This window comes from Macaca thibetana, chromosome 16 (genome assembly GCF_024542745.1).
Source record: "Macaca thibetana thibetana isolate TM-01 chromosome 16, ASM2454274v1, whole genome shotgun sequence".
Classification (NCBI taxonomy): domain Eukaryota; kingdom Metazoa; phylum Chordata; class Mammalia; order Primates; family Cercopithecidae; genus Macaca; species Macaca thibetana.
In genome coordinates this window covers 46,154,432-46,438,391 of record NC_065593.1, presented here as the reverse complement: position 1 = coordinate 46,438,391, position 283,960 = coordinate 46,154,432, and the positions used below count along the sequence as shown (strand labels likewise).

General features: G+C 46.8%; 8 protein-coding genes, 1 non-coding gene and 1 pseudogene across 23 annotated transcripts in view; 5 read left to right on the top strand and 5 right to left on the bottom strand.

Annotated features, from left to right (window-relative positions):
- Nucleotides 1-20,475: 20,475 nt before the first annotated feature.
- LOC126938386 (60S ribosomal protein L9-like) lies at nt 20,476-21,052 on the bottom strand (annotated as a pseudogene).
- A 32,250-nt stretch (nt 21,053-53,302) lies between these two features.
- PRAC2 (PRAC2 small nuclear protein) lies at nt 53,303-54,296 on the top strand. Its single transcript, XM_050762501.1, is given in 4 exon segments — nt 53,303-53,369; nt 53,935-53,974; nt 53,976-54,198; nt 54,201-54,296. Coding segments are annotated over 4 exon segments (426 nt in total).
- Nucleotides 54,297-56,175: 1,879 nt separating this feature from the next.
- On the bottom strand, nt 56,176-58,480 carry HOXB13 (homeobox B13). The gene is made up of 2 exons (XM_050762499.1): nt 57,756-58,480; nt 56,176-56,838 (listed from the first exon to the last, which is right to left on the bottom strand). The coding sequence occupies exons 1-2, from the start codon at nt 58,354-58,356 to the stop codon at nt 56,585-56,587; spliced, it is 855 nt and encodes a 284-aa protein (XP_050618456.1). The 5' UTR covers nt 58,357-58,480; the 3' UTR covers nt 56,176-56,584.
- Nucleotides 58,481-92,447: 33,967 nt separating this feature from the next.
- On the bottom strand, nt 92,448-147,615 carry TTLL6 (tubulin tyrosine ligase like 6). Of its 3 annotated transcripts, XM_050762497.1 has the most exons (16): nt 147,358-147,592; nt 145,387-145,455; nt 133,641-134,743; nt 131,213-131,331; nt 130,944-131,074; nt 129,289-129,445; nt 126,739-126,882; nt 125,737-125,822; nt 121,062-121,287; nt 119,595-119,770; nt 117,466-117,654; nt 116,118-116,289; nt 114,844-115,122; nt 100,707-101,076; nt 99,971-100,236; nt 92,448-93,182 (listed from the first exon to the last, which is right to left on the bottom strand). In XM_050762497.1, the coding sequence occupies exons 4-15, from the start codon at nt 131,231-131,233 to the stop codon at nt 99,980-99,982; spliced, it is 2,208 nt and encodes a 735-aa protein (XP_050618454.1). In that variant the 5' UTR covers nt 131,234-131,331; nt 133,641-134,743; nt 145,387-145,455; nt 147,358-147,592; the 3' UTR covers nt 92,448-93,182; nt 99,971-99,979. The 3 variants fall into 3 exon arrangements, with proteins under 3 accessions (XP_050618454.1, XP_050618453.1, XP_050618455.1); XM_050762496.1 differs by lacking the exon at nt 145,387-145,455 and having other exon boundaries at nt 147,358-147,615; XM_050762498.1 differs by lacking the exons at nt 125,737-125,822; nt 126,739-126,882; nt 129,289-129,445; ... (3 more) ...; nt 145,387-145,455; nt 147,358-147,592 and adding an exon at nt 123,900-124,720.
- Nucleotides 147,616-160,077: 12,462 nt separating this feature from the next.
- CALCOCO2 (calcium binding and coiled-coil domain 2) lies at nt 160,078-194,205 on the top strand. 2 transcript variants are annotated; one of them, XM_050765670.1, is made up of 13 exons: nt 160,078-160,189; nt 170,769-170,958; nt 176,970-177,072; nt 177,228-177,361; nt 178,142-178,267; nt 179,872-179,960; nt 180,342-180,411; nt 181,352-181,474; nt 181,772-181,858; nt 185,001-185,096; nt 189,440-189,575; nt 191,619-191,647; nt 192,180-194,205. In XM_050765670.1, the coding sequence occupies exons 2-13, from the start codon at nt 170,779-170,781 to the stop codon at nt 192,345-192,347; spliced, it is 1,341 nt and encodes a 446-aa protein (XP_050621627.1). In that variant the 5' UTR covers nt 160,078-160,189; nt 170,769-170,778; the 3' UTR covers nt 192,348-194,205. The 2 variants fall into 2 exon arrangements, with proteins under 2 accessions (XP_050621627.1, XP_050621628.1); XM_050765671.1 differs by lacking the exons at nt 185,001-185,096; nt 189,440-189,575; nt 191,619-191,647; nt 192,180-194,205 and adding exons at nt 183,748-183,912; nt 184,183-184,981 and having other exon boundaries at nt 160,095-160,189.
- ATP5MC1 (ATP synthase membrane subunit c locus 1) lies at nt 160,376-234,008 on the top strand. 3 transcript variants are annotated; one of them, XM_050765716.1, is made up of 6 exons: nt 160,376-160,385; nt 230,978-231,018; nt 231,585-231,632; nt 232,537-232,611; nt 233,292-233,470; nt 233,794-234,008. In XM_050765716.1, exons 3-6 carry the CDS (start codon nt 231,594-231,596, stop codon nt 233,906-233,908), a joined length of 408 nt encoding a protein of 135 aa, XP_050621673.1. In that variant the 5' UTR covers nt 160,376-160,385; nt 230,978-231,018; nt 231,585-231,593; the 3' UTR covers nt 233,909-234,008. The 3 variants fall into 3 exon arrangements, with proteins under 3 accessions (XP_050621673.1, XP_050621675.1, XP_050621674.1); XM_050765718.1 differs by lacking the exons at nt 160,376-160,385; nt 230,978-231,018 and adding an exon at nt 230,692-230,888; XM_050765717.1 differs by lacking the exon at nt 160,376-160,385 and having other exon boundaries at nt 230,978-231,088.
- LOC126939893 (40S ribosomal protein S15a-like) lies at nt 185,915-186,424 on the bottom strand. Its single transcript, XM_050765719.1, has one exon. It carries the CDS (start codon nt 186,365-186,367, stop codon nt 185,975-185,977), a length of 393 nt encoding a protein of 130 aa, XP_050621676.1. The 5' UTR covers nt 186,368-186,424; the 3' UTR covers nt 185,915-185,974.
- On the top strand, nt 210,077-210,204 carry LOC126940031 (small nucleolar RNA SNORA68). The gene has a single exon (XR_007720556.1). It is a non-coding gene; the product is annotated as a small nucleolar RNA SNORA68 (small nucleolar RNA).
- A 12,948-nt stretch (nt 234,009-246,956) lies between the features above and the next one.
- Nucleotides 246,957-267,726, top strand: UBE2Z (ubiquitin conjugating enzyme E2 Z). Its single transcript, XM_050765693.1, has 7 exons — nt 246,957-248,016; nt 250,016-250,088; nt 251,992-252,179; nt 255,514-255,625; nt 260,937-261,049; nt 263,002-263,092; nt 265,633-267,726. Exons 1-7 carry the CDS (start codon nt 247,700-247,702, stop codon nt 265,801-265,803), a joined length of 1,065 nt encoding a protein of 354 aa, XP_050621650.1. The 5' UTR covers nt 246,957-247,699; the 3' UTR covers nt 265,804-267,726.
- Nucleotides 266,354-283,960, bottom strand: part of SNF8 (SNF8 subunit of ESCRT-II) — a 576,904-nt gene continuing 559,297 nt past the window's right edge. For 8 of the 10 annotated variants that reach the window (XM_050765704.1, XM_050765706.1, XM_050765707.1 and 5 more), the window contains exons 2-9: nt 283,622-283,765; nt 282,866-282,916; nt 279,407-279,545; nt 276,579-276,683; nt 275,428-275,500; nt 272,185-272,326; nt 270,630-270,704; nt 266,354-269,285 (exon numbers count right to left, since the gene is read on the bottom strand). In XM_050765704.1, coding sequence (XP_050621661.1) covers nt 269,148-269,285; nt 270,630-270,704; nt 272,185-272,326; nt 275,428-275,500; nt 276,579-276,683; nt 279,407-279,545; nt 282,866-282,916; nt 283,622-283,675 — 777 coding nt within the window. In that variant the 5' untranslated portion in view covers nt 283,676-283,765 and the 3' untranslated portion in view covers nt 266,354-269,147. Of the gene's footprint in view, nt 269,286-270,629; nt 270,705-272,184; nt 272,327-275,427; nt 275,501-276,578; nt 276,684-279,406; nt 279,546-282,865; nt 282,917-283,621; nt 283,784-283,960 lie in introns of those variants that run through there. The other 2 variants (XM_050765703.1, XM_050765712.1) reach the window with 2 other exon arrangements.

The window sequence follows — 283,960 nt, the reverse complement described above, 5'->3', positions numbered from 1 at the left end:
GCTTTGTTAGGAAAAGCCCAGGTTGGCCTCTATTCTAGAGCTGTTAATAATTTAGCCCCACTAAGTCTCTATCCTCCTGAAGACTCTACCCACTCTGGTTGATGGAAACACAAACTATGCCCAGCCCTGTGTAAACTCCAACACTTGTTCAGTCTTCTGCTTTCTGATTTTACTTTTTCTAACCGTCTGGAATTTCACCCCACACCTGTGTAGATCAGTCCCCAAAGACTTGAGGGAATCTCTAATGATCTATGAGACTTTGTTGCTTTCTCTCTCTCTCCCCCCATGCAGCTCTTGCTTCTCTGGCACTCTCTCCCACAAATTCTAGCTGCCTTCACGTCCTTGAACTCTAAACCCTGTCTCCTAAACTCAGTGAGACCACGGGGCTTTGTTTGGGTACTCCATGTAGCACTCTCTTCACTGTCTGCTTGTAGTAAGCTGGGGCTCTGGTGAGGCTGAACTTATTTTTCTTTTCTCAGAGATCTTAGTCTTGCACTGCCTGCTGTCCAATGAGTGAAAACAGTTGTTTCATATATTTTGTTTAATTTACTAGTTTTGGGTGTGTGCGGTGGGGGAAGCAATCTCTACAACAGTTTATCCTTCATGCGCAGAAGTGGAAGCCCCACAGTGATCCCTTTAAAATACATGGCTAGGCCAGGTGCAGTGGCTCATGCCTGTAATCCTAAGACTTTGGGATGCCAAGGCAGGTGGATTGCTTGAAGCCAGGAGTTCTAGACCAGTCTGGGCAACATCATGAAACCCCATCTCTACTAAAAATACAAAAATGAGCCGGGCATGGTGGTATGTACCTGTAGTCCCAGCTACTCTGGAGGCTGAGGCACAAGAATCACTTGAACCTAGGAAGTGGAGCTTGCAGTGAGCCAAGATCACACCACTGCATCTAGCTGGGCAGCAGAGAAGACTCTGTCTCAAAAAAACATAAATAAATAAATAAAATACATGTCTAAAACCCAACCATGTACTTAATATTTCAAATGAAGTACTGAAATGGCTCTATAATTCAAACTTTTAGATGTATCTAGCTTTATTATTATTATTATTATATATATTTTGAGACAGAGTCTAGCTATGTTGCCCAGGCTGGAGTGCAGTGGCATGATCTCAGCTACTACAACTTCCACCTCCTGAGTTCAAGCAATTCTCCTGCTTCACCTACTTAAGTGTATATTTAATTGGTTTGAAGGTGATTTCGTCTCTGGAAGATTTTCCCAAGAACCTTTTACCAAGCCAGGGAAGAAAGAGCTTGGGACATTGGAGGAATAGGAACTTGGCTAGATGTGGCCAGAGCAGAGGAAGAGAGGAGAGTGGTGTAGGATGAGATTAGAGAGCCAGCTAGAAGCCAGATGATGCCAGGCCTGGGATATCAGAGTGAGAAGCTTGGATTTTATTCCAGGTGTAATGGGAGGTCACTGAAAGGTTTTAAGCAAGAGGGTGGCATGATCTGATTTTAAAGATCACATTGCTGTATGAATGATGGCTTCTAGGGGGCAAAGGCAGAAATAGAGACCATTTAGGAAGCTGCTGTTGTAGTCAAGGTGGACAAATAGTGACTTGAATAAAGGTGGTGACAGCAGAAGTAGGCAGAAGTGTTTAGGGACTAGCGGTGTTCGAATAGCTACTATGTGTTTGTCAGCTAGAAACACATGACAGAGAAATAACAGATTAATAAAAGAGATAGATCCTGACCCTGTGGGGCTTCCAGGCAAATGTAGTGGTTAATTCTTAATATTTTGGGGGTCACAGACTCCTGTGAGAATCTTACCTAAGCTACAGACCCTCACCACAGAAAAAAGCACAGAATCACACATGCTCACTTTTTTGTACCATTTTATGAATATTTTACATTCATCATGATAAGTTCACCTGGTCAAGTGGATATTAAAGGATAAGTAAAGGCTCATATATGTGTGGACAAGGAGTGCATACAAAATTATGGAGAAATGATGGTGGATCAGTGGAGCAACTGGGGAGCTGCTGTGTGCTGGGGCAGAGGAGAGTGACAGGACAGGGGCCTAGCATGCCTCCAACCCAATCAGCAAAGCATCCACACATCCACAGCACTGTGCTGGGTGGGAAAGCTGCTTCTCACCCTGGCTGAAAGAGAAGATGCAAACGATGTAGTGCTTCATCAATGTTGTAGACCAAACATTTATCTGTCTCCAAAATGTATATGTTGAAATAGAATCTCCAGTGTGATGGTATTTGGAGGTGAGGCCTTTGAGAGGTAATTAGGTCATAAGCCTTCATGAATGGGATTAGAGCCCTTATAAAAGAGACTCCCATCTGCCATGTGAGGATACTGAGAAGATGACCATCTACAACCCAGGAAGCAGGCCTTCGCCAGACACCAAATCTGCCAGCGCCTTCACCTTGTCCTTCTCAGCCTCTAGAACTCTGAGAAGTGTTTGTGGTTTAAGCTGCCCAGTCTGGGATATTTTTGCTATGGCAGCTCAAACTGCCTAAGGCAATCAGTAACCTCAGGATAGGAGTGGGCTGCCAGGTGGAACCTTCTTGAAAGGTTTCTGGATGGAAGATTTGAGTCACTTAAATATATATCATGTATCACGTGTGTGTGGAGAGAGAGAGGCAGGTGGGGCAGGAGAATATGTACTGCCTCGTTATGCATGCTAGTATAGTCCTGATTTGTTATGCTGTCATGTGATACATAACAATGTTTGGGTCAGCAATGAACCACATATATGGTAGTCATCCTATAAGGTTATAATACCAGGCCAGGCACAGTGGCTCACGCCTGTAATCCCAGCACTTTGGGAAGCCTAGGCAGGGGGATAACCTGAGGTCAGGAGTTCAAGACCAGTCTGGCCAATGTGGAGAAACCCTGTCTCTACTAAAAATACAAAAATTAGCTGGGCTTGGTGGCATGCGCCTGTCATCCCAGCTACTCGGGAGGCTGAGGCAGGAGAATCGCTTGAACCCAGGAGGCGGAGGTTGCAGTGAGCCTAGACCCCACCATTGTACTCCAGGCTGGGCAACAAGAGCAAAACTCCATCTCAAAAAAAAAAAAAAAAAAAAGATTATAATACCATATTTTCACTGTACCGTTTCTATGTTTAGATACACAAACACCACTATGTTATAGTTGCCTAGAGCATTCAGTATACAGTACTCAACATGCTGGATGAGTTTGTAGCCTAGGAGCGAAAGGCTACACCATATAACTTAGGTGTGTAGTGGGTTATACCATCTAGGTTTGTGTAAGTATACTCTGATGTTATCACAACGATAAAGTCACCTAGCCATGCATTTCTCAGAATGTTTCCCTCTTGCTAAATGGCACATGACTGTATTTCAGTTTCTTCTTTCTTTTCTTCCTTTCTTTTTTTCTTTCTTTTCTCTTTCTTTCCTTCTTTCTTTCTCTCTCTCTTTCTCTCTCTCTTTCTTTCTCTCTCTCTCCCTCTCTCTCTCTTTCTTCCTTTCTCTTTTTTTTTTTTCAGGGTCATTCTCTGTCACCCAAGCTGGAGTGCAGTGGTGCAAACTCGACTCACTGAAGCCTTGACTTCCTGGGCTCAAGCAGTCCTTCCCCCTCAGCGCCCAAGTAGCTGGGATTACAGACACACGCCACCATGCCCGGCTTTTTTTTTTTTTTTTTTTTTTTTTGAGATGGGGTTTCTCCATGTTGCCCAGGCTGGTCTTGAACTCTTAAGCTCAAGTAATCTGCCCACCTTGGCCTCCTCCCAAAGTTCTGGGATTGCAGACCTCGCCCGGCTATTTCAATTTCTAAAGTGCTAGTAAAAATCCACTAAATTGTTTACCCAACTCATCAACGAGTTACAACCCACAGTTTGAAAACCCTAGTCTAGATTTTTTTCTTGCTACTCCCTTCAGTATGAACATGAGAAAGGCTCATCATCATTCCATATTTGATATTTTGACATAAATCTGCTGGATTTAGCTAAATTACAATTCGCCCAAATAACCAGGAGAAATTTGACTAGAACTATCTTGGTATTGCCCCTGGTTGTTGCTTCTTTTTGACAGTAAACCAAAAAATTGAGCGCATGGTTATGGAGTCTGACTGCTTGAGCTGGCTGCCCCACCTGCCTCAGTTTCTTCATCAATATCTGGGACATCATCATCCTAATAGTACCTGCCTCCTGGGTAAGCCATGTAAGACAATTAACACAGGGCCTGGCACATAGTAAGTGCTCAAAAGATGTTGGCAACTATGGTATTTATTATTTTTTAAACTGTCAATGTTGTTGTCTTATAGCGGAGACCTGAAAGCAGCTTAACCATGAGCAGCACTCAATTAAGCGAAGAAATTCTTCGCAATAAATAGGGATGTTTGAAAGGTTTTACGTTGGACCCGCCTTACCGTGGACGGACACTAGAGGGTGCTCCTCGCTCAGAAAGCCGCGTATTGCCAGGCCTGGGACCTCTGCCAGGAAGTGTTTGGACTGCCGGTCCTGAAACTTTCTCTTTGGGTCTGGTAATTTACTGGAGAGAAGTATCTGCTGCCTTGGTTCTGAAACTAAAGGCTTTTACGGAAGGAGGAGGAGACTGCAAGCGGCTACATGGAGCAGAAATGGGGCTCCTCCAAACTTTCACCAATTGGCGTTCTGCTGGACTGTGACTTGGAGAATACGAGCAGTGTCTCATTCACCCAGGAGTCCCAGGGTGTAGCACACATAGTGTCTGGCAGATAGTAAGCGCTTTGTAAATATTTATGGAATGGGACCAACCGATGGGGGCGTCTAAGACCTAAATAATTATAATTCCGAATTGGGGAGTGCTGGCACGATGATCACAGAGCATTAAGGGCTCTCCCAGAAGAATGGGGGCTGGGGATGACTGGCCAGAATGGCTTCCTGAAATTCAGGAGCCCTGGCACTCTCTGGAGTACACAGAAAAGATCTTCCACATCTGGCTTTTGGATATTTAAAAACAGCTTCCTGCTCCATTTCTTTCATGTCCTTTCTGTGGAATGATTTCTAGGCTTTTCACTAAGTTGATCGCTCCCTGCAGACTTATAGGAAGGCAAATAATAGTTTAGCACCTACTGGGTTCAAGCATCTCCTATAATCTCCATTATCTGATTTAATTGTGTCTTTATCTCATTTAATCCCTACAACAACTCTCTGAGACTAAGGTTATTATCCGCATTCTACAGATTAGAACTTGGCAAGGTTTGATAACGGGCCCAAGATCACACCATCAGGGAGTGACAGGACAGTATTTGAACCCAGATAGTCTAGTAGCAAAAGATGCTTTTAAACATTTTCACTTAAAAGAATAACAACAACAGCAACTAACAGTATGGAGGGGGCCAGATACTTTTCTGTGTTTTACATTTATTAACTCATTTAAGTCATTTAATTGCTATACACTTAGATGTCATCCTTTCTATTAGTACATTGCTAGTACTGAAAAGTGAAGAGAATGATATAACAAACACCCATGTACTCATCACCTGGCATGAAAAAAAGATTAAAGTTGCTATTATGCAGCTGCAAAAATCTTGAAAAAGAACAAGGTTGGAGAACTTGGCCCAGTGCAGTGGCTCATGCCTGTAATCCCAGCATTTTTGGAGGCCAAGGCACGTGGATTGCTTGAGCTCAGGAGTTCGAGACCAGTCTGAGCAATGTGGTAAAAAAAAACAAAAAATTTCTACAAAAAAAAGTTTCTACAAAAAAAAATACAAAAATTAGCCTGGTGTGGTGGTGCTCGCCTGTGGTCCCAGCTACTCAGGAGGCTGAGGTGGGAGGATCACCTGGGCCCAGGGAGGCTGAGGCTGCAGTGAGCCAAGATAGTGCCACTGCACTCCAGCCTAGGCAAAAGAGCAAGATCTTGTCTAAAAAAAAAAAAAAAAAAAAAAAAAGTTGGAGAACTTACACTTTCCAATTTCAAAAGCTACAGTAATAAAACAATGTGGTACTGGCACAGAGATCAACATGTACATCAGTGGAATAGAATTGAGTCCAGAAATAAACCTGTATGTTTATGGTCAAGGTATCAAGATAATTAAATGAGGAAATAATTTTTTCTCCCACAAATAGTGCTGGGACATCTGGATAGCCACATGCAAAAGAATGAATTTGGATTCCTATCTTTTATTGTCTACAAAAATTAACTCAAAACTAATCAAAGACCTAAAGATAAGAACTAAAACTAGGCCGGGTGCGGTGGCTCACGCTTGTAATCCCAGCACTTTGGGAGGCCAAGGTGGGCGGATCCCCTAAGGTCAGGAGTTCGAGACCAGCCTGGCCAACATGGTGAAACCCTGTCTCTACTAAAAATACAAAAAATTAGCCGGGCATGGTGGTGCATGCCTGTAATCACAACTATTCAGGAGGCTGACACAAGAGAATCGCTTGAACCCGGGAGGCAGAGGTTGCAGTGAGCTGAGATGGTGCCACTGCACTCCAGCCTGGGCTACAAGAGCAAACCTCTGTCAAAAAAAAAAAAAAAGAAAGAAAGAAAGAAAAGGAAAGAAAGAACTAAAACTATAAAACTCTTAGAAAAAACATAGGTGTAAACCTCTATTACCTTGGATTAAGCAATGGTTTCTTACATACAACACCAAAAGCACAATCAACTGAAGAAAAAATAGATCAATTAGACTTCATCAAAATTAAAAATTTGAGTGTCAAGGCCCTATCAAAGTTAAAAGATAAATCACAGAATGGGAGAAAATCTTTGCAAATCATAGATCTAGAAAGGATCTTGTGTCTAGAAGATAGAAGAGCTGTTTTCTGTTGTTGTTGAGACAGGGTCTTGCTCTGTCATCCAGCCTAAAGTGCAGTGGCATCATCATAGCTCACTGCAGCTTCCACCTCCTGGGCTCAAGCAATCCTCTCACCTCGCTCCCGAGTAGCTGGAACTGTAGGTGACACCACCATGCTTGGATAAGTTTTTAAATTTTTTTGTATAGACGAGATCTCACTACGTTGCCCAGGCTGGTCTTGAACTCCTGGCCTCAAGGGATCCTCCCGCCTCTGCCATCCAAAGTGTTGGGATTAGAGTGAGCCACCTCGTCCAGCCTATAAGAGCTCTTAAAATTTAATAATAAAAAGACAAATAACCCAATTTAAATTTGGGCAAATGACTGGAATAAGCATTTCTCCAAAGAAAATATACAAATGCAAAGAAGCACATGATAAGATACTCAGCGTCGGCCAGGCATGGTGGCTCATGCCTGTAATCCCAGCACTTTGGGAAGCCGAGGCAGGTGGATCACTTGAGGTCAAGAGTTCGAGACCAACCTGGCCAACATGGTGAAACCCCGCCTCTACTAAAAATAGAAAAATTAGCCGGGTGTGGTGGCAGGCGCCTGTAATCCCAGCTACTAGGGAGACTGAGGCAAGAGAACTGCTTGAACCCGGAAGGTGGATGTTGCAGTGAGCCAAGATTGCACCACTACACTCCAGCCTTGGCAACAAGAGCGAAATTCCATCTCAAAAAAAAAAAAAAAAAAAAAAAAAAAACTCAGCATCATTAACTATTAGGGAAATGAAAATCAAAACTTTCAAACCCACTACCATGGCTATAGTCAAAAAGACAATAACTAGTATTAGCAAGGATGTAGATGAATTGGAACCCTCATAAATTACTAGTGAGAATATAAAGAGGTGCAGCCTCTGTGGAAAACGGTTTGGCAGGTCCTCAAAGAGTTCAACATAGAGTTACCATAAGACCTAGCAATTCCACTGCTAGCTATATACCCAAGATAACTGAGAACATTATATATACTTGTACATGAGACCAGGAGCATTGACTCACACCTACAAACCCAGAACTTGGGGAGGCCAAGGCAGGAGGATCCCTTGAGCCCAGGAATTTGAGACCAGCCTGAGCAACATAATGAGATCCTATCTCTACAAAATATAAAAAGTTAGCGGGGTGTGGTGGTACATGCCTATAATCCCAGCTACTGGGGAGGCTGAGGTGGGAGGATTGCTTAAGCCTAGGAGTTGGAGGCTGCAATGAGCTATGATCATACCATTGCACTCCAGCCTGGGTAACACAGCAAGACTCTGTCTCAAAAAAAAAAAAAAAATGTGTAGCTGGGCGCAGTAGCTCATGCCTGTAATCCCAGCACTTTGGGAGGCCGAGGTGGGCAGATCACATGAGATCAGGAGATCGAGACCAGCCTGGCCAACATGGTGAAACCCTATCTCTACTAAAAATACAAAAATTAGCCGGGCATGATGGCGCACACCTGTAATCCCAGCTACTCAGGAAGCTGAGATGGGAGAATTGCTTGAACCTGGGAGGTGGAGGTTGCAGTGGACCGAAATTGTGCCATTGCACTCCAGCCTGGCCAACAAAATGAGACTCTGTCTCAAAGGAAAGAAAAAAAAAAGTATATATGAATGCTCATAGCAGCATTATTTATAATGGCCAAAAAGTGGGAATGTATCAGTCCATTCTAACACTGCTATAAAGAATTGCCTGAGACTGGGTAATTTATACAGGAAAGAGTTTTAATTGACTCACAGTTCCGCTTTGCTGGGGAGGCCTCAGGAAACTTACAATCATGGCAGGAGGCAAAGGAGAAACAGGAGGCAAAGGAGAAACAGGCACCTTCTTCACAGGGCGGCAGGACGGGAGTGAGTGCAAGCAGGGGAAATGCCAGATGCTTATAAAACCATCAGATCTCCTGAGACTCACTCATTATCACGAGAACAGCATGGGGGAAACCATCCCCATGATCCAATTACCTCTACCTGGTCCCACCCTTGACATGTGGGGATTAATACAATTCAAGGTGAGGTTTGGGTGGGGACACAGAGCCAAACCATATCAGGGAACGACCCAGGTGTTTATCAATCAATGAGTGGATAAACAAATATGTGGTCTATCCATGCAGTGAAATATTATTCTACCATAAAAAGGAACGAAGTACTGATACAAGCTACAGCATGGATGAACCTTGTAAACATTATGCTAAGTGAAAGAAGCCAGTCACAAAAGGCCACATATTATATGATTCCATTTATATTAAATATTCAGATAGGCACATTCACTGAGCTTTGTGGCTGTCAGAGGCTAGAAGTAGGGAGCAATGAGAAATCACTGCACACAGGCACAGGCTCTGGAATTGGATAGTAGTGATTGTTGAACAACCTTGTGAATCTGCTAAAAAACATTGAGTCATATATTTTTAAATGGTGAATTTTATGGTATATGAATTATAGCTCAATTTAAAAAAGAGAAAAAAGTTGATATTTTCTTCATAGATAACTCCATGATTCTCAAACATTTTGGCCTCAAAACCCCTTTAGACTCTTAACAATTACTGAAATAGCCCCAAATAGCTCTTGTTTATGTATTTTGTTTTTGTTTTTGTGTGCTTATATTCAATATCCATTAAATTTACCATGTTAGAAAGTAAAACAGAAATTTTAAAAATATGTATTAATTCATTTAAAATAGCATTAATAAACCATATGCTATACATATTAGCATAAGTAGCAGTTGAAAAATAATTGTATTTTCCAAAACAAAAGAATTAGTGAGAAGAGTGACATTGTTTTGGATTTTTGTTGTCTGTTAAATGTCTAGAGCTGAGTAGAAGATAGCTGCGTTCTCATACCTGCTTCTATTTACATTCAATGTGTTGAGATAGGTTGTTTTGGTTGAAATATATGAAAAAAGTCTGTCTTCACACAGTTATGTAGTTGAAAAAAGGAAGACTATCTTAATAGCCTTTTCAAATAATTGTGGATATTTTTCTTAGATTACACACCAAAACTGGACAAGTGTAGTTTCTTAAAGGTTAATTGCAATGTGGAACCTGAAACCGTAAATTTTTCAGTCGGTCTATCATGTTTTTGTTGTTGTTGTTGTTTGTTTGTTTGTTTTTAGACAGGATCTTACTCTGTTGTCCAGGCTGGAGTTCAGTGACACAATCAGGGCTTACTGCGGCCTCAACCTTCCAGGCTTAAGAGATCCTCCCCGCTTAGCCCCTGGTGGGACTACAGGGATGCACCACCATGCCCAGCTAATTTTTTGTATTTTTAGTAGAGATGGGTTTTTGCCTGCCTGCCTGCCTGCCTGCCTTCCTTCCTTCCTTCCTTCCTTCCTTCCTTCCTTCTTTCCCTCTTTCCTTCCTTCCTTCCTTCTTCAGGGTCTTCCTCTGCCACCCAAACTGGAGTGCAATGGTATTATCTCAGTTTACTGCAACCTCCACCTCCTGGGTTCAAGCAATTCTCATGCCTCAGCCTCCCATGTAGCTGGGATCACAAGTGTGTGTCAGATACCTGGCTAATTTTTTTATTTTTTCTAAAGACGGGATTTCACAATGTTGACCAGGCTGATCTTGAACTCCTGGCCTCAGGTGATCCACCCACCTCGGCCTCCCAAAGTGTTAGGATTACAGGCGTGAGCCACTAAGCCTGACCTCAAGTTCCCTCTTTCTAATCTGAAAATGAGACTAGCACTAGCATCCAGGTCCACCTCAAAGGGTCAAACTGAAGTTCAGATGACCCAAGGATGCACTAGAAAGTTCTTTATGCATTGTAAATGAGAGTTGCCTACTCCTGTCAGGCTCAACTGCCTTCACTCTACAGGCAACTGGCTACAGGCTTCTCACCCTGAGCAGTGGTCAGCTCAGTCAACTCCCCCTCTCCACCCTCCTCCTCCTCTCCCTCCTCCCCTCCCTCCCTCCCTTTTCACAGGAAACTTAAGAGTCAGATCCCTTCCATTGCAAATGGAGATTCTTGATTTGGAGAGAATAAGATAAAGGACCTGACATCAATCCTTACTCTTGAAAGCATGTTGTTACTTTCTAAATATTATTGAAATTAAAAAAAAAAATCCTCCCAAATCAATATATTTGAATTGCTAACAAGCCTGTCTGCCTTGTTTTTATCTTAAAGAATAAAATGCTGAGCCCTGCATAGGATGCTAGAGAACTCCCCCATCTCTCTCTCTCTCTCTCTCTCTCTCTCTCTCTCTCTCTCTCTCTCTCTCTCTCAGTTCTGAACAAGGAGGGAAGAGGTAAAGAGTCCTTAGTGAGCTCCTTCTGCAGGGACAACATCTCTGGACCCATCTGGATGGGAGCAGCCAGGAGGGGCAAGAAGCAGCCGTATTTGGTGGCACTGCCACAGCGTCCCCTCAGCCCCAGCAAGTGGCCTTTGGTCTAGAGTTGGTCCATCTGCCCGATACGAGACTCAAATCCAGCCCTAGAAACGCCCCCCCACCTGCTCCAGGTGGCCAGCACCCTAGACAGGACAGAAAGGGCAGGCCTCCAGCCTCAAGTCTCAAACACGGTGGGGGGCTGCGCGGCAAGGAGAAACCTAGGAGATGCTGGGGTCGGGGCCCAGGGCAGGGAAAACCCTCAGCTCTGTCCCCTTTCTCTTGTCAAAAGCCAGGTGAGCGAAGGAGGTGATGCAACGTCACCCTGGGTGGCCAAGGCAGTCACTCAGGTCTCGAGGTTCCAGGAGGGGGACGCGCTGTGACCCCCAGCCCCCTAGGCTCCTGCCTGCGCGATGAGCGTTCCCCCGCCCGCTCCAGCCGCGAGGGCCCCCGAACACTCCCGGAGCTGGGCCTTGCGCCGCCTTCCCTTGGGCGGTCGGCAGGGGTCAGTGTTTGGCCGCAGGTGAGCAGGCAGCGGCCGGGGCTGAATCGGGTTCTTCTAGCTGGGTCTTGCCCGTGCCAATCTGCCTGGACTTGTCCCCCGGCCATTAATTTGTTCTAGCCTATCGAGACTCCTCATATTCTCCCCACCCCCCGACCACTACCTCCATACTGTCCTTCCTAAGTCACTAGGCCTGCACCCTTCCAGAAGCATAGATCCCTGAACACATGGATAATTACTTCCTGGCCTTATACCAGACAGTGATGCGAGACTGGAAAGAGGACATGGCATGGAGTCAGAAGATTTGGGTTCAAGTTCCCGCTCTGCCAATTACCAGCTGTATGATGTTGGGTAAGTCGCTTTACCTCTCTGTGTCAAGTTTCTCATCTTCAAAAATGAGCTGATCTCAATAGGAATGGCTATGATGCCACATGCCAAGGATTTATATGCCATACACTGTGTGTGTTATCATCTCGAGGGTTTAATAGGAGGAGACTATGGCCCGGAGAGATGAACAAGCAGCAGGAAGTAGCAGAACCAGCCTCTGAACCCAGGTCTATCTATTTCTATCATGTTAACCTGCCTTGCAGGGCTGTAGTGAGAATTTAAATGTAGAATGTATATTATTCTCTTCTGGCAGTTTGGCCTGGATCCTGGTGGGTGAACTTTCACTCCTACTAACGGGGGAAGCAGGGAAAGGCATTTTTCAATGGTTAGAAACATCCTCAGTGGGGTATGAAATGGAAATAGCCCACTAGAATACAAGCTCCAGAAGGGCAGAGGTCTCACTTGTCTTGAGTCTGTTGCTCACATAATTCCTGATATATAGTAGATGCACAAGAAATATGAAGAAATGTATACATGTGTACACCTCCTACCTTCATTATAAGATAGTTTCTAACACAGAGTCATTTTTCATACCAACCATGCAAGTACCAGGCAAGTGATGCCAATTACTAGTTCTCATGACCATTGTTGAGCTTAATTCATCGGTTTTATTGGATCCCCTGAAACTCCTACAATCCTCTAAATCATGGGGATTCAATAACAGTCTTTTTATCGGTATGTTCACAAGACAAACTGAGTAACCCAGCTTAATGGCTCATCTTCATGACTTATGACATTAAGAATAAGATGTGGGGTAATGATAAATGTGATAAAACCGATGGCTCTGAGAAAATGTCATAGGCATGTGGCCCTGAATGCTCTCCCATGTGGCTCTAGGGGCTTCAGCAACCTTCAGTCCCATGTCCACCCTCACTCCGCTTCAATAATCAATTTGTCCTTGTCCAAAGCATTTTTGAGGACCTTGTTGCTCTTCTTCCCTGTGTTAATCAGGCGCACAGGCCTAAAATATCAAATCCTAGGCAGATGCATGAACCCACAGGACAGCAACATCGAGAGGGCAGAGTAGAGGTAGGCTTCAGTTCAGAGCAGGCGTAGGTTTGGAGAAGGAAACTGGGAAATGAAAACAAGTTGTCTATACAGACTGTCTCCCTAGAAGTCCATTTAAAGAAAAAAGAGGCTCAGTACCATCAAAGCCATGGGCAGTGGTGCCATGCAAAGAGCAAAGACCTGAATCTGAGTCTTGGATCAGTGAGCTTCTTAGCTTCACCTCCAGGCTCCAGTTTCCTCCACTCTAACTGGGGCTGTATTCTCTCCTCTCTCCTGGTTTCCTCCAGTTTCTCTGAACATTCTTTTCATTTTGGTTGTAAGATCTTCTGCTGCTCTCTCCTGCACCCTTGGTAGATTCTATGCTGACTTTTATTTTTCTCCTCTTATATGCTCTCATTAGAAAATCTCATCCTTTTGTGAATCCAACTGCTGCCCATGTGGGGTGATTCCCAGGTTTATGTCGCCAGTCCTGTCTTCTCTACTACTCTTTAAATTTGAAAACAAGGGCCGGGTGCGGTGGCTTACGCCTGAGATCCTGGCACTTTGGGAGGCCGAGGCAGCCGGATCACTTGAGGCCAGGAGTTTGAGACCAGCCTGGGCAATATGACAAAACCTCATCCCTATAAAAAATACAAAATTAGCTGGGCATGGTGGCAAGCACCTGTAGTCCCAGCTACTTGGGAGGCTGAGGCAGGAGAATCGCTTGAACCCAGAAGGCGGAGGTTGCAGTGAGCTGAGATCACATCACTGCACTCCAGCCTGAATGACAGAGTGAGACTGTCTCAAAAAACAAACAAACAAACAAACAAAACCCAACTTTGGGTCAAGCATCCATCCTTGACCAATTAGCTGTAGCTAGGGAAGTGGAGTCCTACAAACACAACAAACCACCATGAGAATCATGGAGATGAATGGGGCAGGAGAATTTACCAGAGGAAACCTAGAGTGGAGTGCTGGACAGACCACCATGTAAAGTTACCAGCTGAGGACATTGCTACTTGGATACCCCCACGGGTATTTCACCATCTTCCTCTGAACTCATCATTTTCCCCTGAAAACCTGAATCTCCTCTTCTCCTAGTCCCCATGAAGGGGCTGTCATCTACCAAGTCACCCCACCTAGAGATCTGAGAATCATTCTGGAATCCTCCCTCTCTATCGCCAACCCAAATACTTCTAGCTATTCACCATGTCTCTCTAATTCCACCTTCTAAATATTTCTCTTGTCTGTTGCTACTTCGGTTTTCTGAGCTCAGACCCTCCTCACAGATCTGGAACATTGCAATTGCAATAGTTTCTTTCTTTCCCTTCCTTCCTTCCTTTCTTCCTTCCTTCCTTCCTTCCTTTCTTTCTTCTTTCTTTTCTTTTGACAGAGTCTTGCTCTATTGCCCAGGCTGGAGTGTCCAGCTAAGTTTTGTATTTTTACTGGAGACAGGGTTTCGCCATGTTAGCCAGGCTGGTCTTGAACTCCTGACCTCAAGCAATCTGCCCGCCTCGGTCTCCCAAAGTTCTGGAATTACAGGTGTGAGCCACTGCTCCTGGCCTGCAATAGTTTCTTAGCTGGTCTCTCTGCTTCTAGTCCTGCTCCCCTAATCTACTGTCCTCACTGCTGGCAGCATCTGCCTTTGTTTTCCTAAATGAAATAGATTATTTTCTGATTACATTAAAAATACATGTTCAGTCGGGTATGGTGGCTCAATCTTGTAATGCCATCACTTTGGGAGGCTGAGGCAGGAAGATTGCTTGAGGCCAGTATGGGCAACATAGTGAGATCTCATCTCTATAAGAAATTTAAAAATTAGCCGGGCATGGTGCCACACACCTGTTGTCCAAGCTACTGGGGAGACTGAGGTGGGAGAATAGCTTGAATCACAGGAGGTCAAGGCTGCAGTGAGCCAAGACCCTGCCACAGCACTCCAGCCTGGGTGACAGAGCGAGACGTGTCTCAAAGAAAACAACAACAAAAGACATAATCATTTTAAAAATTAATAAGGAAAAAAATAAAAAGAATGTAAACTTTGCCTAAAATTTTACCACCATGAAAGAACTATGTTATTTTGGTGATCATTCTTCTTTGCATTTTTCATTCCTGTTTTTAAAAATTATGTATCATACATGCAGTGAGTGGGTTTTTTCCACTCTCCAGCTTCATTGCAGGACATGCCTTGCCTTGCACATTATAGCTGTAAATACAGAGTTGCCTATAGTCTCTTTTAGTACACCATGTTGTTTCTCACCTCTCTGCCTCTGCTTATGCCTGATACGCCCTGTATTAATTTCCTAGGGTTGAAATAACAAAGTGCAGGACTTAAAAACAGCTGAAATTTATCCACTCACAGTTCTGGAAGCTAGAAGTCTGAAATCATGCCCCTTCCAGAACTTCCAGGGGAGGATCTTTCCTTGCTTCTTTCAGTTCCTGGTAGGCCCAGGCATTCCTTGACTTGTATAGCACAACACCAAACTCATGTGGTCATCTTCATGTGGCCATCGTCTCTGAGTCTGTGTGTCTCTATATCTTCACATGGCATTATCCCTGAGTGTCTGTCTCTGTGTCTAAATTTTCTTCTTCTTAAAAGGACACCCAGCCAGGCATGATGGTTCACATCTGTAATCCCAGCACTTTGGGAGGCTGAGGCAAGAGGATTGAGGCCAAGAGTTCAAGACCAGCCTGGAAAGCATAGTAAGTCCCCGTTCTCCACAAAAAATACAAAAATTTGCTGGGCGTTAGTAATGTACCTCTAGTCCCAACTACTCGGGAGACAGACAGAAGGATCTCTTGAGCCCTGGAGATGGAGGCTGCAGTGAGCTATGATTACACCACTGCACTCCAGCCTGGGTGGCAGAGCAAGACTCTGTCTCAAAAGAAAAAGAAAAAACAAAAAAGGACACCAGTTGTATTGGATTCTAGCCCACCCTACTCCAGTATGCTAAGGTTCCCTGCAGCCTCAACATCCCGGGCTCAAGCAATCTTCCCACCTCAGCTTTCCAAGTAGCTGAGACCACAGATGTGTGTCACCACGCCTTGCTAATTTTGTTTATTTTTTGTGGAGATGGGGTCTCACCATGTTGCTGAAGCTGCTCTCAAACTCCTGGACTCAAGCGATCTTCCTGTCTCGGTCTCCAAAAGTGCTGGGATTACAGGCATAAGCCACCACATTTTCAATGACCTTATTTCTAAATAAGGTCACATTCCGAGGTACTGGGATTTAGGACTTCAACATGTCTTTTGCTGGAGGGTGACACAATTTAACCCATAACATACCCTTTTCCATTTTCTCATCTGACCAACCTCTCTTGAACCTTCACAGGCCAGCTGAGCCGCCATCTCTTCGAGGAAGTTTTCCCTGAAGCCCTGAGGTAGGCCTGTGTTCTTCCATGGCGGCCACATCAGCACGCAGCACATTTAGTTGTCTCCACATATGGGTTGGTTTTCCTTACTTAAAATATCCTTATCATCCCTTGGGGGTAAGGACTGTATCTTTTCCATCTTTAATATGCCCAGCACTTGTCTCTTATATTAATTAGTTCAAGACTAAGTGGGTTGGAGGCTCAAAAATACAGTAGCTTGCCAGGCATGGTGGCTCATGCCTGTAATCCCAGCACTTTGAGAGGCCAAGGCAGAGGGTCACTTGAGCCCAGGAGTTCAAGATCAGTCTGTGAAATAGAGCCAGACCTCATCTTTCCAAAAAAAATACAGTGACTTAAGGAGGAATAGAAGCTCATTTCCCTCCCTCATAGCAGTCCTGAGTCGAGCAGTGCAGTTCGGTAAGGATCTTGCCCCACCTGGCCATCTGAGGACTCTAGTTCTTTCCAGATTGTTGTGCTGCAAATATAAGGACTCTGTCCTCATCTGCTTGACAGAAGCTGGATAACAGGCACATCTGTCTTCCAGGTTGGAGGAAGAGGGAAAAGACTGTGGGAAAATACATGCCTGGTGCCTAAAAGTTCAGACCCAAAGCGGCCCTCATAACTTCTGCTCATATTCTCTTGCTGAGCGCTTAGCCACATGGCTACACTTAGTTGAAAGGAAGGCTAGAAATGTGTCATCAATTGAACAGCAATGACTGTATTACAACTCTGTTATAGTTCCATAATTCCTTATCTCCAAGTTCTGAAATCTCAAAAGCTGTGAAAATTGAAAGGTTGTGTGTGTGTGTGTGTGTGTGTGTGTTGTCGTTGTTGTTGTTGTTGTTGTTGTTGTTGAGACAAGGTCTTTCTCTGTCATCCAGGCTGGAGTGCAGTGGCATGATCACGGCTCACTGCAGCCTCAACCTACCAAGCTCAAGGGATTTTCCCACCTCAGACTCCCAAGCAACTAGGGCTACAGGTGTGTGCTATTGTGCCCAGCTAATTTTCTTACTTTTGTAGAGACCGGGGTCTTGTTATGTTGCCCAGGCTGGGCTTGAACACCCAGGCTCAAGCGATCGTCCTGCCTTGGCCTCCCAAAGTGTTAGAATTACAGGCATGAGGCCAGCCAAAAGTTTTTTCTAAGTTTGGCACAGACTCAAGTGGTGGCAAAATCTGACTTGAAATGACATGAGGAATTTATAGAGACATCTATAAAGACTATTTATAGTCTTTATAGTCTTTATTTCATTCTCTTAGAATGAATATCAATGTATTTTATTGCAGAAGTGCCAACATATTTGCTTAAGCTCTCCCCAGACCCCACTGGGGGATTGAATAATATGCAGTGTGTGGAGCATATTATCTCTCTGAAAACCAAACACTTCTAAATTTCAGGGCTCCTCTTAGACCCACGCAAGAGGACCCCACACTTTGGAGGGCCTTACTTTGCCCTTCTTCTAGATAGCCCTTGCTAATTAGGTAGGCCTGTGAGGCAAAATGAAGGGCCTCTAACCACCTGAGCACCCCTCAACTCTAGACCATGTCCCAGGTACCTGAGACACTGGAGTTTGCTGCCCAAGTGGTCCGCAGCCTGTGCAGATCTCTTTAATAGGTCAACCTTCTGGATGGGTGCAGGGTGGGGGTTACCACTGTCATATGCACTCTTAAGCCCAAGACATAACCAAAGAGCAGCTGTTTGCAGCAGGTATGGATAGAGGCTGGTTGTGCAAACTAAAATGTCCACACACGTGCCCATGAAACCACTCAAGGTAAGGATAGAATCGAGTGTGCAAAGAGAAAGGGGACAGAGTAGTTATCCAAAATTGTAAATTTGACCCTGGCCATACCTATCAACGTAGGACAGAGCACAGTTCTTATTTATTTATTTTTCAAATAGAGATAGGGTCTCACTATGGTGCCCAGGCTGTTCTTGAACTCCTGGGCTCAAGTGATCATCCTGTCTCAGCCTCTCAAAGTGCTCAGATAATAGGCATGAGCCACCACGCGCAGCTCAGAAGACAGTTCTTATTTAGTAGCTTATTAACTTGATTTACATATCGTAAATATATTAGGCATGGATGTGTGGGCCTCCAGGCCTGCGTGTTCAAGTGAGTCTGTACATCAACCCCAGATATTTTGTTTATTTTATTTTATTTTATTTTATTTTATTTTATTTTATTTTTTGAGATGGAGTCTCTGTCGCCCAGGCTGGAGTGCAATGGCGCGATCTCGACTCACTGCAACCTCCACCTCCCGGGTTCAAGCGATTCTCCTGCCTCAGCCTCCTGGGTAGCTGGAATTACAGGTGCCCATCAACATACCTGGCTAATTTTTGTATTTTTAGTAGAGACGGGGTTTCACCATGTTGGTCAGGCTGGTCTCAGTCTCAAACTCCTGACCTCAGGTGATCCACCCACCTTGGCCTCCCAAAGTGCTGGGATTACAGGCATAAGCCACCGTGCCTGGCTGAGCCCCAGAGATTTTAGAGAGGGACTGTGTACTCGTGCTATGGGAGAACAGGAGAATGGACCCTACAGCTTGGTTCCTGGCACTTAGTAGGTACTTGATAAAGGACTGCTGAACTGAAATAAGAACAAGAACTAGCTCACAGGCTTACTGGAACAATCACAGATAGTGTATGTGAAAGCCTGACGTGAATTATGAAAGGGTCCCTGAATGTGGAGGAGGAGGAGGAGGATGGACGGAGTGGAGAAGTTCAGGGAGACCCGAGAGTAGATGTAGAGTCGATGACTGAACAACAGAAGATGCCAAATGGTATTTGACAAACTACTGAGGAATATTAGCAGTTGCATTCGTTATGAATCTTGTTGAAACACCAGAAACCAACTCAAGATAGCTTAAACAAGTTGGGGGCAGAGGGGAGGATGAAGAGAAGTGGGTTAAAGGGTACAAACATACGGTTAGACAGAAGGCATAAATTCAATGTTTGATAGCAGAGTAGGGTGACTACTGTTAATAAAAATGTATTGTATTGGGGGGATGGATACCCTAAAAACCCTGACTTGTTTGTTATGTATTATATACATGTAATAAAATGTCACATGTACCCCATGGATTGTACGAAAAACAAGATAGCTTAGCCAGGCGTGGTGGCTCACGCCTGTAATTCCAGCACTGTGGGAGGCTGAGGCGGGCAGATGGCTTGAGCCCAGTTCAAGAACAGCCTGGGCAACATGGAGAAATCCCATCTCTACAAACACAAAAGAATTAGCCAGGCACGATGGTGTGCATATGTAGTTTCAGCTTGGGAGGCTGAGGTGGGAGGATCACTTCAGCACAGGAGGTCAAGACTGCGGTGAGCTATGATTGCACCACTGCACTCCAGCCTGGGAGACAGAGTGAGACCCTGTCTCAAAAATATATATACACAGTCCCAGCCTGTAGTCCCAGCTTCTGGGGGAAGCTGAGCCCAGGAGTTCGAGGCTGCAGTGAGCCGTGTGTGTGTGTGTGTGTGTGTATCTATACATACATAAATGTGTATAATTATATATGTGTATATATGCACACATATACATATGTGTATATATGCACACACACACACATATATATAGCTAGAACAAAAAGAGGGGGAATTGATGAAAAGAAAATAGAATGCACTCAATCCAGACCTCCTCTCACAGAGCAAGTTGTAATCTACTTCTCATCTCTGCTTCTTTTTTCTTCAGGTCTGATGCATTTTTCTTTATCTGCAGACCAGCTCCTCACACCACCAAATCTCAATGGAAAAATGTGACATTCCGGATTCAGCCACCGAAAGAGGGGTTTTTCCCCCCTCTTTGTCCTTCCTTCTTTCCTTCCTTCCTTCCTTCCTTCCCTCCCTCCCTCCCTGCCTCCTTCTCTCTCTCTCTTTCTCTCTTTCTTTCTTTATTTCTTTTTTTGACAGGATATCATTCTGTCACCCAGGCTGGCGATCACTAGGTACCATCATGGCTAACTGCAGCCTTGACCTCCTGGGTTCAGGCGATCCTCCTGCCTCAGCCTCCTGTATAGTTGGGATCACAGGCTCATGCCGCCATGCCTGGCTAATTTTTAAAAATTATTATTATTATTTTTTCCAAATCTGTTGGTCTTTTATTGTATTATTTAAATATCACAAACAGGTAGGAATCATCCAGCATCCTGTTTCTGTAGCTGGACAACTCTGAGATCTTATTCATCAGCCTGCTGAACAGTTCCCTTTTCAGAGACATAGATACCATTCAAAGATTTCCTGATATCCTTGTTTTTAACTGTTGTGGCTTGCTGAATCAAAGCTGCTGAATTTGAAACAAGCTCAATGTCATTTCCTTCAAGGATGAATTCATCTTTCTGGGCTTGAGATACTGAACGAGCAACACGTAGTCTCATCTGAACCTTGTGGATATATCTTTCACCCAATAAATTTTGGATTTCAACAAGAGACCCATTCTCCTAGATAACAACGTTGATGGGAAAGTGAGTGTACACGGACCTCATCTTGTAACTGAGGCCCAGTGTAACACCCTTGATCATGTTCTGTACATGACTACAAATAGTCTGAACAGCAGCCAGTTCCTTTCTGTTACCCCACCGTTTGTCAACCCGGAGCCTCTTTTTTTTCTTTTCAAGAAGACCGAGTTCTATACTGATGTGACTGAAGTCCCTCCACAGGGTTCCTCTGGGGCCCTTCACAATAACTGTATCCCTTCAGAGTAATGTCAACATTTTTTGGAATGTTGACAGTCTGATTGCTGAGAATGGTCTTCATTCTCGCAGTAGACGTGGCTAAAAATTATTTTTAGAGTTGGGTCTCCCTATGTTGCCCAGGCTAATCTCAAACTCCTGGGCTCAAGCAGTCCTCACACCTTGGCCTCCCCAGGTGCTGGGATTACAGATGGGAGCCACTGTGCCAGGCCTGCTCCCCACTTAACCCCTGGCAACTACTAATCTGTTCTCCATTTCTACAATTTTTTTTTTCAAGAGTGTTATATATATAATGGAATCAAGCAGTATGTAGCCTTTTGGGATTGACTTTCTTCACTCAGCATAATGCTCAGGAGATTCATCCAGTTTGTTGCATGGGTCAACAGTTCATTCTTTTTTATTGCTATATAGTATTCCATGGTATGGATGTACTACAGTTTCTTTAACCATTCAGCCATTGATGGACTTTTGAGTTGTTTCCAGTTTTTGGCCACTTAGAGTTGCTATAAACACTCATGTATTCTTTTTTGTGAACATAAATTTTTATTTCTCTGGAATAAATTCCCAAGAATCCATACAGTAGTTCCATGTTTAGTATTTTTAAGAAACTGCTGGCTGGGCGTGGTGGCTCACACCTATTATCCCAGCACTTTGGGATGCCGAAGTGGGCAGATCGCTTGACCCCAGGAGTTCAAGACTAGCCTAAGCAACATGGCAAAATCCCATCTCATACAAAAAATTAGCTATGCATGGTGGTGTATGCGTGTTGTTCCATACTGCTTTGGAGGCTGGGGTGGGAGGATCGCTTGAGCCTGGGAGGCAGAGGTTGCAGTGAGCAGTGATCACGCCACTGCACTCCAGCCTCAAAACACACACAAAATTTTCCAAACTGTTTCTACAGTGGCTGTATCCTTCTACATTTCCACCATCAATGTGTGAGTGACTTAGTTTCTCCACATCCTCACCAACATTTGGTGTTGTCACTTTTAAAAATGTTAGCATTCTGATCGGTGTGTAGCCATATCTCATTATGGTTTTATTTTACATTTCCCTGTTGACTAATGACATTGAATAACTTTCATGTGCTTATTTGCCATCTGTATGTCCACTTTTGTGAAGTATCTCTTCATGTCTTTTGCCCATTTTCTAATTGGATTATTTGTGTTTTTATTGTTGCATTTTTAGAGTTCTTTAATATTTTATTTACTAGTCTTTTGTTGGATAAGTGGTTTGCAAATATTTTCTCCTCTCTAGCTTGTCTTTTTGTCTTTTTACAGATTATTTCACAAAAGTTTTAAGTTTTGATAATTTCCAATTTATCAATTTTTCTTTTATGGATTGTACTTTGGTGTCAACTTTAAGAGCTGTTTGCTTAGTCCTAGACCGTGAAGATTTTCTTCTATTTTTTTTCTAAAAGGTTTTTTTTTTTTTTCTTTTTTTTACTTTTTTCTTTTTTTTTTTTTTTTTTTTTTCTGAGACAGGGTCTCACTCTGTCACCCAGGCTGAAGTGCAGTGGCACAATCACAGCTCTTGCAGCCTTGATCTCCCAGGCTCAAGCAATTCTCCTGCCTCAGCCTCCGAAGTAGCTGGGATTACAAGCATGCGCCACCACAACTGGCCAATTTTTGTATTTGGGTTTTTTTTTTTTTTTGTAGAGATGGAGTTTCCCAAAGTGCTGGGACTATAGGCATGAGCCACCACATCCAGCCTACATGTTTATCTTATATCCTGTGACATTCTTGAACTCACTTATTTCTAGGAGGTTTGTTTGTTTTTGTAGACTCCCTGAGATTTTTCTGTATATATAATCACGTCACCTGCAAATAGGAAGAGTTTTGCCTCTTCATTGCCAATCTTTTATTTCCTTGTCTTATCTTATTGCACGGACTGGAGGTACCAGCACTATGTTGAATAAAAGCAGTGCTTTATTTCCACTATTAGGGGCAAAGCACTCAGTCTTTTACCATTAAGTATAATGTTAGTGGATTTTTCACAGGTGCTCCTTATCAAGTTGAGGCCATTCCCCTGTATGCCTATTTTTTCTGACAGATGTTTTTTGTTTGTTTGTTTGTTTTTGTTTTTTGTTTTTTGAGATAGAATTTCGCTCTTGTTGCCCAGGATGCAGTGCAATGGCACGATCTTCGCTCACTGCAACCTCTGCCTCCCGGGTTCAAGATATTCTCTTGCCTCAGCCTCCTGAGTAGCTGGAATTATAGGCATGTGCCACCATACCCAGCTAATTTTGCATTTTTAGTAGAGATGGTGTTTCTCCATGTTGGTCAGGCTGGTCTCCAACTCCTGACCTCAGGTGATCCGCCTGCCTCAGCCTCCCAAAGTGCTGGGATTACACTACACCCCGCCAGTTTTTTTTTTTTTTTTAAATTATTAAATGGGTGTTGAATTCCATCAAATGTCTTTTCTGCATCATTGATATGATTATGTGGGTTTTCCTCTTTATACTGTTAACATGGTGGATTACTGATCACTTTTTGAATATTGAATCAGCCTTGCATCCCTGAAATGCAAGTGTATAATCCTTTTTCTATATTGCTGGAGTCCATTTGCTACTATTCTGTTAAGGATTTTTGCCTGTATATTCATATAGGATATTGGTTTATAGTTTTCTTTTTGTTCTACTGTCCTCATCTGGTTTTGATAATATTAACCTTATAAAATTAATTGGAAAACATTTTCTCTCTTCTGTTCTCTGGAAGAGATTGTGAAGAATTAAATTCTTCTTTGAGTGTTTGGTAGAATTCTCCAGTGAAACCATCTGGATCAGGAAATATTGAGAGGGAGGGAGGATGGTTTTTATTACAAATTCAATTCTCTTAATGGTTATAGGGCTATTCAAATTAAACTAATAACCTAAAATTAAACTAATTTAAACTAATACCCTTTAAAAAAAAACCTCTACACATATAAACTCATACTGGATGAGTTAGGTAGTTTGTGTTTTCAGGGAAATTGGTTTATTTTATTTAAGTTGCCAAATTTACGTGTGTAGAGATTTTTTGGAGGATATAAATTTCCTAGGGCTGCTGCAACAAATTAACACAACTTAATAACTTGAAACAACAGAAATTTATTCTCTCACAGTTACGGAGGCCAGAAGTTCAAAGTCAGCATCAATGGTCAAATCAAGGCATTGGCAGGACCACACACTTTTCAGAAGCTCTATAGAAGAATTCATTTCTTGCCTCTTCAAGTTTCTGGTGGCAACCAACATTCCTTGGCTGGTGGCCACATTGCTTCAATCTCTGCCTCCATGGTTGCATTCCCTTTTCTTTCGTCCACAAGTCCCTCTGTCTCTCTCTTATAAAGACATTTGTCGTTGCACTTAAGGTCTACTAGGATAATCTCATCTCAAGATGCTTACTTAATCACATCTACAAAGACCCTTTTTCCATATAAGGTAATATTTACAGGTTCCCAGTATTAGGACCTAATTAATGCTTTGGAGGCCTACTGAGGCTGACTAATGGCCTCCAAAGATAATTCTCTATTTCTCTTTATTTCCCTATTATTAAGTTCCATAGTGTTTCCCTATTATCCTTTTGATGCCTACAGGGTCCATATATCTCTTCTTTCATTGCTAATATATTTCTCCTCTCTTTTAAAATTTGTCAGTCTTGCTAGAGATTTATTGATCTTTTCAAATAATTAGCTCCTTGTTTCGTTGGTTTTCTCTTTTTCTTTTCGATTTTGTTTCTTTTTTAATTTTCAATTTCATGGATTTTTTTTTTTTTTTTTTTTGAGACAAAGTCTCTCTCTGTTGCCCAGGCTGGAGGGTAGTGGCATGATCATAGCTCACTGCAGCTTCCAGCTCCTCAGCTCAACTGAGCCTCCCACCTTAGCCTCCCAAGTAGCTGGGACCACAGCTGTGTACCACCGTGATTGGTTAATTTTTAATTTTTAATGTTTTTTAGAAATGGGGACTTGCTGTGCTGCCCAGGCTGCTCTCAAACTCCTGAACTCAAGCACTTCCCCCACCTTGGTCTCCCAGACTGTTGGGATTATAGGTGTGAGCCACCATGCCCAGCCCTGCTCTTATCCTATTATTTCCTTCCTTCTGCTTGCTTTGGATTTATTTTTTTCCCAGGTTCTTGAGGTATGAGCTTAGATCATTGATTTAATAAAGACTTTCCTACTTTTCATTTATTTTCTTTTTTCCTTTCTTTCTTTTTGAGACAGGATCTCGCTCTGTCACCCAGGCTGGAGGAGTGCAGTGGTACAATCTCAGCTCCCTGCAGCCTTGATCTCCCCAGCTCAAGTGATCCTGCCACCTCAGCCTCCTGAGTAGCTGAGACCACAAGGACACGCCACCATACCCGGCTAATTTTTGTATTTGGGTTTTTGTTGTTTGTTTGTTTGTGTGTGTGTGTGTGTGTGTGTGTTTTTGTAGAGATGGAGTTTCGCCATGTTACCCAGGCTGGTCTCAAACTCCTGGGCTCAAGCGATCTGTCCACCTCGGCCCCCCAAAATACTAGGATTACGGGCATGAGTTACCATACCAGCCTCTACTATTCTAATATGTGCATTTAATGCTATACATTTTCTTCATCTGTGTCCCACAGATTTTGTTACGTTATATTTTCATATCACTGGCTTCAGTGTATTTTACAATTTCTCTTTGCCAGATGCAGTGGCTCATACCTGTGATGTCAGCACTTTGGGAGGCAGAGGCAGGTGAATCACCTGAGTGCAGGAGTTGGAGACCAGCCTGGGCAAAACAGGGAGACCCCATCTCTACAAAAAATCCAAAAATTAGCCAAGCATGGTAATGTGCTCTTGTAGTCCTAGACACTCGGGAGGTTGAGGCTGCACTGAGCTGTGATAGTGCCACTGCATTCCAGCCTGGGCAACAGAGCGAGAGCCCATCTCTAAAAAAAGAATAAATAAATAAATAAATAAATGTATATATTATTATATGTACTATGTATACTATTATATAATAGCATAATATAATAGTATACTATTAATATATTATATATTAATATAATATAATAGTATACTATAATAGTATACTATTATATAATATATAATAATATATGTAATACATATACATATATATGTGTATATTTATACATGTATTATATATACACATACATTATATAGATGTGTGTATATATAGTATATAAAAATAGTTTTTATATATACATATATAATTTCTCTTGAGACTTCCCTTTTTGGTCCATGAAGTACATAGAAGTGTGTTGTTTAGTTTCCAAGCATTTGGAAATTTTTCTGTTACCTTTTTGTTATTGATTTCTAGTTTGATTCCATTGTGGTCAGAGAACACACTTGGTATTAATTCAGTTGTTTTTCATTGGTTTATTTTATGGCCCAGGATATGGTCTATTTTGAAATGTGTTACCTGAGTAGTCAAAAAGAATGAACATTTTGCTGTTGTTGGGTGGAGTGTTCTATAAATATTCTATTAGATCCTGTTGGTTGATGGTTTTGTTGAACTCTTCTATATCCTTGTTGATTTTCTGTCTAGCTGTCATATCAACTATTAAGAGAGGAGGATTGAAGTCTTCAGCCACAGTTGCAGATTTTTCTATCTCTCCTTTCAATTCTATCAGTTTTGGCTTCATATGGATTGCAGTTCTGTTGTTTGGTGCATACACATTTAGGATGATTTGTTTTCTCGCTTCTCTTATATCATTGTACAATGTCTCTGTCTCTAGAAAAGTTTCTTTGCTTGAAGCCCACTTTATCTGACATATATACACATACACGATATATATATATATATAGCCACTCCTGCTTTCTTTTGTTTCATGTTTACATAACATATCTTTTTTCATCTTTTTACTTCCAATCTACCTTTATTGCTATACTTACAATGACTTTCTTATGCACCACATCTAGTTAGGTCATGTTTTTTAATCCACTCTACCAATCTCTATCTTTTAATTAGATATCAATCTTTTAATTGCATTTAGACCATTTACATTCAATATAACTATTGATATGTTAGGGAATAAGCCTACTGTTTTATTTTTTTGTTTTATGTTTGTTTTCTCCACTTTTTTTTTTTTTTTTTTTTTTTTTTTTTTTTGTTCTGAGACGGAGTCTTGGTCTATTTCCCAGGCTGGAATGCAGTGGCATGATCTCGGCTCACTGCAACCTCTGCCTCCCGGGTTCAAGTGATTCTCGTGCCTCAGCCTCCTGAGTAGCTGGGATTACAGGCAGCTGCCACCATGCCTGGCTAGTTTTTGTATTTTAAGTAGCGACATGGTTTCATTGTTGGCCAGGCTGGTCTTGAACTTCTGACCTCAAGTGATCCACCTGCCTCAGCCTCCCAAAGTGCTGGGATTACAGACAGGAGCCACCATGCCCAGTCCACTTTTAATTTTTCTATTTTCTTCTCCCTACCTTCCTGTGGGATACTTGAACATTTTCTTTAGAATCTTTTTTTTTATTTATCTGTAGTATTTGGGGGTATTTCTTTACATGTAACTTTTTTTTTTTTTGAGATGGGGGTCTCACTCTGTCGCCCAAGCTGGAGTGCTGTGGCACCATCTCAGTTCACTGCAGCGTCTGCCTCCTGGGTTCAAGTGACTCTAATGCCTCAGCCACCCAAGTAGCTGGGATTACAGGCAGGCACCACCACGACAAGCTAATTTTTGTATTTTTAGTAGAGATGTTAGCCAGGCTGGTCTCGAATTATAGGCCTCACATGATCCACCCGCCTTGGCTTCTCAAAGTACTGGGATTACAGATGTGAGCCACCAAACCTGGCCTACATGTAACTTTTTAAGTGACTTATCTAGGTATTACATTGTATGTACATGGCTTAATACAGTGTACTGATTTTACCAGTTAAAGTGAAATATAGAAACCTTACCTCCCAAGCTGGACATGGTGACTCACTCCTGTGATTCTAGCACTTTGGGAGGCCCAGATGGAAGGATCCTTTGGACCTAGAGTTCAAGATTAGCCTGGGCAACATAGTGAGACCTTGTCTGTAAAAAAGTTTAAAAATTAGCTGGGTGTGGTGGTGTGCCTGTAGTCCCAGTTACTCGGGAGGCTGAGATGGGAGGATCAGTTAAGTCTAGGAAGTCGAGACTGCAGTGAGCCATTATCATGCCACTACACTACAGCCTGGGCAACAGAGTGAGACCCTGTCTCAAAAAGAAAAAAAAAAGAAATCTTACTTCTCTTTACATCCCTTTGCCCACCTTCATTTATGATATGATTGCCTTAAATATTTCCTCTGCATATTTTTAGAACCACAACAGACTGTATTGTAATTTTTGCTTCAACTATCAAAAATAATTTAGAAAACTCAAGAAGAGGCCAGGTACAGTGGCTCATGCTTGTAATCCCAGCATTTTGGAAGGCCGGGGTAGGCGGATCACAAGATCAGAAGATCGAGACCATCCTGGCCAACATGGTGAAACACTGTCTCTACTAAAATACAAAAACAGCTGGGCATGGTGGTGCATGCGTCTGGTTCCAGCTACTTGGGAGGCTGAGGCAGGAGAATCGCTTGAACCTGGGATGCAGAGTTGCAGTGAGCCGAGATCACACCCATTGCACTCCAGTCTGGCTAGAGAGCAAGACTATGTCTCAAAAAAAAAAAAAAAGAAAAGAAAGAAAGAAAACTCAAGAAGAAAAGGAGGCCAGATGAGGTGGCTCACGCCTGTAATCCCAGTACTTTGGGAGGCCAAGGCAGGCAGATCACTTGAGATCAGTTGAAGACTAGCCTGGCCAACATGGCAAAACCCCGTCTCTACTAAAAATACAAATAAAATTAGCCAGGCATGGTGGTGGGCGCCTATAGTCCCAGCTACTGGGGAGGCTGGGGCACGAGGATCACTTGAACCCTGGAGGCAGAGGTTGCAGTGAGCCGAGATAGTGCCACTGCAGTCCAGCCTGGTGATAGAACAAGACTCAGTCTCAAAAAAAAAAAAAAGAAGAAGGAGAAGGAGAAGGAGAAGAAAAGAAGAAGAAGGAGAAGGAGAAGGAGAAGAGGCTGGGCTTGGTATTACACCTGTAATACCAGCACTTGGGGAGGACGATGTGAGCCGATCACTTGAGGTCAGAAGCTTGAAACCAGCCTGGCTAACATGGCAAAAACCTGTCTCTACTAAAAATACAAAAATTAGCCAGGTGTGATGGTGGGCACCTGTAATCCCAGCTACTCAGGAGGCTGAGGCATGAGAATAGCTTGAACCTGGGAGACGGAGGTTGCAGTGAGCCTAGATTGTGCCACTGCCCTCTAGTCTGGGTGGCAGAGTGAGACCCTATATTGAGGAGGAGGAGGAGGAGGAGGAAGGGGAAGGGAAGGGACGGAGAAGAAGAAAAAATGTGTTTTTGAACAATGAGAATACGTGGACAGGGCGGGGCAATCACACAGCAGGGCCAGTTGGGGAGTGGGGAGCTAGGGGAGGGATAGCATTAGGAGAAATACTTAATGTAGATGACAGGTTGATGGGTGCAGCAAACCACCATGGCATGTGTATAGCTATGTAACAAACTTGCACTTTCTGCACCTGTACCCCAGAACTTAGAGTATAATTTAAAAAAAAGAAGAAGAAGAAAAGTGTTTTATATTTACCCATGTCTTTGCTCACTATGTTCTTTCTCCCTTCCTGATGTTTGTTTTCTTTCTTTTTAGAGAAATTTATCGAGCATTCTTTTAGGGTATGTCTGCTTGTGACAAATTCTCTTAGTTTTTCTTCATCTGGGAATATCTTGCTTTACTCTTTATTTCTGAAATATAGTTTCACAGGCAATAGAATTCTGGGTTGACTATTTGTTTTCTTTCAGCACTTGAAAATATTGTGCTATTTCCTTCTGACCCCCGTGGTTTCTTTTTAAACATTTGCTGTTGTTTGAATTATTTTTCTCTACAGGTAAAGTATCATTTCTGTCTTGCTGCTTTCAAGAGTTTTCTTTGCCTTTAATTTTTACTTTTTATTTTTATTTTTATTTATTTATTTATTTATTTATTTTTTGAGACGGAGTCTCACTCTGTCACCCAGGCTGGAGTGCAGTGGCCGGATCCCAGCTCACTGCAAGCTCCACCTCCCGGGTTTACGCCATTCTCCTGCCTCAGCCTCCCGAGTAGCTGGGACTACAGGCGCCCGCCACCTCACCCGGCTAGTTTTTTGTATGTTTTTTAGTAGAGACGGGGTTTCACCATGTTAGCCAGGATGGTCTCGATCTCCTGACCTTGTGATCCGCCCGTCTCGGCCTCCCAAAGTGCTGGGATTACAGACTTGAGCCACCACGCCCGGCCTATTTTTATTTTCTTAATTCTGTAGAAACAGGGTCTCACTGTTACCCAGACTGGTCTTGAACTCCTGGGCTCAAGTGATCCTCTTGCCTCGGCCTACCAAATTACTGGGATTACAGACATAAGCCATCATGCCCGGCCTGCCTCTAATATTTAGAAGTTTGACTTTAATATATCTTGGTATGTATTTCTTGAGTTTATCCTGTTTTGATGTGTTATCCTTTTCGCTCAGCTTCTTGAATCTGTAGGCTAATGTGGCTCTTTTCTGCCAAATATGGGTTTTTTTTGTTTGTTTGTTTGTTTTTTCCTTTTTGAGATGGAGTCTCGCTCTGCCACCCAGACTGCAGTGCGATGGCGCAATCTCGGCTCACTGCAACCTCTGCCTCCTGGATTCAAGTGATTCTCCTGCCTCAGCCTCCTGAGCAGCTGGGACTACAGGCACCTGCCACCATGCCTGGCTAATTTTTGCATTTTTATTAGAGATGGGGTTTCTCCATGTTGGCTAGGCTGGTCTCAAGCTCCTGACCTCAAATGATCCACCCACCTCGCCCTCCCAAAGTGCTGGGATTACAGGCGTGGGCCACTGCGCCAGGCCAGCCATTACTTCTTGAGTACTTTTTTTAGTTGTACCCTCTTTCTCATTTCTTCCAGGATTCTGATTACATGAATTTTAGATCTTTTCATCTAGTTCCACAGGTCCGTGTGGCTTTTTTCATTTTCTTCAAACTGTTTTCTCTCTGTTTTTCAGATGGAGTGATTTTTAATTATTCTATTTTCAGGTTCACTTGTTCTTTCCTCTGTCCCCTCCATTCTACTGTTTAGTCCATTTACTGAGGTTTTTTTTACTTTGGTTATTATGTTTTTCAGGTTTAAACATTCCATTTAGCTCTTCTTTATATTTTCTGTTTCTTTACTAATACTTTCTACTTTTTTGCTTTGTTTCAAGTGTGTTCTTAATTACTTGTTGAAGCATTTTTATGATGGCTGCTTTAAAGCCTTTGTCAGATAATGTTAACATCTGTCATCTTTGTATTGGCATCTGTTGATTGTCTTTTTTAAAATCAGTTTGAGATTTTTCTGATTCTTGGTATCATGCGTGATTTTCAATTGATACCTCGATATCTCATATTATTTTATAGGCTCTGGATCTTATTTAAGTCTTCAGTCTTAGCTGGTTTTCTCTGCTCCTACACAGGACGGGTGGGGGACTGTTACTTCTTTATTGCCAGGTAGAGGTAGAAGTCCAGCTTCTCCACTTGGCCTCCATTCACACTTGAAGGAGTGGATATTTCTCACTACTGCTGGTCAGGGGTGGGAGTTCTGCCTCCCCACATGGTTTCTGCTGATATCATGGTGGGGATAGCCTTGTTACTACTACATAATGGTGAAAGTCCTGCCTCTTTACTAGGTCTCTACTCTAGTGGAAAGGGAGAAGGACATCTCATTGCTTCCAGGTGAAGAGTAGGTTTCCCATGTAGTTTCCACTGACATTGGTTTACATTGGGGAGGTGGGGGTGGGACCCAGGGATGTGGATACAGGACTACAAGGATAAAAGTCCCTGATCTCTACATGGCCTCCTCTGACACCACCCAGTAGAGGTGCTGGGGGGCCTTGTTACAGCTTTGCCTTCAAAAGCATGAAAGTCTCAGCTTCTCCCTCAACCTTTGCTGGTGTGGGTGGGACCACAGTTTTCTCTGTAGTGTTTGATTGGAGCAGAACAGTTATTGTCTTCAAAGTTTTCTGTCTTGCTGGGCTGTCCCTTTCCTAGTCTTTTGGCTAGTGAGAGCAGGCTTTTATTCAGGCTCCTCCTTCTCCTTCTTCTTCTCCTCCTGTCTGAACCCATTGGCATCTCTGGGTTGCTGCTCCAAGCCTTGGATATATGACACCATAAGAAAATCGAGGGAATGCACCACCATGTTTTCCTCAGCCCAGGTCCACAGCCTGTCTGCCGTCTTCATATCTTTCCTAGTGTTCTAATGTCTGTTTTATAGACAATGTCCAGAGTTCTTAGCTGTATTTAGGAGGAGGAATAGGGAGAAGTACAGCTCCTCTGTTTTCCTGGAGTGGAATTCTCTGCCTCTCTGATTTTAAACAAGCCAAACTCACAAGAGGGCAAGCAGAAAGCAATTTTATTCTTTCTCACAACTATCTCTTTCAAATTGGCCTGTGGCCTCATTCTTCTAGATGAAATTTTAGGCAGATTCATAGCCTTTTCAATCCCTTTCAGTTATAAATATGTGCATGCATGTTTGTTTGTATTAACATCAATCTTCTGAACTCTTGTCTAATCTAATCTTTTGCCCTCCCAAACTTGGACCTATCTCAGGGCCTATCTATATCTATGGTAGAAAGAGGGGGTCTTGGGAGTCTTGGTTAACTTCTTTACTATTTCCCCTCCTTACTCTTTTCTCCTCCCCGTCTCCCTCTTTCTTTTCTATTTATTTTTAGAGCTAGAGACTCGCTATATTGCCCAGGCTAGACTCAAATCCTAGGCTCAAGTGATCCTCTTGCCTCAGCTTCGTAAGTAGCTGGGACTACAGCACTCAGCTCCCCTTTATTTTCTGTGTTACATCTGGCTCCACTAGTGTTGAAGTGAGAGAGATCAAGGAGAAATACGGGGCAGGAAAAGATCCTGTGTCTGTTATAGTTTTAATCAGGTGTTGGAGCTCTCCAGATGTAGCCAAAGGCTAACTCTTTTCCATGGGGCCCGTTTGTGGATTTTTCAGTTCTTCCCATTTCTGGTTATTATTTGGAATCAGAATACCAATAATTAAAAAGAAATAGCATTTCAAGCAAGGGAATATCTGTTCTGGTTTGGAAAAAAATCTATTTCACACACATTTTCGGTTTTAGAAAGAATATTTTTGTTTAGAAGGAATATTTAAAAGTTTATATTTAGAATGCTGTCAAAAGTTCCAAATTATTTGTTAAATATTTAGATGATTTTATAGAAAAGGAGCATTTCAAATAAAACTCAAGCATAAAATAAAGAATACCAATTAGTCAATAATACCAATTAAAGCATTAAAAAAAGAATACCAGTTAAGCAACCAACTCGCCTGTTGGGCTGTGAACTGCCCATGCCCATTTCTGCCTATATTTTTTGCTCACATCATTCACTGGCTGAAATGCCTTCCCCTTCCTCTAGCCAAATCCTGCTTTTCCTTCGAGTCCCAAGTAGCACCTCTTCATGAAAGCCTCCCATAACTACCCCAACTCACTTCTCTTTTTCCTCTCACATTTAGCTATTGACTCCTGCCTCACGAAGGCTGGTGCTGTCTCTACAGTGAATATTGTGCACCTCAGGGTAGAATGGAGAGCGCAAGGCTTCAAATCAGGCAGTCCAGGTTCAGACCCCAATTCCAGTGCTAAAGAGCTGCGTGACTTTAGGCCGATTGCGTGTGACTTCCCTGAGCCCCAGTCTCTTTGCCTGCAAAATGAGAAAACTGATAACAATGTCATCAGTTGTTCTGAGGATTCTGAGAGGAATTAGTAGGAGAGGGAACTGAGAAGCTGCAGGCATCTACAAAGCTATTCAACTGGCATTTAGGAAGATGTTGCCCGTCAGAGTCAGACCTTCTCAGCATCTTCCGGCTGGGCCCAAACTTCCCAAGACCATTTGGACAAGGTCATCTCTATCCCACCCTGGCCTCCTCCCGGAGGAGGAGAAGAATCATGCTGTTACAGAAAAACTGACGATTTGGGCAAGAGAGCTAATGGTTATGTTCTGCATCGGGTCAGAGATGGGCTGGGAAAACCACTCCAAAGCCAAGATAAGCAGTGTCCTGGAAAAAGAAGGCTGCATGGAGCCCAGAGTGGCCTGGATCCTGCCTCATTTCCTGGACCAGCTCCTTAGGTGGTTACTGGATGGCCAATAAAGCAGAGCTTATTAAAGTCAACGAACTCAGGCTTCATCGCTGCCCTGGTATCCAAGCACCAGTCTGCCTGGGATTTCATTTGCCTGATGGACAAAGGAGAGGATGTTCCAATACATATCTTGAGTGGTGGGAGTGGGGAGAGAAGGGGAAGAATGCTCTCTAGAGATTTCTCTTTGTCCTCTGAGGTAAATAGAGGTCATGTCTTCCCTAACCACACTCAGTGATCTGAATCTCTTGGACTGTGGATTTTTCCTTTAGCTGCTGTGAAGTCTTGAAAAGTATGAATTAGCTAGATAATGATCCTCTAAAGATGTACAAGAGTTAAAGATGTGTTTAAGTTCTTCAAGCAATCCAATATGACTACAGGTTTCCAAAAATTTGAAGGAAACTGAAAGTCACAGCTCCCAAACCAGATATTTTCCGGTGTCCAGATGTTCAGTGGCATGCAAACCAAATGTCTGGATTATGAGCTCGTTTTTTCATTTCTTTTTTTTTTTCCAGCTTACATGCAGATGTTGGGTCCAACTGGTCAGAGGACTGGGGCAGAGATAGAAATAAAATCTAGGGTGTTCATCTAGAGTCTCCTGCTTCTCTAATCCTGCTCCCTCTTCACGCTGCTCCCCACATCCTCCCCAACTCAGCTTCACGCTACATCTTGGCAAATATAGCTCATATCCAGACACAGTGCTGCCCTTGACAGCTGGGTCCACAAAGGCAGGTCGGGTATATCTTTAAAGAAAAGTTATCTTAACCATTCAGAAGCCTTCCTTCCTCAGAGGAGAGCACCTCCCCAGCAGACCTCCGAGGAGAGCAAGGGCAGGACAGGAAGGATAGAAGGAAGTTTCAAGACTGCAGGAAACAAGAGCTTGGAGGTCAAGGGAGAGATCAGAGAAAACATGAATCTGATCAGCGTCCTCGTGGTCTAGAGTGGAGACGATCTGCAGAGTCAGCCTCAGTAAGGACACAGGTAGTCAGAGAAGAACCAAAGCCTCTAAAGATGAAGCTGAGAAGTATATGGTCATAGAAGACTAGTGTCTGTTATTCCTAAAAGCTCAAGGAGGTATAAACCACGTAAGATTTAAATGGAGGAACACACGATCTTACCTGCTTTCAAAGGATTTTGGGGTCCCCATTCTCCCATTAGCAGTCAGGCAACTCTCTCTGTCGTCTCCAAAGGGAGGAGTGGAAAGGCTTCAAAAGCCCTAGGAAATAAATGCCCCCTTCACCCAAAATCCAGTGTGTAGCCTGAGGATAGGACTTTCACTGAGAGAAATATGTAGAAGGGGATAGAAGCCGGGCACCCAGGTGGTGGGTGACAGAAGAGAACTTCCTAGCTGGTTTTAGTTAGGGAGGGCATCCTGGGCAAAAGTCAGAATGCAACTTTTCTTTTTTTTTAACTCCTTTTAACAAGATGCTGTTGAATTCCTCTTTTGCAGATGTTCTGCCAATTGAATGGAAACTGTCCATAGTGGGGAGCAGAGAGCCTCATCCTGTCTGAACTGGACATCCATCCTTAAGGCCAGAGTTCTCCCACCACCAACTTTAACTCCTGCCCTAGCCCTCTCTCTTCCTTTTCAAAACCCTCTCCACCCAGGAAGGGAGATTCTGGAGCCAAGACTGTGCCAGCCACACCTCCCCAGAGTTGTTAAGCAAGGAACCCGAAGCCAGGGGTGGTCCTCTGGCAATCACCCCCATTACCAATAGCAGGACAGATGTGTTTCTGATGGACTACACTATCCCCGGAGGTCACATGATTCAGGCTGCCAAAGGTACCTGCCCTTGGGAAATCAACTCCTGAAGGTAAATTGGGATTGGGTCCTGAGAAGATCCATGGAAGCCCGGAGGACCCTGCCTCTCTCTGTTGCTTCATGCTGTAGAGGCGGTACTGGGGAGGGCTGCCCACATCCGGTGGGGCAGCTGGGACCATACGTTTGATGACACTCTGCTCCCTCAATGTGGAGCCTCATCCTCATCTCACAGTCCAGCAGGCCTCTGGCGGGATGGGCTTCTCTCACCCAGTGTGTGAGTTTTTTTGGAAGTGGCCTGATTTTGGAGTTTCCCTCCAAGCCTTTCCCAGGCACATGCTTTCTCTCCCATTCTCTCTTCTTTTATCGATCTTCTTAAGTCTGATTTTCTCCTTTTTCCCTCTGTTGTCTCCATCTTTTTTCCAGTCTCTCACTTCTCTTTCTTTCTCCTCATATTTCACTCTGTTCTCTCACCCCTCCCTTTCCCTTCTGTTTCTCTCCCTCCCTCTCTTCCCACCCCCTGCCTGGCCTTCAATATATCAAGCAAAGTTTTATCACCTTATGCAGGGGCAGCCCTGCCACTGCCATAGAGTTGATAGGCTAATGACATTTTGTGGATATTGCTATGTCACAAGTGCAGGGACAGCATCAAAAACAGCCCTGATGTCTAAACCACTTCAGCTATCTTTTTTATTTTTTAAATAAATATGTTCACATGATTTTAAGAAACTATAAAAATGTATAAAGTAAAAAAATCTTTCTCTCACACTGTCTCCACCTCTCCTGGTCTCTCCATTGTGCTTTGAAAGAGGAAACCATTGTGATTAGTTTATTCTATGTCCTTCCAGAGTGTCTTTATGCAAATGAAAATTATTGTGATAATATATTCCTATTTTTCCCCTTACTACACAAAAGGTAGACTACCATAATTCCATTCTGCACTTTCTTTTATCACTTGATAATAAAAACATGATTTTATTAACGGGTGTTTATGGAGTGATTACCATGTGCTATGTGCCTGTTGGGCACTGTGGAACATACACGGGTAAACAAGACACAATCACTATCCCCATATTCAAGGATCTGAAGACAGTCTGGTGACAAATGACCAACAGGCTCATCCACATTCAGCCATGCTATAGAGGGCTGAATATTTTTAAATAAGTAAAGTCAGCCAGGCATGGTGGCTCATCCCTGTAATCCCAGCACATTGGGAGGCCAAGGCAGGAGGATCGCTTGTGTCCAGCAGTTCAAGAACAGCCTGGGCAACATAGTGAGACCCTGTCTGCACAAAAAATAAAAAATTAGCTGGGCATGGTGTGGTGGTGTGTGCCTGTAGTTTCAGCTACATAGGAGGCTGAGGTAGGAGGTTTGCTTGAGCCCGGGATGTTGAGGCTGCAGTGAGTCATGGTTTGTGCCACTGCATTCCAGCCTGGGGTGACAGAGCGAGACCCTGTCTCAAAAAACTAATAAATAAAATAAGTAAAATCAAGGAACAATGAGAGCACAGAAGAGGAAGGAGATTAAATCCAACCTTGAGGACTCATGATGGGGATGGTGTCTGAGCTGAACTTCGCAGAATGGATGGGATTCTGCACACACAGAGCTGGGGAAGTGGAGGGTTTCATGTGGTCAGAGACAAGGTGAGAAAGTTCTGGCACATGGCATATACAAGGAAGTGAAAGGCAGAAGCCCAGGGGGTTGGAGGAGGATACAGCTGGAGGGGTAGTGTGTGCAGTGGGAAACAGAGAACCAGGATCATCCACCTGGATTTAAGTCCTGGGTCTAATCCTACTAGCTAGTCAGTTCTTCATCTGTGGAATGGGATAAAAATTATCTCCTGCATTATTAGAGGATTAAATGAGGCAACATCATGAAGACCTCACAATGAAGGACTGCACAGTGTGAGGTATTAAGCCTGAAAAGACAGATAGGAATTTGATCTTATATGGCCCTGGGGGCCATGAATCAGAGCTCAGGCCTTATACTGAAGGTTTTGGAGAAGGGAACAGTGAAGTGTTTGGGATAAAGAAATGACATATAGGACCAAGGAGAGAAGGTGCGGGTGGTAGGACAGGCATTTCATGAAATGCTATAAATCTTATCTCTTGGTTACCAATGGAAGACAACTACACATCAGATAAACTTTTACTTTATTATAAAAATGATTGATAGTTTCACTTAGGGATGCAATTTCAGTGCGTAGTAACTCTGTAACTGTATGGTGGCATCCTTGGAATATATGATTTATTCACTCTTCATTTATTTATTCATTCAACCAACATTTGTCCAGCACCTACGAACAGTTTGGCACTTGTGCCATACCTTCTATCCTAAAGTCAGTTTACCAGACAACATACCACGAAGGCTGACTAAAGAGGGTCTGCTGAGTTTCATAACTCTCAATCGTACCCCAGTGCCTCTTTGGAACATCATGGCAGAGAAAGCAAGATCACATATTTCTCTGACTTCTAGCTCCCTGCGTTTAGAAGAAGTCAACCACGGCAGGGCTGAGGACAACAGAAGAGTCAGGTCCAGAGGATAAAGTCATTGATGTCAACAGTGTGGATCAAGACTGGCCAAGACTGGGTGCAATAGTACACACCTGTAGTTCCAACTACTCAAGAGGCTGAGGCAGGAGGATTGCTTGAGTGCAGGAGTTCAAGTCTAGCCTGGGCAACATAGTGAGACCCCCATCGAAAGAAAGAAAGGAAGAAAGAAAGAGGAGAGGGGAAGGGAGGGGAGGGGAGGGGAGGGGAGGGGAGGGGAGGGGAGGGAAGAGAGGAGAAGAGAAGAGAAGAGAAGAGAAGAGAAGAGAAGAGAAGAGAAGAGAAGAGAAGAGAAGAGAAGAGAAAAAAGATTAGCCAAACCAAGAGAAGTCCAGGGCAGAACATTTTATTTCAGGTAACTGGGAATTGATGATGTATCATTACTAGGCTCTGTTCTCCCATTGGGGATTCAAGCCAAGTAGAGGAAATGCTTCATTCCCACTTGCCTTTCTGACCAGATTCTCCTGCAGTGATGCAGTTTTCTGCTTTTAGGGAGCTGAGGATATAGATTGAGGTATGGTAGAAACTACAGAGTGAGCCTTATCTGGCTCATTTTTTTTATTATTGAGACGGAGTTTCACTCTTGTTGCCTAGGCTGGAGTGCAATGGCGCAATCTCACTCACTGAAACTTCTGCCTCCCAGGTTCAAGCAATTCTTCTGCCTCAGTCTCCTAAGTAGCTGGAATTACAGGCATGCACCACCACCTCTGGCTAATTTTGTATTTTTAGTAGAGACGAGGTTTCTCCTTGTTGGTCAGGCTGGTCTTGAACTCCTGACCTCAAGTGGTCCGCCCACCTTGGCCTCCCAAAGTGCTGGGATTACAGGCGTGAGCCACCGCGCCTAGCCCATCTGCCTCTTTAATGAGCTGAGGTGGCAGAGATGGCACCCTCAGCCCAGCCACTGGAAAAACCGTTGCCAAGTTGGAGGAAGACCCCTCAGCCCAGAGTCACACTTATACCTAACAGCTGTGCCAAATATGATTGTGGGCCATGGAAACATTCAGAGTAAAAATAGTATATGGGGCATATTGAGATGCTTCCAAGGAAACCTTCTGGGGGACAAATAAAATGTTTTTATTGAAAAAGGGCTTGCATCTATCATCTAAATCATCTCTAAAATGAAACAACAGTCTCCGGTTACTCACACCTGGGTTGAAGGAGCCGCTCCTCTGGGGAATCCCTTGTGGCTTTACACATGAATGGGGAATCCTTTGTTTTTGAGCCATGGCTTACCGTTCAGAGAAAGGGCATTAGGAAGGGAGACAGTTGATTCTTAGGTCCAAAGCCCGGAAAGTAGTTCCGCCTCTAAGGCCGAGTGAGCCCCACCTTTGGCCAAGCTGGGAATGAAGCAACACTGGTTTTATTTTTTTGTTTTTATTTTTACCTTTGTTTTTTTTTTTTTGAAACAGCATCTCACTTTGTCACCCAGACTGGAGTGCAGTGGTGCAATTTAGGCTCACTGCAACCTCTGCCTCCCAGGTTCAAGTGATTCTCCTGCCTCAGCCTTCTGAGTAACTGGGATTACAGGTGTGTGCCACCAAGCCTAGCTAATTTTTGTATTTTCAATACAGACAGGGTTCCACCATGTTGGCCACACTGATGGCCAACTCCTGACCTCAAATGATCCACCCGCCTCTGCCTCCCGTTGGGATTACAGGCATGAGCCATTGTGCCCAGCCCAATGCTGGTTTTGTCACCTGTACACATACTCCACAAGGGCCCCTGACAACCAGGTTTTCAGCTCTCCCAAGCCTCAGACCACGTGGCACCAAACATCTAGATGAAAAATTTAATTAGACACACAGGCACTAGTTTTCTACATGTTACTGAGGTATTAAAACAACTGGAAATTTAGATGAGTTTGTGTTGCTTATCCAAATATTTTATAAAGGGGAGAAGAGGCAGAAGAAAATAATCAGGTAGACTGCCAGGGTAAGGAGGGACAAGAAGAGGGACACAGCATGTGCTCCCCAAATTCCCAGAGGGACAAAACTTTTTAGAGCAGTTTTATTTAACTGCTATAAATTGTCAAAGAACATTAAATCATCCACATTCATTGTGAAACATCTGACATTCCATGGCAACCATGTCAAATGCATGCAGATCATTAAGATAGAAACCAAAACTCATAAAATCATAGATATTTTGCTCTGATGCAGCTGTAAATTATCCTTCAACTTCACCCCTTAGGGGGATCTCTGCCATTGTCATGTCTAAGTAACCAGTTTCCTCAATTCCCATGCTTCCATGCCAAGCATTTTCAATGGGATGTCTACCAACGTGCTAAAAATGCACTTTGTTCAATTGTGTGGCCAATTATTGACCTGGCCATTCATATCATTTGCTTAGATTTCCCTTTTACTGTGCCTAAGCACACCCAGGCCTGTGTGACACGGAAAGTTCACTAACAGTTTGAATAATTCAGCCAGGAAGGTTCCCTGGAAGACCACACTGGTAGAGAAGCTCTATGGAGGCAGAAAACCTGGCTCAATCCTGATAGAGCTCCAGGAACAGTCTCCCCCACGATTCCTCTCCCTCCCATCCAAATTTCTCAGAGCTGCTCTCAAAGCTGCACAGAAAAGATTTGGAGACAAAAGCCAATGAGAGGGCCAGGTGCAGTGGCTCATGCCTGTAATCCTAGCACTTTAGAAGGCTGAGGCTGGTGGATCACTTGAACCCAGGAGTTCAAGACCAGCCTGGGCAACATAGGGAAACCCTACAAAAAATACAAAAAATTAGCTAAGCGTGGTGGTATGCACCTGTAGTCCCAGCTACTCCAAAGGGGGAGGGGGAGGATCGCTTGAGACTGGGAGTTCAAGGTTGCTGTTGAGTGATGATTGTGCCACTGTATGCCAGCCAGGGCGACTGAGCAATATCCCATCTCACATAAAATAAAATAAAATTAAAATTAAAGCCTGCCAGGCGCAGCGGCTCACACCCATAATCCTAGCACTTCAGGAGGCCAACACGGGTGGATCACCTGAGGTCAGGAGTTCGAGACCAGCCTGGCCAACGTGGTGAAACCCTGTCTCTACTAAAAATACAAAAGTTAGCCAAGTGTGGTGGTGGGCATCTGTAATCCCAGCTACTCAGGAGGCTGAGGCAGGAGAATCGCTTGAACCCCGGAGGCAGAGGTTGTGGTGAGCTGAGATCATGCCACTTCACTCATGCAAGACTCTGTCTCAAAAACAAGCAAACAAACAAAAAAAAAACAGCAACAACAAAACAAAACAAAACAAAAAAGCACCAATGAGGGGAGGCTCCTCTCACCTGCAATAACAAGAAGGAACTGCCTCCAAAATACCCATTTACCCTTTCTGTAAAATGGACATTCTTTCCCTCTCCCTGTACCTCACCATACATGAGATAAAAGATGTGAAGTACACAGCTACTTAGAAAATGAAAAAGTATCATACCTATATAAGAGGGCTTTTTCCCTGGACCACAGCAGGACTTGAATCCAACCCATTAGTTCAAAGTCCAGCACTCATTCTATTCTGCCACAGCTGCTGAGCAACGAGGCAGTTCTATCTTGGGTCAGGGCAGGGCCAGCCCACGGCAGCAGGTAAGAGCCGGTGAGTTGTATTAACCAGCTGAAACAGGGGAGTCTGACCTGTGAAATAAAGATGCTAATGCTGCCTGCACCCAGAGTGCAGAAATAGCACTGAGTTTCCTTCCTCTTGAATTTTAAAATGCCTCGTAATACTCTCCCCATGTCCTAGATTATGATATGGAGCTAGAAATTGGCATTCTATTCCAACACACTGTGGGGCCTTCGCTTTGGGGGTTGAAATGATGGTTTTTAATAAGCTGGCTCCAGGCACCTGTCACCAGTAATGGAAGTTCTGCCGGGGAAGATAAATTGCTTCTTGTTAAAAGACCATGGGGCAATAAATTTCCTGAGTCATAACTCAGATTCCAAATCAGGTCTCAGGAGAATCACTTCTACCTTCTGGCACGAACCCTTTGACCCCTGGTCCCTGCTGACCCTGACCATTAACCTCAGTCACAGCTCTTCTTTGCCCAAGTCATTGTGCTTGCATCTAGGGGAGTCTGGTGAGATCCACAAGAGCATAACTTGTAGGTGTGACTGTGCCCCAGGACTGGGGTCAGTGGAGGGAGATCATAGGGAGGACCAGAGCCTTGAGTCTTGATGCTCTGCCATGAGCAAATGCAAATCTCTGCTGTCCCAAGGATCCAGGCCATGAAGACTTCAAAACAAGCTCACGATAGAAATTTAAGCAGTTCTGTCAGACACTGGCATCTCTGCTGAGGCATCAGGGGTGTCTTTAAGCGCACGGTGGCTTAAAGACACCCCAGCATTTTGGGAGGCCAAGGTGAGCAGATCACCTGAAGCCAGGAGTTCGAGACCAGCCTGGCCAACGTGGTGAAACCCCGTCTCTACCAAAAATACAAAAATTAGCTGGGCGTGGTGGCACATGCCTATAATCCCAGTTACGTGGGAAGCTGAGACGGTGGGATCACTGGATACCAGTAAGCTGAGGCTGCAGTCGGCCAAGATCACACCACTGCACTGCAGCCTGGGTGACACAGGGAGACCCTAACTAAAAAACAAACAAACAAGAAAAAAACACCCAAATCAAGAACTATAAGACCAGCTGGGCATGGTGGCTCACACCTGTAATCCCAGCACACTTTGGGAGGCCAAGGCAGGCGGATTACCTGAGGTCAGGAGTTCCAGACCAGTCTGGCCAACTTGGTAAAACTCTATCTCTACAAAAATACAAAAATTAGCCGGGTGTGATGGCAGGTGCCTTTAGTTCCAGCTAGTTAGGAGGCCGAGGCGGGAGAATTCCTTGAACCCGCAAAGTGGAGGTGGCAGTGAGCCAAGATCGTGCCGTTGCATTCCAGCCTGGGTGACAGAGCGAGACTCCATCTCAAAAACAAACCAAAAAACCTACAAGACTGCTCCCTTTGACAGCAGCTTCCCCAACCAGAACCAGCCCAGGAACTGCTTGCAGGACTACCTGGACTTCCACCTCTGTGAGAAGGCAATGATTGCTAAAAGGGACAATGTCTGTGTGTGTGAATAGTACCAGCCTGTGTAAAAGTCCCTCATTCCCATATCCTGAGTCTCAGCCTGGGACGAACACTGGGCAGAAGGCACATTTTCCTGGGAAGATCTGAACTGGCAGCACCCCACCTTCCCTCTGTCCTCCATCCTTCTCCCAGGGCAGTAAAAGGGGACCTGGATACATGATGATCCCCACCCTGGGACCCTGAATCATGCCTTGACTAATAATAAAACTTATTGGAAAGTGAAAGAAAGAAAGAATGGAATGAAAAAAAGAGGCCAGGTGTGGTGGCTCACACCTGTAATCCCAGCACTTTGGGATGCCAAGGTGGGAGGATCACCTGAGGCCAGGAGTTCAAGACCAGCCTGGCCAACATGGGGAAACCCTGTCTCTACTAAAAATAGAAAAAATTAGCTGGGTGTGGTGACCCATCACTACCACTCGGGAGACTGAGGCAAGAGAATCGCTTGAACCTGCAGAGGTTGCAGTGAGCCAAGATTGCACCACTGCACTCTGGCCTGGGTGACACAATGAGACTCCGTCTTAAAAAAAAAAGAGAGAGAGAGAGAGAGAGAAATCCAAGCAAATATAATCAATCATGTTCTTTAATCTGACCACTTGCTTGTGGGGATTGGAGACTGATATATGGATAATTAACTTTTAAAAATACCACAGAGTAAATTAAACATATATAGTGCCTACCCTATAACCCAGAAATTCTATAGGAAATGATTCAATTTGTTCACCGAAATACTTGTTCAATATTGATAGTAGCTTTATTTGTAATAGACAAAAATACAGACAACTCAAATGTCCATCAACAAATGAATGGATAAACTAGTTGTGGTATAGCCATACAATAGAATAGCAGAGGGCAATTAAAAAGAATAAACTACCAATATACACAACAACATGGATTAATCTCTCAGACATTTTGTTGATTGGAAGAAACCAGACCCCAAAGAGTACACACTGTGTAATTCTACTTATACAAAGTTCAAGAACAGCCAAAACAAATCAATGTCAATAGATGTGGGGATTTGAGACTGATCAGAATGGCAGTTATGGCTGGGCACGGTGGCTCATGCCTGTAATCCCAGCACTTTGGGAGGCCAAGGCAGGTGGATCACCTAGGGTCAGGAGTTCGAGACCAGCCTGACCAACATGAACCCTATCTGTACTAAAAATAGAAAAATTAGCCGGGTATGGTTACATTACAGGCGGGAGCCTGCAATCCTAGCTACTCAGGAGGCTGAGTCAGAATTGTTTGAACCTGGGAGGCAGAGGTTGCAGTGAGCCACACTCCAACCTGGGTGACACGTGAGACTCCGTCTCAAAAAAAAAAAAAGCAGTTACCTCTGGAATATTATACTGGAAAGGGTCTGGAGGGAACCTACAGGGATAGAGGAAATGAAATGTTTTCTGTCTTATTCTGAATGGTGGTTATCTAGGTAACTAGGTAACTTCAAGCTATACACTTAAGATTAATACACTTTATTGGATATATGTTATACTTGGAAAAAGGAAAGCTGTTTTGTAAAACATCCACAGTGTTTTTTTTTTTTTTTTTTTTGACACGAAAAGGTGTCTCATGTCTTTCTTTATAAAATATTAAAAATCCAACTTTATCCTGATTTTAAGTGGAAAAGGAATAAAATGACAATAAAAAAATAAGAAGTCACCACTAAATATGAATGTGTGAAGCCATTGTAGCAGTCCCCTATCTGAAGCACAAACAGGAAGTAACTCTGGTGCCCAATAGCATAGAGGGTTTTTTTCCCCCCTCTCCTCAGCATCCCACGGATTAAGCACATGCTCTGGCCAGCATGCAGCCCGAGTGACCTCACACGACAGTGCCAATAAAACCAGACTCAGACACCAGACTCCACTCCAGTCCCTCCAGGTCCTTATTGTCACCTGCGAAAGCAGCTGTCCTTGCAATCCCCACGTTCTGCCTGTTGTATTTTTAACTGAAAGTAGATTACAAAATAAATAAAAAATCCATCTATTTCTGAAAAAAATTATTTTTATATTTTAAAATCGCATTTCTATTTCACATGACAGTATTAGATGAGTCAGCTACGTATCTGTTCATTTTAACTCTTTTAAAATATTTTCTACCCTATTTTTATCCCTCTTCTATTCATTAGAGAAGGTCAAAGCCACAGGAGTGCAACCATAATAGGAAAAAAATCCTCTCTATCTAACAAGGGCTAGCTAGAGCTGGGGTTGGGAAGAAGGGCCAAGCACTCCCCTCTCCCACCCAGCCGTCATCACTAACTGTCAAATATTTACTTTTGGTAAATATTTTGGTCTCTGAACCAAAGATAATACCCTAGGAAGTGGTGAACCAATCCTGTTTTGGTTGGTTCCACTCCTTCTTTGCTTCCTCCACCTATTTCCTGCATTGCTCTTTTTCTTTGTAAACAGATACAGGCTTTCAGCGGGTGGGAGAGCAGTGTTAAAAATTTAAAAGTAAAACACACGAATCTTGAATGTTTAGTTTAATGAATTTTTACACATGTATACATGCACGTAAGCACCACCTTGATCAAAACATGGAACATTTTGGGCACCTTAAAAGGCCCCCTTTTATTTCCTCCTAACAATGGGTCCTTTTTTTTTTTTTTTTTTTTTTTTTTTTAAGACACAGTGTCTGCTGGGCCTGGTGGCTCATGCCTGTAATCCTAGCACTTTGGGAGGCCGAGGCAGGAGGATCATTTGAGCCCAGGAGTTTGAGACCAGCCTGGGAAACATGGCAAAACCCCATCTCTACCAAAAATACAAAAAATTAGCCAGGCTTGGTAGTGCATGCCTGTAGTCTCAGCTACTTGGGAGGCTGAGGTGGGAGGGGGAGGATCACTAGAGCCAGGGAGGTGGAGACCGCAGCGAACAGTGATCACACCACTGCACTCTAGCCTGGGCGACAGAGCAAGACCCTATCGAGAGAGAGAGAGAGAGAGAGAGAGAGAGAGAGAGAGAGAAGACAGGGTCACACTCTGTCGCCCAGGCTGGAGTGAAGTGGTGTGATCGTAGCTCATTGCAGCCTCGAACTCCCAGTCTTAGGCAATCCTGCCACTTCAGCCTCCTGAGTAGCTAGCACTACAGGTATGCACCACACCTGGCTATTTCAGAAGGGGGAATTTTTAACCTAGAATTTTTGAAGCGTCCTATTCCAGGGGATTCTACTCTCATCTCTACCACACATACTTAGGGGCATAACAATTTATCTCTTATGAATTATTTTTAAAAGTAAACATGGAAACAAAAAATCTAAATGATTTTTAGATAAATAAATGCAATCATTAAAATCATGCTTTTGAAGAATATTTAATAACACTGGGAAATGTTCATAATCTAACATTAAATAAAAGGCAAGACAAAAAAAATTCTTGCAGAATCTCAGTTTTGAAATTGTACATATGTGCAAGGAAAAAGAACTGAAGAAAGTATAACAAAAGAGTAGTCTGGTAAACTTTGGATGGTAGTATATGGTGTGAATTTTATTTCCTTCTTTATAATTATTTTCATATTTTTGAAATTCTTAATAATAAGAATGTGTTACTTTTCTCATCAAGAAAAAAAAATCTTCTTTTTATTTATTTGCTTTCTAGATACAGGGTCTTGCTCTGTTGACCAGGCTGGAGTGCAACGGCAGGATCAAGGCTCACTGCAGCCTGAAACTCCCCAGCGATCTTCCTGCCTCTGCCTCTGGAGTAGCTGGGACTACAGGCAGGCGCCACTATGCCTGGCCAATTAAAAAAAAAAAAATTGTAGGACTGAATCTGGCTATATTGCCCATGGTGGTTTTGAACTCCTGGCCACAAGCAATCCTCCCACCTTGTCCTCCCAAAGTGTTGAGATTATAGGTGTTAGCTGCCGTGTCCAGCTGAAACTCCTCTTTAAAAATATGGATACAGCCTAACCTTAGGGAAATAGTTTTCTAAATTATGACAACTTCTTTCACTGCATATATGCAATCTAAAAACAGCACTTAGAAGACTGCAATAACTTGAGGAATTGCTTATGACACAGAAAATGTACACTATGTTTTCAAACCAGATTATGTTGTATATAACTAGGCTGAGGGGAAAGGAAACAAAAAGTAACTATTAACAGTGGTTGAAAAGTATAACACATACACATTGAAACAAATTTTTTTAATTTAAAAGGGGCTATTTATAAAAAAGTTTTAAAGGTAGCTCTGTGTTTTAAGACCCATATTCTACTTGCTGCGATCGAGATAGTTTTTTTCCACTTTGAGGTTCTTTTTTTTTTTTTTTTTTTTTTTTTTTTTTAAGGGGCAGGAATATCATTTTGCATCAGGCGCTGTAAAAAAAAAGGGGGGGTGGAAGGGTAGGGTAGGAACCAGGATGTTGGGGAAAATTACTTCAATGTGTTGAGTCCGAAGCTTTTTGGAAAGCAGTGTAGATGCGATCTTTTTTGCTCTGAATCGAATTCCACAGAAACCGTTGTGCCGAATACTGTAAAACCTTAACTTTTATAAACGCCGACACCGAACTCACGCAAAACTACCCAAGTGCGTGCCAAAGACCATTTCTGGGAAGCTCATTCCATAAGACCTTCGCATTTTTCCAAATAAAAGGCCTCCCTTCGGATCTCATTATTTCTCCTCTGCAGGGCTGAGGGAGAGGGAGGGGATGTGAGACTAAGGCAATAGATTAAAATTTAAAGTCCTTTCTCGCAGCTTCATTTTCGCCCTCACACTGTCCCAAATGCTTAGAACCCTCCTCGTCAGAATGGGAACGGTGCCCCCGCTTGTCCTAAAAGACGCAGACCAGGTCCGTGAACTTGACCCAGGCGCCCACGCCTCTTTTTCCCGAAGGTCCGACAAAGGCGGAAGGGTTGAATGGATTCTTTCCCGGGCCGCGAAGGCCTGGGGATCAAAAGTAGAAGAAGAGAAGACTGCAAACCCCTTTGGTTCAAGCAAGCTTTGTGGCAGGTAAAAGCCAAATTGGTGGGGGCGGGTAGGAAAGAGAGAGCATTACCCGGCTAACTCCCGCAGGCCTCTTCCGATTTGTCGGCGGGGACCTGCCTCCCTGCGGTGTCTCTGGCCCCAGATACCGAGGCCGGGAGCTTTTCGTTGCCTCGCCGGATTTGGTATCTCGTTAGCCGGTGTCGCTGAGCCGCGGGGTGCTCCGGAGTGGAAAGGAAGCCCCGCGCTCGGAGAGCCCCATGCCAGACGGAGTGGCCCCCGCGCCTCCCTGAGCCCCGGCGCGCCGGGTTCACCTTCAACTGGATGTTACTGAGCCAGGGAGAGACCCGGGGATCGAGTGTTTGATCTTCCCTTGCTCCAGGATCCTGAATTCTTTAAGCACACGAGCGTGCGCGCGCGCGCACACACACACACGCAGCACTACTACAGTCTGAGCAGGCCGCTCCTAGCAGCCTCCGCAGTCGGCGGATCGCCGGGAAAGACGCGCCGGTTTCCCGGGTCGGACGGCTCTCCAGGCCGCTATTTCCTCCGCCACCGAGTAGGGTGACGCCCCATTTGCGAAGTTGAAGTTTCCAGGTCCTGGGAAGGCGGCTGGGAGACCCGCGGGGCTCGGCAGCCTCTGGTGGCAGCCCGGGATCGGATAGCGCAGCGGGCGACAGCCCCCCGGGTAATCCCGCCGAGGGAGGGGCGCTTGTAAAACCGAGCTGCGACGGCCTCGTTACGACTGACTCGAACACTCTCTAATAATTCATCGGCCTTAGCTAGTATTCGTTCGTGTACGCATTTGTTTATCCTGATTATTAAAATAAATTAACGATTGGACTGCCTAAAATAAGGTAAACGAACATGAAATGCCAAGGAGAAAAACAGAAAAAGTTACACCATGTCGATCCTGACCAAAACATTGGCCTGACTTGCCGGATGGCCTCAAGAATCCGGCTTTCAGCTGCAGACCCGGCGAGTGTTCCCGGGAAGGCAAGGATTGGAAGCTGTTTGATAAAGCCGCGCTGGCTTGGCGGGTCCCGCGTCCCTCCATAGCCCCCTCCGCCCTTCCCATCCACCCCTCCGCGTCTCGGCCTGGCTCCGGAGGGGTAAAGGAATGTTTATTGCCTGACTCAAGTTCAATGACAAAACCCTGCCTGGAATGGGAGGTGAGGTGAGCTTCAGCCATCAACCTGACAAAGGCTGGGCGCAGGTTTTGGGCGGGGACGACGGGCTGGGCCCACCTAGAGTCAGGCAGCTGAGAGTCCACAGGATGGGTACGGACCCCGCGGACCGAGAGCTGCTTCTCTGCCCTCCGCCTGGGGTCTGCGTAGTTTGGCGGGTAGTGCGGGTGCGTGCCCGCCTGGGTGGGGGTAAGGCGATCAGCGTCTGAGTGGGCAAGGGGACGTCTGATTACTGCCCAGGCTTCGCCCGGGGGTCCAGGACCCTGTGAGATGCCCCTGCTCTCTGCCGGTCCAGCTCTAGCTCACCTGGAGCAAGGATCCACACCGTCCTTCTACCCACCGCGACCTGCATTTTCTGGCCTCCTCCTCCGAGTTTTGCTCACATCTTCCCTCCCGGATTGGATATTCCAAGCATCTTCTCCAGGGAAGCCTCCCAGAAGCCGTGTGTGTGTGTGTGTGTGTGTGTGTGTGTGTGTGTGTGTGTGTGTCCTTCTCATTCCCTGTTCCCCGCCCTATTCCCCATTTGTTCTGATTGTGGTCATTTGGTCATGGAATATAATCCTCTGGCCTCAGGTCACATATGGGGAAGCTGCAGACCCAAGATCTACCAGCATATGAGTCAGGCCTGGCGGGAAGGGAGAGCATATTTCCATCTCTTTCCTCCTGTCTTCCACCCCTAGTGGAAGATTTTGCTTACTCGATAAATGAGTAGTTGGTTGACATAAATGTCCACATGTGTTTAATCCCCCGTGCTTCCCAAGCTTGCATATATGCAGATCTGTCCAGTGCCTGAGGAGGGACTGGGTCTAGGGCATTTGGGTGCCCCTGTGTGATCTCAGCTGGGTGACTTCAGATGGAAGCAGGTGCTTGTTAGTATCTGAAGGGCCTTGTGGGGAGAGGTATGTTGACAATGGAGGAGCCACTGGGCTTTCTATTTTACCAGTTGGTGGTAGAGGTTAAGCCCTCCTGCTTTGGGACCCAGATCAAGTAACTTACCCTCTTAGTTTCAATTTCTTTAGGTTATAAAGTGCTCACTCAATTGTGGATTTTGTCATTATGGGAGGGGGAACTGGCAGGGAAGGAGCCAGCTGTGGGGAGAAGAGAGTTAGGTGAGTCCTGAGTGTTTTTGTGGATTACTGTGCCCACCCCAAGACCAGTCCTGTCAGTGGCTGGCTGAAGATGTGAGCATGTGGCCCCCAGTCTGCTTCTATGCTGGGCCCAGAGCCCCTGTACACACACATGCCTGCTGTGGCACTGATCTCACACTTACCAAGGCAGAGCTTCTGAGAGGGTGCAGGAAAGGGAATAAGGAAGCCAGGGGCCTAGAGAAAAAGGTGCAATTATTATTATTATTATTACTATTATTATTATTATTATTATTATTCGAGATAGAGGCTCGCTCTGTGACCCAGGCTGGAGTGCAATGGTATAATCTCAGCTCACTGCAACCTCCACCTCCCAGGTGTGAGCAATTCTTGTGCCTCAGCCTCTTGAGTAGCTGGAATTACAGGTGTGAGCTACCATGCCCAGCTAATTTTTGTATTTTTAGTAGAGACAGGTTTCACTATGTTGGCCAGGCTGATCTCAAACTCTTGGCCTCAAGTTATCTGCCCACTTCAGCCTCCCAAAGTGCTCGGATTACAGCCATGAGTCAGTATGCCTGGCCCGTTTTTATTTTTTTAAGGGCTGGAGTTTTTGCCTTAAGGATGAGTTTGTAAAAAAGAATAATAATAATTGTTATAATCACAGTTAATTTTCACCCAGTTTCCTTTTTAAAAAAATTTTATTATATAACTAGAGATGGGGTCTTGCTACATTGCCCAGGCGGGTCTCGAACTCCTGTGCTCAAGGAATCCGCCTGCCTCGGCCTCCCAAAATTCTGGAATTACAGGTTGAGCCACCATGCCCGGCCTCGTCCAGTTTTCAAAGTAGATGTTTTGTAAAATATTATAGTTTTAAATAATAATAACATTAACAATATTAATTTTGCTTGTGCCAGGACTCCATCCGATTGGAGACAAATATTAAGTCTTATGGCGGACCTTACAGCGGGTACTAGTTCCCACTCCTAAGCCTCTCCCCCGCCCAGGCCCTGCAGGTCCCGCGTGCTGCGAAATATTTTCTTTGTCCCTTTCTGCCCAGGGCGGCTGCTGGTCTCCCCAGGAAACAGCGAGTAGGTGTTCCCGCCAGGTGGTATCGGTGAAAGCCTGCTGCTCACCCATCTCTTGTTTCCCAAAACCAGTGAAGGCTCCCAAAATCCTGGAAGACCGCCTCCTAGGGCCTCCTGAAGCAGCTACCATACTGAGAGATCCATCGGTAACGCCCTTGGCCCACCGATCAGCTAGTTTACCTTATTAGAGAGAAAAGCACTCTTGGAGGTAGTAAGGTGGGCCGGTCCTTGATCTGAGAAATGGGCGCACAACATCGCTGTTCTCTCTGCAAAGGTGGGGCCCAGAATCCAGCTTGCCTGAGCTCGCAAGCAGGCATCGACCTGAAGGTTTCGGCCTCCCAGTGGCGCTCTGTTCACACACCTTAGGCTAGGAAAGGAAGGACGGGAGCACAGCACTGGGTGCCCCCCTCCCTGTAGAGTCTGGGGCGGGGCTCAGTGAGCAGGCCTGCGGTTGGTGGCTCCCCACCTCATAGCTGCAAGTCGGGGCGAAAGCTGGAGTGTCTCCTCCCAGCAGCCTCCTCGCCTCCCGGCAAACCTCCGAATCTCCCTGGAAACTCCTGGTTGCTGTGGCCCTTCCTCCCTTGACTGGCTTCCTCCCTCTTTCCCAAGGCCAGAGATGTCCTCTCTTCCCCTCACCTTCCTCCCTCTTCCCAAAAAAACGTTTAGGAAAATGGGGGTGGAGACCACCAGCCTGGAACTTCAAGTCCAACGGCAAAGTCCCTGACCCTCCCCCGAGGCTGGCGCCAGCATTATTCTAGGAGCGATTAAACTATTTTGCTACCCCCTGTGCCCCTCCCAGTTCGGGGGGCACTTTTAGGGGAGGAGAGGGGGTAATGGTGGAATTCTTTCCTTCACTCTCCCTACCACTTCCTCCCCTCCCCCTCATCCCCTCTACACAGAACTAACTGGCAAGGAGAGAGGAAGAAAGGCTGGCATTGGTTCCCCATTGGATGTTTTAAATCTGTCTCAGGCCCAGGCCAGCGCCTGGGGGGGAGGGGCGGGCTGTCCTGCTCTTGGGCGAGAGGCCCAGGGCTGCTCCTGAGCTTTCTCCCCTCTTTCCTGGAGAGCGACTGTTCGGGAGGGTGAGAATGGTATAAATTTCAAAAACAACGAAATCTTCTTTTGCCCCCTCCGCAGCAGTCGCCTCCGGGCTTTATTGCAAGTTTACGGTAACGAGTTCATTTATTTAATTCGCGGTTGGAGCTCGGGGGTTTCTATTAGACAGGACGGGGTGGGGCTGGGGGGCACAGGGTCTCCCCTGAAGGAAATCTAATTAGAGTGCAGCACTTAGAACCTTGAATACAAGTTTAATGAAGGGGAGGAGGGGAGCTGCAGGGAAGAGAAGTTTGCTCTGGGCTGGGGAAGGAAAGCTGGAGCTGCTCCCGAGAACTGGGGGGTCTGGATGAGGCTTTTTCCTGCTTCGGGGGCTTTCCACCTTCCGGCCCCGGAACTACTACTTGGAGTACGGATCGCGTGCAGGGAAGGCGGGGTGGATTCTCGGCTGGCGGCTGCCTCGCAGGGTCCCCGAAGCTCTCGCCAGCCGGAGTAAAACCCAAAAGATGGAGCCTCAGGTTCGCACTCTGCGTTGCGGGTGCCGGAACCGAGATTCCAAAAGAGCTTCCGGAGGTGGTTTCTACGCATTGCGCCACTACTCCCTTACTCGGCTCTGGAGGCCTAATAACATCCACCTGCTTTGGAGTTAGAAATTATTTCAGGTCTAGAGTCCGCGTAGACGCGACCCTCCGATCCCGTTTGGTAGCTTGCTGAAAGACTCGCTGCGGGGGGCGGCGTTTGGCTCTGAGGGAGGGGAAAGGTCTGGAGGGCAGCTCAGAGTACAATTGCGCCTTGTTGGTGAAAAGGCACCCTGCTTATTTTCCGGAGTATATGTGTGTGCCTCTGCGTTTATTCGTCTGTGAGATCGTTGTCTGGATTCACCTATTGTGACATTGTGTTCACGTGTTTGTCCGAATGGTAAGCAAAACATTTCCTCCTGTAGCTTAACATAGCCCTTATTTAAGAGTAAATAGCTGCAGGCGAGTGTAGGTTTGTAGATTTTGTTGTTATTTAAACACAAATAAGTGAGAGATTTCAATGTGGTCGGCCGGGGATAGGTGGGAGACTAAAATTGTTTGGGAAGGGATTTCCAATAAAAGGGTTTAATACAAAACGAAATTAAGTATCCTTTGCACAGATTCCATACAAGTAAATCCGAAAAAAAAGTAGGGGGTCCACCGCGAATTGTTATGGCGAGGAAGATAAATATATTACTAACGAAGACATGGACAGAAGGCGGATGGCGCTGCGGCCTGGCTCCCGGAGCCCGACCGCCTTCTTCCATTCGAGATCGCTCGTACCGAACCTCCTTGCCTTCTTCCTGGGTCTCTCAGGGGCTGGACCAATACATCTGCCGATGCCCTGGCCGAATGGCAGGCGACATCGCGTCCTGGAGCCGCCACACGCAGCCCAGTAAGTACCCAGGAGGCCCCAGGCTGCGGGAAGCCGGTAGCTCCGCGGGAGATGAAAGACTGCCCGCAAGTTCTCCTGGAGTGGTGAGCCTCTGCCGGGAGGGGGCGCCCTTGTCTTTTTAATGGTACTAACACACTAGTGGAATAAATCTCTAAGATTCCACATCTTTTGTTTGCTCTGAATTTATTGCGAGTGAAAAACAGAGAAGACCCTTAAGTTTCAGTTCCTGATAGCAGAGTGTGGGAGTTAGAGCACGGGGAGTCCAGAGGTCCCGGACCCCCAAAGGCCTCTACCAGGGCCATCTCCGTTAGTGGCGGTGGCAGCCCCTCTTGTGGCCTTTTTCCTCTCTCCAAGGGGGCACCCCGCACCATGTCGCTCCCCCTCATCTATCTCGCCGCCTCCCCACAGGCCCATCTCCGCTGAACTCTGGCCAGTTCTGAAGTCGGCGAGGGAGGGGTTTACTTGCTGGATCGTTGGTCGTTGGTCGGGTTTGAGCATATACAGACAGAGGAGTAAGAACCTGAGATATTAAACGCTACCCACATGGGGCTTCCTTGAAGGAGGACGTGGAAGGCAGAAAGTGACCTCCTCTGAGCGGTGCATGTAACCGAGAACCTTAAGCTGGACCACGGAGCTTGGACGATTTTTTAAATCAGGAAATCGACCCCCTCTTCCTCCTCCTGGTCCTCTTCCCCCGAACCCCCAGTCCCCATGAACTCACACTCTTTGGCCTTTTCCCTCAGCCCCGTGCTCCTCTTTGGTAAACAGATTTGTAGGAGTCTAAGTCACATCCCACCCTCACCCCTTCCCGGGAGAGGAGCCAGGGCTAGGATCCCACCCAACCGCAGGCCATAAACACTCGGAATCCCTTGGCTTCGGCGGCTGCCGCGGGGTTTCTTGGAGAGCTGGCTCCGGAAGGGAAAGGTCCTCGAGGTAGTGGCGGACGCGGCCCCCTACCGACTGCTCGCCACCGACCCACTGCTTGCCACCGACCCACCAACCCGCTGCTCGGAACTTCGGTTCTGCGGGTTCTCCAGACTTCAGGCCTGTGGGCTCAATTGTGGAGAATGGCCTGCAGGCCCACTCACTCCCACCCTCCACCCCCCACCCCCAGCCTAAGATGCAGAAGGGCCCAGCACGAAGCCGTTGGCTTTGCTGTGCGGCCAGGCGATGAGTCCCACAGGGCACTGAGCCCAGGTACAGGACATCAGAGAATGAACGCAGAGGCAGAGGTCCCCATGTCCCTCTCACAGTCCGGGCTCTGCGAAGAGCCCGTCTGTCTGCCGCTTCCAGAATTCCGCACTGTGGATCTGCCTACGTGGACCGGGAAAACAGGGTTGGCACCACTCTGCCACTGTTTGTGCCTGGGAAGGGCTGAGTAGGCAAGGTCACAAACATCTACTTCACTGGGCTCCCAAATGCCCAACAGGTGGGCGGGGGGGGGGGGGGGGGCGGGGGGGGGGCCCCTGGGGGGGGGGGGTGTCCTGGGGGGGGGCGGGGGCGGGGGGGGGTGGGGGGGGCTGGTGGGGTGTGGGGGGGGGGGGGGGGGGGGGGGGTGGGGGGGGGCCTCCTGGGGGGGGTGGTAACCATGACCTGCTTTGGTCAGAACCACCAGAAATACTAAAAGAAAACAGAGTTTGCGGGAGGAAATCCCAGGCACTTTCTCAAACCTTTTTCTCTGGAAGGAAGGACTGACTAGGGGTAGCCTGCTGGCTTCATTTTCACACGACGGCAAAATCATCATGTTAAGAATGGGGGCTTCCAAGACCAGTGGGTACAACCTATAGGGTGGACAACGAGGGAGGAAGAGACAACTTCTACAATTGTCCACCTGCCCAGCTGTCAGCTGAGAAAAATGCTAAACGGACATCACAGCCACATAAGTGAATCTGCCCTTTCCCCTGTCCTCAGTCTTGCTGCTGTTACCAGGATGGGAGGTGTAATGGAAGGGGGTCTGAGAGAAAGCTTCCCTGCAAGGGGATCGCCTTCCAAGTTTATTCATAATCAGCTCAATTCATGAAAGCGGTTTCTAAAGTGCTCTACAGAGCTCTAGATAGAAAATATGAGGCTAATGATCATGGCAGCTAGTACTGGTTATCGTGATTATCGCCACTGTCAGGATGAATGATGATGACTGAGACAGATTCTCTGGGGACCCTGGTGGAGTGGGCTGTCACAAGGGGCTTCCCTCTACCTGCACATACTGGGTACCCAGGCCACTCCTGAGGAACAGTCCAGGAGCCAGTGGCCTGGGAAGGATGTTGTCTCTAGGGGCCTCTCAGCAGAGTCCGTGGCTCCAGCCTGGGCTTGGCAGGTTCCTGGTCTCCCCAGGACACCCCCACTTTCCCTCCTCCCACCCAGGCAAGGAGATCTCTTTAAGGAGTAGCGCTGTTCTTCACCTTGGCAAGAACCTTCTTCTCTTTGACCCGGCGGTTTTGAAACCAGATGGTAATCTGGCGCTCCGAGAGGCTAGTGGCTGCCGAGATCTTGCGCCTCTTGTCCTTGGTGATGAACTTGTTAGCCGCATACTCCCGCTCCAGCTCCCGCAACTGCCCCTTGCTGTATGGAATGCGTTTCTTGCGGCCGCGACGAAAGGCGCAGGCGTCAGGAGGGTGCTGCCCGCTGGAGTCTGCACGGCGGGAAAGAGAGGGAGGAAAAGGCATGGTCAGATCCCCACCCATGCAGACCCAGACCCTGCAAGCCCCAAGCTAAGTCATCCCACAGGTGCACACAGGTCACCCTACAGGCACACGTGCAATCTTGTTCCTCCAAAGCATACCGGGACACCACCCTGGCTTCCGGCTTGTTCTCTCACCACCGCTCAGCCGCCTTGGTTCCTGAAGGCCATCCTCACCCATCACTGCTCTCACACCCGCGAATCTGCAAACATACCCCCACACCACACACAGGCCTTTGCCCACCATCACATACGTCCACTCTTCATGCATTTCCAGACTCTTGACCACTCTTTTAGATTCTACGGGCAAATTCTGGAAACACGTTTCTGCTCCCACTCCCACTACATGCATATACACACACATCCACCCATCCCAATGCACACATCTATGTCATGACTGCAGGAAACCTAAATTTTTCTTTTTGGAATTGGAAAACTCACCTAAAAGAAAGTGAGGGGTTGTATTCTCTACAGTACATCCTATCTCCCACACCCACTCCCCACTCACCGAATTGAGAGTTATTTAGCCTTTGTGTAGAATTAGTCTGGAATTGTGCTGGGTAGGGACACCCTGATCCCCACTCAACAGCAAAGAGATCCAAACCTCTCAGACATGTTGAAAGGCTGGTCCCAGGGCCTCCTGGAGAAGGGAGGTGGCCCTCAGGCTTCAGATAGCACCCAGCTCAGGACCCTCACACAGACCTCCATCCAGCTGCCTGGACCCTCCTTCAGAGTCCTAATTACCAAGGGAGGAGCACCAAGCTCATCCTCACCAGCCCAAGTCTCCCTCCTCCTCCTCCCAGGGAAATGCCAGTGGGACCCACAATCCCAGGCTCAGAGACAGGGGGACCGAGGGTAATAGAGGTTACCTGCAAATGCTGCCTTCCAGAAGGGACCTGGTGGGTTCTGTTCTCCCTGGCAACACATCTGACTGTTCCAGCCACCAGCGAGAGCCCAGGACTGGTAACTGTCCACGGGCAACAGGGAGTCATGTCGCGGTTCCCCGGGAGCACCCAGAGTCTGCACCACAGACACGTCCAGGTAACTGGCCATAGGCTGGTAGGTTCCCGGATATCCCGGATAGAAGGCAAACTCAGTAGGGCGGCTGGGGTACTCTTCCCCGGCCGTGGGAGTCTCCGCGGGGTAGGCAGCCAGGGTGGCTGCCTGGGCACAGGGTTTCAGTGAGCTCCGGGAAACTCGGCAGGAGTAGTACCCGCCTCCAAAGTAGCCATAAGGCACGGGAGCTGGGGACGTCCCCTGGGGCACCCCGGGGCATGGGTGGCATTGCTTTGGCGGCTCCGCCGAGCCTGGCAGATCCAAGGGGGCATAGTTGACAGCAGGCATCAGCGTAGGCGCCGCTGGGTGGCTGGTCAGAGGGGAGTGGGCGACCAGATTCCGCCCACCTCCCGCTCCCAGCAAGCCTTCGATATCCTTGGCTCCATCCAAGGTGGCATAATTGCCGGGCTCCATGGAGCCGAGGGTCGGCTCATGAGGTGCGGGGGCGGGGAATCTAGGGGGCACCCAGCTCGCTCTCCCCACCCAGGCCCGGGGAATCCAAAGCGTTTTAAATCGCTCCCAGCTCGCAAGGCGCCTGCATTCGCTCAGCACGGCCGTCTTGACGCAAGAGACGCAGGGGCCCGGGCACACGCGCTGATTGGCTGCGGCCTAGGGGAGAGAAGCTAATAAAATCCTAAAGGCAGAAACTGCGAAAATACTTTACCCCAGCTTATTTTTTCTCTCTCGCTCTTTCTCTCTCTCTCTTTCTCTCAGCTCTCTCCTCTCTCTCTCTTTTCCCTCTGCACTCTTCTCTGTCTCTCATTGCACTTAAAAACAACACGAGAGAAAAGGAAGGAGGCGTCCTTTCGCTGCTTTCCAGTTTGCAGAGTCCCAGTTCCACGTCCGGGGGGAGGGGAGGCGTGGTAGGCGGAGGAGAGGGGATGAGGAGCCGGTCCCCACCTCTTTCTCCTCCTCTCCCTCCCTGGCTCTCTGTCTCCTGCGCTTTGGCAGGTTTAACGAGAGAATAAAAAGCTCTCCCTATAAAGTGTCCATCTCCTGGGGGGGAAGGGGAGTCGGGGGTGGGGCTTGGAGGCCGCTCCCGGCCTCAAAGGAGAACCCGGGAATGCGCCTGTGTAAGAGGAGGCTGGGAAATGGGGGTTAATGGGTATTTCTGGCAGCCCCTGGCTTTGGGTCCTGGGTACTAGCACTCTGGTTCATTCCCGGTACGCTTCCTGTCCCAGATGTCCTGGAATGAGCTGCTCCGGGCCCCAGGGAGGTGCCCTGGACGCCCCTTGCCCAGGGACTCACTACTGCCCAGAATGCTCTGGAGGCCCTGATTCGGGTGAGGCTGAGGGAAGAGGCGGGAGACACGAACTCAGACGTAGAAGACGCGCGATCTAGACGGAGCCCAGGACACTCCACGTCGGGACGTGAAGGGGAAATGGAGCCTCTAGAGTGGCCTGTGGAAGGGTCTGGATTTCCCTTTAAGTGTGGGGAAAGACGTACAGAGGAACGGAGACCCACAGGACTTGAGGAAGGGACTGGGAGAGGGAGAGATGAGACCCAGAACAGCAACACAAAGAGGGAAAGAGAGAAGTTGACAGAGGGGATGGGACACAATCTTGTAAAATCCTGAAGTGCCAGTCAGAAAAGAGAAAGAAAAGAGAGTCGCTTTCCCCCTTTTTTGGGATCTACGGAAGTCTGAGGAAGCCAGGCCTGGCTGACTGCCAGAAACCAGCTGTCGGAGTTCTGGACCCCAAGAATACAGACGCCTGTGTGGAGATGCCAGTCTCCCTGCCCTGCAGCCCTCTCCCTATGGTCTGCAAGGAGCCTAGGAAACTGTCCTGATGCTGGCACACTCCCACCCAAGTTGAGTGCCCAGAAAGTCCAAGACCCCTATCTGCCTTCTCCAAGTTTTAAACTTCCTTAGAAGGAAAAGGGAATGGGAGGGGAAGCCCCAACCATTGGCAGAATTGCTTGAGGCCCCTCTGTTGGGGCCTATTGTGCAGTGCAATTCAGAAGAATCAAACGGTTTGTTTCATAAATCTGTCTTTAGAGGTTTTCCGCTTCCTTTACTACCCCTCCCAAATCAAATTCTTCTGTCTGCTTTTTCTAGAACTCCCGTTTTTTCTGGAGAAGACAGGAATGTTTCCATTCTACACGAGGGTCTTGGCAATTATATGGAATGGATTACCCTAAACTCTGGGCGGACTCAATCATAGCCTCTCACCAACCTGACCTTGAACTTAAGCCACTTTGTGGGAAAGGGCCCACAGGCTGTAGTGCACATCACTCCTAATGAGCATTGCTGTAACTGAAGACACCAAGCACGAAATCTTCACTAGATTTTATTGCATTTGAAAACAATATGGAAGAAAAGGGAGACGTCGTCTCTTCAGTGCTTTCCAGTTTCTCACCAGAGTTTCTTGCTTGTCTAATTGTGAACTGCAGAAATATCCAGATTTTTACCTAAACACTAAGAATTTTTCACCAATTTTTACTTGGTAGATGATAGATACATAGGGCATGTCCACAGTTTTAGCTTCCACTAGGCAAACACACACACAAGCACACTTATTCATCCTCGTACAGTAGAGGGATTAATAGATCCCTAAATTAAAAAAATAGTAATAGTCATAGTCATGCCCTATGACCCAGCAATTCCATTCCTGGGCATAAACCCAACAGAAATGAATGTTTATATCCATCGAAAGGCATGTACTAGTAGGTCCGCAGCAGCTTTATCCATAGTTGCTCAAACCCACCCAGGGCAGTGCACGCCTGTAATCCTAGCAACTAATCCTAGCAGAGGTGGGAGGATCGCTTGAGCCCTGGTGTTCAAGACTAGCCTGGGGCCAGGCATGGCGGCTCAGGTCTGTAATCCCAGCACTTTGGGAGGCCAAGGCAGGCGGATCATTTGACATCAGGAGTTTGAGACGAGGCTGGCTAACATGGTGAAACCCTGTCTCTACTAAAAATACCAAAAAAAAAAAAAAAAAAAGAGCCAAGTGTGGTGGTGGGCACCTGTAATCCCAGCTATTCAGGAGGCTGAGGCAGGAGAATCACTTGAATTTGGAAGGCAGTGAGCCAAGATCATGCCACTGCGCTCCAGCCTGGGTGACAAAGTGAGACTCTGTCTCAAAAAAAAAAAAAATCCTGGGCAACAGGGGTAATAGGGATAATAGGGATACCCCTTCTCAAAATGAAACCAAAATATAGTAACTCAAAATTAGAAACAACCCAAATGTCTGTCAACAGTAGCATGAGTAAAGAAAGCATGGTATAATTAAACAATGAAGTACTACACAGCGTTTTGAAAAAGAATAAACCACTACTATACACAACATTGATGAATCACAGATATGTGGGTGAAAGAAGCCAGACACAAAAGAGTAGCTTTTGTATGATTCAATTTCTACATTTCTATGCAATTCAAGGACAAGCAAAATTATGGTATAGTGATAGAAGTCAGAATAGAGATTGCCATGGGGAGAGGTCTCCTGACTGGAAAAGGACATAAAGAAGGCTTCTGGGGTGCTGGAAATACTCTCCATCTCAATCTGTATGCTAGTTACAAGACTTTGTTGATGTGAAAATTCATCAAGCTGTACATTTGGGATTTCTGCACTTTATTGCATATCAGCTGTATCTCAAATACTAAGGAAAAATAATTAAAAACAAAAATTTTTAAAATTCATTTCAACACTTCCTGAAATTGTGCTTTTGGATATATAGCGTTCTTATCCATGTTAATTGAAATAAGTAGCTAAGTGCATGTAACTGCAGTGTTGTGGAATGCAGAGATGGTTAACTTAAACGTGGATGGAGTGGGGAGAAGGTCACCAGCTATGCTGGAGACCCTCCTGTAAAGGGATACGTTTCAGTACAAATAAATTCTATAGTGCTTGTTTTATTTGCTTTACAATTTATTTAGCATCTGCTAGATCCCAGGGAACAGTTCTGGATCTCATTTTTTATTTTGTTTTATTTCATTTTGTTTCATTCATTTTGAGACAGAGTCTCACTCTGTCACCCAGGCTGGAGTGCAGTGGCACCATCTCAGCTCACTGCAACCTCCACCTCCTGGGTTCAAGTGATTCTCATGCCTCAGCCTCCTGAGTAGCTGGGATTACAGGTGAGTGCCACTATGGCCCAGCTAATTTTTTATATTTTTAGTAGAGACGGGGTTTTGCTGTGTTAGCCAGACTGGTTTCCAACTCCTGGCCTCAAGTGATCCCCCTGCCTTGGCCTCCCAATGTGCCGGGATTACAGGCATGAGCCACCACACCCAGTCTTGGATCTCATATTTATTAACACTTGGGTATGTGCCCCTATTTCCTGTACATAGGTATGTGTGTGCATCTGCCCATGAGCTATCATGGACCTCAACTGGCATCAGTTAAAGTAAGATTAAGTCTCCTTATCTGTAAAATATGGATAATAATTCTTTCCTCACATAAATACTGTGGTGATATAATGAGATTTTGCACATAAAAGACTTTCCCAATCTGAATAAATATGAGCTCTATTTGTATGCCTCCATGTGTATCTGCTTCTAATGAATTACAAGCAACCTGCTTGTAATTGCCTTAAGAGTTGCCCTAAAGAGTGCCAGCCACTTCTCACCCCCTCAGCCCTGCATAAGCTTCATAGTTCTTGCATCGGGAAACTGAGGCTCAGAGCCTCCAAGTCCTCCCTGGGGCTCTACATGAGTTCAGCGAGGAAGTCCCTGCACAACCCAGGCGTCCTGATCTTCCAGACTGACTGGACTGAGCCTGCCCTTCCCCCAGCCCCACAGATGCCTTTGTGTCCTGCTGGGAGCCTCCTGGCAGACCCTCCGGGAGCCCGGAGCCTCCCCCAGCTTTCTTTACTGACCCAACCAAAAGCGCTGAAAGCCTCAGCGTGCTCCTTTACATACCGGCCAGACACCTCCAGGAAGGTCAAGGCCAAGTTGAAAGTTAAGAGTCTGTTTACCTCCGGGAGCCCATTCAGCTCGGCCCCACAGACCGCCTGTGACCTTTACAGCCTGGCCTTTGAGCGCAGCCGCCGCGTCCCCGGGGGTTCCGGCAACGGGGACTTGGCACCTCCGTGTCAGCTCCCGCCCCCGCCCGGGCTAGGGATCCGCCAACGAGGGGTGGGGGCGGGAGGCGCCCACCCGCCGCAATTGAGGGCATTTGCTAAACTATGTTTTATTTTTTGTAAAGTGAGTGCCCGCCGCCTGCGTTCTCCCAACTGGAGCAACCTCTGTGGCGGCGACGATGGCGGCTGTCAGGTTGGTGGTGATGAATAGAGAAGATTTCTCCGCAGCGCGACGCTCCGCTCTCCCGAAAGGTGGGCTCCGCGGTCCGCCGGCGGCGCGGGTCTGGCTGAACTGCTTGGGGTCGCCTGGCTCCTCTTGGTTTTATGAAAATGGCCTAATTGAGGTGTGCTCTTTTCTTTCCTTCCTCTTTTCATCTTTTCCTTCCGTCTGCATTTTATCTCCTCTGTCTTTAGTCTTGATAGCTTCTTTTCTTTTTATATTTGTGTTTTTCTCACCGCCTTTGCTTCCTTCCATTTCAGTTATCTTGCTTTTTGTGTGCTCTTTCTTGATTTCTTTCTTTTCTTTTCTTGTTATTGTTCACTCTGGTTCTGCCACCCACCCGTTGCTCTGTCTTCATTTTCCCTTTAGTACTTTTCTCCCTGTCTCTCATCTCACTTACACTATTTTTCTCTTTGTTTGCTTTTTCTTCCTTATTTTTCCTTCTTCTCTTTTCTCATTTTTCCTTCCTCCTTCCTTTTGTTCTCTCTCCTCTCTGTTTCTTTTTTCTTTCTCTCATCTCCGTTTTACTTCACTTCCTCACCCCACCAAACACGTTTTTCCTTTGCAGCACTCTCACCCAGTTTTTCCATTGTTCTTCTCTGAAGTCTGGAAAGGGCTTGCGAGGCTACAGCTCTCAGGGGCCGGAGCCTGCGCTTGGCAGGGGACGACGGCCTGGAGGACGACCTAGTGTGGCTGGTGGGTCCGTGGAGCCCTGCCCTGGGGCTCTGCCTGAGGCTAGAACAGCACCGGCTGGAGATGAAGGGTGACTTGGGCCTTTCTCCCTGAAATGAAGTCAAGCGTGGTCTCTCCTGGCCTTAGAGGAAAATCTTTTGGACAACTTGACAGCGGGATCCGAGAGCTAAGAGCTCAGAGGATGGAGGCATGGCTGCTCAGGAGGAGGCCACTGTCACCTCCTCCTTCCTTCCCCAACCCAGTCAGCCCTGCGACATCCTCAGGAATTAGAACCCTCTCAGGACAAGCCTAAGTGCCTCTGAGGCCAGGGCTGAGGGAGCCAGCTATGAAATTAGAGCCCATCATGGCCTCAAAACCATGGGACAAATGGATCTGAGGAGGAATCAAAGGATGGACAGCTGAAGGGAGAGACTTGCTCCAACCTCAGGGCGGCCACGGCAGCTGCTGCGCACCCTGACACGGCCTAGAAACCAGAGGAAGGCGTAGCCAAGCCCAGAGAACTGTGAGTGGGGTCCAAAGAGGAGGGAGGGAGGAGAGAGGGAGGAAGGGGGTCAAATATGAGGGTCACTGAGCAGAGACCAAGAGTCTCCCTTTAGTCCGGCAGGTCTAGGTGAACAAGCCAGCTGTTTCTTGCCTATCACGCATCACATGTGCTGAATAGGGAGACTGGCTGGCCCCAGGGTCCCCAGCCCCCTTCTCCAACCCTGGGCTTTAATGGGGAGTTACCCAATTAGGAGAAACTCAGCCCAGATCAGACCCCAACCATTAGGAAGTCTGGCCCTACGTGGCCGCACTGCAGAGCAATCCAGAGTCTCATGTAAGGTTCTGTTCTAGCTCAGTGTGCTGGACCAAGTCAGTGGCCCTCTCTGTGCCTCAGTTTTCCTATCTGCACTGTGTAAGGAGGGAAGGACTGGATCAGCAGACCTTTGAATCCCTGCCAGTGTTCACCTTGAACAGAAGAGTGATGGCGGGCAGCAGAAGGGAAGGGAGCTTTACCGGAAGGAGAGGGGAGAAAACAGTAGAAGGAACAATAAAGAGTCCAGGAAGCTGCCACGCATTTTTCCATGTGTGTCTAGTGCAGGCACGGTTATTAGTGCTTTGAGGGAGCCCAGCCACTGTGGAGGCAACTGTCATGTTCTGACTCAGTTGGGGCAGCCAGCCTCACAGTTTAAATTCTGCAGTGGCTCATTAAAGGGGACCAAATTGCCTGGGAGATCACCTCCTCCATACTTTTCCTATAAATCCCTCCAGTCACCCAGCACAGAGACACTTGGAAGTAAAGGAATAGGAATGGGATACTCAAATGGGGACCCACAGTTAGTGTCTTTAGGGGCTTCAGCAACTTCCAGAGTCATGGGAGACTGGGCTTTCTTTGTTCCAACCCCTGAGATCCTAGATAGGACTCAGAAATGAGGAATGTATCAAAAAATCTATGTGCAAATTGAAGAAAGCAATTTGAGTCACTTCCATCTCTCCCACCACCTCCACTTTGTTTTTCCTTTCAGGAAATGTGGGTGTTGATGATATGACTATTAGGAAAATGCTGGCTGCTCTCAGGACTGCTAGTATAGACTCTGCCAGAGATAAAGATTGAGTCTTCATTCCTTAAATCAAGAAGAATGTCAGCACCAGGGCCCTGGCCCCTCAAGTCCCAAACCCACCTATTTGGCCTGAAGTGGAGCTGTAGAGTTAAGGCCTAGGGGAAAGTACAGTTTGAAAGATTTGATTTCTTACTTTGATTCCCCCATTTACCTTAATGAAAGTCCTGGGATCCTTCCAAAAACCCAGAACATGACCATCTTGTGACCTACCTCCCTCCTCACTGTCCCCCCAACCCCAATCCCTATAGCAAAAGCCTTTCCTTTCTCTTCCCACCAAGATCTCTGTTCCAAGAAACAAAGTTGGGAGAGGAAGAAGGCAGGCATTTCGCACACACACAGACACACAAGGTGGAGCAAAAAAATCGTCCATAATTCATCCCTACCAAGTACTGTCCAGTTCATGGTGCCCATGGGTTCCTGCTCTTGAGTGCCACAAAAGACTACCCCTCTTGGGACTCAATGAAGCCTCGAAAATAACACTGCTCCAAGAGTATCTGCCTTTCTGAATCTCAGCCCCAGCTTGAGATGAGCACTGGGCAGTTCCTAGTTACTGCCCTGAGGACTCTAACCTGGGGAAAGTCCATGTTAGCCAGGCCCTCAAGGTTCTGGGCCAGCCATTTACCCCAAATCCTGACACCTTCTGAGACTGGAGAAGTCTGGCTGATTGTCTGCAGCCTGTCTGCATTGACCCTACTAGTCCAGAGGTGATATCGGACCATACACATAGGACTCCTCATCAAAGTGGGATTTGGGATTGGAACAGAGCTCTGGGCTTTTAATCTGCCTTGGCTGTGAGTCACTTGAGCTTAAACTGATCATTCTTCCCTTCTACTCCTTCAGAGGTTTTCTAAAAGTTCTGAGAGGGAAAGTAAAATGCTTTTCACTTTAAATTGTAAAATCATGCACTTAGGAAGGCCGAGGTGGGAGAATCACTTGAGCTCAGGATTTTGAGACCAGCCTGGGCAACATGGCAAAACCCCATCTCTACAAAAAATAGCCCAGTATGGTGGCACACGCCTGTAGTCCCAGCTACTTGGGAGGCTGAGGTGAGAGGATCACTTGAGCCTGGGAGGTTGAGGCTACAGTGAGCCAAGACTGTGCCACTGCTCTCCAGCCTTGGTGACAGACTGAGAACATGTCTCAAAAAAAAAAAAAAAAAAAGAGAGAAAAATTACTCACAGGTTTTTTTGTTTGTTTGTTTTCTATTTGGTCCCTGTAATGTCTATAGTTTTGTTCATAATTGGAAGGGACTCTAGCCACTACTGAAGAGACAGTGAAGATCTTTGCTCTCCCCTCATGTTGCTCATAGGTAGGGCTTGGATTTGAGAGGAGATTCCAATGTTGGAGGCTACTGTGTTGCAACTGACACCAGGGGAAGCTTAGAAGCTTAGAAAACTTCCTCCTGGCCAGGCACAGTGGCTCAAGCATGCAATCCCAGCACTTTGGGAGGCCAAAGCGGGTGGATAACCTGAGGTCAGGAGTTCAAGACCAGCCTGGCCAACTTGGTGAAACTCCATCTCTACTAAAAAATATAAAAAATTAGCTGGGCATGGTGGTGGGTGCCTGTAATCTCAGCAACTCGGGAGGCTGAGGCACGAGAATCAATCGCTTGAACCCAGGAGGTGGAGGTTGCAGTTATCTGAGATGGTGCCACTGCACTCCAGCCCAGGTAACTAAGAGGGACTTCTTTGAAAAAGAGAGAGAGAGAGAAGAAATAAGAGAAAGAAAGAAAGAAAGAAAGAAAGAAAGAAAGAAAGAAAGAAAGAAAGAAAGAAAGAAAGAAAGAAAGAAAGAAGAGAGAGAAAGAAAGAAAGAAGAGAGAGGAGAGAGAGGAAGGAATGAGCTTCCCCCTATGAAGTCCTTAATTAGGACTCTCAGCTTAGGGGACATGTAGAGCTCCCTGCCTTTCCCTTCTCTTAATGAGCAGAGAGCTCCGCATTCCCTGGCTCCCCAAACGGGTCGGTTGGTGTTTGGGGTCAGGAGACTCCTTAGAGATCATTCAGTGCTAACCAGCATTGTGCTTGGGTAGCTGGGGGCAGATGCCTAGGCAAGGTTGATGTCTTGCCCAGTTCAGAGAGAACTGACCTCAGGCAACCCATGGCCAGTTCTGTGGTACCAGGCAGCTCTGAGCTACTGAAGTGGGAGCAGAAGAAATAAGAATACAAAAGGCAGACAGCTATGGCCGCTGGATGCAGTTTCAGAGTTTCTGGTGATGCCCTGACTATTCTCCATGCCTGGCCCAGGGGAGTCCAAAAAGTCAGGCAGGCTGGGACTTGCGTATGTAGAAGCTCACACATTCAGGATGGTGTTCTGGTTCCAGCTCAATGCCCACCAAGTCCTAAGAACCCAAAGCTTGGTCACAAGGGTAGTACCTCCCAGGTTGAAAAACTGCTGGTCTAGCTCTATGAGGCAAGGCCGGGGCTCCCAGTTTCTTAATTTTGAGATGAACCTGGAAACTTCCCCTGGAAATGGTGCTCAGCCCCAGAGACTTAGGTGGGGGAGCTGGGGAAGAACCGTGGGAAGCAAACCCTGGTCAGCAAACCCTGGTCTCTCCAATCCCTCCACCCTCTCAATAACCTGTCAGGCCCAGGCCCAGCCCAGATCTCCGGCTGCCTTGGGTGGGGGATGCAGATAGGGATTGTGGGGGCAAGGGTGCTCTCTGCCCTTGAATTGGAATCCCCTACACCAGAATACCGGTAGATTCTGCCTCCTTTGCCTGCTTGTCCTCCACCCCCATCTGCATGGTTTTTCTAGCCTGGGGAATCACCTGCCCCGGGAGTGCAGGCCAAGCTTTGGACACGGGAAGGCACAGACTGACGCCGACCAGCCCATCCTCCCCGGCCTTGCATGGCCCGAGATCAGTGCAGGTCAAGCGGGCAAGGTGGATCGCTCTCAGGTGGGAGAATTCATAGGAACTAAGGGGAACCCGCCAACTCTTCATCAAGACTAGAGGCCAGCCTAAAGAATTTTTCCCCTTTTTGTCCCAGAGACGTTCTTTCCTTCCTTCCGCGTGTGTAAACACCTGGTCGGGCAGATTTTTCAGTAATGGGACTGAGTCATCTCACCGGCCGGGGTTTATTCCCCAGCTCCTCAATGGTAAAGCGCTCTAAGGCCCGCGAGTGAGGTCTTTAACCGTCCAGCCAGCGCAGCTAGAGAGCTGGGGAGTCTTCTTGCAGTCCCTACCTTCTACTCACGCACGCAAAGATCTCCTCTCTGCTGGTAGGTGCACCTGCCCTCCACCGATCCCCACCCTGAGCGGAGGTCGTACCTCAAGGCGAAAACCCGCTTAGTGCGTTGGCGGGTGGCGAGTTGCCGCCTGCTTGATCCGGGACTGAGAAGCTGCACTCCCTGACGCCACTATGGCCAGCACCTTGGGCCGCGCAGACCCCTACATCTCTAATCCTATAGCCCTCTAAGGCTCCTTGGGGCGGTCCCTTTGGAAAGTCTGCGAAGTGCCGGGTACTTTAAGTACCCTGTAGGTGCCTTTGATTTAATCCGCACAACAAAAGAACGGGGCAGGAGTGGGGGGGAAACTGTTACTTCCGTTTTGTAGATAAGAGAACTGAGCGGGGCGCGGTGGTTCACGCCTGCAGTCCCAACACTTTGGGAGGCCAAGGCCGGCGGATCGCTTGAGCCCAGGAGTTCCAGACCAGCCTGGCTTGAACCCTGAACTTCTGGCTTGAATCCGAAGCTGGAGGGTACAGTGAGCCGTGATTACGCTGCTGCACTCCAGTCAGGGAGACAGAGCGAGAACCAGTCTCAAAAAAGAAAAATAAAATAAGAAAGCTGAGGTTTAGGAGATTAATTTGTCCAACTTCTAGAGGCAAATCGACTCTTTATGGCACCAAATCCTGATTCCGATATTTTTACTTCTCTTCCCTCTCCAAACACAAATCGTTGACACATTTTATTTTATTTTATTTTATTTTATTTTGACACAGGGTCTCATTCCCTCGCCTAGCTTAGAGTGCATTGGTGCGATCACGACTCACTGCAGCTTCGACCTCCCGGGCTCGAGCAATCGTCCCACTTCAGTCCCCTGAGTAGCTGGGACCACAGGTACTTACCACCACACCCAGCTAATTTTAAAATTTTTTATAGAGACGAGGTCTCGCCATGTTGCCCAGGCTGGTCTCAAACTCCTGAGCTCAAGCGACCCTTCCACGTCAGCCTCCCAAAGTGCTGGGATGACAGGCATGAGCCACTGCACCTGGCCATGACAAATTTTAAAATGGAAATAAATTTCATTAAATCTCATTAGTATCTCAAACTAATATTAAAAACAGACCTAAGATATTTGGAAAATTATTAAAGGGAAAAGGGAAAAATTGAGGGATTTGGAAAAATCAAAACATGAACTCTAAAGAAAAGAAACCCGGCGGGGAGTGGTGGCTTATGCCTATAATCTCAGCATTTTGGGAGGCCAAAGCGGTTGATCACTTGAGGTCAGGAGTTCAAGACCAGCTTGGCCAACATGGTGAAATCCTGTCTCTACTAAAAAAAAAAAAAAAAACAAAAATACAAAAATTAGCCGTGCGTGGTGGCATGTTCCTGTAGTCCCAGCCACTCGGAAGGCTGAGGGAGGAGAATCGCTTGAACCCAGGTGGCAGAGGTTGCAGTGAGCCAAGATCGAGCCACTGCACTCCAGCCTGAGTGACAGAGTGAGGCTCTGTCTCAAAAAATAAAATAAAATAAAAATAAAATAAAGAAAACCCTTTAATACACTGTCATCTTTTTTATCAGTGCCCCTCATGACTTCTAAAACTACAAAAGTGGAGACCAATTTCTGTCCTCTTCCTCCCACCCCATTCATGCCACCCGGTTTCACTTTGGAGGCTGAGTCCATGTGAGTAACAAAGGAGCTATACCTGGCAAATGTTCACCTAGAGTTGAATTGTGGGAGGCTCAACCTCCTCTAATGGCTCTGTTACCCACACTGACAGCAGAAAGGGAAGTATGGTTGGGTCAACCTGGTGCCAAAACACCTTCCAAGCCTGTTCCTTCCATGGGGGAAAAAAATGGGTATTTGGTGGGCACTGAGGATTCTGAATTTGATTTTATGGGTGGCTCTCAAAGTCTCACCCTTTAAAATTGAGGGTAAACATTGGTGTATATGTGTGGTTTTTAAGGACATGAGCCCACTGCTTTATTGATTTCTCTTTTCTTTTCTTTTCTTTTCTTTTCTTTTCTTTTCTTTTCCTTTCCTTTCTGTTCTTTTCTTTTCCTTGAAGAGGGAGTCTCACTCTGTTGCCCAGGCTGGAGTGTGGTGGTATGATCTCGGCTCACGGCAACCTTCACCTCCCGGGTTCAAGTTATTCTCCTACCTCAGCCTCCTGAGTAGCTGGGATTACAGGCACATGCCACCATGCCTGGCTAATTTTTGTATTTTTAGTAGAGGCGGGGTTTCACCATGTTGGTCAGGCTGGTCTCGAACCCCTGACCTTGTGATCTGCCCGCCACAGCCTCCCAAAGTGCTGGGATTACAGGTGTGAGCCACCACGCCCAGTTTAGTGATTTGCTTTCTAATGGCAAATTTTACAGATACAGAAAAGTAAACAAAAAAAGTGTAATTCAACTGCTCATACCTATCACCCAGCTTCAACAATAATCAACTCATAGCCCATTGTATTGCGTTTCTTTCTGGAGGTTGTTTTTTTTTTTTTTTTTTTTTGTTTGTTTGTTTGTTTGTTTGTTTGTTTTTTGAGACGGAGTCTCACTCTGTGGACCAGGCTGAAGCACAGTGGCGCGATCTCAGCTCAATGCAACCCCCTCCCGCCTCCTGGGTTCACGCCATTAAGCCTCCTGAGTAGCTGGGACTACAGGCGCCTGCCACCACGCCTGGCTAATTTTTTGCATTTTTAGACGGGGTTTCACTGTGTTAGCCAGGACGGTCTCAATCTCCTGACCTCGTGATCTGCCCACCTTGGCCTCCCAAAGTTAAGAGCACCGTGCCCAGCCTCCTTTCTGGAGTATTCTAAAGCAAATCCCAGACTTTTTTTTTTTTTCCTCCAGAATACTTCAGTTTGAATCTTTAACAGATTAAAAAAAAATTTTGTTTGTTTTTAGAGACGGATCTTGCTCTGTCACCCAGGCTGGAGTGCAGTGTCACTGAAGCCTTGAACTCCTGGGCTCAAGTGATCCCATGCCTAGGACTACAGGACTACATGCATGTGCTACCATGCCTGGGTACTTTTTTTTTTTTTGGTAGAGACAGGGGTTCCCAGGTTGGTCTCAAACTCCCTTGCTCAAGCGGTCTGCCGCTTTGGCTTCCCAAAGTGGTGGGATTATAGGCATGAGCCACTGTGCCCAGCCTATTTTTATTTTATTTTTTGTAGAGGCAAGGTCTTGCTTGTTGCCCAGCCTGGGCTCTAAACTCCTGGCCTCAAGGGATCCTCTGATCTTGGCCTCTCCAAGTGTTGGGATTATGGGCGTAAGCCACTGTTCTTTTTCTTTTTTTATGTATAACCTTTATGTGACTATCACACAAGACAAAATTAAGAATAATTCCTTAACACTGTCCCTGTTTGAATTTCCTCAGTTGTCTCAAAAATGTCTTTTTACAATTAGTTTAAGTCAGGATCTAAACCAAGTTCACACATTACATTTGCTTGATGTCTCTTAACTGTCTTATAACCTATAACAATTGCTCCAAATCCCTGTTTTTCATGCCATTACTTTATTTAAAAACCTGGACCAACCCAGTTCTCAAAAGGTATTGGACATCCTCAGAAAACATGACTGCTCTATGTTGAACCAAACAACTGATTCTTACAGGTTTCTTTCTTACTTGTCCTCTGGCTGCGGCAGCCAGGTATGGACAGGAGAGCTGCATCCTCCCCTCCGCACCCTGCCAAAGAAAGGAGAGCTGGAACAGGCAGCGCCCTCCCTGCCCACCCACTAGCCACTTTCTGACTCCTGTTGGTCCCTTCATTGCTCTTGGAGTGAGAGACCTCACTCCTTCTCTCACTGGAGGCAGCCAAGAATGGGATTCTCTGGTGGGTCTTTGGATTATGAAAGTTTCAAACACTGGACACATAGCTCCAGATCTAAAGCCATGATTGCTGCTCTAGGGGCAGGACTGTTCATTTCCTGCCTTGGGGATGCACCCAGAGGCCTGAATGCTTCCCAAGGGAACCAAAGAAAGAACGTGGTCTGTTTCAGAGGTGGAGTGGCCAGTCTAGCTCTGCCATCTCTCACTCCTTCCTACCCTTAGGGTACCACTGAGGTGGAAAGCCTGAACTGCTGTCTCTGCTCTGGCTTGTGCTCAAGCTGTATGTCCTTGGACTGGCCATATCCTCTCTGCAGCCCTCAGTCTTCTCATTTATAAAATGGAAGTGATCCTCTCTGCCCATCCTTCCTTACAGGACTGCTTCGAGACAATCAATCACGATGAGGGAAATTGAGATTCTACAAAGAGTGTTATGCCTATATAACAAAGTATTGTTTTTCTCATAGTTGGTGGTATTTGAGGAGAAGATGAAGATTTTGGTTGGAAGAAGAACCAGCAGACAAACTTGTTCTCTTGTGTATAAATATAAGCCATGCCGGGCGCGGTGGCTCAAGCCTGTAATCCCAGCACTTTGGGAGGCCGAGACGGGTGGATCACAAGGTCAGGAGATCGAGACCATCCTGGCTAACACGGTGAAACCCCGTCTCTATTAAGAAATACAAAAAAGTAGCCGGGCGAGGTGGCGGGCGCCTGTAGTCCCAGCTACTCAGGAGGCTGAGGCCGGAGAATGGCGTGAACCCGGGAGGCGGAGCTTGCAGTGAGCTGAGATCCGGCCACTGCACTCCAGCCTGGGTGACAGCGAGACTCCGTCTCAAAAAAAAAAAAAAAAAAAAAAAAAAAGAAGCCATAACACACCCCACATCCCTCAAGCTAGGAAGATACCTGGGCCGGATGTTGACCCACTGGAGAAGCTGTGACGTCCTAGCATGGGGAAGAGTACCAGGATGCCCAGTCCTCTTCCCAGGAACCACCAAGGAGTCTGGAGCCTGGCCTTATCTCAGCCCTGAGTACCCCTCTCCCAGCGTGCACACCCCTAACTTTTTTTTTTTTTTTTTTTAGATGGCGTCTTGCTCTGTCACCCAGGCTGGAGTGCAATGGCTCAATCTCAGCTCACTGCAACCTCCGCCTCCCAGGTTCAAGTGATTCTCCTGCCTTAGCCTCCCGAGTAGCTGTGATTACAGGCACATTCCATCACGCCTGGCTAATTTTTGTATTTTTAGTAGAGGTAGGGTTTCACCAAGTTGACCAGAGTGGTCTGGAACTCCTGATCTCAGGTGATCTGCCCGCCTCCACCTCCCAAAGTGCTGGGATTACAGGTGTGAGCCACCACGCCCGGCCTCCCCCCTTCCTTCTTTCTAGGGCTCCTAGCTTTGGTGCACCAACTACTCAAAGCCCCAACTTCTCTCCAAGAGGAATTTCAAGAAACACTGACCAATCTGGTTCCAGAAGTTGAAGGGGCCCCAACCAGGCTGCAATAAACCTGCTTTACCCTTCTAAGCTGAAGTCTCTCTTGTCCAAAACTTTGTTCACTGGGACCGGGTGAGAGGGTGACTCCGTGAGTGCAGAATGCAGCACAGACATTATTGAAGAGGCCTCACATTTTTCATTTCCAAACTACACCTAGCTCATAAAAAGCCAGGGAATGTAATAAATTCTCCCCTGCAGGACATGGTTTTAATTAATTATTGGGTTATTCAAGGTGACTCATGTGTGAAACACAATTTGCACTCGTAAACTGAATCTCACATAATCCATTCTAAGTAACTGGCTGCGAGCTATCCTCTCCAGAGACTTACATGAAACTCATATTTATCCTTCGAGGGTATTGGGGCAAAATGTAAGGGTGACTTCAGTTTAAAGAGAGCTCACTCGGCTGGCTAGGAGTGCCAAGAGACTGGGTCTTGTTTTCTCAACTGCTGATTTGATGAGGTTTACTTCTTAGAACATCTGGTATTTTTATATGTATAGTATACATATAACATATATGTATACATGTGTACACACATATACATTTATATATTTTAATCATTTGTTTTGCAATATCTGCAAAGGATATGTGAAGCCATCTCATTGCAGAATATAAATTGATGCTGAGTTTTTCTATAGCTAACCTGGCAGCCGAAGCTCCTCCTACTGCCAGGGCCTCTGAAATTTGGTCTTTATCACCCATGATCCGTGTTCACCTCATATCTCAAGGTCTCTCCTGTGCAGTGTGGAATTGCTCTTGCCTGGGATTTATACTCCTTTCTGTGTAACTTTAAAAACTCCAGGCCCCACATCTACAAAACAGGCTTCTGTTCAGAATGGGTGTGAGCCTCTCCCATAGAACCGTTAACACTGCAGAGCCTCTTGGTCTACAGCATTAGAGAGTCTACGTTTTTGAAACCTTTTTGGGATGGTAGGGTTGAGGGGCTGAGTCTGTTCATGTAAACAGAATCTGGAAATGGGGAGGGAGTGCATCTGGCTACTCTATGTAGCTCCACCTGTTTGCCAGGTGCCCTCTCTAGACCCGGGCAATGCAGAGAAGGGGGTTGGGTGGGGGAGGGAAAGGGATCCAAGGGAGACTGTGAGCCCCCTACCCAGATTTCAGCCACAGAAGAAAGGGGAGACTCTGGCATTGCACCTGGGTTTCTGCCCCAGAAAAGAAGGTAAGATCTGATTTTTTTCGGGGAAGGAAGGAGAAACTGAAGGAAGAATGGGATGGCTTATTTTCTCTCCGTTTTTGTCTGACCCCTGAGTTAGAAGCGGAAGGCTCTGCTAGGGACCCCGCACTCAGCCAGTTCTAAGTAGAGGAAGCCTCTTTCAGCTTTTCTTCTTCCTGGCTTTCTTTTCCCTTTTGCCTCCTTTAATTCCCGTTCTTGACCTGGAAGCCAGACATTTTTTTTTTTTTTCCCTAAGTAAAAGAGAGGCTAGATTGCAAATACCCCCTCAGCTCCCTGCGGACCCTAGAACTCTGTCCTGACTGGTCTCTGAAGCTCCTCTGGGCCTTCCAAACAGTGAATACAGTCTGTGTTTCAGCTAGAGTCTCAGCCTGGAATTTCTTTTTCATGCATGGGCAGGCCTAGGGACTCTAAACTTTTGAAAAACATAAAATTTTCTTCCTCTCTCTGACCTACTTGAACTTTCAGTTCCAGGAGGAAAGAAATAAATGTGATGTAGTTTCAAAGTATATGGGAATTTAATAAATGCAGGCTGTGGAGGGTCACTCTCCCCATGAAGACAGCTTTGTCTGCCCCACGAGGCATCTGAAACAGTGCCATCCGAAACCGTGCCCACAAGCACCCACCTGCAAAAAGATACAGTGCCGGAACAACAGCAGCTGCGTCCTCACACGCAGATGAGCTGATCCAGCCTTTGAAGGAGCCAATTAACCAGAGATGGGTTAATTCCTTCGCCAGACCCGAGGTATTGAATCCAGATAATCCCCACTCCAGAGAAATGGAAGCAGTCTGTGACAGACAGGCAGAGGGACAGAGGGACAGATGGGAGCTCACATAGGGAAAAGAAGAAGCATGAAAACTGGAGTTAAAGAAATCAGGGACTTTCAGGGCACTCAGATCAGAGCCGATGGGAAGTCCCAGAGAGCTGGATAGGACGGTAGTGGAGGCTGGGATTATCCAGAACTTGTTTTGACACAGGTAGACCTCGCTCAGCTCAGCACCCGCTAGGTTGGCTTTCTAGGATGACAAAATAACCAACCAGCCCTGCCAATTCTGGGAGAAATCAGCCAGTGCCATTGTTTGGCTTTTCTTTGACCAAACAATAGTTGACTGGCTGGAATTTTCACTTTCCCTGAGTTGTTAGCTCCTGCCGGGAGCTAGTCAAGGTCCCTGTGCTTAGCTAAGAGTAGACCCCAGAGCCTTCTCTCCCAGCCAAGAGCTGATCGACCTGTCAGTGGGGGAAAATCTCTCAATCACTCACCTCTACTGACTGAATATTGAGAGGAAAGTGTTTTGGTTTGTTGCTTGTAAACAAAACAATCTAGAGTGATCCAGAAGTTTTATCAGCTCTAATCTCTTTCATCAAGTTATAGGCCCAAAAACAGTACTAGAGACCCACCCACATTTTTAAAGCCCTAGAAAGCCTACACGTGTGTGTGTGTGTGTGTGTGTGTGTGTGTGTGTGTTTGGTAGCCTGTATTGGGAAGTTTTTATTTTTATTTTCATTTTCATCATTAGTCTTATTCTTGGTTATCTCTACTTGTTTGATGTGACAGAGTCACAGCTATATTCACAAGAAAGAAAGCTGAAGCATTTGGGCAAATACGCAGATTCCAGTCTACTCCCCAACCCCCTACCCCTCCATTTAGCCCCATCAGTCAGAGGGTGGGGGAGGGGAATGGGAGTGGAATAGGGGATTGAGGAACAAGATTCGCTTGGCTGACAGTGGTCTTTCCTTCGTTTAGTAGTTTCTTCGGAGGGACTGATGAGGGAGAGCAGAATCCCCAGGAAGGGAGTGGAGGAGGTGGAATGCTGCCATCAGTGAAATGGAGAAAGAAGGAAAGAGGGGGTTGCTGGTTGGGGGTAAATCAGTCCCTTCATAATTCCACGATGTTTGCATCATTTTGGCTTCTCAGAGGCTGCGTTTTGAGGAGACACCAGAAGCCTGGGAAATTCGCTTGCTGGTTCTCAAGTCAGAGTCCCCCTTCCCGTGGCTCCTTCTGGGGACTCTGGGGCAGGGGGGTCTCTCTGTCCATCCTGCAGCTCCTCTCCTGGCATAGATGCCCCGCACCCCCACCTTGGGCCATCCTTATCTCCCTGTTCTCCATCACGATTGATCTTCTGGGGTAGCCAAGGCTCCTGCTGACTACAAAAGCATCCCCAGGATTTCCTTCTTGACCCGGTTCAGGCATATCTCTTTATATTTCCATGCCTCGGTTTCCCTATATTTTCGCTGCGGAGGATTTAGAAGACAACTGAGGCTATTGTCCGGGAAGGAAAAGGTAGAATTCGGGCAAATCTGTGGGTAGGGGCCCAGACCCAAGACCCGTGTTTCTCCTGCGTGGGTCGGAGTCTGTCTCAGGTCGCTCCAGGAACATCGAGAGCCCGCACCGCCGAGAGCCCGCGCCGCCGTCCAGCGGGAAGCAGCAGACCCACAGGGGCCTCCAGCCGCCTCCCAGCTCCCGCTCCCGCCCCATGTTTTTCCTGGGCCTCCAGCTCCATGGAGAGAGCGTGAGAGTTCTCGGCCTGCGAGCTTCCTCACCAAATCCCTGAGAACTGACGCAGGCACAGAGGGCCGGCTGTGTTTTGCGTAACGCACCGGAGACAGTCCAATCCAGCTAGATGGCCCGAAGCGGGGCCCAGCGGTCGAGAGTGTAGGTCTAGAGAAAGAGGGTCTCCCCATTTCCTTCCTCCGGCTGCTCGGTCACCCATCGCCTACCCGAGCAGAAGCGGGGCGCAGAGGGGCGCAGAGGGAGGCATTGCCCTCCAGGAGTATCTATTCCCATTGGGGCATGGTGAATGCCATCTCGGCCCACGCTCCACTCCCAGGGCCCCCTTGGTTCCTCCAAAGGCGTCCACCCAGAAGCAGCAGCCCCAGTGCTGCGCGTTGACTCCCGCCAGCCAAGTCCCGCCGAAACAGGATCTCCTAGAGCGGGCTCCACTGGGTCCCAGGGCGAAAAGGTCCGAAGATCTACACTGCCAGAAAGAACTGGAGAACTCGGGAAGCCCAGCAACGACAAACAGGTTTCAGTTTGGCTTAGTTTTTGGTGTGAATGGTGCAAATAATTTCTCCTCTTCACTCTTCAGTTGATCTCAGCTGCATAGAGCTGCTCTGCGAGCTGAAAGGAAATTAGTATCTATTCCTCCCCAACCCCTTCCAACAATTTTTTTTTAACCCGGGCTACCAGCTTAAGCAACTGCTTAGATATCGTTCTTGTTGAATTAAGCTCTGAAAGCGTGCCTTAGAAAAAAGTTTTTATTTAAAAAAATGAATTACTAGGTCAGCAGTCTGATTTTCATTGGTTTTAATTATCTGAGAAAACTCTGCCTTTTAGTTGTGATAAACAGTATGTAGACCAGACCTTAATAAGCAGAAATGTAATTAATTTAAAATTTTTCACATTTTCAAAATTGTCCATAGTAGTTTTATTACCTACATATATAAAAACAAGCACTACTAAAATAATTTCCCGATTTTGATCTATCTTTAAAAAATAGGGGCCAGTGTAGTGGCTCACATCTGTAATCCCAGCACTTTGGGAGGCTGAGACTGGAGGATCTCTTGAGCCCAGGAGTTCGAGACCAGCCTGGGCATTAGAGTGAGAACCCCCGTCTCTATTTTTTAAAATAAAATAGAGAAAAAGAAAAAATAGGTAATGTATGCTAAAGGAAAGCGTCATAAGTTACATTGGGGATATACATTAAAAAGCAAAATAAGTCTTCCTCTCACCTCTTATCCCAGCTTCCCTTCTGAAAAGCAACTACTATTCCCATAGTATCCTTACAGAAATGTGTATAAATAAAAAATTTTAACACAAATGACAACATTCCATATATCGTGCTTTATATTTTGCCTTGTATTTTGAAAACTCAGTGCATCTTAATGATGATTTTGTACCTTTACTACGGTCTCTTCCTTGATAATGGTTCCATTTTGTATTCTGAATATATTTTAATTTATGTAACTAGATAACAATTGAGAAATATTTAGATTGTTTCCAATTTTATTTGCTTCTTTTTTCGGGTGGTGCACACAATATACACTATTCTGTGTATATGGAAGTATAACTGTATGATATATTCTTAGAAATGGGTGATCTCAAAGGACTTGTGCATTTTTAAGTTTTGAAGTAGTTGAACATATTTTCCGAATTACAAGCAATTTGTATGATCTTTTCCAGAAAACTTTGTTCATGTTTTCCCATTTTCTGTTGTTTTCCATTGTTCTCATAATTTGTTTTTATTGTATTTTGCGTTTCGTTGTTCTCATAATTTGTTTTTATGGTATTTTGCTAAAATGTGAGATTGTGTTTCGGTTTGGTTTTGTCAATAAAAGTTATGCTCGTGACTAATGCAAAGTCAATCCGTCTGTACTTATTGGAATTTTCTCGACAATTTTTCCCGGAGAGGGAGGACAAAATGGAGGGGATGCCGAATGTGGACTATCGTCAGCTTAGATTTTTTTCTCTCATGGAATTCCGACCTTATTGAAAAAGATGGGGAGAGGTTTGCTTTGTTTCTTAATCATTTTTTCGCCATCTCTGACTGTCTTTAAGGTTAGAAGACACGGAAAAGTTCCACGTTGGACCGGGATGGAAAAGGCTGGATCACTGCAGAACCAAGATCTCAGTCCTGGCGTCCCCATCTCCGCCCCGGCAGCCTCTTTCGCTCTAAGCCTCAGCCTAGAGCAAGCTCCCCTCCGCAGGTCATCAGCCTCCGACGCCGGAGCCTCACGGAAAACCACTAGAAGGAAAGGAGGTTAGGGTCTAAGCTGTAGCCCCTCCAGGCAGCTGGCTTGTTGACATTACCCCTTCCTCCCAGGCAGAGGGGTGTCGATCGCCTTGGCCTCCAGTTCCCAGTGAACTGAGAGAAAGTAGCCGGTCCCCACTCTCAGCTCCTGGGACCTGGTGATCGCCATGAGCTTATGTATGTTCCCTGGAGGACAAGCGGCTGCTTAGGAGTGGGACAGTAAGGACTAGGCTGGGTCGGGAGGGCTGGCGGGGCAGGAGTTGGGGGCCAGGTAGGAAAGCCAGGGGTCGAAAGGATCGATCCTAGGGACCTCAGAGGCCACTCTGGCTCTTTCAAGAGGCACCGCATCTTTCTCCGGACCCCCGCGCTCAGCCAATCGCCCCAAAGTCTCCAGGCGGGGGCTCGGCATTCCCAGTCTTGGTCGCAAAAGCAGCCCTTTCAACCCCACCGAATTTCCCCTGGTGTGAAAAGCCGCCATCGCCAGCATTTTGCCGGGGTTTATGCCTCAACCCCGCATTCCAGTCACTTCCATGAATTATTCGGAAGACAGAATGGTTTGTGCCCGTGTATCCCACCTGGAGCACAGACAAGAAACGGACAAAAAATGAAGGCAGATTTTTAGAGGAAAGGCAGAGAGAAGTCGGCCTTACAGAGTTCCATGGCCCCGAGCCTGGTCTACCTAATCCAGGAGAGGAAATCACTCCCATTTCCTGAGCATGCTCTGTGTGTTAGGAACTTGCCAGCAGATTCCAAGGTGGAAGGGGCTTCAGTCAGCCTCAAACGCCTCACCGCAGCGTTTAAAGTTTGAAATAGAGATAGACTTTCCCCCAAGGGTTTGTTAATAAGTTTTACCCCCTCAGAATTATTGGACATGGAGTACAGGATTTGGTAAATTAAATTTTTAAGTTTTTATTTAAAAATCATTTTTGGCCTGGTGCGGTGGTTCACGCCTGTAATCCTAGCACTTTGGGAGGCTGAGGCTGAAGGATCACTTGAAGCCAGGAGTTAGAGACAAGCCTGGCCAACAAAGCAAAAATTATTAGCTGGGGTGGTGGCACTTGCCTGTAGTCCCAGCTACTTGGGAGGCTGAGGTGGGAGGATTGCTTAAGCCCAGGAGGTGGAGGCTGCAGAGAGCTATGATCACATTTGTGAATAGCCACTGCACTCCAGGCTATATGACATGGGGAGACTGTCTCAAAAACAAACCAACAAACAAACAAACAATTATTCAGGTAATGATTTATTCAGATAATGAATTATTATAATTATTTTGCCAAAAGTCCTCTGCCAGGTGTGGCCCGAAGGGCTTTCTTATCTGATTTCTGACCAAACAACATTTAACTTTTTGGTCCCATTATCAGGTTATTTCAGGTGAAAAAAAGGTTTGTCCAAACAATTGCGCGAGTTAGTGTAAACTGAACACTTGTGCTTAAGATGTCTGCTCCTGTCTAGAAAGGGAGGTGGTCCTTCCAGGAAAGAAAAGCTCCCATCCCTACAACACACACATTTCTGCCCTCCCTTGCAGGTGCCAGTGCCCTCAGGTGTGCATGGATGCCATTCCCCATGCTTCCACTCTGCCTCTCTGTCCACAGCTTGTCTTCCAGAGTGTCGGGGAAAGAGCTGGGGAAGAATCTAAGGGTGGAGTTAGTGTTGCACGGTGGTGGCAGTGGGGGTGCCCGAAGCAAGCAGCTGCAGCAAGAAAGACCGGATTTATAATGGCAGCTCCCTCCACCCTGGACAGATAGTCTGCGAACCTGGGGCCTTAACTCACACAGGCTTTGTCCACACTCCGTGATACCAGGGGGAAGCCAAAATCATCCTGATGCTTCACATCAACTGGTTGTTTCACTGAAGATGCTGTCTCCTATCAGTCTGATCCCATTTGTGGGCAAGATCTTTAAAAGCAAAGGGAAATAAGAAGATGAGAATATGTTTTAATATTAACAGTCTGAGTGGACAACTCAATTCTTCCCTCTTCCCCTCATATTCAGGGGAGAGGGGGGAAGGATTTTAAGCTTCAATTTCTGAAATCATGTTGACCTTCTACCCTCCCTGGTGGGTGCCACTGCACCTGACATCACTTTCCCCTTTCTTTCTCTTTAGTTTTACTGTTTCCTGGAACTCTTCTGAGGCAGTCACTGTCTAGGCAGGCAAGCGAGTCGTGTCGGAGTAGAGGGTGAGAGGTCACTGTTAGACCACCTGGGTGTGGCGCAGTAGAGGGTGAGAGGACACAGTTAGACCACCTGGGTGTCACAGAAAGTTTGCTGCAGTCAAGAAGCTTAAAGGAGGGATGGGGGCTGGGGTGGAGGAGTGTATGGTGAAAGACAACGGTGGTGTGGTGGAGTCCACTGCCTAGGAAAGCACAGACGCACCTCCAGGCGACCCCGCAGCCTGGGGTCGGGAAAAGGACAGGCTGAGAAGTCTAGAAAGGCAAAGAAGTTAACGATGTTTGGCTGTCTGAGGTCTTATCAGTGCGTCGGGGTCAGGTGGGGGCCGAGGCGACAAGCTCAGGCAGTCGCCAGCGGGGGCTGGGACGGTGCGGATGAAGAGGGGCTGCTTGGGGGACAGCCCGCTCCACTGACCCAACCTGGGACAAGGTAGTGGCTGGATTAGGGACTGGGGTGCATCTTGGAGCCCCCAGGTGAGAGGAAAGGGAGGAAGGGAGTGACTGGTGAAACATTAACCCCCTCAGGGTTCTGAAGGGAAGGGGAACATCCTTAGAGGACACAGTGAGAAGACAAACGTCCCTTCATCCTGAGATTCCCTTGGAAATCCCCTGAACTCCTATCTACTGGCTGGTGAAACAGAGCAAGTTGTCTCTGCCTCCAGCACCCGTCTCCAAGCCTGAAGGAGAGTCTCTCAGCCCTGTTTGGGGATAAACCGGAAACCTCTAGTCATTCGTCAGGGAATGCCCCAGCCTGGTTCACGAGAGTCTTAAAATGACTCGGAGGTGAAATGGAGCGCATTACCCTCTCTTCCGCCCCGACCCTCAATCTTTGGCAGCGAGGGGCAGTTATGGGGCGGGGTGGAAGAGCGCCCAGGGCTCCCTCCGGGTTCTCCCACGGTTTCGCGCATCTGGGCCTGGCGAGCGCCTTTGGGAGGAAGGGCCTGGGCGCAGTAGGGATGCCTGGGAGGCTGGGGAGTGGCGGGGGCGTTTCTTGGCCCGGCAGGGTGGGGTTTCCAAGCGTGATCTCCTCGCCCTGGCAGAGCCGGGGACACCGGGTGGGGGCAGGCTCGGGGGCCTCCCTGCGGTGAATCAGGCTTGTGACCTCAGGCTGTCCAGGCCTCGCTCCGCAGGGTAAACATCCTCTGCGCTTTGGAAACTGGTGGGACTAGAAAACAGGGGGCGGCAGGGAGAGGGAGGGGGCGGCAGGGAGAGGGAGGGGGCGGCAGGGAGAGGGAGGGGGCGGCAGGGAGAGGGAGGGGGCGGCAGGGAGACGGACAGGGAAGGGAGGGATTCTGAGCGGAGGAGACGTTCTGAAATCCTCTCTCCTGCCAGAAAACCAGGGCGGCCTTCCGATCCGGCAGCTAGGCTGCCTGCTTGAGACCAAAGCAGGAGCATCAATCACATGGGGCGTGGTTTCTCTCAGGCTAAAGAACGGCTCACGCGGGCCTGGGGAATGCGACTATGGAAATGACGACGAAGCTGGAAGGGCTGGGTGGCGGGGGAAGCTGGAGGGCACAGCTTCCAGAATCCCGTTTGTTAAGAATCACCTGAAGGATGTGTCTCTGAAGGGAGAGCGGGCATCTGTGAAGGGTTACGGGCACATACTGTCAACTTTCCCTAGCACAAGAGTGGAAATCATACTCCTTGGAGAGGGACTTTGTCACTGAACTTTAAGAAAATGGTTACAGGGCTGAGCTTGGTTACTTATGCCTGTAATCCTGACGTTTTGGTAGATGGAAGTGGGAGCATCGATTGAGGCCAGGAGTTCTAGCCTAGGCAATATAGCGAGACTCTCGTCAAAAAGAAGAGAAGAAAGAATCTCATGGCTGTCATTTTTAATGTTGATGGTGTGGAGGGAGGTTGTTTTGACTCCTATTTCCATTCTTGGGCCACTGGCAAGGCACAGCAGGACAGGGCAAAGCTATGAGGTTACATAGACCCAGCTTAGACCCCAGTCCTATTCCCCAGCAGCTTCAGGCCGGAGGAACGGTCTTCATCTCCCAGAGCACAGTCTCCTTATAGGTAAAATAACTGCAGAGTTGATGCTGGAATTAAATCAATGCAGTGGCGAGCCCAGCGCTGCAGAGCCCCGTGCTTAGTGACCAAAATAATGTCCTGCCTGCCTCATCTTCCTCTAGGATTTTTGCCAAGGCCAAACAGTGCGTGTCCCAGAGAAAAACCTTCGGACACTTGACCTCTGCCCGTCTCAGCCCAGTGACCAGGATGACTGGGAATTGAATCAAAGGAAAATCACCTAAGCCCACTCTTCTCCACAGCAGGTGAGCAGAAGGAAGGAAGGAAAGAAGGAAGGGAGGAAGGGAAGAAGGGAGAGTTCAGTTCCCTTTCGTGGTTCACCTGGTGGTCCTCCACACCAGGAGACCTAAGGGCTCTGAGGAGGGCCAGGCGCGGTGGCAGCAACACTCCTCAGGGCCTGTTTCAGCACCCCACTTAGGTGGCACATGAAAAATTCAGGATGAATGCCCTGGCTGAAGCTCTTCCTGGGTTTGGGACATCAGAAGACCTTCCCGGGATGGGATCTTGTCTCTGGAGTAGCTATGACCTGGACATAGTAAACCCGTTTCCTACACTGTAAAATTGGAGTAACCACTATTCCCTGCCAGTCTTCCTCTGGAGTCCTAATGGGAACAGTGACGGAATGAAGGTGACCACGCTGGAACCCGAAGCGCTGTTCCCCTCCGTGGCTTCACACTGATCTCCACACTAGAATTCCGTTTCTGCAGTTCAAGTTCAAACTACTGTGGTCGGGGAAGGGCTACAGAGGTCCCGCGTGGCCGTGGAGCCACCGGCCTCATCCAGTCTTGCTCGGGACACATACTGGGTTTACACTATCTCTCGGGTTCAGTTTCCTTATCTGTAAATGGGGCTGGTATCCCCCTCAGGAAGTGGTTTTGGGGATAATAAAGCTTGTAAAAGCGCTTTGCCCCAGTGCTTGGCACATCACACGCGCTACATTAACAATGTCGTGTACACGCAGGAACCGGAGGAATCCGATTCCACGCTCATTCTGGAACCGAATTCACCTCTGAGGCTTTGGGGCTTCAGAGCTGGAGCCGCTTGGGCGAAGCGAGCAGAAGGGCGAGAAGGAACGGGCTGGTCCCGCCCTGCCCTGAGCATTTCTGCTGAGACCCCGGTCCTGCTTCTTCCAGCCTCCGGTGGATTTCTCTCTGCCCCAGCTGGGGCGAAGGCCCTTTGGCCCTGCGTTGCACGTGGCCGCGGTGCGGGTTCGGGCTCTGCGCTGGAGCCTGGGTGCCTGGGCCCCGCCTGCGAGACTCAGCGGCTGGGAGCACTTTTCTCGTCGACCCAGGATCTTTTTCCGCCAAGGAGAGCGGGGCTCAAGGACTCCGGACTGGGCTGTGGGGCGCAAGGTTTTTCCTCTCTGTGCGTCCTACTCCAATTCCAGGCAAATTCGCTAAGAAGAACCTTCCCGAGCGCGCCTTCTCCAACAGGACCTCCAAGCCAGCCTCACGCACGCATTCCTCGCTCCCTCCTGCGGAATCCCCACCTGCCCTATAACTACCCACTTCAGGTATGGGGGAATGGAGGAGATTTCCAATCATGCCCTCCACCTACAGTTTCCACGGCCCCTTCTGTTGAATGGTATTTTCCTTTAGGGCCCCTAGAAGCAGAACAAAAGAAAAGGCTAAGAAAAAAAAAAAAAAAAAAAAAGAACCGGTGAATTGGCTCTGAGTCCAATAAACGATTCCTCTTTCCTTCTCCGGTCCTTTCCCTTTCAACAGAGCGATTGAGAAACGTTTCAATGATCAGCAAATCTGCTGGGAAATGGAGAACCAGAAGGGAATGTGCTATCCAACAGTTGGCTTTTCTTCTCTCAATAGAAGCCCAGTCTTTCCTTTAGATATGAATATAGCTACTGTGCATTTCTCCATTAATAAATATAAGTTTCTCAACTAGGTGGTGAGGGATATGAATTTTCATAGGTACATTGGGCCCTAGAGACACCAAGGAGCTTCAGGTCATAAGGGGGTCTATTCAGACTATGTCCAAGGACAACCAAATTATGGCATCAGAAACAAGAGGTCTTGATTCAGATCTTTCATGTTTTAATAAGGGAGGGGGATGCTGCTGATAAAGCAAAATGATTGAAAATATTTGTAAACATATACTTCTCACTGGACCTCCATTCATGTTGGTGGGTGTGGTAGACAGAATCAAGTAAGTCAACAAGCTGTTTCCTGGTTTAGAAACAAAAAATACCCCCAGCCCCACCCCCACTCTGGAGTCTGCTTCTCAACTACGAAATGGAAAAAAAGAACTCAAGTCCCATTTAGACTGTGGGAGCTCGGCCCATGAAGGGACTGTGGGAATTGACATGGAGAGTTTGGGGTGGAGAGGTGGAAGGGTGGAGGAAATGAGATGCGCAGCAGACACTGAGTCAGAGGCCTGAGACTAAGGCCTGGCTCTGTGTCCTTGATATCCCCAAGCCTCAATGTTCACATCTTTAAGATAAGGATAATATTGATCTCACAGAACTGCTGTGAAGAATCAACAACATAATATATGTGACAATACTTTTTCATTATCAGCCTTTCCTTGGCCTGGATCAAACTGAAAGGAGACTGTGGGCCAGGCGAGGTGGCTTGGATCAAGCCTGTAATCCTAGTGCTTTAGGAGGCCGAGGCAGGAATATCCCTTGAGCCCAGGAGTTTGAGACCAGCCTCAGCAACATAGTGAGACTCTATATCTTAATAAATAAATAAATAGCCAGGCATGGTGGTGCATGCCTGCAGTCCCAGCTCCTCAGCGGGGAGAGTTGGGAGGATCACTGAGCCCAGGAGGTCAATGCTGCAGTGAACCATGATCTAGACACTGCTCTCCAGCCTGGGTGACAAAGCAAGACACTGAAAAAAAAAAGAAAGGAAAGAGAGAAAGAGAATGAGGAAGAAAGGACGAAAGGAAAAGAGAAAAAAAAGAAAAGAAAGAGTCCATGGCAAAGAAGGCAAGGGTCCAGTTTGGGCCCCAGCTCAGGGATGGGTGTGAACATCCCCATGGCTACTTGATGCCCTGTCACGTGGGCTCAGCGGCTTAGTCTCACCCTCTGCCAGATCCAGGGGGAAGTGAGAATCCATTACAGTGGGCCTGTCTCAGCTCCTGTTTGCTTTGGCTGCAGTGTGATGGTGTCTTGCTGACTTTGCCAACAGGATTTAGGTGTTTGCTCTCCTGCCTGGCATGGCTGCTAAGGCAGCTGGCATTCTGCTACTACTTATCATGCTGGCTGAGACTTCCTTCTGCTGCTGTTTCCCCTTTCTCAGACGGATGAGGTCCTATTTTGTTATGATTGTCACAAGACTCCTATGCTTGAGAAAGCAGGGTGGTGAAAAGAGGCCACAGACTTTCCCTTTCAAATGGCTCCCCAAGAAGTACATACTCAAGGACTAAGATGAATCAGGAAGTATGCCAGGAAAAGAAATGAGACAGCCAGCCAGAAAAAAAAAAAACAGGCACAAACCCTAGATCTTTAAAGCACTTGCTTTGGTTTCCACACTTCTTTCCTCTTGCTTTCTGGGGACAATAGTAGATAGTGGGGAGTAAAGGAGAAGGGAGCCCCTTGCTGAAGGTCACCCCAGACCAGCCAGAGCCCACGTTTGGAGAGTCTTGGAGGAAGCATGATTATCATGTACCTGATGGGAAGAGCATGTGTTCAGAATAATCACGTCCTCTCCCATACCCAAGGCAACTCCCAGAGCCTCCAGCCACCTCTCCAGCACACAGTGGGCATTCAGGAGACATGAAATACCCTCCATATGACACACTACCTGCTTGGCTCTATGCTGCTAGTGAATAACTTAGTCATGGCTGGAGAATGCAAAATAATTGAAAGCAATGCTTAGTAAATTGCAGTTTCAAGGTCTTCATTGCCTTCCTAACAATTTGCAAAACTCTTTTTATTGCTTTTTTAGATTCCTCGAGTTGAAATACCACTGCATGCTGTAATTAAGCTAAGTGACATGCCAGCTGTAAAGGCAAGGGTTGTGAATGATTCATTCAGTTCATGTAATCATCCAGGATGAGTGCGGGGAGGGAGCCTGCAACAGCTGCCAGTCTGCCTTGCTTACACTCTCTGCCAGGATGGAAGGAAAGCTGGAATCTAAAATCACTTTTTTTTAAACAGGGTCGCCCTCTGTCACCCAGGCTGGAGTATAGTGGCACGATCATAGCTCACTGTAGCCTCGACCTCATGAGCTCAAGCAATCCTCCCACCTCAGTCTCCCGAGTAGCTGGGACTACAGGTGTGCCTCACCATGCCTGGCAAATTTTGTTGCTGCTGTTGTTGTTTAGTAGAGACGAGGTTGCTATGTTGCCTAAGCTGGTCTCAGACTCCTAGGCTCAAGTGATCCTCCCACCTCAGCCTCCCAAAGTGCTGGAATTACAGGTGTGAGCCACACACCCAGCCTGAAGGCACCCTTTATGGTTAGTAAGGGTTACCCATGCTGTCTAAGGTAGCCTAATCCAGTGTGGGGTAAGCCAGACAAGTGGTTCCCAAACCTGGCTAAGCATCAGAACTCCCTGGCAGACCTTTTCATTTTTTTAAATTTTATTTATTTAATTTATTTATTTAGAGACAGAGTTTCGCTCTTGCCCAGGCTAGAGCACAATGGCATGATCTTGGCTCACCACAACCTCCGCCTCCCAGATTCAAGTGATTCTCCTGCATCAGCCTCCTGAATAGCTGGGATTACAGGTGCCTGCCACCACGCCCGGCTAATTTTGTATTTTTAGTAGAGACGGAGTTTCTCCATGTTGGTCAGGCTGGTCTCAAACTCCCGACCTCAGGTGATCTGCCTGCCTCGACCTCCCAAAGTGCTGGGATTATAGGTGTGAGCCACCGCGCTCAGCCAGGCAGAGTTTTTTAAATCCAAGTTGACCTCACCCTTGCTCCGAAGTGACTAATAAAGTCTAGGGAGAACCACAGGTCCTTACAACTGCCCAGATATCTCTGAGCCTGGAGATGAGAAAACTTGCCCCATCCAAGATGGCTATTTTTAACAACTTGGTCTTCAGGAACGTCACTTTTGCACTTGGAAACTTTTCCTTCAGTGTTGCTTTCGTAAATCTGTCTGGGGACAGGAGTTCATCCAACTGCTTTATGAGCAGATTCCTTGATCTCTATCCTCCCAAAGCTCCTTCTCCTAATGTTCCCAATTTCTTTCAGGGGACTCAGTTTCTCTGAAACCGTCTTTATTTTTACTTTATCCTCTGCCACACAGTCAGCTGCTAAGTCCCAGCTCTATGATATTTTTCTCACTTACCTCTTTTTTTTTCTTCCAGCTTATCGAGGTATATCTGCCTCCTTTTCTTTCCCCCAGCCAGCCATCCTGATAGAGGCTGCAAGGGCTTGAATCCTGGACCACTGTATGAGACTCCCAAGCCCTCTCCCACCTTTGGGTCCCTCCCCTTGCCAAGCCATTCTACCATTTACTACCAGATTCATCTTCCTAACGCTAAATAAAATCTCCCACTCAAAAACCTTCAGCAGTTTCTCACTGCCTGCTGAATAAGGTAAACACTACCCAGGATAACAGTTTAGATCCTCTGCAATATTTATTCATTCAGCAAATATTTACTGAATTCCTATTATGTCCTAGGTACTAAACTAAAAGTAGAGAATATAAAGATGTAGAGACATGGTACATTCCAGTGGACAGACAGTTGCACAAATTCATTATCATGAGGAGTGCAATAATGGTAATACAAACAAAGGGTCCCTGGGTTTCCAATATGGTCTCTTAATCTATCTTTCCACCTTCATCTCACAGTTTCCTTTCTGATTCAGCCAAAATGGACTAGACCTTACTTTTTTGTTTGTTTTGTTTTTTTGTTTGTTTGTTTTGAGATGGAGTTTTGCTCTTGTTGCCCTGGCTAGAGTGCAGTGGCGTGATCTCAGATCACTGCAACCTCCATTTCTTGGGTTCAAGCAATTCTCCTGCCTCAGCCTCCCAAGTAACTGGGATTACAGGCACCCGCCACCACACTTGGCTAATTTTTGTATTTTTAGTAGAGACAAGGTTTTGCCATGTTGGCCAAGCTGGTCTCAAACTCCTGACCTCAGGTGATTCACACTCCTCGGCCTCCCAAAGTGCTGGGATTACAAGCGTGAGCCACCATGCCCAGCCTAGACGTTACCTCTTGATCATGTGCAAGGTTTTTAGTTTCTTCCAGGCCTCTATACCTCAGTCCATATCTTACTTCCACCTTTTAAAATTCTATTTATCAGCCAGGTACGGTGGCTCACGCCTGTAATCCCAGCACTTTGGGAGGTTGAGGCAGGCGGATCACGAAGTCAAGAAATCGAGACCATCCTGGCCAACATGGTGAAACCCCGTCTCTACTAAAAATACAAAAATTAGCCGGGTGTGGTGGTGCACGCCTGTAATCCCAGTTACTCGGGAGGCTGAGGCAGGAGAATAACTTGAACCTGGGAGGGGGAGGCTGCAGTGAGCTGAAATCACACCACGGCACTCCAGCCTGGCGACAGAGTGAGACTCCATCTCAAAAAATAAAATAAAGTCCTCTTTATCTTTTTCTGCCACCTCAAATATCGCCTCCTCCAATGAAGTGGACTTAGTCCTCCCAACTAGGTGTGAGGGTGTTTCCTTTTCATCTACTGACACTCTTTTTTAGTGGCACTTAACTCAGGCTAGTTATCTGCGCACCCACCTTCCTCCACTGCACACTCTTCGGGAGCAGGAACTGCCACAGCATTTTTCTGTCTGGCAGAAGCACTCAGTAGACAGTTGCTCTGCACAGCCCTATGAGTGAACAGGCAGGAAGTGGGTGGGGCTGGGAAGGCAGCCTGACATTGCGCCTTCTCATTGGATAACCTGAGCTGTTAAAGCCTCTAGACAAGATGTGCTACACAATTTGGCAGGCCTACTGCAAAATGAAAACGCAGAGTTCCGTGTTCAAAAATGATTCAGAATTTCAAGATGGTGGCAATAAGGCCTTAAGCCAAACACAGGGCTTTTCTAAGTGCAGGACCCTGTGCGACTGCACAGATTGCATGCCCTGTCTCTAGGAGCAAAGGTGCTGGCACCACAGTGTCCCATAGAAAGCCAAATAATTCTGGCATCATCTTATTAAGAGACTCCCTTTTTATCAGCTCAGGAACCTTGACTGGCTGGAACTGGTGACCAGGGAGAAAAGGGGAGAGATGTAGAGATTCCAGGAAGCCCCTTTTCAGCAAGTCTTACATCTTTTGCTTGGGCCAGGCTATGATCTCTGACAACCTGATGAGAACAATGGGAAAAGTGGCCTCACATCAGTCTGTTTTGAGCCTTCTGAATGGCGTCAGGAATGGGCTTGTGGAGGCTGGGATGGCAATTAAGTTTTTACTTGTCTGCTGGGATAACCAGGCCTTGGCTTCTTTTGCCATCCTGGTGGGCCTTGACTACTTACTAAAAAGAACACTATCCCGGAATCCTTGAAAACCAGGCCCACATGGGGATGACGTGTACACATGTGTGTTTCAGAGCTGGACACAAATGACTTGAGTCTAACGTCTCCATTCAATATCTTGGATAATTAAGGTCATTTGCCTGAAGGGTACTGTGGGTTTCAAGCATCCCAGGTTTCCCTGACATTCTTGAGGCCAGAAATTCATTCTATTGGAAATCCTTAAGGCAAAGCCGGGTCAACACTGTGAAGCAAGTGCTTGTCTTCAGAAGTTACTTCTTCCACCTCTGCCCCACACACCCCAAAGGTCTCACCAGGGAACGGACTCAGGAAGAGCGAATGAAGCAAAATGGATCACATTCCTGGAAAGGGCAGAGAGTGAGCTGGCAGATAAGGAAAGATGTTATGCCTGGGGTCTGGCCAGGCCCTGTTGGGCACAGTTGGAAGAGTCAGAGTGCCCCAGAGAGGGCAACAGCAGGCCCTGGGCTCCTAGTAAAGAGGGCAGGGCTTACTGTAGACCACTTGTCCCAAGAAAGTCTTCAAAGGTTCCTGACATATTTTCAATGTATTCGGAGCTTTTTTTTTTTTACGGAGTCTCGCTCTGTCGCCCAGGCTGGAGTGCAGTGGCGCAATCTCGGCTCACTGCAACCTCTGCCTTCTGGGTTCAAGCAATTCTCCTGCCTCAGCTTCCTGAGTAGCTAGGACTACAGGTGCTTGCCACCACACCTGGCTAATTTTTATATTTTTAGTAGAGATGGGGTTTCGCCATGTTTGCCAAGCTGGTCTTGAACTCCTCACCTCAGGTGATCTGCCTGCCTCAACCTCCCAAAGTGCTGGGAGTACAGGCATGAGCCACCGTGCCTGGCCTGGAGCTTTCTTAGTGAGGGGTACTCAGGATAACTGTCTCCCCACAACCTTCCCTTCCCATTCTCCCTCCAGATCAGGCTCCTCCTCCTGGCAGTAAGCATGGCAATTTCTTTTATTAATGGATGCCTGAAGGGAAAGTGTAACATTTCTGCAGGTTGATAGAAGAAGCATCTTCAGGCTGGGTACTCTCGCCTCACCTCTGTTTTCACTGGTGAGATTAAGTTGGGCTGCTGAGGGAGGTCGCCAGAAGATGCTCAGGCACTGAGGTGGCAAGTCTTTGGGCTGGAGGGGATGGGCGGAGGTCGGGCCTTAACCTTGTGAAGTTGCAGCTGCCTCAGTTCTCTCACTCAGGGCTCAGAGTTATGCACTATGCCCATCCCTGACCTCATCTTTTTTCCTGGAGATGAAGACCAACTGGCATAGTTCTGTTGGTGGACTGAGGGCTTTTGACTCCTGGAAATCATGAGTCCTTCTCTGAAACACTACACCCCAAGTTGCTTTATCTGGGGGGAATATTCTGGATGATGGTGCCATGTGAGGAACCCAGAGAAGTGCCACTGGTAGGGCAACTGGGGTGTGTCCTGGGGGAGCACCAATCCAAGAAATCATGGTCCTGTAGCACTGTAAGCTAACTGGGAGGGCACAAAGGCAGGGCTGTTGGCCCCAGTGCTGCTAATAGGAGCTAATGAAGACAAGGATATCTAGATGAGGAAACAAAACTTCAGTTGATTCTGTGAACACTGGAGACACTGTCGGAAGAGACAAACCGTTTCCTGCAAGTTGAGAGGTAGGAAGAGAAAAGTGGCAGAGATCCAGTCTGATTCTGGAAAAAAAATACATATATATATATTTTTAGATTTTCCTTTAAAATTGCCTCCAGAATATTAAAGTCAATTAACTCATCATCACCATTCATATCTAGTGGATCAAAAGATGCTTAGGTGACTCATATCCGTAATCACCAGAAACTCATTCTACCTACACAACATTCATCTTCCTGCAGCCTTCTTGCCTGAAACATTGGATATGGATCATTTAAGAGCAGCCAAGATGGCTGGCTGGAGAGAATGTTATAGTGGTTAAGAAGCTGTATGCCCTTGGACAAGTTACTTAACCCCTCTCAGCCTTGGTTTCCCCATTTGGAAAAAGACAACAACAATGCCTTGAGGACCGAGACAATATATGAAAAGCTTTTAGTACACCAATGGGAAGTGTGTCTTGGGCCAGTTCATGCTGGGCTCATCACCATCAGCACAATATCATCCTCATCAGCAACAGCATCACCATCACTGCAGGTACCATTGATTCAGTAAGATGCCAGGCATCCCACTTTACCAAGCCATGAGTCATTCTTAAAATCTTACAAAATGAGGCCAGGCACAGTGGTTCATGCCTGTAATCCCAGTTCTTTGGGAAGCTGAGGCAGATGGATCACTTGAGGTCAAGAATTTGAGACCAGCCTGGCCAACATGGAGAAACTCCATCTCTACTAAAGCTACATCCAAAAATTAGCCAGGAATGGTGGCACACCTGCAGTCTCAGCTACTCAGGCGGCTGAGGCAGGAAAATCACTTGAACCTGGGAGGTGAAAGTTGCAGTGAGCCAAGATCACACCACTGTATTCCAGCCTGAGTGACAGAGCAAGACTCTGTCTCAAAAAACAAACAAACACACAAAAAACAAACAACAGCAGCAGCAACAACAACAACAACAGAAAGAAAAAGTTAGCCAGCGGAAGCAGGAGAATCACTTGAACCTGGGAAGCAGAGGTTGCAGTAAGCTGAGATCGAGATCGCACCACTGAACTCCAGCCTGGGCAACAGAGGGAGACTCCATCTCAAAAAAAAAAAAAGAAAGAAAGAAAAGAAAAAGTTAGCCAAGCATGGTGACAAGCACCTGTCACCCCAGCTACTCGGGAGGCAGAAGTGGGAGAATCAGCTGAGCCTGGGAAGTCGAGGCTGAAGTGAGCCGTGATAGTGCCACTGCACTCCAGCCTGGATGACACAGTAAGACCCTGTCTCAAAAAAAAAAAAAAGAAAGAAAGAAAGAAAGAAAATCCTACCAAATAGGTTGTTTATCCCCTAGAATTCAACTGTTATACAGATCTGCACCCTGGACTCAGTGACCAACCCCCTGTGAAAGTGGATCCAGAGGAAGAAGAATGAGATTCTAGCCACTAAAGCAGAAAAATGGAGGAGTTTGTCAGGGCTCCATTCCTCACATGGGTCAGGATGGGTGCCAAGTTCGTGACCAGGTGGTATAGAGGAAGAAATATAGAGCTGTTTGTCCAGTCCCTCACTTGTGTGAGGTTGAGCAAGTCATTTAACATCCTCAACCTTGAGTTTCTTCACTTGCAAACTGGGCATAAGGTAATAACGTCTGCCTTGCCAACCTCACGTTGTCAATGTGAGGATTCCATGAGATACGGTCTGTAAACCTGATGTGTGGAAGGTGTTATTACTATTACGCTTTCCAAAGAAACCCCTGATCCTCAACTGGGGCCTCTGCTTGCTCTTCCTTCTTTCCTTCAACCATTATTTCTTGTGCAGAAGACCTTTTCACACCACATTCTGCTCCATCTGTAAATCAATGCATTGATATCATGCACTCCAATGGACATACTGCTATATATAATTAGTCTTTTGTGAGTTTGCTTTTTTATGTGTAAGTCCTTTATGGTCTGATTAGTTTGGAGAGAGGTTTTAGAAGCCATTATTTGGCCTAAAAGCAGGGGGCCAGCTCTGAGATCTGGTGACCCCATATGTTATTCTAGGAGGCTCTGCTTGGTCTTTGTCATATCTGCTACCTGCAGAAATGCCTCCACTGAAGAGCTACTTATTGTCATGTCAGCTCTAACTAAAGACTTAATATGAAAAGTATAATTTAACAGACAGATAATATGGCTTCAAGAGCTTGGGACTTGAGAATCAAAAGCATCTGACTTAAATCCTTGCTGTGCCAATTAAAAACGGGGAGATCTGCTGAATGTTAAGCCTTATGCTCTTTGAGTATCAGTTGTTTTTTGATTTTGTTTTTGTTTTTTTGTTTTTGTTTTTTTTTTTCCTTTCTAAAGTTCACGGCTAAGTGCAATGGCTCACACCTGTAATCCCAGAGTTTTGGGAAGCCGAAGCAAGAGGATTGTTTGAGGCCAGGAGTTCAAGACCAGTCTAGGCAACATGGGAGACCCTGTGCTACACAAATAATTTTTAAATTAGCTGGATATCACGATGTGCACCAGTAGTCCTAGCTACATGGGAGGCTGAGGCAGGAGGATGGCTTGAGCCCTGGAGTTTGAGATTATGGTGATCCATGATCCTATCACTGCACTCCAGCCTGCACAACAGAACAAGACTGTCTCCAAAGAAAATAAAAATAAAGTGTGCAATTGTGATTGAAATTCAATTGGATAAAATATTTATCTAGAAGAGTGCTGGCGCTTTTATAGTCAGCTAGCAAAAAAGGGCAACTATCACCATCTATCACCCTGATTTTTTCTTTTTTTAGAGACGGGGTCTCGCTATGTTGCCTAGGCCGGAGTGCAATGGATATTCAGCAGCGTGATCCCACTACTGATGAGCATGGAAGTTTTGACCTGCTCCATTTCCGTCTTGGTTTACCCTTCCTTAGGCAACCTGGTGGTCCCCAGCTCCTGGGAGGTCATCATACTGATGCCAAACTTAGTGTGGATACCCAATCAGGATAGCGCATTACAGCCCGGAACTCCTGGACTCAAGCAATCCTTCTGCCTCAGCCTCCCAAGTAGCTGGGACCACAGGCACTTGCCACCATGCCCAGCACCATGACTCATACTAACACATGACAGTGCCCTCAGCCATTGTTTATTATGGCAGTAAAGACCTATGAGACTCCACATGATAAAATGCTGTTTCAGGGAAAGAAGTCTTCCCTAAAGAACTACTCAACTTATTTTTACTCACCTACGAGAAAATATTGAAACCATCTCTGCCTACAAAATACCAGAGCTCCTTAGGGAATGTCAGCTCACATTGCTAAAAAGTGACATGAAGAATCAGCATCTGATATCAGAGGCAATCACCAAGGTTCGTTGTTTCTCGGCTCACTACAACTCCAAGTAGGTGAGGGCCAGTGTACACAGGGATGTACCTGGAGCTTGCGCGTGGGGAGAGAAACCAACAGAACCAGTCCCAATCTTTGAGGAGCCCCCAATCTTGAGGGGGAGGAATAAAGTTCCTGTCCTCAGGGAGACCCCCATCTGATGGCAGAGACATAGTCCATGCCGCTAGGGACTCTCTAGTATGATTGGACAGACAAAAAGGACCAAAACAGGATGCTATGTCTGGCCTTTTCTGCTAAGAGGTTCAGAGCCAAATTCAACGGTCAATGCAGGAAGCACCTTATCACCTCCTCTTCATATAATGATCTCTTCCCTTTCTTTGTGTGGCTTCTGATCATTATTATTTCATTTAACAGTCCTATTGAATACAAGTTCTCATGGTAATCTGTACATCATCCTCTCTTTTCTATTTTTTATTTATTTATTTATTTATTTATTTATTTATTTATTTATTTATTTTTGAGATGGAGTCTCGCTCTGTCGCCCAGGCTGAAGTGCAGTGGCCCGATCTCAGCTCACTGCAAGCTCCGCCTCCCAGGTTTACGCCATTCTCCTGCCTCAGCCTCCTGAGTAGCTGGGACTACAGGCGCCAGCCACCTCGCCCGGCTAGTTTTTTTTTGTATTTTTTAGTAGAGACGGGGTTTCACCGTGTTAGCCAGGACGGTCTCGATCTCCTGACCTCGTGATCCGCCCGTCTTGGCCTCCCAAAATACTGGGATTACAGGCTTGAGCCACCGCGCCCGGCCCCTCTCTTTTTTAAATAGTAGAAACAGGGTGGGTGCGGTGGCTCGTATCTGTAATCCCAGCACTTTGGGAGGCCGAGGTGGGTGAATCGCTTGAGGCCAGGAGTTTGAGACCAACCTGTCCAACATGGCAAAACCCCATATCTACTAGAAATACAGAAATTGGCTGGGCATGGAGGCACATGCCTGTAGCCCCAGCTACTCAAGAGGCTGAGGCACAAGAATTGAAGATAGTGGTCGTGGGTTGGAGCTCCTCAAGGATCAGAGAGTTTTGCTCCAATAACAGGCCCACAGGTCAGGGCTGGCTGTAACAGGCTCCTCTGCCTAGGCCTGGGTCCACATGTAAGACAAGTACTTATTACCCATATGTTTTTGTTGTTGTTGTTGTTGTTGTTTTGTTTTGTTTTTTGGAGATGGAGTCTCGCTGTGTCGCCCAGGTTGGAGCACAGTGGCGCAGTCTCAGCTCACTGCAACTGTAGCTGGGACTACAGGCATGTGCCATCATGCCCGGCTACTTTTTGGGGTTTTTTTGTTTTTGTTTTTGTCTTTTTGAGATGGAGTCTCACTCTGTCACCCAGGCTGGAGTGCAGTGGCGCGATCTTGTTTCACTGCAAGCTCCGCCTCCTGGGTTCATGCCATTCTCCTGCCTCAACCTCCCAAGTAGCTGGGACTACAGGCACCCGCTACCATGCCCGGCTAATTTTTGTATTTTTAGTAGAGGCGGGATTTCACCATCTTGGCCAGGCTGGTCTTGAACTCCTGACCTTGTGACCCACCCGCCTCGGCCTCCCAAAGTGCTGGGATTACAGGTGTGAGCCACCACACCCAGCTTACTTTTTGTATTTTTAGTAGAGATGGGGTTTCACCATATTGGCTAGGCTGGTCTCGAACTCCTGACCTAGTGATGTGCCCGCCTGGGCCTCCCAAAGTGCTGGGATTACAGGCACGAGCCACCGCGCCTGACCTATTACCCATATTTAAAAGACTTGTTCAAAAGACAAATTCCCAGGGCCCCTTCCCAGCCCTCTTATGCCAGAATTCCCAGGGGGTTTGCCCTGAGAAACTATAGGCTTAAACAAGGGCCCTCATATGATTCCTATCATCAGGGAAATGGGGAAACATCAGGCCCAGCTCTTCTCTGAGCATGGTGACAGGACTATCAGAATCACCCAGAGGAGCTTCATAAAACGCAGATTCCTGGGCTCTCCCCCCAGGAGCTACTAAATCAGAATTTCTGGGAGGAGGCCCTGGAATATGCATTTTTACAGGCACCCAAGGTGATCTGTATGGGTTGGATGTTTCCTTGCAGGCCCTCCTGCAGTGTGAGCTACTGGTCACAAGGGGCCAGGTCAGAGTGTCTGCTCACAGTAAAGCTTTGGGTGGCAGGGTGGAGGGAGATGATTCAAATCTCTAGCCTCCTTCTTTAGACAGTCAAGCAGCACAGATCCCTTAATTCCACAGCTCTATGTTGTATGGTTCTCCCAAGTTCTTACATATAACCTTCCCTCAGAAGCACTGAAGTTCAGATGGAGGGCATCCTACCATCTCCTGGGGCCTTTTGCACGGCGGAACCAAAGCTTCTCAAAGGCCTTTGGTTCCACATCTCAGTCTCTGCTGCCCTGTTGCTCTGTGCCCTCAGCACACTCCATTACAGGGCCAGCCTTTGGGGCAAGTGATCTAGGCCTAGACCAGGCAGCATAGCTTGAAGGGTGTGAAAATCAACCCATCATGGTTGACATGCTTCTACTTCTGGGATCTCCATATATGACTATCTCAATTTTAGCCATAAGTGGAAGACAAGGCAAAATGCCTAGTAGGGGCAGATCAGTTCTATCAGAAATATATTAATACATAGCAAGGGGGTCACTTTTTTTTTTTTTTTGGAGACAGAGCATTGCTCTGTCACCCAGGCTGGAGTGCAGTGGTGCAATCCCTGCTCACTGCAACCTTGAGCTCTGTGTTCAATGAATCCTTCTACCTTGGCTTCCCAAGCAGCTGGGACCACAGGCATGCTCCACCACACCCAGCTAATTTTTAAATTATTATTATTACTATTATTTGAGACGGAGTCACTCTGTCACCCAGGCTGGAGTGCAGTGGCGCGATCTCAGCTCACTGCAACCTCTCCCTCCTAACCCTTCCCTCCCTCTCCCTCCCTCAGGAGGCAAGCCTCAACCTCCTGAGTGGCTGGGACTACAGGCGTGTGATACCACGCCCAGCTAATTTTTTGTATTTTTGTAGAGACAGGGTTCCACTGTGTTAGCCAGAATGGTCTCAATTTCCTGACCGCATGATCCGCCCACCTCTGCGTCCCAAAGTCTGGGATTACAGGCGTAAGCCACCACACCCAGCCTAATTTTTAAATTTTTTGTAGAGACAGGGTCTTGCTATGTTGCCCAGGCTGGTCTTGAACCCCTTGCATCAAGGGGTCTTCTCGCCTCAGCCTCTCAAGTAGCTGGGACCACAGGCATGTGCCACCACACCCAGCTAATTTTTAAATTTTTTGTAGAGATTCGGTCTCTCTTATGTTGCCCAGGCTGGTCTCAAACTCATTGGCTCAAGGGATCCTCCTGCCTTGGCCTCCCAAAGTACTGGGATTATAGGCATGAGCCATTGCGGCCAGCCAGGGTCACATTTTGACTAAGTCTTCATTGTCTACTTACCTGTATGTCTTTATCAATCCATCCATCCTCCTACTTATCCAACATTCCAGAAAAACACAGAGCATCTGCCAACGCACCAAATGCATTAAGGGAATATGTGTGGGCCTACCTAGCTCCTCTAACATCCTTTTTGGCCAGAGATCAGGCAATGGCTGTATGCTTCTTGATCCTGCATACACGGGTCCCTCATAGCATTTGTGTGGCTTCTGCAAGGCCTTGGATCCAGTCGGGCTGGAGTAGTAATCACCAGCAGGTCCCTCAGAGTAACATTATAGCTCTGAGGACCCTGCAAGAGGAGGGAGGGCATATCCAGCTGCCTCTTCTCGCCAGAGCTGTCACTGCAGGAGTGGCACTCCCCAGGCAGGGAGGCGTTTTCTGGAAAGGCAAAGTCATAAGCATCAGTGATTTGTGCTGCTGGATTCAGCACAAATTCCTGGCGAAGACCACCTCCCAGTAGGGTTCCATGGCCTATAACTGGCTGAAGCTCTTTGAGCCAGAATCAGCCATTGCTTCTTTGCTCCAAATAGTTTTCCTTCCCCATTTTTTCATACTTAACATCAATAACTGGTGCAGCCTCAGCTGAATGAGCCTCATGTGAATGAGAACTAGGAAATGTTGAAGAAGGGACTTGGACAGCATTCTGTTTTTATCTTCTTTGTCTTCCCAGTCAGACTAGAGGCCTCCTAATGGTACCAACTGTGTCTCCACCATCAGACTGGGGTTTCCCTGAGGACAAGGGCTGTCCCCCCTCCAAAGACTGGGAGCTCCCCACAGATTAGGACTGGTTCTATCGGTCTGTCTCCCCTTTAAGCTCCTGGCACATCCCTGAACACACTGGCACTCACGTGACAGGCTATTCATTCCCAGCTTGGGGTTGTAGTGAGCTGGGAAGAAGGAGAGCTTTCCCCTCAGTTGAAGCTTGGTCAGTAGCTCGGATAGCAATTGTGGCTTCTTCATGTCACTCTTCAGCAAACTCCAGTTTGTGTTTGGACTCCCCCAGAAGCTCTTGGGTTTTGTGGGCAGAAGAGGTTTTAACATTTCCTTCTGGATTAACTGTGGAGGGGTCTGCTGCTTCTTGCATTTAAAGGATACCACCCTATCCATCTCTGGGCCACTGTACTCAGAGCTGGTGGTCACGGCCAGGGTTGGTGGAGACTTTGGGGAGATTGAGACTTGGATGGTGGATTCTGGGGCGGTTTCTACTGAGGTTAAGTGCTGGAAGAAAAGACAGTTCAAAATGAGACTGCGGAAAGCTAAGGGTTCCTTCCTATGCTATTCTTTTTTTATTTTTATTTTTTGAGACAAGGTCTTGCTATGCTGCCCAGGCCGGTCTCGAATTGGGCTCAAGTGATCCTCCTGCCTCAGCCTCCCAAGTAGCCGGGACTACATGTGAGTGCCACCATGCCCAGCTCCCATGCTATTCTTGATTAAAATAAACAGATTAAGAGCTGATTCATTAGCAGCAAGAAAGATTAGGTTAGAATAGTCTCCTCACCATGAATTGGTTAAACAGTAGGGCAGAAGATGGTAGAAGACTCTACAGCCTCCTCTAAAAGTCTCTAAACATGAGACAGATTATAAACAACAAAGATTGGCCATCAGAACAATAGGTATTATTATTGTTATTGTTATTGTTATTGTTATTATTTGAGACAGGGTCTCGCCCTGTCACCCTGGCTGGAGCACAGTGGTGCAATCTTGGCTCACTCTAACCTCCACCTCCTGGGCTCAAGCAATCCTCCCACCTCTGTCTCCCAAGTAGTTGGGACCACAGGCATGCACCGTCACGTCCAGCTTTTGTATTTTTTGTAGAGATGGGGTTTTGCCATGTTGCTCAGGCTGGTCTCAAACTCCTGGGTTCAAGTGATCAGCCCACCTCAGCCTCCCAAAGTGCTGGGATTACAGGCATGAACCTGTAATCTCCTGCCTCCTGGAGGCAGCAGAATCACTTGAACTTGGGAAGTGGAGGTTGCAGTGAGCCAAGATCGCACCATTGCACTCCAGCCTGGGTGACAAGAGTGAAACTCTGTCTCAAAACCAAACAAAAAAAAATCAAACAAACCACTCCTGGCCTAGGTATTATTTTACAGCCATCAAACTGGCAAAAAATAGAAAGTTAGGTAATGCCAGTGTTGTGCAGAGGAAGAGGAACCTCCTGCTGCTGAGAATTTAGGCTGCTATAGGCATTCTGAACCACCTAGAAATATTTGGCAAAGTAAAATTACAAATATTCTGTGACCTAGCAAATCTTCTGCTAGGTATATATAGTTAATAAGTTATTAGACAGCTCTTGAAAAATACATACACTGTGGCCGGTCATGGTGGCTCACATCTGTAATCCCAGCACTTTGGGAGGCTGAGGCAGGCAGATTGCTTGAGTTTAGGAGTTTGAGACCAGCCTGGCAGACATGGCAAAATCCTGTCTCTACCAAAAATTAGCTGGGCATGGTGGTGTGCACCTGTGGTCCCAGCTACTTGGGAGGCTGAGGTGAGAGAACTGCTTGAGCCTGGGAGATGGAGGTTACAGTGAACCAAGATGGTGCCACTGTACTGCAACCTGAATGACAGAGTGAGACTCTGTCTCAAAAAAGAAAAAAACAGGCTGGGTGCCGTGGCTCATCCCTGTAATCCCAGCGCTTTGGGAGGCTGAGGTGGGCGGATCACCTCAGGAGTTCGAGACCAGCCTGGCCAACATGGTGAAACCCCATCTCTACTAAAAATACAAAAACTAGCCAGGCGTGGTGGCGGGAGCCCGTAATCCCAGGTACTCGGGAGGCTGAGGCAGGAGAATCACTTGAACCTGGGAGGCAGAGGTTGCAGTGAGCCAAGATCGTGCCACTGCACTCCAGCCTGGGGGAAAAGAGCAAGATTTCATCTCAGGAAAAAAAAAAAGAAAAAAGAAAAAAACATACACCAGTGTTTACAGCAGCATTATTCACAATAGCTAAAAAGTAGAAAACTCAAATGTTCACAACAGATGAAGGGATAAACAAAATGGTATAAACCCTAAATATATATAATGGAATATTATTCGGTCTTCAAAAGGAAGGAAATTCTGACACATGCTGTAACATGACTGAACCTTGAAAACCTTATGCTAAGTGAAATAAGCCAGACGCAAAAGCACAAATACTATATGTTCCACTTATATGAGGTCCCTAGAGTAGTCAAATTCCTAGAGACAGAAAGGAGAACAGGGGTTTCCAGGGGCTGAGGGGAGGGGAGAATGAAGAGTCATGTTTAATGGGTACAGATTTTCTGTTTAGGGTGATGGAAAAATTCTGGAAGTAGATAGCGATGATCACTGCACAAATGTGTGTCTGTCCTTAATGACACTGAATTATACACTTAAAAATAATTAAAATGGTAAGTTTTATGTGATATATATTTTATCATAATAAAAAAACATATAGATGGATGTTCACTGCAGCATTATTTATAGTGAGGGAGAAGCAAAGGCAACCTGTATGTCCCTACCTTGGAGAACTGATAGGGTGAAACGGGCAGTTGAAACCTAGTCTTAAGGCCAGGCAAGGTGGCTCACGCCTGTAATCTCAGCACTTTGGGAGGCTGAGGTGGGTGGATCAGCTGAGATCAGGAATTCGAGACCAGCCTGGCCAACATGGTGAAACCCCATCTCTACTAAAAATACAAAAATTAGCCAGGTGTGCTGGCAGATGCCTGTAATGCCAGCTACTCAGGAGGCTGAGGCAGGAAAATCACTTGAACTTGGGAGGTGGAGGTTGCAGTGAGCTGAGATCACACCATTGCACTCCAGCCCGGGTGACAAAGGTAAAACTCTGTCTCAAAAACAAACAAAAAAACCAACCAACCAACCAACCAAACAAACAAAAGCTAGTGTTGGGGAACAAAAGAAACTGCACTTGATGAGATCTGCGGCTTTGCAGCTTTTTGTCCAAGGACACCCACAATCCACATGGCGTGGGCAGCAGAAAGCCACAGGCTTACTGGCTAGAGGTAAAGTTTGAGACAGTCAGAGAAGCCAGAGATGCAGAGTGTAAATTGTGAAAGTGTGAAATCCTTTTATGTGCAGTTTGGCATGACTGATAAACTACACATGCTGGGGGGTGTGGAATGGGGAGGAAAGGATCTCAGGGGACCCAATAAAAAAAAAGCACTAGAGGCTGAAATAACTAATAAGATTTCGATTGCTGCTGACTACAGTAGATTTAGAATGTGAAGTTAATGGATTGTTCAAATAAAAATCACTCTTTAGGCTGGGCAAGGTGGTTCATGCCTGTAATCCCAAGTATTCGGGAGGCAGAGGTGGAAGGATCACTTGAGGCCAAGAGTTTGAGACCAGCCTGAGCAACACAGCAAGATCCTCATCTCTAAAATAATTGTTTAAAAATTAGCCAGGCATGGTGGTGCACTCCTGTAGTCCTAGATACTCGGGAGGCTGAGGCAGGAGGATCCCTTGAGCCTGAGAGTTTGAGGTCATAGTGAGCTATGATCACACCACTTCACTCCAGCTTGGGTGACAGAGCAAGATGACCTTGACTAAAATATATATATTTATCTAGATAGATAGATAGATAAATAGATAGATAGATAGATAGATAATGCTCTTTAGAAGAACAAACAGAATCCAGAGATTCTACAATGAATCACTGCATCATGCATAATTCGTGATGTCCAGCATCCAAACTTAAAACCACTAGATATAGCCAGGTGCGGTGGCTCACACCTGTAATCCCAGAACTCTGGGAGGACAAGGCAGGAGGATCACTTGAGGTCAGGTGTTTGAGACCAGCCTAACCAACATGGTGAAACCCCGTCTCTACCAGAAATACAAAAATTAGCCGGGCATGGTGATAGGCACTTGCAATTCCACCTACTCGGGAGGCTGAGGCAGAAGAATCACTTGAACTCGGGTGGCAGAGGTTGTGGTGAGCTGACATTGCACCACTGCACTCCAGCAGCCCGGGTAACAAAGCGAGATTCTATCTGAAAACAAAACAAAACAAAAACCCCCACTAGATATGAAAAAAAAAAAAAAACAGAAAAATATAATCCACATTCAAGAGAAAAAAGTAGTCTACTCTAAGACCAGCTGGCTGCAGTGGCTCACACCTATAATCCCAGCACTTTGGGAAGCCAAGGCGGGTAGATTGCTTGAGGCCAGGAGTTCTAAAGATTACAGGCATGCGCCACCACATCCAGTTAATTTTGTATTTTTAGTAGAGACGGGGTTTCTCCATGTTAGTCAGGCTAGTCTCAACCTCCCCACCTCAGGTGATCTGCCCGCCTCGGCCTCCCAACGTGTTGGGATTACAGGCGTGAGACACTGCACCCAGCCTCATCCATCCATTATTTTTAAAAACTCTCAGCAAACTAGGAACAGAAGTGACCTTTTTCAATCTGATAAAGGGCATCTACAAACACCTGACAACGAACATCATACTTAATAGTAAAAGATGGAATGTTTCCCCACTAACATTGGAAACAAGACAAAGATGTTTGCTGTCTCCACCGCTATTCAACATTGTACCAGAAGTCCTAGCCAGTGCAATAAAGCAAGAAAAATAAAGAGCCTAATGATTGGAAAGAAGTAAAACTGTTTTTATTTGAAAATGACATATGATGAAAATCCTAAAGAATCAACAAAAAAACTAACTAGAATTCATAAGAAATTTAAGTCTCAAAATTCAGGATAGTATACATTAATCATTATTTCTATATGCTAAGAACAAACAACTGGAAATTAAAATCTAAATAAATCATTCCATTTACAATATTGTCAAAAAACAAATAGGAATAAATTTAACAAAAGATGTGCAGAATGTCTACATTAAAAACTATAAAACTTTGTTGAGGAAATGAGAGAATATCTAAATAAATGGAAAGATAAATCATGTTGGAAGATTGGAAGATTCACTATTTTGTTTTGTTTTATTTTGATTTCTTGCTGCATAATACCAAAGATTCACTATTGTTAAAGAAATTGTTTCTCCTCAAAATTTTCTGCAGATTCAGCACAATGCCAATCAGAATCCCAGCGTGCTTCTTTGCAAAAATTGATAATTTAAGTGGAAATGCAAAGGACCTAGAAGACCCAAAACAGTCTTGAAAAAGAACAGCAAAAGTGGAGGACTTATATTATCTGATTCCAAGATTTTCTATATAGGGTTCAGTAATCAAGACAATGTGGTATTGGCATAAGGATAGACACACACACACACACACACACCCCCTAAAAAATCAAAGGAACAGATTAGAGTACAAAAATAGATCTACATTTACATAGTCAATCACTTTTCAGTCAAGTTACCAAAGCGATTCAATGATAAAGGAAAGTCTTTACAATAAATAGTTTTGGTACTACTGAACATATATATGGCAAAAACAAACCTTGGATCTCGTCATCTAACATACTTAAAAATTAATTTGATGTGAATCATGAACCTGAAACACAAAGCTAAAGTTATAAAACTTCTAGAAAAAACATAGGAGTGGCTGGGTGCAGTGGTTCAGGCCTGTAATCCCAGCACTTTGGGAGGCTGAGGTGGGAGGATCACCTGAGGTCAGGAGTTCGAGACCAGCCTGACCAATATGGTGAAACCTCATCTCTACTAAAAATACAAAAATTAACCAGGAATGGTGGTGGGTGCCTGTAGTCCCAGCTACTCAGGAGGCTGAGACAGGAGAATTGCTTGAACCTGGGAGGCAGAGGTTGCAGTGAGCCGTGACTGTGCCACCACACACCAGCCTGGGAACAGAGTGAGACTGTCTCAAAAAAGAAAAAACATAGGAGAATATATTTGTGACCTAAGGTACATAAAAATCTCTTAGATAGGATATAGAAAGCAACAGTCATGCTGGGCGCGGTGGCTCATGCCTTTAATCCCAACACTTTGGGAGGCCCAGGCGGACAGGTCACTTGAGATCAGGGGTTCAAGACCAGCCTGATCAACATGACGAAACTACGTCTCTACTAAAAATACAAAAAGTAGCCAGGTGTGGTGGTGTGTACCTGTAGTCCCAGCTGCTCGGGAGGCTGAGGCAGGAAAATCACTTGAACCCGGGAGGCAGAGGTTGCAGTGAGCCAAGATCATGCCACTGTGCTCCAGTCTGGGCTACAGAGCAAGACTCCATCTCAACAAAAAAAAAAAAAAAAAAAAAAGACAAGAAAGAAATAAAGAAAGAGAGAGGGAGGGAGGGAGGAAGGAAGGAAGGAAGACATATACAAGAAAAATTGATAAACTTTATCAAAATTAAAATTTTTCACTAATCAAAAAACACTATTAGGAAAAAAACAGGCAAATTTCCAGAATATATAAATTAAGTAATTCCCATAATGGAATATCAAAAGACAAACAATCCTACCCAAAAAGGGGATCAGGCACAGTGGCTTGTGCCTGTAATCCCAGCACATTGGGAGGCTGAGGTGGGAGGATTGCTTGAGCCCAGGAATTTGAAACCTGCCTGGGCAACAAAGCAAGACTCAGTCTCTTAAAAAAAAAAAAAAAAAAAAAATTGCCAGACGTAGTGGCTCACACCTATAATCCCAGCACTTTGGGAGGCTGAGGCGGGCTGATCACAAAGCCAGGAGTTTGAGACCAGCCTGACCAACATAGTGAAACCCCGTCTCTACTAAAAATACAAAAATTAGCTGGGGGTGGCGGTGCTCATCTGTAATCCTGGCTACTCAGGAGGCTGAGGCAGGAGAATCTCTTGAACCCGGGAGTTGGAGGTTGCAGTGAGCTGAGACCACACCATTGCACTCCAGCCTGGGTAACAGAGTGAGACTCCATCTCAACAACAACAACAACAAAAAGATTAGCCAGGAACAGTGGTGAGGGCCTGTAGTCTCAGCTACTCAGGAGGCTGAGGTGAAAGGGAAGATCCTTTGAGCTCAGGAATTTGAGGTTGCAGTGAGCTATGATGGTGCCACTGCATTCCAACCTGGGTGACAGAGTGAGGTTCTGTCTCAGAGGCTGGGGAAAAAAGAGAGGGGATGAAAACTTGAACATACTTGACAAAGAAAGATAAATAACCAGTAAACATCGGAAATACAAAGTAAAACTACAATGAGATATCAAAACATAGCCATTAGAGTGGTTCAAATTTAAAAGCTGAGGCATGAGAATTGCTTGAACCCTGGAGGCTGAGGTTGCAGTGAGCCAAGACTGTGACACTGCACTCTAGCCTGGGCAACAGAGCGAGACTCTATCTCAAAAAAAAAAAAGACAGATAACACCAAAACGTTAACAAAGATATGGAGCTATGGAGCAACTGGAACTCTCATAAATTGCTAGTTAAAATGTACAATAATACAGTCACTTTGGAGTTTCTTTTTTTTTTTTTTTTTTTTTTTTTTTTGAGACGGAGTCTTGCTCTGTAGCCCGGGCTGGAGTGCAGTGGCCGGATCTCAGCTCACTGCAAGCTCTGCCTCCCGGGTTTTTAGGCCATTCTCCTGCCTCAGCCTCCGGAGTAGCTGGGACTACAGGCGCCCGCCACCTCGCCCGGCTAGTTTTTTTTGTATTTTTAGTAGAGACGGGGTTTCACGGTGTTAGCCAGGATGGTCTCGATCTCCTGACCTCGTGATCCGCCCGTCTCGGCCTCCCAAAGTGCTGGGATTACAGGCTTGAGCCACCGCGCCCGGCCTGGAGTTTCTTATAAAGTTACATATAGATTTACCTTTTGATCCAATGATCTTTCTCCTAGGTAGTTATACAAGGAAATGAAAACATTTGTCCACAAAAAGCTGTTTACAAAAATGTTCACAGGAGCTTTAATGACCATAAAATGAACAACCAAACAAAAAACTGGGAACAACCCAAAAGTCTGTCAATAGGTGAATGGATAAACAAACTGTAGTATGTCTGTACAGTGAAATACAATTTAGCAAACTACTGATTAGCTCAACAACATGGATTTATCTCAGGGATATGGTACTGAGCCAAAGAAGCCATACACAAAAGAATATATACTATATTATTCCATGTACGTAAAATTCTAGAACAGGCAAAACTAAGGTGAAAAAGTCAAAGAAGTCAGAGTTAGGGTAGCAGATGCCTTGAGGAGGGATGAGGGGAGGGAGATTGCTTGGGAAGAAACAGGAGGAAACTTTCTGGAGATATCAAAATGTTCTGTATCATGATATATCATTATAGCCTGTAGGTTATAGGGTATATTTATTTGCCAAAATTGTACAGTTAAGATTTGAGGGCCGGGCGCGGTGGCTCAAGCCTGTAATCCCAGCACTTTGGGAGGCCGAGACGGGTGGATCACAAGGTCAGGAGATCGAGACCATCCTGGCTAACACGGTGAAACCCCGTCTCTACTAAAAAATACAAAAAACTAGCCGGGCGAGGTGGCGGGCGCCTGTAGTCCCAGCTACTCGGGAGGCTGAGGCAGGAGAATGGCGTGAACCCGGGAGGCGGAGCTTGTAGTGAGCTGAGATCCGGCCACTGCACTCCAGCCTGGGCGACAGAGCGAGACTCCATCTCAAAAAAAAAAAAAAAAGATTTGAGTAAATTTAATCTTAGGAAAAAAACAGGGCTCAGAAAAAAAAAAAAAAGAGGACATAGAATGAGATGTATAATCAAATTATATTTAAATACATTTTGTTTTTTTATTTTGAGATGGAGTTTGGTTCTTGTCGCCCAGGCTGGCGTGCAATGGCGCAATCTCAGCTCACTGCAATCTCTCTTTCCTGGGTCCAAGCGATTCTCCTGCCTCAGCGAACTCCTGACCTCAAATGATCTGCCCACCTCAGCCTCCCAAAATGCTGGCATTACAGATGTGAGCCACTGCACCCAGACTCTATTTTTAAAAATCCATTCTTTAAATGGGAAAACCGAGGCTTAGAGAATTTAAAGTGACTAAAAGGAAGTTCCGTATCTACTAAAAGGAGACTCCAGGATCCAATCGAAGGCAGCCAGATCTCCAAAGCATAAACTCTATTTCAAATTGTGGTTAAAATAAATAAATAAATAAATAAATAAATAAATAAATAAATAACATAAAATCTACCATCTTAGTCATTTTAAAGTGTTCTATATGTAGTAGTGTTAACTATATGCACATTTGTTGTGCAAGAGATCTCTAGAACTTCTGCACCTTGTGAAACTTAACTTCTGTATTTATTAGACAATTCCCCTTTCTCTCCCTCCGCCCAGTTCCTGGCAACCATGATTCCACTTTGTAAGAGTGGCTACTCTAGATACTTCACAGAAGTGGAATCATAACAGTATTTATCTTTCTGTGACTAGCTTCTTTCACTTAGCATAAACATCCTCAAGGTTAAGTCCCATTGCAGCATTTGACAGGATTACTCTCTTTTTTAAGGCTGAATAATATTTCATTATATGTATATACCACATTTTCTTTATTCATTTATCTGCGGTTGATGGACATTTTAGGTTGCTTCTACCTCTTGGCTATTATGAAAAATGCTGCAATGAACATGGGTGTGCAAATATCTTTTTGAGATCCTGTTTTCAATTATTTTGGATATATACACAGGAGTGGGATGGTTAGTGGGATGGTAATTCTATTTTTAATTTTTTTTTTTTTTTAGACAAGAGTCTCACTATATTGCCCAGGCTGGAGTGCAGTGGCGTGATCTTGGCTCACTATAAACCCGCCTCCCTGGTTGAAGCAATTCTCCTGCCTCAGCCTCCTGAGGAGCTGGCATTACATGTGTGTGCCACCACACCTGGCTAATTTTTGTATTTTTAGTAGAGATGGGGTTTCACAATGTTGGCTAGGCTGGTCTTCAACTCTTGGCCTTAAGTGATCTGCCTGCCTCAGCCTCCCAAAGTGCTGGGATTACAGGCATGAGCCACCGCACCTGGCCCTATTTTTAATTTTTTGAGGAAGCTCTGCATTGTTTTCTTAGAGGCTGCAGCATTTTACACTCCCATCAAGAGTGCAGAAAGATTCCAATTTCTAGGCCGGGCACGGTGGCTCACGCCTGTAATCCCAGCACTTTGGGAGGCCGAGGCGGGCGGATCACAAGGTCAGGAGATTGAGAACATCCTGGCTAACACGGTGAAACCCCGTATCTACTGAAAATACAAAAAATTAGCCGGGCGCGGTGGCGGGCGCCTGTAGTCCCAGCTACTTGGGAGGCTGAGGCAGGAGAATGGCAGGAACCCGGGAGGCGGAGCTTGCAGTGAGCCGAGATCGCACCACTGCACTCCAGCCAGGGGGACAGAGCGAGACTCCGTCTCAAAAAAAAAAAAAAAAAAAAAAAAAAAAGATTCCAATTTCTCCACATCCTCACCAAGGCTTATTTTCTGGTTTGTTGTTGTTGTTGTTGTTTTTGAGGCACAGTCTTGTTCTGTTGCCCAGGCTGGAATGCAGTGGTGCGATCTTGGCTCACTGTAAGCTCCGCCTCCTGGGTTCACGCCATTCTCCTGCCTTAGCCTCCCAAGTAGCTGGGACTACAGGCGCCTGCCACCATGCCCAGCTAATTTTTTGTATTTTTAGTAGAGATAGGGTTTCACCATGTTCGCCAGGATGGTCTCGATCTCCTGACCTTGTGATTCACCCATCTCAGCCTCCAAAGTGCTGGGATTACAGGCGTGAGGCACTGCGCCCGGCCCCTCTGTTTTTCATTTTTTTTAAAGTAATGACTATCCTAACAGCTATGAGGTGATATTTCATGGTTTTGATGTGCATTTCCCCGATGACTAGTGATGTTGAGCATCTTTTCATGCTATTGGCCATTTGTTTATCTTCTTTAGAAAAATGTTCGTTCAAGTCCTTTGTCTATTTTTAAATTGTATTTTTGTTGCTGTTGAGATGTAGGAATTCTTCATATATGCTGGATATTAAGCCTGCTATGGTGTGAATGTTGATATTCCCCCAAAATTCATGTTGAAGTCCTAACCCCCAAGGGGATGGTAGTAAGAGGTGGGGCCTTTGGGAGATGACTAGGTGATAAGGGCAGAACCCTCATGAATGGATTTGGTACCCTTATAAAACAGGCCTCAGAGAGCTAGCTAGCTCCTTCCACCATGTGAGGACACAGCAAGAAGCTGCCATCTATGAGGGATAGGCCCTCACCAGACATCAAACTTGCCAGCGCCTTGATCTTGGACTTCCCAGCCTCTGGAACTGTAAGAAATAAATTTCTGTTGTTTATAAGTTACCCAGTCTAAGGCATTTTGTTATAGTAGCCTGAACAGACTAAGGCAAATCCCTTATCAGACACATGGTTTGTAAATATATATACTTTTTTTCTTTCTTTCTTTATTTTTTGTTTGTTTTGTTTGTTTGTTTGTTTTTGAGACAAAGTCTCACTCTATCACCCAGGCTCGATCTCAGCTCACTGCAACCTCTGCCTCCCAGGTTCAAGCAATTCTCCTGCCTTAGCCCCCCGAGTAGCTAGGATTACAGGCACGCACCACCATGGCTGGCTAGGTTTTGTATTTTTATAGAAATGGGGTTTCACCATGTTGACCAGGCTGGTCTTGAACTCCTGACCTCAGGTGATCCTCCTGCCTCGGCCTCCCAAAGTGCTGGGATTACAGGCATGAGTCACTGCACCTGGCCCCGGTTTGCAAATATTTTCTCCCATTACCCAAGTTGCCTTTTCACTCTGTTGGTTGTTGCCTTTACTGTGCAAAAGTTTTCAGTTTGACATGGTCCCATTTGCCTATTTTTGCTTCTGTTCACTGTGCTTTTGGTGTCATATGCCCAAGAAATTATGAAGTTGAGAAGCTTACTCTCTTAAAGGTGCTTTTCAAACCACGGGGTTGTAAACCTATGAAATCATGAATTAATCTGGTAGGTTGTAACTGATATGTTTGTTTGTTTTTGTTTTTGTTCTGTTTTGTTTTGTTTTTTTGAGAAAGAGTCTCACTCTGTTGCCCAGGCTGGAGTGCAATGGCATGATCTTGGTTCACCGCAACCTCCGCCTCCCGGGTTCAAGTGATTCTTCCACCTCAGCCTCCCAAGTAGATGGGATTGTAGGCACCCGCCGTCATGCCCGGCTAATTTTTGTATTTTTGTAGAGACGGGGTTTCACCATGTTGCCAAAGCTGGTCTTGAACTCCTGACCTCAGGTGATCCACCCACCTTGGCCTCCTAAAGTGCTGAGATTGTAGGAGTGAGTCACTGTGCCCAGCCTTAACTGGTACTTTTTCAAAGAATAGAACAGACAGAATAGCACGGGATATAAAATGTTAATTGAGGTATCATATGTAGTATGCCTAAGCACTGTTTTAGAAACTTTTTTCCAGGTGTGTGCGTGGGAGGTGGGGCAGAGTGATGGATTGTGAAATAAAGTGGATTTCTTACTGTGGGCTATGGCTAAAATTTTGAAAAACATTGCCCTACTCTCTACTGCACTTGGTCCAAATGAAGGCCCAACAATGCTGAAGATTTTCCAGTAATTACAGCAGAGTCAGCCCTTGGTGGGCTTCAGCGGGAGGAACACAAAGAGATCTGTGCTAGGGCACTTAGTACCATATTCATGTGGCAACTTCGTTTCTGCAAAAATAGAAAGTCAGCTGTCACCTTAAGTGAATATTTTTTATTTGCTCTTTTTTTTTTTTTTTGAGATAGAGTCTCACTCTGTTGCCCGGGCTGGAGTGCAGTGGCATGATCTGGGCTCACTGCAACCTCCGCCTCCCGGGCAAGCAATTCTCTTGTCTCAGCCTCCCAAGTAGCTGAAATGACAGGCATGCACCACCACACCTAGCTAATTTTTGTATTTTAGTAGAGACGGGGTTTCACCATGTTGGCCAAGCTGGTCTCAAACTCCTGACCTCCAGTGATCCACCTGCTTCGGCCTCCCAAAGTGCTGGGATAACAAGCATGAGCCACTGCGCCCAGCTTTTATTTGAATTTCATTGGTGCTATTTGTTTTGGTTTGGTTCTATGGTTGCCTAAGTGCTCTAAGTATAAATATTTTATATCTGGTTTTATGCTTGTATATATTCATAAAAATAATTTAAGTCTACCATGGGGGTCTGAGAGAGTTTTCTTTCCTTCAAAACAAGGTGTCTGTATATCAACAGAGTTTGAGAAATACTGTTAAGGCTGTGCTGAGTTCAAAGGTGTACTACCAAAACCTTATTTGGAGACAGGGTCTTCACAGGTATGATTAGTCAAGTTAAGATGAGATCACACTGGATTAGGGTAGGCCCTAAATCCAATGACTGGTGTCCTTATAAGAAGACCATGTAAAGATACACAGAGGAAGGCCAGGCGTGGTGGCTCACGTCTGTAATCTCAACACTTTGGGAGGCTTGAGCTCATGAGTTCAAGACCAGCATGGGCAACATGGTGAAATCTTCTCGACAAAAAATACAAAAATTAGCCGGGCGTGGTGGTGTGTGCCTGTAGTCCCAGCTACTTGGGAGGCTGAGGTGGGAGGATGGCTTGAGCGTGGGAGGCAGAGGTTGCAGTGAACAGAGATTACACCACTGCACTCCAGCCTGGGTAACAGAGCCAGACCTTGTCTCAAAAAAAAAAAAAAGAAAGAAAGAAAAAAGAAAAGATACACAGAGGAGAAGCACAGAGAAGAAAGTCATGTGACACCAGAGGTAGAGATTGGAGTTATGCTGCCACAAACCAAGGACTGCCAAGCACTCAGCATCCACCAGACAGAATCCAGCAAGAAGCAAGGAAGGATCTTCCCCCTAGAGCCCTGAGATGGAGCATGGTCCTGCCAACACCTTGGTTTCAGACTTCCAGCCTCAAGAACTGTGAGAGAATAAACGGTGTTGCCTCCACCAAGTTGGAGGCAATTTGCCACAGCAGCTCTAGGAACCACTCCAGAGGATAACCTGCTTCCCAAGAGGGGACTCACAAAAGCACCTTCCTAAATGCCCGTCCTCCCAGCAGCTATGCCATTCCACAGTGTGGGCTTCTCAAGGGGAGACACCAAGGCCCAGAGAGGCTCAGTGGCCTACTCAAAGGGTCACAGCAAGTTGGGGGTAGAAAAAGGACCAGTAAGCGAGACTCCCACCACTCCCTCCCAGAGCTCGGCTCACTACTTACCACAGTGCCAGCGAAAACGTTCACTGCAGAGGCAGACTTGGCCTCCTTTACGCTGAAGTTGGGTTTACTGGGCTCCAACTCGGAGCTGCTGAGACTGATATTCCTCAGGTCTGGTACAGAACTGGAGGGCCTCGCAGACGTCGGCTTGGCGGAAACAGGGCCGGCCTCCTTCATGGGGGCTTCCTCATTGAAGCTGCTGTCTGTTTCATTTTTCCTTTCATCTCTGACACTCGAGAGCAAGTCAGGTGCGTAGGACACTAATGTCAATGGCTGGATGTACTGGGGAGGAGGAAACCACAACACACAGCCCATGGGAACCCAGCTCTATCCACTCCCAGATTCATCTGCACCCAGGGGTAGGTGCAAAGGAAATGAGGAGAAGGAAAGCAGTGGATAGCAAAATTTCTCTAACATGGGGCTCTCAACCTGGAATTCTGGGACTCTTACAGGACTCGTGGATAGCTTCACAGGGTCCGAAATTGCACTTTTAAAAAGTGCAAATTTTTTCCACTTGAAATTGCAGTTTAAAAACTGTGCATTTTGTACTTTCTGGCAAGAGATTCCATAGCTTTTATCAAATTCTTAAAGGGTCTGTGACCCTAACAAAGTTAAATAATATGAAACAAAAATCTCTACTCTAATCCAGGTGAGTCTTTGAGACAAAGGAGATGGATTGAAAACTCAGCTGAATCTTCCCACTGAGCTAGAAGAGAGTGCTAAGCAGAGAAGGCGAAGACAGACCACAGGCCAACTGGACAGCTGACCCACAGCCAAGACTGGTCCACGCTTTGCACAGAGGATAGACCCAGCCATGATCAGCATCCCATGTAACGTTCTGAGAGTCCTGCTCCCAGAAGCTCTTCCCCATAGCCTGCTCTCTCCACTGTGCCCTGGCCTACTAGAGGGGAGCATTCCAACCCAAGCTGCAGTTGAGGACCAGGAGTATATGCACTCCTGAAGCCCTGAATAAGGTTCCCTAAATAAGGTTCGTGCTCAGCCTCCCAGCATGGCCTGGCTGCTCTTACTCCTACTGGAGGAGGCAAGCAGGACAGACCGGTGAGAGTCCTCTGTTGCCTGGATGGAGGGATTCTCTAAAAGATGCCAGCTCTTGTGTGCCTTCAGGGCTCCCCGCACCACCCCATCATTGCCAAGCCCTCTGTGCAGCCCTTCAGTGTGTCTGGGCTCTGAGCAGTGGTCTCCTCAGCACCCTCCACAGAAAAGGCCCAGGTGGGGAAAGGTGCTGGCTACGTGTGTTCCCCATGATCCGGGTTTACCTGTTTGGAGGCTTGGGTGGCAGCCTTGTCTTTCTGCTGCTGTTTCTGTTGCCAGCCCCTCACGCCCTTCTTTCTCACTTGCTCGCCTGCCGATTCCCCCTGCATCTCTACCTTCTTCTTCATTTGGAAGGGCTTTTTTTCCCGTTTTAGTCTCAGCTCCTGGATCAGCTGCCTGCCCATGAAGAACAAGTGAATGTCATGGGGGTTAGGGATGCGCTGCGCAGGCAAGCATTCTCCTTGAGGGATGGACATGACTGGGCGAAGAGGTAGCGAGTTCCACATTCCCTCCTCCAACATATCCAGTCTGCACAAGTGATTGAAGGTTAAGGAGCAGGGTGTGGAGGAAAGCATCATTCTGCCAAGCATACCATCCCCCGTGTGGGAACAGCATCCAAGGAGAGATGCGCAGTAAGGGGGCTATTCCCTAGTCCACCACACCCCTATCTGTTCCCCACTTCCCAGCAGGCCAGTTCCCATCCATGGCAGGTGCCAGGAAGAGGGTCTGGGTAGGAGGCTAAAGCCAAAGGCTCTCATATTGGGCCATTTCATGTGCTGGGCCTCTGTAGCCAATGGATGCTGAGAGTGGACAAAAGGTGACATAATATAGCAGAAATAACTCAGTCTCATGAGTCAGGACACAGGGGAGTTCTGGTCCCTCTTCCGTCATCTTCTTTATATGTGATCACTCCTCTGCTCTGCCCTCTCTTTCCATAAAATGAGCTGGTAGGAGAGGACCGCACTCAGTGGATGACTCCCTCCAGCTCCTGGAGTTTATGCCTGTGTGAATCCATGAGGCAGCTGTGAGGGGGTGGCTATCCTTGGGAGTCAGTTTCTAGAAAGAGTTACCTCTCTCCACTTCACACAGGGAATCTTCCAATTCCTTGTCCTTGTGAGACCAGGGCAGATGTTCATCTGGCAACTTTCTGTTTTTGCTTTTCTTTGAGACAAGGTCTGACTCTGACACCCAGGCTGGAGTGCAGGGGTGCAGTCACAACTCACTGCAGCCTCCACCCCTCTGCCCTGAGCTCAGGTGATTCTCCTACCTCAGCCTCCTGAGTAGCTGGGAGTATAGGCACAGGCAACCATGCCTGGCTAATTTTCCTTTTTGTTTTTTTGCAGAGATGGGGTTTCGCCATGTTGTCCAGGCTGGTCTTGAACTCCTGGGTTCATGCCATCCACCTGCTTTGGCCTCCTAAAGTGCTAGGACTACAGGCATGAGCCACGGTGCCTGGCTGCTCTGGCAACTTCCATGGTTGGGGACTCTCCCTGCCACTCCAGGCCAGTCAGCCAATAGATCACAAACAATCCCCAGAACCCCCCACCAACCTCATCCCAGATGCCTTCCTACCGGGCATACTCCTCCCGAGCCCTGGAAGCAACAGTATTTTGGAAGAGGGAGTTGTTGTCCTGGAAAAACTTCTCATACTTCTCCGAATTCAGACTGGGATAAATCAGTCGGAACCCTCCACAGTTTTCCTTCTCATATGTTTCAGTTTTCTTTAACTGCATGGCCCGGAAACCCTTGACTTCCTCAGTCCTGTTGGGAAGCAGAACGTGGGGCTGCTGTCAAGTTTTCTTGGGACAAAGCCTGGAAGGGACATGTCCAAGCTGGAGGTCGTCTAGGGCCCGATGGAGGCCTTGCACATAATGGTGGTCAATCAGGATTTGCTAAATAAATGCATGACTGTTTCCCTGAAAGGAGGTTCTAGCCCTCCTGGGACAGCCAACGTCATAATGCACTAAGAGCTGGTTAGCACAGTCTTTTTGACAACTCACCAAATTCTGTCCTGTTCCAAGTAAAACCCATTTTCCACTCGGCTTAGTTCTGACTAGGCAGACTGTCACCACCTTCCCATTCACAGTCCTGATTACCCTTCTCTACAGAATAGCCGCTGTACTTTTGCTGAATTTGAGGGCTTCCTGGATGACCTTGATGACCGTTTATGAGCTGCAATGATCTCATTCTTCCTCACAGCCCCCTGGGTAAGTGGGGGTCAGGTAGGGAGAAATGATAAGCCCCCTTTTACAGCAGGGAAACCCAGAGCCACAGAAATATCCAAGGAAAAATAATGAGGAGACTGATTCAGAGAAGGCCCTTAACCTGACAGCTGCTCCTCAACAGGACACTGCCTCCTTCTCGGGGAGTTTAGAGATGGCAGGACATGGTGAAAGGCATCCTGGAATCCCAGGCAGCAGACCCACTGGGCTCTGGGTCCAGAGCTGTCATTTACCAGCAGGGTGACCTTGTACAAGTCAGTTCCCTTTCTGGAGTCTTGGTTTCCTTGGCTTCCAGAACAAGGCCACACAGCACTCCACCCTACCTAGCTGCCCACTCCTTACAGGGAAGACAGTGCAAGTGCCTGAGAAACATGGTGCTTTCCAAACATAAATGCTATTTATGGCATCAGTTCCAGAAACTCAACCCCAAAAGATTAGACTGGCTCTGCCCATGAGGAGTGCAGGGGGCTGTAGTGGGGTCTGAAAAGCAACAAAGGATCCCCTTGACTAGGCTCAGAGTCTCCGGACACTACAATCTCTCTACAGAATGGAAGCCCCAGTTACAAGGCAAGTGCTGCCCAGCAGGAAGCAGGGGACGTTAGCTCCTGGCAACATGGGAACATGGAGAAGGACAGACACATCTTTCTTTATAGTAAAAATAAAGGAATGGTCTTATTTTTATACTGGTAATTCCTAAAGCTTCACATAATATTAATTAATTTCTATCCATTATATATAGCTATATATCTGTAACTTAATCTCCTATTTCTAGGAACAAAGGAATATTCCAAGTAAAACTATTCAAACTGCTACATTCTGCCAGTATAAGCTCATTTTCCAAATGGGATTATCATTTGTTAAAATGACCCCCTCCAACTCCAGGCAAGATTATAATAGCCTTCGATATGTATTATAGTGCCAAGTGCTTTGCTAAGCCTTTTATATGCATTATCTCATTTCATTCACCCAACAACCTTATGTATCATAGCTCCATTTCATAGATCACTGAGGCTCAGAGAAGTGACAGAAAGGCCACATAACTAGTAGGCTGTCGAGTCATAATTTGGACCAAGACAGACCGTTATTTTATTTATTTATGTATTTATTTATTTACTTGAGACGGAGTTTCACTCTGTCACCCAGGCTGGAGTGCAGTGGTGTGATCTCGGCTCACTGCAACCTCCGTCTCCCAGGTTCAAGCAATTCTCCTGCCTCAGCCTCCTGAGTACCTGGGATTACAGGTGCGCACCACCACGCCCGGTTAATTTTTTTGTATTTTTAGTAGAGACGGAGTTTCACCAGGCCAGGCTGGTCTTGAACTCCTGACCTCAGGTGATCCTCCCGCCTCAGCCTCCCAAAGTGCTGGGATTACAGGCGTGAACCACTGCACCCGGCCCGGCCCGGGACAGACCATTCTTACTGGGAGCAGGGGAGTCAGAGAGAGAGAGAGCCCCCCAAGGCTGGGGAGTGCTACTGTACCTCATCTCCCGAGAACAACACTGCTGCAGGAACTGCCCCCGTTGTCTCTCCTCCTCCAAGACTTTCTTCTTGTCACAGCTTTCCAGGTTGATCAGGACCAAAGTGTCATACAGCAGACCATCTTTCACCTCTTTATCCAACCGAGAGTCGGTGGAGAAGCTTGGAGAGTGGTTGACCTGTGAGGGCAAGATGGGCAACTGGTGACAAAGCCATCCAAAGTGAAAGCAGAGAGTGAGGCCGAGATGCCACCTCCAGGGTGCTACCAAAGCCCACCTCAGGGCCTGACTACCAAGATGAGAGGAAGGGAGGGGAGAGCATCTGGACTGAAGCCGTGGTGAAAAAAGGAGGAAGCATAACTCCCTGTAGTTAAACCAGCTTTTATCTCAGGCCTTTCTTCTTTGGGAGCATCAGGGCTACCCTCTCTTTGGTGTGTGTGTTCCACTCCATCTGGGGTGCATGTGTTCCCTCATGTGCACTGGGCATCCAGAGAGCAGAATGGAAGGGGTACTGCCCAAAGGGACAGGCTCGGACACAGGAGGTAGAGAGGAGTGGCATTCAGGAGTCTGGCCAGGGTGGAGGGGAGACAGGTGGGAGAAAGGAAGGACTTATTCCTGCACACTGAAAAGTCTGTATTGTTTGGAGGCACCATGTGACATTTGCAGATTTCTAGAAGTTTCTGAAGGGCTTGCTCCTGGTGGCTCATTCTGCTCTTTGGGTAAGGGCTGCAAACAGGCACATCCCTCTTCCTCCCGCCATACCTGGAAACAAGGACTGGGAATGAAAGCAGGGCAAAGCTGCAGGAATCTGACCTGTAGTCCTGGGTTCTCCACCCCAAAGTCTGCCCTGTGTCACTGAACCTGGCACTAGCACCCTTTGCTCCTCACGACGCTCCCTGAAGGGCCATGTGAGAGGGCTCCTGGGGACAATTCTTTCAGGAAGAGAGGCAGCTGCCAGGAAAGCTTCTCCTCCTCCTCTCACCACCCATGGGTCTCAGGGAGGCAGGAAACTCACTGCATGGCCCCCTACCCATTTCAGTGGCAGTAAGCCCCAGGACACTCTCTGCTGGTGTGTGTGAACTGAGTAGTTCAGGCCCCTAAGAGTGGGGCACAGTCGCTCCTGTCTGATACTGAACGTTGCCAACCCAGCTTTGACGAAGAACGCCCCTTTCTGGGAGACAACTCTGTTACAAAAGGTCGAGCTGTCTTTAGAATCACTCTGTGCCTGAGATCAGCACTTCCTTGTCTGAGAGGACCTCAAGAAGGCAAAGGAATTATCTAATTCCCAGCTGTCTACCCCCCTCTGGTGGCCACTTCTCAGCTAAGAGAGAAGCCCCATGCAGCAGGCACCATGGGAGGAAGTGGCCTGGGAAGTTGAAACAATTCAGGTAAGCCAGGAGGGCGGAATCCTTGAAGCGAGCTGGCCCCAATAACAAGAGTCCGTTTTCGCCCCTCGCCCAAACTTCCCTACCTCCAGCAGCCAGGGTTTGAGTCTGCGGTCCAACAAAATGTCGAAGCCCAGGACCTCAAAGCAGGCGCTGCTGAGTGTGTGGCTGGGGAAGCAGGTGTGGTAGTTATGCCTGACGATGGGGTGCGCCGAGATGAGGGTCTTGATGATGACGTCCTCAATATCCCTCCATATCTGCTCCACATTGTAGCTGTGGTCCTCCATGTATGCATTGAAGGTGGAGAGTTTCCTGGAAGGGAACCACAGGCCAGGAGGCAGTGTAGCTGACCTCTGGTCACCCGAGGCCATGGCATGCTGGAAACCAGAAACTCCTGGTGGAGACAAGCCTCCAGAGCCAGCAGGGACGAACACCCAGGAGCCAGGGTGACACCTGGGCTGTGTCAGAGCCAGAGGAGGTCCCAGGAATCCCAGGACTACCCCCTCCAAGTCTCCAGAGCCCTGGGGTGGGTGCGGATGCAGTCACATAAGACATGGTCAGGACGCTCTCACTGTGACCCACAAAACATCTATCCGCAGGGGAAGGGATGAGTCAAGAAAACCCCCCGACACCATGGTTTTACTTTGGCAGCAATGATTCCTCAGCCTCTGGGGTTTATTAGAAGCATGTGGGCAGCCTTTTAAGAACGCTGATGCCTGGGTCCCACCTCAGCCATCTGAGGGGATTCTGGGGATATTAATGACACAGAAGTCTTGTTTTAGGGCTGCCCACAAGGAAAAGGCACCCCAGGGCATGTCCACAGATAAGGTTACCAACTGTGCCAGGCAAACTGGACTGTCCCAGTTTTAGAACTGCAAGTCCTGAATTCTAGGAAACCCCTCAGTCATGGGCAAACAGAGACAGCTGGGGGTCGCCTGATCACAAAGAAACTCAGAGATGTCTACCTCATGTGGAACAGTTCATGAAGAAATACCTGAGTGGGTGCTCAGCCAGCTCTGAGCTGGGCATTACTGAGAGAGGACGGATCTCACAAATCCAAGAGGCAGTGGTGGGGACAGACATTTTTCCCCTCACATGCACATACATGTGCACAGAGAGCCAAAGTGGAAGTGGCAATGTGGAAGGAGGAGGTGCAGGGGAGTGAACAGCAGAAATAATGAAAACGACAAGAGACACGGCTCATCCAGGCCGTTTCAAAAGCTCACTAGACCCCAGCCCAAGGGGTCAAGGAGGAGGAAGCAGGGTCGGCCAGACAATGTGCATTTGATAAGGGCCTTTGGTGCATGCAAAGCCTCATGCAAGGAGGGGACACTAGAAACTGTCACCTCTGTCATGGGAAGCCTCAGGACCATTCAGGGAGTCAACACACATGTGAAACAACCAAGGATGCATTTATATAAAGACAGATAAGCCAAGGCTACTCAATATAGAGGCCACCTCCTCTACCTGCCATTGTCAGAAAACAGTATTGCACATAAATGGATTTTCCAGATCGCTTTAAGCCAATTTTTTTCGAGCGGAAAAAATGTATTTAATTTGCCTAATTGGGAAATAAATTTTCCTGAAATAGATTATATAATTCCCCGACAACATATAACATAACCTTTTCTTGATGACTCAGGACTCATCACAATGAATATACTTTATTGTATAATTTCATAATGCCCAGTGGTGAGTCAATTCAATTTAATACCAGCCATGTGCTGAGCACACTGAAAGATGAAGATGGCTTGGTGTCTGCCAGAGAATCCTGCCAGGTTTTCAGGTTTCCTGTCTTCTCCTTCACTGTGACCGCAGCACTACTCCTGAGTTTGTGCCCCAGTGGGGTATTGACAGGGACGGCAGTTGACCTCAACTGCCAACTTTGGGACAGATGAGACAGTCAGTATGAGAAGCAGATTGTCTCAAAAGATGGAGAGGAGGAAGAGGAAAGGAGAAACAAAACGGGAGGGAAAGGAGGAGATAAGAACTCTGCCCAGCACTATAGGAAGAACCTCAAAGGCCAGGGCACCATTGTAACCCTCAAGGAGCAAAGTACAACTAGGGACAAAAGACAAATGTGCCCTGGGTAAAGAACAGCTATGGGCAATGGCTGATATTGACCGTGAGGGTTGTAAAAATACAAAAAAAAAAAAAAAAAAAAAAATTAGCCAGGCGTGGTGGCAGGAGCCTGTAATCCCAGCTACTCGGGAGGCTGAGGCAAGAGAATCGCTTGAATCTAGGAGTCAAAGGTTGCAGTGAGCCGGGATCGCACCGCTGCACTCCAGTCTGGGTGACAAGAGCAAGACTCCGTCTCAAGAAAAAAAAAAAAAAAAAAAGACAGTGCCCTGCCCATGGAGTGGATGGCACGGGCAGCATGGCTTAGTGGGTAAGGGCACCAACTTGGGGGTTAGACAGCCCTGGTTTCAATCCCAGCTTCCTAGCTGTGCCACCCAGGGTAAGTTACTTAACTTTTTCACACCTCAGTTTCCTAATATGCAGAATAGGGACGATAATAATGCCGACTTCATAGTGTTGTTTTGAGGAGGATTAAGTGGTTTCAGGTATGTAAATTATCACTAGGAAAAGAAATGTCCAAGCTCTCCAGCCCTGGAGATGAGAAGGTAGAGATGAGGAAGTTGGGCAGGGAGACCAATTTGGAGTGCTGGGGTGGAGGCGAGGAGAGAGAACACACCCACACTGGGAAATGCTGAGTTGAAGACGTCCAGGTGGAAATGAGGAGAGATGGACCTGGAGCCCAAGGGAGACAGGCTGAGCCCAGCAAGGGCAGGCGGAGGCCACGGGGGCAGGCGGCTGCTCCAGGAGAGAGTGGATGGAGAAGCACCGTGGGGTGAGAGGGAGATGAACAGAGGAAGAAGGAAATGGAAGAGGCAGAACAACACTTGAAGCCTTTGCAACCTCACCTTAGTTCTGCTACCCCAAGACACTCCTCCATCACAGCCGAGGGCCCAGAGCCTGCTGTTGGGGTGCCAGTTCTCACTGGAGGAGGGAAATGAGAACCTTTCCATTCTGTGCCCTTAGGCTAATGAAAAATGACAGTAACCACACACACTGTCTATGTTGCCATCACAAGTCATTTGAACCTCACAGAGACCCTGTGAGGTGTCAGGGCATGGCAGGGAGTCTCATCACATTCATCCTCCAGACCAAGAAGTGCAGGCTCAGAGAGATGAAGTAACTTGTCCAAGCTTAGTTGGCAAGTGTCAGAGCCGGGACTACAAGCTAGACCTCCCAGAGTGCCGACGCTCAGAACGCAGCAATGCAACAGGCCCAGCTGGTGCCCATAGCCCAGGTGGGGAGGAGAGGAGGAAGTGGCAGAGCTTCAGGCAGCACAGGTGGCTGACATCTTCTGGAAAAGGGGGAGACTGTGTCCCACCAGTCTTCCACATCCCCTTTAAGCAGCCTTAACTTAGTGATTTTCCGTGTGCTTTTTGGAATGCTGCCACTGGGGGGGTCATGAAATGTCACATGCCTCTCTGATGGTCTGAAGCCAAACTGATAGCCTGTTCAGTGGTCCTCTGAAGCTTGGTGCGTTAGAAAAGAGAATGAGCTCTGGGGTCTAACAGACCTCGCTTCTCCACCCAGTCTAGCAGTCACAGCTGTGGGACCTGGGGTAACTCACACAACCTCTGAGACTCAGTTTCCTCATCTGTAAGATGGAGATGGCACCTAACTCACAGTTCTCCACCTACAGAGAGCAGATAGCAATGCCTTTGCCATAGTGTTGCTGTGAAAAATTCAAAAACAGGCCAGGCGTGGTGGCTCACGCCTGTAATCCCAGCACTTTGGGAGGCCGAGGCGGGTGGATCACGAGGTCAAGAGCTCAAGACAATCCTGGCCAACATGTTGAAACCCCGTCTCCACTAAAAATACAAAACTTAGCTGGGTGTGGTGGCACATGCCTATAGTCTCAGCTACTTGGGAGGCTGAGGCAGGAGAATCGCTTGAACCCGGGAGGTGGAGGTTGCAGTGAGCCAAGATCACGCCACTGCATTCCAGCCTGGGTGACAGACCGAGACTCCGTCTAAAAAAAAAGAAAAGAAAAATTCAGCAATAAAAAATGCACAGAAAGCACCAAACACAGACCCCAACACACATGAAGCCTCAGAAATACTTGCTCCTTTTCCCTTTCCCCCTTCACCTGGTCAAGTTCACATTCTTCAGTCTCCCATTTTCTTAAAACTCAAATGAGACCTGATTAGACAATAACAGGAATGGAAAAGCCTGTCATGAAGATACTGTCGTGAACCGCTCTCAATCTCCCCCCTTCTGAGGAATCTTCAAGCCAGCTAGCCACATGTCAGGGTACTGTGACACATCATTTGGGAATCTCTAATGGAGCAACACCCAGGGGAACACGGGCCAAGCAATGACTGCTTGGCAAGTCCTTCTCACGTGGCAGATCAGTAAATATCTGTTGCTTTGGAAATATCAGAAGGGCCAACTGTAATAAGGGTATGTTTTGGTGTGTGTATATATTCTGCTGGGGAAACAGCTCATGTTTATCTCTCCCTCTCCCAGCCTCCCAGGGTTTACGATGGGGCCTTCTTTTAATGATTAACAGCCAAGAGGGCAGAGACGAAGGAATTTGTTCTGGGTTGAGAAGCAAAGAAGTACTTTCTCAGACCGTGTGACCCAAGATGGAAACACTGATGGGGACTGACAGGGTTTGGGTAGAATCCCAGAAAGCAGTTCTGAGGTTGGTAGGAAAAGGAAAGAAAAATGAAGCCTCTTCCTTACCTCTTACTGCCAGAGTGAGCGTCTCGACTGAAATTTGAACTGTGCTTATTAATGGAATAATTAGTCAGGTGCATGCAGATATCATCCTGGGGAAAGAGACACACATCTGTGGGGTCAGCTCAGAAGGGCAGGCCCCCTGCTTCCTCTCTGTGCCCTCCCATGGCCCCTGGAGCTTGAAGGGATGGAAAGAAAAGGAAGTTTTAGGGCTTATTTAGTGTGGCAAAATAGAGGAAGTAAGAAGGGGTGTCCTGCAGCCTCAAGCCTAAGAAACTCCAATTCTGCTGGGCGTGGTGGCTCATGCTTGTAATCCCAGCACTTTGGGAGACTGAGGTGGGCAGATCACGAGGTCAGGAGTTCAAGACCAGCCTGATTAACACAGTGAAACCCCATCTCTACTAAAAATACAATAATTAGCTGGGCCTGGTGGTGCACACCTGTAATCCCAGCTACTCAGGAGGCTGAGGCAGGAGAATGGCGTGAACCCGGGAGGCAGAGCTTGCAGTGAGCTGAGATTGTGCCACTGCACTCTAGCCTAGGCGACAGAATGAAACTCCATCTCAAAAAAAAAAAAAAAAAAAAAAACCAATTCTTTATGAGATTGGGTTGTGCCCAGCCTGAGAAAAACTTCAGGAGTCCTGGGGGTCCAGGAAAGGCGGGGATGGCAGGGCTGCTCATCCATGGCCTTTTCTCCTTGAGTACCCCTGAACTGTGGTTCTGGCTTTGGAGTCAGGCAGACCTGGCCACAAGCCCCAGACTCACCTCTTCCTATCTATGTGACCTTGGACAAGTCCCTTATGCTCTGAGTTTTAATCTCGTCATTCGTAAAATGGAGATAATCATCCCTCTCTCTGAGGGTTCCTGGGAGGGCTAAATGAAACCCGGCACATAGCAAGCGCTCAACAAATGACCCTCACAATGTCTTGAGAACGTGGATTTAACTAGGATTTTTTTTTTTAATCATGCTATGGGGATAGGGTGAGGTAGTGTGTCCCCTTAGCTCACCAGGTTGTCTGTGCAAGGGCGGGAGTAAGAGGTCGTCGCAAAGCGGGCCAGTCCTTCATTGTACACAAAAATCCTGAGAGGGTCACAGGATGTCACCAGTACATAAATCCGTAGGTCAAACTTAAACCCATCAATGATAAAGGGCTGGAAGGAGAGAACAGAAGTCAGACATGCATTAGGGGAGAAATTTACACTTGAAAATCACTAGCTCCTGCCTTGTTTCCATGGAGTTGGCTCCAACATTGCCTAGTGTTGTGGAGGGAAGGCTTGTCCAGGGTCAGAGAGAAGAACAAGGAGACTTGGGCTCTGGGTCCCAACATGTGACCCTGTGGAGGTCACTAAACCACACTGTGCCTTGGTTTCCTGATCTGTCAAGTGACACAAGTAACCACCTCTAAGAGGTATCTTGGCAATTAAACAGAGAAACATTAAACAGTCCTCTGAGGCCGGGCTATAATCCTAGCACTTTGGGAGGCTGAGGCAGATGGATCATCTGAGGAGTTCGAGACCAGCCTGGCCAACATGGTGAAACCCCATCTCTACTAAGAATACAAAAATTCACCAGGCGTGTTGGTGGGCACCTATAATCTACTCAGGAGGCTACTCAGGAGGCTGAGGCAGGAGAATCGCTTGAACCCCAGGGGTCAGAGATTGCAGCGAACCAAGATCACGCCACTTCACTCCAGCCTGGGCGAAAGAGCGAAACTCCATCTCAAAAAAAAAAAAAAAAGTCCTCTGATGGGTCAGGTGCAGTGGTTTATGTCTATAATCCCAACACTTTGGGAGGCTGAGGAGGGAGGATTGCTTGAGCTCAGGAGTTCAAGAACAGGCTGGGCAACAAAGTGAGACCTTGACTCTACTAAAATTCAAAAAAAATTAGCCAGGTGTGGTGGTGCAAGCCTGTAGTCTTAGCTACTCAGAAGGCTGAGGTGGAAGGATTGCTCCAGCCTAGGAGGTCGAGGCTGCAGTGAGCCCTGATCACACTACTGCACTCTAGCCTGGGTGACAGAGTGAGACCCTGTCTCAAAATAAATAAATAAATAAATAAATAAAAATTCTTTGATAAGCCAGGCACGGTGGCTCACACTGGGAATCCCAGCACTTTGTGAGGCCGAGGCAGGAGGATCTCTTGAGCCTAGGAGTTTAAGACCAGCCTCAGCAACATAGAGACCCTATCTCTACAAATAAATTTTTTTTTAATAAAAAATTAGTCTGGGCACAGTGGTTCACACCTGTAATCCCAGCACTTTGGGAGGCCAAGTCAGGCAGATCACTTGAGGTCAGGAGTTTGAGACCAGCTTGGTCAACATGGTGAAACCCCGTCTCAACTAAAAATACAAAAATTAGCTGGCTGTGCTGGTGGGTGTCAGCTACTTGGGAGGCTAAGGCAGGAGAATCACTTGAACCTGAGAGGCAGAGATTGCAATGAGCCGAGACTGCACCACTGCACTCCAGCCTAGCAGCGGAGTGAGGCTCTGTCTCAAAAAAATAACAATTACAAATTAACCAGATGTGGTGGCGTGTGCCTGTAATCCTAGCTCTACTGGGGAGGCTGAGGTGGGAGGATTGCATGAACTCAGGAGTTTGAGGTTACAATGAGCTATGATTGTGCCACTGCACTCCAGTCAGAGTGACAGAGCAATACCCTATCTCTAAAGAAATAAAAATAAAATATAGTCTTTTGATGCATGGACATATTGTCACCATTCAGGGCTACATATTGTTGCAGTTCTTTTTCTTTTCTTTTCTGTTTTTTTGTTTTGTTTTGTTTTGTTTTGTTTTTTGAGACAGGGTCTCCAGCATCTCACCCTGTTGCCCAGGCTGGAGTGCAGTGGCACAATCTTGGCTCACTGCAACCTCTGCTTCCTGGGCTCAAGCGATTCTCCAGCCTTAGCCTCTGGAGTAGCTGGAACTACAGGCATGTGCCACCACACCTGGCTAATTTTTGTTGAGAAAGGGTTTCGTCATGTTTCTCAGGCTGGTCTGAAACTCCTAAGCTCAAAGCAATCCACCTACCTTGGCATCCCAAAATGCTGGGATTACAGGCTTGAGCCACTTTGCGCAGCCAACACACAGTGGCAGTTCTACAAGAGTCCTCTCTGCAATGTCATCTCCTGGCCATTTCTTCCCCGAGAGATCAGTGTGTCCCACTCTGTCCACGCTCCTAGAGGGCTCCCTCCCCACAGTGGGCTGTGACCGACGACCTCCAGTCAAAGAGAAAAGCTGATTGCTCTCTAGTACCATGCCCTTTTCCCACATGAGGGCTGTCCCAAACCGAAGGTGCTCCCCTAGCCCTAATGTGTTAGAGGAAAAGGGCCAGCCTGGTAGGGCCAGACCAATTGACAAGGGTAAAAGGATAAGAGACACTCTGGCCCAGGCACGTGCCAGCACCCCTGGTCAGAACGTTTGGTCTGACAAAGTGCAAGGCAGAAGCCAGGTCAGCTCCACCTCCGTCTTCACCCTCCATTCCCTCATTTCGCATTCTGTCCAGTAGGGCTGAAGCCCGCGGTTGCTGTGGGTGATAAATAAATAATCACAATGAGGAAGTACCTTTGAAATATAGAGCTGACAGATCATATCCTCCCCTGGTTTGATTTCTTTCACTGTCCGGGTGATGAATATACCTTTCCCTTGGCAGCCCGAATCCGGCTTACAAATGTATGTCTTATTTTTTCTTGACCTGCTGTAGGTCTGCAAATCTCCCCAGCTACCAGAGCAGGGAGGGAACAAGATACATCTTTAGCTGGGGAACAATGAAAAGGAAGGCTAACTCTTTATGAAGAAAAGAAAGAAAAGCTATCTAATGTGACAAAGCCCTGGCATTGACAGATGCCCAGAGGTCCAGCAATGGGAGGCAGTAGAGCACACACAGCAGGGAGTGTGGGCTTCAGAGGGAATTCAGGCCTGGGTTGAAGCCCAAGCAACACCACTTACCAGCGGTGCAACCCTTTGCAAGGACTTGACCTCTCTAAACCTCAACTTCATCATCTGTACAGTAAAGATAATAACGACACCCATCTGCTGTGGTGCTTAGCTGCATGACATAATGCGGGCACAGTGCTGCATGCCCCATCAAGGTGACCATGGCACGGGTAGTTTGGTCTTCTGGGCTTGCAGGTAGGAGCTTTGGAGTTCTGGACCTGGCTCAAGCCCTGACAAGTGATGTGACTTTGGATCCATCAGTCTCTCACCCCGCGCTGGGCTTCAGTGTCTCATCTGTGACGCCTCCATTTTAGTCAGAGTATGAGAGAGCAAATCATATATTTGAACATATTTTGTGGAAAGTATATTCAGAAGAAAGAAAGAAACTAAATGAGTGGATTCTGTCTCTCAGTCTCGCTATACTTCTGTGTTTTAACTCAAAGGAACCTTGTAACCATTGGAAAAATCACCTCACTGCAATGTTCCTCAGTAACCATGAAATCTGGAGCTCCTGTTAACCTGATGGCAAATACATTTCCTTCTAATTTGCTGCTAAGCCCTGAAACTTGTTCCAGACAAGCGAAGGAAAGTCTGAGAACCCTGGAGCTCTTGGTTTTGGAAAGCACTGGGTGGAGAGGGGAGGATGGAATTCCTCTGATGCCCCTGCCATGTGAGTATAATCTGATAGTGGCACTGTTCACTGTCTCAGCCCTGTCTCAGCCACCAGATTGCACCCCAGGTCATGTATGTCATCTCACATTTCTCCTGTTCCTCGGTGGTGTGGTCCAGAGCATTTTACATACCAGGAACTGATGTCGTTTTGAAATGGATATAAAGAGAGCAGAGAAGGGGAAGTGCTGACTGCTATCCATAGCATTGCATGGGACAGAGGTCAGGTATCCCTCCCTGCTCCTAACCTGGGTGCTAACCACTACCACACTCTCTCCAGAGGTGCTCATGGTCCTTAAAGATTCAGAAACTGCACAGTTACGTGGTTGGAATGAGTTCAAAATCAACAGCTTTCAGCGTCAGAACAAACTCTAACCCTAACTGCAGGTACAGGTTCCAGGGCACCCAGCCCCTAAATGTCATCTAATTTTACAGGCAGAGCCTTGTGTTTTCTCAACCTTGGACACACCCTTTATCCCTTCTCTTCCTGAACAGGAGCCAGAGAGATGGGAGATCATATGGGCAGGGAAAGTGGCAACCAGGGAATCAGGGGCAAGAGGAAACATAAATGGGGAGAGGACTGGAGAAGGAAGCACAGGGCAGGGGGCACTCACTCAGCAGGAAGACACCAGGTCCTAGGGAAAAAGTGGAAATCTTTAGGGAACATCTTTAACATGCGGCTCATATTCCTGGCCAGCAAGTCCTTCCGGCAGATTTCACTCATCCCGGGAAAGTGATTGATCTTCTGCAAGGGAAGCGGAATTCATGAGCAATCGAGGGACATGGGAGTACCACAAAATCTCCTTGGGACACAGGTGTAAAAATGGGGCCCCACCGGGTAAGATGCCGCACTTAAACCAAGGACCATCACTAGCCCAAATACCTGGTAACTTTTCATTTCCATCACCCGCTCCAGTGATACTGAGTAATCTGTCCAATAGAGAGTCCAGTCATCGTTTTCCCCTCCCTCTCTAAGGCCGTACTGTTGGGCGGCCCTGCGCACTATTGAAGAAAGAAAGGCCTATTAGCCCGGGAAGTGGGGGAGGAGCATGGGGTGGGGAGGTTCCATTACTAGGTGCTCCCAGACCAAGTACTGAAGCGAGAGAACTCAGCTCCTTGAGACTGGAAGCCATCTTGCCCTGTCTCCATTAATGCAAGAATGGAGAGTCAAACACTGCCACTGCATCACTTGAGCCCAGGAGTTCAAGACCAGCCTGGCCAACATGGCAAAACCCCGTCTCTACTAAAAATACAAAAAATTAGCTGGGTGTGGTGGGGCATGCCTGTAATCCCAGCTACTCAGGAGGCTGAGGGAGAGAATAACCTGAGCCCTGTAAATTGAGGCTGCAGTGAGCCGTGATCATGCCACTGCACCATTGAAGGTTTCATGTCACATGAAGTGCTCATGGCACTTCAGCCTGAGCAACAGGAGACCCTGTGAGAGAAAGAAAAGAAGGAAGGAAAAGAAAGAAAGAGAGAGAGAGAGAGAAAGAAAAAGAGAAAAAGAAAGAAAGAAAGAAAGAAAGAAAGAAAGAAAGAAAGAAAGAAAGAAAGAAAAGAAAGAAAGAGAGAGAAAGAGAATAAATAAAGGAACACAGAGTTGAAAACTACTGAAAAATCCAGCCTGTACTCAATGATCCCCATAGAAGGTTATCTGGGGTGAATGATTTGCCTGTTCTGGCTTCCCTTTGCCAGAAAGCAAGCTTCTGGCTTTCCTCCAAACACCAAGCTCTGAATGTTCAGGGAATATAAACTAATCCTTAACATTAGTCAGAGCCAAGCTTAATTAGTATATGGTATATTAAGCATACTTTTTTTAAAGTACACACTGGATTTCAAAACTATATCTGTGATGTCATATCCTTTCTGTCCCTGTTAGGATTAATAAGTAGGAGCTGACTCCAACACAAACTCAAATGCCTTCAAGGGCCTAGAATGGGAGAAGTGCCTGCAGTAACCGGGACAGTACAAGACTACCCTAAAGCATTCACATTTGAATTTAAAATACAGCAACAGTCTGGGCACAGTGGCTCATGCCTGTAATCCCAGCACTTTGGGACGCCAAGGCGGGCAGATCACCTGAGGTCAGGAGTTCGAGACCAGCCTGGTCAACATGGCAAAACCTTGTCTCTAATAAAAAGACAAAAATTATCTGGGCATGGTGGTGTGCACCTGTACTCCCAGCTACTTGAGAGGCTGAGGCAGGAGAATCACTTGAACCTGGGAGGCGAAGGTTGCAGTGAGCCAAGATCATGCCACTGCACTCCAGCCTAGGGGACAGAACGAGACTCCATCTCAAAAAAAATAAATAAATGGCCAGGTGCAGTGGCTCATGCCTGTAATCCCAGCACTCTGGGAGGCCGAGGCAAGTAGATCACCTGAGGTCGGGAGTTCGAGACCCACCTGACCAACATGGAGAAACCCCCATCTCTACTAAAACTACAAAATTAGCCGGGCAAGGTGGTGCATGCCTGTAATCCCAGCTACTCAGGGGGCTGAGGCAGGAGAATCGCTTGAACCCAGGAGGCAGAGGTGGCAGTGAGCTGAGATCGTGCCATTACACTCCAGCCTGGGCAATAAGAGTGAAACTCAGTCTTAAAAAAAATAAAATAAAATGAATAAATAAATACAATACAGCAACAGCCGGGCACAGTGGCTCACACTCATAATCCCAGCACTTTGGGAGGCTGAGGTAGGTGGATCACTTGAGGTCAGGAGTTTGAGACCAGCATGGCCAACATTGTGAAACCCCATCTCTACTAAAAATACAAAATTAGCCAGGCATGGTGGCACTTGCTTGTAATCCCAGCTACTTGGGAGGCTGAGGCAGGAGAATCACCTGAACCTGGGAGGTGGAGGTTGCAATGAGCTGAGATCACGCCACTGCGCTCCAGAGCAAGACGCCGTCTCAAAAAAAGAAAAAAAAAAAAAAGCAACAGCAACACTGTGCTCTGAAGTACAAAATAGGTCTGTAGATCAGGTTCAGTTCACGAACTGCAAGTTTGTAACTTGTGCTCTAAAACAGAGCCACTGGCTGCAGCAACAGCTGTCTCTTACAATTAGATCCCCAAATCACTATATATAAGAATTACAGATAGTTGAAGTACACACCATTCTGGTGAAAACCCATGACTCTTGGAATAAGATTCCCAACTTCCTTAATTAAGTAGTTCATTGAGCTAGGAGAACTGAAGGACAGGATTTGGAGACACACACTTCCATCCTCACAAATACACAAAAGTGACTCTTCCCAACGCTTTGGGAGAATCCGATGGGTCCCCATTATAGATCCCCTGAATGTAGATGCTCACCACTCTCATACCGGCAGCTGGATAGATTGATCACCAATCATCTGGAAAAGAGAAAAAGGAAAGCAGCAAGACAGAAACACATTTGCCGGAACAAGTGACTGTGCCCAGAAACATCCTGTCCCAGGTGGAGCTCTCTGAAATCTAGCCTGCCATGCTAAGCCTGGTTTGACCACCCCTGTTGCTGAAGACACGAGTCCAAAGGGGTACAGCATGGTGGAAAACATGGCATCAGGGTACTATTACTCTACCCGGAAGGTAGAAATTCTGTGTTGCCATTACAGCTAATCTCGCTTGCAGCTTCTCACTAACATATTGCCTCAAGCCTTTTACTCCACTGGCTCATCAGGGACAGGAATTGAACACCTTTTTGGCCAAAATACTTGTCTCTTTCCTCTTCCCCCCATTAAGGGAAGCTATGAATAAGAAAGTGGACATGCTTTTCCATTCATCAATCAGTCTGAATGGAGCAAGGCATGGTGAAATATTAAACAAGAACCGGAATGCACAAGCTGCAGTTGGATCCTGATAAGTCAGTATGGTGCTATCATATTGAAGGTGCACTAAATTTCCAGGACAAATAAGCGCCTTCTTAAAACAAGGAAATCTTCTCTTCCTGCTATTTTTTTAAAGGCATCCTAAACACAAATAGAATGAAAATTAGGACAAGGTGTGGTTTTTTAGATTACACACACGATCATTTGATTCTATAAAACAGATCATCAAAAGTAGATTCTTTTTATATGAACCAAAAGTGGTGAGATATTGACAGTCTCGGCACACAGCTTCTCCTTTACCTTCTCATCATCAGCCAAGACCCCCTTCCCTCCAGGTCCTTCCTGTTCTTACCAACATGGCTCCCCATTCCCCAGCTTTCAATCCTAACCTCTTTTTCTTCCTCTTCTTCTTGCCTTGCTGCTGGGCATTCTGAAGTCTGTTTTGTGCCCCTGGGTTCACTCTCACAAAAGCCAGCGCGATGGTTTCTTTTGGATCTTCCATGGAACTGTCCCCCTTCTCTTCGGAGTTTGCCCCTTCCTGGCTTTCCGAAGTCCGACACCGTGGCATCTCCCTGGCCTGAGAGGAGGCTCTGGGGAAATACCAGGCCCCTAGAGAGAGGGCAGAGGGAGCCGCAGTTACAGGGATCCACCTGCAGGGGGACCCCCTCCCTCGCTCATGTGGGTGGTGACCCAGGGTTCTGATTCAAGGCAACAGGTTGCAGTTTATACAATGCCACTCGGCCTCCGTGGTTTGATGCAAACTCTGGGAGGGAGCTGATTCCACCTTTTGCCATTGGCTGTGACCTTGGAGACTCACTCAGCCAACCCTAGCCTTGGTTTTTCCCTCCTGGGATTTTCAGGAGAAGCCAGAGATGCTATGCATGGCACCACCTGGTAAACAATATTAAAGTGCGTGAATGTCTGGAGACAGTGAAGCCCCAAGCCTTCCTAGCTGAGAGAGTTAGTCCCAGAGGGTGCAGGTAGAGGTGCTTTGAGGAGGTCTGTTAACTGTTTCAGCACGGCAGTGAACCTCCCCCACAACAATATGCTGGCCTGAAAATGAATGCAACTGCCGCTCGTGGAGTACAGGACTAATGTATAGCTGACTGAACAGTAAGATTCAAGCCCAGGGCCAGATGCAGACCTTCAGAGACACCAACCACAGAGAAGACTATGTCTCCCCCACCATCCATTCCAAAATAAAAACAAGATCAAATTATAAAATACATATAAGGAAGTCCAGCAAAGATCTCATCCTCCCTGGCCCCATGAGATTTCTTTCATGTTTGCTCAAAATGGCAAATATTGCTGGGCACAGTGGCTCACGCCTGTAATCCCAACACTCTGGGAGGCCGAGGCAGGCAGATCATTTGAGGTCAGGAGTTTGAGACCAGGCTGGCCAACATGGTGAAACCCGGTCTCTATTAAAAATACAAAAAAAAAAAAAAAAAAAAAAAAGGGCCAGGCGCAGTGGCTCACGCCTGTAATCCCAGCACTTTGGGAGGCCAAGGCAGGCGGATCACCTGAGGTCGGGAGATTGAGACCAGCCTTACCCACATAGAGAAACCCCGTCTCTACTAAAAATACAAAAATTAGCCGGGCATGGTGGTGCATGCCTGTAATCCCAGCTACTCAGGAGGATGAGGCAGGAGAATCGCTTGAACCTGGGAGGCGGAGGATGTTGTGAGCCAAGATCGTTGCACTCCAGCCTGGGCAACAAGAGAGAAACTCCATCTCAAAAAAAAAAAAAAACGAAAAATAAATTAGCTATACGTGGTGGCGAGTACCTGTAATCCCAGTTACTCAGGAGACTGAGGCAGGAAAATCGCTTGAACTGGAAGGCGGAGGTTGCAGTGAGCCAAGATCATGCCACTGCACGATTTTTTTTGACTCCGTCTCAAAAAAAAAAATTAATTAATTAATTCATTCATTAAAAAATAAAAAATAATAATTTCTCTTTTGTTGTTGTAGTTTTTTGTTTTTTGAGAGGGAGTTTCACTCTTGTTGTCCAGGCCGGAGTGCAATGGTGCGATCTTAGCTCACTACAACCTCTGCCTCCCAGGTTCAAATGATTCTCCTGCCTCAGCCTCCTGAGTAGCTGGGATTACAGGCATGCACCACCATGCCTGGCTAATTTTGTACTTTTAGTAGAGATGGGGGTTTCTCCATGTTGGTCAGGCTGGTCTCAAACTCCCAACCTCAGGTGATCCGCCTGCCTCGGCCTCCCAAAGTGCTGGGATTACAGGTGTGAGCCACCTCACCCTGCCAAAATAATAATTTCTAAGCATACTTATTCTAATATAATTGTAATCAATTTTGTATTTGCTTTTTGCCCACTTAGTAGATCATAAACAGCCTTTTCATTGTAACAGAGTTTACATGTTTCTGGGTTTTTTGGTTTGTTTGTTTGTTTGTTTGTTTTGAGACAGAGTCTTGCTTTGTTTCCCAGGCTATAGTGGGTACAATCTCGGCTCACTGCAACCTCTGCCTCCTGGGTTCAAGCAATTCTTGTACTTCAGTCCCCCCAAAAAGCTGGGATTACAGGCATGCACCACCACACCCAGCTAACTTTTATATTTTTAGTAGAGACAGGGTTGCGCCAAGTTAGCCAAGCTGGTCTTGAACTCCTGACCTCAAGCAATCTGCCTGCCTCTGCCTCTCACAGTGTTGGGATTACAAGCATGAGCCACCACGCCTGACCATTTCTAGTTTTTAATGGCTGTATGTATTCCATTGAAAGAATGCACCTGAATGTAACCAATCATTGTCCTATTGTTGGAAATGTAAGTCGCTGCCAATTTTGATATTATATAAATAGCTCTAAAATGCACTCTTGCATGTGCAGAAGGCCTTTTACTTACTTAGGGTTATTTTCTTAATATCTTGATATTACAGGGTTAATGAATATGCAAATTACATCACTTCTCATATGTATATATATAAAATACCATGTTGCTTCCCAGAGGGATTGCAATAATTTGGCCTAGTACCAGCAATATGCAACAAGAGTAGGCTCACCAGAGCCCCACAATGTCTTGGGAATCACCTCCCCTCTATATACAAATTTGCTATTTCTGTTTTGGTTTTTTTTTGCTTTGTTTTGTTTTGAGATGGTGTCTTGTTCTGTCACCCAGGCTGGAGCACAGTGATGCAACCTCAGCTCACTGCAACCTCCGTCTCCCGGGTTCAAGTGATTCTCCTGCCTCAGCCTCCTGAGTAGCTGGGATTACAGGCATCCGCTACCATGTCAGGCTAATTTTTTTGTATTTTTAGTACAGACAGGGTTTCACCATATTGGCCAGCCTGGTCTCAAACTCTTGACCTCAAATGATCTGCCCGCCTCAGCCTCCCAAAGTGCTGGGATTACAGGTGTGAGCCACCGCACCTGGCCCAAACTTGTTAATTCTTTTTTTTTTTTTTTTTTTTTTTTTTTTTTTTTGAGACGGAGTCTTGCTCTGTCGCCCGGGCTGGAGTGCAATGGCCGGATCTCAGCTCACTGCAACCTCTGCCTCCCGGGTTTACGCCATTCTCCTGCCTCAGCCTCCTAAGTGACTAGGACTACAGGCGCCCGCCACCACGCCCGGCTAATTTTTTGTATTTTTTAGTAGAGACAGGGTTTCACCATGTTAGCCAGGTTGGTCTCGATCTCCTGACCTCGTGATCCGCCCGTCTCGGCCTCCCAAAGTGCTGGGATTACAGGCTTGAGCCACCGCGCCCGGCCCCAAACTTGTTAATTCTAGACAACTTTTATACCCTATGGCCAATGTCTTTAATATCACTGCACCCTTCCACCTCTCTCTATTCCTTTCTTTTTTTTTTTTTTTTTTGAGATGCAGTCTGGCTCTGTTGCCCAGGCTGGAGTGCAGTGGCCGGATCTCAGCTCACTGCAAGCTCCGCCTCCCGGGTTTACGCCATTCTCCTGCCTCAGCCTCCCGAGTAGCTGGGACTACAGGCGCCCGCCACCTCGCCCGGCTAGTTTTTTGTATTTTTTTTTTTTTAGTAGAGACGGGGTTTCACCGTGTTAGCCAAGATGGTCTCGATCTCCTGACCTAGTGATCCACCCGTCTCGGCCTCCCAAAGTGCTGGGATTACAGGCTTGAGCCACCGCGCCCGGCCTCTATTCCTTTCTAAAACCAAATTTGGTGGTGTGGAGCCCTTTAACTATGGAAGTTACCTATAAATAATATAATAATAAGCTTTTATGTGGGGATAGTTCTCTGGGCTTTTCAAAGAAGTTTCATATACATGCTTCCATTGAATGCTTACAATGAGAGGGAGGGCAGAATTGTTAAGTCAGCCAAGGATTGCCACTTGTTTCTTTCTCTTTCTGAAGAGGGCTGCCACTTACAGGCAAGACCCTTTGTGGTGACACCAGAGCAGGAGGAAGAAGAGATGTGCTCAGGACAGATAAACCCTGGGTCTTGTGAGTCAATTGTTTCCAGTGAACAGGCACATTCTTGGCAAAGTTCAGGGGAACTAAGGTATATGAAATCTTGACCTTGGGCTGCTCCCTTCCTTGCAGGTAAACGGCCAGCTCCACTCCCCTAGCCCTCCACAATGGCTCCTATGTACCAAGCCCTCAAGGAGGAGTGGCTCTGTTTACCTAAAGGTTAATGTTAACTTGGGGAGAGAAAACTGACCCTGAATTTGACCTCTGGAAGTGCGAATTCTCTTTGCCCATTTTTGAGTCCTTGCCTGAGTGATAAGAACAAGTCGTGGCTCCTTTTATGTGTCTGTCTCAAAGAGTAGGCCAGGTGCAGTGGCTCATGCCTGTAATCCCAACATTTTGGGAGGCCAAGGTGAGAGGATTGCTTGAGCCCAGGAGTTCAAAACCAGCCTGGGCAACAAAGTGAGAACCCATCTCTATTAAAAAAAAAAAAAACAACATTAGCTGGGTACAGTGCCACATGCCTGTAGTCCCAGCTACTCAGGAGGCTGAGGTGGGAGGATTGCTTGAGCCTAGGAGTTTAAGGCAGCAGTGAGCCACAGTTGTACCACTGCACTCCAGCCTGGATGACAGAGACCTTGTCTCAAAAAAAGAAAAGAAAGGCCGGACGTGGCGGCTCACGCCTGCAATCCCAACACTTTGGGAGGACGAGGCGGTTGGATCAACTGAGGTTGGGAGTTCAAGACCCACCTGACCAACATGGAGAAACCCCGTCTCTACTAAAAATACAGAAAATTAACCAGGCATGGTGGTGCAGGCCTGTAATCCCAGCTCCTCAGGAGGCTGAGGCAGGAGAATTGCTTGAACCTGGGAGGCAGAGGTTGTGGTGAGCTGAGATCGTGCCATTGTACTCCAGCCTGGACAACAAGAGCAAAACTCTGTCTCAAAATGAAAAAGGAAAAGAAAATAAAAAAAGGTCAAATTATATTTGCTCTTGCATGAGAGGGCCTCAACCATGTAGAGTAAAAAACTGAGCCCATGCACTTTTAGAGGAACTGGGTCACCGTGGAATTATTGCCTGCATTCCCTTGTATTCTAGGCTGCCTATGACATAAGAGCCATCTTGGATGGTACCCGAGACAGGTGCAAGATGGCAAACAGTACTTGCCATGTGACCATTTTTGCTTTGTCTTTGGCCTCCTTGCTTTCATTTCCCCCAAGCTTCTCTCCCTGTTTAATCTCCAAGGCTGAATCCTGTCTCTCCGAAGATCCTGAAAGAGAGTATCTCCTTCAAAGTTTGCCTACTGGGGACATGCACGCTGAATCTAGCTTGCAGAAATGTCTACTTCTGGGGCACAGTAGCTCATGCCTATAATCCTAACACTTCAGAAGGCCGAGATAAGGGAATCACCTGAGCCCAGGAGATTGAGGCTGCAGTGAGCTGTGATCATGCCACTGTAACTCCAGCTGGGTGATGGCGAGACCCTGTCTCAAAAAACAATCAAACAAAAAAACCTATGTGTATATATAGTATATGTGTATATATATATAGAGAGAGAGAGTACATATATACACATATATAGTAGGTATATATATATAGTGTGTGTATATGTGTGTGTGTATATATATAGTTGCCAACTACTAGAAAATGCAGATTTCCGTTTCTTTTGGAGAAGTGGGTCTCTATTCCTTCACGTCAGCAATCAACCAGAGCTCAGTAATGCCTCCTGTAGACACTTTCCAGTCTGCCCCAATGTCCAACACTCCTTTTTGTCTCCCTGACACAGGAGCCAACTAACAGTTATCCTTGTGCTATTATTTTTCCTTTTTTTTTTTTTTTTTTTTTTTTTTTGAGACAGAGTCTCACTCCATCACCCAGGCTGGAGTGCAGTGGCGTGATCTTGGCTCACTGCAACCACTGCCTCCTGGGTTCAAGTGATTCTCTTGCCTCAGCCTCCTGAGTAGCTGGGATTACAAGTGCCTGCCACCATGCCTGGCTAATTTTTTTTTTTTTTTTTTTTTTTTTTTTTTTTTTTGAGACAGAGTCTCGCTCTGTCGCCCAGGCTGGAGTGCAGTGGCCGGATCTCAGCTCACTGCAAGCTCCGCCTCCCGGGTTTATGCCATTCTCCTGCCTCAGCCTCCCGAGTAGCTGGGACTACAGGCGCCCGCCACCTCACCCGGCTTGCCTGGCTAATTTCTGTATTTTTAGTAGAGAACGGAGTTTTATCATACTGGTCAGGCTAGTCTAGAACTCTTGACCTCAGGTGATCCACCCACCTTGGCCACCTGAAGTGCTGGGATTACAGGTGTGAGCCACTGCGCCCAGCCTATTTTTCTTATAGCAGCATTGAGACATCTCTTTTTTAGAGACATGGTCTTGCGATGTTGCCCAGGCTGGTCTCAAACGCCTGTGCTCAAGAGATCCTCCTGCCTCAGCCTTGGAAGTAGCTGGGATTACAGCCATGAGCCACTGTACCCAGCTCAAGAGAGGTGACATTTTCTTAAACCCAGCCCACTTCTTTCATTTAAGCTACAGGCCTAACCCTATAGACACCTGAATTTATACCAGTTCTGCTCTAGTATCTCTGGCCTCCAAGTAGTTTCCAGTGAAAACAAAAGCTACTTCCACCAGGGCCGAGCAGAAAGCTTTTTTTTTTTTTTTTTTTTTTTTTACACAGGAGAGTCTCGCTCTGTCACCCAGGCTGGAGTGCAGTGGCGCGATCCCGGCTCACTGCAACCTCCACCTCTCAGGTTCCAGTTATTCTCCTGCCTCAGCCTCCCAAATAGCTGGGATTACAGGCACCTGTCACCGTGCTGGCCTAATTATTTTTGCATTTTTAGTAGAGATGGGGTTTTGCAGCATGAGCCACCACGCCCAGCCAGAAAGCATTTTAATTCCCTGGTTTTCAGAACAAGAATTAAATCTGACCCAGGTGAAACTGGGACCCCTCTCAGACTTTTCAGATGTGGACTTTATTTGGTTCTACAGGACTTATCTTACCAGTCTTAGCAACCACTCCCTGCTCACCTACTGCCCTGCTTACCAATTTTGTTGGTGCCAACACCAAAAGCAGCCTTACAGCCTTGAGGAATAAAAGGAGGAAAGGCAAAAGACATGGCCTAAGGAGAATACAAAGGAGTGAGAGGAGCTGCTGGTGGCATCCTGAAATATACATACATCATGGTGTAAGGGCCTCTGCTGTCAGCTATAGGTGACTAAGTCACTTATTAAGAGGCAGCTGCAGTGTAGTGGCTAAGAACTCAGATTTCAAAGTCTGTCCGTCTGGACTTAAATCCCAGCTCTGCCACGTCCTAGTTGTCTGACCTCAGGCAGCTTATTTAACCTCCTGCCTTAGTTTCCTCGTCTGTAAAGTGGCTTCTCCCAGTTATAGAGATTAAATGAGTTTACTCATTTGACTTAATGCAACACAAAGTTCTTAGAACAGTGCCTGGCACATAGTAGGTACTCACAAAGTGCTCTCTACCACTATCAGCTATGTAACCCTGGACTGTGAACTTCCTGGTGGAAGAGGCTGTGTCTCTGCATTCTCAGCTCCTAGCAGTGTCTAGAAAAGATACTGAAGGCCGGGCACGGTGGCTCAAGCCTGTAATCCCAGCACTTTGGGAGGCCGAGACGGGCAGATCACGAGGTCAGGAGATCGAGACCATCCTGGCTAACACAGTGAAACCCCGTCTCTACTAAAAAATACAAAAAAAAAACTAGCCGGGCGAGGTGGCGGGTGCCTGTAGTCCCAGCTACTCGGGAGGCTGAGGCAGGAGAATGGCGTAGACCCGGGAGGCGGAGCTTGCAGTGAGCTGAGATCCGGCCACTGCACTCCAGCCTGGGCGACAGAGCGAGACTCCGTCTCCAAAAAAAAAAAAAAAAAAAAAAAAGATACTGAAAATGAGATGTCCATATGTTCCTTGAATTAATGGGCTGGAAGAATGAATAAATGCATGAACTGATTAAGCTTCTCCAAGGTTCATTTTCCTTAGCTATATAATAGAAGTGTTGTTGTGAGCATTAGGTAAATAACATTTGTTATTTACATTGTTAAAGCATCAACCTTGGGTCCTTCTCATATAGCTGGCACTTAAAATGCTTGTTTCATTCACTTGCAATAGACTACTGACAACCCACTTACCAAGTAGCAGGCATTACACTAAAGCATTTATACACATAATGTCTCATCCTCATAATATCCTATCATAGATACTCTTTCCTCTATTACAGGTGAGAAGACTGACACAGAGAGGTTAAGGTAAGAGGCACAGCTGGGGTTGGGAGACATGTCCATCTGACCCCACAGCCTGTCTCTCCATGCTCCCCTCACTGCCTTTTCCTCTCTGCTGGCCATCCATAAACGGTGTGACCACAAAGTAAAGTAACTGATCTTTTAACTCCCAAAAGCAATCTTAGTTTAGTCCCTTAAGAATTAGTTAGGGACAGGCACGGTGGCCCATGCCTGTAATCTCAGCACTTTGGGAGGCCAAGGTGGGCAGAGCACTTGAGCCCAGGGGTTTGACACCAGCCTGGACAACAGGGTGAAACCCAATCTCTACCAATTAATCAATCAATAAATAAGCCAGGTGTGGTGGTGTGTGCCTGTAGTCCCAGCTACTTAGGAGGCTGAGGTGGGAGGATCACTTCAGCCCAGGAGGCTGAGGTTGCAGCGAGTACAGATCACACCACTGCACTCTAGCCTGGAAGACAGAACTAGACCTTGTCTCAAAAAAAAAAAAAGAAAAAAAAAATCAGTTGGTTCCATATCATTTTCCTTAAAGCCAACTGCTTCTAAATTCCCATCTCCAACAAGGGCTTGGATCTCTCCAGATTTGCCATAACCTGGTAACAGCTGTATTGTTTCTACTTGTATTTATTTTCACTCTCTTTCCCTTCTTTTCACCAATGTCCACATTGTACCAGGACTCTTATTAAGGGTGTAATTAGAATATTTTCTAAACTTCTATGGAATTCCTGAATGTTAGAGCTGAAAGGAATCTTTTTAGAAGAGGTTTTGAACTCCCTGCCCTCTACCAGTCTGTGCTAGGGGAGGGGACTTGTACATAGCCAGAGAGCAAGTAATCAGAAGCACCATCAAAACCCCAGCTTCCTGGTCCCAAAGTCACCTTCCCATTATGCCGGGTTAGTGGACATGCAAAGTGGACTAAGTGCCTTAGAGAGTTTAATAAAGACTAAGGCCGGGTGCGGTGGCTCACACCTGTAATTCCAGCACTTTGGGAGGCTGAGGTCCCTTGAGGTCAGGAGTTGGAGACCAAGCTGGCAAACATGGTGAAACCCCGTCTCTACTAACAATACAAAAATTAGCTGGGCATGGTGGCAGGCGCCTGTAATCCCAGCTATTCGGTAGGCTGAGGCAGGAGAATTACTTGAACCTGGGAGGCGGACGTTGCAGTGAGCCGATTTCGCATCACTGCACTCCAGCCTGGGCGACAGAGGGAGACACTGTCTCAAAAAAAAAAAAAAAAAAGAGGAAAAAAGAAAAAAAAAAAAGACTAAGAGCTGTACTACCAATGTAACAAACACAGTAAATAGCAAAATAGCATCTTCAGTTTTTCTTTCTTTTTCTTTTTTTTTGCGACGGGAGTCTCACTCTGTCACCCAGGCTGGAGTGCTGTCACGCCATCTCTGCTCACTGCAAGCTCCACCTCCCGGGTTCTCGCCATTCTCCTGCCTCAGCCTCCTGAGTAGCTGGGACTACAGGCGCCTGCCACCGCGCCCGGCTAATTTCTTTTTGTATTTTTAGTAGAGACGGGGTTTCACTGTGTTAGCCAGGATGGTCTCGATCTCCTGACCTCGTGATTCGCCTGCCTCGGCCTCCCAAGGTGCTTGGATTACAAGCGTGAGCCACCGTGCTCGGCCCATCTTCAGTTTTTCTTAATGACACAAGAAAGGGGATTGTGTCATTAAGGAAGGGTATCAGTTCACCTTTCCAAGTAGGATAGTTAAGACACTGAAAAAATTCTCATCTTTCCTTCCATTTTAGTACAGAGTTTGATCTTGAGATCTTCCAAACCAGAGGCTGACAACCAGATCCTGGTTAGACAGCATGAAAATGTCCTACATTGGCCACCAGGGGGAGGGAATAAGCAGTGGGAAGGGTTCACTGGGACGGGTCCATTCATGGTTATTTGGAAAAAACTCAGAGGAGGGTCCCTGTCTCATTTCCACTTCTGAAGGACTACACTTGTTGACTACTCTCCTTTCCCCTGGAGGTGTTGCAGAGGGTGGAAAATGTTTAGTGCTTTCTTTTTTCTTTCTTTCTTTCTTTCTTTTTTTTTTTTTTTTTTTTTTGAGACAGAGTTTCAAAAAAACTCCAGCCTATTGCCCAGGCTGGAGTGCAATGGTGCGATCTCGGCTCACCGCAACTTCTGCCTCCCGGATTCAAGTGATTCTCCTGCCTCAGCCTCCCAAGTAGCTGGGACTACAGGCATGCGCCACCATGTCCAGCTAATTTTTGTGTTTTTAGTAGAGACAGGGTTTCACCATGTTGGTCAGGCTGGTCTCAAACTCCTGACCTCAGGTGATCGGCCCACCTCGGCCTCCCAAAGTGCTAGGATTACAAGCCTGAGCCACCGCACCCCGCGGTTTAGTGCTTTCTTTTGCAAAACTGAATGAACACGGGTATCCTATAAATGATACAAAACAATAATTTGGTGGTTGATTAAGAGAACCATTGGAGAACATATTTCAAGTTGTAGCCAAGTTTTTTCATCTCTGACCTTCACCACCTGGACTTTTTTTCTAGTCTATAGGAATATACAGAGCGCTGAAGGGTTCGCCTATTGTGTCTGTCTGTGAAGTCCCTCTCTTTCCCCAGATAACAGGTTTTCCTTCACATACCTCCTTTTCATCTTTTGGTCCTCATTTCCCTACTGGAAGCATCCCTCTGAAGGCCTCCAGTGGCTAGCTCTTGGAAAATGTCAAAGTGGATGGGGGAAGAAAAGACGTGGAGGTAAGACCTCTGGATCTTGCTTTCAGCTTTGCCCCTCCAATTCAGTACGTCATAAAAATCCGAGCAATTATTTCCTCTCCCATTCCCTATCTTCTCTATAATTACAGGACCACTAGGAGGATAAAAGCTTCACATCTAGAAAAGTGCTTTGGGCTTTGATTCAGACAGGATAAAACAAGATGTTTTTTGTGGTCTTTTGACTTTTCATTTTAGTCACCCTTTGAATTTCAGCCCAGGGCCTGAAAGGGTCCTAAGCAAAATACGGACTAACAAGGGAGGGATGGGGCACCCAGTTGCTCAAGGGCTTTGCCAATAAGAAGAGTTGAGAATGACAGGTCACATGTAGTGGGAACAATAAGAATCTTGCTGACTTATATGCTATCTTTTATTCTGCTAGAAACTGAGAAATTCTGCAAGATTGGAAGATGCAATATTCAGATCAGGCTCATGCCCAGTAATTTTCTCCACAATATTCAGGGCATTGCTAGCAAAGACAGATGGATCTGGATCCAAATCCCAGCTCTACTAGTTTCTAGAACGCGTGACCATGGGTGAGTAACTTAGCCTCTCTGTACCTCAGCTTCTGTGTAAGTAAAATAGCGATAATAATATTTATTTTAGGCCGGGCGCGGTGGCTCAAGCCTGTAATCCCAGCACTTTGGGAGGCTGAGACGGGCGGATCATGAGGTCAGGAGATTGAGACCATCCTGGCTAACACGGTGAAACCCCGTCTCTACTAAAAAAAAAATACAAAAAACTAGCCAGGCGAGGTGGCGGGCGTCTGTAGTCCCAGCTACTGGAAAGGCTGAGGCAGGAGAATGGCGTAAACCCAGGAGGCGGAGCTTGCAGTGAGCTGAGATCTGGCCACTGCACTCCAGCCCGGGCGACAGAGCGAGACTGCGTCTCAAAAAAAAAAAAAAAAAAAAAAAAAAAAAAAAAAAAAAAATTCATTTTATGGAGTCGTTTTAAAGATTAAATGAGTTAATATTTCTAATATCCTTAAAGCAGTGCTTGGTTCAAAATAAAGGCTCTATTGTAAAATGAAAATATAAGCCAGGCGTGGTGGCTCATGCCTGTAATTCCAGCACTTTGGGAAGCCAAAGTGGGAGGATCACTTGAGCTCAGGAGTTCGAGACCAGGCTGGGCAATAAAGTGAGACTCTCCCCCCCAATCTCTTAAAACAAATAAACAAAAAAGAAAATACAGTAATAAGATTGGCATAAATATTAAATATTTTTTGGAGTGCCTCACACATACTGGTGCTTTTAAAAACATTAGCTCCCTTCCCACTTCATCCCCCATGTGATATTTTTCCTAGAGTTCAAATCATAAAGGAGAACCTTCTGCAAAACCAGAAGAGTACTCTTTCAGGAGGGGTGAGAAATAACAACTGGAAATGAAAGAACACCACGCCGGAAGGGGGTAGGGGCATCAGCAGAGGACTATGCCAGCCATGAAAAATGGAAAGAGTCTTTCTGGATGGTTTCTCCAGACAAAGGAAGAACAGTGATGAAGAAAATGACCCCATGATGGGGATGAAGGGGGTGAAGAGAGTTGTGTGAGTCCCAGGGATCGCTGGTGTCTAAGGGACAGCTCCTTGGTGGACTGTGGCTTAGGAAATTGGGGGAGGGCAGGAAATGAACCTTAGTAAGAGGGACTGAAAAGGGGGGAGCCCCGGAGCCGAGGAACCGTGAGGGTGAGTGCCTGGCGCCGTGGAACGCCACTAGGAAGGGCAGCGGGTTACCCTGGGGACCTGGGTCCCACGTAGGTTTAAGGAGACGTGTCTAGAGAGGTTTTCAGGGGACAGGCACCAGGAGGCTGCGGTCTGGAGCCAGCACCGGGCTTTGGGGCTCTCTTACCAGCGATTCCTACTCTCCCGTCTCGCCCCGCTGGGCTGCTAGTCCAGCTTGCAACCACACCTGCCGGCCACCTCCTCGAAGGATGAAGGAGTAACGCTCCCATTGGCTGCCCGACAGCCCCAACCCCAACCCGCGCTCGCCTTAACTTTGGGTCTACCCGGCCCTCATATTTGCATACGGGGCCTTCTAGGCCTTCGATTGGCCCCTGCAGTAGCTGCCATGCCCCCTCCCTCCCGAATCCAATCAACCGCCCAGGCGGTAGGGGAGGGGCGCACCGACGGTTGTCCCGGGAGACGCGCAGGACGCGCGCACAGCGCACGCGGGCGCCAGGGGCTGGACCGGCGGTCGCCCCCGCCGTCCTACCTGTGCCCAGCTAGCGGAGCCGCAGCCCCAGCCCACCCGCGCCAGTGCCGTCGGGCGTCTTGCGCGGGCGCGGCCGGAACGTCTGGCTCCAGAGGTCCTGCTGCGCTGGGCTGCGGTGAGGGAGGGGGGCACCTTGAATTTAGGCCTTCAGGAGAGGGCAAACCTGAAGCAGGAGGCCATGTGGGAAAACTTTGGTTGGAGACTTAAATCAGCATCTCAGACAAATTAGTGCCAGTGTGACCTTGGGCAGGCCACATTACCTCTGTGAGACTTAGCTTCTTCAACAGGAAAATGCGCATTGCAAACCTGTCATGACCGCTCAGGTGTATTGAATCCTGACCTCACCTCCAGAGGGTGGGGGGTCATGGCCTCCAGTGAACTGATCAGTAAGAAAGGGCCGCCTAGACCGACTGAAGAGTCAGTGAGACTTAAGGAGTCAGGGGTCTGGGCTTCTCAGAGCAACCATTTGGTCCTCAGGTGGAGAATCTGTAGTAGTGACTGGATTCAAATCATTGTAGACGGCCGGGCGCGGTGGCTCACGCCTGTAATCCCAGCACTTTGGGAGGCCTACTGGTGGATCGCTTGAGCTCAGGAGTTCAAGACCAGCTAGGCGACATGGCGAAACCCCCTCTCTACTAAAAATACAAAAATTAACCGGGCGCGGTGCGCGCGCCTGTGGTCCCAGCTATCTGGAGGCTGAGGCGGGAGAATAGTTTGAACACGGGAGGCAGAGGTTGCATTAAGCTGAGATCGTGCCACTGCACTCCAGCCTGGGCAACAGAGGGAAACTCTGTCTCAAATAAATAAGTAACCATTGTTCATTTGGGCCTGGGGTGGTAACCTAAATTCCTCCCAACACAGATCCCCTTCATCTGCTGATGTGCACAGGCAGAACACCAGAAGCAAGGGTGTAGCTCAGCCCCAAGCCGACCCTGGAAGCCTACTACGTGGTGCTTACAGTTACCCCGGAGTGAAGAGAGGGCCCAAGGTGGAACCAGTGGCCCATCTGCCGCTCTTTCAGAAACCCCTCTGCCATTCAGTCAGCCCTCTTCTCTTTTCCCTCCGCAGGTGGGCCCCGTGCTGTGGTGCCCCTCCCCCCGGGCCCTAAGGGGCCAGGTGACCATCATCAACTGGTCACCCAGCAGATGCTTCCCTAAGACCAACTGTCCCAGCCCTGTTCCCCTCCCCCATCCCACTGTTTTCTTTCCCCAGCGTCCTACCAATCTGTTCTGCCTAGCTCCTGTTTGGTCTCCGGTCCCTCAGGAGTGATATTGTGATGGAAATGAGGGAGAGGATGCAGGAGAGAGCAGCAAAGATTTACGGCTTTCAGAGGGTTTCCATTAAAATCCCTGACAACCGGTTATTTATGAGAGGATGCAACGGGAGCTCATAGGTCAGAGCCTGGCACTACTGTCCTTTCGTGGCTGATGACAGGAGCAAACACAGGGTGAACAGTGGAACTGCCCTCACTGTACAGCAAAGAAAGCTTCAACCCAGTGACAGCCAGGAAAGCAGAGAATATCAGTGATTTGTGCCTGGCAAACCCTAAACAGACAAATCCACAGGGTAAATACTGAGGGACTTACTGGGCATGAAAAACTGAACCAGAATGATGGAGGCTCCTAATTGTCAAAAAATTTGGACCATGCCCTAGGAGCTCTCACAGGCAAGAGTGTGTGGAAAAATCCAGGTGCAACCCTGTTGTTTTCACTGTTGTTTTGTTCCTAAGGCACCCACCTGACTAAATAAATAGTAAAACAACAGTAAAACCTCCGTAAGGTTGTTTGATCTGCACTTCACACACAGCCTTTTCTCAGTTTGGGGTTCTTCCTTCAAGTAGTTAATGAAACAAAGACAGATCCTGCTTCTGCTCACTGAACCAAGGTCCCTCCTAGAAGCCCTTTCTTCCTATGCCAGTCAAAATTATTATTATTATTTTTTTTTTGAGATGGAGTCTTGCTCTGTTGCCCAGGCTGGAGTTCAGTGGTGCGATCTCAGCTCACTGCAACCTCTGCATCCTGGGTTCAAGCAATTCTCCTGCCTCAGCCTCCCGAGTAGCTGGAATTAGACACCTGCCACCACGCCCGGCTAATTTTTGTATTTTTAGTAGAGACGGGGTTTCACCATGTTGGCCAGGCTGGTCTCAAACTCCTGACCTTGTGATCTGCCCTCCTCAGTCTCCCAAAGTGGTGGGATTACAGGCGTGAGCCACTGCGCCCGGCCAAAATAATTTTATTTTGGTTTTTTTTGAGATGGAAAAAAACTTGCTCTGTCGCCCAGGCTAGAGTACAGTGGCATGGTCATGACTCATTGAAGCCTCAAACTCCTGGGCTCAAGCAATCCTCCTGAGTAGCTAGGATTACAGGCTAGGATTACCACCATGCCTGGCTAATTTTTTAAAAAACAATTTTGCAGAGACAGGATCTTCTTTTGTTGCCTCTCAAAAGGTTGGGATCACAGGTGTGAGCCACCGTGCCCAGCCAAAATAAAGTCTTGATATATGTACCAGGAATGAGATAAGGAGTGGGAATGAGGCAAGGATGCTTAGGTAAAATTTTGCATACCCCAGATTTGTTTTGCTTTAAGTCTGCAGTGCATGAGAGAATGTCGTAGAAGTGTGTATAATCACAGAATCGGGCTTCTTTTAAATCAGAAGAGTTATTGGAGACCTCCATGGCATTTGTCCTGTTTTCAGATGAGGAAGCTGAGGCCCAGGAAAGTGAGATGGCTTGCTTAAGGCTTGCAGTAGGGTCATAGAGTCCACTACCCCATCCTCCATACACTCCATTATTAGTGAAATAGAAATAGCAATAGAAACTGCTGCCAAGCACCTCTTCTGAATCCTCTCCATTTTGATTTGTAACTGTATCTGATGGGGCTGAAAGAGCCCCTGGACAGGGGACTGCCCATCCATGAGCAATGGAGCTTCCAGGTTTCTGGGGTTTTTTTGTTTTTGCTTTTGTTTTTTTGAGATGGAGTCTTGCCCTGTCACCCAGGCTGGAGTGCAGTGGCACAATCTCGGCTCTCTGCAACCTCCACCTCCCGGGTTCAAACGATTCTCCTACCTCAGCCTCCTGAGCCTCCCAAGTAGCTGGGACTACAGGCACCTGCCATCACGCCTGGCTAATTTTTGTATTTTTGGTAGAGATGGGGTTTCGCCATGTAGGTGCCTCAGCCTCCCAAATGCTAGAGTTATAGGCGTGAGCCACCGCACCCAGCTAATTTTTTTGTATTTTTAGTAGAGATGGTGGTTTCGCCATGTAGGCCAGGCTGGTCTCTAACTCCTGACCTCAGGTGATCTGCCCACCTCAGCCTGCCAAAGTGCTGGGATTACAGGCAGGTTTCTGTTTTTATTTTGCCTTTCTTCTTCATCCTCCTCCACCTTCTGGGAAAACAAACTTCCCTGTTCATAGATTTTTTTGTTGTTGTTTTTCTTTTTGCCCTGTAAGGAAACAACATGGCTGTGTTTAAAGCATCCTTGTCTTGGTATAGATGGCCTTCAGACAAGTTCCATAGAAAGTGCCCTGATTAGCTGGGTGCAGTGGCTATGCCTGTAATCCCAGCACTTTGGGAGGCCGAGGGGGGCGGATTACTTGAGGTCAGGAGTTTGAGACCAGCTTGGCCAACATGGTGAAACCTCATCTCTACTAAAAATACAAAATTTAGCCTGGCATGGTGGCATGCGCTTGTTAATCCCAGGTACTCAGGAGGCTGAGGCAGGAGAATCGCTTGAACCTGGGAGGCACAGGTTGGCAGTCAGCCGAGATCTTGCCACTGCACTCCAGGCTGAACGACAGAGCGAGACTCCGTCTCAAAAAAAAAAAAAAAAAAAAATTTGTTTGGGCACCGTGGCTCATGCCTGTAATCCCAGCACTTTGGGAGGTCAAGGCGAGCAGAGTGCTTGTGTCCAGGAGTTCAAGACCAGCCTGGACAATATGGAGAAACCCCATCTGATTTTTGTAAAAATACAAAAATCAGCTGGGTATGGTGGTGCACACCTGGAGCCCCAGCTACTTGGAGGCTGAGGGAGGAGGATCGCTTGAGTCTGGGAGGTAGAGGCTGCAGTGAGCCGAGATCACGCCACTGCACTCCAGCTTGGGTGACAGAGTGAGACCCCAGATCAAAAAAATAAAATTAGGCCCGGTGCGGTGACTCACACCTATAATCCCAGCACTTTGGGAAGCCAAGGCAGGCGGATCACTTGAGGTCAGGAGTTTAAGACCAACCTGGCCAACATGTTGAAACCCATCTCTACTAAATATACAAAAATTAGCTGGGTGTGATGTCGGGCACCTGTAATCCTAGCTACTCGAGAGGCTAAGGCAAGAGAATTACCTGAACCCAGGAGATAGAGGTTGCAATGAGCCAAGACGGTGCCATTGCACTCCAGTGTGGGCAAAAAGAACAAAACTCCGTCTCAAAAAAAAAAATTTTTTTTAAATAAACAGCTTAAATATTCAATTGTTAGAAAATGGTGAAGTAAATTACGGCAGAATCACTTATTATAGCAAAAAAGAAACTAACACATACGAAGTTTTTTACTTTCTCGGTGCAATGAAACTTCATATGTGTTAAAAAATACAAAGGCTATGACTATGTCAAACATGTATCTACATGTTAAAAAAACTGAAAAAAAATGAGAATTTTCTTAATAAAGATAAAACCAAACTCTCATGTAGATATAGAAATGAACACATGTTAAGGATTTTACAGTTGACCCTTGAACCATGCAGGGGTTAGGAGCATCAACCCCCTATGCAGTTGAAAATCTGCAGATAACTTTTTTCTTTTTTTGGCAGACCTGGTGAACCAGAAGTTTTGGGTTGGTTTTTTGTTTGTGTGTTTGTTTTGTTTTTTGTTTTGCTTTTTATTTTTGTTTTTGAGATGAGGTCTTACTATGATGCCCAGGGTAGTCTCTAACTCATGGGTTTAAGTGATCCTCCCACCTCAGCCTCCCAAGTAGCTGGGATTAAGTGTGCACCACAGCACCCAGCTCTCCCAGTACTACTTTTGTTTGTTTAGTTTTTTGTTTTTATTTTTTGAGATGGAGCCTCACTCTGTCGCCCAGGTTGGAGTGCAGTGGTGTGATCTCAGCTCACTACAACCTCCACTCCCCAGGTTCAAACCATTCTCCTGCCTCAGCCTCCAGAGTAGCTGGAATTACAGGCATGCACCACCCTGCCCAGCTAATTTTGAATTTTTAGTAGAGATGGGGTTTCTCCATGTTGGTCAGGCTGGTCTTGAACTCCCAACCTCAGGTGATCCGCCCACCCCAGCCTCCCAAAGTGCTGGGATTACAGGCGTGAGCCACCATGCCCAGGCACAGATTCTCTTTGACCAAACTTTAGTTAGCCTCCTCTGAGCCCTCTTTGACCTTGGGCTTCCATGTCTGTCCCTGCTGAGTCTGATTTTAGCAAGAATTTTTTTTGTTTTTTGGCTTTCTTTTTTTCCTTTTTGTGGAGAACCGAGTGTGGCTATATTGCCCAGGCAAGTCTCAAACTCCTGAGCTCAAGCTATCCTTCCGCCTCTGCCTCCCTAAGAGGTGGGATTATAGACATGAGCCACTGCACCCAGCAGTTTTGGCAACATTCTTAAGGTAGTTTAAAGAGAACCCTCCACCCTTGATAACTGATCACCCTCAAAAACTGATCAAATTCCTCATCCCCCACTCTTTTTTTTGAGATAGAGTCTCTCACTGTCGCCGGGGCTGGGGTGCAGTGGTGTGATCTTGGCTCACTGCAACCTCCACCTCCTGGGTTCAAGTGATTCTCCTACCTCAGCCTCCCAAGTGGCTGGGATTACAGGCGCCCACCACCAAGTCCGGCTAATTTTTTGCATTTTTAGTAGAGACCGGATTTCACTATATTGGCCAGGCTGGTCTCACACTCCTGACCTTGTGATCCTCCCACCTCCGTCTCCCAAAGTGCTGGGGTTACAGGTGTGAGCCACTGCGCCCAGCCACCCCCACTCTTGATATGTGATCAATCCCTAGCCTTCCTTTGGCAAGAATCCTGTTAAGTTGGTTTAGCAAGAATCCTGCCCCCTACTCTTGATGTCTCCTCTTAATAATTTTCCATCCATGGATTTTCCTCACTCTGCTCCTTGGCTGTACATCCCATTTGTCCTTATTGAATTTGGAATTGAGCACACTGCCTTTCGCCTATTGTAATGTCCCTAATGCAACAGTCCTGAATGAAGTCCTCCTTACTATTTTAACAGGCTTCAGAATGATTTTTTCTTTAACATCTCTCCCATGAAGCCTTCCTTCTTGCCCCTAGAAAAAATTGATTCTGTGCTCACTTAGCACTGTGTGAAACTTCCTTTTCTAAAGCCAGTATCTTGGCCGGGCGCAGTGGCTCAGGCCTGTAATCCCAGCACTTTGGGAGGCCAAGGCAGGCAGATCACCTGAGGCCAGGAGTTTGAGACCCACCTAGCTAGCATGGCGAAACCCCATCTCTACTAAAAAATATAAAAATCAGCCGGGCATGATGACGCATACCTGTAATCCCAGCTACTCAGGAGGCTGAGGCAGGGAGAGTTGCTTGAACCTGGGAGGCAGAGATTGCAGTGAGTGAGCCGAGATCACACCGCTGGACTCCAGCCTGGGCAACAGAGTGAGACTACATCTCAAAAAAATAAATAAGTAAAGCCAATATCTTGTGGTATTACAGTCATTTATGTGTTTGTCTTCCCTTATGGCTTGCTGAACTCTTCATTAAAAACATAATAAAGATAGTGGTTAAGAATGGGGCCAGGCAAGGTGGCTCACACCTGTAACCTAGCACTTTGGGAGGCCGAGGCAAAAGGATCACCTGAGGCCAGGAGTTCGAGACCAGCCTGGCCAACATAATGTGAGACCCCATCTCTAGAAAAAATAAAAAATTAGCCAGCTTCACCGGGCATGGTGGCTCACGCCTGTAATCCCAGCACTTTGGGAGGCTGAGGTGGATGGATCACAAGGTCAAGAGTTCGAGACCAGCCTGACCAACATGGTGAAACCCCGTCTCTACTAAAAATACAAAAATTAGCTGGGCCTAGTGGTGCGCACCTGTAATCCCAGCCACTCGGGAGGCTAAGACAGGAGAATCGCTTGAACCTGGGAGGCAGAGGTTGCAGGAGCCGAGATCGCGCCATTGCACTCCAGCCTGGGCAACAGAGTGAGACTCTGTCTCAAAACAAAAAAAAAAAAAAAAAATTAGCCAGCTACAATGGTGCATGCCTATAGTCCCAGCTACTCAGGAGGCTGAGGTAGGAGGATTGCCTGAGCCCCAGAGGTTGAGGCTCAGTGAGCAGTGACCATGACACTGAACTCCAGCCTGGTGACAGAGTGACATCCTGTTGTTACTGGAAAGGAGTCCTGATCCAGACCCCAATGGAGGGTTCTTAGATATCCAGCAAGAAAGAATTCAAGGTGAATCCATAGAGTGAGAACAAGTTTATAAGGGAAGTAAAGGAATAAAAGAATGGCTATTCCATAGGCAGAGCAGCTCGGTGGGCTGCTGGTTAGATTTTTTTTTTTTTTTTTTTTTTTTTTTTTTTTTTTGAGACGGAGTGTCGCTCTGTCGCCCAGGCTGGAGTGCAGTGGCCAGATCTCAGCTCACTGCGAGCTCCGCCTCCTGGGTTTACGCCATTCTCCTGCCTCAGCCTCCCGAGTAGCTGGGACTATAGGCGCCCGCCACCTCGCCCGGCTAGTTTTTTTTTTTGTTTTTTTTTTTTTAGTAGAGACAGGGTTTCACCGTGTTAGCCAGGATGGTCTCGATCTCCTGACCTCAATGATCCGCCCGTCTCAGCCTCCCAAAGTGCTGGGATTACAGGCTTGAGCCACCGCGCCCGGCCTAGTGAGATATTTTTATGGTTCTTTCTTTCTTTCTTTTTTTTTTTTTTTTTTTGAGATGGAGTTTCACTCTTTTGCCTAGGCTGGAGTGAAGTGGAACAAGCTCGTCTCACCGCAACCTCCACCCGCCGGGTTCAAGTGATTCTCCTGCCTCAGCCTCTCAAGTAGCTGGGATTACAGGCGCCTGCCACCACACCCAGCTCATTTTTGTATTTTTAGTGGAGACAGGGTTTCACCATGTTGGCCAGGCTGGTCTCGAACTCCTGACCTCAGGTGATCCCCCTACCACGGCCTCCCAAAGTGCTGGGATTACAGGTGTGAGCCACTGAGCCCAGCCTCTTTTTTTTTTTTTTTTTTTTGAGATGGATTCTCACTCTGTCACCCAGGCTAGAGTGCAGTGGCACGATCTCCGCTCACTGCAACCTCCGCCTCCCAGGTTCAAGTGATTCTTGTGCCTCAGCCTCCCGAGTAACTGCGACTACAGGCATGTGCCACCAACGCTCAGCTAATTTTTTGTATTTTTAGTAAAGACAGGGTTTCACCATGTTAGCCAGGATGGTCTCGATCTCCTGACCTTGTGATCCTCCCACCTTGGCCTCCAAAAGTGCTGGGATAACAGGCGTGAGCCACCACAGCCAGCCAGTTGTTTCTTGATTATATGCTAAACAAGAGGTGGATAATTCATGAGTTTTCTGGGAAAGGAGTGGGAAATTCCTGGAACTGAGAGTTCTTCACCTTTATAGACCATATAGGGTAACATCCTGACATTGCCATGGCATTTGTAAACTGTCATAGCGCTGGTAGGAATGTCTTTTAGCATGCTAATTAATTATAATTAGAGTATAATGATCTGTGAGGATGACCAGAGGTCACTTTCATCACCATCTTGATTTTGGTAGGTTTTGGCTGGCTTCTTTACTGCAACCTGTTTCATCAGCAAGGTCTTTATGACCTGTATCTTGTTCCAACCTCCTTTTTTTTTTTTTTTTTTTTTTTTTTTTTTTGAGACGGAGTCTCGCTCTGTCGCCCAGGCTGGAGTGCAGTGGCCTGATCTCAGCTCACTGCAAGCTCCGCCTCCCGGGTTCACGCCATTCTCCTGCCTCAGCCTCCCGAGTAGCTGGGACCACAGGCGCCCGCCAGCTCGCCCGGCTAGTTTTTTTGTATTTTTTAGTAGAGACGGGGTTTCACTGTGTTAGCCAGGATGGTCTCGATCTCCTGACCTTGTGATCCACCCGTCTCGGCCTCCCAAAGTGCTGGGATTACAGGCTTGAGCCACCGCGCCCGGCCTGTTCCAACCTCCTATCTCATCCTGCGACTAAGAATACCTAACCTCCTGGGAATGCAGCCCAGTAGGTCTCAGCTTTATTTTAGCCAGCTCCTATTCAAGATGGAGTCACTCTGGTTCAAACACCTCTGACACTGTCTCTTTAAAAAAAAAAAAAAAAAAAAAAAAAAAGTGAAGAGTACAGTACTGGAGTCAGAATGCTTTGCTCAAATTCTTCTGATGGCACTTATTAGCTATGTGAGTGTGGGAAAATAATGTTATGTCTCTAAGCCTCACTTTTCTCATCTATAAAATGAGAATAATAAAAATGCTTCCCTTAGAAGAATGAAATGAGGTAATCTACTGTGTCATGCACAGAGTAACCACATACCCCCTCAATCTTTTTCTTTTGCCCCGAGATTTAGCAGTTGAAGATAGAAGTGAAAGATTTTCTCTGTAGGTCTGAATATAAATTCCTATTCCTTCAATATCCAGCTATAAAGGGGTGCAGCTGCAGCCCTCCCTTGACATTTCTATTAGAAATAAATCAGATTAAGACCTGGCTCAGTTGTTCACGCCTATAATCCCAGCACTTTGGGAGGCCGAGATGGGCAGATTACTTAGGTCAGGAGTTTGAGACCAGCCTGGCCAACATGGTGAAACCCTGTCTCTACTAAAAATACAAAAATTATCTGGGCATGGTGGCACACACCTGTAATCCCAGCTACTGGGGAGGCTGAGACAGGAGAATCACTTGAGCCCAGGAGGTGGAGTTTGCAGTGAGCTGAGATCATACCACTGCACTCCAGCCTGGGTGACAGAGCAAGATTCTATCTCAATAAATAAATAACTACGTAAATACATAAATCAGACTAGCCTGGGCATGGTGGTTTATGCCTATAGTCCCAGCACTTTGGGAAGCTGAGGCAGGAGGATCACTTGAGCCCAAGAGTTCGAGACCACCCTGGGCAACACAGTGAGACCCCATCTCTACTTAAAAAAAAAAAAAAGACCAGGTGCGGTGGCTCATACCTGTAATACCAGCACTTTGGGATGCCAAGGCGGGCAGATCACCTGAGGTCAGGAGTTCAAGACCAGCCTCAGCCTGGCCAACATGGTGAAACCCCGTCTCTACTAAAAATGCAAAAATTAGCCATGGTGGCGGGCACCTGTAGTCCCAGCTACTCAGGAGACTGAGGCAGGAGAATCGTTTGAACCCAGTAGGTGGAGGTTGCAGTGAGCCCAGATCATGCCACTGCACTCCAGCCTGGGCAATAGGGCGAGACTCTGTGCAGGAAAAAAAAAAAAAAAAGGAAGGAATGCTCATTTCCCCCTGCCTGAAATCTAAAACTGCTTCACAGAGGCATAAATTTTCTGGTCAGATGGCACAGAAAAATTTCTTTCCACATTTAAACAGTGGAAGAAGGGGCACTTTCGAATTTAATCTTTCATAGACAGCATATACAGTGTTTAACATCTTCTGGATGTTAAAGAAAAAAATATTCTGACACTTGTTAAAATGGCAAGGAAGAATTTATTCAGTACCAACGGGGAGATTATGCTGTACTCTGAATACAATAAAGACAAGTGGGATTATAGCCAACTAGCAGAGTGAGGGGTCACTGCATGGAAAATTACTAAAGGAGATTCTTGTTAAACCGACTTAACAGGACTCTTGTCGAAGGCATGTCAGGGTGATTAGATATTAAGGATGGGGGATTCTCTTTAAATTGACTTAGCAGAATTCTTTTCTTACTGAGTTTATTCTTTATTTGGGGGGCGGGGAGGGTCTCGCTCTGTCTCCCAGACTGGAGTGCAGTGGTGTGATCACTGCTTACTGCAGCCTCCACCTCCTGGGCTCAAGCGATCCTACCACCTCAGCCTCCTGAGTAGCTGGGACTACAGGGGAGCACTGCCACGCCCGGCTAATTTTTTGATTTTTTGTAGAGATAGGGTCTCCCCATCTTGTCCAGGCTGATCTGAAACTTCTGGGCTCAAGAGATCTCCCACCTCGGCCACCCAAAGTGTTGGGATTACAGGCGTGAGCTACTGTGCCTGGCCATGAGTTTATTCTCTTTTTTTCTTTTCTTTTTTTTTTTTTTGAGACGGAGTTCAAGGTCAGCCTGGCCAACATGGTGAAACCCCTTCTCTACTAAAAATACAAAAAAATGAGCCGGGCATGGTGGCGGGCGCCTGTAATCCCAGCTACAGGGGACGCTGAGGCACGAAAATAGCTTGAACTCAGGGGAGGCAGAGGTTGCACTCAGCCGAGATCGCCCCGCTGCACTCCAGCCTGGGCGACAGAGTGAGACCCTGTCTCAAAAAAAAATAAAGCAAAAAAAAATAAAGACTCTTAGTGAAGTAGTGTTAAGTGGAGCCAGGAGAAAAATGAAGATGACCTCTTAATGGCCCTTCAAATGTATAAAGCTTTCTCGTTCAGGGATGAAAGACATAAAGGTGTAGCCTGGGCGCGATGACTCAGGTCTGTAATCCCAACACTTTGGGAGGCCGAGGCGGTTGGATCTCTTGAGCCCAGGAGTTCAAGACCAGCCTAGGCAACATGGCAAAACCCAATCTCTACTAAAAATACAAAAATTAGCCTGGCGTGCTGGCGGAGCTCTACGGGTACCATGGTTGTCCCAGCTACTCAGGAGGCTGAAGTGGGAGGATCACCTGAGCCTGGGAGGTCGGGGCTACAGTGAGCAGTGTTCGCACCACTGCACTCCAGCCTGGACGACAGAAAAAGAAAAAAGACATAGGCCGGGCGCGGTGGCTCAAGCCTGTAATCCCAGCACTTTGGGAGGCCGAGACGGGCGGATCACGAGGTCAGGAGTTCGAGACCATCCTGGCTAACACAGTGAAACCCCGTCTCTACTAAAAAATACAAAAAACTAGCCGGGCGAGGTGGCGGGCGCCTGTAATCCCGGCTACTCGGGAGGCTGAGGCAGGAGAATGGCGTAAAAACCCGGGAGGCGGAGCTTGCAGTGAGCTGAGATCCGGCCACTGCACTCCACCCTGGGCGACACAGCGGGACTCCGTCTCAAAAAAAAAAAAAAAAAGAAAAAGAAAAAAGAAATAAAGGTATAAAAGGAAAAAAAAAGTAAACAGCTTCTTCCAGGGGATGAAGTAGGTTTCTTTGGGTGAGATCACTGCTCAGGACTTAGAAGAGCTATCAAGGGCAGAGTTCCACTCCTGGGGCCCGGTCGCCTGAGCACTACAAGTCCCAGCAAGCGCCGCGCGGGGGCGGGGCTTGCTGACCGTTGTGACGTGTGGGCGGGGCCAGGCAGGACGGGCTCTCCCTCGGGTGCTTAGCCCCGCCCCCGTCCTACTCTGCCCTGTTGCTGTCGCGCCGCCGCTGGCTGCTGTCCCTGGTGAGTGCCTCAAGTGGAAAGGGGCAGTTAGGCCCTCGGGGTGCCCACATTCAGACCTGCAGTCCTGAGAAGGGGCCACGGAGGGTAGATATGTGGCCGGTTTCGGTTCTCACCGCAGTTCACCCTCTGGGTTGATAGTGGGAGTGGTGTCCTGAAGGCCCTGGAGCCCCTCCCTCGGTCCGGGAGGGTTGCGGGGCAGTTTTGTCGTGCGGAGGACAGCGCTGCAGTGCTGTGTGGCTGGGTGGGAGGCTCCTCGGGCAGAAGAGACACCCCTGGCGGCGGCTGCCGCCCCACGGGTCGTGGCGTCCCGTCCCCTCCCGCGGGCCCAAGCTGTGGTGGTTCCGTAATCCCTCGCCTGGATGTCATCGCCGTTGGCATCGAGGCGGAGGTGGGGCCTTGCTGCGTCACCCTGAGCAGGTTACTTTCTCTTTGGGCCTCAGTGTCCCCCTTTACGAGTAGGTTTGATCCCTGAAGCGCCTTGCCTTTTGCATGCTGCAACTGTCGGAGAAGGCGTTCTAGGCAGGAGGAGAGAAGTTGTCGTGACCTGTCTCTTTACTGTTAATCCATTGCCCCACCACCACTGACCCAGCTTAGTTTGGGAGCTAATGTTCCCACTTGTATATTATTTCAACCCCACTGGACGTGTTAACTCTTTTCTATCACTTGGATTCTTGCTTCAGATGCAAGCCAACAAGTGGCCATGAGCTGAGTAAAATATGGATAATATAACTTATTCTATTATTGGAAACCTCCATTGCAAGTAAAGGACTTTATGTGGTAGGTCTTTGTAGCTTGTGGAGAATACATGATTAAGGAATATCCAGATGGCTCAGTTTCCCAGGTATTTTCAAGGGACCTGGAAACTCTATCCTTTGGCAGACATGACAGCTGTGGAATGGAAAGGGCCTTGAAAAAGGTAGTCAATAATCCTGAGTTACCTGGCACTAACAGGTCATATTGTCTTTCGAGTCAGATAGTGCATCTGTGGCTCTTTAAAACTTTAATTTGGGGAGGGATTGCATTGGGAGTTATACCTGATGTAAATGACGAGTTGATGGGTGCAGCACAGCAACATGGCACAAGTATACATATGTAACAAACCTGCACGTTATGCACATGTACCCTACAACTTAAAGTATAATAATAATAAATAAATTAAAAAAAAAAAAAAAAACTTTAATTTGGCTGACTAGGTGTGGTGGCTCACGCCTGTAATCTCAGCACTTTGGGAGGCCCAGGCTGGCGAATCACCTGAGGTCAGGAGTTCAAGACCAGCTTGGCAAACATAGCAAAACCCTGTCTTTACTAAAAATACAAAAATTCATGGGGCGTGGTGGCGGGCGCCTGTAATCCTAGCTACTTGAGAGGCCGAGGCAGGAGAATTGCTTGGACCCAGACGGTGGAGGGTGCAGTGAGCTGAGATGTGCCACTGCACTCCAGCCTGGGCAACAAAGTGAGACTCTGTCTCAAAAAACAAAAAACAAACAAAAATTTAATTTGGCAGTATGTAATGATAGAATGTCATGTAGCCTTAATTTTTTTTAGATGCAAAGGGAGTTAAATGAACTCTTTCACTTCTTTTTTCCTTCATTTAGGATCATCATTATATTAGGCAAGGTCCTTGAAGATTTTCTAGCCTGAGCCATGCATTTTACTGATGAGGAAACAGGCCAGAAAAGGATAGTGTGACTTGGCCAAGCTCTCAGAGTGGCAGAACTAAGATAGGAACCCAGCTTTCTTGGCTGTTAGCCTAGTCCCCTTTCCACCACACTTCAAACACTGTCACTGCCCATGTCACAGGGACATGGCATGTCAGAATCACCCCTGTCAAGGGAAAAGTGGATGATCTCAGTAAAATGGAGATTAGTACACAGCTTTGAGCCTTTCAGAGTTTCCAGTTAGTTGCCCACACCTGATGTCCCAGAACTATTTTTTCCATCTTCCCCTAGAACTGGTGCCGGCACTATGGTGGTGTGGATGTGAGATGAGGGCCTGTTTAGAACAAGCTGTACACCAAATTCAAACAATTGCTAATGAGTAGTAATAAAAGGCCTCCTAGGGTGTAAAATTTTTATAAGACACTCTGAAACATGTTCATATTTTAGGTAAGGGTCTAGAATTAACTTGGAAATTTTGGGCTGGAGCAAATGGCTCGATAATTTGAAGACCAGTGATTGTGTCTTTGCTTTTGCTACCTGTTTCAGGGCCATCTACACATACCCATAGTATCCACTGCCAGTATTCTTTAAGGCTGGTTATGTGTAAGCATCTCTGCCAGGGCCCGGGAGAAATGGGATTCAAATCAATTCATCCATTTTTGCTAATTGCTAATTGTTTAGAAAGAAAAGTAATCAGAAGGCCAGGCGCACTGGCTCACACCTGTAATCCCAGCACTTTGGGAGGCCAACGTGGGCAGATCATGAGGTCAGGAGTTCGAGACCAACCTGGCCAACATAGTGAAACCCAGTCTCTACTAAAAATACAAAAATTAGTCAGACATGGTGGCACATGCTTGTAGTCCTGGGAGGCTGAGGCAGGAGAATCACTTGAACCCGAGAAGCAGAGGTTATGGTTAGCCGAGATCACACTACTGCACTCCAGCCTGGGCAACAGAGAGAGACTCTGTGTCAAAAAAAAAAAAAAAAAAGTAAGCAGAAAGATAAAGGAATCCAATTAAATTGGGTTTGACTTTTATCTTCATTTTTACTGTTCTCAAATGAAGAATTGATTTGCATTTCTTTCTTGGTTGTAGAAGCATTTGATTTCCTTCTGTGAAGTAATCTGTAGTCTTCATTTCTCTTGAAACATACGCCCACTGGTATAAAAGGCTAATGTAAAAATGTTGGCCATTTAAAAAATTTTCTGCTACAAAGCCTATCAGTGTAGTTTGCAGATGCAGTTAGAAAGAGCAGAAGTAGGCTGGGCATGGTGGCTTACGCCTGTAATCCCAGCACTTTGGGAGGCCGAGGCGGATGGATCGCCTGAGTCCAGGAGTTCAAGACCAGCCTGGGCAACATGGTGAAACCCTGTCTCTACAAAAATACAAAAATTAGCCAGGCATGTGCCTAGGGTCCCAGCTACTCCAACTGAAGTGAGAGGATCGCTTGAGCCAGGGATGTCAAGTCTGCAGTGAGCCGCATTCATGCCATTGTACTCCAGCCTGGATGACAAAGCAAGACCCTGTGTCAAAAAAAAAAAAAAAAAAAAAACAGCAAGAGCAGAAGTAGAACAGGCTGCTGTTCCTTTTCTTCAGGAAGACATAAGAGGATCTATGTCCTCATGGAACAGCCCTGGGAGTAGTATATTAGGCCTGAAAAGCTCATTAGATGAAAATGTGTCAGGTTTTCTTGGAAGCTAGGAGACAGTTCAGGGGACTCATTTAAAAATACTTTCCCATTATTGCCTGCTCCTCTGGGGGCCCTAATCCTTTTGGAAACTGAGCTGAAAAAAGGTAAAGACTATGTCAGAGGCCAAATAAAGTTGCCTCTGACACTTTGTGGAATCTGTGCATTATTTTTCCCCATGCTTGATAGTTTTGTTTTTGAAAATCCCTATTTGTTTTCTCTGTTCACTCCTTATGTGAACTATTCCTTTGATTTGAGGGTAGGAGTAAGGAATTAGGTAGAATACCACTTTATAATTTCTAGAGGACCTAGTTCATCCCACTAATTTTTCATAACTCAGTAGTTCTCTGGGCTTCTAAATTTAACTTTTGCTCTTCTTATATTTCTTCTCTTTTCTTTAACTCTATGAATTGCTGCCAAATTAGAAATAAATGGTAGACAGGTTCTATAGTGGGAAAGGTGGTTAAAGGAGGGGAAGTTGATGCTTAAGTCATTTTAATTTTCATGGCCAGGTGTAGTGACTCACGCCTGTAATCACAGCACTTTGGGAGGCCAGTGCGGGAGGATTGCTTGAGTCCAGGAATTCAAAACCAGCCTGGGCACATAGGGAGACCCCATCTCTACAAAAATACAAAAATTAGCTGGGCATGGTGGCACATACCTATAGTTCCAGCTACTTGGGAGGCTGAGGTGGAGGATCACTTGAGCCTGGGAGGCTGAGGCTGCAGTGAGCCATGGCTGTGCCACTGTACTCCAGCCTGGGTGACAGAGTGAGACCCTGCCCCCCCCCACCAAAAAAAATAATAATTCTTTTTACATATCTTCCCTCCCCTGTCTCCAAATACTCATTTCTAGACTACTCTGTCAGAAAGGTAATTTCCCAAGCCATTGTTGGAACCCATTTCTCCCAGGAATTTCATCACTGGGAGGAAGGGAAGACTAAAGATTACTGACCTTAAAACTTAGTAGATGCCCTCCCTCCAGGAAAAACTGGAGTGCTTCCTCACTGACCCAGTTCGGGTTGGCATGGTTATGTTCTAGTTTACTCATGGCCCTTTGTGTCCACAGCTTGGTAAAAAGGAGAAAAGAGAAGCCACTGCTGTTTTCATCTACTTGCCTCCTCAAACCCTTCCCCAGTCTTGGCAGAGGAGAATTTTAACCTTATTTCAAGAATGATTGAGTTCTCAATACCCCAAGTGCCATTGGATGCCCTCTGAATCCCTTCTGGGAAGGTGATGAGATTTCTGAAATGGGAAACTCTGTGGGGTCTTTTGCATTTTTAATAAGCAAGGAACCAAAGCTGTTGACTTTTCCAGACACATTATTAGGTTTTCAGGTGAATGAAAAGAGCTAGAATTTCCTTTGACTATATACTCAAGCCTCAGAACGTGAGCTCTTTCGTGTTGTCTATATATGTGCTGTCCTTTCTTAAGCGTTCTGCTTATGAGCTAACTTAGATTGGTTGTTTTTCTTTTCTTTTTTTTTTTTTGAGATGAACTTTTTTGCTCTTGTCGCCCAGGCTGGAGTGCAATGGCGTAATCTCGGCCCACTGCAACCTCCGCCTCCTGGGTTCAAGTGATTCTCTTGCCTCAGCCTCCTGAGTAGCTTGGATTACAGGCGCCTACCACCACATCCGGCTAGTTTTTTTGTGTTTTTAGTAGAGACAGGGTTTCACCACGTTGGCCAGACTGGCCTCAAACTCCTTACCTCAAGTAATCCAGCCGCCTCGGCCTCCCAAAGTCCTGGGGTTACAGGTGTGAACCACCGCACATGGCTGGATTGGTTGTTTTTCTAGTAAGAAAGAGAGACTGTACCAAGCCACCCCATGCCCTTAGCTCGTCTTGCCTTTCAGAGTAGCATCTATTTTCACAACAGCTTGCCAGTTTGAGTGTGTGTAAGGTAGGTAATGGAGTGTGAATTTGATGGGTTCTTAAGGAAATCAAATCTATGCCTTTTGGGTTTTTTTTTTGGCACCATGCCACTTGAACCAACCATGCCAGCTGAACCAGCCATACCAAGAAGTGATTTAGCACTTGAAGATTATCATCTCCTCACCCTATTTTAGAAAAGAGAAAACTGAGAAACAGCAGTTTTTCCAAGGTAACCAACAAATTAAGAGGGCTTAAAAAAATAAAACACACACACTCTTAGCCCCAGAGTCACCCTTACCATTGTTTACCTACAAAGCCCTTCCTTTTTTACTTTTTGATGAATGATGTGCATATCTTGTTAGTTCATTTATCCAACAAATACTTAATCAGTGATTACTACACCTTAGGCATTGTGTTATGTATACAATGGTGATAGTGTTGTGAAGGAAAAGAAATGGGAGTAAGGTACTTGGGTTCATTGAGGGGCAGGTCCTGAAGTCACTCTTTTTCTTTTTTTTTTTTTTTTTTTTTTTTTTTTTGAGACAGAGTTTTGCTCTTGTTGCCCAAGCTGGAGTGCAATGGTGAGATCTCAGCTCACTGCAACCTCCGCCTCCCAGGTTCAAGCTATTCTCCTCAGCCTTCCAAGTAGCTGGGATTACAGATGTGTGCCACCACTCCCAGCTAATTTTTTGTATTTTTAGTAGAAACGGGGTTTCACCATGTTAGCCAGCCAGGTCTTGAACTCCTGACCTCAGGTGATCTGCCTGCCTTGGCCTCTCAAAGTGCTGGGATTACAGGCATGAGCTACTGCACCCAGCACTCTTATCTGAGTGTTCTTCATGATCCGCAAAGGACAGGTTAAGTAATTTTACATGCACAGATAAATTGGTTCTCCAGGCTTAGGACAGAGGGGATATGCTGGCCTCCATATGACAGTAGATCACTTGGAAATAAAGGATCTGCAAGCTGAGAAACCTCCCTGCCCACTCTCCCATAGCATCCAAGAGAAACCCTCATTGTACACAGGTAACAGTTTATTATAGGGAAAAGTCTTGACCTAGATTGGAATGTGACCTCTCCCCCATCTTTGAAAAACTCTTTTGAGCCAGGCGTGGTGGCTCACACCTGTAACCCCAGCACTTTGGGAGGCTGAAGTGGGTGGATCACCTGAGGTCAGGAGTTCAAGACCAGCCTGGCCAACATGGTGAAACCCCCTCTGTACTAAAAATACAAAAAATTAGCCGGGCATGGTGGCTTGCACCTATAGTCCCACCTACTCCGGAGGCTGAAGCAGGAGAATTGCTTGAACCCCGGAGGCGGAGGTTGCAGTGAGCTGAGATAGCGCCACTGCACCCCAGCCTGGGCAACAGAGCGAAACTCCATCAAAAAAAAAAAAAAAAAAAAAAAAAAAATGGAAAGAAAAACTCTTTTGAGGTTTGAGGTTGAGGATGTGGCTAAACTGTGTCACAAACCAGAAAGTCAATGCATTTTTTTAGTTCCTTAACTCAATTTCAAGAACAGACAGTTTAGTCCTCCAAAGTCCCATTGCCTTCTTTATGAAAAAACTGACTACTGGGGAGTTGAAAGAGCAGGCCTGGTTGCTTAGACTTCAAAGTAAAACCAGTAAATAGATAGGATGGGGCTAGAAGAAGTATTATGGTTGTTTGGGGAGGTCTTGTTTTTTGGTTATCATACTTATTTATTTTTTTATTTTTTTATTTCTATTTTTATTTTTTTTGAGACGGAGTCTGCTGTATCTCCCATACTGGAGTGCAGTGGCGCCATCTCGGCTAGGCTCACTGCAAGCTCTGCCTCCCGGATTCACGCCATTCTCCTGCCTCAGCCTCTTGAGTAGCTGGGACTACAGGCGCCCGCCACCACGCCCGGCTAATTTTTTGTATTTTTAGTAGAGACAGGGTTTCACCGTGTTAGCCAGGATGGTCTCGATCTGCTGACCTCGTGATCCGCCCGCCTCGGCCTCCCAAAGTGCTGGGATTACAGGCGTGAGCTACCGCGCCCGGCCTGTACTTACTTATTTTTAAAAATTATATATGTGCCAGCCGGGTGTGGTGGCTCACGCCTGTAATCCCAGCACTTTGGGAGGCCGAGGCAGGCTCATCATGAGGTCAGGAGATCGAGACCATCCTGGCTAACACAATGAAACCCCGTCTCTACTAAAAAATTCAAAAAATTAGCCGGGCGTGGTGGCGGGCGCCTGTAGTCCCAGCTACTCGGGAGTCTGAGGCAGAATGGCATGAATCCGGGAGGTGGAGGCTGCAGTGAGCCGAGATCGCACCGCTGTACTCCAGCCTGGGGGACAGAGAGAGACTCCGTCTCAAAAAAAAAAAAAAAAAAGAAAAAAAAATTACATGTGTGCCTGTATGTGTACAAAATCTTCCAGCTTATACCGATAGCTGAATTTATAAGATATTATATAGTATTTGCATGTGTATAGCCCTTTCTTCATCTTCTGTGTACAGCTGAAATATTTTTTTCATGTCCTAGTAAAACCCTAAATTGAGAATTATGGACTCATTAAATGTTAGACCAGCTAGTCATTTAGAAAACAGTGCATGTGATTTGTTTAAGGGGCAGGAAGTATTAGGTGTCAACAATTAAAAACACTTTGTTTCTTTTCTTTTTTTTTGAGATGGAGTCTCGCTCTGTGGCCCAGGCTGGAGCGCAGTGGCACAATCTCGGCTCACTGCAAGCTCTGCCTCCGGGGTTCATGCCATTCTCCTGCCTCAGCCTCCTGAGTAGCTGGGACTACAGGCACCCGCAATCACACCCAGCTAATATTTTGTGTTTTTAGTAGAGATGGGGTTTCACCGTATTAGCCAGGATGGTCTCAATCTCCTGACCTCATGATTCACCCGCCTCGGCCTCCCAAAGTGCTTGGATTATAGGCGTAAGCCACCGCGCCTGGCCCACTTTGTTTATTTTATGTACTCTTTTTGCCTCTAAAATGGTTTCTCTCTCTTTTTTTTCTTTTGTTTGTTGTTGTTGTTGTTGGCAGAGTCTCACTTTGTCCCCCAGGCTGGAGGGCAGTGGCATTATTTGGCCCACTGCACCCTCTGCCTCCTGGGTTCAAGCGATTCTCCTGCCTCAGCCTCCCAAGTAACTGGGATTACAGGTGCCTGCCATCACGCTGGAGTAATTTTCGTATTTTTAGTAGAGACGGGGTTTCACCATGTTGGCCAGATTGGTCTCAAACTCCTGACCTCAGGTGATCCACCCACCTCAGCCTCCCAAAGTGTTGAGATTACAGGTGTGAGCCACCGTGCCTGGCCTTTTTTTCTTCTTTTTTCTTTCTTTCTTTTTTTTTTTTTTTTTTTTTTGTGTGTGTGTGAGACAGAGTTTCACTCTTCTTGCCCAGGCTGGAGTGCAGTGACGCGATTTTGGCTCACTGAAACCTCCGCTCCCAGGTTCAAGCAATTCTCCTGCCTCAGCCTCCCAGGTAGCTGGGATTGCAGGCATGTGCGACCATGCCTGGCTAATTTTGTATTTTTAGTAGAGACGGGGTTTCTCTGTCTTGGTCAAGCTGGTCTCGAACTCTTAACCTCAAGTGATCCACCTGCCTCGGCCTCCCACAGTGCTGGGACAGGTGTGAGCCACCACGCGTGGCCTTTTTTTTTTTTTTTTTTTTTTAATACAGTCCCACTATATTGTCCAGGCTGGACTTTAACTCCTGGGCTCAAGCAGTCCTCTCACCTCAGCCTCCTGAACAGCTAGGATTACAGGCATGCACCACCCTAATTTCCTATTTTGTTGTTGTTGTTGTTATTGTTTTGAGGCAGGGGCTTGCTCCCTTGCCCAGGCTGGAATGCAGTGGCACAATCTTGGCTCGCTGCAGCCTTGTCCTCCCAGGCTCAAACAATTCTCCCATTTCAGCCTCCCAAGTAGCTGGGACTACAGGTGTGCACCACCACGCCCAGTTAATTTTTGTAGTTTTTTGTAGAGATGGGGTTTTGCCGTGTTGCCCAGGGTGGTCATGAACTCCTGGACTCAAAAGATCCACCTGCCTCTGCCTCCCCAAGTGCTGGGATTACAGGTGTGAGCCACTGCGCCCAGCCACAACTTTCCTATTCTTGATCACATTTTATGGGTACTGTAACCTAGAAAGGTGAAACACAGGGTATTATCCCCATGTATAGCTAGGGATCCAAACTTGTTTGCTGTCTTCCAAATGTGGGTTGTATTTTTCTGTTTCTTTGTTGTTACTCATGCTGTTTCCTTCACCTAGAATGCCCTCACTCAAAAACCCACTTGTCAAAATCCTAATCCTCTTGGAGGGCTAATCTAAGATTCTTCTCATTCCCTGAAGTTTTCTTTATTTTCCTAAGCAGTTGCATCTCTCCCTCTTTTGAACCCCAGAGCATTTTGCACTTCTTATTCGATTCATTTGGCAGTCATTTTTATACTCATCTATTCTCTCAATTGGATTGAGACCCCTTTTAAGGTTGTACCAGGAAAAAAAACCCACAACTACAACAGTAATAACTATATAACTAACTATAACTGACGTCTCTTAAACCCTTTATGCAGACTCTGTGCTAAGTACTTTGTCATTCAACATGCATATACTTGGTGGGAAGTGCCTACAATGGCAGACACTGATTTAAGGGCTGGACATTTTACATTATTTCACTTATGCCTCACAAAAAACTAAATGGGATAGATGTTATTTTTAGCCCCATTTTACAGATGAGGAAACAAGCACAGAGCCCAGCAGATTAAATAAATTGCCCAATGCCACAAATTTAATAGGTGGTGAAACTGGAATTTGAACGCCACCATTCTAATTTAGAACCCGTGCTTGTCACTACTGCATGTCAGATAATTTTCTCTCATTCCTTTCTTCTCATTCCCATCCCCAGGTCCTAGCAGAGGATCTTACATATGGAAGGTCCTGATAATTATAGGATAAATGGGATTGAATATAGAAGATGAAATCCAGAGAGATGGACTTTCCTAAAGTCATAGGGCTTGTTGGGATGAAAAATCTAGAATTTAAGATTCACAGTTCCCAGCTCAGGCTATTTTATCTATGCTGCCTTGTTTATTTAAGTCAGTTAGTTAAAGAAAGGGGAACCAAAGCAGCTATAAGCCTCTGTTCATGTGAGAGTTGTGGTGCCTGTGGTGAAGAAGTTAAAGATATTGTCAGAAAATTCTCGTAGCATAGGAAGTTGTGACTGAGATGGCTCAAAGTGAAACAGAAAGCAAGTTGTGTAATCTCAGTATTTGTCAGGATTTTGCTTTTCCTGGCTTGCTTTGCACAGAATGTTCTCTGGATGAAAGCCCAGAAATCGCCAACATTTCAGACAATGCTTTCTGAGCCTTACTCTATTCCACATTTCATAACAGGATCCCTACCATGGAGAAGACCATCGAAGATCCCCCCACATCAGCTGTCTTGCTGGATCACTGTCATTTCTCTCAGGTCATCTTTAACAGTGTGGAGAAGTTCTACATCCCTGGAGGGGACGTCACATGTCGTTATACCTTCACCCAGAATTTCATCCCTCGTCAAAAGGATTGGATTGGCATCTTTAGAGTAAGTGATTAATTTAGTACCAAGTGATCAGAAACTAGAGGTGATTCTTAGTTACCTGACTGTGTGACTCTCTTTGTATTATAAGCATTTTGTATAATATGTGTGGGCAATTTTTAAATTCTAGTCAAGCTCCACAGCACTTCTCTCTTCACACACTCGTGTGCTGTGGGACTCAAGTTTTCATTTCAGTGTCAAGCTAAAATAAGATGGCAAATCATGTAATCCTCAAATTTTGTTTTTTGGGTTTTTTTTTTTTGAAATAGAGTCTTGCTCTGTCACTTAGGCTGGAGTGCAATGGCATGATCTCAGCTCACTGCAACCTCCACCTCCCGGGTTGAAGCAGTTCTCCTGCCTCAGCATCCCGAGTAGCTGAGATTACAGGCACCTGCCACCACATCTGGTTAATTTTTGTATTTTTAGTGGAGATGGAGTTTCAGCATGTTAGCCAGGCTGTTCTCAAACTCCTGACCTCAGGTGATCTGCCTGCCTCAGCCTCCCAAAGCGCTGGGATTACAGGTGTGAGCCACCATGCCTATCCTTATGCTGTCAAACACCAAATGTAAATGCTTTCTTGTTGTTGTTGAGATAGGGTCTTGCTCTGTCTCTCAGGCTGGAGTGTAGTTCACTGCAGCCCCAACCTCCCAGGCTCAGTGATCCTCCCACCTCAGCCTTCTCAGTAGCTGGGACTGCAGGTGTGCAGAACAATGCCTAACTGATTTCTTTCTTTTTTTTTTTTTTTTTTTGAGACGGAGTCTCACTTATTGCCCAGCTGAAGTACAGTGGCGCAGTCTCGGCTCACTGCAACCCAACCTCCCGGGTTCAAGCTATTCTCCTGCCTCAGCCTCCAGAGTAGCTGGGATTATAGGCGAATGCCACCACACCTTGCTAATTTTTGTATTTTTAGTAGAGACCAGGTTTCACCATGTTGGCCAGGCTGGTCTCGAACTCCTGACCTTGTGATCTGCCCGCCTCAGCCTCCCAAATTAAATGCTTTTTAAATGATCCTATTTTGAAATATTTATGTATGACTTGACTGAGATGGTTGACCTCATATGTCACTTCTGAGAGTAAACATTACTTCCTTACTTGGTATGGTGTTTAGTTTGTTTTGATACAAATACCATAAATCTGGAAAGGATATTGAGGATATTGGCATTCTGTGTTCAAAAAGTTTATTCCTGAATAAGTGCGTCTGACTACTTTATGATGATTTCCAAGGTTATGAGCTCCCTTAGTGACCTCTTCCAGTGTCTGATCACCCCATCAGTTCAAGTACAGAATGGTATTTTTAAGTTTTAATTAGCTTACTCTCTATGTCCCCTTCGCTCTCCCATCCGTGTCTTTCTCTCTCATACATCTCACATACACCATAATGACAAATCTTCCTATTTCCAGAGACAGGAAATAAAGGTCAAATTTTAAGTAATGTATACTGCCAACTCCCAATGTCAGTGACCTTTGGTTTGACACCTCAGTATGTCATGTGCCTATTGCCAGTGCTGTTCATCCTGAAATCAGACACCGTTCTCAACTGCACTCAGAAGGAGCTGTTGCTTATTTATATCCTTCATTGAATTCCTTTGCCTTTATTGTTTGGAACATCAAACTTATTGATGAGCAATTTAAGCTGGAGGTAGCAAGACTGGTGTTTGGAGATAGGGATAGTGGCCAACAGCAGGACGCTGGCAAGTGTCGTGACAGCTCTTGAGACTGCAGAGTATTGAGTCATCAGACTAAAAGGTGTGCCAACACACCAGAGTGTTTTCTGTCTTAGAAAGAAGATGGTAGTTGCTTTTCTTCTTCCTCATATGTAGCAAAGCATATAGGTCACATTGCCTGGTAAGAGTTTTCCACAATGGAGCTATAGCTTCACTGTCTAGTACTGCGGCTACTAGCCATGTGTGGCTGTTAAGCACTTGAAATGTGGTTAGTGTGACTAAGTAACTGGATTTTATTTTATTTTATTTTATTTATTTATTTATTTAGAGACAGAGTTTCGTTCTGTTGCCCAGGCTGGAGTGCAATGGCGTGATCACGGCTTACCGCAACCTCCGCCTCTCAGGTTCAAGCGATTCTCCTGCCTCAGCCTCCTGAGTAGCTGGGATTACAGGCATGTGCCACCATGCCTGGCTAATTTTGTATTTTTAGTAGAGACAGGGTTTCTCCATGTTGGTCAGGCTGGTCTTGAACTCCCAACCTCAGGTGATCCGCCTGCCTTGGCCTCCTAAAGTGCTGGGATTACAGGTGTGAGCCACCGCACCAGGCCCAAGTAACTGGATTTTAAATTTTACTTAATGTTAATTAAAGTTTAAATAGCTTCATGTGGCTAGTGGCTATCATTGGTTAATGCAGGTACAGATCATGAAAAAGAGAATGATTCAGAAATTACTTACCAGACTTTAAAATGTCGTTTATAACGTCTTTTTTGTTTTTGTTTTTGGAACATCGTTATATTTCTGTTTTGCTTAGACTTAGCAACCACCAGTAAAGACTTCACCATATACCATATGAAAATCTTGGGGTTTTTTTTTTTTTTTTTAAGATGGAGTTTTGCTCTTGTCACCCAGGCTGGAGTGCAATGACACGATCTTGGCTCACTACAACCTCCACCTCCCTGGTTCAAGCAATTCTCCTGCCTCAGCCTCCCAAGTAGCTGAGATTACAGGCACCCCGCCTCCCCGGTTCAAGCAATTCTGCTGCCTCAGCCTCCTGGGTAGCTGGGATTACAGGGCCCCACCACCATGCCCGGCTAATTTTTGTATTTTTAGTAGAGATGGGGTTTCACCACGTTGGCCAGGCTGGTCTCGAACTCCTGACCTCATGTGATCCACCTACCTCAGCCTCCCAAAGTGCTGGGATTACAGGCGTGAGCTACCGCGCCTGGCCAATCTTGGGCTTTTTAAAAACAAATGTTTAAAAATATTTTGACCAGGTGTGGTGGCTCACTCCTGTAGTCCCAGGAGGGAGGCCAAGGCAGACGGATCACTTGAGGTCAGGAGTTCAAGACCAGCCTGGCCAACATGGTAAAACCCCATCTCTACTAAAAATACAAAAATGAGTCAGGTGTGGTGGCACCCACCTGTAGTCCCAGCTATTCAGGAGGCTGAGGCAGGAGAATTGCTTGAACCCAAGAGGCAGAGGTTGCAGTGAACCAAGATTGTGCCACTGCACTCCAGCCTGGGCAATAGAGTGAGACTCCATCTCAAAAAAAATTTTTTTTTAATGTGTCTATATTTGGAATACTTCATACATTTCAGAGGTATTACCATATCCCAATAAATAAATAATTGTTAAGCTAAAGAAGGGCTTCTAATGTCCATTGTCCATAAAGGTATTGACTTGAATGCCTACCCTGAGGACATGCTTTGCTAGGCCTTTGTTGAGGATGTGTATGTGTGTGTGTGTGTGTGTATTTTCTAATTAAATCCTCACAGTGGGCCGGGTGCAGTGACTCATTCCTGTAATCCCAGCACTTTAGGAAGCCGAGGCAGGTAGATCACCTGAGCTAGGGAGTTCAAGACCAACCAGACCAACATGGAGAAACCCTGTCTCTACTAAAAATACAAAATTAGCCAGGCATGGTGGCACATACCTGTAATCCCAGCTACTTGGGAGGCTGAGGCAGGAGAATCACTTGAACCCGGGAGGTGGAGGTTGTGAGCCAAGGTCATGCCATTGCACTCCAGCCTGGGCAACAGAGCAAGACTCCGTCTAAAATATAAAAAAAGAAAAATTCTCACAGTGCAGTAGCCCCCTGAGGTGGGTAGTAGTATCTCTTGGGCGTAAGTAAGTAAAATGAGTATCTTTGAGAGATGGTGACTTTCCCAAGGCCTCACAGTGAATAAGCCGTGAAGCAGGTTTGGCTCCCAAACTTCTGCTTTTTCTCCTCTACTCTGCTGAATTCCTTTGAGCAACAGATAGTAAATTAGAGAACGAAGAGTTGACTGTAAAGTTTCGTCCTTCACATCTCTCCTCAAACGCTCTCCCCAGTGTTCTTTCAGTGTAGTCTTAATTGGACTATTCAACTCCTCATCACCCCAGGCACTGGTAGTATCTGGCACCAGGTAGGTACTCAGTAAATCTTTTTATTTTTTATGTATTTTTAAAAATTTATTTTAAGACAGTCTCGTTCTCTTCACCCAGGCTGGAGTGCAGAGGTGCAATCTGGGCTCACTGCAGCCTCTACCTCCTGGGTTCCAGTGATTCTCATGCCTCAGCCACTGAGTAGCTGGGATTACAGGCATGCACCACTGTGCCCGGCCAGTAAATGTTTTTAATACGTACAAATACATTACATCTTCTCTATAGTGAAAGTCACCACCAATGATGGAGCCTAAAGCAGGAAGTAGTCTGCTTTCCTTCCCTCAGTGTATAATCCTATGCTTCATACTCTCCTTGACTTGGGCATTTAAATGTTTCCAAGACAAACTGGAACAAGGACTACTCAAATGGAGGAGCCAAGGACAGACATTGCAGGTGGCTAGAAGTTGTTTCCCTGTTCCAAGGCAGCAATAATTCTTAGGTCTTCCCAATGATATTTCGGTCACAGTGCATTAAGAAGCTCCAGGATGTGAATGAGGACTCCATAAAATTCCTGCTTCCTGTACCACCACAGGCTGCAGTGGCTCTGAGATGCTTACAGCAGTGGGGTGTGTATTAATGAGACTCTAAAACATGCCCTAGGATGTTCTGATGAGTTTTTGGTATAGCCTTTTCCACCCTGCTTTGATTCCTTAATATATAAAAATGGGATTTATTTTTAGTTCTCTTCTTACTGAGCTCAGGCAGGGTCAAAATATGGCAATAAATGTAATTTTGCTTCTCATTTGCTGAGTGTTGTCCCCTTGAAGACACAATAGCTGGCTTTCTATTCTCTGGTGTGCTTTTATTTTCTAGATAAGATTTGAGCAATCTTTTACCCCCTTCACATTTGTGAGAATATTTTCCACTTAGCCAGCTTTCTGCTCTGAGGCATGTTTTGCTGCATCCTTATGTCTTATGATTTATTGTATTCAATACCTAGAAGAGGCCTTTATGACTACCAGATTGTTGTTAATATCTTTATTGCCAAAAAGCCATCATTAAGCATGCATGAAGAAAAACAGTAAAGAAAAAAAATTGTATAGACCTGGAATCTCTTATCTGGTGCCTCATAATCTAAGAACCCTGTTCTCCCTCTGCCCCCAAAACAGACATTATAAAGAAGAATGGAGTTTTTTTTAATGCAGTAGGTTGATATATGACAGGGCTTAATTGGACATAATAGAGGACACACCAATAGAGAGGGCAGGTCAGAAGTGATTTCTGATTTAGAAGCCCAAAGAACACCATTGTAAGAGGATCAGGGTTCCTATTCCCAGAACTTTCCCCTTAAATCAGTCTCAGCTCTATCTCTGACTTGTAGATAGAATTTTTGGATCTTTTCTCCTGGGTGGTGAGGAGCTAGTTTTCAAATCTTTCCAAGACTTGTATTTTGAGCTGTGTATGTGCACCCCAATATTTGGTTATATCAGACGTTTTCCCATATGCAGTTATCATAAGTGAAAAATAAAATAAAAAATTAAAAAAGATTTGAGCCCTGGTGTGAGAATCTTGTCATAATGAACTCATTCTATTATATTTTATTTTTTCTTTTTTTGGAAACGGAGTCTCACTCTGTCACCCGGGCTGGAGTGCAATGGTGCAATCTTGGCTCACTGCAACCTCCACCTCCTGGGTTCAAGCAATTCTCCTGCCTCAACCTCCTGAGTAGCTGGGATTACAGGCGCACATCACCACGCCTGCCTTATTTTTTGTATTTTAGTGGAGACGGGGTTTCACCATGTTGCCCAGGCTAGTCTTGAACTATTGAGCTCAGGCAATCCACCCGCCTTGGCCTCCCAAAGTGCCGCCACACCCGGCCTATATTTTCAATATATACAAATAAAAAGTGATTTTAAGAAGATGTAGCCCAATTAGGATTTTCCCCACACCCCTTTCAGGTACTAAATAAGAACTTCTTGTCATTGCAGGTGGGATGGAAGACAGTCCGTGAGTATTACACCTTCATGTGGGTTACTTTGCCCATTGACCTAAACAACAAATCAGCTAAACAGCAGGAAGTCCAATTCAAAGGTGAGAAAAATACTGGATCAAAGGTGTTGAAGACAGTAGCCAAGACTAATTAATTCCCTTCAGCTTGAGCTTTCTGGGGCAGATGAAAAGACTTCCAGAATTTTACTTTTCTGAATAGATCTTATTTTGGATTAAAACTTATGTTGTGTTTTCAGCTTACTACCTGCCCAAGGATGATGAGTATTACCAGTTCTGCTATGTGGATCAGGATGGCGTGGTCCGGGGAGCAAGTATTCCTTTCCAGTTCCGTCCAGAAAATGAGGAAGACATCCTGGTTGTTACCACTCAGGTTTATAAAACTTCTCACCTCAATCCCTTACTGCTGTTATGAGTAGCAATGTAGGATAGGGTGGAATTTGAGTTAATAAGGCTTTATTGAATATCTAACGGTATCGTTGGAAAAAATGCATATAGTACTCATGCGGACTCACTAAGGAATGACTTAGGAATGTTAACAAGAATCATAACAATAGGTGATTTCTTCCTTTTCTAAAACTTCTTTAACTCAGCTGGCATTCAGTTATTCTTTTAACTTTTCCAGTTGTTTAATTTTTGTCATCTACACATCTTATCACCATGGTAAATGTAAAAGCTCCTTTGAGGAGAGAAGCACCAAATATTTTTATCTCTTTCAGTTCTGGCCTATAGCCTGTCTGTCATACATGAGTATTAGATTCATTTTCTTACTTCATCATTTAACAGGACACCTACTCTTCATCCAGCACTACGGTAGGCACTGGGAACACAATGAAGAATCAGTTGAAACACTGTCCTTGGCCTCAAGGAGCTAAGTCCATTGGGAGAGACAAGCAATATGGTCTGCAAGAAGAAGCTACATTCTTGTGTCAATTTTCCTTTTAACTTTTAATGGCTTTTTTTTTGGTATTGCTGCAGTTATAAAGACATACCTCTGTTATACCCTTACCTAGGTATTAAGGAGCAGCCCCCATTTGGGGTACGTAGATGTCACTGCAGTGAATGGCAATCAGCCAGTCCCTCACCATCCTAACCTATGGGAATTTTCTGCTAGAGGGACTTGGAATATAGTTTATGGAATGTTCTTTTGTAGGGAGAGGTAGAAGAGATTGAGCAGCACAACAAGGAGCTTTGCAAAGAAAACCAGGAGCTGAAGGATAGCTGTGTCAGCCTCCAGAAGCAGAACTCAGACATGCAGGCTGAGCTCCAAAAGAAGCAGGTATGGCTGCTGGTTATAGGTGACCTTGGACCATGGAGATCAGAATTGGATGGTGCCTCATATCCAGCACCATATTCTGTTTTGCCTGTGATCTCACCCTCTTATACCAGTATCTTTGAACGGGCATTAGTTTTGTTTGTTTGTCTGAAATGGAGTCTCACTCTGTCACCCAAGCTGGAGTGCAAGGGTGCGATCTTGGCTCACTGCAACCCCCGCCTCCCAGGTTCAAGAGATTCTCCTGCCTCAGCCTCCCGAGTAGCTGGGATTACAGGTAATCGCCACCACACCCAGCCAATTTTTATATTTTTGTAGAGACAGAGTTTTACCATGTTGGCCAGGCTGGTCTCAAACTCCTGGCCTCAGGTGATCCACCCGCCTCGGTTTCCCAAAGTGCTGGGATTATAGGCATAAGCCACCTTCCCCAGCTGAATATCTCCTTTTAATTGTTTATATGTTGAAATGGTATTTTAGCTACATTGGGTTAAATATACTATCATTTGGCTAGGTGCAGTGGCTCACACCTGTAATTCCAGCACTTTGGGAGGCTGAGTCAGGTGGATCACAAGGTAAGGAGTTTGAGACCAGCCTGGCCAAGATGGTGAAACCCTGTCTCTACTAAAAATACAAAAATTAGCCAAGCATGCTGGTAGGTGCCTGTAATCCAAGCTACTCAGGAGGCTGAGGCAGGAGAACTGCTCAAACCTGGGAGGCGGAAGTTGCAGTGAGCCAAGATCACACCCCTGCACTCTGGCCTGGGTGACAGAGCAAGACTCCGTCTCACAAAAAGATTAGCCAGGCATGGTGTCATGCGCCTGTAATCCCAGCTACTCAGGAGGCTGAGGCAAGATAATTGCTTGAACCTGGGAGGCAGAGGTTGCAGTGAGCCAAGATCACACCACTGCACTCCAGCCTGGGCAACAGAGCAAGACTTTATCTCAAAACAATAAAATAAATAAAATAAAATAAAGTAAGATAAAATAAAATAAAATTTTAAATAAATATATATATATACACACACTATTATTAAAATTAATCTGTTTCTTTTTACCTTTTTAAAAATGTGCCTACTAAGATTTTAAAATTATATGTGGCTCTCACTTATTGAACAGCACTGTTCTAGGAAAAGGGCAGTTTTGTCTATTTTGTCCACTGTTGTGTCTGCAGTGCAAGAACAGTGTCTAGTATGGAATAGGCTCTGAGTAAATATTTATTTAATGAACAAATTATAAGCTCCAGTGGAATGAGAAATTAAGGTGATGCATTTTTAATATAGAAAGAGCATTTTGTGGCCGGGTGCAGTAGCTCATGTCTGAAATCCCAGCACTTTGGGAGGCTGAGGCAGGAGAATCGCTTGAACCCAGGCGACAGAGGTTGCAGTGAGCCAAGATCACGCCACTGCACTCCAGCCTGGGTGATAGAGTGAGACGCTGTATTAAAAAAAAAAAAAAAGAACATCTTCCTTTTATTTGAGTATTTCATTTACTGCTGTGTCATGCTATGCCTGACATATAGTAAGTGCTCAATAAATATTTGTTGCCTGCCTAAGATACTCATTCAAAAGTCATAGAAATAGTCTGTCCCTCTGATGGTGTTTCAATCTATAGGAGGAGCTAGAAACCCTACAGAGCATCAATAAGAAGTTGGAACTGAAAGTGAAAGAACAGAAGGACTATTGGGAGACAGAGTTGCTTCAGTGAGTGTGTCCCATAATTCTGGGAGGGGAAGAGCTGCTGTACCATCGATACCCTTAAATATAGTCAGATTAGATTTCTGGAATTTGCGAGAAAACACTGTTATGACATTGAAGGTGTGACTCTCTGCCCTTTGAATCATGAATTAGAAAATTGGTATCAGAATAGTCAGGAAAAATGATCTGATTTCAAATATTAACTTTAAGGATTGAATACTTGCAGTTTTTTGGAGTCAGGAAGCCAAAACAGGACTGCAGTGGAGACTAGTAGATTTTTAAATAACTCTGCAGGCTTAGGGCCAAGCCAGCCTTAAATCATTTAAGGCCAGGGGTAGCTGACCTGCAGTGAGTGAATTTTTCACATAGTTATCTCCACCTCCACAGACTGAAAGAACAAAACCAGAAGATGTCCTCAGAAAATGAGAAGATGGGAATCAGAGTGGATCAGCTTCAGGTAGGTAATGCCATACCTTTGTCAAAGGATATTTTCTTAGCCTTACCATGGCTCCAATTTGGTGGCCTAGAAAGATGTATTTCATTGCAGTGAGTGCCTAATAGCATACTTTTCAAAGTATCACACTAAAGTTTCAGGTTATGTATTTTCCATTCTTGAACCAGGTAAGCCTCCACCCTACTCATGCCCCCCCACTTTTAAAAAAAAAAAAAAATCATGATTCACAGCCAGGTGCAGTGGCTCACATCTGTAATCCCAGCACTTTGGGAGGCCGAGGCAGGTGGATCACCTGAGGTCAGGAGTTTGAGATCAGCCTGGCCAATATGGCAAAACCCCGTCTCTACTAAAAATAAAAAATTAGCTACGCGTGCTAATTTACAGGTGCACCTGTAATCCCAGCTACTCAGGAGGCTGAGGCAGAAGAATCACTTGAACCCCGGAGGCAGAGGTTGAAGTGAACAGAGGTCGCACCACTGCACTCCAGCCTGGGCGACAGAGCAAGACTCTGTCTCAAAAAAAAAAAAAAAAAATCGTAATTCACAAGGAACTTAGTGATTTGTTCATGTATTACTAAGTTAATTTACCATGAGCTCTTAATATAGATGACAATCATCTATATCAATAATCAAACTTTAATCTTTTCAAGCAAAATCGTACTCGAAAGTCTGGAATATAGAGCAGATAGCAGAACTGCTCTCATTTTTAGGAAGCTATGCCTTAAAGAGGTGCTTTAAAGAGTGGTTTGTCTAATTGTACTCAGTTGAGCCTTAGATTCTTAGGCTATAAGGTTGAGCTGAAAAGTAAAGGAGTTCTACAGGATATTTGGCAGTTGGGAGTTGCTAGGGAAACACATCTCTTTGTTATTGTACATTAAAAAGCATTGTTCCCGTTTTGTTTTCCTTCTTTTGTATCTTGGTTATGTTCACTATTTTTATTTTAGGCCCAGTTGTCAACTCAAGAGAAAGAAATGGAGAAGCTTGTTCAGGGAGATCAAGATAAGACAAAGCAGTTAGAGCACCTGAAAAAGGAAAATGGCCACCTCTTTCTCAGTTTAACTGAACAGGTAGAGTCATGGGAGAAAACAATACTTTTAGGCGTTTGCAAGAAAATATACATTGTTCTTTGTATAAAGAACATTTTAATGTTCTTTAATATGCCTGGATATCACTGGCTCTAGGAAAGGGCTCAGAGGAAACAGTCTGAAATGAGATAGCTCATGGCTTTCTTTAGAAACTGACAAGAGAAGACTTGCCTCTCCCTCTGCATCCTGCTTGCTCATTAGCTTAGCAGGCCCTTCCATGGTGTATGTGTGCATGTGTGTGTTTTCCCAGCAATGGTACTGAAATCTGTTTTTGTGCAGAGGAAGGACCAGAAGAAGCTCGAGCAGACAGTGGAGGAAATGAAGCAGAATGAAACTACGGCAATGAAGAAACAACAGGAATTAATGGCACGTCTGTCTTTGGATGGTTATGTGGGAGGGAGCCTATAGGAATATAGAAGAAAGGGATATGGGCCTATTTTCAGGTGATGGACAGGATAAGTAAGAAAGTGTTCACCTCTAGATGTTTTGCTTTCTAGCCAAAAGGACAGAGATTTACAAAATGTTTAGAAGTGGGCATTTCTAATGTGTAATAAGTGATAAAGGAATACTGCAAGTTAAACTTCATGACAAGATGTAGTTAACTAGATCCTTGGACTAGGGCTCACACAGAATAACCCCTACCCTCTTCTTATAGAGTTACAATGGGGGCAGACAAATGAATGGTTATAAAGGGCTCTATTACAGGAAAATATACCACCCAAAGCAAATCTTGTTATAATTAATATATTAGCATTATCATCATTATCAATTACGTAGGAATGAAAGCCTAATTGACTAATAATTTCCTGTAATATATGGTTGAAGAAGAGGCCCCCTGGTGTTGACAGGTGCCTGGAAGCCCCATTTACTTAGTTGATCCAAGGACATGAGAAATCCTGATGTCCGAGGGATATCCAGTCATTGGAATTGTAATTCACATCATATATGCACCATCCAGTCAATCACTGAGTACCTACTATATCTAAGATACTGTATGCTTTAGCATGATATAGGAAAGACTAGAACAAAGTTTGCAAATCAGCAGATCATAGGTCAAGGTCAGACACATATGTTTTATAAAGTAGTTATCAACATTTAAAAATAGGAATATTTCCCATAAAAATTTGTATTTCCAGCTTCCTTTGAGAAATGAGAGGACCTAGCAATGCTGAGCCCACATTCCTGTGCAGCAGCAATAGCTAGAGCTAAGTAACTGCTGTCCCCTGTAGGTGGGTCATGAGCTCTCCATCTAGCTGCAGTCTGCACTGTTTTGTTGCATTCAACTCCTTCATTCGATTACATTTCTTGCCTGCTCTCTATAGGCACATTCCAGTTTGTGACCTCTGATGTAGCAAAGAAATTACTGTTTAAAATAATCTATAGTCCCGGCCGGGTGCAGTGGCTCACGCCTGTAATGCCAGCACTTTGGGAGGCTGAGGCAGGCGGATCATGAGGTCAGGAGTTCGAGACCAGCCTGACCAACATGGCAAAACCCCATCTCTACTAAAAATACAAAAATTAGCTAGGCATGGTGATGGGTGTCTGTAATCCCAACTACTCAGGAGGCTGAGGCAGGAGAATCGCTTGAACCCGGGAGGCAGAAGTTGCAGTGAGCTGAGATCGCGCCATTGCACTCCAGCCTGGGCGACAGAGTGAGACTCTGTCTCAAGAAAAAAAAAAAACTATAGTCATTCAAAGATTTGAGCCACCTTGTGATGGGTATGGATTTCCTTGGTTTTCTTTTATATACATATATACATTTATATATATATATATACACACACACACATATATACACACACACACACATATATTTTTTTTTTTTCTTTTTTTTTTTTTTTTTTGAGACAGTCTTGCTTTGTCGCCCAGGTTGGAGTACACTGACCTGATCTCAGCTCACTGCAACTTCTGCCTCCCGGTTTCAAGCTATTCTCCTGCCTCAGCCTCCTGAGGGATTAGCTGGGATTACAGGTGGCTGCCACCATGCCCAGCTAATTTTTGTATTTTTAGTAGAGATGGGGTTTCACCATGTTGGCCAGGCTGGTCTCAAACTCCTGACCTCTGGTAATCCACCCACCTTGGCCTCCCACAGTGCTGGGATTACAGGTGTGAGCCACTGCACCCGGCCAGTTTTCTTAGTTTTCATGGGATATTTTTCAATACCTAGGGGCTCCCCACCTGGCTGATAGCAATCCTAATTCCTCATACATCCTGAAAGGCCGCTAAATATGAGGACTGTGTATCTTATGCTTCAGGAGCCTAGGAACAAGAAAGCGGCACTAACTGTGGAGGAGCAGTTAGCACGAGAGGTGGAACGCCTTAAGGCAAAGGTAGAGGCCGGGAAAGCCTGTTTCTTAGAGAAGTACAAAGAGTGTCAACGACTTCACAAACAGATCAGGCAACTCAGGGCGGCTGCACTGGTAGGTGACAGAGATAAGGGGGCCCAGGAAAGCAAGGGGTGCGAAGGTTAGTGGTTTTTAGACCAAGCCCAGAAGGTTGTACACCCTTGTTAAGGTGAGAAAGCTATCTTTCCACTAAAAAGAGGGATGTAGTGTACGGCCAGAAACTAGCGTGGGGTCCCTGAAAATATAGGCCCCAACTTAGCCACAGGTCTAAGGGAAGGTTTTTGTAACTATCAAGCAGGTTTCTGTGCAGACTCAGAGAGCCCTTTCTTATTTCTGCCTTTTGAGGAAGTGAAGCAGGACCAGAAGAGCCAGCAGGAGCCAATGGGGATGGGAAGCAAGGAGCCTGCAGTCAGCACTGTCACCGGGTAGCCCCCTCTCGCATTACTACCTCAGGGTCGGCTAGACACGCACAGCAGTTTGGGCACCAGCATTCAAATAAAAAAATCTTGGATCAAAAACCACAACTAGTAGGCTTAGCTTAAGTGTGTTTGTGAGGTATGCGCATGTGTATGTATGCAGGTAGAAGATGGGAAACTCTGAAGCATGAAACCAGTTAGGTCAACCTATCACACTGGGATGCTCAAGACCGCAGTCTGAGCTCCTTGTATCCTTGAACAAATGCCCTCCTGTGTTCCCTCTTCCTTCATGTAACTTGAGCTCAGATACCTATCCTCACACTGTAGGAAGGAATCACATCAACCCAAACCTAAGTGCTTCAGGCCTCACTGAGTGAGATGTTTATTCAAAACAAAGATAGTTTTCATGGTTGGGTGGGATTAAACAAGGTTTCATTTATCCCTAATTCTGATAAATCAGTCTTGAGATTTTCCCCAAGGTTGCTTTTTCCCTCCTTGGTCACTTATACCCTCAGTTTAAAAAAAAAAAAACAACAACTGGCATCTTGATGCCAGCTCAGGCCTTAAAGTGTTTTTTTCAAGTCACTTTAATTTAGCACCCTGCCCATAGTACCATTGCTTCCTCCCATTTGCCTTCTCCTCCATCTCAGTCTCCCCTCTTTGCAATGCCAGATCCTCTACAATTTCCCGCCTTGTACCCAGACTGCAATATGTGATCCTAGTCCTAATTTTTTTTATTGTTGACAGGATGAAAACTTTGACCTGTCAAGAAGACTGAGTGAGAAGAAAATGATATATAATGCTCTGCAGAGAGAGAAAGAGAGATTGGAAGGAGAAAATGATGTAAGTGTGTGAAAGAGGGTAGAAAACCCCAAGGTTTTAAGGGGAAGGAGCAGGGTGGCCCAGAGATGCAGTGATAAAAATAAGAAATTAAGGGCCATTTCTGGGACAGTGGGTGAAACAGTTGTTCCTAAACAAAGAGTAAATTTAATCTAATTTCCTAATCTACCACAAAACCCTGTCTTTATTCTACAACTGAAACTTGTTTGGCATGGCAATAGTCACCTTGAAAGAAGCCACACTGATGAAGAGCTAACTTATTTTTGCTTTTAACTTTACAGCTAATATGTGTTGCCTTGGGGGATGTGGGAATAACGTCCTACATAACTTTATGCTAGCAGGGAACTCCTTTCCTTCAGCACAACTTTTTCCTTTTTCTCTGCTGCCAAACCAGGAGCAGAAGTGGTGGTCTGTACCAGTGCTGGACCCATGGTAGGCCCCTAATAAATGCTGTGCATTCATTGATTCATTGATTCATTGGTTCATTCATTCATCCAACCAACATTTATTATTGATTGACTGAAGATGATATGGCAGAAAATAAAGTGGTTGTATTTGAAGTCAAAGTCATTCTCATGTTCTTTTTTTTGTTGTTTTTGTTGTTGTTGTTGTTGTTTTTGAGACAAGGTCTCACTCTGTCACCCAGGCTTGGGGTGCAGTGGCACAAGCTTGGCTCACTGCAGCCTTGATCACCTGGGCTCAAGTGATCCTCCTGCCACAGCCTCCCAAGTAGCTGCTACTATAGGCATATGCCACCATGCCCAGCCATTTTTTTTTTACTTTTAGTACAGACAAGGTCTTGCTATGTTGCCCAAGCTGGTCTTTTTTTTTTTTTTTTTTTTCCATGAGGCATTTTATTTGTAAATGTATGTATTACATCCCTAGAAAAAGAATCCCAGGATTTTCCCTCCTGTGTGTTTTCGTCTTGCTTCTTCATGGTCCATGATGCCAGCTGAGGTTGTCAGTACAATGAAACCAAACTGGCAGGATGGAAGCAGATTATTCTGCCATTTTTCTAGATCTTTGAGTTGCACATCAAATCTGGGGCTGATCACTCCACACTTGTTTAGCCTGCCTGTAAGGTTCACAACAATTTTCCCAGCTCTGTGATCATCAATGATTTCAAATTCGCCAATGTAACCATGCTTCATCATCACAGTGAGAAACCGGACGATGACTTTGGAGCACAGCCTAATAAGCACCTGGCGTTTGCCTCTCTTTTCGGCATTGTTGATGCTCTTGAGAGCATCAGCCAGGACATTCATGCGCACCATTGTGGCGGCGCGGAAAGATGGCGGAAAGGGAAGCTGGTCTTAAACTCCTGAGCTCAAGCAGTCCTCCTGCTTTGGCCTCCCAAAGTGCTGGGATTACAGACATGAGCCACCATGCCCGGCCCATTCTCATTTTCTTGCTCAGCATCAAAGAATAGGTGTCCATGCATTCTGGCTGCTACTCCTGTATCTGTACTTCCATCAGTTCATCAGTTCTTCATCTTTACCCTCTTTTTTTTTTTTTTGAGATGGAGTCTCACTCTGTCGCCCAGGCTGGAGTGCAGTGGTGCGATCTCGGCTCACTGCAAGCTCCGCCTCCCGGGTTCAAGCGATTCTCCTGCCTCAGCCTCCTGAGTAGCTGGGACTACAGGTGCCTGCCACCACGCCTAGACTGGAGTGCAATGACACAATCTTGGCTCACTGCAACCTCCCCCTCCCAGGTTCAAGCAATTCTCCTTGCCTCAGCCTCCTGAGTAGCTGGGATTACAGGCAAGTGCCACCACGCCTGGCTAGTTTTGTATTTTTGTAGAGATAGGGTTTCTCCATTTTGGTCAGGCTGGTCTCGAACTCCCGACCTCAGGTGATCTGCCCACCTTGGCCTCCTAGAGTGCTGGGATTACAGGTATGAGCCATGGCACCCAGACTTATCTTTTTTTCTGAGACAGAGTCTCACTCTTTTGCCCAGGCTGGAGTGCAGTGGCGTAATCATGACTTACTACAACCTCTGCCTCCTGATCTTTACCCTCTATAATTCTTCTGGCCTATGCCTCCTAGTGATCATTTTTACTATTTTTTTCTTTTTAAAATTGTGGTTAAAACACACAATGTGGCCGGGCGCGGTGGCTCACGCTTGTAGTCCCAGCACTTTGGGAGGCTGAGGCGGGCAGATCACGAGGTCAGGAGATTGAGACCATCATGGCTAATACGGTGAAACCCCATCTCTACTAAAAATACAAAAAAAAAAAAATTAGCAGGTGTGGTGGCGGGCGCTTGTAGTCCCAGCTACTCAGGAGGCTGAGGCAGGAGAAAGGCATGAACCTGGGAGGCGGAGCTTGCAGTGAGCTGAGATCGTGCCACTGCACTCCAGCCTGAGTGACAGAGCGAGACTCCGTCTCAAAAAAAAAAAAAAAAAAAAGCATAGAATTTACCATCTTAATAATGTAAAAGTGTACAGTTCAGTAGAGTTAAGTGCATCACAGTGCTATGCAACAGATCCCCAGAACTTTTCCATCTTGCAACATTGAAACTTCATACCTACTAAACAATAATTCTTCCTCAATTTCTACTTTTGATTATATCATTTATGCCAATGTGTTTCATAATTGCAGAAGGCTTTTTGGGTTCTCTTTCTAGTCTTGTTATTCCCATTCTCTATTTATTTGTTTTGTTTTTTTTGTTTGTTTGTTTGTCTGTCTGTTTTTTAGACAGAGTCTCGCTCTGTCATCCAGGCTGGAGTGCAGTGGTGCCATCTTGGCTCACTGCAACCTCCGCCTCCCAGATTCAAGCGATTCTTGTGCTTCAGCCTCCCAAGTAGCTAGGATTGCAGGTGCGCACTACCATGCCCAGCTAATTTTTGTGTTTTTAGTAGAGAGGGGGTTTCACCATGTTGCCCAGGCTAGTCTCGAACTCCTGGGCTCAAGCGATCCGCCTGCCTTAGCCTCCCAAAGTGATGGGATTGCAGGCATAAGCCACTGTGTTCGGCCTATTCCCATTCTCTTAATATATACCTTGAGTTTGAAATCCCTTTTTTCTAGGTTAGTTGATTGATTGTTGGGGGCAGGTGCACACACAGTTTGCAAAACGAAGGGAAAGATTTGGTATTTGGAAGCTTTGTTAAGAACCGTAGTAAAACCCTCTTAAGACGATAAGGGAAATTTGCTTATTTCCCTTTTCCTAAGAATTTTAAATGCTGTCTGTGCCACTTTTAGTAATTTTCTTCTTTTTCCTTACCTCCCTCCCACCCTGCCTTCTTACTCATTCTCTGTGTTGGTATATCCATTTGAATGGGATAAGACATGAAGAAGGAAAAATTATTTCACGTGAATATTTACATTATGTAAGAAATTATTCTAGGAAGGAAATTGAAAAAATATGCTGCTCTCAATAATACACAACACTGGGAGGCCAAGGCAGGACGATCACTTGAAGCCAGGAGTTTGAAACCGGCTTGGGCAACAAAGCAAGAGTCTATAATCTCTACAAAAAGTTAAAAAGTCAGCCGGGCATGGTGTCATGCACCTGTAGTCCCAGCTACTAAGGAGGCTGAGGTGCGAGGGTTGCTTGAGCCTATGAGTTCAAGGCTGCAGTGAGCTATGATCGCACCCTGCACTCCAGCCTGGGTGACAGCGCAAGACCCTGTCTCTAAAAAAAACAAATTTAACAACAATAATAATAATACACAATAGTTTCAATGTTGATATATCTATCAGAATAGTTGCAGTATTAATATAGCTCCTGCCACTTTCATATATTCACACATTTGTTCCTCCCTTTAGTTGGCATGTATTTAGAGATTTAAAATTCTTTTTTGTATTAATATAAACAAAATGTAGTAAATATATTTAAATTCAGGTATAGGCTGGGCACAGTGGCTCACACCTGTAATCCTGATACTTTGGGAGGCCAAGGCAGGCGGATCACTTGAGGTCAGGAGTTCGAGACCAGCCTGGAGAACATGGTGAAACCCCCATCTCTACTAAAAATACAGAAATTAGCTAGGCGTGGTGGTGGGTGCCTGTAATCCCACCTACTTGGGAGGCTGAGGCATAAGAATAACTTGAACCTGGGAGACAGAGGTTGCAGTGAGCCAAGATGGTGCCACTGCACTCTGGCCTAGGAGACAGAGCAAGCCTCTGACTCAAAATAAATAAATAAATTCAGGTATAAAGAACTTAGATCTTTGGAATATTGAAACTGCTGCCTTCCCTTCTGAAGAATTATGGATTATCGATTATTGAGTTTCTCCAGTGCCACATTGCTAATTGAGAACTACCTGGGAGGGACATCTCCTAGCCAGTTCCTGGTAGCCATTCTTGGTATTGTCTTTCAACATGTCTATACATCCTCTATCCTTAGCTTTTGAAGAGGGAGAACAGCAGATTGCTCAGTTACATGGGTCTGGATTTTAATTCTTTGCCGTATCAAGTACCTACTTCAGATGAAGGAGGCGCAGGACAAAATCCAGGACTTGTCTATGGAAACCCGTATTCTGGTAAGACAACTTTCCCATTCCAACTGGAAGGACCCTGCCTGCATCCCTTTCCCCTACTAAATTTTTGTTTCTGAGGTGCTCATTAAGACCAGTCTCATTGTTAAGACTTGCTGGGCAGAAGCTGAGGACCCAATGGAAAGATTGCCAGGCGAGAAGTGTTAATTGAGAAATAAATCTGAATCCAGAAGACACAAATCAGATCATTCGCCTAGAGGCAGCAGACACAAATTGAGTCCCGTGGCTATATTCCAAATGTGTAAATCAGAGAAATGACTTTATGTAGAAGATATACACATACAAAGCTGAGGAAGCTAATTAAGGTTTTGAAATGGTAGCAAGAGAGGCAAGTTATGCCGCCCAGGAACTAGTGGATACAGCAGCCACCCTGATGGCTGACCAAGGACAGCAGAAACATGCTCCGCAGAGATTCCTCGGTGGTAGGACAGGAAATGGGGGTGAAAAGGACTTAGGGTAACATGTCCTTGCCAAACAGGGAGCTTTTCTCATTTGTCTCCAAAAGCAATATGAGATCTCATTTGCTTTTTGTGGCATTTTAAAGCAGCAGCATTATCTTTAGAGTTACAACCAGATGTTTATAACAGGTAACAAGTTTATTTTTTCTTTAAAATTAAGTTTGTAGCCATGCGCAGTGGCTCATGCCTGTAAGCCCAGCACTGTGGGAGGCCAAGGCGGGCAGATCACCTGAGGTCAGGAGTTCAAGACAAGCATGGCTACCGTAGTGAAACCCTGTCTGTACTAAAAATACAAAAATTAGCTGGGTGTAGTAGTGGACTTGGCTCACTGCAACCTCCGCCTCCTGGGCTCAACAGATCCTCTCAGCTCACTGCAACCTCCACCTCCCGGGCTCAACCGATCCTCTCACCTCAGCCTACCAAGTAGCAGAGACTACAGGCGCCAGCCACCACGCCCAGCTAATTTTTGTATTTTGTGTAGAGTTGGGGTTTTGCCATGTTGCCCAGGCCGATTTCGAACTCCTGAGCTCAAGCAATCCACCCACCTCAGCCTCCCAAAGTGCTGGGATTTTAAGTGTGAGCCATTGTACCTGTCTGTGGATACAGTCTTAAAATCTATTCTCAGATTGTCCTTAAATTGTTACTATTTTTATTAAAATCTCATTTTCCCTACTCTGAAAATAGCTTTATTGTTTTTCTGACTGTATAACATATATATACACATATATATATATAAAGCCTGTGTGTATGTGTGTGTGTGTGTATATATATATATAATATACACACGCACAGCTAATGAAAATACAATTTCAGCCGGGCACAGTGGTTCACGCCTGTAATCCCAGCACTTTGGGAGGCCAAGATAGGCAGATCACGAGGTCAGGAGATCGAGACCATCCTGGCTAACATTGTGAAACCCCATCTCTACTAAAAATAGATAAACAAAAAATTAGCCAGGCGTGGTGGCAGGCGCCTGTAGTCCCAGCTACTTGGGAAGCTGAGACAGGAGAATGGTGTGAACTCAGGAGACGAAGCTTGCAGTGAGCTGAGATCGCGCCACTGCACTCCAGCCTGGATGACAGAGCAAAATTCCGTCTCAAAAAAAAAAAAAAAGAAAGAAAGAAAAAAAAAATACAACTTCAGGCTGGGCGTGGTGACTCACTCCTGTAATCCCAGCACTTTGGGAGGCCGAGGCAGGCGGATCACTTGAGATCAGGAGTTGGAGACCAGCCTGACCAACATGGAGAAACCTTGTCTCTACTAAAACTACCAAATATTAGCCAGGCATGGTGGTGGGCATCTGTAATCCCAGCTACTCAGGAGGCTGAGGCAGGAGAATTGCTTGAACCCAGGAGGCAGAGGCTGCAGTGAGCCGAAATCACGCCACTGCACTCCAGCCTGGGGGACAGAGCGAGACTCTGTCTCAAAAAAAAAAAAAAAAAAACGATTTCATTATTTATGTTTTCTTTTCACCTTATCATTGACCTAGATCCCCTCTATCAGCAGTACATATGAGAAGAAGCTAGGGTGGTGTTTTCTCATTGAATGAGATCTTTTTGATTCTTCTCAGGTATCCAAGAAAGTTCTTCCCCCAGCCAGGTAAGTATTTGATTCATGAGAATATTCCCACAAAGCCCCTGAAAATTTCCCTTCCTTTTCCAGTTCATGGGAGAACCATAGGGAGACAGGTTCATTTTGATAACTCCAGAAGTCAGCTGGATCCGTTTGTTCTGGGCCCAAGGCTGAGCCAGCCTGTTGTGGAAGGGAGAAGAAAGCACAGTTCATCCATCAGCATTTTGCTTAGGATCTATACCTTTAAGCTGTTTGGTAGCATAAGTAGGGAGGAGATCTGAACCAGGCAGCTAGCCAAACAAGTTCTGTCCAGTGCCGCTTCTAGGCTAGAAGCTGCTTTGGCTACTCAGCAATATTAGGCCCTTTCAATTCTGGGGTTAGATGAAGCCTGGTAAGTATCTCCAAATGTGCATTCTCTTCATTCATTCACTATTTCTTGAGCGCCTAACCATGTGCCAGTCATTATGCTAGGCACTGAGGATATAGTGGAAGACAGGATGACCACATCTGTGCCACATATAGCTTACATTTGTACTGACCTCTTTACTCTTCCTCCCAGCTCTCCATCAAGAAATGCCCTATCTGCAAAGCAGATGATATTTGTGATCACACCTTGGAGCAACAGCAGATGCAGGCCCTTTGTTTGAATTGTCCAATTTGTGACAAGATCTTCCCAGCTACAGAGAAGCAGATCTTTGAAGACCATGTGTTCTGCCACTCTCTCTGAGTGTCCCAACCTCTTGGATGTATACAGAGATTTTATAGAGTAGAACCTGTAGCTTCTGCCATGAGTTATATGAGTCTAGATCCTGCCTAACCCGAAATTATTAGGGATTTACTCAGCCCTGCTGCCACTAACAGTGGAGTTGTGTCACTGATCTGAAGGTCACTGTTAAGGACTTCTGCTGCCATCCTTGTGGGTTGCTACCTTTAAGTCACATAACTCTAGCTGTATCATCCTCTCACCTATCATTCTTCCGAGGGTCTCAGTACAAGGGCCCTGGGATGGAGCCAACCTGGGTATTCACAACAGGCCTGACTTGATACTAAGTGATTGGTTTTCCTAGTTGTCCCACTGCCATTCAAAGTCAGCCCTTGAGTGTATTTGTTCTCAGTCCTAACCCTGGGGCCAGAGATTGGTCCGAGGTTGAGAATTCTTCTACCTCATCCTCGGTGTTGCTTTCTCCAAATGATTGCGTTAGACTAGCCAAAAATGCCATGGCAAAGAGCTCAGAAGTCCAGTTTGGATACCAAAGGTTTCTCATGTTAATTTCTCAGCCCCCAAAGAAGCATCTTACTCCTGAACCTTAGACAGGAAGTATTATTTCAGTCACAGAAAGCTTTTCTGGGTACCTCTGGTTAGCACTTTCTACTCTCTGATATTTCCTATGTACATAGCTTGTATTGTTGTAAATCCTTTCTTAATGGTTAAATACGGATTGTTAGCAACTCTGGATTTGCAGTTTTCTGAATAGGTGAGTTTTGAATATGGATAAGTCAGAATAATGAGACAACTTGTTAATCTCTTTAATACTAAAAATAAATTACTCTTCTATTTCAGGGACTTAGGTAATTTAAAGTAAACCTTCAGTTTATAGTCTTTTATTTTGAAGCTCAAGGGAAAACTGATCAAAAGGACTATGGGAAGGACAGACCCCACGAATGATTTCTCTTCACCTTTCTTAAGTATTAAACAAAAAAGAGTGTCCTAGTGTCCTGGCAGTTATCTTGAGGTGGGGAAGGAGGTGATGAAACATTAGTTTGTGAAATCCAAGGCCCTGGCTTCTTTTTTTTTTTTTGAAACAGAGTCTCGCTCTGTCACCCAGGCTGGAGTGCAGTGGCGCGGTTAGCTCACTACAGCCTCCACCTCCCAGGTTCAAGCGATTCTCATGCCTTAGCTTCCCAAGTAACTGGGATTACAGGTGTGTGCCACCATGCCCAGCTAATTTTTGTATTTTTAGTGGAGACAGGGTTTCACTATGTTGGCCAGGCTGGTCTCAAACTCCTGGCCTCATGTGGTCCGTCCACTTCAGCCCTTCAAAATGCTGGGATTACAAGCGTGAGCCACATGCCCAGCCTGAGGCCCTGACATCTTGCTGTAACTTTTCATGCATTTTTTTTTTAAAGGAGCAGTGTGGATTTTGGCACCCTTTGTGAACCAAGTTCAATACCCTCTATCCACATTTGCCTAATTGAACTATAAGAAAGCAATAATTCCATTTTCTGTCCCCTCAAGGACTGAACAAATGGAAATAACTCCCAGGCAGTATCAGCTGGTCACTACAGAGACTTGTACAAAAACTTTTGAATGATGTGAAACACGTTGTCATGAATAAGGGTTGAGCCAACTATAGCCCTGTGTTCCTACTGGGCTTTCCCCAACATGGTTGGGAGTTATGCCCTAGACTAACTGTATTGTCCTAGTCACAGCTCCTTGCTTTGATTTCATCCTTGATAAAATGAAGATGAAACTTATACTACTCCTCCAGGCCTTTTGCTGCCTTAAGAATGAGACCTGACATTAACACTAACCCTAGAATAGAAATATATAATAGGGAGATGGTAATAAAGGAGTTTTTCTGGCACATACCCTCCCTGCAGAATTTCTGTTGCTCCCCAGATAGTTCTAGTGAAGAATTGCAGTTTCATTTATTTTGTACTAGTCAGCTCTTAATTAAGCACATGAATGGAGAGGAACAGTGGTGCACATAATCCAAATCAGTGAATACCATTTTGTGGTGAATTATCCACCCCTTTGCCCCTGCTACCCCGAGGGTTACCATGATTGTCAACAGCAGCAGGAGCCCTTCCACAGGGCTTGGTAAAAACAAAAAAAAACAAAAACAAAACAAAACAAAAACAGTTGAGGTGTTAATGACCCTTTTTGCTGGGTGTAAAACAAAGCATTTTTAACCACTGTTCCCCAGCTGCTCTTACCAAGGCTTTGAATGGGGAAATTATGCTCTAGGCAGCCACTAGTAGTAAACAATAGTTCTTTTTTTTTTATTTTTTTTTTTTTGAGACAGAGTTTCCCTCCGTTTCCCAGGCTAGAGTGCAGTGGCTCAATCTCTGCTCACTGCAAGCTGCACCTCCCGGGTTCACGGCATCCTCCTGCCTCAGCCTCCTGAATAGCTGGGACTACAGGCGCCTGCCACCGCGCCCAGCTAATTTTTTGTATTTTTAGTAGAGATGGGGTTTTACCGCGTTAGCCAGGATGGTCTCGATCTGCTGACCTCGTGATATACCCGCCTCGGCCTCCCAAAGTGCTGGGATTACAGGTGTGAGCTACTGCACCCAGCCAACAGTAGTTCTTATATAACCCACTGCCCACCCTGGCCTTCCTCCATCCCTCTCTCACCCACACATTATATAGCTTACAGCTATATACCTGCAAAAAATAGGAAGTTATGGGAGCAAATGGTATATATCTGAGTTGAATTTTTGAATCTTTGTACTTGTTATGGCAACAGGTTTTCCTTCCTAATTTCTTTTTTCTTGGTCTAATATTAAAATGTTTTTGCATTACCTTAGCATGCTTACTGGATGGGCAGTGAAGGGCGAAGAAAGTCACCCTGTCACACGTGAGTGTGAAAGAAAGCTAACTTAAAATTAAAAAAGGAGGCTGGGCACGGTGGCTCACATCTGTAATCCCAGCACTCTGTGAGGCCGAAGCAGGTGGATCACAAGGTCAGGAGTTCAAGACCAGCCTGGCCAAGATGGTGAAACCCTGTCTCTACTAAAAATACAAAAAATTAGCCAGGTGTGGTGGCGGGCACCTGTAATCCCAGCTACTTGGGAGGCTGAGGCAGAGAATTGCTTGAATCCGGGAGGCAGAGGTTGCAGTGAGCTAAGATCGCACCACTGCACTCCAGCCTGAGCAACAGAGCAAGACTCTGTCTCAAAACAAAAAAAAAAATCGAGAAAAGGAGAGTTGGCAAGATATTTGGGAAACCTAGGCCTTAACACCTATAGCTTCAGCCCTTTTCCCTGGTCTTGCTAAAAATTTGGATGAAATATGACTGCCTTGATGTTCAAATATCCTCCTGTGATTTGATTTTCTACGGTGGCAGTAGCTTACACTGAAGTAAGCATACTCTAACCTGGTCTCCTACGAACAAATGTGGATAAAATGTGGATGTAGTCCATTACCTAGGAAAAAAGCAAAATGGACTCCACATAGAGACAAGACCCAAAGAGATATTCAACTGATTGCCCTGAGTTAACCAACAATAGGGCATAAGCTCAGTGAAGTTACACTGGCCCCAGTGCTCTCCTTAGCTGCTCTCATATAAATATTAAAAAGTCTTAGCCGGGCACAGTTGCTCACACCTGTAATCCCAGCACTTTGGGAGGCCCAGGCGGGCGGATCACGAGGTCAGGAGATTGAGACCATCCTGGCTAACATAGTGAAACCCTGTCTCTACTAAAAATACAAAAAATTAGTGGGGCTTGGTGGCAGGTGCCTGTATTCCCAGCTACTCAGGAGGCTGAGGCAGGAGAATGGCATGAACCCGGGAGGCGGAGCTTGCAGTGAGCCAAGATTATACCACTGCACTCCAGCCTGGGAGACACAGTGAGACTCCATCTCAAAAAAAAAAAAAAAAAAGTCTTGGCCGGTTGCGGTGGCTCATGCCTGTAATCCCAGCACTTTGGGAGCCTAAGGCAGGCGTATCACGAGATCAGGAGTTCAAGACCAGCCTGGCCAACCTGGTGAAACCCCATCTTTACTAAAAATTCAAAAATTAGCTGGGTGTGGTGGCGGGCTCCTGTAATCCCAGCTACTCGGGAGACTGAGGCAGGAGAATCACTTGAACCCGGGTGGTGGAGGTTACAGTGAGCCAAGATCACACCACTGCACTCCAGCCTGGGTGACAGAGCAGGACTTCACCTTAAAAAAAAAGAAAGTCTTTAGGGCCAGGCGTGGTGGCTCACATCTGTAGTCCCATCACTTTGGGAGGCCGAGGTGGGCAGATCAGCTGAACTCAGGAGTTCAAGACCAACCTGGCCAACATGGTGAAACCCCATCTCTACCAAAAATACAAAAAATTAGCCAGGTGTGGTGGCTCACGTCTGTAATCCCAACACTTTGGGAGGCCGAGGCGGGCAGGTCACAAGGTCAGGAGTTTGAGACCAGCCTAGCCAATATGGTGAAACCCCGTCTCCACTGAAAAAAAAAAAATACAAAAATTAGCCGGGCGTGGTGGTGGGTGCCTGTAGTCTGAGTTACTCAGGAGGCTGAGGCAGGAGAAGCACTTGAACCCAGGAGGCAGAGGTTGCATTGAGCCGAGATCGTGCCACTGCAATCCAGCCTGGGCGACAGAGCAAGACTGTCTCAAGAAAAAAAAAAAAAAAAGCTGGGTGTGGTGGGCATGCCTGCCTGTAATCCCAGCTACTTGGGAGGCTGAGGTTGCAGTGAGCTGAGATCGCGCCACAGTACTCCAGTCTGGATGATAAAGTGAGACTCCATCTCAAAAAAAAAGTCTTTAGGCCAGTGTGATGGCTCACACCTATAATACCCTATGCTGGTATTGTTTGAGGCCAGCAGTTGGAGACCAGCCTGGTCAACATAGCAAGACCTCGTCTCTCCAAAAAAAAAAAAAAAAAAAAGCCAGGTATGGTGGCATGTACCTGTAGCCTCAGCTACAGGGGAGGCTGAGGCAAGAGGATCCCTTGAGCACAGGAGGTTGAGGCTGCAGTGAGCCATGATTGCACCATTGCACTCCAGCTTGGACCACAGAGTTGATACCCTATCTCTGAAAAAATTAAAGTAATAAAGTATCTTTACATTCTTGTACCACTTTATAGTTTAGAATGTATTTCACATATTCCCTGTGTGCCTCTCATAATCCTCCAAGACAAGGCAGCTGTTAAGTCATTTTTATGGATGAATAAGCTGAAACATGCAGAAATAACTTGCTAAAAGTAGAAATAACCCAAATGTCTATCAGCTGATGAATGGATAAATAAAATATGGTATATCCATACAACGGGATATTATTTGTCAATAAACAGGAAGTAGTCATATATGTTGCAATATGGATGAGCCTTGAAACTATACCAAGTGAAAAAAGCCAGTCACAAAAGACCACATTATTTGTATGATTCCATTTATTTGAAATGTCCAGAATAGGCAAATTTGTAGTAACAAAATAGGTTGGTTTCCTAGGGCTGGGGGTTGGGGGAAATGGAGACTGACTGCTAATAGGTATGGAGTTTCTTTTGGGAGGGTAAAGAAAACGTTCTAAACTTGATTGTGGAGATGGTTACACCACCAAATATACTAAAAACCATCAAGTTACATACCTTTTTTTTTTTTTAAATGAAGTCTCACTCTGTTACCCAGACTGGAGTGCTGTGGCATGATCTGGGCTCACTGCAACCTCCACCTCCCGGGTTCAAGTGATTCTTCTGCCTCAGCCTCCTGAGTAGCTGGGGTTACAGGTGTGTGCCACCACACCCAGCTAGTTTTTGTATTATAGTAGAGACGGGTTTCACCATGTTGGCCAGGCTGGTCTCGAGCTCCTGACCTCAAGTGATCCCCCTGCCTCAGCCTCCCAAAGTGCTGGGATTACAGTCATGAGCCACCGCACCCAGCCGAGTTACATACTCTAAATGGATGCATTTTATGCATTGTGAATTAGATCTCAAATTATCATTTGAGACATGAAGGATGTCTCAAATACAAACCCAGAGCAAGTTAAACACTGTTGAACTTGGATAGATTACGCTGATGTCAGTACAATCACTACCACAGCTGTGCTGTGTTCTCCCCCTATCTTGGACTGGACGCAGCAGCTTCAGTGCGATAGAATCAAGATTAATAGGGTCAAGGGAATTAGTGATAGCCCATCATTTGGCCAACAGCATTAGTGGTCTCTGTTTGGTAATATCTATTCTGTCGAGATGGATGTACCCAATAAAGTTGGGGGACAGAGTCACTGGCCCACAAATCCCAGGTAATCACATTAAGAGATCCAGCCTGCTCTGCCTAATGTTATTACTTTCTCCCTGTGGAAAGGAGGAATATGACACTCCAGGGGACTACGTTCATTGTTTACTCAGTCAATCAACATTTATTGAGCACCCACAGTGTGCAGAGCTAGTATCAGACCAGGATTTATAAAGTAAAAAGTTCTTCCCCTGAGGGATCTACAAGATTAACCAAGTCTCTGCCCCTGGGAGCTCGGAAACTGCTGGGGGAGAAAGTCTTCGGTTTCAGGGCTCTCCCAGTCAGATGGGGAAAGGAGAAAACCACCCAGAAAGGCAGTGTAAAGATACTTCCAGCACTACACTCTGATCAGCTGAGCTAACTGGCAGCCCTCAGGATACTTAAAAGATAAGGGAAGTCATCCTGCAAATTAAGGATTTGGCAGCTGTGGGACCTCAGTGTTAATTAAAGGTGTTTTGAAAGCTCAAGTTAAGGATGTTCAAGAAGTGTGCTTTGGAAGAGGCAGAGGGACAGAGATGGCAGACAGACACACGGAATGTATTCTGAGGTTCTCTGCAAAGACAGAAGGAGAAGCAGTACCAGAATGCAAAGGACTTTTCAGCAAAAATACTAGAACATGAAAAGAAACTAGTTTCTGTCCTGAAAGAAAACACAACCTAGTTGAGCTACATTAACAAGCTTATTTGTGCTAACAAGGGGTAGGGTGAAGGTGGGGAAGGATTGTGTTACGAGGATGTAGGAGTGGCTCAGAATCCCAGGTTGCAAGCCTCCCAGCACTGCACCCAGCCTTAAACCGCATGTGAATCTATAATTATCTCAAAAGCTGAATTTTTTTTTTTTTTTTTTTTTTTTTTTTTTAAGGAAGAGCTTCAAAGAGCATGTTGAAATGAGGGAATTGCAACCATGTGTGAGGTGAGGGTATGTGTTCTAGTGGGGCATAGTGAGAGACAAGGCTCCATCGCGAAGCTGTAGGGGACAGTCCATTATTTCAGTGGTTGTTGGTGTCCCTTGACTTGTGGCATCACTCCAAAACCTGCTTCCATGGCCACAGTGCCTCCTCCCTGTGCCACCGCCTCTCCTCAGTGTGTGCGCTCTGTGTGCCCTTTTATAAGGACATATGTCATTGGATTTAGGGCCCAGTTGGCTAATCCAGGATAAGTCTTTTCAAGATCCTTAACTTAATCACCTTTTGTCATATAAGGCAATACTTGTTCACTATATAAAGGGTATGATAAGTCTGTGCAACATGGCAAGACCCCTATCTACAAAAAAAGAAAAAGCCAGGCTTGGTGGCATGTGTGGACATCTCTTTTTGGGTGGGAGGGCACCATTCAACCCACTACAGAAAGGTAGGCGCAGATAAATGATTACTAGGATTCTGACCCAGCCAGTCAAGATAGAACACACAGAAGGAACAGCAGCCTTCAGGGAGGGACGTTCAAGTTTTCACTGAATTTGAGGGTCTCGTGGGGATACTCAGTAGGCAATGGGATAAATGTTTCCGCAAAGAACTGGGTTGGAGCTGCAGGTTATTCCTGACATGAGTGGCATAGCTGAAACCAAGGGAGTGGACGAGCTAATCTGGAGAGAAAAGATAGGGCAGGCTGAGGACAGAGCCTGAATAATGCTAACTTTAGGAGTCAGGCAGGGTACCAGAAGCCATCCATGAAGGGAAGAAAAACCAGGAGAAAATGGGCAGCCTGAAAGCCAAGCAAGAAAATAGTTTCAAAAAATGGGTTCAATAGTGTCAAATACTAGTAGGGTAGGACTGGAAAGAAACCTTTCATTTTAGGAACTTAACATTGACAGGCAGATAACCTTTTTTCTCTCTTTAAAAAAATGTATTCTCATTAGAGAACATTTAAAATGCATAAAGTACAAAACTTAAGTATAGTTACATCAACCAAACACAATTATTAGCATTCCCATCCATTTTTAAAAACATCGTTTTGAGTCAGGGTCTATGCTCTGTCATCCAGGCTAGAGTGCAGTGACACGATACTTCACTGCAAGCCTCACCTCCTGGGCTCAAGTGATCCTCCCACCTCAGCCTCAGAGTAGCTGGGACTGTAGGCGTATACCACCATGACCCAGTACATCTAGTTGTTTCTATGTATAGGTGAGCTTGTGATTTTTTGGGGGGCGGGTTTTGAGACATCTCACTCTGTCTCACCCAGGCAGGAGTGGTATGATCAGGGCTCACTGCAGCCTTAACCTCCTGGGCTCAAGCAGTCCTCCTCCGTCAGCCTCCTGAGTAGCTGGGACTGCAGGCACATGCCACGATACCTGGCTAATTTTTTTTTTTTAATTTTGTAGAGACAGGGTCTTGCTATGTGGCCCAAGCTGGGCTTGAACTGGCCTCAAGTGATCCTCCTGCCTCAGTTTCCCATGGTGCTGGAATTACAGGTGTGAGCCACCATGCCTGGCCTAGGTGAGCGTTCTTTTTCTTTTTTCTTTTTTCTTTTTTTTTTTTTAAACACAAACAGAACTAGGTGAGCCTTCAAGTAAAGAAAAAAGACTATGTGTGCATGTGTGGGTGCATGCCCGTGAATGCCTGCCTTGATTTCCAACACAGGCATCCTCCTTTAAATCCTCCCTGAGCTGGAGACTGACTTGTGGCCCCTGGGAGAGTGTGTGGGAGTGTGGAGAGTGACCTCCGGACCTGGGCACTTTCCGGCCCCTCCTCCCATGGAAGCTGCTGCACCGATTTGGCCTCTGTGCAAACACCAGGCACTTTTCGCTGGGTCAATATTTCACATCCGTTGTCAGGGTCTAATCCATCTTCAACATCTGTTCCCTGGGATGTTGTGCTCTGCTCTGCCACCTATGACCCCTCATGGTCTTTGTCCCCAGAAGAGGAGCTCTGCAAGGTCCCCAGGGCTTTCTCCAGCTTGAGGCTGCTCGGTGCTTCTCTTTTTCTCCTCTTTAAACCCTCTCACCTTTGCCTGAGCCAATAATCTCCCTCAAATTACAGGGAGAAGCCCCCTCTGTCTGGAAGCTTCCCCAGCTCCAGAACACAGAAGGATGTGGTAGCTGCTGTTGTGTGGAATTCAGCAAACCTCACCTGCCAGTGGGTCCAGAACACGTTCCGACCCGGTGTCCTGCTTGCCACCTTGCACTTCCTGACTGCTGCTTCCTGCTGTGAGCCTGCTGGAGCCCTGGGGACACACATTTACTTGAACAACATCTCAAAATAGACTGGGAAGACAAAATGTACTACAAGGGGCCAGGCGCAGTGGCTCATGCCTGTAATCCTAGCACTTTGGGAGGCTAAGGCAGGCGGATTGCCTGAGCTCAGAAGTTCGAGACCAGCCTGGGCAACAGGGTGAAACCCCATCTGTACTAAAATACAAAAAATTAGCCGGGCGTGGTGGTGTGCGCCTGTAATCCCAGCTACTCAGGAGGCTGAGGCAGGAGAATTGCTTGAACCAGGAGGCGGAGTTTGCAGTGAGCCGAGATCACGCCAGTACACTCCAGCCTGGGTGACAGAGCAAGACTGCATCTCCAAAACAAACAAATAAACAAGAACCCAAAATATACTACAAGGTGTAATTAGAAATTGTTTTCAAGATTGGTGCTTTTGCACCGTTGGTTAGATGAGGCAACCAAGTGCATTTATTTTGATGCATGCCTGTCTTGTTCCTCTAATCAGCATCCAAGAACAGGGACAGACCGGGCGCGGTGGCTCATGCCTGTAATCTCAGCACTTTGGGAGGCCAAGTTGGGCAGATCACCTGAGGTCAAGGGTTTGAGACCAGCCTGACCAACACGGTGAAATCCCATTTCTACTAAAAATACAAAAATTAGCTGGGCGTGGTCATGGGTGCCTGTAATCCCAGCTACTTGGGAGGCTGGGGCACAAGAATCACTTGAACCTGGGAAGTGGAGGTTACAGTGAACTGAGATTGCACCACTGCACTCCAGCCTGGGCTACAGAGCAAGGCTCGTCTAAAAAAATAAATAAATAATAGAAGAAGAAGAATAGGGACAGATTTCTGTTCATTCTCCTCAGTGCAAATCTCTGGCCCCAGCTTCCTCCTCATTATTCAAACCCAACATATATTGGGCATTTACTATAAGCAAGTGCTGTTATTAAACCCATTTGTAGATGAGGGAGCCAAGGCTTAGCAAGGATAAAGACTTGAAGGCCACACAGCTGCAGGAGGCCAGGCTGGACCAGGGTTTATGTTGTTAACACTAAACTGTTTGGAGAAACAGCAAACCCAGCTGTGGGGGAATGGGAGCGGTGGGTGTGGAACCTGAGGCTAACTTCCTCCCACCCAGCCATTCTGTCCTCTCCGCAATAAAGTTCATAGTCCAGGAAATTCCCTGCAAGTGACAATGACTCTTAAACTTTCCTGAAGATAAGAATTGCTGGGCCAGAGCCTCCCTCACTGCTTGCCATCCCTTCAGCTGATGCTCAGTAACTCTTTCTTTGCCAGTAGCCAGCCCGGCCTTCCAGTTTACCAGAGAGGCCCTGGTGATGAACCAGTCCCACCTCCCATTTCCTGGAACCCATCCCTGCCGCCTCACCCAGCCCCACCCTCCTTCCCTCTTTCACTCTGAGAGTTTTTGCCGTACATCTGCTCAGCCAAAGAGAAGCAACTGCTAATGTTAAGCCGAAATTTGGGTCGGGCCAGGAGGCATCTTTAAAATGAAAAATTTACTCGGGTACAGGAAACAGCTATAAATGATCTTGGAAATGCAGGCACTCCATCTCCTGGTTACACACCCCAGGCAATACCCAACAGAGCATCTGAAGGGGCCTTGTTTATCAACTGTCATGGATTCAGGAAGCCAAACAGACCTGCCTGTTACCAGGGCGTCTCCTGCAGGCCCCTGTCTCCAGAAATGACCACCCCTGAGATGAAAACTTCTCTTGGGAAGAAACTGAGGAGGAGCTTTTACAGTTTGCTCAGGGCTTCCCATTCTTTGTTGCTGGGAAATTCTTCCTGTAGCCAGCTTCAGTCCCTGTTAACACATACTGAACAACAGGATTATTTTTGTTGTGTTCTGCATCTGCCGTATATAATCTTTTATTTTTTTCTGAGTTAACTTTGTTTTTTTTTTTTTTTTTCTGCTGACTACCTACTTTTCTGTCATAACTTTGTTTTCATTGTGGTAAGAACACAATATGAGATCTACCTTCTTAACAAAATTTTAAGTGTAACATCTCCTTTTAATTTGGATAAAATAGTAGGCATCGGGCCAGGCCCAGTGGCTTATGCCTGTAATCCCAGCACTTTGGGAGGCCGACACGGGCGGATCACCTGAGGTCAAGAGTTTGAGACCAGCCTGGCCAACCTGGTAAAACCCTGTCTCTACTAAAAATACAAAATTAGGCTGGGCGCGGTGGCTCAAGCCTGTAATCCCAGCACTTTGGGAGGCCGACACGGGTGGATCACCTGAGGTCAAGAGTTTGAGACCAGCCTGGCCAACCTGGTAAAACCCTGTCTCTACTAAAAATACAAAATTAGGCTGGGCGCGGTGGCTCAAGCCTGTAATCCCAACACTTTGGGAGGCCGAGACGGGTGGATCACTAGGTCAGGAGATCGAGACCATCCTGGCTAACACGGTGAAACCCCGTCTCTACTAAAAAATACAAAAAACTAGCCGGGCGAGGTGGCGGGCGCCTGTAGTCCCAGCTACTCAGGAGGCTGAGGCAGGAGAATGGCGTAAACCCCGGAGGCGGAGCTTGCAGTGAGCTGAGATCCGGCCACTGCACTCCAGCCTGGGCGACAGAGCAAGACTCCGTCTCAAAAAAAAAAAAAACAAAAAAAAACAAATTAGCCAGGCATGGTGGCACGCCCCTGTAATCCCAGCTACTCAGGAGGCTGAGGCAGGAGAATCGCTTGAGCCCTGGAGGTGGAGGTTGCAGTGAGCCAAGATTGCACCACTCACTGCACTACAGCCTGGGTGACAAGAGCAAAACTCCATCTCAAAAAAAAAAAAAAAAAAACATAGGCCAGGTGCGGTGGCTCACGCCTGTAATCCCAGCACTTTGGGAGTCAGGAGATCGAGACCATCCTGGCTAACACGGTGAAACCCCGTCTCTACTAAAAATATAAAAATTAGCCGGGCATGATGGCAGGCACCTGTAGTCCCAGCTACTCAGGAGGCTGAGGCAGGAGAATGGTGTGAACCTGGGAGGCGGAGGTTGCAGTGAGCCGAGATCGCACCACTGCACTCCAGCCTGGGTGACAAAGCCAGACTCCGTCTCAAAAAAAAAAAAAAAAAAATAGTAGGCATTGAGTGCTTATATGGTAAGCACTGTGTTAAGCACTTCGTATTTGATCATTTTAACCCCCACAACAAAACATTAATCATTAATATGTGATAATTAACAAAGGTATTAATAAACCCATTTCGCAGATGGGCCACGGAGAGAGGTTGAGTAAATCACTCATGGTCATACAGTTACAGAGTTGGGACTTTTTTTTTTTTTTTTTTTTTGAGACAGTCCTGCTTTGTTGCCCAGGCTGGAGTGCAGTGGCATGATGTCAACTCACTGTAGCCTCTACTTTCTGGGCTAAAGCAATCTTCCCACCTCAACCTCCTGAATAGCTGAGACTACAGGTGTGCACCACCATGGCCAGCAAATTTTTGTGTTTTTTGGTTTTGTTTTTTTTTTTTGAGACAGAGTCGGGGTTTCACCATGTTGGCCAGGCTGGTCTCACCCACTTTGGCATCGCAAAGTGCTGGGATTACAGACGTGAGCCACCACGCTCCACCAGAATTTTTGTATTTTTTGTAGAGACAGGGTTTCACCATGTTGTCCAGGCTGGTCTCGAACTTCTCGGCTCAAGCGATCTGCCAGCCTCAGCCTCCCAAAGTGCTGGGATTACAGGTGTGAGCCACCATGCCCTGCCTACGGAGTTGGGATTTGAATTCAGGCAGAACAACTTCAGAGCTCTTGCACTTAATTACAGATGCTCTGTGTCTCTTTCTAGTTCTCCTTTCTCCAAATGGAATCATTCTACCTCCGTAAACCTGTCCTTATGATTTCCAGTTGAGTCAGGAAACCTAGGGCCAATGCCACGACCCTGAATAGATTTATATTAGGGACCAAAGCCATGGAACATTCCCTTTCCACCACTTAATTCAATCTCTGATGAAGTCCACACCAGTCATTCCCCCTGCACAGCCATCTTGCTCATATCCTTCTCAACAAAGTGGCTCCTAACCCTATCTGGAGGACTGGCTAGCCATTCTGGCAGAACAGTGGCCCTAGTCACAAGGGAAAAAGGAACCCATTTGCAAAGCAGCTGTATTTGCTAAGTAAGACACTTTGACAGCCTGAGCACGGCCTGTAATCCCAGCACTTTGGGAGGCCAAGGTGGGCAGATCTCTTGAGGTCAGGAGTTCGAGGCCAGCCTGGCCAACATGGTGAAATCCCAGCTCTATTAAAAATACAATAATTAGGCGGGGCGCAGTGGCTCACGTCTGTAATCCCAACACTTTGGGAGACCGAGGAGGGCGGATCACGAGGTCAGGAGATGGGAGACCATCCTGGCTAACACGGTGAAACCCCATCTCTACTAAAAATACAAAAAATTAGCCGGGCGTTGTGGTGGGCGCCTGTAGTCCCAGCTACTCGGGAGGCTGAGGCGGGAGAATGGTGTGAACCCGGGAGGCAGAGCTTGCAGTGAGCCGAGATGGCGCCACTGTGCTCCAGCCTGGGTGACAGAGCAAGACTCCATCTCAAAAAAAAAAAAAAAAAATACAATAATTATCTGGACATGGTGGCAGGTGCTTGTAATCTCAGCTACTCAGGAATCTGAGGCAGGAGAATCGCTTGAACCTGGGAGGCTGAGGTTGCAGTGAGCCGAGATCACACCACTGCATTCCAGCCCGGGCAACAGAGTGAGACCCCATTTCTTAAAAAAAAGACACTGACAAAATGCCTTTTAAGGAAATGATATTTGGGGAGATATGCTGTCAGTAGTTTTGATAGGAACTCAGCATTGAGTTCCTACTGAGGAAACAGCAGAGAATATCTGTGAACCTCTGTGGCTGGGTTCTCCTTCATGTTCCACCTCTTTCACATACCTCACACACCCCTGCATCCCTCCTGCCCATCCTCTATTCTATTTGTCCTGTCATTTTTGACCCTGAGTTTTGACAGCCCCAAACCTTGTCCCTCCATAAAGTAGACAGGCTAGTAGGTCATCATGGTGAAGAGCCCAGACTCTGGAACTAGACTGTCTGGTGGCAACTTTAGACAAATCACTCAACCGCTCTTGGCTTTGGTTTCCCCATGTGTAAAATGGCATTGACAATTATAGTCCCTGCTTCAGCTAGATGAGTTAAAATGGGTAGAGCATTTAGAACAGCGCCTGACACATGCTGATTGTAAGCACTCAATAAGTGTTCTGCCCTGCCACCTGATTAACAGCTTTGTGAAATTGGGCAGGTCACTCTGAAAGAGGGTATGATTATGATGTAGTGATTAAGAGCACTAGGTTAAACATCAGATGTCCTTGAATCTTGACTTTTTTTTTTTTCTGGAGACAGGGTCTCATTCTGTCACCTAGGCTGGAGTACAGTGGTACAATCTCGGCTCACTGCAGCCTCAATCTCCCGGGCTTAAGTGATCCTCCCACCTCAGTCTCCTGAGTAGCCGGGACTACAGGCATGCGTACACGACACTTGGTTCTGTTCTTGTCTCTTGTCTATTCCACTCCCGAGCCAGCAGTCCCAGGAGACACAGCCTCTTCCTATTCAGTATCTCCCCCATGTAGGAGCTTAAGTAAACGAAATACCACCACCTTCTCCCATCTTACCTTGAGATTAGGAAAGACTATGGTTGAGGGCAGCCTGTGTTACTGAATGTTATCTTCGCGGGTTTGGCTCCAGAGCCCTCAGTAGGAAGAGGGACTGGACCTGCAGTCTCCGACTCAGAGCAGGGACTTATAATGAGCAGAGTCCTGAGCCCCCTGGTGGGGAGTCTTGGGTTCCATTCCGCTTGGTCCTTGCAGGGCCTTTTCAATAAGTCAAGGGCCCTTGACACTTAGGAGTGCCCACATCATGTCAAAAATATTAAAATGCATTCACATCCCACAGAAGGGTTTTGTTGTTTTTTTTTTTTTTTTTTTTTTTGAGATGGAGTTTCTCTCTTGTCGCCCAGGCTGGAGTGCAGTGGTGCAATCTCGGCTCACCTCTGCCTCCCGGGTTCAAGCGATTCTCCTGCCTCAGCCTTCCGAGTAGCTGGGATTATAGGCATGCACCACCACACCTGGCTAATTTTTGTATTTTTATTAGAGATGGGGTTTCTCGGCCGGGCGCGGTGGCTCAAGCCTGTAATTCCAGCACTTTGGGAGGCCGAGACGGGTGGATCATGAGGTCAGGAGATCGAGACCATCCTGGCTAAAACGGTGAAACCCCGTCTCTACTAAAAAATACAAAAAACTAGCCGGGCGCGGTGGCGGGCGCCTATAGTCCCAGCTACTCGGGAGGCTGAGGCAGGAGAATGGCGTGAACCCGGGAGGCGGAGCTTGCAGTGAGCTGAGATCCGGCCACTGCACTCCAGCCTGGGCGACAGAGCGAGACTCCGTCTCAAAAAAAAAAAAAAAAAAAAAGAGATGGGGTTTCTCCATGTTGGTCAGTCTGGTCTCGAACTCCTGACCTCTGGTGATCTGCCTGCCTCAGCCTCCCAAAGTGCTGGGATTACAGGCGTGAGCCACCACGCCCCGCCTGAAATGTAGTTTATACATAAACTATATATGCAAACTGAGTTGAGTTGCAATTGGTTGAGATTTTGTTTTGTAGCCATTTATTTCAATATTTATCCAATGCCATTTTGCAACTTTTTTTTTTTTTGGAAAACAATAACTTTTTTCCAGGTTTCAATAATAAGCCTAGCCCCTAAGCCACTGTGTCTAAGGGATGGGCCAGCAGTGCCTCCAGTGCCTAGGTTGACTTGGTTAGATTCCCTGGTCCCAGAGCTTGTCAACTCCAGAGCCCATGTGAATCCTGCCCACCCTATCTATCTATTCATCCACCCATCCATCCATCCGTTCGTTCGTCCATCTGTCCATCCATCCATCCACCCACCCATATATATCTGAGCTGCCTATGGTAGAAAAAAAGCAACTCGGGAAAAGGCTAGAGAAGACAAGCATGGTGTGAGACTGCCCTCTAGAGATTGCTCCAGGAAAGTGCAGCTAGGGCGCTCCCTCTTCCAGGCTCAGATCAACCCCACCCCTCCTTCACTCATTCACACTTATTGAGCGAGTACCTACCTATACCCGGCACCACGTACTTACCTGTTCTGGGAACAAAAGACAAATACAAAGAGAAACAGCACACATCCCCATTCTCCAGGAGGTCACCATGTATAACAAATGATTACTGTTCTGTGCAATGACTACTGGAGTAGATGTGCACCAAGTTCTATGGGAGCACTGAAGACAAGGAAATAAGTCTGGGGCAATAGGGGAAGTCATCACAGGGAAGGTGGCATTCAAGATGGGCCTTGAAGGATGTGTAGGAGTTTGCCATACAGTGCTGGGGAGGAAAGGCATTCGGGGCAGAAGGAATGGCAGTGTAGAAATGCAGGTTTGTTGAGGGCCAGTGAGAGGTGTGGCAAAGCTGGAGCATGCATAACACTGAACAGTCAAGACCCAGCTAGAGAGGCAGGTGGGGCCAGATAGTGAAACTCCCACTCAAAAAACAGGAAGTGAGCCAGGTGTGGTGGTGATCGCCTGTAGTCCCAGCTACTCGGGAGGCTGAGATGGAAGGACCGCTTGAGCCCAGGAGTTTGAGACTGCAGTGAGCTGTGATCACACCTGTGAATAGCCATTGCTCTCCAACCTGGGCAACATAGTGAGACTCTGTCTCTTAAAAAAAAAAAACAGAAAACAGGCCATGCCCAATGGCTCATGCCTGTAATCCTAGCACTTTAGGCGGCCAAGGCAGGAGGATGACTTGAGGCCAGGAATTCAAGACCAGCCTGGGTAACATAGAGACTGCATCTTTACCAAAAAACAAACAAACAAACAAACATTAGCAGCAGGGCATGGTGGCATGAGCCTGTAGTCCCAGCTACTTGGGAGGCTGAGGTGTGAAGACCACCTGAACCCAGGATGTCAAGGCTGCAGTGAGCCATGACTGCACCACTGCACTCCAGCCTGGGTGAGAGAGAGAGAGACCCATCTCAAAAATTAAACAAAGCTGGGTGCAGTGGCTTATGCCAGCACTTTGGGAGGCTGAGGTGGGCGGATCACCTGAGATCAGGAGTTTGAGACCAGCCTGGCCAACAAGACAAAACCCCATTTCTAATAAAAATTAAAAAAATAGCCAGGTGTGGTGGTGGGCACCTGTAATACCAGCTACTCAGGATGCTGAGGCAGGAGAATCGCTTGAACCTGGGAGGTGGAGGTTGCAGTGAGCCGAGATCGTATGCCATTGCACTCCAGCCTGGGCGACAGAGTGAGACTCTTAAAAAATAAAAAATCAAAATCAAAAAATAAAATATATAAAACAAACAAAAAACAAAAGTAGGACATGTCGCACTTAAACTCAACACTCTTTTTCTTGCAGCAGTGGTTTAAACAGAGGAACAAACAGGAAGATCTTGTCACCTTTGAGGGGCTGTGGTTGTGCCCCTCAAAGTGACTTTGGAGGTTCTACACCACTCGTGGTCACCCAGTCCCCCAGTTAATCCCAAGTGGGGGCTCCCAGGCAATTGATGTGCCTGACAGAATGTGCCAGGTACTTGACAGGAGGTTTGCCAAATGCCCAGATCCCAGTGATTACAGTCACCCTGCCCTCTCCTGTTTTCTGCAGACCAAGACGTGGGCACCCAGCATCACATCTGGGCCCACTTGATCCAGATCATGAAGGTGGAGGAGACCAGAGCCAGCAAGCGCAACCGGCCAGCAGTCACGCAGCTCCATGACTCCAAGGTTGAGTCCTGCTGCCCCACTGGGTCCTCTATGGCCAGCAACAAGCCACGTGTCACCACCAAGAGGCCCGACATCTTACAGGTGCAGGGCCCTCTCACCCTGGGTCTGCCCAAATAAACTCCTCAAGAACACCAAACCAGGCCGGGCGTGGTGGCTCAAGCCTGTAATCCCAGCACTTTGGGAGGCCGAGACGGGTGGATCACGAGATCAAGAGATCGAGACCATCCTGGCTAACACAGTGAAACCCCATCTCTACTAAAAAATACAAAAAACTAGCCGGGCGAGGTGGCGGGCGCCTGTAGTCCCAGCTACTTGGGAGGCTGAGGCAGGAGAATGGCGTGAACCCGGGAGGCGGAGCTTGCAGTGAGCTGAGATCCGGCCACTGCACTCCAGCCTGGGCGACAGAGCGAGACTCCATCTCAAAAAAAAAAAAAAAAAAAAAAAAAAACACCAAACCAAACAAAACAGGATGTGATGCTCTGGCCAGAACTCTGTGCCAAACAGAGGGAGACCTGACCCAGCCATTCAGAATCTCCGTGGAGGGAGAATCAGGCATATCGAGGACCAGGACCACAGACACTGAGACACAGCACCTGCCTCTCACATGGTCTCAGCTGAAGACATTAGTGCTGAGTTGATGAGGCCAGGGTGGGTGGGGAACTTTCAGGTGGGAGCAGGGGTGAGACAAGGGAGCACAGCATGCTGAAAGAAGCCAGGAGAGCTTCCAGAATACCTCTGGCTCTCCTACCTCCCTAACAACTCCTGCTTCATTTATGAGTTTCCTTCCTGAGCAGGAATCCTGTCTTCACCATCAACTGGCTGTGAGACTTTGAGAAAGTCACTTAATGATGCACTGGCTGGTGAGGTGGCTCACGCCTGTAATCCCAGCACTTTGGGAGGCCAAGGCAGGAGGATCACTTGAGGTCAGGAGTTTGAGGCTGCAGTAAACTATGATTATGCCATTACACTCCAGCCTGGGCAACAGAGAGAGACCTTGTCTTTGAAAAAAAAAAAAAAAAAAAAAAAGGCTGGGTATGGTGGCTCATGCCTGTAATCCAAGCTCTTTGGGAGGCCAAGGCAGGCGGATCACCTGAGGTCAGGAGTTCGAGACCAGTCTGGCCAACATGGTGAAACCCCCATCTCTACTAAAAATACAAAAATTAGCCAAGTGTGGTGGCACATGCCTGTAATCCCAGCTACTCGGGAGGCTGAGGTGGGAGAATCACTTGAACCCAGGAGGCGGAGGTTGCAGTAACCAGAGATTGCGCCATTGCACTCCAGCCTGGGTGACAGTGTGAGACTCCATTTCAAAAAAAAAAAAGTAATGGAAAGCCCATCCTTAAGCTTTTGTGGATACATGGTGGCCCAGCCAGAGACTGGACTTAATAGCCTTCCTTGCAGCTAGTTGTGGCCATGAAACTAAGTTCTGGCCAATGAGAGGTGAGCAGTAGGGAGTTGTGCAACTTCTAGATCCCATGCTTAGAAGGAATAAAGTTGCTTGCTCTTCACTTTTCTCCTTCCTGCTGATTGAGAAGTGGTAACACCTGGCGTAGCCACCTTAGCCACAGAGATGGAAGCCACATGTTGAGGATGGCAGAGTCACTCTGAAAACCCCGGGCTGCTCACCTCTTACTGCTACATGAAAAATAAATGATCTTTTTTCGGATCTGTCTTACCTAAGCCACTGGATTCTGGCGCCTCTTTGTTATAGCAGATTACCATGTACCTTTAATTAATGCAGCATGTTTTTTTAAAATAATCCTTTCCTATTAGAAAAGTGGGCAAAAGGCATTAGCTGATGGTTTATTCACACAAAAAAGGGCTACAAATGGCCTTTACATATGTGAAAATATGCTCAACTTCACTTAGAAGAGAAATGCAAATTAAAACTGCACTATGAGACTATTTCTCATTAATCACATTGGCAGAAATTCAAAGGCTCGACCATACACCCTGTGGCAGAGGCTGTGTGGGAAATAAACATGCTCATAGTTGGCTGGTGGGAGTGCAAAATGCACCAGGAGCGGGGGTTTATACCTGTAGTCCCAACACTTTAGGAGGCCAAAGTGGGAGGATCGCTTGAGGCCAGGAGTTCCAGGCTGCCATGAGCTATGATTGCACCACTACACTCTAGCCTGGGCAATAGAGCAAGACCCCAACTCTAAAAAATAAAAAATAAATAAATAAATTTTAAAAAAGAAGAAACTAAACGTATCAGAATTGGCACTATCTTCCTCCAAGAGGGCAAAAGCTTGTCCCCTTGCTCCATGAGGGGAGTATTTCATGCTCTGGAGCTCCCCATGGGCTCAGGCTGCATCTGATCTCCAAATGAGAGCAGATCCTTGCTTCCCTTTTCCCCGCTTCCCTTATGTCCTGCTCCGGAGAACAGTCTGTCCATCAATCACTTGCACAAGCATCCCTGTCTCAGGCTGTGCTCTAGTGAACCCAAACTAAGATACATGACCCTTACTAAACCAGTCAATAGCAAGGAAATGGAATGGCCAGCTCTCGCTTCAGGCTCTGCCTCTGTGTGAGCTGCCGACACACAGAACATCGCAGAAGAGGAACACCAGGCTCAAACTGGTGAGTGATTAAGAAGTAAGAAGAAAACATGGTTCTTGGTAAGGCAATCAAACTAACAGAGGTGCTCTGGCAAGCCACACTCCTGGGGGAAGTAAAGAAGTAACTCTTGACCAGGCGCGGTGGCTCACCCCTGTAATCCCAGCACTTTGGGAGGCCGAGGAGGGTGGATCACCTGAGGTCAGAAGTTCAAGACCAGCCTGGCCAACATGGTGAAACCCTAACTCTACTAAAAATACAAAAATTAGCTGGGCATGGTGGTGAGTGCCTGCAATCCCAGCTACTCGGGAGGCTGAGACAGAAGAATCACTTGCATCAGGGAGGCGGTGGTTGCAGTGAGCTGAGATCGTGCCACTGCATTCCAGCCTGGGTGAAAGTGAGACTGTCTTAAAAAAAAAAAAAGAAAACTGTAAGATATTTTCTTTGTTTTCAGACAGAGTCTCACTCAGCTGCCCAGGCTGGAGTGCAGTGGCATGATAATAGCTCATTGCAGCCTTGATCTCCTGGGCTCAAGCGATCCTCCCATCTCAGCCTCCTGAGGCCTGGCTATTTTTTTTTTTTTTTTTTTTTTTAAGTAGAGATGACGTCTTGCTATGTTGCCCAGTATGGTCTCAAAATCCTGAGATCAAGTGATCCTCACGCTTTGGCCTACCAAAGTGGTGGGATTACAGGCGTGAACTACCGCATCTGGCCAGATCTTAGCTGTTGGAATAAGAGTATTGATTCATTAATTGAATAATTTACTAATCGAGCACCTACTCCATGCCAGGTACTATCCTAAGCACAGTGAACAAAACAGGCAAAGACCCCTGCCCTAAAGGAGCTTAAATTATAGAAAGAATAAAGATGAAAAATATAATAGTAAACATATCAAATAATGATATTCGTTGGTTACCATTGCAATAGAATAGTATGTTAGGAAATGCTAAGTACTCTGGAGGAAATAATGGAGCAGGGTAAGAAGTTCGTGGAGACTAGGGAAGAGGCAATTGCAATCTTAAATAGGGAGGTCAGGCAGGTCTCACCGAAAAGGCAAGATTTGAGCAAGACATGAAAGAAACTAGGTGCCGGGCGCGGTGGCTCACGCCTGTAATCCCAGCACTTTGGGAGGCCGGGGCAGGTGGATCACCTGAGGTTGGGAGTTCGAGACCAGCCTGACCAACATGGAGAAACCCCATCTCAACTAAAAATACAAAATTAGCTGGGTGTGGTGGCGCATGCCTGTAATCCCAGCTACTCCAGAGGCTGAGGCAGGGGAATCGCTTGAACCCGGGAGGCAGAGGTTGCGGTGAGTCAAGGTTGCCCCACTGCCCTCCAGCCTGGGCAACAAGAGCAAAACTCCATCTCAAAAAACAAAAAAGAAAAGAAAAACCCAAACCTCAGGGCTCTCCAAAGTATCTCCCACTGAGCTCCCTCTGCTGGACAAATGTGAAATTGCTTCCCCCTCTAAAGATAATCTACCGATAGTTGTGGAATGCAACAATCATGTAACGCTAATCTTCCAAAATGGATTAGAGGCCGGTTGCGGTACTTTGGGAAGCCGAGGCAGGCGGATCACTTGAGGTGAGGAGTTCGAGACCAGCCTATCCAACATAGTGAAACCCCGTCTCTACTAAAAATATTAAAATCAGCCAGGCATTATGGTGCACACCTGTGATCCCAGCTACTCGGGAGGCTGAGGCAAGGGCATCACTTGAACCCAGGAGGCAGAGGTTGCAGTGAGTCAGGATTGAGTCACTGCACTCCAGCCTGGGTGACAGAGTGAGACACTCCCATCTCAAAATAAACAAACAAAAAAGTGGATCGGGGAGAAAGGCTCCCATGAGACACCTCCAACCCCATTATTCACCATCCATACCATGGGGCTAAGGCCCTTAACTGGAGAGGAATTGGAATGGACGAAAGGACCCCCCTGGGCCAGGCGCAGTGGCAAACACCTGTAATCTGGCACCTTGGGAGGCCAAGGCCCATGGATCGCTTGAGGCCAGGAGTTCAAGACCAACATGGCAAAACCCCATAGGAAGGAAGGGAGGGAGGGAGGGAGGGAGGGAGGGAGGGAGGGAGGGAGGAAGGAAGGAAGGAAGGAAGGAAGGAAGGAAGGAAGGAAGGAAGGAAGGAAGGAAGGAAGGAAGGAAGGAAGGAAGGAAGGAAAGGAAACCGCCCTAAGCAAGCCTTGCTCAAGGAAGGAAGGAAGGATAGAAGGAAGGAAGGAAACCCCCCTAAGCAAGCCTTGCTCTGAATCCTTACCAGGCCTGGAAATTCTCAAAGAAGACAAGCTTACTGGGTTGAGTTTTTTAGCAGTGACTCCCCCAAAATGAAATGCTCAAGCTACCAGGTTTTTTAGGAGTTATTGCACCAGGAAAAAACAATACATAGTGCTGGCCAACCAAGGCCTGAGATTTTTTTTAAGCCAATGTTGCAGGAAGACTCAACCCCAGACAGACATACAAAAGATTCCCGCAATCATAGGAAGTGGATGGTTCAAATTACACAGTTCCCAACAGGAAACCCTACTCATTGCTCGTCTTTGGAGCATTCCTGAAGGATGCTTGTCATACAAGGGAAGTCTTCCAAACAGGTAGACCACAGGGACTAAGGAACTCACTGTCCAGGAAGTGAGTTACACAAAAACGAGGCTTGTGAACTTTGTTGGTTCTGTCATTGACTGCTTCTATCATTTATCTGTACAGCCTTATCCAGCAAGACACAACACAGTTCCTGGACCAATGACCAAGTATGGTGCTTCCCTGGAGGTGTCCCTTTTCTTTATGGTAGCTATTGTGAATGTCCCTTTTTTTTTCTCCCCCTATTGCATGTGAGTAGTGATTAACAGTAGGTATTGCCAATCAATTAAAATTGGGAAATTGTAGTGGTAATATATAAGGAAATATACCTTAAAATTGATACTACATATGTGTGTATATTTAGGAATATTTTGTGTTAGGAAAAATTCAATGAACCAATAAAATTAGATTAACATGTCTTGGTCACTAAAATGCTGGCAAGTGCAAAACTGATTATAGAAATAGATTGGGAGGCTGGGCACAGTGTCTCATGCCTGTAATCCCAGCACTTTGGGAGGCCGAGGCAGATGGATCACGAGGTCAGGAGTTCAAGACCAGTCTGGCCAAGATGGTGAAACCCCGTCACTACTAAAAATACAAAAATTAGCCAGGCATGGTGGTGGGTGCCTGTAATCCCAGCTACTCAGGAGGCCAAGTCAGAATTGGAATTGCTTGAACCTGTGAGGCAGAGGTTGCAGTGAGCCGAGGTCACACCATTGTACTCCAGCCTGGGCGACAGAGCAAGACTCCATCTCAAAAAAAAAAAAAAAGAAAGAAAGAAAGAAAAGATTGGGCTGGCCGGGAGCGGTGGCTCACACCTGTAATCCCAGCACTTTGGTAGGCTGAGGTGGGCAGATGACGAGGTCAAGAGATCGAGACCATCCTGGCCAACATGGTGAAACTCCGTCTCTACTAAAAATCCAAAAATTAGCTGGGCATGGTGGCATGTGCCTGTAGTTCCAGCTATTCGGGAGGCTGAGGCAGGAGAATCGCTTGAACCCAGGAGGCAGAGGTTGCAGTCAGCAGAGATCGTGCCCCTGCACTCCAGCCTGGCAACAGAGTGAGACTCCATCTCAAAAAAAAAAAAAAAAAAAAAAAGAAAAGAAAATAAGAAAAGAAATAGATTGGGTTGGGTGCAGTAGCTCACACCTATAATTTCAGCACTTTTGGAGGCTGAGGCAGGAGAACTGCTTGATCCCAAGAGTGTGAGACTAGCCTGGGCAAGATAGTGAGACTCAGTCTTTACCAAAACATTAAAAAACTGGGTGTGATGGTGTGTGCCTGTGGTCCCAGTTACTCAGGAGGCTGAGGTGGGAGGATTGCCTGAGCCTGGGAGGTCAAGGCTGCAGTGACCCATGATTGTGCCACCGCACTCCTGCCTAGTTGAAGGAGAAGATCCTGTCTCAAAAAAAAATTACTGTACCATTCGACTTGTTTTTTTTTTAGACAGAGTCTTGCACTGTCGCCAGGGCTGGTGTGCAGTGGCACAATCTTGGTTCACTGCAACCTCTGCCTCCTGGGTTCAAGCGATTCTCCTGCCTCAGTCTCCCGAGTAGCTAGGATTACAGGCGGCTGCCACCACGCCCGGCTAATTTTTTAATATTTTTAGTAGAGACGGGGTTTCACTATGTTGGCAAAGTTGGTCTCAAACTCCTAACCTCATGATCCGCCCACCCTGGCCTCCCAAAGTGCTGGGATTACAGGCGTGAGCCACTGTGCCCAGTCCATTTGACTTTTTTTTAAAGACAGGGTCTCACTGTGTTGTCCAGGCTTCAGTGCAATAGCAAGATCATAGTTCACTGCACCCTCAAATCCCTGGCTCAAGCAATCCTCCCACCTCAGCCTACCAAGTAGCTGGGACTGCAGGCATGTACCACCATGCCCCACTAACTTTTTGTAGAGATGGGGTCTCACTGTGTTATCCAGGCTGGTCTCAAACTCCTAATCTCAAGCAATCCTCCCACCTAGGCTTCCCAAAGTGCTGGGATTACAGGTGTGAGCCATTGTGCCGGCCTCACATTTTTTAATTTTTTAATCAGGAGAGGGAGAAGGAACTTGGAGATTAATGCAAAGATAATGACTGAGAACCATAGACTGAAGGTCTAAGTTGTTGAAAAAATGGAATGCAGGCTGGGCGCGGTGGCTCATGCCTGTAATCCCAGCACTTTGGGAGACCGAGGCAGGTGGATCACAAGGTCAGGAAATCAAGACCATCCTGACCAACATGGTGAAACCCCGCCTCTACTAAAAATGCAAAAATTAGCCAGGTGTGGCAGCACACACCTGTAGTCCAAGCTACTCAGGAGGCTGAGGCAGGAGAATTGCTCGAACCCAGGAGGCAGAGGCTGCAGTGAGCTGAGATCATGCTACTACACTCCAGCCTGGCGACAAAGCGAGACTCCGTCTCAAAAAAAAAAAAAAAAAAAAAAGAAAAGAAAAAAAGAAAAAAAAAATGGAATGCAATGAACATAAATGCTCAAAATATTGGCACTGCACCTGCATAAATGAACTAAGTGTCCATCAGTTCAATCGATCTGTCCTGATCCTTGCACAATCTGAGCGCTTTCACGCATGGAAGGAAACCCAAGTGGGCACAGGGTGGAGGCAGTTGGCAGTTTTATTTTTTAGTCCTTAGATGGTGGAATGAGGCCAGACACAGTGGCTCATGCCTATAATCCCAGTACTGTGGGAGGCCAAGGTAGGCAGCTCACTTGAGGTCAGGAGTTCAAGACCAGTCTGGCCAACACAGTGAAACCTGTCTCTACTAAAAATACAAAAATTAGCCGGGTATGGTGGTGCACACCTCTAGTCGCAGCTACTCAGGAGGCTGACACTGGAGAATCACTTGAACCCAGGAGGCAGAGATTGCAGTGAGCCAAGATTGTGCCACTGTACTCTAGCCTTGGTGAGAGAGTAAGATTCCATCTCAAAAAAATTTTAAAAATTAGATGGTGGAATGATGTAGATCCATGCCAAGGTAGGAGTGAACCTGAACTAGAAGAGTAGACATCCCTAAGACATTATGTACTTGATGTTGCCTTTGGATACTAGCTGGACATGACTTTGAATAATTTTTCCTTTAGGAATAATATGAATTGGGCCGGGCATGGTGGCTCAAGCCTGTAATCCCAGCACTTTCAAGACGGGAGGATCACGAGGTCAGGAGATCGAGACCATCCTGGCTAACACGGTGAAACCCCATCTCTACTAAAAAAATACAAAAAACTAGCTGGGCGAGGTGGCAGGCGCCTGTAGTCCCAGCTACTCGGGAGGCTGAGGCAGGAGAATGGTGTGAACCTGGGAGGCGGAGCTTGCAGTGAGCTGAGATCGGGCCACTGCACTCCAGCCTGGGCAATAGAGCAAGACTCCATCTCAAAAAAAAAAAAAAAGGAATAATATGAATTGTGGTTGTCCTTGAAGTTTTTGGGTCATGCTTGGTGACGTCATCTTAGGCTGTACTGGGACAAGGGTGTGTGTGTGTGTGTGTGTGTGTGTGTGCACGCGCGCACGCGGGCATGCACTGGACAACATGGCCTAGAATGTGGTACAGACTTTTTGGGGTATCTGCCTGGCTATGAGTCTTCATTCCCTCTTCTGAAGATACTTCCCCACAACTCTTGGCTTGGACTCCAAGTTTGAAAGTTTATTTTTTATGGCCGGGCATGGTGGCTCACACCTGTAATCCTAGTACTTTAGGAGGCTGAGGCAGGCAGATCGTCTGAGGTCAGGAATTCAGGACCAGCCTGGCCAACGTGCTGAAACCCTGTCTCTACTAAAAATGCAAAAATTAGCCGGGTGTGGTGTATGCCTGTAATCCCAGCCACTCGGGAGGCTGAGGCATGAGAGTCACTTGAATCCAGGAGGTAGAGGTTGCAGTGAGCCAAGATCACGCCACTGCACTCCAGCCTGAACAACAGAGGGAGATGCCGTCTTAAAAAAAACAAAGAAATGGCCAGGTGCGTTGGCTCATGCCTGTAATCCCAGCACTTTGAGAGGCCGAGGCGGGTGGATCACGAGGTCAGGAGATCGAGACCATCCTGGCTAACACGGTGAAACCCCGTCTCTATTAAAATATGAAGAATTAGCTGGGCATGGTGGCGGGTGCCTGTAGTCCCAGCTACTCAGGAGGCTGAGGCAGGAGAATGGCATGAACCCAGGAGGCGGAGGTTGCAGTGAGCCAAGATCAGGCCACTGCACTCCATCCTGTGCAACAGAGTAACATTCCATCTTAAATAAATAAATAAATAAAAAGATAGAGGAAGGGGAGGGGAGGGGAAGGAAGAGGAGGGGAAGGAAGGGGAGGGGAGGGGAGGGGAGGGGAGGGGAGGGGAGGGGAGGGAAGGGAAGGGAAGGGAAGGGAAGGGAAGGGAAGGGAAGGGAAAGGGAGTTCATTTTTTGTGCCTAAATGCATAGTTTTTGTTTCTGTTTTGAGATGGAGTCTCATTTGCCCAGGCTGGAGTGCAGTGGCAGGATCTTGGCTAACTACAACCTCTGCCTCCTGGGTTCAAGCCTCTCCTGCCTCAGCCTCCCCAGTAGCTGGGACTACAGGCGCGCACCATCATGCCCGGCTACTTTTTGTACTTTTAGAGGAGACGGGGTTTCACTATGTTGACCAGGCTGGTCTCGAACTCCTGCCCTCGTAATCTGCCCAACTTGGCCTCCCAAAGTGCTGGGATTACAGGCGTGAGCCACTGGGCCCAGTTCTAAATGCATGGTTTTTAATGTTTTGATTTCCTACTTAATTATGTTGTGGCCAGAAAATGTGGTCTATGTGATATTGATTCTTTGGTATTTATTGAAGCTTGTTTTGTGACTAAGTGGTCAATTTTGATAAGTGTCCTGTGTATGCATGAAAAGGATACATACTGTCTAATTGCTGGGTGCAGGGTTCTACATAAGTTCAATAGATTCAGGTAGTTAATTGTTCAAATCTTCTATGTCTGGCCAGGTGCAGTGTCCACACCTGTAATCCCAGTGCTTTGGGAGACTGAGGCAGAAGGATTGCTTGAGCCCAAGCAAGACCAGCCTGAGCAACATAGGGAGAGCCCGTCTCTACAAAAAAATTAAAAATTAGGGCCAGGCACAGTGGTTCATGCCTATAACCCCTGCACTTTGTGAGGCCAAGGTGGGCAGATCTCCTGAGGTCAGGAGTTTGAAACCAGCCTGGCCAGCATGGTGAAACCCTGTCTCTACTGAAAAAAATACAAAAATTAGCTGGGCATGGTGGTGCACACCTGTAGTCTCAGCTACTCGGCAGGCTGAGGCAGGAAGATTGCTTGAACACAGGAGGCAGACATTGCAGTGAGCCAAGATCATGCCACTGCACTCCAGCCTGGGTAACAGAATGAGACTCTGTCTCAAAAAAAAAAAAAAAAAGAAAAAACAGAGCCAGGTGCAATGGCCCACGCCCATATTCCCAGAACTTTGGGAGGCCGAGGCAGGCAGATCACTTGAGGTCAGGAGTTCGAGACAAGCCTAGCCAACATGGTGAAACTTCATGGTGAAGCCAACATGGTGAAAACCCATCTCTACTAAAAATACAAAAATCAGTCAGGCATGGTGTTGCTGGTGTTACCCAGCTACTCAGGAGACTGAGGCATGAGAATCGCTTGAACCTGGGAGGCGGAGTTTGCAGTGAGCTGAGATCACGCCACTGCACTCCAGCCTGAGTGACCAAGCGAGACTGTCTCAGAAAAGATAAATAAATAAAAATTAATCTGGCATGGTGACACATGCCTGTAGTCCCAGCTACATGAGAGGGTGAGGTGGGAGGATTACTTGAGCCCCAGGAGGTTGAGGCTATAGTGAGCTATGATAGCACCACTGCACTCCACCATGCACATCCTAGGCCAGGTATGGTGGCTCACACCTGTACTCCCAGCCTTCTGGAAGGCTAAGGCAGGTGGCTCACCTGAGGTCAGGAGTTCAAGAAAGGCACGCACCACCACCCCCAGCTAATTTTTTGTATTTTTAGTAGAGATGGGGTTTTACCATGTTGGCCGGGATGGTCTCAATCTCCCGACCTCGTGATCCATCCGTCTCAGCCTCCCAGAGTGCTGGGATTACAGGTGTGAGCCACTGCGCCTGGCTGACCTCATCTCTTTAAAAAATGTTTTAAAAAAAAAAAATTAATGGGGTCAGGAGCAGTGGCTCATGCCTGTAAACCTAGCACTTTGGGAGGCCGAGCCAGGTGGATTGCTTGAGCCCAGGAGTTCAAGACCAGCCTGTGCAACGTGACAACACCCCCATCTCTACCAAAAATACACACAAAAAATAGCTGGGCATGGTGGCATGAGCCTGTAGTCCCAACTAGTTGTAAGGCTGAGGCGGGAGAATCACTGGCGCCCAGGAAGTCGAGGCTGCAGTGAGCCATGATTGCGCTGCTGCAAGTGAGCCTGGCTGACAGAGACTCTATCTAAAAAAAAGAAAAAGAAAAAAAAAATTTGACTGGGCACCGTGGCTCACACCTGTAATCCCAGCACTTTGGGAGGCCGAGGTGGACAGATCACCTGAGGTAAGGAGTTTGAGACCAGCCTGGCCAACATGGAGAAACCTGTCTCTACTAAAATTATAAAAATTAAGGCTGGGTGCGGTGGCTCATGCCTGTGATCCCAGCACTTCAGGAGGCAGAGGCGGGCAGATCACCTGAGGTCGGGAGTTCAAGACCAGCCTGACCAACATGGAGAAACCGTATCTCTACTAAAAATACAAAAATTAGTTGGCCGTCATGGCACATGCCTGTAATCCCAGCTACTCAGGAGGCTGAGGCAGGACAACTGCTTGAACCCAGGAGGTAGAGGTTGCAGTAAGCCAAGATTGAGCCATTGCACTCCAGCCTGGGCAACAAGAGCGAAACTCCATCTCAATATATACAATATATACAAAAATACAAAAATTAGCCAGGTATGGTGGCAGGTGCCTGTAATCCCAGCTACTTGGGAGGCTGAGGTAGGAGAATTGCTTGAACCCATAAGGCAGAGGTTGCAGTGAGCTGAAATTACACCACTGCATTCCAGCCTGGACAACAGAAGAAGACTCTGTCTCAAATAAATAAATAAAATTTTAAAAAATTAAAATTAAATTAGCCTGGTGTGGCGGTGCATACCTGTAGTCCCAGCTACTCGGAAAGCAATCCTTGTAAGGATTGCTTGAGCCTAGGAGGTTGAGGCTGCAGTGAGCTGTGATGATGGCGCCACTGCACTCCAGCCTGGGAAGGAAGGGGGGAGGAAGGGAGGAAAGAAGGAAGAGAAGGAGGTGGGGGAGGGAGGGAAGGATGGAAGGAAGGGAGGGAGGGAGGAAAGAAGGAAGGAAGGGAGGAAGGGAGGAAGGAAGGGAGGAAGGGAGGAAGGAAGGGAGGAAGGAGGAGGAGAAGAGAGGGAGGGAGGGAGGAAAATTAATTTATTTTCTCAGTTCTGGAAGCTGAGAAGTCCAAGATGAAGGCTCTAGCAGATTCAATGTCTGGTAAGAGCTTGGGCCCTGCTTCCAAGATGCTACCTTGTTGCCACATCCTCACATGCAAAAGGGGTAAGGAAGCTCTCTTCAGCTTTTTCTTTCTTTTTTTTTTTTCTCTTGAGACAGAGTTTTGCTCTTGTTACCCAGGCTGGAGTGCAATGGTGCGATTTCGGCTCACCACAACCTCTGCCTCCTGGGTGCAAGCGATTCTCTCCTGCCTCAGCCTCCAAGTAGCTGGGATTACAGGCATGCGCCACCACAGCCAGCAAATTTTGTATTTTTAGTAGAGACAGCATTTTCTCCATGTTGGTCAGGCTGGTCTCGAACTCCCAATCTCAGGTGATCCGCCCACCTCAGCCTCCCAAAGTGCTGTGATTACAGGCATGAGCCACTGCACCCAGCCTCAACCTCTTTTATAAAGGCAGTAGCTCTGTTCATGACAGATCAGATCCCTCAAGACTTAATAATTTCCCAAAAGTCTCCACCTCCTCAAAACTTCACCTTAGAGGTCAGGTTTCAACATATGAATTTTGTGAGGACACCAACATTCAGATCATAGCATGTTGTATATTTCATATTACATCTCATCATAAAACACACTATCTAGTGACACCTTGGTTGTAACAACATGAATGGCCACTGGTTCAGAATAAGGACAGTGTAATGCAACCTTCGCCTCCCAGGTTCAAGCAGTTCTCCTGTCTCAGCCTCCCGAGTAGCTGGGACTACCAGTGCATGCCACCACACCCAGCTAATTTTTCTATTTTTTTTCTGAGACAGAGTCTCACTCTGTCGCCCAGGCTGGAGTGCGGTGGCGCAATCTTGACTCATGGCAATAACCTCTGCCACCCAGGTTCAAGCGATTCTCCTGCCTCAGCCTCCCAAGTAGCTGGGATTACAGGTGCCTGCCACTGCACCCAGCTAATTTTTGTAGTTTTAGTAGAGATGGGGTTTCACCATCTTGGCCAGGCCGGTCTTGAATTCCTGACCTAGTGATCCACCCACCTTGGCCTCCCAAAGTGCTGGGATTACAGATGTAAGCCACCGGGCCCGGCCTAATTTTTGTATTGTTTTAGTAGAGACGGGATTTCACCAAATTGGTCAGGCTGGTCTCAAACTCCTGACCTCAGGTGATCCACCGGCATCAGCCTCCCAAAGCACTAGGATTACAGGTGTGAGCCACCTCACTCGGCCCTCCTGATGATTTTAAGCCAATTAACAATCTGTCCTAATCAATAATTTCATGAGGTTTGCAAAATGATAATGTTCAAATTCTAGTTCATTCCGTAAAGCTTTTCTTTATCAACAGAATATTTGATTATCCTAAAACACAGTTCCTACCAGAAAGGCAAGATAAATGCTTCTTTAATTATCAATTTTCAAAGACAGTGTTAAATAGTAGAAAAAAAATTCTTTTTTTTTTTTTTTTTTTTTGAGACAGTCTCGCTCTGTTGTCCAAGCTGGAGGGCAGTGGCATGATCTCGGCTCACTGTAACCTCTGCCTCCCGGGTTTAAGCGATTCTCTTGCCTCAGCCTCCCACGTAGCTGGAACTACAGGTGTATGCCACCATGCCCAGCTAATTTTTGTATTTTTAGTAGAGACGGGGTTTTGCCATGTTGGCCAGGATGGTCTCAATCTCCTGACCTCATTATCCGCCTGCCTCAGCCTCCCAAAGTGCTGGGATTACAGGCGTGAGCCACTGCACCCAGCCGGAAAAAAAAACCTGCTTATTCTTAAACCTGCTCCAATCAGCTTTTACCTCCACCAATCCACCAAAACTTCTCTTGTCAAGTTCACCAATGACCTTCAGGTTGCTACATCTAGGAGGTGAGGTGAGAGAATCGCTGGAGCCTGGGGAAGTCAAGGCTGCAGTGAGATGTGATCATGCCACTGCACTCCAGCCTGGGTGACAGAGTAAGTCCCTATCTCCAAAAAAAAATTAAAAATAAATAAAATTAGCCTGGCATGGTGGTGCACACCTGTACTCCCAGCTACTAGTTGTTCTGTTCTCCTAATTCTCATCTGACTTGACCTATCAACACCATTTAAGATGTTGATCACTCGCTCTTCCTTCAAATACTTTCATTTTGCTTTCATGTCACCATCTTGCCTCAAATCCTCTCCTTGGATTTCTGATCTATACTCATTCTTTTTTTGTTTTGTTTTAACCTTGAGCCAAAAGATATATTTCATTGTTAATTTATATATTTGATTTTTCAAAGTAAATGCAGTATGTATGAATTACATACAATTTAGAAAATGCAGGCTGGGGGCTGGGCGAGGTGACTCATGCCTGTAATCCCAGCACTTTGGGAGACCGAGGCGGGTGGATAACGAGGTCAGGAGTTCGAGACCAGCCTGGTCAACATGGTGAAACCCCCATCTCTACTAAACGTACAAAAATTAGCCAGGCCTCGTGCCTGTAGTCGCAGCTACTCGGGAGGATGAGGCAGGAGAGTTGCTTGAACCCAGGAGGCAGAGGTTGCACTGAGCCGAGATAGCGCCACTGCACTCCAGCCTGGGTGACAAAGCAAGACTCCGTCTCAAAAAAAAAAAAAAAAAAAAAAAGTTTTTAAATATCTTTAAAATATTTCATGTTGGTACTCAGATTAAATTTTTTTTTTTTTTTGAGACGGAGTTTTGTGCTTGTTGCCCAAGCTGGAGCGCAATGGCGCGATCTCAGCTCACCACAACCTCCGCCTCCTGGATTCAAGCAATTCTCCTGCCTTAGCCTCCCAAGTAGCTGGGATTACAGGCATGTGCCACCATGCCTGACTACGTAATTTTAGTAGAGACGGGGTTTCTCTATGTTGGTCAGGCTGGTCTTGAACTCCTGACCTCAGGTGATCCACCCTCCTCAGCCTCCCAAAGTGCTGGGATTACAGGCATGAGCCACCGCGTCTGGCCTCAGATTGAATTGTTTTTCAAAAAAATCATAATTCAGCTGGGCACAATGGTGCACACCTGTAATTGCAGCTACTTAGGAGGCTGAGGCAGGAGGATCCCTTGGGCCCAGGAGTTTGAAGCTGTAGTGCCCTACGTTCTTGCCTGTGAATAGCCACTGCACTCCAGCCTGGGCAACATAGCAAGACCCCATCTCTAAAAAATCCCAGCTACTCGGGAAGCTGAGACAGGAGAATCACTTGAACCTGGGAAGCACAGGTTACAGTGAGCTAAGATCACGCCACTGGACTCCAGCCTGGGCGACAAAAAAAAAAAAAAAAAAAATGAATACATGTAGACTGAATCAGGAATGATCCACATAAAAATATAACTTGTTCTGGCCGGGCGCGGTGGCTCAAGCCTGTAATCCCAGCACTTTGGGAGGCCGAGACGGGCGGATCACGAGGTCAGGAGATCAAGACCATCCTGGCTAACACGGTGAAACCCCGTCTCTACTAAAAATACAAAAAACTAGCCGGGCGAGGTGGCGGGCGCCTGTAGTCCCAGCTACTCGAGAGGCTGAGGCAGGAGAATGGCGCAAACCCGGGAGGCGGAGCTTGCAGTGAGCTGAGATCCGGCCACTGCACTCCAGCCCGGGCTACAGAGCAAGACTCCGTCTCAAAAAAATAAAAAATAAAAAAATAAAAATAAAAATATAACTTGTTCTAGAGTAATAACAGAGAGGGAATATTCACCGAACACCAACGTGTGCCTGGCATCTATTTTATTTCATGTTTCTGCAAGATAGTAGGTAGTATTAATCCTATTTCATAGGTTCCTCAGTTTTACAGAATCATTAAGAGCGTATGCTTTGGGCCAGGATTGGAAGCTCACACCTCTAATTCCAGCACTTTTAGGAGGCCAAGATAGGTGGACCACTTGAGCCAAAAGTATCAGACCAGCCTGGGCAACATAGCGAAACCTCGTCTCTTCAAAAAATACAAAACTTAGCCAAGCTTGATGGCACACACCTGTGGTCCCAGCTACTCAGGAGACTGAGGCAGATTGCTTGAGCCCAGGAGGTGGAGGTTGCCATGAGCCACTGCACTCTCCAGCCTGGGCCACAAAAGGAGATCCTGTCTCAAAAAAACAAAAAACAAAAAAAAAAACAAAAAATCAACAAAAAAAAACAGGCCAGGCGCGATGGCTCACGCCTGTAATACCAACACTTTGGGAGGCCTAGGCAGGAGGATCACCTGAGGTAAAGAGTTTGAGACCAGCCTGGCCAATATGGTGAAACCCTGTCTCTACTAAAAATATAAAAAGTAGCTGGGCGTGGTTGTGGGTGCCTGTACTCCCAGCTACTTGGGAAGCTGAGGCAGGAGAATCGCTTGAACCCAGGAGGCAGAGGTTGCAGTGAGCCGAGATCTCGCCACTATACTCCAGTCTAAGGGAAAGAGACTCACAAAAAAAAAAAAAAAAGAAAGAAAGAAAATGTGCTGGGCACAGTGGTTCATGCCTGTAATCCCAGCACTTTGGGAGGCCGAGGTGGGCGGATCACGAGGTCAGGAGTTCAAGACCAGCCTGGCCAACATGGTGAAACCCCATCTCTACTAAAGATACAAAACAATTAGCCAGGCATAGTGGCGTGCACCTGTAATCCCAGCTACTCGGGAGGCTGAGGCAGGACAATTGCTTGAACCCAGGAGGCTGAGGTTGCAGTGAGCTGAGATCGTGTCATTGCACTCCAGCCTGGGCAACAGAGCAAGACTCTGTTTAAAAAAAAAAAAAAAAAGAAAATGTTTTTCTGGCCAGGTGCACGTAGCTCACATCTGTAATCCCAACACTTTGGGAGGCTGAAGTGGGAGGATCCTTGAGGCCAGGAGTTTGAGACCAGCCCGGACAACATAGCAAGATCCCACCTGTAGTCCTAGATACTTGGGAGAGTGAGGAGGGAGGGTTGCTTGAGCCCAGGAGATGAAGGCTATAATAGTGAGGGATGACTGCACCACTGCACTCGAGCCTGGGCAACAGAGTGAGACCCTGTCTCTTAAAAAAAAAAAAAAAAAAAAAAAAACGGCCGGGCGCGGTGGCTCACGCCTTTAATCCCAGCACTTTGGGAGGCCGAGACGGGCGGATCACGAGGTCAGGAGATCAAGACCATCCTGGCTAACACAGTGAAACCCCATCTCTACTAAAAAATACAAAAAACTAGCCGGGCAAGGTGGTGGGTGCCTGTAGTCCCAGCTATTCGGGAGGCTGAGGCGGGAGAATGGCGTAAACCAGGGAGGCGGAGCTTGCAGTGAGCTGAGATCCGGCCACTGCACTCCAGCCTGGGTGACAGAGCAAGACTCCGTCTCAAAAAAAAAAAAAAAGAAAAGAAAAATTATTTAAAAAAAAAAAAAGTTTTCCTAAGAGTCTAGATTTGTGACTTGCCAGATTGGTGTAATTTTAAAGTATTTTTCTATTATAAAGTATCCATACTCATAAAAACATAAATCAATGTATTACACCCTCTAGAATTAACTATTAATTTTTAATATTTTTTCATTCTTTTTCCATGTGTATTTTTTCACAATTCTATGCATAGTTTTGCATTATAAAACATTTATCATGCCGGGCGCGGTGGCTCAAGCCTGTAATCCCAGCACTTTGGGAGGCCGAGGCGGGCGGATCACAAGGTCAGGAGATCGAGACCACAGTGAAACCCCGTCTCTACTAAAAATACAAAAAATTAGCCGGGCGCGGTGGCGGGCGCCTGTAGTCCCAGCTACTTAGGAGGCTGAGGCAGGAGAATGGCGGGAACCCAGGAGGCGGAGCTTGCAGTGAGCCGAGATCGCGCCACTGCACTCCAGCCTGGGCAACAGCGTGAGACTCCGTCTCAAAAAAAAAAAAAAAAAAAAAACATTTATCAATATAAAATCTTCTTCAAGGTCAGGCGCAGTAGCTCATGCCTGTAATCCCAGCACTTTGGGAGGCCAAGGCGATCGGATCACTCGAGGTCAGGAATTCAAGACCAGCCTGACCAACATGGTGAAAACCCTTCTCTACTAAAAATACAAAAATTAGCTGGGCATGGTGGTGTGCGCCTGTAATCCCAGCTACTTGGAGAATTGCTTGAACCCGGGAGGCAAAGGTTGCAGTGAGCAGAGACCTCACCACTGTGTTACAGTCTGTGCAAGACTGAGACTCCGTCTCAAAAAATAATAATAAAAATAAAATATTCTTCAAAAACATGGCCAGGCACGGTGGCTCACACCTGTAATCCCGACACTTTGGGAGGCCGAGGCGGGCGGATCACGAGGTCAGGAGATCGAGACCATCCTGGCTAACACGGTGAACCCCTGTCTCTACTAAAAATACAAAAAAATTAGCTGGGCGTAGTGGTGGGCGCCTGTAGTCCCAGCTACTCGGGAGGCTGAGGCAGGAGAATGGCGTGAACCTGGGAGGCAGAGCTGGCAGTGAGCCGAGATCGCGCCGCTGCACTCCAGCCTGGCGACAGAGCGAGATTCCGTCTCAAAAAAAAAATACGATTTTATTTCCCGTTTTATTTCTGCTTATTTCATTAAGTGAAAATATCATAACTTATTTCACCTTTTACTGTCAGTGGTACATTTACTTGTCTCCAATTTCGACAAACTCTGCAAATGCACATCTTTTTAAAAGAATCTGCATTTCTGATTCTTTAAAATAAATTTCTAGAAGTGATATTACTAGATGAAAGTGGATGGAGAGCTTAAAGGCTCTCAGTTACTCAAGAATTACTGGGTCAAAGAGGATGGCCCATTCATAGCCTTCGAATAAAAATAAATATTGCCAAACTGCTTTCAAGGAAGGTTTTCTAGTTCACCCTCTCACCAGCAATATAGGAGAGAGTGTGGCTTACATTAATAAAAAGAACTCTGCTGTTTTGAGCAATACTAAGTGGTGCATTTAAACTTATATTTCTTTGATTAGGAAGGCTGACATTCGTTCCTGAAATTCATATTTCTTCCTTAGTGAATTGCCTGTTCCTATCCTTTGCTCGTTTTTCTATAGGGATATTATTTCATCTTTTCAGTGTTGTTTTTACAAAATAAACAATTTTTTGTTTGTTTTTCCCCCGAAACGGAATCTTGCTCTGTCATCCAAGCTGGAGTGCAGTGGCGCGATCTCGGCTCACTGAAACCTCGGCCTCCCGGGTTCAAGAGATTCTCCTGCCTCAGCGTCCCGAGTAGCTGGGATTACAGGCACGCGCCACCATGCCCGGCTAACTTTTGTATTCTTAGTAGAGAAAGGGGTTCACCATGTTGGTCAGGCTGGTCTCGAACTCCTGATCTCAGGGGATCCGCCTGCCTCGGCCTCCCAAAATGCTGGGATTACAGGAGTGAGCCACCGCGCCCGGCCCAACAAATTTTTTAGAAAGCCATCTGGATGCTAGTCCATGACTGCTGAACACCGGCTGAGGCTCACAAAACTGCGCTCACCGCTTGGGGACTTTCCAGCCGGCCTTTACTCTCCATGGCTAAAGCGGACTTTCCACAAATCTCCACAGTGGGAATTACCGCAAAGGCGTCGGCTCTCCAGGCCTCGAATGTCTCGCGGGATCTCAGCTGTCCTTGGGGCGGCCCCCCCAGCACAACTACAAATCCCAATATGCAACGCGCCCCATGGCCCAAGCGCCCGAATGAAGGCTCGGGGCCAAAGTCATGTGTCTGACTGCGTCACATGTCCCGTCCTCTCTTCCACGCCTTTTTCTTCAGCTTCCACCTTGGTCGCCATCTTGTGCGCGAGGTTATGGAACCTCTGAGTCCCGCCAACTCTATGGTCGAGCGTTTCAGGGATCAGCCAATCGTAATCCAGATCTCGCAGTAAAGCCCAGCCTCTATCCGCATGGAGGCGGGAATTGCCACGAAGCTCCTGTGGAGAGAGAGGAAGCAGCTGCGGAAAGCCAGTAAGAGTGGAGGAATCGATGACGCAAACCAATGGGGACGCGGGGACATTACGGCCAATGAGAATGGAGGAGGTCTAGGACACGTGGGTGGGGGAAGCTGAGAGCTGAGACCAAGGGCTAAAGCTGGGAGGTGAGTCTGTCACCTTGAGCCCGGCGAGCGCTGTGGGCCGAGCAGGGGTTGCAGGGCAGTGGGAGTGCAGGTGACTTGGGACCGGGAGCCAGCATAGGCAGGGTTGTGGGCTGGGCAGTGGGGAGGGGTATTTCCCCCCAGAGCTGGGAGAAGCGATGGCAATCTAGATATGGCCTTATCAATGAATGTTAGTTACCAACGGTAATGAACGATTGACTGCCTCGGCTGGGGCGGGTCGACGACTGCTGTGTAAGATGGGCAGGACCCTGCGCGACACCTGCCCAGTGTCCGCCTCCAGTCTTCCTGGGAGACCATTCCCTTTCGCAACATTTCCCTCCTGGGGCTTGGACCCCTTTCCTTGACTTCCGATCTCCATGACTTTCCCTTGAAGACCCGCCGCTCTGTCCCTCTGACCTCTAATGCCCTCCTCAGCTGGGGCACGGTGCAAGGAAAAGAGTGGTCTAGGGAGGACGGGCGGGGGTGAAGGGGACGACCAAAGGTCGTCACTATAAGCAAACAACCAGGCTCTCAATGGGATAATTATTACTTTTTTTTCCCCTCTGCAGACTGAAAAAATGCAGACTACCGGGGCATTACTCATTTCTCCAGCTCTGGTAAGCTGCCGCGCCGCGGTGCTCTGTAGTACCAGGTGTATGGTGTGGGCGCCATCAGTGTTTAATGAATGAACCCAGGGGAACTTGGCGTCCTGATGATGTAGGCTCTTTGAGGTGGCTGTAGGATGTGATGAAGGTAACTTCTAGGCCTGTGAACCAAGCTATCTTGGCTTTGGAATGTGGTCAGAGAGTCTGGATTTGATTTTTATCCCCAGTCTGGCTTGGCCATAGAGACAGCCCACTAAAACAGTGGTTTTCAACAGTGGCTGCGTGTTAGAATCATCCAGGGAGCTTTTAAAAATCCTGATGCCTAGGCTGCACCTTAGACACCATTTGCATCAGAGTTTGGGAATGGGGGTGGAACCCAGGCATCTGTATCTTTTAGACTTCTCCAGATGATTCCACTGTGCAGCCAAGTTTGAGAACCACTTCACTAAAAAGTATTTCAAAAACGCCATGTTACAGATGGCTCTCCTGGATGGCTATTCCAGTCGGTTTCCAGGGCTGATTGGCCCACTCCATTTAGGGTATGCAGCTGTGAGTGTATTTTAGCGGAATAAAATTTCCCCCATCTGATTACTCGGTGATCTGGGTATAAACCTTTACTGTACCTGCTTTGGTATTAGTGTGGGTTCTTGTTCCATTCTGGAAAACCGATTAAGGCTGTGCCCAAAGGAGTGAACTTTGGTATGGTTTTGAATGGTGAAGGTTGCCACTGCTGACTACATCAAGCTATCAAGACAGCTGTCTCTGGGGCAGGCCTGATAGAAACAGGAATAAATTGACCTTGAAATACATTGAACTTATTCTGTTCATGAAATCTGTAGTCATTTTTGACAGCTCAGCAATTAGGGTTTTTTTTTCCTTGACTGATTTGGTAGGATGTGGCTTTCTGATTTTACAGATCCGCTGTACCAGGGGTCTAATCAGGCCTGTGTCTGCCTCCTTCCTGAATAGCCCAGTGAATTCATCTAAACAGGTAAGGGAGGAATAGCCCTCTTAGGAATGTTCCCAAGGCCCAGGGTGGTGGCTCACACCTGTAATCCCAGCTCTTTGAGAGGCTGAGGCGAGACGATCACTTGAGCCCAGTAGTCGAGACCAGCCTGGGCAACACAGTGAGACCCCATCTCTACAAAAAAATATAAAAATTAGCCGTGTGTGGTGGCATGTGGCTGTAGTCCCAGCTACTCCAGGGCTGAGATGAGAGGACTGCTTAATCCCAGAGGTTGAGACTGCTGTGACTGTGCCACTGCACTCCAGACTGGGTGACAGAGCAAGACCCTGACTCAAAAAACCCCATTCATTCATTAATTTTTTAAAAATCAAGGAATGTCCCCAGACAGGGGTCCTTCAGGTTAAGTTGTCTTTAGACCAAAGTGGGAGGAGAGTTGGAGAATCTGTGTGCTTTAATAGTTCTAAGTCCCCCATGGTGAGCCTTGTGAGGTCTGCCTAACCCATGAAATTTCCCTAGTCCTGTCTGACAACAGACCCGAAGACTAATTCCCAGCATACTCTGCAATCAGAGTATTCTGCATTTACCAGGCAGTTTGCCAACAGTTTCAGAGCTCAGGTGGGTGGGGTGAGGGAGGTAGAGTCAGCCACCTTTCCTTATGCCATACTATCTCTCTGCTATCTTGCCTGCCTTGCTTCTCTTTCTAGCCTTCCTACAGCAGCTTCCCACTCCAGGTGGCCAGACGGGAGTTCCAGACCAGTGTTGTCTCCCGGGACATTGACACAGCAGCCAAGTTTATTGGTGCTGGGGCAGCCACAGTTGGTGTGGCTGGTTCAGGGGCTGGCATTGGAACGGTGTTTGGCAGTTTGATCATTGGCTATGCCAGGTAAGTTTGGGTGGCCTGGAGCATCTCCCACTGGAAATTCCACCGTTTGGGGAAGCCTCAGCTGAAGAATCTCCCTTAAGGAGCCTTCAGGTTGATTTCATCTACATCATAGTTTCTCCAGAGAAAGCATGTGTCCAGCCTGGCTCACTTAAACTTACCAGGTTGGTCCACTCTGCTTGTCCATCCAAATCCCCAGGATCTGTGCAGGCTAGGCCCTCTCCCAGGAGTAACACTCCACTCCCCATTCACCTCACCCTCCTATGCCCTCCCCTCCCCTCACCCCTTCCTCTCCCTCAACTGGCAGTTATCTCTGTCCCTGGCAGGAACCCATCTCTCAAGCAGCAGCTCTTCTCCTATGCCATTCTGGGCTTTGCCCTGTCTGAGGCCATGGGGCTCTTCTGTTTGATGGTCGCCTTCCTCATCCTCTTCGCCATGTGAGGCTCCGTGGGGGTCACCTGCCTGTTGCCGCTGCGACTCCACGCCATTCCTGGTGCTGGGGTGTACTAAGCTTTACCATTAAACACAACGTTTCTCTAAACCCCTGTCGGTGCTTCTGTCCTTTGACCTTCAGGAGGGCCTTGGTAGAGGGTGAGGAGAGGGAATTTGGTCAACCATTGGTGATTGGGAACTCCTCCAGGCTGAGAAGGAGCACTGCCATGACTGTAAGAACACAGAGGGTTCTCATGTTCTCCCAGGAGGATGTGGGTTTGTCTGAGTAATGAGATTCTTGCCTTTTCCCTTCAGATTTAGTACAGTTGGCCCTCTGTATCCATGGGTTCCATATTTGTGGATGCAACTAACAGTAGGCAGAAAATCTTCAGGAAAAAAAGTGAATGGTTGTGTCTGTACTGCACATGTACAGACTTTTTTCTTGTCATTATTCCCTAAACAATACAGTATAGCAATTATTTATATAGCATTTACCTTGTGTTAGGTATTATAAGTAATCTAGAGATGATTTAAAGTAGATGGGAGGATGTGCATAGGTTATATGCAAATACTATACCATTTTATATAAGGGACTTGAGCATCTGGGGATTTTGGTATCCACTGAGGTCCTAGAGCCAATCTCCCACAGATACCAAAGGATAACTGTAACAACTGTATATTAATACATATATTCACAACTGTATATTAATATTAACACACAACTATATATATATATATATTTTTTTTTTTTTTTTTTGAGACGTAGTCTCGCTCTGTCGCCCAGACTGGAGTGCAGTGGCGCGATCTCGGCTCACTGCAAGCTCCGCCTCCCGGGTTCACGCCATTCTCCTGCCTCAGCCTCCGGAGTAGCTGGGACTACAGGCGCCCGCCACCACGCCCGGCTAATTTCTTTTTTGTATTTTTAGTAGAGACGGGGTTTCACCGTGTTAGCCAGGATGGTCTCGATCTCCTGACCTCGTATCCGCCCGCCTCGGCCTCCCAAAGTGCTGGGATTACAGGCTTGAGCCACCGCGCCCGGCCAACACACAACTATATATTAATAAGCAATTATATTAATAGGTTAATTAATATACTGTATATTAATAGGTTAAATTACTAAAAATTAATAATTTGAAGGGCTTAATTTGAACCAAGCATTTTACATTCATTACCTACACAACCCTAAGAGTTATAAACACAACTTTAAAACTGTTTTGCAAATGACAGACCCAGGGTTTGGGGAAGCAAAATAACTTATCTAGTATCACAGAGGTGGTAAATGGCAGATTGGGGATTTCTCCCCTCAGGCCAGCTTAAACCTTAACTGCAGTGTTGTTCTATCTATTTCTTTTTTTTTTTTTTTTTTTTTTTTTTTTTTTTGAGACGGAGTCTCGCTCTGCCAGCCCAGGCTGGAGTGCAGTGGCCAGATCTCAGCTCACTGCAAGCTCCGCCTCCCGGGTTCACGCCATTCTCCTGCCTCAGCCTCCCGAGTAGCTGGGACTACAGGCGCCGCCACCTCGCCCGGCTAGTTTTTTGTATTTTTAAAGTAGAGACGGGGTTTCACCGCGTCAGCCAGGATGGTCTCGATCTCCTGACCTCGTGATCCGCCCGTCTCGGCCTCCCAAAGTGCTGGGATTACAGGCTTGAGCCACCGCGCCCGGCCTGTTCTATCTATTTCCTTTTTTTTTTTTTTTTTTTTTTTGGTCCCATCTATTTTCATTCCGGTCACACAACAATTAAGGTGGCGCAGATGTAATCCCAGCACTTTGGGAGGCTGAGGCGGGCGGATCACGAGGTCAGGAGATCGAGACCATTCTGGCTAACACTGTGAAACCCCATCTCTACTAAAAATACAAAAAAATTAGCCAGGCATGGTGGCGGGCGCCTGTAGTCCCAGCTACTTGGGAGGCTGAGGCAGGAGAATGGCGTGAACCCGGGAGGGGGAGCTTGCAGTGAGCTGAGATCACGCCACCACACTCCAGCCTGGGCGACAGAGCAGACTCCGTCTCAAAAAAAAAAAAAAAAAAAAAGGTGGCGCAGAAAGGGAAACTTGGTCCCAAAGAAGTTGTATAGCAGGTGAAAGGTAGGCTTCTGTCTGCCTGTGTTTAGCCCCATTTGTAGGTTTCATTTTCACTATCAATTAGTCTTTCTCAGAGTATCTAAATGTTCTTAAAGCAGATAAAGTACACAATCCTAGTTCTTGGAGAATTTATCATCTTAGTTTTGCTAGGGATAAAAGACTATTTGGAACCAGGCACGGTGGCTCACGCCTGTAATCCCAGCACTTTGGGAGGCCGAGGCAGGCGGATCACCTGAGGTCAGGAGTTCGAGACCAGCCTGTACAACATGGAGAAACCCTGTCTCTACTAAAAATACAAAATTGGCCAGGCATGGTGGTGCATGCCTATAATCCCAGCTACCTGGGAGGCTGAGGCAGGAGAATCACTTGAACCCAGGAGGTGGAGGTTGTGGTGGGCTGAGATCACGCCATTGCACTCCAGCCTGGCCAATAAGAGCAAAACTCCGTCTCAAAAAAAAGATGATTTGGGGGTGTATGCCAATGAATGAATTCCATTGAGAGCTTCGTCCAGCATCTTCCTTGAGTTCTTAAAGTCTATGCCCACCAGTCTTGCTGCTCTTGGCTACAGTGGGACTGATAACCCATGTAAAATTAGCTAAGTTGACATATCAACAGTTGCTGCTTCTCTAAGTCCTTGCAGGAGAAAGCCACGGACAGAGAACTCATGCAAAGAAGCTGGGAACATGGTCTGTCTCAAATTGGATGGCTTTAAAGGGAGTAGTAACTTAAAAGTGGGATCCATTCTGTGAAAACCTTATACCTCAACTGCAAAATGTGAAATAGTGAAACCAAGAAAATATCTAATTGGTGTTAAGAACACTTTCTAACTGAAAGGCAACTAGCAAAGAGTTAAAACATACAGAAAATTTGGATTCCATTTACATGCAATTTAAAGACAGTCATGTAGGTATTTAAACATCTTCCTAGGGACCTTAGGGGAAGCAAAGAAATCTAATCCTAACGTCCCTGCCCTCAAGGAGTTTGGGGCACCAACAGAGTAGAAATAAGTACACCATGCCCTATATCATTGTATATGTGGGTACATGAGCTCTGTGCTATAGAAGTTCCCAGAGGAAAAAGGCTGGTGAGTTGTAATAACATGGGCTAACATTTGAGTACCTGTGTGTCATACACAATGCTAAGCACTTTCCATGATTAACTTCCAACATCCCTACAGAATAAGTCAGTTTACAGATAAGCAAGCAAATGAAGAGGCTCAGAGAGGTGAGGCATCTGCCTAAATTCTACTAAACCAGAGCTGGTTAGTAAAGCTGGGATTCAAACTCCAGAATCTGTGTTCTTAGCTTTATGCTGACTCATCTGAGGTTTGCGCAAGTGTCGTGACTTGCCCAAGGTCATACAGCATGCCAATGATTCGAATCCCAATCTGTCTGACACTTATATAATCATGGCCTTTCCACTCCAGGACTTCTTAACCTTGGCATATTTGGGGCCAGATAATTCATTGTCGTGGAGGGGACTCCCTTGTGTAGCGTATGTTTAGCAGCATCCCTAACCTCTACCCGTTCAATGCCAGCAGTAACTGACATCCCCACCCAAGTTGTGACAAATTGCCAAATGTCAGAATATTGACAAATGCCCCCTGGCTGGGGGGCAAAACCATGCCCAGTTGAGAGCTACTGGTCTACCACAATCTGCTGCATCTCCTCAGCCTTTTCACCTTAAGAAACTCCCTCAAGGTTGCCCACAGCAAGCCAGTGACAACCTGAAGTAGAGCCCAGGAATCTCATGGCCGAAGAGGAAATGGAACTGAGGTTGAACTAGTGACCGATGTTTCACCAAGGGAGCAATGGATTAACTGCTAATGCTGTTACACAAACAGAATGGCACAGCTGGCTTCCTACCAGCTCACTTCCTACTACCTCCAGTGGCAATCAAGAAGCAGCCCCCAGGGAAGGTGGTTGCCCTATCTTTCCTGTGAAATTCCAGGAATCCAGTTTTTGCCAAGAGGATGGTAAGAATTTCCTGCTCTTTGGTCTCGGCTGCAGAAGCAAGATGAAGGGAACATCATCGCTTGGCAAGCATTGCAATAAGACACACAAGTCGTGCCACCACTATGGCTCTAAGGCCTACTACCTTCAGAAGTTGACCTGTGGCAGGCCAGGCACGGTGGTTCACGCCTGTAATCCCAGCACTTTGGGAGGCTGAGGTGGGTGGATCATGAGGTCAGGAGTTCAAGACCAACCTGGCCAACATGGTGAAATCCCATCTCTACTAAAAATACAAAAAATTAGCCGGGAGCGGTAGTAGGCGCCTGTAATCTCAGCTACTTGGGAGGCTGAGGCAGAGAATTTCTTGAACCTGGGAGGTGGAGGTTGCAGTGAGCCAAGATTGTGCCACTGCACTCCAGCCTGGACAACAGAGCAAGACTCCGTCTCAAAAAAAAAAAGAAAAGAAAAAGAGAAGTCGACCTGTGGCAAATGTGGCTACCTTGCCAAGCACAAGAGGATGTATAACTGGAGTGCCAAGGCTCAAAGATGAAATGCTCACTGGGACCGGTCGAATAAGGCACCTAAAAGCTGTATACCAGATTCAGGCACGGATTTCGTGAAGAAACACCTAAACCCAAAAGGGCAGCTGTGGAAGCATCTGAGTCATCTTAACAATTTCAACCATTAGGCCGGGTGCAGTGGCTCAAGCCTGTAATCCCAGCACTTTGGGAGCCGAGGCGGCTGGATCACGAGGTCAGGAGATCAAGACCATCCTGGCTGACACGGCGAAACCCCGTCTCTATTAAAAATGCAAAAAAATAAATAAATAAATAGCCAGGCATGGTGGCACATGCCTGTAGTCCCAGCTACTTGGGAGGCTGAGGCAGGAGAATTGCTTGAACCTGGGAGGCAGAGACTGCAGTGAGCCGAGATCGCGCCACTGCACTCCAGCCTGGGCAACAAAGCGACACTCTGTCTCAAAAAAAAACAAACAAAAAAATTTCAACCATTAGTCATGCAATAAATATTCCGGTTTTTAAAAATAATAATAAAAACTGGCCGGGCATGGTGGCTCACGCCTGTAATCCCAGCACTTTGGGAAGCCGAGGCAGGCAGATCACAAGGTCATGAGTTCGAGACCAGCCTGGCTAACACGGAGAAACCCCATCTCTACTAAAAATACAAAAAGATTAGCCGGGTGTGGTGGCGGGCACCCGTAGTCCCAGCTACTCGGGAGGCTAAAGCAGGAGAATGGCATGAACCCAGGAGGCGGAGCTTTCAGTGAGCCAGGCTCACACCACTGCACTCCAGCCTGGGTGACAGAGCAAGATTCCATCTCAAAAAATAATAATAATAATAACAATTTAAAAAGAATTTCCCTTCATGAAGGGCTCCAAACAGCCTTGGAATGGCTGCATTTATAAACTCAAGTCAGCAGGATTGGGAATGTGCTTGGTGGGCCCAGGGGGTCCTGGAGAGTCAGGGAAGAATGCTTCCTTACCCCCTACCAGGCTAGTTAGTCCAAGAACTTTATCATTAAGGTTCTTTATCTAAGGTCTATGGACTGGTCCATAGATGAGACCATTTTTATTTTACACATTTTGTTTAGTGTAAAATATTTTGAGTGGATACAGCAATGCATTGTTCTTGGGAGAGGATCCATTGTATTCATTATATTCTCAGAGGAATAGTGAGCAGAAAACAATTAGCAACCATTACCTTAAGAGTTCAGCAATGGTGGAAAAGAGGAAATCAACGGGATAATATAATACAGATATTATTAAATTATTAAAAACAGATGTCATGGCTGGCGCGGTGGCTCATGTCTGTAATCCCAGCACTTTGGGAGGCCAAGGTAGGTGATTCACGAGGTCAGGAGTTCAATACCAGCCTGGCCAACATGGTGAAACCGAGTCTCTACTACAAATACAAAAAATTAGCTGGGCGTGGTGGCGGCCGCCTGTAATCCCAACTACTCGGGAGGCTGAGGCAGGAGAATCGCTTGAACCCTGGAGGCGGAGGTTGCAGTGAGCCGAGATCACGCCACTGCACTCCAGCCTGGGTGACAATGCGAGACGCCATCTCAAAAAACAAAAAACAAACAAAAACAGATGTTATAATCAGAAGCTTCAAAACATCTAGTCCAAGTTCTGATTATTCTCTTTAGTGTAAAGTTTATGACCTGGTGGGAATTATTTTTCATTTATCCCTGGCATTTAACCAAGACAAAAGGCTGGGCCCTGGAGGTCTACCCCAGAGGGCCATGGGACCCAGGATTTTAGGGAAGGGAAGGAGAAGGATCTTCATAGTGTATCTTCTCAGACGATTAAGGCACAGCAGTGACCGGAACCCCAGGACACTTGTTAACGCCTGTCAGGTGGAGGGCACTTGCCTAGGTGCCATGAGCAAGGTGCTACCAAACCTTGTTGCACCAAGAGACAGCCCAATGCAGGGGAGTCGGTGCTAAGGAGATAGAGGTTTGATCCAGGTTCCTGAAGGAGGCCCACTCAGTTGTGTCAATTACCTGAAGGCATGGGAGTGGCTCCAAGGATGCATATGTTTGCCCTCTGCCCAAGGGGCCAGGGGAAAGCAGCTAAGTGTTGGCCTTGAAAAAGTGAGCACTGAACTAAGAAGCAGAAGCTTAGGTTCTGCTGCCTCTGTCTGGCCTTTCCTCTCTCCCCCAGCTTAGAGGCCTCCCAGAGGTAAACTGGTCCTTTAAGCGGCTGCCATCCCCTGCAGCCCTTCAGGCCCTGACTTGCAGGTTCTCTGTGCAAACTTGGCTCAGCCTTTTTGGAAATGTAATAGGTATAGTACTGTTAAAATGAGAGCACTGGGGAAAAAAAGAAGGAAAAATAAGCATAGCAGAGGAGGAAGAAGTAAATGCTAAGATATATGGCTGCCAAGCATAGTGGCTCACGCCTGTAATCCCAACACTTTGGGAGGCTGAGGCAGGACAGTCATTTGAGGCTGGAGTTCAAGACCAGCCTAGGCAACAAAGTGAGACCTTGTCTCCATATATATATATATATATATATGTGTAATATATATATATATATGGCAACAAAGTGAGACCTTGTTTCCACATATATATATGGCAACAAAGTGAAACCTTGTCTCCACATATGTACATACATACATATATATATATAGAGAGAGAGACTGAGTTTCACTCTGTCACCCAGGCTGGAGTGCAATGGCAGGATCTCTGCTCACTGCAACCTCTGCCTCCCGGGTTCGAGCTATTCTCCTGCCTCAGCCTCCCAAGTAGCTGGGATTACAGGCACACACCACCACGCCCGACTAATTTTTGTATTTTTGGTAGAGACGGGGTTTCACCTCAAACTCCTGACCTCAAGTGATCCACCCACCTCGGCCTCCCAAAGTGCCAGGATTACAGACATAACCCACTGCACCTGGCCTCTAAACATGCTTTTAGATAAAAACTATAAGATCTATGGCCAGGGGAAGGGCAGCTGGCTACCATGTTCTTATTTGCATTCTGATCACCAGTTAAGCAACACCCACTGAATGTCAGGTCCAAGTGACAGAAAGATAGGTGCCCCCATGCTTCTTGCCCAGAAGGAGGAGGTCATATCTAGTGGCCAGAGGGATGAGTAAAAAACCATTAAAATAGGCCGGGCGCGGTGGCTCACGCCTGTAATCCCAGCACTTTGGGAGGCCGAGGCGGGCGGATCACAAGGTCAGGAGATCGAGACCACGGTGAAACCCCGTCTCTACTAAAAATACAAAAAATTAGCCGGGCGCGGTTGTGGGCGCCTGTAGTCCCAGCTACTCGGGAGGCTGAGGCAGGAGAATGGCGTGAACCCGGGAGGCGGAGCTTGCAGTGAGCCGAGATCGCGCCACTGCACTCCAGCCTGGGCGACAGAGCGAGACTCCGTCTCAAAAAAAAAAAAAAAAAAAAAAAAAAAAAAAAACCATTAAAATAAAAAGTAGCGCATGCTATAATAAAGGTATGAGTAATCAGCCATGAGAACCAGAGGAGGGAGTAATTAAAAATAAAAATAATAATAATAATATGCCTGGAAGTGTGTTTAGCAGCAAAAGTAATATTATAGCCAGCCTTGAAGAATGAGTATAAATAATAAGAGTTAATAATTATTGCCGGGCACGGTGACTCAAGCCTGTAATCCCAGCACTTTGGGAGGCCAAGATGGGCAGATCACGAGGTCAGGAGATCGAGACCATCCTGGCTAACATGGTGAAACCCCGTCTCTACTAAAAAATACAAAAAACTAGCCGGGCGAGGTGGCAGGCGCCTATAGTCCCAGCTACTCGGGAGGCTGAGGCAGGAGAATGGCGTAAACCCCGGAGGCGGAGCTTGCAGTGAGCTGAGATCCGGCCACTGCACTCCATCCAGCCTGGGCGACAGAGCGAGATTCCGTCTCAAAAAAAAAAAAAAAAAAAAAGTTAATAATTATTGAACATTTCCAGTGACCAGGCATTTTATACATTCATTATCACATGATCTTAGTAGCTACTATTATTTTCTCAATTTTGCTGATGAAGAGCAGAGGTTCATAGAGGTTAAACAACTAGGATTTCCCTACCTAGGATATGGTAGAGGTAAAGAGTATTCCGGCGGGGAGTGGTGGCTTATGCCTGTAATGCCAGCACTTTGAGAGGCCAAGGCGGGCGGATCACCTCAGGTCAGGAGTTCGAGACCAGGCTGACCACCATGGAGACACCCCATCTCTACTGAAAATACAAAATTAGCCAGGCATGGTGGTGTATGACTGTAATCCCAGCTACTTGGGAGGCTGAGGCAGGAGAATCGCTTGAACCCGGGAGGCAGAGGTTGCAGTGAGCTGATATCGCACCATTGCACTCCATCCTGGGCAACAAGAGTGAAACTCCGTCCCGTCTCAAAAAAAAAAAAAAAAAAAAAAAAAAAAAAAGAGTATTCCAAGTAGGAAAAATGAGCAAAGGCTTGGAGTGGGGAGAAGATACACTGGCAAGTGAGGTGCCAATTATTCGTACAGTCCTTGCCACTTTACAAAAGCTTCTGGAAATGTCATACATAATCCTCAGGGAAACCTCGAGAGGTAGGAGTTTTCACTATTCTATATTGCAAATTATAGGCTGCAAAAATAGGCTTCAAAGAAGGTAAGAGATGCAGATTAAAAACCTGAACCTCCATCTGAATCTAAAGTAAGGGCTTTCTGTTCATTGCCCCATCACTACCAGACCTTGTACTGGAAAATAATGGTCCAGTGGTGAGACACACTGAGAATCCCCTCACCCCATGAGCCACCTCTGGGCCTCTGCATTCTGTAGCTATAGAGGAGCTATGGAACAGTGTTTTTCTTTGTACAAGGTTACCAAGCAAACTCACCTTTGACCACCTTACTGAATAAATAATAATCAAGCAAAATTCTGGAGTCTTTTTTATTTTATTTTATTTTTTTTTTGAGACAGTCTCCCTCTGTTGCCCAGGCTGGAATGCAGTGGCGTGTTGCCTCCCCGGCTCAAGCGCTTCTCCTGCCTCAGCCTCCCAAGTAGCTGGGATTACAGGTACCTGCCACCACACCCAGCTAATTTTTGTATTTTTAGTAGAGATGGAGTTTCACCATGTTGGCCAGGCTGGTATCAAACTCCTGACCTCAAGTGATCCGCACGCCTCGGCTTCCCAGAGTGCTGGGATTACAGGCAGGAGCCACCACACCCAGCTGGCAACCACTGTTAATGTTTTCTTGCGTATCCCTTTTTTTTTTTTTTTTGAGACAGTCTCACTCTGTCGCCCAGGCTGGAGTGAAATGGCACGATCTCGGCTCACTGCAACCTCTGTCTTCCGGGTTCAAGCAATTCTCCTGCCTCAGCAGGAGTAGCTGGGATTACAGGTGCCGCCATGACCAGCTAATTTTTGTATGTTTAGTTTAGACGAGGTTTCACCATGTTGGCTAGGCTGTTCTCGGACTCCTGACCTCAGGTGATCCGCCCATCTCAGCCTCCCAAAGTACGGGGAGCACAGGCATGAGCCACCGCTCCCGGCCTTGTGTATCCTTTTATAGATATTCTGGCATCTTTATTATGCTGATAAAACACTATACCAACAAAACGCAAAATCTGCATAATATACTATATTGATTCATTTCACTTCATGTGGTGCCTAAGTTGTGCCATGCCCTGTGCTGGATTCACATAAAATACATTGTCTAGAGCCCCAAGGGTGTACACGTGTGTATGTATGTCTGTTAAGAGGGAGTGTGGGTAGCTTACGCCTGTAATCCCAGCACTTTGGGAGGCTAAGGGGGGGTGAATCACTTGAGATCAGGAGTTCGAGACCAGCATGACCAACGGGGTGAAACCCGGTCTCTATTAAAAATACAAAAATCAGGCCGGGTGCAGCGGCTCACGCCTGTAATCTCAGCACTTTGGGAGGCCGAGGCAGGTGGATCACCTGAGGTCGGGAATTCAAGACCAGCCTGACCAACATGGAAAAACCCCACCTCTACTAAAAATACAAAATTAGCTGGGAGTGGTGGCACATGCCTGTAATCCCAGCTACTCAGGAGGTTGAGGCAGGAGAATCGCTTGAACCCAGGAAGCAGAGGTTGCGGTGATCCGAGATTGTGCCATTGCACTCCAGCCTGGGTAAAAAAGAGCGAAACTCCGTCTCAAAGTAAATAAATAAATAAAATAAATAAAAATACAAAAATCAGCTGGGCATGGTGGCCCACACTTTACAAAAGCTTCTGGAAATACCACACTTAATCCTCAGGGAAACCTTGAGAGGTAGGAATTACTGAAAATACAAAATTAGCCAGACGTGGTGTAGTCTCAGGAGTCTGAGGCACAAGTATCCTTTGAACCTGGGAGGCAGGGTTGCAGTGAGCTGAGATCAGGCCACCGCACTCCGGTCTGAGTGACAGAGCAAGCCTCCCTCTCAAGGGGGGGGAAGAGGGGGTAGGGGCAACAGGTAGCAAGGGACCATAATTAGTACAAGGTAAAATACAAGTGTGGGAGTGTCACGTAGTGGTTAGTACTTGTTCTCAGAAGTCAGATTTGGTTTACGGTTCCAATTATGCGACTTGCTCTCAGTGTGACCCCATGTAATTCACTGAACCCGTGTAAGCCTATTTTTCCATCTATCAGACCAGATTAATAATAGTACCTACAGCCAGGCGCGGTGGCTCATGCCTGTAATCCCAGCACTTTGGGAGGTCAAGGCGGGGGGATCACAAGGTCAGGAGATCGAGACCATCCTAACACAGTGAAACCCCATCTCTACTAAAAATATAAAAAACTAGCTGGGTGTGGTGGGGGGCAGCCTGTCGTCCCAGCTACTTGGGAGGCAAGGGCAGGAGAATGGCATAAACCCAGGAGGCGGAATTTGCAGTCAGCCGAGATCGCGCCACTGCACTCCAGCCTGGGGGATGGAGAGAGACTCCAACTCAATAATAATAATAATAATAATAATAATAATAGTTACTACTTCACTGAGTGTTGAGAGGAATAAAACCAAAGTATACAAAGTGCCTGCCACATATTGAACTCTCAATAAATGTCTGCTAGAGGTTGCAGTGAGCCGAGATCAGGCCACTGCACTCCAGCCTGGGCGACAGAGTGAGGCTCTGTCTCGAAAAAATAAAATAAAATAAATAAATGTCTGCTAAAAAAAAATAATTTTTAGGCCAAACACGGTGGCTCATGCTTGTAATCCCCAGCACTTTGGGAGGACGAGGCAGGAGGATTGCTTGACCCCAGAAGTTCGAGACCAACCTGGGCAACATGGTGAAACTTTGCCTCTACAGAAAAATACAAAAATTAGCCGGGCACAGTGGCACATGCCTGTATCCCAGCTACTCGGAGGGCTGAGGCGGGGGTTGCAGTGAGTTGTGATCGCACCACTGCACTCCATCCTGGGTGACAGAGTGGGACCCTGTCTCAAAACAAATCAATTTTTAACTCTCCATAAATGTTGGTCATTATCCTTCAGGTCTGCATTCCATCACTGTAAATTCATTAAACTCTAAAAGCCAGGAAAGGTCTGGTGGGTGGATGACTTCTATTATCTCAGCACTTTGGGAGGCCCAGGAGGGTGGATCACTTGATCCAACTGCAACAGGAGTTGGAGACCTTCCTGGCCAACACGGTGAGACCTTGCCTCTACTAAAAAAAAAATACAAAAAATTAGCCAGGTGTAGAGGCATGCCTGTAATCTCAGCGACTGGGGAGGCTGAGGCAGGAGAATCGCTTGAACCCGGGAGGCGGAGATTGCAGTGAGCCAAGATTGCGCCATTGCACTCCAGCCTGGGTGACAAGAACGAGATTCCCTCTTAAAAAAAAAAAAAAAAAGGCTCTAAAGCCAGACTTATTATTATTTTTTTTGTTTGTTTTGAGTCTCTTTCACCCAGGCTGGAGTGCAGTGGCACGATCTCGGCTCACTGCAATCTCCGCCTCCCAGGTTCAAGTGATTCTCCTGCCTAAACCTCTTGAGTACCTGGGATTACAGGTGCGCACCACCACGCCCGGTTAATTTTTGTATTTTTAATAGAGACGGGACTTCACCATGTTGGTCAGGGTGGTCTCGAACTCCTGACCTTGTGATTCGCCCACCTTGGCCTCCCAAAATGCTGGGATTACAGGCGTGAGCCACCGAGCCTGGCCGATTATTTTTCACTTTAAACATCTCAGGGGCCGGGCGCGGTGGCTCAAGCCTGTAATCCCAGCACTTTGGGAGGCCGAGACGGGCGGATCACTAGGTCAGGAGATCGAGACCATCCTGGCTAACACGGTGAAACCCCGTCTCTACTAAAAAATACAAAAAACTAGCCGGGCGAGGTGGCGGGCGCCTGTAGTCCCAGCTACTCAGGAGGCTGAGACAGGAGAATGGCCCGAACCCGGGAGGCGGAGCTTGCAGTGAGCTGAGATCCGGCCACTGCACTCCAGCCTGGGCGACAGAGCGAGACTCCGTCTCCAAAAAAAAAAAAAAAAAAAAAAAAACAACATCTCAGGAAAGACCCAAAGAATCCTCAGGGTTTACACTCACAGTCCCTTGATTCCTGTATATTCCAAGATTTGTGGGGAGAAAAGGTACCAAGCTTGGAGTCAGGAGGCCTGATTTTTCTTCCTTTCACCAAGCTTCTCTAGTTCTGTTTCATTATCCCTATGACAACGACTAGCAACAGTGACTGGCATTTAGTAGGCCCTTCATAAATATATGTTGAATAAAGTCTAAAAGAGGTAGCTTTTCAATCCAAGTTGAGTCCTTTCTTGGTCCTGTTGCAGGCAAGGGCAATGGTATCCTGCCCTGGGTGCACAAAGATGCAGGGAGGATCAATCGCAGAGCCTTTCCCAGAGAAGGGGCCCAAAGCGAGTCAACCTCTCTACTGAGCTTCCCACGAGGATGCTGGATCCCCAATCCCAACCATGGACACGACTGACGGTCTCCGCCGTTAACGGGAATGATATGGCCCTTCCTCCCCCACTCCCCCTTCTCTTCTCCCCTTTCAACACTTGAATTGGGCTCTCCCGCTCCTTCCGCACAGCGCAGGACCCACACTAGCCCAAAACCTTCGCGGCCTGCTAGTTACCACCCCTCCCGTCCTGGAGGACCGTAGGTGGACGCTCTTGCAGAGCGCCTCTCGCTGGTTGGGGCGAGGGTGGGCGGAGCCAGCACCGTCTGGGCTGTGGAAGCGGAGGGTGGGGACACTCTGGCCCGGTTCTCGGTGGTGCGGGAGCTGGCGCTAGCAGCGGCCGCTCTGGTCGGCGGACGTGCTGCCGAGTAGTCCCGGAAGCGAAGCAGCGATGGCGGAGAGTCCGACTGAGGAGGCGGCGACGGCGGGCGCCGGGGCGGCTGGCCCCGGGGCGAGCGGCGTTGCTGGTGTTGTTGGCGTTAGCGGCAGCGGCGGCGGGTTCGGGCCGCCTTTCCTGCCGGATGTGTGGGCGGCGGCAGCGGCAGCGGGCGGGGCCGGGAGCCCGGGGAGCGGCCTGGCTCCGCTGCCCGGGCTCCCGCCCTCGGCCGCTGCCCACGGGGCCGCGCTGCTTAGCCACTGGGACCCCACGCTCAGCTCCGACTGGGACGGCGAGCGCACCGCGCCGCAGTGTCTACTCCGGATCAAGCGGTGAGCCGGGGTTTTTCCTCCCCCAGCCCCGAGCTCCGGGGCTCGACCTTCCCCGCCCCCCACCCTCTCCCACTACAACTCACCCCCCACCCGCTGCGCTGCCCTCGCGGCGGCCCACCTCCACGGCCCAAATCTTGCCAGCTCCGGGCGTCGGGATCCAAGTCCCTTCTCCCCCCACCCCCAGCCCCACAAGCACCAACCCTCGCCTCGTGTGCCCAGATCCGACCCCGCCCCTCGACAACCTCCCGTGAGCCCTCCGTCTTCATTCCGGCCACCTTCCCCCAACCCTCCCACCTCCGGGTGGAAACCCGACCCTTTCGCGCTTCAGTAACACCCCCTCCCGCCTTCGGCGCCGCCCCTATTTCCCCTTCCCCACCCCAACCTTGCTAGATGCTGCCCGCAGGCCCCACCCATCGGTCCCCTGTCTTCTCTGGAGCCCCGTTCCTAACACAGACGAACTTATCTTCCTTTGCCCTGCCTCTGACTCGAGCCAGCCTTTGTTTTTATCCTCCGTTTTCCTCAGATTCCCTCCACACAGTCCTTTCCCCAGGTCTAGATCGCCTACCTCACCCGAATCTTTCCTTGAACCCCTTTTCCACTGTCCCAAAGCTTTCCACTCTTACGCCTCTTCCAGAAACACAGGCTACCTCCCCCCACTTCCCCAGTGCCACTCTGGATTGTAATATCCCACTCAGGAGCTTCTTTCTTGTATTTTCCCTCCCCCCACTCCCCACCCTTCCTGGATCATCTGTTTTACTTTTATGAAGCAAATATACTCAATTCAAATATAGGAACAAAGGCCTAAGTCCTTTCTGTGCTTATTTCTTGGGTGACTGATTTTAGATCCTATCATTTAGTGGATAATGTTTTCCAAAAGCACGTAGAATAGTACCTATCGCATAAGAAAAGGGCAGTACTCTTTAGCTGCTGTTAATCCTGAAACATTTGACTTCTCCCCATGCCCCCATCACAAGCATCTTCATTTAGGTGTTATTCCCCATGTTCCACGTCCTTTCACATGTCACTGTGTCTACTTTTCAAGGTTGTAATAAAAATTAATACAATGTGTGTAAAGTACCTGGCACAGTGCCTGACACAGGAGGTGAACTCTGGAGGGGTTGCCACCTCTTACTGAAACTCAGCACTCAACTCTTTTCCTCCTTCAGCTATTTCAGTCATCCAATTAGCTGACATACCTTTGAGTTTGGCCAATACTTCTTTTCTCTGCTCTGTCGGCTATTTGCCCTTTTTATGTCCCTACCCACCCTAGCAAGTCCCTAGACTTTTCCCCACCTGGAAGTTTTTCTTTAGCCCCTTACTCTCAACTGATCCATTCCAGTTGGTGAGATATGACTCAGAAATCTTCTCATCTCCTATAGAAGTCCACATGTCATCTTCCAGATGGGAGATTCTCAGCACTTTCTGAGGGTGCCTCCCCAGCCTGAAGAGATCTCTACCCTTAGTCCCCTGAGCAAGAAGACCACCATGATAGTCTTACTCCCTGCTGGCTGGCTTGCTTCATACAATCCCTTTACCAACAAGGGTCCACTGTATAGTTTATAGAATTAGTTTTTTAGTGGAGTTGATGATGCCTTTCCAGTTACTAAAAAATCTTCATTTAGCATTCAGCTGTAGTACCTGAGAATCATGGAGGTGGGGAGTGAATGAATTGCCATGTGGGAGGAAGTGAGAGTAAGTGGAAAGTGGCTCTTCCAGGCTGACATTTGATGCCATTGGGATCTCTGATTTTTTTTTTCCCCTCTCCCTCCCCTCCCCCTGAGGAAACAATGTCCTTTTGATAATAATTTGCTCTCTGCCTGCCTGAGAAGTACTCAGCTAGGATTTCTCAGCCAACAAGACAGTACAAACACTTGCGGTACCAAGCACCACTTTCTCAAACCCTGGCCTCATTGAGGTGATAACAACTGTCCCGCTCAAGGGATTCCCCCTTTCCCCACCTTCCTCACTCCTTCCCCCACCTCCTCTTGGTGTTATACAGGGATATCATGTCCATTTATAAGGAGCCTCCTCCAGGAATGTTCGTTGTACCTGATACCGTTGACATGACTAAGGTATGTAACTTGATGGGAGTTTGGGGGTTTTTGGGAAATCGGGGGCCATAAGGTTGGAAAAGACTAAAAGAGATTATTCAGCTCACCTCTCTGATTACACAGATGAAGAAATCAAGACCCCAGGAGAGTAAATGGCTTGTCCAAGGTCACATAGTGAGGTGGAGCAGCGCTTTGAAGAGGTGTCTGTTATTAGTGTACCCCATAGGTACTGATTGGCTTGGAAAATCCCAGTTCATGTCTGTTGTCGCAGCTTGACTATAGGGCTCTCTTTCACTCTCAAAAGTGCTCCTGTTTGGATAATAAATTATATAGTCACCTTATCCATTGTACTACCCAGCTCTTCCCCCATCCCATTACTCTTGACGTTAACTATGGTACTATAAATCAGATGTAGGGAAGGTTGAGATAGGGCAAGCTTGACTGAAGTGTTTGTGGTTAAAGGACTTTTTTCAGGATCCTGTCCTTACTGGTTGCGTTTAAATATGCCTTCCACCCCAAAGACTATACCTCTCTTGTCCTCCACACAGAGAGAAAGCTTAGTACATAATGTCACATTTCTCTGGCATAGATACCTAGGCTTCTCTGTCACTGAGTGCTCTACCCACAGAAGTGCAGTTGCACTTAAACTGATGTTGAAAGAAACCAGATTTCCTAAACCTAATGCCGTTTAACTAAAACACATAGTTTTCTTATGGTAAATTTCTTACAGTAAAAATTCAGATTTTGTATTGTTGGTATATCTTTTTTTGTTGTTTTAGATAGATTTCCCTTCATACTTATTTTTTTCTTTTTATGTGGTTGGAAATGTTTTTCTTGGGACATCTTGTCCTCTGTCAAGTACCTGGGATCCCAGAGTTGATGCCATGTTGAGACCGGTTGAGTTTACTATTCCAAATGACTGAGAACCAGAATATGACCTAGGGTCTTGCCAGGAGGGCAAGGTGGGAACTATAGACTTTGGATTGCCACATCCTTTTCCTTTTGCTATTCAAATTCTTAGCAGACCTAAATGCTTAGGAGCCTTTGTAGAAGAAGAAATATAACTGAATCAGTTCAGGTTTTCCTCCCTTCAGGGAGGGAAATCCTGTTCTAGAATTATGGTTTGAGGGGGAAGAGAATTGTGTCATTTTCAGGGCAGCTGATTTTTTTTTTTTTTTTAACCAACAGTATTGGGGAAGGTTCTGGGGATGGTCTAATGGCTCTGAGTGGACCCTGAGTCTTGTGCTGCCTGAGCCACATCCTCCACAATAGGTTTGATCCTCTGCAGAGGAAGCAAGCAGATATCCTAGGCATCTATCACACCCCCTAACTCTACTCTGTTAGTGGCATAGGGCTGTGGCCTCCAATCCCTTTTCTCGTTTCCTTTCATCATACTTTCCCTTCGTGCCACATAAATGTAGGTTGGGGTTGCATCATATGCATGTTTGGCCTGAGCAAATCCAAACATATATTCAGTCAAAATCTGTGTTGATTTCTTAAAATTAAAAATGCTAGGATTATATTTTATAGATAAGCATATTATATTTTTGCACAGTGGTGTTTTATCCATTATATGTAACACTGATCAGGGAGGTCTGCACACACACACAAAAAACATGCTTTAAGAGAGTTTTAAGGAATACTTGAGTGATTTTGACTAGGTTCAGTTTTTGCCTGGGGCTCTAACTTTAGAAGTAACCCCTGAGTAAGATGTCATTCCACTGTAATGAGATTTCTTAAAATTCCAAACCTATACATATTAGTATGAGTGAATACAGGATGTTCCTTCTGCATGGTGAGGATGTAGAACATGTGTACCAGATTATGGGCTCTGCTTCTGGTGTGGGTAGTAGGTGGAGGGTAGCCAGAAGGGGTTGGGGTGGGTCGTCACCTCACAATTTTGAGATGGGGTTTTATTTTGCAGATTCATGCATTGATCACAGGCCCATTTGACACTCCTTATGAAGGGGGTTTCTTCCTGTTCGTGTTTCGGTGTCCGCCCGACTATCCCATCCACCCACCTCGGGTCAAACTGATGACAACGGGCAATAACACAGTGAGGTTTAACCCCAACTTCTACCGCAATGGGAAAGTCTGCTTGAGTATTCTAGGGTAAGAGGAGACTTTTAAGTAGCCAAGTCGGTTGTTAGCAGATAATTACTCTAGGTCAGCCTTTATCAACCGGAGTCCCTCGTCTGAACTACAGAATACAGAAAATGATTGAGTGACTCTTCTCAAATCTCCTCAGGATGGTATGTGACTAGTATCATTCTAGATGCAGAGGGGAGAAGTTAATTTATTACAGTGGAAACCTTTGAGAAGTGGTTCTCTTAAGAGAGTGGCCCCGAGCATCTGGGAACTTGTAGCCGAGCACTTTCTGGGACCCTACATTAGACCTGCAAAAGAAATTCTGGGGTTGGGGCCAAAAATCTGGTTTTTTTGGTGGTTGTTTTTTGTTTGTTTGTTTGTTTTGAGACGGAGTCTTGCTCTGTCACCAGACTGGGGTGCAAGTGGTGCGATCTCGGCTCACTGCAACCTCCGCCTCCCAGATTCAAGCGATTCTCCTGCCTCGGTCTCCCGAGTAGCTGGGGCTGCAGGTGTGTGCCACCACACCCAGCTAATTTTTTGTATTTTTAGTAGAGACGGGGTTTCACCATGTTGGCCAGGATGGTCTCGATGTCTTGACCTCATCATCCACTCACTTCGGCCTCCCAAAGTGCTGGGGTTACAGGCGTGAGCCACCACGCCCGGCCCAGTAATCTGTTTTTTACAAGCTCTCCAGATGATTGTGGTGCATACTCCAGTTTCAGAACCACTCTCCTGGGGTGTTAAGGCCTTATTTTCTCTCCTGAACAGGTTGAGAAAGGCTGCAGGTCTGTGCCATTCAAGATTTGGGGTATCTTAATTTGAGTCTCACAATAAGTTGCTTTGAAGACAGTGGCGGCGGCGGTGGTGGTGGTGGTGGTGGTGGTGGTGATCATTCGATTTCGGTTTTTTTTTGTTTCTTTGGTTTTTTTTGTTTTTTTTTTGTTTTCGGTAGAGGCAGGTGTCTCACTATGTTGCCCAGGCTGGTCTTGAATTCTTGTCCTCAAGCAGTCCTCCTGTTGTGGCTCCCAAAGCACTGGGGTTACAGGCATGAGCCTCCATGCTTGACCTGATTATAGTATTTTAACAATGACAAATGTCTGAGATTAGAAATCTTTTTTTTTTTTTTGAGACGGAGTCTTGCTGTGTCCCCCAGGCTGGAGTACACTGGCACAATCTTGGCTCACTGCAAGCTCCGCCTCCCGGGTTCCTGCCATTCTCCTGCCTCAGCCTCCCCAGTAGCTGGGACTACAGGTGCCTGCCACCGTGCCCGGCTAATTTTTTGTATTTTTAGTAGAGATGGGGTTTCACTGTGTTAGCCAGGATGGTCTCGATCTCCTGACCTTGTGATCCACCTACCTCGGCCTCCCAGTGGAAATCATATTATATATGAAATGAGTTTCTAGTGCATCTTCTTTCTGGATGCTTCTGAGGTTTTGCTTCATAGAGTTCCCATTTTAGTTGCCTTTGGGGTCTGAAAACTCAGTGTGGACATGTCTTCTAGCATATTTTGGATTGGTCTTTTTATAGTGGTCTGAACTTCTCTGGGGCAGAGAACACGTGCAGGTTGAAGTTGAGAAAGTACCCCCAAACTGATGATTCTGTTTTCCTGCTATCCAACATGTTTCCAGGTTTGTGTGAGGGAAGGGCAGCGTTTGAAATAAACTTAGAGACATGATTCATTTTTCTAGAACTTGCTCAGACCCAGGGATATGTTCTGCTGTGATTTTGGCAGTGAAGAAGTCCTTTAAAGGAGGCTGTCCTTAAAGAAGTACTTCATCTTGTTAGGGTACTTAATTAATTGTCTTTGCTGGTAGGCTAAAACCCATGATGGTAAAGAAATTTAGTCATTGCTTCTATATGAAGTTTGTTCATGAAAGCATGTCTCAGAGTAGGCTCTCCCTCATTGGGTCAATATAAAACTTTTGAGATACCAACGACAGGACAGTGGGGTAAAAGTAGTAGAAGTGTGTTAGGTAGACAAGGAAAAGCTGTCCTGAAATTGAAAATTTGCCGTAAAAAATCACAGAGTAGAAAATTCAGCCGGGTGTGGTGGCTCACACCTGTAATCCCAGCACTTTGGGAGGCCGAGGCGCGTGGATCACCTGAGGTCAGGAGTTTGAGACCAGCCTGGCCTGGCGAAACCCTGTCTCTACTAAAAATACAAAAATTAGCCAGGCATGGTGGCGCGTGCCTCTAGTCCCAGCTACTCGGGAGGCTGAGGCATGAGAATTGCTTGAATCTGGGAGGCAGAGGTTGCAGTGAGCCAAGATCACGCCACTGCACTCCAGCCTGGGTGACAGAGGGAGACTTTGTCTCAAAAAAAGAAAGAAAAGAAAATTCTTAGGTGTTCCTAGTTGACTGTATTAGCTTTATCAGCCTTGTTTTTTTTTTCCCCTCTCTACCTAGAAAACAATGTTGGGCTGACTCACTGACTAAATAAATTTAATGAGAGTTGACACTGTTGTAAAGCTTCAGAGAGGGGTAGGTCTAGAGTTTCTGGGGAAGCAAAGCTGAAAAGAGAGAAGACTTAAGAGCAGCCCCCAGTGAAGCTACCATTAGGCATTACTCGGGCTTTCCTCAGGTACCGCAGGGAAAGGGAAGTGGGCAATCAACTTGAACAAGCCAGTCCTGGCTTAGGTTGTGTTTGGCTTCCAGCTCCAGTGCCATCTCTTCAATTAATTGAGCTAAAAATAAATGTCATTAACATCCAAGCTGCCCACTCCCCCAATACTTGGTTGGGTTTATGAAAGAGAGGAGCAATTTTGGTATTCGATGTTTTCCATATATTATTTTCACACCTTCCACTGTCTGGAAGCACTCTCTTCCTGTCCTTAGGTAGAGTTATGTAGTCTTAAGAGAATTTGACAGTCCTTGGGGGTTTGATACAAAACTGGATCCCCAATAGCCCCACCACATGGCCTCTAACCAGATGACTTCAGTCACCTGTTTGCCTCTATGTTCAACTTCTCTCTCCCCTCACTAACTCCATCACCACCCATAAACGAGCTCTTTGAGATCCACAGAGATTAACATTTAGACAACTTTTGGAGCTGATTGCTTACCTAATTTCTTTTGTTTTGATTGTCATAACTGTTTCTAGTACAAAGAAAATCCCTTCAAAGTTACATAGCTTGCTTTTACCTATTCTTTTGCCCCCCTTGATATGAGGATTAGGCAATTGACTGATTTCTGCTGAAATCAGAACATGAGCATGAGACAGAGGCTGGGAAATTCCAGAGTATTAATAGTGAAAGAGAAACTTATGGTGAGTCACTTATGGTGGTATTGCCGGGCCCCAGGGTACTTGTTCCCTGTTCTTTCTCTGCCTCACCCTCCCTTCCTTCTGATGTGTTTACAGTACATGGACTGGACCTGCCTGGAGCCCAGCCCAGAGCATCTCCTCCGTGCTCATCTCTATCCAGTCCCTGATGACTGAGAACCCCTATCACAATGAGCCTGGCTTTGAACAGGTAAGGCCAGGTGAGCCTGGCTCTGGGGAGTAGACTAGTGTTTTTGGTTGGTTGGTTGGTTATGTTTTTTTTGTTTTGTTTTTTGTTTGTTTGTTTTTTCTGAGACAGAGTCTTGCTCTGTCACCTAGGCTGGAGTGCAGTGGTGCAATCTCGGCTCACTGCAAGCTCCACCTCCTGGGTTCAAGCCATTCTGTCTCAGCCTCCCAAATAGCTGGGAGTACAGGCGTGCACCACCACGCCTGGCTAGTTTTTGTATTTTTAGTAGAGACGGGGTTTTACCATATTGGCCAGGCTGGCCTCAAACTCCTACCCTGGTGATCTGCCTGCCTCGGCCTTCCAAAGTGCTGGGATTATAGATGTGAGCCACCATGCCCGGCCAGAATAGTGTTTTAAGAGATCTGCTTGGGAGGTTTTTTTGTTTTGTTTTGGACCTAGCACAACCCCATGTACTACAGTTGTTGCTATAGGAAAAAAAAAGGGAATTGACATGTGTTTTTTAGTAATGAAATTTTTTGCCGGCTATGGTGGCTCACGCCTGTAATCCCAGCACTTTGGGAGGCTGAGGCAGGCAGATGAATCACCTGAGGTCAGCAGTTTGAGACCAGCCTGGCCAACCTGGTAAAACCTCATCTCTACTAAAAATTAACTGGTCAGAAGTTTGAGACCAGCCTGGCCAACATGGTGAAAACCTGTTTCTACTAAAAATACAATAAATTAGCTGGGCGTGGTCACTTGAACCCTGGAGGCAGAGGTTGCAGTGAGCTGAGATCACGCCATTGCACTCTAGCCTGGGCGACAAGCAAAACTCCGTCCTCCCTGCCCCCCCAAAAATAATAATAATGAAATTTTTTATTTGTGAGAGTTACAATAAATATGTGACTTGGATTCCTTTACAACATGGAAGTCAATGGACTCAATTGGAAATTAATTCTGAGCCTGCTTTGGGGGTTGTGGCATCTAGTGGGTTCTATGTGCCTGTATCCTCAGCATCCCCTGAAGTTGCTCTATAGGGACTACTGTTCAGCCAGCTGTTCTTCTGGAGTTATGAAGGACTGTTGCCTGCAGAGCCAAAGGTGTCATTAGGAGTCCTGGGAAAGACTTTTTGAGTTAACAGTGCCAATGAGAAGGTGGAGAAAACTCACATTTTTCCAAGAGCATGCTCTGTGCTGGACACTCCTGAGTTTTTTTTATGTAATTTCTTGTTTAACCTTCATACTATGTGAGGTTAAATATTGTTATTCCCATTTTCAAGTGAAATAATGTTGCCTCAGAGAGGTTAATTAACTTTCACAAGGACACAGTTCAAGATAGGACCCCAGACTTACATTGGAGCCCAAGTTCTCCCTCTATTCTGATGTGCCTTCCTGAATTATGAGCACGGGAAAAAGTTCCAGTGATAGTCCCAAAAGAAAATGATTCCAGATAGGTGATTAGAACAGCTTAATTGATTGATGTATTTATTTTTTGAGACAGAGTTTTATTCTTGTTACCCAGGCTGGAGTGTAATGGTGCATTCTCGGCTCATAGCAACCTCTGCCTCCCAGGTTCAAGTGATTCTTCTGCCTCAGCCGCCCGAGTAGCTGAGATTACAGGCACGCACCACCATGCCTGACTAATTTTTTGTATTTGTAGTAGAGAAGGGTTTTCACCATGTTGGCCAGGCTGGTCTCGAATTCCTGACCTCAGGTGATCCACTTGCCTTGGCCTCCGAAAGTGCTGGGATTACAGGTGTGAGCAACCATGCCTGGCCAGCTTAATTTATTTTTAAACTACTACAGATGACACCAACTTTGATTATTTCTCTATAGACCTGAACAAAGGATAACAAAATACCTTTCTTTTTTTTTTTTTTTTTTTTTTTTTTTTTTTGAGACGGAGTCTCGCTGTCACCCAGGCTGGAGTGCAGTGGCGGGATCTCAGCTCACTGCAAGCTCCGCCTCCCGGGTTCACGCCATTCTCCTGCCTCAGCCTCCCGAGTAGCTGGGACTACAGGCGCCTGCCACCTCGCCCGGCTAAGTTTTTGTATTTTTAGTAGAGACGGGGTTTCACTGTGTTAGCCAGGATGGTCTCGATCTCCTGACCTCGTGATCCGCCCGTCTCGGCCTCCCAAAGTGCTGGGATTACAGGCTTGAGCCACCGCGCCCGGCCACAAAATACCTTTCAAAAATGAAAAAAAAAAAATTTTTTTTGAGACGGAGTCACTCCGTCGTTCAGGCTGGAGTGCAGTGGCTTGATCTTGGCTCCACCTCCCAGGATCAAGCAGTTCTGCCACAGCCTCCCGAGGAGCTAGGACTACAGGCACACACCACCACGCCTGGCTAATTTTTGTATTTTTAGTAGAAATGGCGTTTCACCATGTTGGCCGGGCTGGTCTCGAACTCCTGACCTTAGGTGATCAGCCTGCCTCAGCGTCACAAAGTGGTGGGATCACAGGCGTGAACCACCGAGTCTGGCTTCAAAAGTTAACTAAAATTATTCCCTAATCCATCCTTTCTCCAAACAGTCATTTCAGGAGGAGATTCTAATTGAAATAGACCTCATTAGTAGGAGCTGAATGGTAGGTCTTTTTTTTTTTTTTTTTTTTTTTTTTGAGACGGAGTCTCGCTCTGCCGCCCAGGCTGGAGTGCAGTGACCGGATCTCAGCTCACTGCAAGCTCCGCCTCCCGGGTTCACGCCATTCTCCTGCCTCAGCCTCCCGAGTAGTTGGGACTACAGGCGCCCGCCACTGCGCCCGGCTAGTTTTTTGTATTTTTTAGTAGAGACGGGGTTTCACCGTGTTAGCCAGGATGGTCTCGATCTCCTGACCTCGTGATCCGCCCGTCTCGGCCTCCCAAAGTGCTGGGATTACAGGCTTGAGCCACCGCGCCCAGCCTGATTTGTAGGTCTTATCTTTTTTTTTTTTTTTTTTGAGGCAGACTCTCATTCTGTCACCCAGGCTGGAGTGCAGTGGTGTGATCTCAGCTCAGTGCAACCTCTGCCTCCCAGGTTCAAGCGATTGTAGTGCCTCAGCCTTCCTAAAGTAGCTGGGATTACAGGCACACACCACAACGCCTGGCTGATTTTTGTATTTGTAGTAGAGATGGGGTTTCGCCATGTTGGCCCGGCTTGTCTTGAACTCCTGGCCTCAAGCAGTCTGCCCACGTCAGTCTCCCAAAGTGCTGGGATTACAGGTGTCAGCCACCATGCCCAGCCTTGTGTTTTTTATTTTTTACTTCTACAATGACTTGCAGTTGTTTTTATTTTATTTTTTATTTAATTTATTTATTTACAGGCACGCACCACCACGCCCAGCTAATTTTTATATTTTTAGTAGAGACGGGGTTTCACTATTTTGGCCAGGCTGGTCTCCAATTCCTGACCTCGTGATCCACCTGCCTCAGCTTCCCAAAGTGCTGGGATTACAGGTGTGAGCTACCGCGCCTGGCCCATCAGCTGCTTTTATCAGAGGCCACGGCTCTAATTGACTGGGATTGGTGGTAAGAGAAGAGCACAGGAAAAAGTAAAGAGGAGGCTGTACTCCCCTTCCATTCACACCATAGTGAGATCCTGTTTATATTGGCTTTCTAGACCAAAGTTGAAGTTTATCTTTTGAAAGTTTTAAGTTCTGCTTCTGCTAGATTTATTTCTAATTTTACTATTTCTTTGAGACAAAGTCTTGCTCTGTCACCCAGGCTGGAGTACAGTGGCACAGTCATAGCTCACTGAAGCCTCGAACTCCTGGGCTCTAGCCATCCTCTCGCCTCAGCCTCCTGAGTAGCTGGGACGACAGGTGCACATCACCAATGCCCAGCTAATTTTTGTATTTTTTATAGAGACGGGATCTCACCATGTTGCCGATGCTGATCCTGAACTTCTGAACTCAAGCAATCCGCCTGCATCGGCTTCCCAAAGTGTCGGAAGTACAGGCATGAGCCGTCGGGCCCAGCCCTACTTCTGATTTATAATAATTGGTTCAATGATGGTGGGACCCTAGAGACATATAACAGGTAAAGGGGTTAATCAGGAAGCATCCTTTACTTGTTGGTGCCTAAAGGTTTTCCACGCTGAGACTCTTCACTTCATTTATACCTTTTTGTCCCACCATCATTCTTTCTTTCTTTTTTTTTTCTCCCCCTAAAAAGACAAGTGTTTCCCAGCCTGGGCAACCTAGTGAGACCTTGTCTCTACTGAAAAAATTAAAAAAAAAAAATAGCTGGGCATTATGACATGCACCTTGAGTCCCAGCTACTTGGGAAGCTGAGGAGAGGAACATCGCTTGAGCCCAGGAATTCAAGGCAGCAGTAACCTCTGATCATGCCTACCACTTTCCAGCCTGGACGACAAAGCAAGAGCCCGCCTCTTAAAAATTTGTAAAATAAAAGACAAATAAGCTGGGTGCGGTGGCTCATACCTGTAACCCCAGCACTTTGGGAGGCTGAGGCGGGTGGATTACCTGAGGTCAGGCGTTCAGGACCAGCCTGGCCAACATGGTGAAACCCCGTCTCTACTAAAAAATACAAAAATTAGCCGGGCATGGTAGCGGGCACCTACAATCCCACCTACTTGGAAGGCTGAGACAGGAAAATTGCTGGAACCCAGGAGGCGGAGGTTGCAGTGAGCTGAGATCGTGCCATTGCACTCCAACCTGGGCGACAAGCAAAACTCAAAAAACAAATAAATAATAAAAAATACAAACTTGGGACCCGCTGTGGTGACTAATGTCTTTAGTCCCAGCTACTCAGGAGGCCAAAGTGGGAGGATTGCTAGAGCCCAGGAGTTCGAGGATCCCTAGAGCCCAGGAGGTCAAGGCTGCAGTTAGCTATGATTGTGCCACTGCATTCCAGCCTGGGCAACAGCAAAGACCCTGTCTCCAAAAAGAAAAACTGAAAAAACAGGATCTTACTTTGTTGTCTAGGCTGAACCCAAACTCCTGGGCTCAAGTGATCCTCACACCTCAGCTTCCTGAGTAGCTGGGACTACTGGTGCATGCCACAAGGCTTAGCAACCCTACCATCATTCTTATGTTTGGTTATTTCCCTCGTAATCTTTACTTGATAGGCCTTTCACTTGACATTCAGGAAAATGATGTGGATCTAGTTTGCTGGTTATAGGCCAAATGACCTGCAACCTGATGGTATATTTGGAGGGTGGTGGGGTGAATGGTGTCAAAAATAAAGGTGTGGTTGCTCTTCATGGATCTGCCATACAGTGGGAAAGGTATTTTTTAGTTTGTATGACTGGCTTACATACCCCATACTAATCTTGAAGTCTCTTCCCATTGCCTTTCTTTTTGCTTAAATTTTGGGATACTCTGGCATCTGTTACATTACAGGAGAGACATCCAGGAGACAGCAAAAACTATAATGAATGTATCCGGCACGAGACCATCAGAGTTGCAGTCTGTGACATGATGGAAGGAAAGTGTCCCTGTCCTGAACCCCTACGGTATGTGTCAAGAGGGCTTGCTTGGTATTATTCCTTTGGGGCACTTGGGTAGTTGACACCTTTGAGGAACTTTGGGGCAGAGACAGTGTTGGGCACCAGAGGGAGATAGAGAAGAAGGAAAGATGTGGTTCCTGCTTTTAAAGAACAAGCTGCTGAGGGTTACCCAAGAGAAAGTTCAGAGAGCTACTGTGTTGGAGAACGCCAAGCCTTTGGGAGAGGCAGTCCACACCCTCAGGGAGTTTCCAGTTTGATGAAGGCTTGGATGTACTTTTTTCCAGCCAAATGTGTAGAGCACTTCATAATAAACTCATTTCTTAGTGCTGAAGTTTATTTTTATTATTATTTATTTATTTATTTATTTATTTTGAGATGGAATCCCGCTATGTCGCCCAGGCTGGAGTGCAGTGGCCAGATCTCAGCTCACTGCAAGCTCCGCCTCCCGAGTTTACGCCATTCTCCTGCCTCAGCCTCCCGAGTAGCTGGGACTACAGGTGCCCGCCACCTCGCCTGGCTAGTTTTTTGTGTTTTTTAGTAGAGATGGGGTTTCACCGTGTTAGCCAGGATGGTCTCGATCTTCTGCCCTCGTGATCCGCCCGTCTCGGCCTCCCAAAGTGCTGGGATTACAGGCTTCAGCCACTGCGCCCGGCCTGAAGTTTAAGTGCCAAAACTGGATGAGCAATGTCAGGGTTAGATAAATAAATTTCTAGGAGAATTTTGAGTAAGGTTTGCGATTAGGGATGGCCTATGAAAAACAATTGAGGTGAAGCAAGTCATGAGTTGAAGTTGAGATTCAAATGGTGAGTACTGGCCTGGTGGTGGCTCACGCCTGTAATCCTAGTGCTTGGGAGGCTGAGGCGGGAGGATCACTTGAGCCCAGGAGTTCGAGACCATCCTAGGCAACATAGGGAGACCCCATCTCTACAAAAATTTTTAAATTAGCCAGGTGTAATGGCATGCTCCTGCAGTCACAGCCACTCAGGAGGCTGAGGTGGGAGGATTGCTTGAGCCTAGGAGGTTGAGACTGCAGTGAGCTGTGATCACACCACTGCACTCCAGCCTGGGTAACAGCAAGACCCTGCCTCAAAAAGAAAACAAATGATGAGTATTTACAGTCACTCTCATAATTCCCAACGTGTCGGGGAAGTCAACCACGGGCAATTAGATGTTCCTTTTTCCATTTTACATTTAAAGATCCTTGTAGAGGCGGGGCACAGTGACTCATGCCTGTAATCCCAGCACTTTGGCAGGCCAAGGAGGGCAGATCACGAGGTCAGGAGTTCAACACCAGCCTGACCAACATGCTGAAACCCCATCTTTGCTAAAAATACAAAAATTACCTGGGTATGTTGGCACGCACCTGTAATCCCAGCTACTCAGGAGGCTGAGGCGTGAGAATCACTTGAACCCGGGAGGCGGAGGTTGCGGTGAGCCAAGATTGTGCCACTGCACTCCAGCCTGGGCAAAAGAGCGAGACTCAGTCTCAAAAAACTTAAAAAATAAAAAATAAAATAAAAAGATCTTTGTAGAAAACAGATTTGGACTTGGGAATGGTAGGTGTTTAATTTGACATTAAGGTTAGGTAAGGAGGCTAGGCATGGTGGTTCACACCTGTAATCCCAGCACTTTGGGAGGCAACGCAGGCAGATCACTTGAGGTCAGGAGTTCCTGACCAGCCTGACCAACATGGTGAAACCCCATCTCTACTAAAAACAAAAATTAGCCAGGCGTGATGGCACATGTCTGTAATCCCTGCTACTCAGGAGGCTGAGGCAGGAGAATTGCATGAACGCGAGAGGCAGAGGTCATAGGGAGCTGAGATTGCGCCACTGCACTCCAGCCTGGGTGACAGAGCAAGACTCCATCCGGGAAAAAAAAAAAACAAAACGGTTAGGTGAGGAAGGGGTGATCTGTACCCCTAGGTTTCTGACTTAACTTTTCTGCTTGTTTTCCAGAGGGGTGATGGAAAAGTCCTTTCTGGAGTATTATGACTTCTATGAGGTGGCCTGCAAAGATCGCCTGCACCTTCAAGGCCAAACTATGCAGGTAATACAACCCCTGCTGCTAATTGTAGAAGCCCTACAGCTGGCCATTGTTCATTTGCCTCTACTGGCAAAGTGTGCTTTTGCTTCCAATAAGAACTCAGAATTTGGGCTTGTTTTAAGGAAGGAGGCTATCGTTGACCAAATTGTAGATAAGACAGTCAGGTGCGGTGGCTCATGCCTGTACTCTCAGCACTTTGGGAGGCAAAGGTGGGCAGATCTCTCGAGGCCAGTAGTACAAGACCAGCCTGGCCAACATGGTGAAACCCCATCTCTACTAAAAAGACAAAAATTACCCAGTCTTGATGGCTCATGCCTGTAATCCCAGCTACTTGGGAAGCTGAGGGATGAGAAATGCTTAAACCTGGGAGGCAGAGGTTGCAGTAAACTGAGATTGCACTACTGCACTCCAACCTGAGCAGCAGGACAAGATTTCTGTCTGCAAAAACAACAACAACAAAAACACATTATTGATAGACTAATGTAAACTTTACCACCTGGTTGGTAAGAGGATGAGAATTCTCCTGTCCTGGAGAATCAGTTCTGTGTATTTGGATCATCTTACTGGTGGTCTTGCTTAGAAATGGGAGACTTGTGGAGCCCAGCACAGTGGCTCACACCTGTAATCCCAGTACTTTGGTAGGCCGAGGCAGACAGATCACTTGAGGTCAAGAGTTTGAGACCAGCCTGGCCAACATGGTGAAATCCTGCCTCTACTAAAAATAGAATAAGCCAGATGTGGTGGTTCGTGCCTGTAATCCCAGCTACTTGGGAGGCTAAGGCACAAGAATTGTTTGAAACCAGGAGGCGGAGGTTGCAGTGAGCCGAGATCACGTTGTTGCACTCCAGCCTTGGCAATAGAGCCAGACTTCACCTCAAAAAAAAAAAAAAAATGGGTAACTTGGATAATTGACTTAAGATTTCTTAAGGCTCTCTCCAGCTCTCGTACTATGTCTATTCACCCACCCAACACCAACAGCAGTAGGAGGAGATGACTTATTCTCTCCAGTGCTACTTATAAATGGTAGTTTTCCCTTCCTTCAAGGACTTTCCACCCACCTGTCTCATTTAAGCACAAAGTGCAGGGCTGGCTTAGGACTAAGTTGTCTCCTAAAGCCTTTTTGAGAGTATATCAATGACATATGTCCTAGTTTGTTCCCCATCAGGAGTTCTAATTGCTGGTATCCAACAGCATTAGCGATACCAGTGTGTAAAGGAAAAACAACTGGTGATGAGGGATGGGAAGGGGGACAGCATCTGGGCAGAAGGAGAATTAGAGGAGTTGGAGCCACGGATGAAAGAAGATTTGTAGAATTGACAGCTTCATAGATAAATGTGGAGCTCAGTCATGAGGGAGTTAACTTTCATGAATGAGAAGTACAGGCTGTAGTCCCAGTGACTGTGACTAGCACCCACTGCCATCCCACTCAGGATGAGGGTAATGTGTGGGTAGAAGTGTGGAAGGAGTTCTTGTGAGAGAAGCAAACAATGTGAGAGGGAAAGTTGTGTACCTTTTGGGGGCTGTTGCACTACTTTGCTGCCTAAGTCCCTATATAGTATTTTAAACTTTTTTATACCATCCACTCAAGTAGTTGTTTTTGAGACTTTGGGGACAATTAAACCTTTCTGTAAAATGTTTAGGGATCTTTGATCTAGAATGAGAAGGACTAAGATCAAGGCTAGGTGGCCCTGGAGCAATGCCCAGAAACCTGGACAGGAATGGAGTGACAAGTCCCTGGGGAGGAGTACAGGTGCTTATCTGAAAGTCAGAACTCTTGAGTTCTAGACCTGCCTGTGACCTTAGAAAAGCAAATTGCCATTTTTGAGTACAGAGAATAAAGGGCAACTTTTACTTTGTGTGGTTTTTATGAGGTTAATTAAAAACATAGGTATACTTTATAATTCTGGTCTTGAATTTCTCTTCCCTATCTATCTCACCCTTACTGTCCCTTCTTCCGGATATTGGTTTGCTTTTGAGGAATACCAATACATATTCACTCTAGCCCAAGCTACACCTATTTGGGGCAGTAAGGGTGTCTTTTTTTTTTTTTTTTTTTTTTTTTTTTTTTTTTTTGAGACAGTTTCAGTCTTGTTGCCCAGGCTGGAGTGTAATGGTGCGATCTTGATCTCAGCTCACTGCAACTTCCGCCTCCCAGGTTCCAGTGATTCTCCTGCCTCAGCCTCCCGAGTAGCTGGAATTACAGGCGTGCGTCACCATGCCCGGCTAATTTTGTATTTTTAGTAGAGACGGGGTTTCACCTTGTTGTTCAGACTGGTCTCAAACTCCCAACCTCAGGGGAGCCGCCCTCCTCGGCCTCCCAAAGTGCTGGCATTACAGGCATGAGCCACGGTGCCTGGCCTAGGTGTCGTATTTTTAAGCAAAGGTTATTTTGCCTGCTGTTCGGGACTACCTATGCTGTTAGGCCTTCCTGCTCCCATGGCTCAGAAGTTGAGCTTGCATTTCACATGAACCCGAAGCTGCTTTCTCTAGGATCAGCCACCCAGACTTGAATCTTCCATCCCCTTGTCTCCTTTCCCCCATAGGACCCTTTTGGAGAGAAGCGGGGCCACTTTGACTACCAGTCCCTCTTGATGCGCCTGGGACTGATTCGTCAGAAAGTGCTGGAGAGGCTCCATAATGAGAATGCAGAAATGGACTCTGATAGCAGCTCATCTGGGACAGAGACAGACCTTCACGGGAGCCTGAGGGTTTAGACCCTGCTCCCATCTCCCCTTTCCCCCCAACTCAAGAGTCCCAGCAGAATTCCTTCCCCCCACCCCAGGGATGGAGAGGCACTGTGTATCTCCCTCCAGACTCGAAGTCATCCTGCAAGATGGCGAGAACCAAGCAAGCTCGGATCCCAGGGTGTGGGAGTGGGGGGCCTGTTCCCGGTCTGACCTCCTTGGCACTGGAGCATCTGGGGCGACGTTCATCTGTTCATCCCATATCAGGGGCCAAGGTACCTTTACAGGAGCACCTAGAGCGAGGGCCTCTGGCAAAAACAAAACAACCAACACACCTCTCCACAGGGCCAGCTCCTTAGGGATAAGTAGAAGACGGAAATTGCAGTTCCAAGAGGGATTGTGCCCAAATGATTTATGGGGATACCTGGAAGGGAGCTTGGGGTGGGGGCTGTCTGTGACACTTAAGCAGTCTGGGTGGTTGTCTATTTGTCTGTCTTCAGTCTTGAAGCAGGGCTTCCCAATGCCCTTTTCCTCCCTGCCTGCCTTCCCCCATTATTTCCCACAGGCCAGCATAATTTTGTTTTTCCTAATTTATAGTCACTGTTCTAGACAGACCAAAGAGAAGGAACAGTGGTGGAGTCTAGGCTGCTGATCAGTAAGCTTTACCTAGCACCTGAGCACCTTTCTCCCCTCCCCCCTTTCCTCACCCTTTTCTAGATGTAAGACAGAAGGTAAATGTGACTGGGACTTAACCAAGGTCTTGGTAAAGCCTGCATAGGCACCGTAAGAAGCTGAAAATACTGTTTGTTCCCACAATCACTGATTTGAAAAGTTCCCGGCACAGGCAGCTGCTGTGTATATGGGATTAGAGCCACTACATAGAATAGTCTTACAGATTTTCATAAATACTAGTCACAATGAGGGTATTTCTTTTGAGGGTGGAATAAGTGGGAGACTGATGCTAGTCATTGTATTTTGTTGGGCTGTCCTTGTGTATTTTCACCCCAGCCTGTAGTCCTCCTCACTTCAACCCCAGGGATTTGTGGGGAGCAAGGGTAGCCAATGGCAGAGGGGATTGGGGCTGGGGCTCTGGAGGCTCCTCCCCTTCTTTCTCCTTCCGCCTCCCCTGTGCCCCCAGCTGCTCTTGTCACTGACTCTGATGGGTGTTTGCCTGGCTGTGTTGCTTCTCTGTATTTAGCTGCAGTGATCCTTTAGCTGGTTGGCTCAGAAAAAAATGTGCTTTAGGTGCCCTGTAATCCTGGGCATCAAGGGAATCCATCCTTCCCCTTTTTGATATGTTCTCCCCATACTTCCAGATTTATTGTTATGGCTCCCAGTGGGTATTGGCAATTCTTGTGATGCAGGGCCTCAGTCAGTGTCCAGCCATGCATAAGGGAGAGGATAGTGTGTACCTGCCCTGCCCGCTGCTATGAAAGTCTCTGGCTTGTGGATCATGGGACTCCCCTTGGAGGATCTGTGCAAAGCGGGGCTGGGCAAAAAGGAGAATGTCCTACTTGGGAGGGCAGGAAGCAAAGGAACTGGACAGGGATTGGTGGGCTTGGGGAACGGAAGTTTATCTTGGATACCCATGAAGAGGCTGGGTCTCTTAACATGAAGATTGAAAAGGGACCCTGCTTCCAATTTCCCTCTTCCATTCCTCGAGCTACTCCAGGGCTTAGAAAAATACCCTTGGTCTGTGGGTCCAGTGTTGTCTGTCATCCATTTAAGTGTTCCCACTTTCAAGTGACAATCCTCTCCTTGGCCCTGCCATAGGGCAGAGCATGTCTGGCATAGCAGCCTGACTTGTATGCCCTAATCTTGAGTTGAGGAAATATATGCACAGGAGTCAACGAGATGTCTTTATATCTGACTGTACATAAATGAAGTTTTCTTTTTTTTTTTTTTTTTTTTTTTTTTTTCCTTTTTGGTGCAATAAAGTTTGTTTTGGCAGAAGGAGGAAGTGCCTGTGGGCATGGGAGGGCTTGTGTAAAGGAGTGGGATCATCTTGTTAACTACACCTCACCTAGGCCTGGAACTGTTAGGGAGAAGGAAAGTGCTGTGAATTGTCTGGAAGCCAAAGACTTGCATAACATGGTGGAAGGGCGGGGCCGGGTGGGGAGAGCAGGACAAGTTTTCTCATTGGAAGTGGGGTTCATTTTTTAAGGCTCTGGCAGTCAGTGACATCTTAGTTTCAGCGGCTTCCAAAGACCTATTCCAGAACTTGGAGTGAGCATGTCCTACAAGGACAGGCAGAGGTAGAGATGGGCCCAGGCTATATCCTGCTAAAGGAAGGGTCTCAGTATGGAAAAACCATTGAGTTTTCAGATTTCCAGTACAGTAGTACTTTTTAAGGATCTTAGCCTTTAGACTAACGACTTTGGGAGCCTTAAACAACTCTGGCCTCTTCCCTCATCACTTCTACGTGCTGTAGGAGATTCTTGCTTTCTGATGCAGAAGCTTTTACTCTTGGCTGACCATGTGTGCAGAAAAATGTCTACACACAGTATGTGCTGCCATTCTGTACTGTGCAGTGATACATGAAGGCATGGGCTCGGGTTAATACGCCTAGGCTCCAGCTTTGGCTCCGCTGAAGCTGGCGGCCCCTGGCAAATTACTTTGATTCAATCACCTGTGACGCTGAAGGCTGCCTACTTGGTGAAATTTAAGTGAGCTGTATGTAAAATGGGACAGGGTAGGTGTTCAGTAAATGACTCCCTTTCCCACTACTGAGGCTAGAGGGACCTGGCAATCTAGTACAGGAGGGTGAGAAAGCTAGTAGGGAATTTGAGAAAATAGAACATTCCCTAACTATTGTTTGATTCCCGTCAGAGTCCATTGTTTTCTTTCCTCCAGTTGAGCCACGATTGGACATTGACTTCTATTTCCTTCACACTCACAGCTAACTTTGTCATAACCTAGAGCCTCTACAGAGGAAGCCAGAAGAGGCTGAAAGAGTGAATAGTATTTACTGGTCCATTAGGACCAGCTAGTTTGAGATAAGGAACATTTTATTAAAAATTTTTGAATTAGCATAGGCTGTAATCTATGTCTCACAGCTACAAAGACTAGACAGGCCAGGAAACAACCTGCATTCCAGGCCCAGCTCTTCCATGATCTTGCAGATGACCTGCACAAATCATTTTATATGTGCTTGCCGTTTTCTGTGTTAATCAGATTATCCTTACTGAATGAGCGAGGTCTTCTCCAATAAAGATGCAATGTGAAGGCACTTTTCAAAAATAAAAGAATGAGGGAAGAAAGAAAAACTTGGAATTTTTTCTATTTTTTTTTTTTTTTTTTATAAACAAAACTACCCAGGTTTATTTGCCCTCCTCCTCCTTCCTGCCTGCTGCTGTGTGCCGTTCCACACGCAGTCAGGGGAGGGCTTCTCTGGCCTCTTCAGCTGTAATCTCCTGGGAGTAGAGGTCAGTGAAGAGAGCTGGCAGCCAGTAGTGGGCCTCCCCTGGGGCCTGTAAGTCCAGCCACGCCAACCCTTCCTTCAGCAGGTGTTCCTGGAGGGAAAAGGGAAGAAGAGCGGTTTGAGAACAGGGAGGTTCCGTAGACAAAGGGTAGGTAAGCAACCCCCAAACCTATTTTGGCTTCAGTGAGGTTTTCAAACTAAATCTACTAAGTGCCTTCAAACATTTACACAACCAACTAAATGAGCTGTTTGGCCTTGGCCTTTGCCTGAATGTGAAAAATGCTACGAAGTCATTTAACTTGTGCTGCTGAGGAAGAGGGGTAAAGCCTAGCATAGTGGGATATAGTGGAAAGAACACATGGCTACAGAAATATTTGCTGTATGGCCTTCAGCAAATCACTGCCTCCATTTTCCCAGAAACAACACAGAGATCACTGTGTTTTTTGTTTTTTGTTTTTGAGGCGGAGTCTCGCTCTGTCACCCAGGCTGGAGTGCAATGGCCGGATCTCAGCTGACTGCAAGCTCCGCCTGCCGGGTTTACGCCATTCTCCTGCCTCAGCCTCCGGAGTAGCTGGGACTACAGGCGCCTGCCACCTCGCCCGGCTAGTTTTTTTTTTGTATTTTTTAGTAGAGACGGGGTTTCACCGTGTTAACCAGGATGGTCTCGATCTCCTGACCTCGTGATCCGCCCGTCTCGGCCTCCCAAAGTGCTGGGATTACAGGCTTGAGCCACCGCGCCCGGCCTGAGATCACTGTTTAGCTACCTTTGAGTTAACTTATACCAGGTAGCAAACATAATTGACCATACTTATGCAAGAATAGACTCAGTTCCTAGAACTGGAAATATGCTCAAAATGGGTTGGTTCTGTCCAATATCATTAGGTAGATAAATATGTTATCCCCATTTTACAGATGAAATGAAAGGTTTAGACAGCTGAATTGCTTGGATAAGGAAAAAAGGTACTGAAGCCAGAGTTGTTAACATTGCTCCCTCTTCACATTCATTCTTCAGTACCACAAAATGTTTATGTATAAAGCTAGAGTATATACTATGCAATATAATGCTTAGAGGATAATTACAGATATGTAATTAACATAGTTAATAATTCCCATCACTGTACTAACAGTGTTACTTTCAGTACAAACTATGTTAATCTCCTGACCAGTCCAGGCTCAGCATGTTCAGGAAAGAGAGTGTCGGTTCCCCAAGTAGCAGGGGCAGCCTGGTATTGTGTGCACACCAAGAGTTAGGAACCTGCCTTCCTGAGTTCTACCTTCTTGGTAGCATGAAGAGAAGTGCTGGGCTTCCTTCTAGCATGGCAGCAATAGCCTTCAAGGCAGAAGGCCAGCAAAGCAATCCTGAAGCTCCTGCCTTTGTGGAACCCACATCCTCCCAACTGGGGCCTGTCTTTTCTGGACTTCCAAAGTTGCATACCAGCACTTGCCGCGCTCGCTCGGTCTCCCATTTAAGACTGGCTTTGATCTCACTGACAGTCACGTAGCCATTCTTCTGAAGGAAGGAGGAATGGGGATTGAATCAGTTAAAGAGTGCACCTTCCCTTAGAACCCAGGACCTGCCCAGGAACAACAGACTTATCCAGACAGGAGGAAAAGCTGTCAAGCATGAGGGAACACAGAAAATGTTTAAAGGTTCCAGCAGGGAGAGAGACAAGTGACTTTCAGCATGACAGAGGTAGGTTGGTGGGTTCAATCTTAAAAGTGGAGTCCAGGCCAGGCACAGTGGCTCATGCCTGTGATCCTAGCACTTTGGGAGGCTGAGGTGGGGGTATCACCTGAGGTCAAGAGTTCGAGACCAGCTTTGCCAACATGGTGAAACCCCATCTCTACTAAAAATACAAAAATTAGCCGGGCATGGTGGCACATGCCTGTAATCCCAGCTACTCGGGAGGCTGAAGCAGGAGAATCGTTGGAACCTGAGAGGTGGAGGCTGCAGTGAGCCAGAGATTGTGCCACTGCATGCCAGCCTGGGCGACAGAGTGAGACTCCATCCCAAAAAAACAAAAAAAGTGGGTCCCTTTTACTAACATGTTAAGTTAGACTTCTGCAAAGCACTCGAGCATGACAAGGGAAGATTCTGAACAATTAACTGATAGGAAGAAGAATCATAAACTGCTAATAATATCCATTATTTAAATATTCAGCCCTTGCCCTGCCTCATTCTACTCATCCTCCAATACAGAAAAGCCCCTCCCTTATTTAGTTCTGTTTTACATTATAAAGAAAACTGGGCCAGGCGAGGTGGCTCACGCCTATAATCCCAGAACTTTGGGAGGCCGAGGCGGGCACATCACCTGAGGTCGGGAGTTCGAGACCAGCCTGGCCAACATGGAGAACCCTCATCTCTACTAAAATTACAAAATTAGCTGGGCGTGGTGGCACACGCCTGTAATCCCAGCTACTTGGGAGGCTGAGGCAGGAGAATCACTTGAGCCCAGGAGGCTGAGATCGTAGTAAGCCAAGATTGCGCGATTGCACTTTGGCCTGGGCAACGAGTGAAACTCCATCTCAAAAATAATAAAGAAAACTGAACATATCTACCCTAAATACTTGATGGGGATTTGGGGGAAGATAGCATTAGCTTAAGGCATAATGAGGGACAGAGGCATGGCAAACAAGATTTTTTAAAATCTGTTTTTGAAGAATCCATAAAGTAGTTTCAAAAGACATCAGAGTCTGGCTACCCAAAGAAATCTAGTTAGTTGTCTGCATGTCTGTCTACCTGACTAGACTGTAAGCTCCTTGAGAGCAGGAATTTTATCATTCCTCTCTTTATATGCCCCACAGCCTGGCCCAGTGCTTTGCACTGTAGCTGCTCAATAAATGTCTGCTGAACAAGAACAGGCCTGAGTAGTTCATCCATTGGATAGTCTCAGCAAAAGACCTGCATAATGGGGAGCAGGAGCTCAGAACTGCTGACAGCCTTGCATCCCAGTACCTGCACACACACACACTCGAAGGTGCATCAGTACCTCTGCCAGCTGTAGCACCACGGTGTGATCCATATTGAGCTCAGCTGGAACAGACTGAATGAGGTAAGTGCCGCCCACAGGGATGATGCCGAAGCCAGTGCCAAGTGCCTTTAGTTTCTTGATGGCTCTGATCAGGTCGTCTCTGAGGTGAGGAAGAGTTGCTTAACGACCCTTGGAAGATCAGACCTAACAACACAGTTTCAGCTCTGCCCTGGGCAGGACACTGACAGAAAATTTAAAAGACTGCACAACTCCCAGGCGCAGTGGCTCATACCCATAATCCCAACACTTTTGGGATGCCCACATGAGAGGACTGCTTGAGCCCAGGGGTTAGAGACCAGCCTGGGCAACACAGCAAGACTTTGTCTTTACTAAAAAATAAAAAAATAAAAAATTAGCAGGGCATGGTGGCAATCGCCTATAGTCCTTGGGAGGCTGAGGTAGGAGGATCACGTGAGCCCAGGAGTTCAAGGCTGCAGTGAGCTGTGATTGTGCACCACTGTACTCCAACCTGGGTGACAGAGCAAGACCCTGCCTCTAAAATAATAAAAGGCTGCACAACACTCAACTATGTCAGTAAAAAGACAGGGTCAAGGAGCAATAAGTGATGCTTTGACAATCATAGGAGTCAGGCTCTCTGCTCAGCAAACCACTCATTCCAACACCCAGACAGAGGTCAAAGATACACCTGCAGATGCCCATCAGGAAACGTGAATGAGTGAGCTGAAGAGGCAATAGGGGGTAGTGTCACCTGTGGCAAACTAGAGAATGCTTATCTACTTTAAAGGGGGCAACCCAGCTGATTATTGCCAAGTGGAAATTCAAGCCCAATACTACCAAGTTTTCTGATTCTAACTGAAATCAAAGAAGAAAACCTACAAAACAGTGTGTAGATCACATATCCAGCCCACACACAGAGTTTAAAACCTCTGCCAAAGCTCAAAAATATATCACCCAAACAGCCAGGGAAAGGGCACTTTTAGGTAGATTGGAATGCATTCTCCAACTCTCAAGAATAGCAAACTGAAATGCTTCAAATGCTCACCCTCTCTTCATGAGAATTTGCAATGAGTATGGCTAGTAATCTTTTGTTATCACTTTCCTTTTTTTTTTTTTTTAAATATTTTTTTTATTTTTTGAGACGGAGTCTCGCTCTGTCACCCAGGCTGGAGTGCAGTGGCCGGATCTCAGCTCACTGCAAGCTCCGCCTCCCGGGTTCATGCCATTCTCCTGCCTCAGCCTCCTGAGTAGCTGGGACTACAGGCGCCTGCCACCTCGCCCGGCTAAGTTTTTGTATTTTTAGTAGAGACGGGGTTTCACTGTGTTACCCAGGATGGTCTCGATCTCCTGACCTCGTGATCCGCCTGTCTCGGCCTCCCAAAGTGCTGGGATTACAGGCTTGAGCCACCGCGCCCGGCCTTTTTTTTTTTTTTTTTAAAGAGATGAGGTCTTGGCCAGGTGCAGTGGCTTACACCTGTAATCCCTGCACTTTGGGAGGCTGAGAGTTTGAGACCAGCCTAGCCAACATGGTGAAACCCCATCTCCACTAAAAATACAAGAACTAGCAGGGCGCGGTGGCAGGTACCTGTAATCCCAGCTACTCGGGAGGCTGAGGCAGGAGAATCACTTGAACCGGGGAGGCAGAGGTTGCAGTGAGCCGAGATTGCGCCACTGCGCTCCAGCCTGGGCAACAGAGCGAGAGTCCATTTCAAAAAAAAAAAAAAGAAAAGTAGAGATGACATCTTGCTGTGTCCCAGGCTGGAGTGCAGTGGTGCAATCACAGCTCACTGCAGCCTAGAACTATGGGTGCGTGCCTCAACACCCAACTACTTTTTGTAGAGACAAGGTCTCACTACACTGCCCAGGCTGGTCTCAAACTCCTGTCCTCAAGCAATCCTCCCACCTCAGCCTCCCAAAGGGCTAGGATTACAGGTGTAAGCTACTGCACCCAGCCTCGTTACTTTTCTTTGAATATTCTAGGTCTTCAAGATCTCATAGTAGGCTGACTCCTTGGAAGTTACATCAAAAACAGCCTTTTATCTTTTCTCAAACTGGACTCACACAAAGAGGCTGGTGAACTAGATCAATTTATATTCCATCATCTCACTACCACCTCCTTCCCCAGCCTTTCTAGGCACCCACTCTAGTCTCCTTGGCCTCAAATAATCTCAAGACTATATACAGCCCTTGGATACAGTCTAACACCTGCAATCCAAGCACTTTGGGAAGCTGAGGCGGGCAGATCACTTGAGGCCAGGAGTTCAAAACCAGCCTGGCCAACATGGTGAAACCCCATCTCTACTAAAAATACAAAAATTAGCCGGGCAAGGTGGTGCACACCTTACTGGGGAGGCTGTGGCACAAGAATTGCTTGAATCCAGAAGGCAGAGGTTGCAGTGAGCTAAGATCAGGCCACTGCACTCCAGTCTGGGCGACAGCAAGACTCTTTCTCAAAGAAAAACAAAGACTATATATAGCCCCAAGTTTGTTAAAAAATAATACATGAAGAAATGCTTGGAAGGAACTACATTAAAATATATAGCAGTTGTAATCTCTTAGTTGAGAAATAATGGTTTTTGTTTCCCTTTTTATATCTCTATATTTTCTGTTTTCTAAAAATAGCCAGGCGTACGGGCCCATGCCTATAATCCCAACTACTTGGGAGGCTGAGGGGGGAGGATTCCTTGAGGCTGCAGGTAAGCAACGATCTTGGTAGCAGTAAGCTATGATCGTGCCACTGTACTCCAGCCTGGGCAACAGTGAAACCCTGTCTCTTATTTTTTGTTTGTTTCATTTTTTTTTTTTTCTGTACAATATGGAGATCATACAGATTTCTAAGCTAGCCTAGACATGAGGAATAGGGAGAAAAGAGTTCCATCTGAATTTTTAAATTTTTTTTTATTTTAAGACAGAGTCTCGCTCTGTTGCCCAGGCTGGAGTGCAGTGGCGCGGTCTCGGCTCACTGCAAGCTCTGCCTCCTGGGTTCACACCATTCTCCTGCCTCAGCCTCCCGAGTAGCTGGGACTACAGGCGCCTGCCACCACGCCTGGCTAATTTTTTGTATTTTTAGTAGAGACGGGGTTTCACTGTGTTAGCCAGGATGGTCTCAATGTCCTAACCTCATGATCCACCCACCTCGGCCTCCCAAAGTGCTGGGATTACAGGCGTGAGCCACCACGCCCAGCCCCCATCTGAATTTTAAAGACCTCTTTCTGTACTCCAAGGGATTGAAAGAAGACCTACTGACTGACATCCTGGGCGAACTTGCCCCTTCCCTTCAACACCTGTTGATGTAGTTCCTCCAAAGTTATCAGACCTATTGGAGACAGAAATCAGAAAAAGAGATTACCCACTTTAAATAAGTCGACAGCCATTACATTCCAGTGGCCTATGAATAGCAAGTAACATTCTAGTTCCTAACTTTTTTTAACTCTCTCCTTGGCCGGGCACAGTGGCTCGCGCCTGTAATCCCAGCACTTTGGGAGGCCGAGGTGGGTGCATCACCTGAGGCTGGGAGTTCGAGATCAGCCTTACCAACATGGAGAAACCCCATCTCTACTAAAAATACAAAATTAGCCAGGCGTGGTAGCGCATGCCTGTAATCCCAGCTACTAGGGAGGCTGAGGCAGGAGAATCACGTGAACCTGGGAGGCAGAGGTTGCAGTAAGCCAAGATCGCGCCAGTGCACTCCAGCCTGGGCAACAAGAGGGAGACTCTGTCTCAAAAAAAAAAACACTCTCTCCTTATGAAATAACTGGCCATAATATGAGAAATGGATTCTGAGACTTTGCTAGGCCTGTCAACAGAGTGAGAGCCATGAAAATCTAAAAACAAAAGCAGTGTCATCTTTGAAAAACTATAAATGTCCTCTTGACATCAAGGCCGTGTCTATTTATAGTCGATGATGATTTGTAAATGGTTTTAAGTTTTCTTTCTGCAACTTCAATCCACACCATTTAATGTGCTTACTAAGAAAGATGGCATCACCCAATGACGAATTTTAAGGTCACATTTTAGGGAACACAGAGACTCAGCTGGCATTCCCATACGTCAGAGAGACAGTGCAGGACTACAGTTACTAATGAGAAAATCACTCCAGACACATCAGACATCAGGGGAAAAGGCCGATTTCCTACCTCCCTACTATTTTCTGTACTGAGTAGGGATTAGACCTTCCTGGCCAAAGATCTTTGGAGAACAGAGACAATCGTTCAGGTAATTCTATTTACCCTTGGCCATGGAGACTTGCCATGGATTCAACTGCATGAAACAGCTAAGATGTCTCTCAAGTCCTTAGAGGCCTGTAGACTGCAGGACGGAAACGATAATCTTTTACGGTTTTCTCCCTCTCAGAGAAGTCCAGAGTCCAGTTCACAGGACCCAGCCACCCTCACCTCCATTCCGATGCTTCAGCGCCAGGCACACTTCGATAATTTGGACACCTAGTTCGTAATAGAAGTCCCCCACGCCCAGCATCTCAGACCAAAATCCTTTTCCAGCTACAAGACAGAAAAACAAAATCTCGGTTATTGATTAATTTATATCCCTTCTTTTCTTTCAAAGCTGCATTAAAACATCTATCGTATGGGAAGTTTTCCCTGCATGGCATGAAGTTCTTCTGCTCCATTTGCTACTCAGGAAAAAATCAGACTTATTACGGTAACTCCTGCTGAAGAACAGGGCCAGACAGTTCCAGAGGGCAGGCAATCTAAAAGTCATTTCTGGCTGGCTGCAGTGGCTCATGCCTGTAATTCCAGTACTTTCAGACACCAAGGTGGGCGGATCGCTTGAGACCAAGAGTTCGAGACCAGCCTGGCCAACACAGCAAAACCCCATCTCTACTAAAAATAAAAAAAAATTAGCCAGGAGTGGTGGCGTGCGCCTGTAATCCCTGCTACTTGGGAGGCTGAGACAGGAGAATTGCTGGAACCCAGGAGGCAGAGGTTGCAGTGAGCCAAGATTGTACCAACATACTCCAGCCTGGGCAACAAGAGCGCAACTGTCTCAAAAATAAATAAATAAATAAATAAATAAATAAAAATTGAAAAAATAAAACAAAAGTCATTTCTATTTGGCTAATTCTGGCTCAGGATACTGAAAAAACGAGTTTCCATTCACACAACATACAGTGAAATATAATGGGAAATACGGTCTAGACAAGACTAAGAGAAAGAATATGCAGACTCAGCATCCAAAATCCACTGATGTTCTGCAAGTTACCAGGAGTGTGGAAATAAAAAATAAAATACGGGCTGGGCGCAGTGGCTCACACCTGTAATCCCAGCACTCTGGGAGGCAGAGGCAGGCGGATCACCTGAGGTCAGGAGTTTGAGACCAGCCTGACCAACATGGAGAAACCCCGTCTCTACTAAAAATACAAAATTAGCCAGGCATGGTGGTAGGCACCTGTAATCCCAGCTACTCGGGAGGCTGAGGCAGGAGAATCGCTTGAACCTGGGTGGTTGCAGTGACCCAAGATCATGCCATTGCACTCTAGCCTGGGCATCAAGAGCAAAACTCCATCTAAAAAAAAAAAAAAAAAAAAAAGAAAAATGCAGGTTGTAGAGCAGTAGTAATTATAATCCCATGTATGTTTAAAAAGTCGGGGCCAGGCCAGGAGCGGTGGCTCACGCCTGTAATCCCAGCACTTTGGGAGGCTGAGACGGGTAGATCACGAGGTCAGATCAAGGCCATCCTGGCTAACACGCTAAAACCCTGTCTCTACTAAACACACAAAAAATTAGCCAGGCATGGTGGCACACACCTGTGGTCCCAGCTACTCAGGAGGCTGAGGCGGGAGAATCACTTGAACCCAGGAGAAGGTTGCAGTGAGCCAAGATTGCAGCACAACTGTACTCCAGCATGGGCAACAGAGCGAGACTGTCTCAAAAAAAAAAAAAAAAAACACTAGGGCCAGGCACGGTGGCTCACGCCTCTAGTCCCAGCGCCACTCGGGAGGTTGAGGCAGAAAAGTAACTTGAACCCTGGAGTTGAAGGCTGCAGTGGGCTGAATGCACCAATGCACTCCAGCCTAGGTGACAGAAACCTCAACACTAAAAAATAATAAATTAGTAATTTTTTTTTTTTTTTTTTTGAGATGGAGTCTCGCTCTGTTGCCCAGGCTGAAGTGCAGGGGCACAATCTTGGCTCACTGCAACCTTCACCTCCCGGGTTCAAGTGATTCTCCTGCCTCAGCCTCCTAAGTAGCTGGGATTACCGTCACATGCCACCACGCCTGGCTAATTTTTAGTAGAGACAGGGTTTCACCATGTTAGCCAGGATGGTCTCCATCTCCTGACCTCATGATCTGCCTGCCTCAGCCTCCCAAAGTGCCAGGATTACAGGCGTGAGCCACCATGCCCGGTCAATAATTTTTTTTTAAGTTTATAAGTATGAGGAAGGGCTCAGTGCAGAGGCTCACGCCTGTAATCCCAGCACTTTGGGAGGCCAAGAAAGGCTGATCACTTGATCCCAAGAGTTCAAAACCAAACTGGACAACATGGTGAAACCTCCTTTCTATAAAAAATATAAAAATTAGCCAGGTTTGGTGGTACAGGCCTGTAATCCCAGCTACTTGGGAGGCTGAAGCACAAGAATTGCTTGAACCTGGAAGGCAGAGGTTGCAGTGAGCCAAGATGGCACCACTGCACTCCAGCATGGGTGACAGAGCAAGACTCTGTCTCAAAAAAAAAAAACCAAAACTTTAACAAGGTCTTGCTGCAGCCTCAACTTCCTAGGCTCAAGCAATCCTCCTACCTCAGCCTCCCAAGTAGCTGGACTATAGACACATGCCACCACACATGGCAAATTTTTATAGTTTTTGTAGAGATGGGGTCTCGCCATGTTGCCCAAGCTGATCTTGAACTCCTGGATTCAAGTGATCTGCCTGCCTTGGCCTCACAAAGTGCTGGGATTATAGGCATGAGCCACTGCACCTGGCCAAAATTAAATATTTTTTAATAAAGAGGGAAAATGCCATAAAAAATTCTACTGTAGATCATTCAAGGAATGATCATGGACACTGGCTACTCAGCCTATAGTTGGTCTATCTTCCATATCAGACAGTAACTAGCCATCCTGCTAGGTACTCCCTAAAGATGACACCTTCTGGGTCTTCTTGTAGGCCTTTCTAGCAGATACCCCAACAGTGGTAACAACTATGTGAGCTTCTGTCCCTAAGGTTCTCTATAAGAACACTGGAACCCTACAGACAACTTCTTACAGGCCAGCGGATCCACGCCAATGGTTGCACACATGTCCTGGAACTGCACACGGAACTCAGGATTCTTCCGGATCTCCTGCTTGTGCTTGCTGGCAAATTCCTCCAGGTTGGTCTTGAACATGTCCAACTGCTTTGACATCTGTTGGATGGACAGGGAGTGGTGAAGGGCAGCCCAGCCAGATGATAATCAGATGCCAAAAATAGGTGCCCAGTCCTGTGGCATGGCAAAGGCTGAAATAACCAGTCTCTCTCAGCCTACCATTATGCTGTTTACCATCTATCTCTCTCTTTATCCCTGCCTCTCCTTCACAGTTCTGTTGTCAGCAGAAATGGGATGCTGTACTGTTTTCTCACTTCCAAACTAGACAATTTTTTGTGCGTTCCTGTTCTAAAATCAGGATGTATTTAATAATCAAGGTGCACATATATACAACCAAATACATGCACAAAAAAAGAACAAAGTGTTATATATAATGTGGTATTCCTTTTCTTTTACCCAGAAAAACTTATTAATTTGAAGATGTACCTAATAATTCATTGTATCTTAGAAATGAGGGAATGCAGTGTTCACCCATTAGAAAATCTTTACCCCCCGATGGAAAGGGTGGAAGGGAAAAAAATGAAGTGTTGCATGAATCTGTTTAACCTATGAGTCTGGCCAGGAATGGTGGCTCACACCTGTAATCCCACAATGGATCACTTGAGCCCAGGAGTTCAAGTTTAGCTGGGGCAACATAGCAAGACTCTGTCTCAATCAATCAACATATATATATTTTTTTTTTTTAAATTTTTTTTTGAGACAGAGTCTTGCTTTGTTGCCCAGGCTGGAGTGCACTGGCACAATCTCAGCTCACTGCAACCTTAGCCTCCCAGTTCAAGCGATTCTCTTGCCTCAGCCTCCTGAGTAGTTGGGACGACAGGCACACACCACCACACCTGGCTAATTTTTGTATTTTTAGTGAAGACAGGATTTCATCATGTGGGCCAGGCTGGTCTCGAATTCCTGACTTCAAGCAATCCATCAGCCTCAGCCTCCCAAAGTGCTGGGATTACAGATGTGAGCCACCGCGCAGGGTCAATCAATCAATCAATCAACCAACCAATATAAATTAAAAAAAAAAACTTTTGCGTCATGAACCTCCCTGGGGATCAATTCCAGATAAAGAACTACTCTGGGACTTTAATTTGCCAGATTGCATTTCATGTTAAATACAAAAGACCTGGGGATTTTCTGACTTTGTATTACCCCTTCTCTTTTCCTAATTAACAAGGACCATCTTCTATTCCACCAAGAATAAGCACTCCTAGCCCAATATTTCTCACATAAAACTGTTAGAAACCTCCACATTCTTTTAATCACAATTTTCAGTTGATTCCTGCAGTCATCTCCCCTGTGAGTGGGAGCTTTTGAAGAGCACAGCCTGGGCCTACTATTTTTCTTCAGCTCACAGCCCCGTTTTCCTGTTTAACAGCTTCCTCCTCTTCTTCCCCAATCACAATCACTGCGTAAACTTGGAGCATGTAAAGAGCAGGGAAGGGCTGGAAAAGAAAACTGCACAGGAGCTGCACACCCATCACTCACACACTGTCCTGGTGTGTGCCTAGATGTCATGATGGTGGTGTGGGTGCCACAGGTTAGGCAATATTTTCATTTTATTCTGAAGTATTTAAAATGAAAAGCCCCAGAGGACGTAAATCAATAACAGCTCTACCACTTACTACCCATATAACCTTGGATATATTACTTAATACCCCAGTGTCCCAATTTCTTTTTCTTTTCTTTTTTTTTTTTTTGAGACAGAGTTTTGCTCTTGTCGCCCAGGCTGGAGAGCAGTGGCACAATCTCGGCTCACTGCAAACTCCACCTCCTGGGTTCAAGACATTCTTCTGCCTCAGCCTCCCAAGTAGCTGGGATTACAGGCATGTGCCACTACGCCCAGCTAATTTTATATTTTTAGTAGAGATGGGGTTTCTCCATGTTGGTCAGGCTGGTCTCGAACTCCTGACCTCAGGTGATCCGCCCACCTCGGCCTCCCAAAGTGCTGAGATTACAGGTGTGAGCCACCACGCCTGGCCTTTTTTTTTTTTTTTTTTTTTGAGACAGAGTCTTGCTCTGTCCCCCAAGGTGGAACGCGGTGGCAAGATACTGGCTTACTACAACCTCTGCCTCCTGGGTTCATGCAATTTTCCTACCTCAGCCTCCTCAGTAGCTGGGACTACAGGAGCCAGCCACCACGCCCGGCTAATTTTTGTATTTTTAGTAGAGACGGGATTTCACCATGTTGGCCAGGCTGGTCTCGAACTCCTGACCTCCAGTGATCAGCCTTCCTCAGCTTCCCATAGTGCTGGGATTACAGGCGTACCCCACAGCGCCCAGCTCTCAATTTTGAACTCAGAATACGGCCAGGCACGGTGGTTCACGACTGTAGTCCCAGCACTTTGGGAGGCTGAGGCGGGCGGATCACCTCGGGCAGATCACCTGAGGCCAGGAGTTCAAGACCAGCCCAGCCAACATGGCGAAACCCTGACTCTACAAAAAAAATACAAAAATTAGGGCCAAGCACGGTGGCTCACACCTGTAATTCCAGCACTTTGGGAAGCCAAGGTGGGTGGATCACAAAGTCAAGAATTTGAGACCAGCCTGACCAACATGGAGAAACCCTGTCTCTACTAAAAATACAAAAACTGTCTGGGCGTGGTGGCTCACGCTTGTAATCCCAGCACTTTGAGAGGCCGAGGCGGGTGGATCATGAGGTCAGGAGTTCGAGACCAGCCTGGCCAAGATGGTGAAACCCCGTCTCTACTAAAAATACAAAAATTAGCCGGGTGCAGTGGCGGGCGCCTGTAATTCCAACTACTCGGGAGGCTGAGGCAGGAGAATCGCTTGAACCTGGGAGGTGGAGGTTGCAGTGAGCCGAGATCGCGCCACTGCGCGCTAGCCTGGGCGACAGAGCAACACTCCGTCTCAAAAAAAAAAAAAATATATATTAGCCGGGCGTGGTAGCGCATGCCTGTAGTTGTAGCTACTCGGGAGGCTGAGGTTGGAGAATCACTTGAACCCGGGAAACGGAGGCTGCAGTGAGCTGAGATCATGCCACTGTACTCCAGTCTGGGCAACAGAGCAAGACTCCATCAAAAAAAGAAAAAAAAAACCCTCAGAATAATAGGGTTCCCTCCTTATGGGACTGTAATGAGGACTGAACAAGACAGTATATGTAAAGAAAATAGACAAATGCCTGGGACGTTACATGCCTGGGACGTTACAAGCATGTAATCACTCAAATATGTTGGCCATTATTGTTATTAGCAAGTCACTTAAAAGATCTCAGCGGTTCAGAAATCAAAATTTGCCAAACACCCTATTTCTAGTTCAATCTACACAATCAAATTCGTATCCAAGGTGTTTTGGCCAGCCCTGTTAGGTCTCCCTCCCTGCCTGGGGCCCCCCAGCCGACTCACCTGGGCTAGCTGGTCCTCAGCCAAGACCGTCCCTCGCTCCTTATACTTGGCCTGTCAGACAAAGAGACCAGCATGAGTTAAGAGAGTGGGCGCTGGGGGCCGCGCGTAGTGGCTCACGCCTGTAATCCCAGCACTTTGGGAGGCGGAGGCGGGCGGATCACGAGGTCAGGAGACTGAGACCATCCTGGCTAACACGGTGAAACCGTCTCTACTAAAAATACAAAAAATTAGCCGAGCGTGGTAGTGGGCGCCTGTAGTTCCAGCTACTCGGGAGGCTGAGGCAGGAGGATGGCGTGACCCGGGAGGCGGAGCTTGCAGTGAGCCGAGATCGCGCCACTGCACTCCAGTCTGGGGGACAGAGCAAGACTCCGTCTCAAAAAAAAAAAGAAAAAGAAAAACAAGAGAGTAGGCGCTGGGGTCCCCCACTTGTGCTGCCACAGCTTTGGGATGAAAAGAGGGGGGTTTCTCTTAAATGGTTTTCTTAGGGAGAAGGATAGGGTGATGGAGTAGAATCGACGACTGTAGATTTGTGAGTAGAGTCCCATTTGTAGTTAAAACTTGGGTAAGTGGGAGAAAGGGCTGGGCATCTGGGAACGCTGCCAATCCACCGGAAGCTGGAGACATTCTGTATCCCGGGGCCAAGAAGCCCGTCTCAGATTCTGCTGGGAGGTGATTAACGGGTAGGACTCGGCTCCGAGAGAATTCAGTCTCGCACGGGTCAGGGGCAGGTTGTGGGTCGGCCTTCTTCCTGCTCACCTCTGCAAGTTTCTTCTTGGCGATGGCGCCAGCTCCCACCCCACGGCGGTGCATTCCCACCCTGGGCCCGCGGGCCGCCCAGCTGCAGCGACCCCACGTCTCCCCGTCCCGGGTTCCGCCGCCCGCTCCCCAAGGCGGAAGCCCGAGCCGCGCGTCATCTGCACGCGCCGGAAGCCACGAGGCGCATTTCCTGCTGCGGGGTTGAGTGTCTCCGGTTGCTACCAGTCCGGCGACCCCGCCTTTAGCTAGTGGCCAAGATTCGCAAAGCCTCGCAGCGAGGAAGGCACGAATATTCGCGCGCGGCCGAGGCCCTCGTTGGCTAGTGCTGGGACGTGGAGC

Bases quoted from the DNA above. Each gene is read 5' to 3' on its own strand.
- LOC126939893 (XM_050765719.1), bottom strand. From the start codon at position 186,367: ATGGTGCGCATGAATGTCCTGGCTGATGCTCTCAAGAGCATCAACAAT.
- UBE2Z (XM_050765693.1), top strand. From the start codon at position 247,700: ATGGCGGAGAGTCCGACTGAGGAGGCGGCGACGGCGGGCGCCGGGGCG. The intron at 248,017-250,015 runs GTGAGCCGGGGT...GGTGTTATACAG, and splicing joins TGTCTACTCCGGATCAAGCG to GGATATCATGTCCATTTATA. The intron at 261,050-263,001 runs GTATGTGTCAAG...CTTGTTTTCCAG, and splicing joins CCCTGTCCTGAACCCCTACG to AGGGGTGATGGAAAAGTCCT.
- HOXB13 (XM_050762499.1), bottom strand. From the start codon at position 58,356: ATGGAGCCCGGCAATTATGCCACCTTGGATGGAGCCAAGGATATCGAA. The intron at 56,839-57,755 runs GTAACCTCTATT...CCCGCCGTGCAG, and splicing joins CTGGAAGGCAGCATTTGCAG to ACTCCAGCGGGCAGCACCCT.
- CALCOCO2 (XM_050765670.1), top strand. From the start codon at position 170,779: ATGGAGAAGACCATCGAAGATCCCCCCACATCAGCTGTCTTGCTGGAT. The intron at 180,412-181,351 runs GTAGGTAATGCC...TTTTTATTTTAG, and splicing joins TCAGAGTGGATCAGCTTCAG to GCCCAGTTGTCAACTCAAGA. The intron at 181,475-181,771 runs GTAGAGTCATGG...GTTTTTGTGCAG, and splicing joins TTCTCAGTTTAACTGAACAG to AGGAAGGACCAGAAGAAGCT.
- ATP5MC1 (XM_050765716.1), top strand. From the start codon at position 231,594: ATGCAGACTACCGGGGCATTACTCATTTCTCCAGCTCTG. The intron at 231,633-232,536 runs GTAAGCTGCCGC...CTGATTTTACAG, and splicing joins TACTCATTTCTCCAGCTCTG to ATCCGCTGTACCAGGGGTCT. The intron at 232,612-233,291 runs GTAAGGGAGGAA...TTCTCTTTCTAG, and splicing joins CAGTGAATTCATCTAAACAG to CCTTCCTACAGCAGCTTCCC.
- TTLL6 (XM_050762496.1), bottom strand. From the start codon at position 131,233: ATGGAAATGAAAAGTTACCAG. The intron at 131,075-131,212 runs GTATTTGGGCTA...CTTCCCTTGCAG, and splicing joins TGGAAATGAAAAGTTACCAG to AAGATCAATCACTTTCCCGG. The intron at 116,290-117,465 runs GTAGGAAGGCAT...CTTCATGGGCAG, and splicing joins GCTCGGGAGGAGTATGCCCG to GCAGCTGATCCAGGAGCTGA.